This window comes from Pseudorasbora parva, chromosome 12, assembly GCF_024679245.1.
Source record: "Pseudorasbora parva isolate DD20220531a chromosome 12, ASM2467924v1, whole genome shotgun sequence".
In the NCBI taxonomy this organism is placed as follows: domain Eukaryota; kingdom Metazoa; phylum Chordata; class Actinopteri; order Cypriniformes; family Gobionidae; genus Pseudorasbora; species Pseudorasbora parva.
Genome location: NC_090183.1, coordinates 39060690 through 39349047, shown reverse-complemented (window position 1 = coordinate 39349047; position 288358 = coordinate 39060690). Strand labels below are relative to the sequence as shown.

Genomic DNA, 288358 nt, shown 5'->3' with positions numbered 1-288358 from the left:
AGAGCAGATGGCAGACTGTGGCAGCTGCTACCTGAGCTGGGTGAATAGCATATGCTGGTGGACGGAGTTTACAATTAAATTCACTTTAATGTTTTATTAGCATATCGAGATCAGATGGGTTGCACATTACGAGAAACTTTTTTAAAGAACACTAACAGCCAAATAAAAAAAAAGAAGCCTGCATGCGAAAATGACCAAGTTTTATATTGTTGTCATTTGCCCTGAGTTATGCTGTGCATTGTGGAGCTTTTTGAATGTTAAGGATTGAACATTTCAGTGAACTGGAAGTAAGCTATTCTGCGATTGAGACAGCCCTTAAAATGGCCGCCCCCCTTATCAGTGCCCTGACTACTGAACTAGGGAGAATAAGTACGTACTCGAGAGTATGTGATTTTGGATGCAACCAGAGAGAAGAGATCTACTGTAATGCTAAGTTCACACTGCCCGATTTTAGCCCCGATTTTGACTAGCCGACAGAGGGACTCGTCGATGATTCGCTGACGCCCGTGAGATATTTGGCATGCTAAATAGCTGGACCTGTCGGCGATAGACTGTAAAAAAATATGGACGTAGTGTCCGTGATGTCACTCCGACAAGCCATACAAAAAAATGGGCAAAGAGGTGGGACGTGGGCGGAGCTGAGGTGACACGATGACTAACAGACAGCCGATAAATGGCTATCCACCTGTCAATCAAAGTGGCCACGCCCTTAATTATGCAGAAATTTAAGACTTTATATTATGTAAACAAATGAATTATTAAAAAAAAAATCACCCCCTCACAGTTGTCATGATGGGTAAAATTAGCTGTATAGACCAAAATCACAATTTGTACCAGGCTGTAAATATGTTTTTTTTTTCTTTTCGTTTCCTGCTGTAAAGTTGGGCATTTTAACTCTTTCCCCACCAGTGTTTTTTAAAAAAAAAGTTGCCAGTCACCGCCAGGTTTTTTTGACCATTTTCAACAAAATTTAAGCCCATAGAATATTTAGTTTTATGAATATCTGAGCATATATCAAAATAAAGAGCTGGCCCTCTTCTTTTAAACAAACAAAAAATATTCTAGCTTCTTGCATTTCTTTTTTTATATAAGTTTCATAAAAAAGCAACATTTTGAAAAAAAAAGCTGAGAAAAACAGTTTTTGTGAAAGACTGAATCCAGATCAGATTCAGAGCGAGGATCAAACACAGACGGAGTAAATCGAGTCCATCAACACTCCTAATGCATACACAGTCCAGTAGCTCGTCCTGTGTCCACATTTCATTCAATAACATTAGGCAGTTTAGATTTATATGATGTTTAATGATGATGATCCCATTATTTTTCATATACATATGATTTCATACGATCGCTTATTTTACTGTCTTCCTCGCGTGTGTTTTGATCAGGAGATTCAGTACTCATTCAGAAGATGCGTAATAGGGCCCCCTAGCGTCTAAAAGTGAAAACACTGAAACCCAGAAAATTCCGTTTTTTTTGCTTTCTCACAAATAACGGAAAATGCAGAACAAAGACGAACCCCAGGGAGATAGCCGCTTGGTTCTGACAGAAAAATACATCGGCGATGACCTACAGCCAATGAGCGCGCAAGGTACAGGGCAGCGGGAGGTTCAGGGAGGAGTTATAGAGCAGTATATCAGTATTTTAGATATCTTAAGTGTCTCCCCAAACAATTCCTCCTCCATAATCTTTTTTCTTTTTCTCCATTTCAATGCAAATAAGCGCACATACAAACTTTCTGCAATTTATCATTTTTAATAACAATTCCAGTCTCGCGCGAGAACTCCGGCCTGACGCACGCGTGATCTCGCATTGTTTACTTGTCACATCTAAGGTGTTTGGTTGTGAAACGTAGTTTGCGCACCAGACAGAGTTGTTGATGGTTCTTCATTTCGTAAAGTCATGCAGTGTGAATCCTCCTGTCACCGATTCCATCGTGTTGTGTGAACACAGCAGTGGCTGAATGCTACCCCAGATTATCATGCAGTGTGAAAAAAAAGGGATCCGATGAGTCTAAAAATTGTGTAGTCTAAACTCGGCAGGTAGGGGATGATATTTTTATTAAAGATTATGAAGGCATGTGACGAATGTAGTTAAATTGCATTCACATTTAATGTCCTGTATGCTGATTTTACACAATATTGGACCAGCCCTTGCTGAAACAAAAAGATCAGAGATCAAAGATCAACCCAAGTATAGATGTGCATGCAACCATTTCTGTGTGGCTCTGAGATAGGTACATTGAATTGTCTTTATAGAGCAGCATGTCGCTGCTGGGTAATGGAGCGTGATGAGCACTTTGTGTCAAGCTCAGCTGTCCCAACAGATAAGACCCAAGCCACCACTAACAGTTGGTGTCATATTTCCACCTTAGCACTGCAACGGAAGTTCAAACTGCTCCACGGTACAGTATACAACTTATATCTTTCTCATAAACCCGCACATCTATTTTACAACTTGTCTGTTTAGCAGTTGTAGGTTGTCATTTCTAAAAGCTAAAAAAAGAATGCACCAAAAAAACGAATAAATAGACTAATCTTAATAATTAATTAATAAGTAATTTACTTAATGGTTAACTGAAATTTTCATTTTAGAATTATGCTTCTTTTTTCTTATTAAAAACTTAGGTTGCCATGACTTGATGCTATAATTGTAATAATTATTACTTATCGTTAATCAAGAAAAAAAGCTGCATGGAGAGACATGTTTCAAAATAATAAACTAAACAATACTCAGGTAAATCATCTGTTCTTTTTTCAGGATTATTTTCTTGATTTGAGAATACAGTGTGGGTCACTTTGTGTCAAAAAGACAAATAGCATGGATTGAATTTCAGCCACTCTGTGGAGTCAGAGTTATTTGGTGATCACAGATCTTTGTGGAAATTACATCTGCTCATACTCCGCCTGAGTGTGAAGGACTAGAGGGCTTCAGGATGCACAGAGAAATTTCCTGTTGAAGCTCAGAGGAAAGGACACATGATCAGATACCTTTGGAGCATGAACAGTAAGTGGACACACTGGAAGGTGACACTTCAGTTGATAAGAATATCCTGCCTGTCTTTGCATTCTTTCTATTTTGAAGTGTTTGTCTCTCTAACCGGGTGTTAAATGTTATTGGAAAGTTTACCCTCAAACAATGTCAGAAAGGCTTGAGCTGGCCTGAGAGAATCTCAAGATAGCATTTTGCTCATCACCGCAAGAAAGAACAGAATTATTATCATTGGTGTTATTATTATTATTAATTATTGTGCCAAGCAGGCCGAGCAGCAATTAGCGAAACGTACTGCTTGCACTTTATTATAGCGATTCATTAAATCTATTACACTCTTCTGCACATTGAGCCAAGTGGAAATTTCTTTAACCTCCATATGGTAGAGTTAATGAAACTCCCCATGACTGTTCTGTTTGTGTTGACACTGGGAACCTTTCTGCAAAACTACACAAAAGAAGACGCAAAAGGACGCATTGTTATGATAATCAAAGGAAATATAAAAGCTGTAAGAACAAGATAAAAACAATAAAACAATGGGCATTCATTTATTGGGGAGCAGTTTTCTTCCATTTCAGTGTAATTAATTACAAAGAACTTGAACCTATTAAAATAAGTTTTTCACTGTGCATTAAATAAAGTGAAAATCCAGCTACAGTATTTTAACTGGGAAGCTGCAGTCTAAGAAGAAATACAATCTATGTGTTTCTATATGTGTCTTGCATAAATCATCTAGAGACAAATAATGTGCCCCATATAAAACAGAATGCAAATGTTGAAAAATGTTGTGTTGTTTCATGGTTCTTTCTTCATATATTATTGTTCGTTAATGGATTCTGTAAGATTAATTTAAAGGAAAGGTAGAATAAAGATATGGTTTGGTTACAGGTTTAACAAGGATGTTCAAAGCCTCAGTGTGGTTACACCCAGGGTTTGAAGGTTTAATGTCTTGATTCAGTGACATAGGAAATGCTTTACTGGCAGAACATATGTAAAAGAGTCTTTACTGGATTTGAATTAAACCCCTGCGGTGGCCCAGCAGTGCACAACACAACGAAATTGAGCCACAAAACAACAAAATTAAGCTGCAATACAACAAAATCAAGCCATAACACAACGAAATTAAGCCACAACACAATGAAAAAGCCACAACACAATTAAATAAAGCAACAACACAATGAAATCAAGCCACAATACAACGAAATTAAGCCACAACACAGGGAAATCAAGCTAGCCTAGAAATCTAGACGCACCCTAGCGGCAGCAAATCTAATCTGCCGGGAGTGTCGTCTAACAACTCTCAATACAAAACGGCAAACTCTGGTCAGGCCAATCACATCGTGCATAGAGTCGGTGGGCGGGGCATAACATAATGATGGCCAAGTTACCCTTGCGTGCTACTAGTAAACACAGAAACTGGCAAACGACGGTCTTTCGAATCAGCTTTGACCGCGACTCTGGAAGACTTGGAGTTAAGCCTTTCTCTGAGAACAATTTATACATTTATTTATATAGTGTTCTGAGTTTTACCAACCATCGTGCAGACCAAAAATATTTAAGATATTTTGAAGAATGCCAGTAACGAAACAGTTTACTGGAGCCATTGACTTCCATAGTAGAAAAAAAAAAATACTATGAAAGTCAAAGGCTCCAGTTAACTGTTTGGTTACTGACATTCTTCAAAATATCTTCCCTTGTGTTCAGCTGAAGAAAGAAATTCATACAGGTTTGAAACAACTTGAGGGTGAGTAAAGGATGACAGAATTTTAATTTTAAAGTGAACTGTCCCTTTAAATCAGAAAATACAGAATAAGGACATTTACCAGGTTTGCTCTTTTATATTTTAAGATTTCACTTATAGCCAGAGCACAAATAAAAGCCTTCCGATCAAAATAATATACAATTACATTATGTGTTTTTTATATGACATTAAATGAACATTGCTTATGAGGTTCTGCATGTTCACTGAGTAACAATCATTCTTAACTTAATTTTATTTTGCCTGGGAGCAGATGAAAGGCAGCATACAAGGGCTGGATATAGAGTAAACTCTTTCTAATGATGATCGGTGACATAAATGCACAAAACCAACAAACCAAATAGAGCTGGGTGAGATATGTATTTTTGTACATTAAAAAGAGACATATTTATCTAGATATTTATAGAGCGTCCACTGAGGGAACAGTTTTTAATTGTTTCGATAAAATGTACAGTACAGATTTGTGAAAACTGACCTAACTTACCAAGGACTCTATGATATACGCGATGCAGAAAACACAACAAAATCAATCCAGTCATAAAAACTCTTCACGGCAACCCGTCAAAATAAAAGTTCGGTTAATCTTGAAGAAATCACGACAGAAATGTGTTACTGTTGTACAGTAGAATTTAGGTGGATTTCAATGTAATACTAACACTAACATTAATAATAATAATAATAATAATAATAATAATAATAATAATAATAATAATAATAAAAAATTATAATTCAAACCTTATTTTTAAAAGAATAATAAAAAATGTTTCTACCATGTTTAATTTTAACAGTGACGCTCTGTTATTCAACACTTTATTTAAAAAAACTGTTTATTTAATTTCAAATGATTATTGCCTTCATTAATATATATAAATTGTTATTTTTATGAATTCAATTAAATATACAGGCTTTTTTGATTATTAACATTTAATTAAACCATTAAAATTGAATCCAGACCCCTTAAAACAGAAAACAGATTTTTTTGGTTAAAAAAAATAATAATAATAAACAGGAATTTTAGAGGGGAAAACTTTTTTCAAAGGGCCCAACATTTTAATTTTTTTTTAAACTTTTTTAAAATTGTTGTTAAATTGTATAAGTTTCATGATTTCCATTAATTGGACATACTTTTTGATTACTTTTAATTAAATTGTTAAATTGTGTAAGTTTCATGATTTCCATTGATTGAACATACATGATTACTAAAATTTAAAATGGAATATTAAAAAAATAAAACATTAAAAAACAAATAAAAAAGATTTCATAAGGCCCTACTTACCAACTCTAAAGCTGACATTTTTTTGTCTGACCATGCAGTGACAGATGGGGTGAGTGTTTGAGTCTGAAAACAGTCATGATTGCAATTCAGACTAGATGGATTAGACCGTTAGTATTACGCTAAAAATGACCAAAGACTCTCAATATTTTTTCTATTTAAAACTAGACTCTTCTGTAGTTACATCATGAACTAAGACTAACGGAAAATGAAAAGTTGTGATTTTCTAGACCGATAGGAACTATACTCTCATTCCTGTGTAATAATCACAGAACTTTGCGGCCGTGGGTGATATTACGCAGTTCTTGAAAATGGGCTAACTTCCTTCAACATAACCAACGTGACAACCTGTTTGCACAGAGAGCTATGTATCTATGGAGACATTTGTTAGAGACGATTCAGTAGATATTTACTTTGGTGCAGATCCAAAACCATATCTATTTAATCTGGAATAACAGATACACTTAAGATGAGCTTTTGACAAGAAAATCTGGCTGAACAGACTGGGGCAGAAGGGAGGAGGAAAGCAGATTTGAACTGGTGAGTCAACGTTTTTTGCGCACAATTCACACCCAGCGATAATTCAAGAAAAAAAATGTCAGAATGCGCCACGTGCAGCATGGATTTGATCTTCTGACCTTTTGATTTTGATTAACGTAATATGTGAAATATGCTAAGACATTTGATGAACATTGTCACTCAGTTTATTTTAATCAAATTATACACTCACCAAAACTACTAACGTTATACTATATAAACCAAATTACAGAGCAAACCCTCATACTCAGCGATTGCATTTCACAGGTAAAGTTAGCTAAAGACATCAGCTGTGCTTTTTCAATCTGGTCGTTCAAGCTAACGAAAAATAATGGTATACTTACAGCCATGGGTGAGGATACACTTCACCCTGTCTGGCCATATCATACTGTGGTACAGGTAACACTATCCATTTTTCCAAATAGTCATCTGGTCCAAAATGCTTTGAGCAAACACACAGTTTCTTGATTGAATCCGGTGTTTTGATATCTATGTTCAGAGCAGCCAGCCATTGATTATTTTGTTCCTTGTATTTCATTGGTATTATGTGAAACATGATGGTAGAATACACCTTCGACTTACTATCACAGTCCTTTACAACGTACAAAACCATGGCTAAATGCACAGGTAAATCCACTGAACTCTGCCTCGTCTGCAACGACACAAACTTAGTGCCGGTTGCATTGGAAGTAACCTATCTGAGGACTACTTTCAGGCACTGTGTAATATCATTGCGCCGCTGCACCCATGGTAAGGTAGCTAAGTTCAGTGATTATTACGCAGGAATGAGAGTATAGTTCCTAGCCATATCAGTCTAGAAAATATAAACTTGTCATTTTCCGCTGGTCTTAGTACATGATTTAACTACAGACGAGTCAAGGTTTAAATAGGAAAAATATTAACACTCTTTGGTCATTTTTGATAGCAATGCTAATGGTCTAATCTGATTCAATGACGAATGCTAAGCTATGCTAAAAGTGCTACCACCAGACACAGAGATCGCTTGAATTCAAAAACAGTGAAACTCAACTGTTGAGTTTTCCTTTAACTTCACATCATCAGCAAATCATCATTTTAAAATTCTATATCATTGCCACACACTTTTTTTTTTTTTAAATGTGAGTTTGTCATTACCATTTATAAACTTACTGCAACCTCATATTCATAAGTACACACAGTGAAGTGGCAGACTGAAAAGAAGACAAATTCTCTTAAATGTAGGAAATAAATGTTTGATGGAAAAGTTCGACCAGCCGTCCCTAACGGAAGTGAGGCAAACTCAATTATTTCTCACCCAATTGACATTTCTGTCCAAGCTGTGCCTCAGAAAGTATGCACATCGTCCAAGCTAATAACAGTCCTTTCCATAACTGCAGTAGAAGCATTGAGCGCATTTGTCAGAAATGCGGCTGCTCATTGCACAGAGACAGGAAGGTGAAAAGTCTGGGTCTTAATTACAGGGCAATGGCATACCTCTACAGGGCAGAGTTGAGTGGATCAAGTTGGACTGAGTGGGAGAATGCCTGGAAGATTAGCCGTAGGCGACAAGGTCCTAGGAGAGAGAGAGAGAGAGAGAGAGAGAGAGAGAGAGAGAGAGAGAGAGAGAGAGAGAGAGAGAGAGAGAGAGAGAGAGAGAGAGAGAGAGAGAGAGAGAGAGAGAGAGAGAGAGAGAGAGAGAGAGAGCAGGGCTTCAGGGTGGAAGATAGGTGACTGGTGGAATGATGGGGGTTGTGTGTCAAACTCTCAAAGGAGATCCATGCTGATGATGCTGACATTGGCCTGTCTACCACTCAATGAGCCAACACCTGTCAAGAGACTGTAATCAGAGTCAGACAGACAGAACGAAAGAGAGACAGACTTGAGTTTTCAGTTATTGCTGAAAACAGCGAGAAGATTCACAGGATAGCGAGGCACAGACGGTGCCCACATGATATGGACAGTAACAGTTTTTGGCTGATGATGACAGTGTCCAAATCAATTTAATCTGACACATGACAGGTCTATACATGATTTAAAATACATTTAACTTTTTTTCCACAGTACAGCAGATAAGGACATGATATGATGAGGAAAAGTGAGTCATGAGAAAAGTCAAAAGAGCACTAATTGATTGACCACATATATATTGTAATGGTACTTGCTAAGGCAAGTATCGCCATTACTTTCACTTGTTAAAAGAAAAAATGTCATTATTAAACTCATCCTTATGACTTTAATTCAGTAGCTTTTTTAAAAAAAGTTTTATCTATGATGCAGGTTTAAAATGACAATGATGACAGATATTTAATATTTGTTTTAAATTCTTACTAATTTTTAAGATCTGACTTACATCGTCAGATTAAACGGTGAACGAGAGGAGGACACATAGGAACAAGAGTAACACTTTTGCATCATGGAAGAGATTTGTGGGCAGACAAACACTACTTACAATATTTTCATAAAATATAAAAAGCTGGTTTTAATTATTACTGGGCTCTTTCCAAACAGAAACATAGAACAACTACATAAAATAATGGAAAGAAGGGGGTTGTGGGATAATGAAAAAAACACAAAACACATTAGAGCACATGCACCACTAGCCAGGTCATGTATCTGGCCATAAACAGTATACTATTTCCATACATTTTTTTATGTACTTTATAAACACATATGCTTTAATACTCTGGTCTACTGAGAGTACCTCTTATATCCAAGAGGCTGAGTTAACTATTATTGGAGGTTCTACTGCTAAACTCACCTTTGACTGACTGGAGCCAGCAGTATTGAAAATTATGTTGATCATGAACATTTCTGCGCATCATCATCTTTAGCCACTGGCTCCAAACACTTCGGTGCTCTAACAAGTGCAACTGGGATCTTATCACTCTTCTTTTCAGGTATTATAAGGTCTCTTCACTACCAGTGTTAGATATCCTCCACACCACTGGTGAATTAGAAAAACCTACCAGTCCATACAACTTTTACACAACTTACATAATTTTAATTGTGATTTCATTAATTATATTTATGTTATGGTGTGGTGTATATCAAATATTCTTTATAATAGTGTTCGGGAGACAAACATTAGACTGCCAAAATAAACAATTGATGGTAAAATATCTTGGATTGCTTGTGTTGCTCACTTCAGTAGCAAAGTTATGCAAAAATTACAATACAAATATTCTAGACATTATACACTGATCAGGCATAACATACAATATTGTGTTGGTCCCCCTTTTGCTGCCAAAACAGCCCTGACCCGTCGAGGCATGGCAGGGCGCATTATCCTGCTGGAAGAGGTCACGGGGAATACAATTTCGAAATTTTGAAAGGGTTTACATGGTCTGCAACAATGCTTAGGTAGGTAGGACGTGTCAAAATAACATCCACAATGATGGCAGGACACAAGGTTTCCCAGCAGTACATTCCCCAAAGCATCACACTGCCTCTGCCGGCTTGCATTTTCCCCATAGTGCATTCTGGTGCCTGCCATGTGTTCCCCAAATAAGCGATGCACACGCAACCGGTCATCCACGTGATGTAAAAGAAAACGTGATTCAGACCAGGCTATCTTTTTTCATTAGTCTGTGGTCCAGTTCTGATGCTCACGTGCCCACTGTTTGTGCTTTCAACAGTGGACAGGGGTCAGCATGGGCACCCTGACTGATCTGCGGCTATTCAGCCCCATACACAACAAACTGCAATGCACTGTGTATTCTGACACCTTTCTATCAGAACCAGCATTAACTTCTTGAGCAGTCTAAGTCTACAGTAGCTTGTCTGTTTGATCGGAGAATACGGGCCAGCCTTTGCTCCCCACGTGCATCAATGAGCCTTGGTCGACCATGCCCCTCACCACTGTTCCTTCCTTGAAGCACTTTTGATAGATCCTGACCACTGCAGACCGGGAACACTCCACAAGAGCTGCAGTTTTGGAGATGCTCTGACCCAGTCGTCTAGCCATCACAATTTGGCTCTTGTCAAACTCGCTCAAATCCTTACACTTGCCCATTTTTCCTGCTTCTGACATATCAATTTTGAGTACAAAATGTTCACTTGCTGCCTAATATATACTACCCACTAACAGGTGCCATGATGAAGAGATAATCAGTGTTATTCACTTCACCTGTCATATGCCTGATCGGTAGGAATGAATTTGGTAAGTGTTTTGCAAAATTTATCCATCTTGAGCATCAATAATCAATCGTGGTATTTCTATCCAAAATGCAGTCTCTCAAAATGTTCCACCCTAATCACATTAAACCATACTAGCGTACTACCATGTGAACCAGAAAATTTTACTCATGTTTAGAAAGTGTTGTTAACACTCCTATAGCTCTTTCCCTTGAGACCACCACTGTTTTTCACTCATGAATCTAACATTATCATCATATTATCATGTACTATGTACGGTATGTACATTAAAATTCAATTTTACACTGTAAATAAGGTCTTGTGCTGTCTACTGAACCATGAGTATGCATTCGTGTACTTTACCTCTGCACTGAATTTCCTCTATGTAATCAATAAAGTACAGCAATACATCTTCCTGCCTATCTAGGTAAAGCACTTGGAAAGTGCTTAAGCAAGCAGGAACCAAGCTCAAAGATCACTTCATATGCAAAGTGTGAAACTGGCATATGGTACAACTATCACACTCAGCTTGTCTGACTCAGAAACAGTTATGTGATGCCTCACAAATTGCTTTCGGTGTCCCTTTTACCCTGAAATATCCGAATCACTCCATCTCTATTGCTGAGAGTTGGGTACAGCCACTCCGTTCCCCTTAGTAAAAGATAATGAGGACATTCAAATGCGACTTATCCTGTTATTATGGACACGAGTAAGCTATCTGCCTTCTCACCGTCTCTTAATCAGGTCTCACGGGAGAGTTTCTCGATTGTGTGAGCATTAGCACTCCACATTGACATTTAGCCGAGTTCAACTGTGTGAGAACTACACCAGTATTTTAAGATGTTCCCTCTTTTGCCCGAGCTTTTCTTGTGAACTCGCGGTCCTGGCCCTACCTCCTGGGAGGGTACTCAAGGCGTTCATGGAGTTCATTAAGTCTTTTGTCATCGGAAGAGCTGATGGGGGACATAATGTGTATTATTATCCACTTCTGTTGTTTTAAGTGGTTGGTGTCTGTCCTCTGTAGAAGAGGAGCTGATGTCTGAGTTATTGACAAAGCGACAACACAAAAGGAACCAGAGATACAGTTACCCTTTTATTGAAAGAGTATATGACCATGCTACAGTATCATGTCAATCATCTAAATTATCTAATGCCTGGAATTCAAGAATACATCCTTAAAATGCTCCCCCCATTCTTTTCCCATAAACCCGATTAGACACACCCAGGATTTAAAAAGTCCTGCAAAATGTGTAATATAAAAGAATCAATCTTTTTTTTTCTTTTTTTTTTTTTGCCTCCGGTGAGATATTTAAATGATTATTAAAAGGAAAATCTTAAGCTCATTAAGGCAACCTTTTTATTTTAATATTTACTTTTATATTTTAAAAAGTTATCTATTCCAAGGATAGCAAAGCTGCAATTCATAAATCAAATACTTCAATCATCACTCGTCAGTCACATGATCCTTCAAAATTCATTCTAATATATTGATTTGGTTCTCAAGAAACATTCTGGACCCATTTTATATTAGGTGGCCTTAACTATGTACTAACATTGTAATTAATCATTTGATACAATGCACTTATTGTGTACATACATGATTTTACATTGTACTTACATTTTTAAAAAATACCTGCATGTAATTACGTCTGTAATTCATTTCTGTTGTTACATTTGTAATTACACAGTTGGCACTTCCCTTACACCTAACCCTACCCTTAAACTGACCCACACCACCACACCTAACCCTAACCCTAACCCTAACCCCACCACCACACCTGTCCCTAACTCTACCCTTAACCTGACCCACACCACCACACCTTACCCTAACTCTACCCTTAAACTGACCCACACCACCACACCTGTCCCTAATTCTACCCTTAAACTGACCCACACCACCACACCTGTCCCTAACTCTACCCTTAAACTGACCAACACCACCACACCTGTCCCTAACCCTACCCTTAAACTGACCCACACCACCACACCTGTCCCTAACTCTACCCTTATACTGACCCACACCACCACACCTGACCCTAACCCTACCCTTAAACTGACCCACACCACCACACCTGACCCTAACCCTACCCTTAAACTGACCCACACCACCACACCTAACCCTAACCCTAACCCTAACCCTAACCCTAACCCTAACCCTAACCCTAACCCTAACCCTAACCCAACCTAACCCTAACCCTAACCCTAACCCTAACCCTAACCCTAACCCTAACCCTACCCTTAAACTGACCCACACCACCACACCTGTCCCTAACTCTACCCTTAAACTGACCCACACCACCACACCTGTCCCTAACTCTACCCTTAAACTGACCCACACCACCACACCTGTCCCTAATTCTACCCTTAAACTGACCCACACCACCACACCTGTCCCTAACTCTACCCTTAAACTGACCAACACCACCACACCTGTCCCTAATTCTACCCTTAAACTGACCCACACCACCACACCTGTCCCTAACTCTACCCTTAAACTGACCAACACCACCACACCTGTCCCTAACCCTACCCTTAAACTGACCCACACCACCACACCTGTCCCTAACTCTACCCTTATACTGACCCACACCACCACACCTGACCCTAACCCTACCCTTAAACTGACCCACACCACCACACCTGACCCTAACCCTACCCTTAAACTGACCCACACCACCACACCTGACCCTAACCCTACCCTTAAACTGACCCACACCACCACACCTGTCCCTAACCCTACCCTTAAACTGACCCACACCACCACACCTGTCCCTAACTCTACCCTTAAACTGACCAACACCACCACACCTTACCCTAACTCTACCCTTAAACTGACCCACACCACCACACTTGTCCCTAACTCTACCCTTAAACTGACCCACACCACCACACCTGTCCCTAACTCTACCCTTAAACTAACCCACACCACCACACCTGTCCCTAACTCTACCCTTAAACTGACCCACACCACCACACCTGTCCCTAACTCTACCCTTAAACTGACCCACACCACCACACCTGTCCCTAACCCTACCCTTAAACTGACCCACACCACCACACCTGTCCCTAACTCTACCCTTAAACTGACCCACACCACCACACCTGTCCCTAACTCTACCCTTAAACTGACCCACACCACCACACCTGTCCCTAACTCTACCCTTAAACTGACCCACACCACCACACCTGTCCCTAACTCTACCCTTAAACTAACCCACACCACCACACCTGTCCCTAACTCTACCCTTAAACTGACCAACACCACCACACCTGTCCCTAACTCTACCCTTAAACTGACCCACACCACCACACCTGTCCCTAACTCTACCCTTAAACTGACCCACACCACCACACCTGTCCCTAACTCTACCCTTAAACTGACCCACACAACCACACCTGTCCCTAACTCTACCCTTAAACTGACCCACACCACCCACACCTGTCCCTAACTCTACCCTTAAACTGACCCACCCCACCACACCTGTCCCTAACTCTACCCTTAAACTGACCCACACAACCACACCTGTCCCTAACTCTACCCTTAAACTGACCCACACCACCACACCTGTCCCTAACTCTACCCTTAAACTGACCCACACCACCACACCTGTCCCTAACTCTACTCTTAAACTGACCCATCCCACCACACCTGTCCCTAACCCAACCCTTAAACTGACCCACACCACCACACTCGCCCTAACTCTACCTGTATCCCACTTCAATATCAGCAAAAGTGTTTTGCAATACAATATGAACACAGTAAGTACTTTGTACTTTTTTTTTTTTTTTTTTTGATGTAAGTACATTGTACTTAAGGCCACCTAATATGAAGTGGGGCCAACATTCTTAATATAAGCAATGTTAAAAACAGTTATGCTGCCTATTTATTCTTGTCCCCCCAAGAATATTCTTGTTACAACTTTTGGAACAATTCTTTATTTACTGACACATTTGATCAATTTAATGCATCCTTGCTGAATAAAAGCATTCATTTAATTTTTAAAATTCTTACCGACCCTGAACAGTGCTGTATGTGATTATTTTTTAGAGTGATACAATGGTTAGAAATAATGAAAAAACAGCTAAATAATTCCATTGTTAGAAAAAAGATCATTTTAGGTACAAAACAACAAAAAATATGATTTCATAGCAAGTAAGAAATATTTATAGCCAGCAAATTTTCTCATTTCATCTGCCATTGGTAGGTGTAGTAAAAAGTTAATTTTGGACCCTGGACACACCTGCATATGTTCCCTTTTTCATAATTCTCCTACTGGGACAATTTGTCTTTTCCTTCCCATTTCTTCCACCTCCTCATGAACGCAATCTTAAGAAACTGACCCCGGGTCATTAATATGCAAAAGAAGCTCTGTTTCCCAACTGAGGACTTATTGGAGCGTGTCCCCATGTCTTTACGAGTACAATAATGTGTTGCCCATGACTCTGGAGTGTGTTATAATCAGCTGACACATGGGGAGGAGGAGTGTGGAGCGAGGTGGAATGAAGCAGGCCCCCTGGAGGGTGAGAGATGGAAGCAGTGCGCTCTTCAAGGATCCTAGCAAATCTTATAAAGGATTGGTGGCCTCTGGGGCTGAGGAAATGAAAGTTTGCTTCCTCTTTTAGAACAGGTGCTGTAACTTTTAGGCAGTGATAAGTTAAACATAGTCTGAAGGCTGGCCTAAAAAACACCACTCTTCCAGGAAACTGCAAACCTCAGATGGAGAAAAGATGACGTTCCAGGACTCTATGCAATGAATGTGGTAAGGCTGCAGCTGTTTTTGTTTGCATATTTCATATGGAATGCTTATCGGTCAGGTTTGTAGTCAGTCCTTATAGATAAAGTGCAGACACACATAAGATAGAATAGGATATACAATTCTAAATAATGTCATTGTCTTTAATATCATGTTAGGTCATGCAGTGGGGTTAAAAAAAGTTGATTTATACATTGATTTTTATTTTTTTAACATTATTGAACATTTCACATTAAATATTTCATTAGAAATTAATCATTTTGGTTCAATTTGACTGGAAGTTTGAAGAAGATCTGGCTACACTCTTTTAGAAGAAAAGGTTACAGCTTTAAAAGGTTCTATCAGGCGTTACGTATTCGGAACCCCTAAAAGGTTTTGTATAGAACCCTTTTTATGTTTCAATCCTTTAACCCATATGGAACCTTTTAGGGGTTCGTTCACTCATTATCATTTGTTTTGTCCTTCCCAGGATTAAATATTTCATATTACTGACAAACATTTCACTGCATTATTCAGTGTATTCAAATGCATTTATGAATGCATGTGAATGATCACAAAATTCAAGATATGGGGGTTATAAAATGTATATATTTATCTAATTTTATGTCGTTAATCAATATCACACGAAGAATGCAATTTCAGTTTTTCACCTCCAAAAATCAGCATTGTGATATTAAGTTACTACAACAGTTTAATAAACGATAATTTAATTAAAACTACAAAATGTTGCATAATAATGTAATATATAAATGAATAATAGCCGAAATAACCTTTGTGACAAAAGGGTTCTTTCTTGTCATTATAGAACCCTATTAGCATAAAAGGTTCATTGGATTTGAGTAAAGAACCCTATAGAACCCCAAGGAACCCTTTTTTTCTAATGGTGTACTATAGTGGATATGCTTATATTTGCATATAGGGTATTTAAATACATATCTAACATCTAACATGGTGATCCCATGCAACCATGAGAATTTAGAGGAAATTTACCTGTTTCAATCATAGATGTCGATAGAGAGCCCAGAATGTTTTTGTTTCCCTTAAAACCTGGAAATAAACAGAATCATCCTTTCCATCACCGGGCCAAATTGTTCTAAAAACGGTAACGTATGGTTCCAGTTGTATTTCCACTTAAGCTTGGATTAACACAGCACAATTACAAACAATTCTTGGTTAGTTCACTCCAAAATTAAATTGATGTCATTAATGATGTCACCCTAATGTCGTTCCAGACCCGTAAGACCTCCGTTCATCTTCAGAACACAATTTAAGATATTTTATATTTTAGTCCCAGAGCATATGCAGTCTATGCACACTATACTGTCCATGTCCAGAAAGGGAATAAAAACATCATCAAAGTAGTCCATATGTGACATCATTTAGTTAATTAGAATCTCTTGAAGCAGCGAAAATAAATACATTTTGGCCCAAAAATAACAAAAACTACGATTTTATTCAGTATCAGTCTTCTCTTCCGCGTTTGTTTTCAAACCTCAAATAAAGATTCAAACGGCCCTGAATCAATTAATTGATCAATGATTCGGATCGCCAATGTCGCGTGATTTCATCAGTTTGGATCACGTGTCAAACTGCCAAACTGCTGAAATCACGTGACATTGGCGATCCGAATCATTGATCGATTCACTGATTCAAACCCTTTAAGCAACGTTAACAGTTTGGCCCGATAGTGAAAAAGCGGCTAAGGCTTTTAGGATTTTTAAAGTTTAAACTGTTTTAAACATTCCTGACATAAAAGGATACAAAAATTGTTGTGTGTGCCATGTACTAAAACATTGCTCCGGTGAGGTTTTCAACTCAGGCACCTAGCAAGAAATCTTACAAAAAGCTCCACGTTGTTGCACTCACGGCCATCTGTTTGCCTATGGGCGTGCTGGTCTGAAAACGGTCTGTGTTCATGTGCATTTGTTAGCATGTTGCTATTTTGAGGCAAGTGAAAACGACTGTGCCATTGATCAACAAAAACCTGGTATTTTTGTTATTTAAAAGAGTGCGTTAGTAATATGTTCCTATAGGAGGTTGCACAAGCACGCACACTCTGTTGATTACACACACAGGGATGCGCAGCAGCAAACATTTTTAAATATCAATTAAAAAAATATAAAAAATAAAAGGATTCATCTCTGGAGAAATGTTCAGTCTTTCCACTCGCAAATTCCGCCATGTAAATAGCGAATCCGCCATGGTGCGAGCTGTCTGTTAAAGGGAATAGAAGATGAGGCTCTGATTGGTTTATTGCACATTACGCCCAAAGCACACTCATTACTCATTCAAAGGCTAGCTACAACCCTTTTGGACCATGCGCCTGACACGCTGACCGTTTTGTCTGATGTTAAACTAGCACTAGCCATGCACTTCAGACCAGGTTCTCAGATAGTTAAAACAGGGACCCTAGAAGCAAATCAAACTATAGGTATGCATATATATATATATATATATATTTTTTGTGAAGGAATTTGACTGCTTATAATGATAAGATTAGCTTTTAATTCCTTAGAATCCTTTTGTAATAGCAAAAGGCAAAAGCAAACCATACGGTCATATAATACTTCAAGGAGTTTTTGAGATATGAGCATTAGCAGTGGAAAAGGATTACTTCAAAGCACAAATCATTCAGAAAAAAAATCTGCAGAAGATGGAAATTAGAAAGTAAATACTTTTCACATGGTTGCTCTCATTAAAGCAATTCAGCAACCTTATTCAGTAAAGGGAATTAGCAGGCTTGTATTAGCTCTTTTACCCTTGCCCAAAGCAATATCTTGCTTATCTCAGTTGTCTAAACCTACATCGACACAGAGTTGTAAATGCTATTGCTAAATGCTAACAGTCACCTTTAAACCAACAGTGTAAAATTGCTTTCTGAAATGTGTGTGTTTGTGTGTGTGTGTGTGTGTGTGTGTGTATCTGGTCTCAGTTAGTCTTTAAAAGGAGTGAAGCTAGACTTTGATTGATGGCTTATCTCCATCGCCCTCCAGATGTCACAACAAAAACAGCCCAGTCCAGGGCTCAGGTTCAAAACAAAGATTCAATTCCTAATGTGCCCACATTTATCGCCTCCGTGAGGCAAGGCTATATCTCCCCAGAGTCATTTCGTAGATGTGTACCTGTCCGTTTGTGTGCGTGAAAGAGTGTGTACGTCAAAGGCAGCAGTAGTCTGTATCTTCTCGGTTGTGACTTCCTGGATAGATCATACCTGGATGGCAAATTCAATTCAGTTGTTGATCACTTGCTCCTCAGCACATTTCAGAAAAGAGTCAAAGGTTTGAGGTGGGAATCTGGTAAATATTGATCTTTTTTTTTGCTATATGCTCTCATATCGAACACATACTGAAGAGATTGAATTAGTTGGCCTTTTTTAAAGGATTCTGTCATCAATTACTCATCCTCATGTCGTTCTAAACCCATGAGACATTCGTTCATCTTCTGAACACAAATGAATATATTTTAAACGAAAATCATTTTTATTTTTATCCGAGTGATTTCTGTCCCTCCATTGAAAGTCTATTCAACCAAAATTCGGACGCTTCAGAACATTCATAAAGAGGTCATAAAATAAATCAAAATGAATCAAATGGTTCAATCTAAGTTTTCTGATGAGACATGATAGTTTTATATGATGAACAGATTTAATTTAGGCTTTTATTCATATATAAACAATGATCAGCGAACGTAAATCATAAAGCATTCAAAGTAGTAGGGGAAGGAAGTGATGTTTTACATATTTCAACAGATTTTCTGCATTATTATAAACTCAAAATCCCTATGCTTTGCATCGTTTATGGTTTCTCAAAACGATCAAACTGAGAAACCACAAGGAGCTTTTATCGTTTACGTAACTTTTATCGATTTTTAAAGGTGCCCTAGAATGAGTTAAAACAATATATTAAATTCTTCTCTGATATCTACATAGAGGGTATGTGACTTATTTAATGGCAAAAACTGTCCAGATACAGTTTTACAGGCCCATTTACAACCCTATAAATTGTCCCTAGGATGTAATGCTCTGTTTTTGCCTTATCTGGAAGAGTCATTAATATTAACGTTGAGCTCTGCTCTGATTGGCTTATTTCAGCAGCTCACAGCAGTTCAGTTGTTCAGCGAAGCTGCTCGTGAGTCCTGACAGAACACAGACCGACTGAATGACACTGCAAAAACAAACATCTCAAAAATATAAATATATATATTTTTACAAAATAAATAGCCATGTCAAATGACTATCGTTTTAACTTATATGGTGGAAAAGGTGATGCTTGCTAGAAGGATCGAGTGAAAGATCTGTAAGCAATGTATCTACAGTTGTATTTTTTAATACAAAATAATATTACCCTTTGTCATTAGACACACTATTTAATTTTGTATGGTACTTGGAGTTCCCTGTTGTTACTGTAAGCATCTTGCGTTATCTAAACAATGATGCCTCTCTAAGAAACGTTCAATTTAATCAGAAATTGTTTAAACAGTCAATAAATGGATAAATAACTTCTTACTGCTTGCAGGAATATTCCCCCTTTCTTCAGTTTAAGATGCTGAGCGAAGCTTGCTTAAAATGGGCCAAACAAACAAACGATTTTGAATTAAATTGTTGTGGTATCAGATTATAATAAACATCAACCATGACTTTTGACATTTTTTATCTGTGGGAAGGGTATGAAAAGTCCTCACATCTCCTGCACAGCCTGGAACATGACATTTTTGTCCATGAGAGCTGCCATTTTTGCCATCCTCGAGTATCTCTTGTTTATCTGTAGTCCCGATGATTCAGCTCTGTCAGTTCCGCCTGACAATGAACATGTTCGGAGAAATGCAAATGTTGGGGGCATACATATAATAATGATCCCAGCGATTGTGTCACATGTAGTGTTATGTTGAGAATCACTTATTTTTCCGTGGGGTTTTTCATGAAGGAGACTTACATAAGAGGAGGCAATGGTGTTTGAGACTCACAGTATGGGATGTCCATGTACTGAACTCTTATTATTTTACTATGGCAAGGTTAATTCAATTTTTCAGTCTAGGGCACCTTTAACTTGAACAGTATTTTGTGTCTGCTGATACTGAAATTAATACGGATACCTGCTTACCTCTTGTTTTGTTTATGACATGGTTAGATATTCACATTTTACATGGTATCGTTTTTCAGGGAAGATAAGCTATTTTATCCCATTGCATGATCATTTTTTCACGTGCTGCTGCTTCAGCCATCATATGATGAATGTCTAAATAAAAATGTGTTCAACAAGTTGAAAGAACTCGATCAATTTCTTTGTTGGGAAGGTGAAATCTAACTGAGATTTTTATTGTAAAAATTCACTTTCCCAAATGGCTACAGAAGATAATTACAGAGGATCATATTCAGCGGACAGACACCCTCACTGTACTTTATTTTGTTTTAAATTTATTTTGACAAATGACAACCAAAAACACATCTCTAGAAGCTTGTGGACAGTTTTGAAGTGGCTGCAGGCAAGTTATACTAATTCACAAGCTGAGTGATAGTCATACTTGCAAGTGCAGGGCCCTATTTTAATGATCTGAGCATATGGTCTGAAGTGCATGGAGCAGGTGCACTTAGGTGCACACATGTCCGAATCCACTTTTGCTAGTTTAAACGGGTGATGAATGGAGAAATCAACTTTCCCTTGAGCTTTTGATATATAAAAGGTCATGGTAATATAAGAATATCCTCTAAGTTTCAGAGCAGAAAACTTCCAAAGAAAAGCTTTCATAGACAACAGGCTCAGCAAACGGTCCTGTGCTTCATACTTACATCACTGCGTGACGAAACACGCCTCTACAGAAATCTAACCCAATAGACTCGCCCACCGACTCATGGAGCTGTTCGGTCGATTACAAGCCAGCAGCAATAACAATGTGGAAGAAGATAGCAAGCAAGATATTGTGGAAGAACACAGTCGCTGCATAAGCTTCCTTCGGATCATAATATTAGGAATGAGTTCCAGCTCACATGGGGAAGACATTCACTTCAGTTCACTGCGGAATCGTTAGTAAACAAATCTCCGGTCGATGCTGGATTTGGATCCGACAGGAATGGTGCAACACACATGTGAGTAAAACGTGTTTTTATATGTAATGGTATTGCATTGTTATAGATCGTTTTGCTTATGTGTAGGTGTCTAACAGAAGATACATTTAGCACGCTGGACTCCCCGGCTAAGGCTGATGAATCTCATTATATTTCGTTCTTGTTCTGCTATTCTCTCTCTCGAGTTGACATCTGAAGGACGGCGCGCACCGAATGTGTATGTGTGTGCGCATGGTTCGCGTTTATATCGTCCGATCTTGCGGGCTATGTAAAATGAAAATGATAGTCCAATCAATCGTGGGTCGATGAGAATTAAAACATTGTGTTTGTTTGATAAAGACGTTTACGAGCCCTGTGATCGAGAGAATCATTCTGGTTGCTGCTTCTCCCTCAATTTCCTCCTCCTGGTGAACTGATGAAAATCTTATCAAATCCTAGCCGTGGGCTTTTCCTTCCAAGTCTCCAGTGCCGCATGCCCATCAAAACCCAGCGTTTTGGAGAGAGCCTCAAAACCAGTGTATAAAATAGCCTATTACTATTATGATGTTTTTGAATGTAAAAACCACACAGACAAAACAGAATAAAACAAATAAAAATGCCAGTTCATTACACCTTTAACAGAAAAAAAATGGTCTGAGTGGTCCAAAAAGGTTGTACCAAGTCATTTAATGAGTCATGGGTGTGTTTTTGGCATAATGTACAATAAACCAATCAGAGTCTCATCTCCCATTCCCTTTAAAAGCCAGTTGCGCTTGCACCATGGCAGAATCACTATTTACATAGCAAAATGTGCAAGCGGAAAGATTTACTACTTTTCACTACTTCTCACCAAGCTGTTGAAACCAGCACACACATGGGCTAACAATTGAGTATAAGTGCATTTGCTATTTAAACAACGTGGCGTGGCGCTGGACGAAAAAAGGCACATTTTGAACTTTTGCAGTACAATCGACTTGGATGTTTAAGTTATTTCAACTTAAAATATGTTAAACTGACTTTAAAAAATGAGTTACATCTTGTATAACTAATAAAAACAAGTTTAACATTTCTTAACTCATTTTGATGAGTTAAAACAATGTAAAAACATATGCTGTCATAACTTATTGAACATATAATTTTTTACAGTGTGATAACTGTGTCGGTCTGAAACTAGCAAAAAATAAAAAAACCTGAGTAACGTCTGGCATCACATTGCGCCAGGTGTATGATAGGGCCCACAATTTTAATTATTATACCAAACAAAATACAAAACTTTTAAAAACACTTAGCAATGTGATTACTTTTTTCAGTGATAGGGTATAATCAGTGACATTATTACTAGATTTTACTAGATATCTGCCGACTTTTCCGTCGCCTCCTCAACCTGCTTCCTTAAGTATCTTTACACATATAAAAGGAACGATTACCCTTAAAAGGAAGAGTTCCTATGGCAATTTTCAAATTCAGCATGAATGTCCTACAATGGCAACATTTTTCACGATCACAAAAATATGAACAAAACATGGTGTGATGGTAGCTTCACATTCTCTATCTATATCTACTGCCTCATTGGTAGACTTTCAATTCAGTAGAAAATCGCTCCTCTTCATAACATCGATCAGGCGTAACATTATGAAGTGATGTGAATAACACTAATTATCTCTTCATCGTGACACCTATTAATGGGTGGGATATATTATGCAGCAAGTGAAAATTGTGTCCTCAAAGTTGATGTGTTAGAAGCAGGTGTAAGGATTTGAGTGAGTTTGACTAGGGCCAAATTGTGATGGCTAGACGTCTGGGTCAGAGGATCTCCAAAACTATAATTCTTGTGGGGTGTTCTCGGTCTGCAGTGGTCAGTATCTATCAAATGGAGCACTTTTGATAAAAAAAAAGGAAGGAGCAGGGGTGAACCCGGCGACAGGCTCATGGTTCATTGATGCATCCATGCATGTGGATGTTGCTTTGACATGTACCACCTACCTAAGCTCATTAAAGCATGTGGGGTGTGAAGGCTGACCTGTGTGGTCTGATCAAACAGATGAGCTACTGTAGCTCAAATTGCTCAATAAGTTAATGCTGGTTCTGATAAAAAGGTGTCAGAATACACAGTGCATTTCAGTTTGTTGTGTATGGGGCTGCATAGCTGCAGATCAGTCAGGGTGCCCATGATGACCCTTGTCCACCGCCAAAAGCATCAACAGTGCCACGTGAGCATCAGAACTGGAGCACGGAGCAATGGAAGAAGGTAGCCTGGTCTGATGAATCACATATTATTTGATATCATGTGGATGGCCGCGTGCTTGTGCGTGGCTTATTTGGGGAACACATGGCACCAGGATGCACTATGGGAAGAAGGCAAGCCGACGGTGGCAGTGTGATGCTTTGGGCGATGTTCTGCTGGGAAACATTGGTTTCTGCCATCCATGTGGATGTTACTTTGACACGTACCACTTACATAAGAATTGTTGCAGACTATGTACACACTTTCATAAAAAATTGCCTGGTGGCTGTGACCTCTTTCAGCTGGATAATACTTGGCCTCCAAATTCCCAAGATCTCGAACCAATTTAGCATCTGTGGGATGGGCTCAACAAACAAGTCTGATCCATTTACAAGACTCACAAGACTTAAAGGATCTGCTGCTAACATCTTGATGCTAGATACCACAGCACTTCTTCAGAGATGTGTTTTGGCAGCGGAAGGGGGACCGACACAATATTAAGTCATAATGTTATGCCTGATCGGTGTAAGTTGTGATTTTATGTTTATACTTTTCTAGCACAGTATAGACTTTACTCCATCTCGTACATTCTGCTTTTCACTTCCTGCTCTCCATCTAAATTTTGTGCAACGTCAAAATCACTTGTCTGCAAACAAGCTATACGTTTTATTCACTTACACTTTTGAGATTATGAAAGTCCCAGCCAGATTCATTCTCGAATGTCACGCCAGCAGTTTGAGGTTTGTTCTCGCGTGTCAAGCTGGTCCGGTTGATCTTTCATTTACTATATTTGAATGCTCTATGTATGTTCGCTGAACACTGTTTATATGTGAATAAAAGCCTGAATCTTTTCATCATATAAAGCGATCGTGACTCTTCAAAAGACTTGGATTAAACTGCTTTATGAACGTTTTGAAGCGTCAGAGTTCTGGGTGAATGGACTTTCAATGTAGGAACAAAGATCATTTTTACGCTGCTCATTTTCGTCAGGAGCACGCACCCTCTAAATAACCCACCTCCCTGACTTCAGCCATCCCTAAGTCTCCGTCTCTCTTTCTAGAGCTGATAAGCTTTAAACATTCCGGTCATGGTTGGGCAAGGTGCACACTGTCAGTTTTATTTATAAACCTGGCTGCCCCAGTCTTTCATACGGACAGCAGGCCGAGAGAAAGCAGGAGTGGCGGGCAGATACCATTCACCTCTGAAAGACACAACCAAACGCTCCGGCGACCATGCGACCCGTCTGATGTTAATGAGATGCCGTTAGCAGGGTGTTAAGAAAGCAAATACAATGAGGCTGAAAGGCTCGTTTGCACGCAGTGTGAACTGAATTCATGAGCCAGGTGCCACTAGCCCACCGGCTTTTCTATAAGAGCCTTCTCGTGGCAAAATATACTGAAGCTGTGAATGTTTGAAGGCACCTGAGGCAAAAAGTGGGAGCATTGTGACAGTGAGCTTTGATAGGCACAAGCCAAATGATGATTCTCTCGGCAGCTGGGGGCGTGCGAGTGAACCGAGAAAGCCGTCGCAAGACACCAGAGAACTCAAAGTATGTATTAGCGAGACATAATGGGGACAATGGCATGCTGCCACGTACTCCTTTAAGACTTATGTGGCCTAATCACCGCTGAGCGCGTGTTGATGTCACTCATTAGGCCGATATATTCATCTGACTGGACGTGCTGTGCGTTTCGCTCTGTAAATTGTGTCAACCTGCACTACGTGCCACCCGTTAATGTGAAAGAATAGGTGTTTCTCATTTAGTAATCGTTGTAGTGTTTGAATGCTAATGCTATTAGCTTTAATTAGGCCTCTTAATTTGCTAGAGGGTTATAACTCAGCCGGCAGGAACATGAATCATATGAATCAAATTTAGAAAGCATTGTTGCCTATAATATTATGCCACTGCAGCTGTTTGCAAAACAACAATTAAAATACAAATGCAAAGCATGGTTTATTGGATCAATCTCAAATGCAAAATGGCGATATATCTATACAGAACTAGGCTTTCTTACACTAGTTATGCTTGCCAACATTACAATTCAATATGACCTTATGAGTGTAATTTCCTCAAAAATACAACAAAAGAGTGCAACTCATTTGATTTTTTTTTTGCCATGTACAGAAAACAAACACACAAATTAGAATCAACGTAATACCCATAATTCTTTGCATATACAATATAACATACCACATACCAGCATATACAATATAGCATACACAATATAATATACCATAATTTGCATATATCATTCAATACAGGTTTTAAAGGTGCACTACGTCGTATTTTTGCAATAAAATATCCAAAACCACTAGGCCAGTGTTATATATTTTGTTCAGTTGAGTACTTACAATATCCCAAATGTTTCAAACTATTTGTAAATGGTGAGAAAATTGCTATTTTAACTAAGAACCGGGACGTTTCAGCAAAGCGTTTGAGCGAGTCGCCTGTCAAGCAAGTCGCCTGTCAATCGAGTCATATCGGCGTTACCCTCGATTTTATTCAGCAGAAACGCTTTTCTCTTAGCAGTGTGAACATGTCACAGCAGCGCCCTTTATTTAAGATACACACTTAAATGTATCTAATATAATAAACAGAGCTGCTTTACCTTATAATCATGACCGGAAAAAGCGGAAGTGCGGGCGCCGTGTGCTTGTGTAACAATCGCTCCAGCAGCCGTGCTCAGCTCCTCAACACCCGGTCCTGCTCTGCTTCATACTACAGTAATGTTAATAACCGCATCCATCAACATGATTTCTGCCCGAGTCCTATTTTCCACCGGCTGTGAGGTGAAGACCACATGTCCCAAGATACTGCGCTCACACTTGGCGTCATCAAACTACGCTTTTGTTTAGAATAGGCGCCCTCCAGTGGACGGAAAGTTGCATAGTGCACCTTTAATAAATAGCAAAGATGTCTGAAATCAGGATTGCCAAGTCAGTGGTTTTCTTTTTTGGCTACTTTTAAACTGTTAAAGATTTGACTAAAATGCTTCTATGTTGAAATATTTAATATTCTGTCAGTGATAAAACTGTGTTATAGATGTTAAGTTTTGCTAAGGAGGGCCACTGGTAGAGAGCCTTTGAACTGTGTTTCTGTATTTTAAGTAAAGTTTTGATATTGGGGATATGATCATTGGGCTCTTTTGGGCTATTTTTGATTGACCATTGAGCTATATTTGTTACACAGACCTGACAACCCTGTTTGAAATGTACATCTAACTAATTGAATTATTGACTAACAACCCCTTTAAATACAATACGTATTAGATTTTAAGCCCCCCTGCAGTCAAAATATTTTTTGCTTAACTCATCTTTACATCTTTAAAAGATTTTACTTGTGAAATAAATTCTTCATGCTTTAAACTAGCTTGAATGTAACAACCCTTGCTTCATGTAGTCTACACAGATCCATAATATGCAAATTAGCCCAACATCCACTCAATCAGCTCCGTGATCCACTCGGACTTTTCGACCCAACTTTACTGAAGTAAACACTGTGCAATGGTATATCTCTTTACAAAATCAGACACAAAATGGTATTAATATGATTAGACTTTTGCTTGATTACATTATCTAACAACTCATAATGTGTTGCTAATGTTACACAAACCACGTTCCCGTTCGCCAACTCAATCTGCCTTTTAAAAAGCAGCATCCTTGAAACACTTTGAACATCTTAGAACATCAGTGGACAAATATAGTTCATCAAAGCATCATAATATACATTATATACATAATTCACCCACTATGCTAAAACAGGATTTTTCATATTATCGCCTGGCTTCTCTTGAGACTCCCTTGCTTCAGTGTATGTTAATGATGTGTTAAAGCCCGCCCGCACGTTGACGTGGTTGGTTACAAGGTAGTTTGTGACGTCAGAATCAGTCAAATTTGAGACTGTCTTTGGTTCACTGGACTTTTAAGAAGAAAACACTCAGCAATTTGACTTATGATTTTGGTTTATCTGAAAGCATACAACATTTCGAATATTCCTATCTAATATGATTTATGACTTGCAGGGTTGGCAGAATAATAATTATACACTGTTTAATAATAGGCCAGAGGAGAACTGGCACCCCGACTGAGTCTGGTTTCTCCCCAGGTTTATTTTTCTCCATCATGCCCTGATGGAGTTTTGGTTCCTTGCCACTGTCGCCTTTGGCTTGGCTTACTCAGTTGGGGACACTAAAATTATGATCCAAGTTATTCAACTAAACATACAAATTAAATTGATTAATTAGGTCATATTTAATTATATAAACTATTCAAATCAAACTAGCCAAATCAGATTTTGTTGCAATATTTTCCTGTTTAACACTGTGAAGCTGCTTTGAAACAATCGTCATTGTAAAAGCGCTATATAAAAAAGTTGATTGATTGATTGATTGATTGATTGATTGATTAAAAACGTAATTTTCTCATGCACAGGGCGTTTTTTTAAAAGTAATATCACTTTAACAACATGCCAGTCAGGACCTTCTTTTCTGTGCCAATTCCAACACGATCTCATGGTAATGCATATCAATTGTACGAGTGTGAAATCTTATGGAATGGATATGGCAAAATGAGTTTTGACGTGCAAATGCTACGCAGTTTTTCGCGTGCATATGATAAGCATTTTATGGCGTGCATGTGACACGCTCTTGGGTAGGATCAGGGTGGTGGGGTGGGGGGGTTCGTACGTATAATACACCATAAAGTGCGTATCATATGCATGCGAAAAACCGCGTAACGTATGCACGCCAAAACTCATTTTGGCGTACACATTCCACGAGATTGCACACTCGTACTATTTATACACATTTTCGTGAGATCGGGCTCGCCAATTGTTATTCAAGGGGACTAATTATGGAATTACCTTTGTATCAATAAAACTGAATGAAACTTTATAAAACTGAACGAAACTTTTTCAGTCTCAAAAATATGCCATTACAAAAGAAGAAAAACACATTGAAAATGAAAAAAAAAAAAATGAACTCAGTCGCACAAATGTAACAGGATATTCAGTATGCTTCATTCTTTGTTAATGTTTTCGCAAAGCGTGGATTTTGAATGCATTGCCAAAGATTTTGCTTATGTTTCTTGGTTTTTCGTTTGCCGTTTTGACAAAAAACCTTGCGGTTTAACAGTGATCTACTCTGATTGGATAAAGAGCTTTTGATATGCGAATGGTACAAATCTTTGAAAACATTAACAAAGAATGACGCATACTAAATATCCTGTTACATTTATGCGACTGAGTTAATTTTTTTCATTTTCAATGTGTTTTTCTTCTTTTGTAATGGCATATTTTTGATAGTTTCTGAAAAAGTTTCATTCAGTTTTATTGAGACAAAGGGAATTCCATAACTAATTTTATCTTTTCACTTCACAATAAATGCTACAATTTTACTTTACAAATCTAAAAAAAAATCTCTCATTTACAAATAAGACTTTGATATTCAACCTAATGCAATATCATGGATGACTTTCCAGAGACACAAATCATATTACCCTGTCTCGCCCTACATTTGTTGTTTACTTGCCGCTGCTACAATGCTAAAGTATTGTCAGGACATTTCTAAGCAATTTCAAGGATGCTGCTGGACGAAAAAAACACTTGCAAAGCAGTCATATAGTTTTTTTTTAACATACCAACATAACTGTGTCCACTGCCATTTCTCTGCAAAGTGTTTGCCATGGGCATGTGAGAAGAGCTCTAAGGAGGCACAATCCACATATAGCACAGTTGAATCCAGCAATGCCGGTACGTCCTTGTCATGCGGCATCTGCCTTAGGCTAAATAGCCTGGCCGAGATAACCCATTTTTGACATTACTAGTCTTAGGCCTGTTCAAATCAATATCCTTGCGATGATGTAACACACATATTTATTGTAAATTTGGTAGGTGCTTGTTTGATAGGTCGACATTTTTTTAATCAGTTGAATATACAATCTCACGGCACCAAAGACGCTCAATGAATATTGAACTGGTGATTGAAACCGCATGGGATTAAAAAGTAAATAATGGAAGGCAGAATCATTTGCAGGAATCTCTGGCTGATTTGATTCATGTAATAAATCATTCTGTGAGCAACAAAGCAATGTATCTGTCAGTGGACATCAGTTCCACCGAATGAACACAGCTATATACAAGTATGTGGAAGAATGGCTGCTGTCAGTCACACACAAAACAACACAGACAAGCACGCTTGCTTATAACATACATGGTGTAAGGGACTACTGTATTCAAAATCTGTGAACCATAACTTTACAAGTAGTATAAACAACATACGCACTAGTTCTAATGTTTGGAAGGCATCTACATTTGTGTCTGAGCGTCAAGATGAAGGAGCCGTAAAAATTCGAGCCAGAGGAAAGCCTTCGAATTGCTTCTGTATTCAGGTTATCTCCATCTACTTGCTCCTGCAGATGGTTCCGACAAAATAAACAACAAAAAATGTCTACCCAGATAAGTTTCTGGCACCGCAAATCCAATTCTGGTTATTCTGATTTTCGCTCTGTTATTTGCCAGAGGGCCACAGATTGTATTTCCTTGAACAAAACAGCTATGACTTGGTTGGATATATTTGCTCAGTGATGCTTAAACAGCATTTACTGCCTCACCAGTCCACACGCCATCGTAGCCGGAGGGAAGATTGCTGCACTGAGAGCCATCTAAATGTAGCCTATCAAGTTAGCACTTGTTAAATTGGTGCCAACTATACATTATGAAGGGGGGTGAAGAAATCAAATAACTTTGTAATTCTGAGAGTCCCTGGATTTTGTTGTAACAAATACACTGAGGTGATGCAGAAAACAGCAGAAAACAGGCTAATTCCGTCGCCCAGCATTTACATAGGACGAGATGGAAATAATATTCATATGACATGACCTTGATTAAGCTGACAAGACACAAAATTTGGCTTTTTCATTTGTTTTTTTCTTAAGACTTCCATCCCGCAAAAATTCCCACTCCATTTGCAAAAATTAGGCGGATGCAAATTGCTTTATGTGGAACTGTATGAATGGTAATGCGGTTCTGAGTGGGTGCGATGAGAAAATGAACATGGAACCATTCAATCAAGTGACACATTTCAGTCAGAGCCATTTGTCAGTGTCACATTTCTTTATATTTGATCCACGAGGTAAGAGTGTTATGCAGAGATCATTTGTCTTCATCAAGTATGAGAGGTGACTTCGCTCTTCTGCCCACTGAGCTGTCAGTCTGCTAGTCCCTCTGACTCGAGAAGCCAGAAAACCAGTCAGTTTCACAGTGGATGTGCACTCTCCAGTTTATCTGTGTTGAAATGTATTATAACATGAATAATCGCAAATCACTAACTCTGAATATGACAAATGGAGTGCTGAATCATCTCCTAAAGTACTGTGTAAGTAGCCACAGTAAAAGTACTGTGGCTGCACCATTGTATAAAATGAACATACGGTATATTATTTAGCAAGGATGCAATAAACTGATCAAAAATTACAGTAAATACTTAATAAGTTAATGTCACAAAAGATTGAACAAAAATTACAGTAAATACTTAAGTTAATGTCACAAAAGATTGAAAAGAATGAACAAAGATTCCTAAAATATCACGGTTACTGAAAAAATAAAAATAAAAATACTGAACAGAGCACAACCATTTTCAACATCAGAAAATATTCCTAGGAAGAAATGTTTTTGGGTACCAGAATAAGAATGATTTCTGAAGGATCATGTGACATGAAGACTGGAGTAATGATGCTGAAATGCAGCTTTACCATCACATGAATAAATTAGATTATATTAAAACATAAAATCACAATATTATCATTTATATTTGATAAAACAATGCAGCCTTGTTGAGACTTAAAAAATGTTACATGTAAATGTTTTATGATACTTTTATTGTGTCTGGGGGTTCTTTTTTTAAAACAGTGGAAAAAAGTGAGAGACAAGATAAAAACTATGACTGGATAATTTGAGGATATACTATAAATGAGCAGTGAAAAACTCTTGTTTTCCTCTCAATAGGTATGAAAAACACATTTGGTCTCTGAAATGATAAGCTGGGAAATCACTATAACAATACACTCCCTACTATAAACATTTGACTGTCACACATCTCTCTTCTGTGCTAATGTATTAAAGCTGTTGACAAGTTGGCTGCAGAATGCTCTTACACACATCCCTGCCTTTGCCTCTGTATAAAGAGGATTTGAAGAGATGAATGTTTGCCGGAATTCAGGTTAGTCGGTTGGAAAATTTCAAATGGTGGTCATGGCTTCTTACTATGGCACTAATGCCAGACGTGTTAAGTGTTAGTCATGATTCAGCGCACAAAATAAGAGCCCTGGGCTTAGCGGTTTCACACACACAGACACACACGCACGCACACGTTTGTTTTTTGTGACATATATGGGGACATTCCATAGGCGTAATGGTTTTTATACTGTGCAAACCATATTTTATATCCCCTTACTCTGCCCCTACCCCTAAACCCATCACAGGAAACATTCTGCATTTTTACTTTCTCAAAAAACCCATCCTGTATGATTTATAAGCATTTTGAAAAGTGAGGACATGGCCAATGTCCTCATATTTCACCCTCTCCTTGTATTACCTATGTCATACCCATGTCATTATACACATTTGTGTCCTCATATGTCACAAAACATTTTGTCCACAAAGTTGATATGTTAGAAGCAGGAAAAATGGGCAAGCGTAAGAATTTAAGTTTGAAAAGAGCCAAATTGTGATGGCTAGATGACTGGGTCAGAGCATCTCCAAAACCGCAGCTCTTGTGGGGTGTTCCCGGTCTGCAGTGGTCAGGATCTATCAAAAGTGGTCCAAGGAAAGAACAGTGGTGACACCTGAATTGAAGGCTGGCCCGTGTGGTCCGGTCAAACAGACGAGCTATTCTAGCTCAAATTGCTCAAGAAGTTAATGCTGGTTCTGACAGAAACGTGTCAGAATATCAAGCACCACAGTTTGCATAGCCACAGACCAGTCAGAGTGCCCATGCTGACCCCTGTCCAATGCCAAAAGCACCAAAAGTGGCACATGAGCATCAGAACTGGACCACGGAGCAATGGAAGAAAGTGGCCTGGTCTGATGAATCACTTTTTTTACATTACGTAGATGACTGGGTCCATCAATAACCTGGGTAACACTTGGCCCCAGGTGGCTGTGGCCTCTTTCAGCAGGATAATGCGCCTGCCACAAATAAAAAATAGTTCAGGAATGGTTTGAGCAGCACAACAACGAGTTTGAGGTGTTGACTTGGCCTCCAAATTCCCCAGATCTCAATCCAATTGAGCATCTGTGGGATGTACTGAACAAACAAGTCTGATCCATGGAGTCCCCACCTCACAACTTACAGGACTTAACAGATCTGCTGCTAGCATCTTGGTGCCAGATACCAAGCACACCTTCAGGGGTCTAGTGTAGTCCATGCCTCATGGGTTAGGGCTGTTTTGGCAGCAAAAGGGAACCAACATAACATTAGGAAGGTTATCATAATGTTATTCTTCATTGGTGTATAAAGGATAGTGCACCCAGGCAATATTCATAATCAGCCGGATCTCACGAAAAATGCGTATAAATAGTACGAGTGTGCGATGGCGTGGAATGTATACGCCAAAACTCATTTTGGCATGCATATGATACGCTGTTTTTCGCGTGCATATGATACGGACTTTATGGCGTATTATACATACGAACCCACCACCCTAAACCTACCTTATGACATATGAGTGTGTCATATATACGCCATAAAGTATCAGTGTATCATATGCACGCCAAAATTAGTTTTGTCTAAAATTAGTTTAGTATACATTCCACGACATTGCACACTCGTACTATTTATACGCATTTATGTGTGATCGGGATGTCATAATAGATAGTATCAGTCATCATTATTCACTGAACCTTATGTCGTTCCAAACCTGTGGGACTTACTTTATTCTGTGGAACAAAGTAAATGAAGATATTTTGGAATTTTTGAGCTTGACAGCATTATTCTTCAAAATAAATAAATAAATAAATAAATAAATAAATAAATGTTTGCATCCAAAAGGCAAAAAAAAAAATAACTACATTAGGGTGAGTAAATGAAAATAGGTATTTCCATTAAAGGGAATATTCTATAATGGATAGCAATCAACACCACACTAGATTTATCACAGTCTTAAACCATCTTGAAAAGCCTACAGAGAATAACCAACACCCTGGGCACCCACTGGGACTGATTTACCATCTTTTAACAGAAATGTGGCTAATGTTGAGCTAGAATTAGCCTGAGTTGCTCACAGTCCACGGAGCTCATAATTAGAATTAGAGGAACTGAATTGTTTTTAATTTTTCGCTGGAGTTATGATTATGTTATGATCTGGCAAAGGTAACGAGACATACAACAGATTAAATCCTGCTCGTAGACGGTGGAGGTTGCGCTCTTTTCAGACACTGAGGAGAACAGTATTAATTGAGGTCAAAATGCCGGGCCTCACAGTCCATTTAACACAATTTCCCCAAGTAAGACCTGCCCTGAACTGGCCGCACACCCTCAGGAACTGGTGAAAAGCTGCTTGAAATGAGCCTGTCATGCCAGGCAGCTTACCCTGGGATGCAAGAGCAGGGAGATCGCTATATTGGATTAGTGGAGGGTTAGCACATGCTGCGTGTCTTCGGGTGAGTGTGTGCGCGCAAATTTGTGTGTGACGCTCCATGCCTGCTGGCAATAATAAAGACTAAATGCCACGTTACGAATGTGGTGTCATTAATCTTTAGGTGGGTTCCACCCAATCAATGTCTTTTTCTCACAGGAGCGAAGATTGATATTACGATTGTAGCCTTAACTCAGTAATCAGCGCGACTACACAACACGCCCCCTTGACATCACATCTTAGAAATAACAGATGCACTGACGGACATGTTGCATGGCACAATGGATGCTTGCTGTTCTTGCCACAGGCATAACAAAGGTATATTAATTCCTTTCCTTTCCTTTTTGTTCCCCTTTGTGTGTGTGTGTGTGTGTGTGTGTGTGTGTGTGTGTGTGTGTGTGTGTGTGTGTGTGTGCGATAACTTCTGCTTAAAAGTGCCCAGATTGCAGTTTGTCAACTTTTTGAAAGGTAATTTTATTGCAACGTGAGTAGAAAAGACAGTAAGCATGGGAGAAATAGCATTAATTTCCATCCTATTGTTTACCACAAGCAGACATTTATGCTAGTAATGCAGTTTTTCTTTAGACCCAGACTAGTGTACATCTGTAAAACCAAGACCAACAGGATATTCTTTCCCACTATGATATAATGAGGTTATACTATTTGTCTTCATAATGCTGTGAACTGTACTATTATGACTTATTTTTTTAGCCAACATTTCTCTAGCTTACAGATGGGTTATCCAGTGTTAAAGCAGTCAACCAAATAATTTAATATTTGTTAATCAAATATTCATTCACCGGTCATGATTTAAGGGATTATTTGACTGATATTAGAAATCATTCAATTTCATACAGGTAACAAAATCTAAAATTAAGTTATAAAGGGAAATTTTGCATAATTATTTTTTACTCAGACAAACTGGTGGCTAATTAATATCTCACTAATTCCTTTTCAGATGATCTGCTTACATCCCACTGAGCATGCATCAAAATATTTTCAATATTTAACAATTATATTTTAATTTTTTTTGTGTCTATAGTTAAAAAAACAACATTACCCATTTTAATTTTTTTTAAGTAGAAGTAAAAAAGCAAATTAAAAAGTACTAAAAACAATATATATATTTAAAAAAATAATTAAAAAATGACAAAAAAATGAATAAAATCACAAAAAAATGTAACAAACTCTTAAAAAATGAAAACAGGAAATATATAAAAACATACTTATAAAAATTATTATTAAAAACTACATTTTATAGTTCAATGATACTAAAAAAACACTACCCTTCATCATGAATTGATATGAAATTGGCACCCAATTTTCTCACAAGATCAGGTTTGAAACAGCCTAACAATTCATCATTAATATAAGCCTGAAGCGATCTCAAGTTTAAACATTTAAACAATCACTTAAACGTATGCTTTAGTTTTAAATATCCTAGATCAATGATTTGGAAAACTAGGCATATGCATGCAGCAAATTCTCTGAGTCAAAAAATGATCTGGCCATATTTTTGACAAATGATGAACTTTGAGACCAATAAGACAGCTCAGCATTATCACTCCATCCTTGTCCAGAGATCTGCCAAATTGAAACAGAAGGGCCCATAAGGGAGATGGCACTGTTCACTCATAATTTACTCTCATTCAATCATGTTGTTGGATAAATCTCCCAAGAGTCAGCCATTCTGACTGGTAGAGGGATGTAGACACGATAGAGGAAAAACTCAAAACTTTGTCAGATAATTCCTCTGAGATGTTGAGAGGCAAACCACTTTTGGGCCTAGTCATTTTTTTCAATTTAAGCAGAGGTGGTGATCAGAGGTGTACTAGGGGCCTATATCTGACATATGGCAGTCATTTTACATTATTGATATTAATGCAACAAATCAAATATTCTACAGTAAGCAACAGCAGCAGCTCCTGGCTGTACATTTAGTTAGTGTAGATTATTAGAGCTAATTTATGATAAACACTTTGTAAGCTACCTATTTGGTAACACTTGGTGCACTTATATGCATTAATTCATGCCTAACTAATGGTGAACTAACCCATTTATTAATGATTACTGCATCAGCAACTAATGAAGATTTTACATGTGTAAAAATATGTTTTAATGTATTAACTCCTTAATAACATATTATATTAACTAAATGATTAGTTGCTATAATGTATAAACTCCTTAATAACATATTAACTAATAATTTAGATTAATGTGTTAATTACCACCAGGGGTCAAAGCCATGCATTTCAACTTCCAATTGTCTTTTTTAATTAATCATTAGCTAATGATTTATAAAGGTATCATTATGTTATGACTTTACTTATTGGGGCACATGACTATTAACTAATTGATTAAGTAATATGTAATTGTGGTTATGTGTTTTGAATTAATTTTGAATTATAGTCATGTGCCCCAACAAGTAGTCATAACAGGGAGGAAAACAGTCATGTCTATTCTATAGAACGACTATCTTGAGCACTAAAGGATTTATACTTTATTTATACATTTCTGAATATACTATAGGAGGAAGAACACACATGCCAACTAGTTGCTGACCTGATGCAGACACAGCTGAAGCGGAATCGCCTTTGTCTAGAGCAAGGTTTACCTAAAGTAATGTGAAAACAGTTTGAAAGTGGCTCTCAATTAGAACGTGCTGCAGTTCCATTTTTCACCACCGATTTACATTGGAAAAATGTGGGGCGCTGTAGAGCTGCAGAGGTTAGTATGATGATACGTGCCTGTAGAATACATGCACTAAATTGAATCTATCCTGCCCACTTTATCGATTAAAATAGTTTAGAAAATCTGAAAAAATATTTCTTGCAGAATGCTGAACACATTTACAATGTATTATTAAATGAGTGTATATAGAGGTCTATGTTCGGATGGATATTTTGGTGGGGCTGTGCCTTTACAGTAGCCTGGAAATCTAGACGCACCCTAGCGGCAGCAAATCGAATCGGCCCGCGAGTGTCGACTAGCAACTCTCAATACCGTTCTGAGCTGTAAACGCCAAACTCTGGTCGGGCCAATCACATCGTGTATAGAGTCGGTGGGTGGGGCTTAACATAATGATGGCAGAGTTGCGCTTGCTGCTTCTAGTAAACACAGAAACTGGCGAACGGCGGTCTTTCGAATCAGCTTTGACCGCGACTCTGGAGAAAAGAGGAGCCATAGTTGGCAACCATATGCTAAAGTTAAGTTGCCATAAAAATGAAATCATCATGAAATCAAGTAATTTCTTAGTTTATACACAAAACAGGAAGTGGATAATTCTCATAATAATGTCTAACTACTCAGCCAAGCTTTTATCAGCGCCAGTGTCTCTACTGAAAGCTAGCGTCTGAAGGGGGGATGTCAGCCTCAGTATGAGGAGGCTGGTTCACGGTCTGCTGCCATTGATAAGCCTCCTGACTATTATTCATCTTCACCGAGCAATAAGGCAGCAATTAAGTCCTTTAATTTACAGCGCAAAGCAGCTTTGAGGACCCATACATCACCATGTTCCACTGCACGCAACACTTGTTTGCTTCAGCATCCATGATTGGTTGAATGATTCCGGACTGTACTGAAATAATAAAGGACGTGTATAGCATTTGATCTGGATGTTTCTTGGTATTATTGCATTAATTGTGATAAAGCTGAGCTTTTAGAGTTTAAGAGTTTCTAACAAGCTAGCGCTAACAACTGGAAGCTAATGAAGGAAGCCCATGCTCATAAATCTCAGCAGGGGATGTTCTACAACAGTGATCGCTTCAATGGGGTCAAGGCAAAAGTCAGAAACAAGACCAATATGATTCAATAGGCATTAGCGTGGCCCATTGCTTATGATAAAGTCTTAGGAAAATGCCATTTTACTTTATGCAGACATTTTCTTTATAAGACAGAAGTGAAGGCTACATGGCACATCAGCATGCAGGGTAGATTGGGGGGAAATATTCTTAAATTAGTTGATTATTTTCTAGTTGATATTAGAACAAAAAGTATATATAAAATATGCCTATATAAATAAAAATGCTCCATATATCCTGAACTGCCATGAGGCGTTTGCCTCCAATCTTCCCTCCAATTTGCATGCATTGTAAATCCAAATAATACAATTAAAACATTTTAAGAATACAGCTTTTAATTGGAACTCATAGAACATAATATTTTCTATAAAATTGTAAATAAAACAAAGTATTCTATCAATTCAAGGGGTTGGAAATTACCAATTTTGCAGGATCAGTGAGAGCAGACAGCAATAAATCCAGATGAACTGATTCATAACAAACATGAATGAGGCTTATATTCAGCATCCTAATTAAAATGAAACACACACAAATTTAATTTTCCTCACTAGCTAGGTATTATTTTGTAAACAATCATTTCCAGTCAAGAACCCGTTGTGCCATAGTTGTCACAATGATGACAAAGTGCATAAACCACGCTTCATTTCAACTAAATCATTCCACGTTATTGATGCTTAGTGCAATCAGTTCGTTCTCAATAGCGTTTGATTCCAACATAAGACGTGGATTTTGCTGAAGAGCTGGCAGCTGCATAGAGGAGATAGGGCTCAGACCTTTTCTGTTCTTGTTGCACAAACAGGATTACTTTAATCAAGTGTCGTAGCTAGAATATTTTACTATCTCAACCTCGTCACGTCTCTGGTTTTCCGCTGCGCCTTTCGAAATGTACAGATTAGGAGCCATTCTTACAACTTCTATACATTAATCTCCATAAAGAACCCATGCATGGGTATGAATACAGATACGTTAAGGGCTGGGATGTCAAAATGTATTATGGAGATAATTGGAGTACCTGAAAATGAAAATACTGAAACCTGAGTTATGCTTCTTTTCATGTTTAGGTGTGAGGTCTAACAAATATACCTACACCTACATATACAAATATTTGAATTGTATCATCTTGAAAAGATGCTTTGACATTCATCATAATTTCCCTCTTTTAAGTGTGTGAAAGGAAACTGAAAACAAACGTAAAAGCCTTGATCTGCTCTTTAAGCTTTGAATTTAATGAAACAAAACACATTTTATGCTATTATGCAATAAATACAATACATATTCTTTGCCCTACTAACAAATATGGCAATATACAATGCCAACACATGCACCGGCTGTTGTGAAATGCAGTAGGCTATAATCTGAAGTACACTAAGGTGCTTTATATAACTTTAATACTGTGTCTCTGTCAGTTCCCATCAGGGCTGACATGTCCCTCGTCATGCAATGCAAATCTTTAAATCCGCCTGATGCTTGATGAAAATTACCATTAACACTACATACTGCTTTTATTTTTTATTTTTTTGAAGCCATAAAATCAAAAGCCATGCTTTTTATGCAATATATGTTCACTGAACTAAAATATGTCAAGCTCCCCTTCTTTGGACATAATTGGTGGAATTTGAAACCCATCCCCTAAACCTACTAAGAATAAGCTCCACCTATTAGGCCAAAAGAGGTGGAGCTAGACAATATCATATTGCTAGATCAATATCAATCACCTATTACATCCAAAGAGGGGGAACTGGACATCATTTGGCTTTGCAGTGATCACCACTTGTCACACCAATATTGTCGCCCCTTAATTTGCATGTTTCCAATGGCGCTGACAGACTGTTCCGTATTAGCATATTATGCCCAGAGCGAGTTATATGTCTGCCTCTCTGCACTCGAGCAGCAGTAGCGACAACAATGTCTTGTAAGCAATGCAGGTGCATTGCCTGAACGAGGGACAATTCAAAGCAGGTTTTGCTAAAAAGTTAAAGGTCAAGGATAGATTTGTACCAGCTATTCGTGATCCAGTTTAGTCTACGGAGTGATACTGGTCATGGTTTTACAAATATAAAGTTGACCAGTTTATCAAGTACCCCCTGCAAAGGATGCTTCATCTTTTGTGTGATAAACAATAAACTTCATAAAAATCATCAGTAAAGTTTTGGACATCATTCAACAGGCTTGTACTAACAGTGGATGAAAGCAAGATAACTAAACGTATCTATACCAGCTTTAACTCCATTCAGCATATAATCTCTAGCTCTGAAGGTATTAGTTTCTGACTCTGGTTTCGAACTGAACACTTTTAGTTTCTGGGGGACGTTTAAGCTCAAATCAATGTGCAACACTTTGCAATTTCTCTTATTTGGTGGGTGTCCAAAATTTCAGTCCAATCAGCAGCAACGTGTATAAACCACGCTGTGTTAAAGAGAAAGATTTCACAATGGGTCAGCCGTTAACTTGCAGACGCTGCCGCAATTACTAATGCGCGCCAAAGCTGGCCCGATTCAATTATACATAATATATTGTACTATTGTATTGTGGAGTGACACTTTCATAAACTTTTCAATACTCATCTGATTATATAATGGTAAATATTACAATATCATAGCACAACAGTGATAAGCAATAATGATAAGCCTTATACTCACAATAAAAGTTATAATGACAAATAGATCATAACACAGTTTTGGAGGTAAGACAAGAATTATCCTTCAGCTGAAATCTTTGTCTTTTCATTATGAAATACGAGGCAAATTTGTAATCAAAATAATTAGGGAGCAGAGTTTAAAATCCCTTCACTCAATTGGGATGTTCTCTTTTATTTTGGATGGCAAGGGCAGTGACAACATTGAGCATATTTTACATGTATTTATATACCAATATCATTATCATCGTCTCCAAAAATTGCAAAGTTTTGTCAGGGCTGAACGTGGCCCTGATCTGTTCTGTTGTTGTTGTTGTTGTTGTTGTTGTGAGTTATTTAAGCCCCACCCCTCTTCTTTAAAGAACAGACAAGGAGCACCAGCTCATTTACATTTAAGGGGACATCTACAGAAACAATGTATTTTTGTCATCCCATGATATAAAACATGATATGTCGGGTATTTTGAGCTAAAACTTTACAAACACAATCTGGGGACATCAGAAACTTATTTTTACATCTTGTAAAAAGGGCCATAAAAGTTCCCCTTTAACTAAATATCCCCCTATGAAAAATTAAGACCTACAATTTAGGCAAGGACTTGATTAATCTGTTCAAGACACCCATGACGCACTAATATTGTTTCAAGGCAGCTTTACAGTGATAAACTGGAAAATAATGATTAAACAATTCAAACAGAATTCGATTTTGCTGTAAAGTATGTCAAGAAAGACAATAGTAAACAATAATTATTCAGATCGATTCGGTTCAGTGTGGTTCAATAACTCTGTGAAGTTCATCAACTATAGAATGAGCTCAGTTCATCTATAAATCAGTTGCGGCGATAACGGTGATGTCATCATCCACTTCAGTTGAGTTCTCAACCAATAGTGTCAGTGCAGTCAATTCAATAATATTGCAGAATATTAAGTGTCCCCAAATAAGCATGCCAATATGCGACAGTGGCAAGGAAACCCAAACTCCATATGTGAGAAGAAGAAAAGAAGAAGAAAGCCAAGCCTCCTCTCGCCATGAACAAACATGGTGTTGTTTAATTCCCGCCTGCAACTCGAGTCAGAATTGAGGATTGATGGGGATTGATATTATACATCATGCCATGGAGGGAGGAGGAAAGCTTTCCATAAAATAACCAAACATTTATTATGAATCAGACTGCATATGATAGAGAGGACAATATTTGAAAAAACGATTCGTTAGAATGAATCCGACTTCTACACAGCAAATTACTGAGGGATAAAAACCTGGTGTTGGGCATCTAGTGATAAAATCTGGTGTTAATTTACAAATATTATATGCTTTATCACTTGTTTAGTGTTAAAGCACAGTGTTTCCTTTGGGTGATAAAGCACAGTGTTTCCTTTGGGTGTTAACAATCAACATCTGCGCATGTGCAGAGCATTTTAAATTTCCCCCAGCTCATCCTTCGGTCTCTCCATCTTTATGGATTTCCCTGCACACACAACGGTTACAAGGACAAGGTATAGTATAGTATTATTATCTTATCAACTTGTGATTTATTAATGAGCTTGTATAATGAGTAGCCGATGTGGATGACTTAACTCTTAGCGTTTTTGTTTTGTTTTTTTACCTCAGTTTAAATTTAGCGCGCTTTTGATCCGCCATTCAGTTTAACATAACTGAATAACCCCCACTAACACACTAAATTCGTTAATGGATATGGAGATTGGAGATTTACGTAAGTGACTTAATTTCGTTGTATTAATTTTGTAATAATGTAGCAGCATTAACATTATGTGTCATTTTTTAACTCACTGGACTTGGATAGTTATTTCTTCTCATTTGGCATAACGTTAAGTATCTTTAGGGCTTCCAACCTTTATAAGACCGTTTATATCTTTCACCCCGTAACTACGAGTTAATTCTGGTGTTTTGAAATGTCATTCAAATGAGAAAGCAGACGTTAATCGAATGAATTAATTGCTCTTATTTTTTTTTTTCTTGTGTGACGCCGGGGCTCGATCCCTGGCCGAGCACCCACGGATAGCACGGTCCATCATTGTCAGCGCTGCGCGTACTGATCGGCCTGCAACATTTTGCGAGTGAAATGCTCTGTGTGTTCTAGCAATCTTCTCGTTGTACTTTGATAACATACGCCGACCATTCTGTACAGCGCTCCAAAATGTCGAAAACATCGTAGGACACGCTTTTCTTCATGAACTGCTTCAGTCATATAGAAACTCAAGATCAAGTACGAGTGTGCAATCTCGTGGAATGTATACGCCAAAACTCATTTTGGCGTGCATATGATACGCTGTTTTTTGCGTGCATATGATACGCAATTTATGGCGTATTATACATACGAACCCCCCACCCCACTACCCTAAACCTACCCAAGAGAGCGTGTCATATATACGCCATAAAGTGCGTATCATATGCACGCCGAAATGAGTTTTGGCGTATACATTCCACAACATTGCACACTCATACTATTTGACATTTTTCGTCTTATTTTGTATTAGTTGAGCAGACATGCATTAGTGCCCTTCCATGCGCGATTTTTTCTGTACAACTTAGTTCTAGCCTTTTCTAGTTGTAGTATTGTAAATCTGTAACAGTAGTGCTTATGTTTTGAATATAACATTTTCTTGCTATGTGTTGGTATAAAGATAACCTGAAGTAAAACACAAAGTGACCTGATTATTTTGAGTCTTTTAGTTTGCTTTCTGCTTTGGAGGATTTTTGTTTCATGGAATATTGTTTATTATTGCAGAAGGAAACCACTTAAGGCCACAATCTATGTATGCCCTTGGCATTATTACTCTACAAACCTAAACGATCCTGAAAGGAAGACAGGCTATGTAAGTATCTCTGCTTGTTGATTGAAGATGTTTGAAACTTTATATCTTAGATTTTTTTAATGTGTTTGTTTTAACCAAATGTGTCTCTTTAACAGGAACGATACTATGTGTTTGGATCATTTTGAGGACCGCTATCAACGCCAAGATCGTGGGATCGATGAATTGGGAAAGCAAGAACTGACAAAATGTAAAAATGCGTACATTGAATGCAATGTAAGTCTCTTTGGATAAAATCATCTGCCAAATGTAAATGTATTAATTTATAAAGGAATAGTATTTTTTATCAGAATGAATTACAAACCAGACAGTTTTTTAACATTAAGGTTGATTTAATATATACAATGTTGAATTTTTGTATTTTCAATTAAAACATTACTTGAGGAATGTTTCTTTGTTTAATCTTGTTTGAAACGCAGTAGAGATTTATCATGGTAAGATGTTATAGCATTGGAGTATAACAAGAAATTGTTTTATTCAATTGTATGTGTGACAACAATGGCTTTACTCTAGCGAATCCCGGCGAAAGCAAGAACTGACAAAAATGTTTTTTTTTTATTTATTAAAAATGGTATTGAATGCAGTGTAAGTCGCATTGGATAAAAGTGTCTGCCAAATACATAAATGTAATGGAATTGATATATTACAATTTCAATAAATATTCAAATAAATTTGTAGTCACTTGATTTTTTGGGGGGAAAAATAAAATAATATATATAAATTGTTTTAAATTTCATTCACAGTGCCATTTTAGTATTTAAGTATTTACATTAAATAAACATTAAATACACTGGGTGTGTGAGATTAATCACCATAAAGTGTTAAATGTACACTTATGAGTAATACATTTCTCAACACCTTGAGTGACTAAAAAGAAACACTAACACAGTGTTTGTATAACGAACACTTTCGTCAGTGTTGTTTTAACACTAGCAAAGACGGACCTGTATGTTCACCCGGAAAGTGATAATTTTAACACCCGTGGTGATAAATCTCCCAACATGTTTTTTGCTGTGTAGCCTAGAAATATAGATGCACCCTAGTGGCAGCAAATCTAATTTCCAGCGAGTGTCACGTAGCAGCTCTCTATAGACTTGTGAGCTAGAAAAACCAAACTCTGGTCAGGCCAATCACATCGTGTATAGAGTTGGTGGTCGGGCTTAACATAATGACGGCAGAGTTGCGGAGGTTCCGCCTGCTACTTGTAAACAAACAAGCTGGCGAACGGCGGTCTTTCGAATCGTCTTTGACCGCGACTCTGGAAGATTTTCTTTGAGAAAAGAACAAAGAACAGCAATTAAATTATTCTTAAGGGAAGATGTGTTCAGAGTTTTGCCGACCGGATACGGCAAAAGTTTAATCTATCAACTAGCTCTGCTTCATGTTACTCTTGTGGTTGTAGTGCTATCCAACTGCATGCAGAGGGAGTTTGAAAGACAACCGTTTATCCCGCTCCTCGGATTGAGCCCTGCCAATGGTGAGTTTCCAGACCAAACATCTTGATGTGGGTCTGGCTTGTCAGGCTATCTGTCTTCATGAATTTGAATTAATTAAATTACAACATATCTTTCTGTCTGAACGAACCAATTTACTGGAATAAGTCTAAACAAACCAATTCATATGAGAGATAAATGGCCATTTGGAAATGAAATGTTGACTGTCCAAAACCACATGAGAGAGATGGGAGCGTTTAGGAGGCATTTGTTAATTCTCTCAGCTCGCTCTGCAGTAAAACGGCTCGGGTTATGTATATAACCCTTGTTCCCTGAGAGGGAACGAGCACTGCGTCGAAACGCTTTGGGGATGCTCCCTAAGCATCAGCGAATCTGAAGCCTGAATAAACACTAGTCCAATCCGATTGGTCGTGCGTGATGACGTCATTGTGACGGCGTACCCGGAAGTATAAAAGGGGGGCCGGCGCATAATGGCGGCAGTTTTTTGCTCTGAAGCATGCGCTCCAGGCGTGCCGAGGTGTGGCGGTACGACGCAGTGCTCGTTCCCTCTCAGGGAACAAGGGTTATATACATAACCCGAGCCGTTCCCTTATCGAGGGAACTTCCCACTGCGTCGAAACGCTTTGGGGAACGAGTACCCACTAGGCCACACCGAGGGTAGCGCCTGTCCTAGTGTGAAGCCGGAGACCGGGCACAACTAGGGTTGGAGCACCCTCGCGCCAGGCGTCGCAGGGAGATCCAGGCTATAGAACCTGATAAAAGTGTGTGGAGTAGCCCACCCCGCCGCCTCGCAGATATCCTGCAAGGGGACCCCAGAAAGGAGGGCCACCGAAGAGGCCATGCCTCTGGTGGAATGTGCCCTCACGGCTACAGGTGAAGGCAAACTGCGCACCTGATAAGCCATGGTTATTGCCTGGACAATCCAGTTACTGATTGTCTGGGTAGACGCAGGCAACCCCTTCTTGGGTGAGCCAAAACACACCAACAATTGTTGAGATCTCCTCCACTGTGCGGACTTCGCCAGATACACCCTGAGTGCCCTGACCGGGCAGAGTAGGTGAAGTCTCCCCTCTTCCGCCGTCACGTGAGGCGGAGGATGAAATGCCTGCAGAACCAAAGACCTGACCACCCTGGATGGGACCTTAGGCACATAGCCCGGCCTAGGGTGTAAGATGGCCTTCACTCCACCCGGGGCAAACTCCAGGCAAGTCGGCGTTACTGCCAAGGCCTGGAGATCCCCCATTCTCCTTAGAGAGGAGATGGCGAGTAGAAAAGCCACCTTAAGGGTCAGATTTTTCGGTTCTGCTGACTCCAGTGGCTCGAAGGGGGCCTCAGCCAACCCCTCGAGAACCACTGCCAGGTCCCAGGTTGGAACTCTGGACTGAGCCACAGGCCTCATCCTCCGAGCCCCATGGAGGAACTGTACAACCAACTGGTGCCTACCCAGAGGCCCATCACCCAGAGGAGTGTGGAAAGCCGCAATGGCAGCCACGTACACCTTGAGTGTGGACGGGGTTAGGCCCGCAGAGAAGCGATCTTGGAGGAACTCCAGCACTGAAGCCACTGGGCAGTTAACTGGGTCCACCTCACGCCCCCTACACCAAGTGGAAAACACATTCCACTTGAGGCTGTACAGTCTCCTTGTGGACGGAGCCCTGGAACTGAGTAAGGTCTCTACCACGTCTGCCGACAGGCCAGCCTCTAGGTACCTGGCCCCCTCAGGGGCCATACCCAAAGGTTCCAAATCTCCGGCCGGGGGTGGAATATCGTCCCCGCCGCCTGAGACAGGAGATCCCTCCTCAGAGGAATCTGCCATGGATGACCTGCCAGCAGGGCTATGATATCTGAGAACCAAACTCGCGTCGGCCAACGGGGTGCTACCAGAAGTAGACTGACCCCCTGCCGACGGACCCTCTCCAGGACTCCCGGGAGCAGAGCAATCGGGGGAAATGCGTACAGACGCAGCCTCGGCCACGTCTGCACCAAGGCATCCAACCCCAACGGGGCTGGATGCGTGAGGGAGAACCACAGTGGACAGTGGGACGTCTCTCGAGATGCAAACAGATCCACTTCCACTGGGCCGAACCTCTCGCATATGGCCTCCACCACTTCGGGGTGGAGCCGCCACTCCCCGGGCCTCAGCCCCTGCCTCGACAGGATGTCTGCTCCCTGATTTTGAACCCCCGGGACATACATTGCCCTGATGGACAACAGTTTCCCCTGGGACCACAGGAGGATTAGATGCGCCAATCTGCACAGAGGGCGCGATCTTACCCCTCCCTGGCGATTGAGGTACGCTACGACAGCCGTATTGTCTGTCCGCACCAGGACATGTTGGCCGCGGAGGTCCGGGAGAAAAGCTCCTGAGAGCTTTGTAGACCGCCATCATCTCCAGGCAATTTATGTGCCAGGAGGAATGACGGCCCTCCCATGGGCCCCTCGCAAAGCGGCCGTCCATGACCGCGCCCCAACCAGTGAGGGAGGCGTCTGTTGAAACGGATTTCCGGCAACAGGACGCTCCCAACACTGGCCCCTGGGACAGAAACCAAGGTTTCTTCCATATGACTAGGGAACGAAGGCATCTGCGCGTTACCCTGATCATACGAAAAGGATTCCCTCTGGGGGAAAACCCCTTGGTTTTCAACCACCACTGGAGGGGTCTCATGTGTAGCAGGCCGAACGGTATCATGTTGGACGCTGCTGCCATGTGCCCCAGCACTCTCTGAAAGTGCTTCACAGTGGTGTGCTTAACAGTGAGGCCGAAGGGAAGAACCCGATATTGGTACGCCTCGCCCCCGAAAGCGAACCTCAGGCCTCCTGTGGGCAGGAAGGATGGAGATATGAAATATGCGTCTTTAGATACATCGTGACGAACCAGTCCTCGGACTGGATCTGACTCACGATGGGATAATGAGCATCTTGAACCTGAATCTCCTCAGAGAACGGTTCAAGTACCTCCGATTTAATAATAGACGCACCCTTCCATCCTCTTTGGGAACCATGAGGTAGCGACCGTAAAGCCGGACTCCCTGTCTGGCGGAGGGATACACAATATAGCCTCCTTTACCCTCAGGGAGCACACTTCCTGTTCCCTACCTGCCACTGGGCTGGGCCCACCACTATTCAGGCCACACCGATGAACCCCGGTGGTGGAACGCTGAACTGCAGTCTCTACCCTTTGCCCAAGGTACACAGGGCCCCAGCAGATATATTCGGGAGCATAACCATGCGCCGAGATATTCTACTAGGGGAACCAGCCTCTCAAGGCTGGTCTCTGGTACCCACCAAACCTCCTGCCCGACCCCCTGAAGCGGCCACCCGGCAGGGCTTAGTCGGGGAGGATTTTCGGTGTGCGAACACGTTCGCTGCCCAGCCGAGGTCTCCCTAGAGGCGGCTAGAGTAGCATGTGTTCGCAGGAAGTCAATGTGGCCCGAGCGTCATAGACGGCGGATCGCAGCATCGACTTCCAGAAAACTCCACAGAGGAGGCGACCTCGATCGCTCCTCTGGAGAGGGGGCTGGCCAGCAGGCCACTGGGCTGGGCACACCACTATCCAGGCCACACCGATGAACCCCGGTGGTGGAACACTGAACTGCAGTCTGCACCCTTTGCCCATGGTACACAGGGCCCAACAGATATATTCAGGAGCATAATGACTATGCGCTGATATATTCTACTAGGGGAACCAGCCTCTCAAGGCTGGTCTCTGGTACCCACCGAGCCTCCTGCCCGACCCCCTGAAGCGGCCACCCGGCAGGGCTTAGTCGGGGAGGATTTTCGGTGTGCGAACGCGTTTGCTGCCCAGCTGCAGTCTTTCTAGAGGCGGCTAGAGCAGCATGCGTTCGCTGGAAGCCAATGTGGCCCGAGCGTCGTAGACGGCGGATCGCAGCATCGACTTCCAGAAGACTCCACAGAGGAGGCGATCTCGAACGCTCCCCGGGAGCAACACAATTTGGATGATAGGCTGAAATACCTAACTCCTCAAAGTCAGATAAATCCCATTTAATTGCACAGAATTAAATGCCACCAAAAACACCCAAATAGTGAACACAACTGGGATGATAGGCTGATAATCTAACTACTCAAAGTTAGATAAATCCCATTTAATTCCTCAGAAATAAATGCCACCATAATCACCCATCACGTGAACATGCTGAATGATAGGCTGAATAGACATATCTAACTCCTCAAAGTCAGATAATGTTTAATTTAAATTCCTCAGAATTAAATGCAGCCCTAATCACCAGACCATACTGTTTAAATATGTATTCAACTACTCGTCATCTACACGCTGCCTCAGCAACGCGAGATTCGAATCGTTCCCAACATATTTGGCTTTCATCCCTCGATGAAAGCCACAGGCGCGAGGCTGAAACACTCGAAAACGCACGTTTCTGTACGCTACGAGACATTTCTCAACGACCACAGCCAGCACCCTCAGGGGCTGACTGCAAGCCTCGCTAAACAGTATCACATGTACACATATAGCGTGTGTTCACTTCTGTTGCAGACCCTTAATGCACGCGCTGCCTCGGCAACGCGAGATCGAGGCTGCATTAAAAGGTGGCGGGCTCTCGTTTGCTTCACTCCGTCGACGCTGAGCACATCTAATTCCTCGGAATCAGATCGCTCAAGCATCTGGTTCTCCCTCCCGGGGAAGAGCCGCATCGCGGGCTTCCGCACGGGAACGGAGAACACCGGGTTATCCGGTCTCATCGAACACGGCCAGCCGAGAGCGGAGCAGTCTGAGTGTCAGCAGCTCGCAGTGTTCACAGGCGGCTCCCTCGAGAGCCGCCCGAGCGTGCTGAACACCCAGACACTGCACACATAACAGGTGTGTATCCGATCCCGAGATGTAACGGGGACACGGATGCACACACTGCCTAAATGCACTCCTTCTCTCTTCCATACTTTTTAAATAAATCTTTCACACACACACTCGCAACTGGACAGACAACAGTAAATAGACAGACCAAACAGAGAGCGCTATGCTGAAGAGCAATAACTGCCGCCATTATGCGCCGGCCCCCCTTTTATACTTCCGGGTACGCCGTCACAATGACGTCATCACGCACGACCAATCGGATTGGACTAGTGTTTATTCAGGCTTCAGATTCGCTGATGCTTAGGGAGCATCCCCAAAGCGTTTCGACGCAGTGGGAAGTTCCCTCGATAAGGGAACATCATGCGAAATACAAGGACATTAAAACAGCATGGTCACATTGCAGCTGCTACTAACTGTTGGAAAAACCATTTACTATTATTTTCATGTTACTTCCCAGTGCTGACGCAGAGCTTTGTCTGATTCATGTATTTCTAAATGCCAATGTGATGGATCGCAGCCAATATTTAGACGGCAATTTAAAGTAAATCAATTATGTTATGGCAAAAATAAGCCAAAGGGAAATATAGCCCACTTCACATTTTATGTGGTAGTTACAAATATCGATAAAACACAGGGCAGTTCATTATGAAATACAAAAATATAGTATTCTTAAACCATGTCTTTCATTTTATATTATTTTACACATCTCTTTGAGGAGATTAATAATAAACAGGCTAGATTCTGAAGAAGACTTCTTTAAACTGAGCATTCCCATGGTCTGAAAATAAGAAAACACTTTACAGAAAACAACCTATCCACTCACATTTGGTGGGGTCTGTCATTCACAAGCAGAGAGAATGATGAACAGCAATGTGTGTTCATGTAAAGTCTGACCCGAAGATTGAATTCACAGTCTTTGGTTCAAATTGAGTTCATGGCTTCAGGTTCAGCTGAGGGTTGCGCTTACCTTAAAGAGCATTCATGGAGATGAAAGATACAAGAATATACTGAGAGCTACTCTTGGAATTAACTTTTAATCTTAAAAGGTCACCAATATTTTATGTAAATACATACATTTTTAATTAAATACACATTTATCCATGTCCCGTTCTAGGTACCTATAAGGGTGGGCTGGCAGATATCCTAGGTGGGCTTTTTTTGGTGGTAGTTTGTGTGTGTGTGTGTGTGTGTGTGTGTGTGTGTGTGTGTGTGTGTGTGTGTGTGTGTGTGTGTGTGTGTGTGTGTGTGTGTGTGTGTGTGTGTGTGTGTGTGGGTGGAAGGGGGAGGGGGGGTCCTCTAGGTACAGACAGACAGACAGACAGACAGACAGACAAATAGATAGATAGATAGATAGATAGATAGATAGATAGATAGATAGATAGATAGATAGATAGATAGATAGATAGATAGATAGATAGATAGATAGATGGAAGATATACAAGACCACTGATAATCTCCCTCGATCTGGGGCTCCACGCAATATCTCACTCCATGGGGTCAAAATGATCACAAAACGGTGAGCAAAAATCCCAGAACCACACAGGGTGAACCTAGTGAATGACCTGCAGAGAGCTGGGAACAAAGTAACAAAGACTGCTATCATCGATACACCGCCGCCAGGGACTCAAATCCTGCAGTGTCAGATGTTTCCCCGTGCTTTAGCCAGTACATGTCTGGGGTCATCTGAAGTTTGCTAGGGAGTATTTGGATGATCCAGAAGATGATTGGGAGAATGGCATATGGTCAGATGAAACCAAAATAGAACTTTTTGGTAAAAACTCAACTTGTCGTTTTTGGAGAAAAAAAGAATGTCGAGTTGCACCATACCTACTGTGAAGCCTGGGGGTGGAAACATCATGCTTTGTGGCTGTCTTTCCAGGAGCAAGACCAGGACCAGGACCAGGACCAGGACCAGGACCAGGACCAGGACCAGGACCAGGACCAGGACCAGGACCAGGACCAGGACGACTGATCCGAGTAAAGGAAAGAATGAATGGGGCCATGTATCATGAGATTTTAAGTAAAAACCTGGGACCATCAGCAAGAGCACTGAAGATGAAACGTGGCTGGGTCTTTCAGCATGACAATGATCCCAAACACACCGCCCACGCAACGAAGGAGTGGTAAGAAGCAGAACCTAACCCCATACAAAATCTGTGTTGCCCAGCGACAGCCCCAAAACATCATTGCTCTAGAGGAGATCTGCATGGAGGAATGGGTCAAACTACCAGCAACAGTGTGTAAAAACCTTGTGGCGACTTAAAAAAAAACATTTGACCTCTGTCATTGCCAATAAAGGGTATATAAGAAATTATTGAGATGAACTTTTGTTAGTGACCAAATACTTATTTTTCACCATAATTTTCAAATAAACTCTTTAAAAATCAGACAATGTGATTTTCTGTCTCTCATAGTTGAAGTGTACCTATGAAGAAAATGACAGGCCTCTCTCATCTTTTTAAGTGGGAGAACTTACACAATTGGTGGCTGACTAAATACTTTTTTACCCCACTGTATATATGCTAAAAATGCACTTTAGTATAAGAAATTCAGACATTTCTTCATGATTATATCATGCTATATGCAAAACTCTTTAGAAGTCACCCAGAATTAAGGTATGAGGAGAACAATTATAAAACAAGCAGACAGATTTCTTGACTAGATGAATAGTTTTTTTCAGATATGAATTTTTGCAAAATCACAAGAATGGTTAGGACAGTTTGAAAGTGCCAAATGGGAAGAGAGAGAGAGAGAGAGAGAGAGAGAGAGAGAGAGAGAGAGAGAGAGAGAGAGAGAGAGAGAGAGAGAGAGAGAGAGAGAGAGAGAGAGATAACCCTGTAGACTGCCAGTCATCTTCTCCAGGTCTTTGTGGGGAGAGGGGGCTCCCTGTCTTTTTAATTCTCTGCGAATCGTCTGTCCATCACCACACTTTATCCCTGCTTTAGAGCTTGGCTCTGACTCACGCACTGTCACTTTCCTGACAAACTACACCTATGCACAGAGAGACGTCATAAACTGTCAGGAAAAGAGGAAAAGAATCCACCCGACTCCTCTCAGGAGAAAGAGGAAACCCATAAAGATAAACTCCTTACACACTCACTTTATACCGCCACTGAATAATTCTTAAAAGGTTTATTATTATTTTTTATTTTTTATTTTATATATATATATATACAAATATTTTTATCTAATTCAAACTAAAATTGCATATTTATGAAAACCATAAACACTTTCATATTATATTGTCCCATTATTTTACAAGCAAGTTTGAGGAACTGAAATTACATGGCAAAATGAGTAGTAGCTAACACATTGGCTTTGAAGCTTTTTGTTATGTTTAACCTCATTTTAGTCTTTTAATAAACTCTGCACATTATTATGGATTAGGCTCTTGGCTGGAAGCTGCAGGTAGGCACTTCATGTAGAGGTTTTAATTTGACCTAAAATGAACCAAGACCATTTTCTAGGGCTTTGACAGCGCCCCACTTGGATTAGCCGCTTTAATTATCGCAAATGTCAAGCGGGGCTAAGAACCTGCTCACAACAGGCTAAAAACACCAAACAAAATGACTGAACCAGTGATACCTTTTTCTTAGGGTGAATATATTGCTGCACTGCACTGAATTCCCTGACAGGCTTACAATAACTGATGAAACAGCACCAGTTTGTCATAGTTCCCCCTGATGGCACATGATTTTAAATGCCCTTGTAAATACAGAATGAAAATAAATGTTCAAGAGAGCCTTAAAAAATGTGAAATATACAGTTTTACATACAGAACAAAAACAATGTGTATTGTGTTTTTAACATTTAGCATTGTTAGCATTAGTTAGTTCAACATAGCCTAACAATGAAAAACATTTTGATAGTATTTATTAATCTTAGTTAATGTCAACATTTATTAATTACAAATTCATTATATATTATTTAACCCCCCCCCCCCCCCAAAATAAAATAAAATAAAATAATCAAAGTTAAAAACTTTCATGGCCCTCAGAATATTTTATGATTATCTGAACTTACCTCAAATTATCTGAAGAAAATGAGAATAAAGTTGTAATATTACAAGAATAAAGTCGAAATTACGAGAATAAAGTTGTAGTGTCATGAGAATAAAGTTGTAGCAATAATAGAAATATCATATAGTCAAAAAGTCACAATCATAGTCATAACTTCAAAAACTATTGTGTGAATAAACTTATGTTCAGGCCGATGAAGACAGAAGAATCTCTCAAAATACTCTCCAGACAGGAAGACAGGTAGGGAAAACACCATAACGTAACGCGATTGGACAAGTACTGAGTGAGTGTGTGCACAGGGGGAAACTGGGGCATGTTCAAAGCTCAAAACGGTGCACAACGTTTCGATACGGTTTCCGGGTTGAACGAAAATTTTCCTGGAAAGGTGTTCAACGGGTTTGAGATACGTTTTCTCTTGTTTGGTGGGTGTCAAAAATGTCAGCCCAATCAGCAGCAACATCTATAAACCACGAATATATATATAATGCATATAACATGTCGTTCGTTGCACGACGATTTGAGCTTGAACGTGCCCCAGGATGAAGGTAATTACTAAAACACAGCTGAACTTAATCAACTCATGATCAAGGGCGGGAAAACAGAACAAAGGAACACATGATGCAATAGAATAACAAAACTAAAGGTCCACGATAATGAAACTAAACAGAACATGACTGTGACAATTGGGAGGTGGAAATAACAGTATTCATTTTGGTTTTCATGAGTATTTTTTTTCTTCTACAGTAAAAACAATTAAGGATTTCCCTTAAATCCTTGCTTGATAAATGCCATTTACATATAAATATTGAATAATTGCAATAACGAGTTCTCATGAGAAGTGTTTAGATGTTTAGATTTGGCATTGTTTCCAGTTACACCCTTAAAATTAAGACATCAGGAAGATCCAAAAATGGGTTTTTACAGTGCTGCTATCCCAACGAAATTCGACAATTAAGCTTTTTGATGATATTTCTGAATGGTTGGTTAGCGTAATGACATATTGATCTATCTTTGTATGTCATGGCAGGGTAATGTTAGCGTAGTGAGATACAAATTCTATGTGTTTACTGATGTATATGTTAGTTCATGGACAGATTGATGTTTCAGCTAATGCCAATAAAAACATTTTGTTTCAGTAAATGTTGGCTTGTCAGTGATGCTTAACGTTATCTATGCAGTGTAATAACTGTTAAAACACATTTTTTTTACAGTAACAGACACCGTTATAAACCAGCTACAAAAGTAAGCTTAGTGTGGTGTTACCATGTTAACTTTGTCACCAGCGTACACAGTTTGTAATAACACAATTCATTATAAACGTGGGATTATGAATTATATTGAGAACATCATACATAGAAAGCATGTCATAATGTAAGTTAACTTACCCTGTAAACTTTAGCCACGTTCATCGTGAAGCGTGCACGCGTTTCAAACTACACTCACTTCTTCTGGAGGTGCAGCAGGAACATGAAGAGCTGGTACTGATCTTTATTCAGGAGCAGCTTCTTAGTCAAACCTGCTTTATACTGACCCTCGGTTATAAAGCAGTCTGGTGAGAAATTATTCACAATTTGCGCAAACATAAAAGCATTGACGTTGATTGGGGGGAAATATTCCCTTCGAAAACAAAACTCAGCCACCACATCTTCAGCAGTTCGGATTTAGGAACATCAGAATGACTGCTGTGTTCATTATTAAACCCAACAACAGAACCCCGCAGTCGCTTAGACGCCATTCTGCTCCAGCGTATCAACAATGGCGGACTATGATGAAAGCTCGCTTAGTGCGGGTCTGAGGTGAAACACTGCTGTCAATCAACATGTCGTGTGAGGGGCGTCCGACCATTTGAACGGCTCGATTTGAGACGGGAAAACATATAATGAGGTTTAAATAAAACAACTGGATGGATTTTAATCTTTATAGGCTGTGTACAGGCACTGCCAACACACATTTCTGTACAAGCAGCTTGTAAAAGTGCATGTACATATATATGACCCCTTTAAAGAACCATTTTTTAAAACCATTTTATAGTATAAAGAACCTTTTTGCCTACAAATAACCTTTTGTGCAATGGAATGGTTCTTTGGATATTAAAGGTTCTTCATGGAACCATACACCGTGCCAAAGAATCATTTAAGAACCTTTATTTTTAAGAGTGTATACTATCAGACTTTGAGAGTTTCAAAACTGGTCCAAAACATATTTTACACTTCAGAGGATCTTACCGTTATACAGCTCATCTGAATATAGTGCAGAAAGTCTATGTTTGATCAGGTTTTGTGCGTCTGTACTTAATATTCACCATCATGTCAAAAGTAAGTCTCTCTGAGACATTTGCTTCTATTTAACTGACAGGTGAAGTAATGGCCCATCTTCCCTCTAACTTCTAATCCTGTTTACCCTTTTCATCGGATGCTGCTTTTCCACAGCTTGGAGTCTGGGGACAAGCTTTGTAAACACACAACCTTCTCTATTCACGCCAATTTACAGGCCTAGCAGCCCAAGGCTCTACTTTGCAGATTATAAATACTTTAACCTGGCTTTCCACACCTCTTGGTAATTTCGTCTGGTTTATCTTCTTCGGACCATATTTTCGAACCCTCCCCCTTAACGTGTGTCACTTTCGTGTGAATTTACATGCATAAACATCACGACTGCCTCGGCTCCATGAAACACAGAGAGCTCTTCTTGATTTGCTGCCATGTCATCACATTCTACTGGTGTGCAATTGTCAAATGAAATGATTAGTTTTGCATACCAAATAAGCTCGTGATCAGTTTGATTGAAGTGGTTGAACAAATGAAGTGATATACTAAGGCAAAGGGTAATAAAAAGGACAGTCTCTCCTTGGCATGCACGCGCGTCTTTAAACTGTGGCATGACATGTAAGTAATGCAGCAAATTAGCAAATCGCGGCAACCTCTTTTAGATCAGGTGTCACTTGCATCTGTGTATTTAATTGATAAGGCAGTGTGGGAAAGCCTCTGTGTGAATACATTACCGCAATTAGTGGGGTGATTGCTCTTACAAAGTATTGCAGGCACGCAGGTAACTTGATAAGTTGCAATTATGTTGCATTGATATTGAAGATGCAGTTGATATAAAAGAAAATAAAGCTAAATACATACACTGTAAACTTGAATAATTCAATTGAGTCATCATTTACTCACCCTGCTCATTTACAGAACAAAGTAATTTAACTACATGGTCTAACAAACATAACTTCTGACAAAAAAAGCACCATCAAAGTCAACATGAAATTAAAATCCCTATTAAAATAGGAAAATATCCCATATTAAAAGCCCCTAACTAAGGATAGTTCACCCAAAAATGAAATTTACTCCATATTTTACTAATTTACCTCAAGCAATCCTAGGTGTATATGACATTCTTCTTTCAGACAAACATTTGAGTTATATTAAAGCTACACAGTGATATTTCCCCCCATCTAGCGGTGTAAAGGTATATGACAATCCAGTGAATATTAGTTTCTGTTCCTCTCAATTCCTATTTCGTTTAAACTCCTATGGTGGGCAATTTAGTCCAAGATTAACATGGTTTTCAGTTCGACCTCGTCAATGAGTGCCAACGAGTGTTAAAATGCGAAAAGAGAAGCTTGAATTTATGAGCCATTGAGTGTTAAAACGCGAAAAGCGAAGCTTGAATTTATGAGCCATTGAGTGTTAAAAGGCGAAAAGCGAAGCTTGAATTTATGGGTATGTCCCTCTTTGTCTCCCTTACCCGTATGTATTTTCAATGGCATATTATAAACTTACGAGAATACTTTATTACTTGAAAGAAGTAAATATACATTAATGAGCACATCTTTTTTTTTTTGAAAGAACTGTGTTTTTTAAAGCTAAGAATAAACCAAAAAAGTTACACAGTGTAGTTTTAAATAATGTCCTGGCTAATCCAAGCTTTGAAATAGCAGGGTTTGTGTAAGAATTTTTTTTAACCCTTAAATGCATGACTGTTTCGCCAAACATTCTTACATATTCGGGTCATTAGTGACTCGGATCTATATTTAACATGGATAGACTCTTCCTGTCGTGATAATATATAAAACTCCTGATGTTAGAGTAACACTTACAGAAGAATAAAATAAAGCCTATTTCGTTACCTTTTGGAGCTTGGAAGGATTCAGTTTGAGCAGATGTTTAATACGATCATCATCTGTCCTCGTCAGAGTTCGTTTACCAGTATATTCAGCATCTGCCTCATATTTGCGATCTCGAGCATATTCTCCAAACTCTTTTTCAACGTCTTCAAAATCAATATTTTAATTACTGACAGCTTCTTGACCACATCCATCATCAAGAGACAGTGACACTAATATTCTATTGTGTTCAGTACTTGCTCTCTCCAGTAAATCACTAAACCATTTCAAGTTTTGCAGATTATAATTATTGTTTCTTTTTCTGTCAGAGGTAACTATGAGTGAAACATCACTTCATCATTGCGTATCAGACATTGCCACCTTGTGGAATAAAGGTGAATTGCGCCCTATTTCGTCATTATAGATTAATTTATCATTGTGCAACAAAAAAAATATACGTACAATCCTACACACCTCGGGTCGTTAGCGACCCTATACAGTTTTGACAAAAACTAGTGAAAAAACAGGCATTCAATTATAATTATATTATTTTTTTCTTGTTATATTGTTTAAAATGGATTAAATGAGGAATACTAAGAAGGTTGATGTCTAAATTTAAAAAAATAATGAGGTGCAGGGTAGTGAATGACGTCTCGGGTCGCTAACGACCTGAGGTATGCATTTAAGGGTTAAAGGTGTAATGAACTGGCCATTTGATTTTTTTTATACTGTTTACATTCAAAATCATCATAATGATAAGTAATAGGCTATTTTCTACCAGGTTGAGACTTGGAAGTAAACGCCCACGGCTAGGATTGGATAAGATTTGCATATTTAATGAGCTTCTGCTCCCCTGTAAATTCATGTGAGGGATTTTTTTTTGAAAGTGGCAACAGGAATGATTCTCTCACTGGGCTTGAAAACATCTTTATAAAACAAACAAAATTATTTATCTCTCATCACCCGCGAGTAATTGCAATATTATTTTTGTATTATTTGCCCCGCCCAATCGGTGGATAAAAGTAGGAACCGTACATTATCAAGTCAAAAGAGTGAACAACGCACATTAAGAAAGGAATGTTATTTCACTATTTAAGATTCTCCGGCCTGCCTATGGGATTACGTTTTGGTAGCCTGTCTGGAAAACACACAGCCTCAGGATGCAGGGCTTTGTGAGCCATGGCCCATGCATGTCTGAGTCTGATCCTGAATCGCAATGAACCAAGAAATAAAGGATTTTCCACCCTGTGACAACGTGCTAAGGTCTGTTCTGTTAGACACGAACACATAATCAATACAATCTGTAACAATGCAATACTGTTACTTATACAAAACATGTGTAAAACACTTACTCACATAAGTGTGTTTCACCATTCTTGTTGGATCCAACACACAGAAGGCACTGCATTGTGTTTTAATCTCAATATTTCTGCAAATCCAGTCTCGACCTGTGTTTTGCTTACAAATGATTCTGCGGTGAAATTAAGCAAACAAACGTGCCATGTCTTACGCACGTGAGATGGAACTTCATTAAAAATAAAGTTCAACCACTCATTACTAACATTAGAATCTGAAGGAAGCTTAACTATGTTCTTCCGCAACCAGGCACAGCGCAATATATTACTCTCTTCGGCACGTTTATTGCTCGGAAGCACAGTCCGTTTAACTCCACGAGTTGGCGGTTTGGGCTAGAGAAGCAGGTGTAAATATTTATCTGTTGAGGCAGCGTTTCTGCATTCTATGCCATTAATGGTCGACATATTCTGAGATTGAGCGTTTGCTGGGCCTGGTGTCAATTAAAGCTTTTCTTTGACTAACAAGGAAGTTTTCAGCTCTGAAACATACAGGATATTCTTATATCACAACAAAACCTTTATATATCAAAGGCTCAAGGGAAAGTTGATTTCTCAATTCATCACCCCTTTAAAACTTGATAACGTAAAATATCTAACTACTGGCAGACCGCCTTCCATATTCAACGTACATTTTTTTTAAAAACTGGCACGACTTATGACATAGGATGTAACGTAAACTATGATAGGCATATACCTCTAAGATTAATGCATAAGTCCTCAATTTAATTATCTTTTATAAAGTTCTGTTTCTGTCTCCCTGGTGAAGTTTGTTTTATGGTACTCACCTGCTTGTACTTGAAACCAGCTAAATAGGCCGCTAGGTCTCTCATACCCCTTCAATACTATGACCGTCTTCTCAACCTTTCCCTCCAACATGGCGAACTTCTAAACCATTCATTATCTTACCAGTTCCCCCCTGTGCCGCTGCACTACTAACAAGTGAACTATGACAGCCCTATTCTATCATTGAAATGATTAATTTGAATAGCCAAAGGTTTCCTCACAATTATTTCTCCATTTATATATCCAAGGGCCTTTATAAACCGCTACGGCTATCTATGAAAAATCTGGGCCACATTTTCTCCATTCATTTTTGCATAAGATCCATTACATCGCTGCAGGGTAGAATTTTTAATCTACCCCACTTCAATAAGCACATCTCTGCCTACCTTGAAAATATTGTCAAAAAGGAAGCTGGTTATTTATCAGAGCCAGTTTTGATAATAAGGGCCTGGTGAAATGTCTACAGTGGGGTCCAAATAAGGTCCAAAAAAGGAGTCCATATTAAAATTCTTGGCATGAAACAGAAGTATCAATGATATTTTCTTCCCTACTGTGACGTATATATCTTCTTGAACAAGAAAAAAATGGCTTGTGGCTTGATTTTGTCAATCCGGGTGTGATTGGTTGGAAGTGGTTTGCTATAGAGTGCCGAAGTTATGATGTCACGCTGTAGGCCAAAACGCAGAAGTGAGTTAGCCTTTTAGCACTTCCGGTTCCCTCGCTCTAAAGTCTATGGGTTTTTTGAATAGGTTTTTGCTAAATCGCCTGAAATAAGATCTGTGGTTAACACAGCCTCTAAATATTTTCACATTTTGTTCTATGACATAAAACACACTAGTTCTAACCTGTTAGTGATTTAAAAAAAAAAAATGTAGTATGCCTTAAAAACGGCGGTTGCTAACAAGTTGCTAAAAGGTACTACATCCTTTGGCCGGGACTTTAGACGTCATCGTGACAAACAGGAAATCTCACCAGCCCGTGTTTCATTCACTTTTGAATTCTGTAAGTAAATGTTTAATAATAAAATAAAATAAAAAAACTAGCCTGTGTTTCAGCCTCACGTTCTTAGAAGTTTACCTTTCAGTTAATATACATAAAGTTATATATTTAGTCCTTTCAAATAGTAGTGTTTCCATATATTGTTGTACACAGAAATCTGTGATATTAAGGTAACCGATTACCAGTTCTTCATTTCTGTGGAGAGACTGTAGTGTTTTGTTTTGTCCCGAGATGGAACCACAAGTCGTCGAATGAAAGCTGCGCTGTTCTACATGTCCAGATTTATAGTGGTTCTCTCCTCGATATATTCGTCTAAGGAAAATGACATACGACTGTAAATTGATATGGCTATAGCTTACGTTGTTAGTGCTTCTGAGGTGGTAAAACACTTTTTTTTCTGGCGAATTAGCAAATGGCAGGCAAACATACAATCAAACATAATACAGTAAAAGATAATCTTTAAAGTCTATTTGGGGCACAATGATCAGGCATAATAGCCTAATCTTAATCACAAAGAAAATAATATTAAGGTTTATATAAACTAACAAAATAATAAACGAATAAATAAAACATTAACAAACGAGAAAACAAATCTCAGAGAGGCACGCATAAACCCAATTAGTTTCTAACATTTTTGGAAAAAACGAGTGGGCAATATTTCTCATGAAAAAGTGGATAAGTGTTCATACACAGCGCAGATCATAATAAGCGACTGTGTTTTTTAAATAAAGTTTGAGGAAGCTTGATGATGACGTAGATCCGCGACTGTGCTGTAGTCCGTTTATAGCCTACCGTTAGCATTTTATATAAGACGGCTTTATTTAGGTTTCAAACGGTATACATTTTGGATTCACTTGTAAAGATTATCTTGATAGACAAAACGTGTAAGGGTCATAACTCTTTGTCGAACATGGATCTTATTTTTTGCAGTTGTCCAAAAGTCTATGGGGAAAATGCATTGGCTTTTGATCGAGGGAACCCATGCGCCGCTTACTTCGGGGTTGGCCTACAAAGTGGCGTCATGACTTAGGCACGCTATTGCTCTCAGATGTCGCTGCAAGGGAGGAGAGGTTATTTTGATAAAAAATAAAATAAAATAAAAATAGTAACACTTTATATGTATAGTGTAATAAATTGCACAACATTTGCAAACTATTAGTTTCTATGTAATTGATATATAAACTGACTATATACAAATAGTGAATTTTTCATTCATTGTTACTGTAATTAACAAATTATTATCATTTAATTAGCTCGTATAAAAATATGTAGATAATGTTTTGTTAACAACTTATTAGCAGTAAAAAGTTATCACTTTAGATTGAGTCATGGAGAATGAGAAAATGACATTAAGTAGGTGCTTTAAACCAACCAATCCTTTGTTAGACAACTGCATTCATATTCAGTGTAGCTTAAAATGTTTACAAATACATTAAACACACACACACGCACACGCACACACACACACACACACACACACACACACACACACACACACACACACACACACACACACACACACACACACACACGCACATGCACACGCACACGCACACGCACACGCACACACACACACACACACACAGGATTTGCATGTTTTATAGGGACTTTCCATAAAAATAATGAGTTTTATTTAAACCCCTAATACTTATTGATGTATTTTAACAACACAATCTTCAGTATTCATATGTACAGTAATTCATATTAACAACATTATTTGATTTATTTCTAAGTGGTTATGTTCAGCTTTGGGGATAGACTTAATGTATTTGTAAAAATGTAATTGAACTCTTAATAATAATGCAATTAATGTCGAATAATATTTGGTTTAAAGCACTTAATGTAATTTTCCCATTTTCCATCACCTAATCTAAAGTGATAACTATTTACAGTTAATACATTGTTAATAAAGCATTATATAAATAAACAACAATAATAAGTTAATTACAGTAACAATGAATGACAACTCACTTTTGTATATAGTCTATTAATATAGTTTATAAAATATTATTGGACCCACTTTAAATTAGGTGGCCTTAACTACTATGTACTAACATTTTATAAAATAATTTACTACAATGCACTTATTGTGTACATACTGATTTAACTTAACTTTAACTTACATTAAAAAAATGCATGTAATTATTAATGCAGATAATTAAACTATACCTATTATAAACTGTTACACAAAAATTATGGTGATGAACGGATGAATCATTTATAATATATACAGTAATATTCCATAAAAAAAAAAAAAAAACATTTGCCAGTAAACCTACTTCAAGTAAAACAAAGACATAATCCAAGTAGAAAGTAAAGAAATCATATATTTTCTTTATTTTTAGGGCAGCCTTTGTTCTGGGCAACAATGTGTCTGACTTATGGGTTTGAACTGCTATCAGATAAGGTAAAACTCCCTTCCAAAGTGAGAAAGGGTTTATTACAACCATTTTGTGAGATTACATAGACACATTGGCTTGGCAAAAGAAGTGATTAGGAAGCAGCCGTCCCATGTCTCGCTTCCATATGGGTCTTTACAGCTCCAGTGAAGCCATTAATTTAGGAGGATCAGTGTGAGAAATATCAGTACCCACCAAAATTTGGTCAGACTCACAGGCACTATTGAAGGGCACCAAATGACATGCGAGGAGGACTTCCAAAAGGCTCTGTGACTGCTTCCGTTTCAGCTGGACTAGTATTTACGGTTAAATCCCCTGGTAGCCCAACAAGTCAGAGCAGTTCTCGGGAGATTACATCCGTGTTCGCACACTTACCTGTCAGTGTTCCTGACAAGCTTATTCCTCTGAGCTCTTGGAATAAACTCCAACACCTTCACTGTGAAATCTACTTTAGGAAACTCCATTTCACACCTCAACTGTAGCGGTCTCATAACTTAATGTCAAATATCGCTAAATAACCACGTTGGATGCTGCTTATTGATTGAACATTTAAGTCGTTCCAAAACAGATAAAAACATCTGGCTGCTATTAGTTTTGTAAGGGGGTTGTGTCCAATCTCATGTATTGAGACTCTTGACCAAGGTTACATTATTTTGGCATCGTAAACAGCTACAATATCATATATTAGTATACATTAATTTGAATATCTGCAACTTAAAGGACAGTTTTTTATCATGATGCACAGATGTATAGAGATCCGAAGAACCACTTTAAAAAAGGTAAAACAAGGAAAAGTACAGAGCCCCTAAAAAGACATGGTGATGGAAAAAAAAGAGATGGGGAGGGGAAAAATATTTTTCCTTTTGAGTTATCTCGTAAAAGTTGTGGGTTCCCTGAGAAACTTTGTGTTCACTTGAAAATGTTTGGCTTTCCATTTGAGAAAATGTGTGTGCTAACACTTTAGTGTGGGGAAACACTGAAGTAACACTAATGTTTCCTCTGCTGTTAAAAACATTTTTTCCATCTTCGTAATATTGCACGTCTTCTTAATTCATGCATTAATCAATCACATCCCGTCTGGATTATTGCAATGCTCCTTTTCTTGGTCTTCCTAAAAAACTTATTGCAAGGTTACAGTATGTTCAAAACTCAGCAGCCAGCTTCACTGGTTACCTGTAGCATCACGTATTCACTTTACTTCAAGACATTACTTCTAACATTTATGGCATTAAATAGTCACTTCCATATCTGCCTGACTTAATCCACCACTACTCTCCTGCCTGGCCCCTCAGATCATCTGAGCTTGATCTTTTGTCCACTCCTTGTTTCCGGTTGTCCACTCTCGGTGGTAGGTCATTTAGTGTCAATACTCCTAAATTATGGAACTCACTTCCCCTACCATTACATAATATATCATCTCTATCATCTCAAGACTCAGCTAAAGACATATCTATTTAATTTGTATTTTGAATAATGTGGCTATATAAGACCTGTGCTTATATGTATATGGATGTGTAAATGTACCATCTAACACTATGTAAAGCGGCCTTAGAAAGGTAGCCTAGAAATCTAGACACACCCTAGCGGCAGCAAATCTAATCTGCCCGCAAGTGTCGTCTAGGAACTTTCAATACCCTTCTGAGCTGTATTCCCCTCACTCTGGACGGGCCAATCACATCGTGTATAGAGTCGGCGGGCGGGGCCATAATGACGACGGCCTAGTTGCGTTTGCGTGCTTCTAGTAAACACAGAAACTGGCGAACGGCGGTCTTTCGAATCAGCTTTGATCGCGACTCTGGAAGACTTGGAGTTAAGCTTTTCTCTGAGAAAAAAACAAAGAACGGCACTGAAGTCATTCTTAAAAAGGGAAGATGTGTTCGGAGTTTAGCCGACCGCATACGGTCAATGTTTAATCTATCAACAAGCTCTGTTTCACCTTCGTTGTTCTGGTTGGTGTAGCGCTATCCTATCACGTGCAGAGGGAGTTTGAAAGACAACCGTTTATCCCGCCCCTCGGACTGAGCCCTGTCTATGGTGAGTTTCCAGACCAAACATTTTGATGTGGGTCTGGCTTGTCAGGCTAATAGAAAGGTGGTATATATAAAAAACTTCTTCTTCTTCTAACTGTCATAGGCCAGTGAGAGATGTGTAACCTTACTCCCCTGATCTCATGGGGCACTCCAGTGACTGATGCTAGAGAGTGCTGTCTTTATCCTCCTTGAAAGAGCGTCTACTTCCCACGTAGGCGACCATGGTTTGTAGGTTTGGGTCAGTAGGACCATTAATATTTGGTGCCGTGACCCGTATGGCAGTGAGGTTAAGGGGATGAGCTGTGCGTGTAAACCTCACTCCGCTGATCACAAGATGCACTCTAGAGACTACAGACTTCAGCCTCCTCATTAGAGCGCCTGCTTGCCACACTGGAGACCACGGTGCCACGACCCGGGTGTGAGTAAGGTTTAGGGAGGTGAGTGTAAATGTGGTAGGCTAGTTAGAGCTGTGCATGTAAACCTCACTCTCCTCATCTCAAGAGGCAATCTAGAGACTGATGCTAGAGGCTGCGGTCTTTAAAGGGATGGTTCACCCAAAAAGGAAAATGTGATGTTTATCTTCTTACCTCCAGAGCATCTAAGATGTAGGTGTCTTTGTTTCTTCAGTAGAACACAAATGAAGATTTTGAACTTCAACCGTTGCAGTTTTCCAGTCATAATGGATGTAAATGGGCAAAATTTCTATGAGTAAAAAAAAACATGCTTAGACATCGTGCACACAAACCCTGCTGCTCATGATGATATTGATGTCTTAAGACACGAACCGATCGGTTTCCGAAGAGTATATTTGTTTTTTTAACTCATATCCAGACAAATCTCATCTGGTTTTCCAATCCGATATTACTTCCGTCTGGTAAGGTCAAACTGGCATATCGGCTGAATGAGGCATAAACATAATATATATTTATGATTCCGCCAGTCTGACCTTACCAGACGGAAGTAATAGTGGCGACAGCTGAGAAAACACGGACACTTAATCATCCAGTGAAGATGAGCTTTTCATTCTCTTTAAATCATGGCCAGTTCCGGACTTACTTTTGAATGTCCGTGGGGCAATTTGCGGAGCTCCTCCAGAGACAGTAATGTTAGCACCGCATCTGACGATACAAAGCACACACTTCAGGGAACCAATCGATCCGGAGAAGCTGTTTCCAGTTGAGTCACAATGTAAACATTTAAGTGCCAAAGATGGACTGATGGCAACACATTCACTTTCCATAGTCGCGGACACATGGTTTAGAAAAAAAAGATCAACACGTTTTAACTTAAAAGGTTATGTTATTGCTGTCTGTAGCACACAGTGGACAAACAGCTGCTGCTTTAACTAGAACTACAGCTGTTATCTCGTGAGAAATGTGATACCTGGCAAAGGTTATTGTTGATTGAATAGCTAGTGACATCAATCGGACATTGTGTCACCTTTGTTTCCTTGCATGTAATTGGTAAAAGCCATGTCTGTCGCCGCTAGAGTTAAAAAATAAAAATCTAAATGGGAAAAAAAAAATTCTCGTTTTTCCGCCGTACCACATTTGCGCTCGGTGTGGATGTACACATTACACAAACAAATAAAACTCTCGCGCGTCCAGTGTGAAAGGACCTTTAGCCTCATCATTAGAGCGCTCACTTCCCACACCGGAGACCACGGTTCGAATCCCGCTGGGAGTTGGTCAGGACCGGTAACATTTGGTGCCAGCTGACACTAGAGGCTGCGGTCCTTAGACTCCTTCCCTCCCTCGCGAAAATATTTACGTTTCCCTCAGAAACGTTGCATTCACGTTTGCAAAGAACTTAATAGGTTCTCGGTACAACAAAAACATTTTGCAAGCGAATGCACATTTTCTTTGGAAGATGCAAACATTTTCAGAGTGAACAAACATTTCTTGGGGAATGCAAAACGTTGGCGAGAGACACCAAAGCACTGACATATTTTCTATCCCATTTCATATATATATATATTTTTCATCAACATGTACCTCCTGAGAAAAGTTATCCGCTATCTGAGAATCTTCCAGATTTTTTTTCCGGATCATTCTCAAATAATACTGGAGAAAATGGTCAACAAGTTTTACACAAGCTACTAAAACTCATGTCAGTTTAAGTGCATTAAAGTTAAAGGGAGTGCATGAAGAAATTCATGTTATTTTTCACTTCGACATTTCATTCAAATTATTATGCTGATAAAATAATTTACACTGAAAAGAAAATTGAACTTAATTAGAAAAATTGCAAAATAGAAGCATTTTCACTAGTATGCTCAGACTTTTGGATCAACTGTATATTTTTCTGTAATTTAAATAACTGTCAGTAAGTACGGTCTCACCCAGCAGAGACTAATCTCAGTCTATTGGTAATTGCCAATCAGTATGCAAGGCTTTGAAGGAATCGTCTCTAGGCAACCATATAGATCAGCCAAGCTCTCTTCCATTCATCAAATTAGAATTAAATGTCTCCTCCCAAATCAGAAATGCTGTAGTACATGTTGGAGGCTTTTACTCATACAGTAGCTAAATCACATATTCGCTCGACATATATTTCAATATGAAATTTTATTTATTTTATCTCTCAGAGATTGTACAGGATTAATACAAAGGTATTAAATAGCTCAAAATGATTACACAACAGCAAAAGAACACCAGGCGAATATGGTACATTTATAAAATGCAAAATTTCAAAGTAAGGCAAAAATATGGAAACTTATCAGGTGATTTAAAGAGTAAAAATGATTAACACATAAAACAAGAAACACATATTTTAAAAGTATAGAATAAAAAAAGTCATAATAAATAATGGTTTTAAGTTTACATGATCATTACTAATATATATATATATTAAATTAAATAAAAACTATGGAGGATAAAACATTTCATTTAGACACAAATACTTAGAAAACTGCGGGAAAGAATATCTGGTTAAGCGAATTTCTGATGACACGCTTTGGTCTCATCTTCAAGAGTACTAACTCAGCAGATGTTTGAAAGAAAGACGATCAGAGGAACAAACATGATAAAGCATCTTGGTATCAGGAAGGAAACCTACTGTTTAACTGACTCCCACAGGAAAATGTAAATGACAGAAGACATCATAAGGAACAAGATATACGTCTCATTTCAAACCATCAAATGCTTGACTGTCAAAGTCATTTTCCAAAATAATAATTCAAAACTAACTAGCAGCAATAAATCGGAGTAATTATCCAGAAACTATGTATTAAACCAAAGTGTCGCTATTCATCAAAACAATATTTCTCAGGCTTATAAAACAACATAATACATTTCACCTATCTAAAGGCCTTTTTACATACACAGACACAGCGCCATTGACTTGACTGACGTGTGTAGGAGGAAAAACTGCATGGGTATAATTCATAATTCAAGGATTTCTCTGGGCGATCCAACATTCCAGGTCCCTACTGCATTACTTGACTTTATATTGTGCTCAATTTGAATCTCAGTTCTGAACACCTAAGCAAAATTAGTAGCTAAAAGAGAAAGCCTGCCTTTTTTGCATAAAATCTACATACAAAAGACAAATAGTTTGACAAAGAGGTACAAAAACCATCACAATATAAGGCAATGGAGCTGAGTCACCAAGTTTTATCTTCTTTAACAAAAAGGAAAATAAAATGCAACTATAACCAACCAAACATTTTTTTAAATATTTTCTTCCTTAGTATTTTTGTCTTGTTTTCAAGTACAACTAACTAAACATTCTTAAATCAAGGTACATTTACTTGAGAAGCAAAACGACTTTAAGTTTAAAAATATATATATATCTGCCAATGGGTTCAGAAAAATGACCTTAATTCTAAGGGAAGACAAGATTATTTTCCTGACCCCAAACAGATATTTGCTCTTATTTTAAGCATATTTTCTCATGAACATCTCAATTATTTTTGCTTCTCAAAGAAATGTATCTTGATTTAAGAATGTTAAGATGATATACTGGAACAGGACAAAAATACTTGGTAAGAAAATCCTTTTTGCAGTGTTTAAGCTGAAGCATGTCATTTATATTTTTCAAATTTTAAAATACTTTCTCCTATCTATGCAACAATTTTAAGCAACAGTTTTCGATTTATCTATACTCCAGCAAACCAGTCTTTTCTGCAGTTCCTCTTGGTGATGTTAGTGCCACGGAAATGACACACTTCAGCTTTAAATAAAGGCAAAGTTCTATGAAAACACCCACGACAACATTAGAAACACTAGTCCGTGAACATGGGCCATCTTGCTTGCGTCTGAACTGAAGTATCCCCTTGAGTTCAGGCCTGTGATGGGAGATGAACACAAAGACATCACAGACAGGATTATATGAAGTAGGCCACTACAAATGTCAAGCTATTGCCTGGTTAGCAGTTTAAATCTGTGTGTACGAGCTCAAAACTCAGCATGCACTATTCTTAATGAGCTCACATGAAGCCTTACTTGACATCTTTGGTATACGTATAGGGCTGCTGCTGCTGCCGTCTCCGCCGTCACTCAGGGCTTTGATCTGAACGAGCAGGTCCTCTTCTGACGGTAACTGAAGCTCCACGGACGTCCTGTTGGTCTCCACTACGCTGCTTCCTCTATGCCAGTTTTGACGATACACAACCTGCGTGGGAGAAAGTGGGTCAGTGAGATGCAACTAGTCTACACCTATTAGTAAAAAACACACACACACACACACACACACGAATGTCACAAAAACAAGGATATTTCATGCCGTACAGTGGCCACAAAGCATATTTGAACACTTAATCCACATACAAAAAAATGCTGCAATGTGAAAGTAACATTTATTATGAAAAAAAATAACATTTCACAAATAAAGGTCATGTTGGCAAACTTTATATATATATAATGTTTGTAATATAAATAAATCAAATTATAAAATGTTTACTTTTGGAATGCAATAAAATAGTGGCCAAAAGTGATGCCCAGCCTAGGAGAACTGACATCACCCTTTATTGAAATATTATTAAAACTTGTTAAAGATTTTGTAAGCTTATTGCATAGTTATGCTTGGAGTAAAGTATTTTACATGAGAATTTGTTTGGCCAGGCTGTCATATGAAGAAATTCTTAACACATGCTAAAACAAGAGAGAACCAACACAATATTAATAAGTGATTATGTTGTAGTGAATGTGTGCTTTTGTTTTTCAAGCTGTAGCTTGCCTTTTATTGCCAAATAATTCTTCCCTAGTTCATATTTAAAACATCGTCATTATTAATATAACATATTTGTATTGGGGTTTTTAAATTTCCCTTTAAAAAAAAGCAGAAAAGCGCATGAAAGTCTGTTATTAATATTTCCCACCATCTTCATGCAATCTCCAAAACCCAGGTAAAAGAGGGAATACAAATTAAAAAATCGTTATCAATTTCAAATTTCAAATTGATTTTCAGTGGGAGGATTATTAGTATGTTTTCTGGCATATCTCGCTGTGAAAAAAAATAGTTTTCAGAATCCATAAATCATTAAAATTTCTCTCTCTCTCTCTTTTTTTTAGATCGACAGTGCAAAACAAATAGCCACCAAACTGATATTCTTTCTTGCTCACACTGACTGCAGAAATTTATGATTATTGATTGCATTATTCTGCAGGTGCCTCGCAGCGGACGGTTAGGATTGCAAATGAATAGATTTTCTCCGTTATGAAAGAGTCTGGTGAGGAGTTGCTAAGCTCATAGCTCCAGATGGAGGATAGAATCAGAGCCGCCCAGCTGTTCGCCGACCCGACAAACCTCTACATTTCAGAGAGGCCGTCGTCAATTAGCTGACAGCACGCTGCAGCAAATTAATTTGCTCAAAAGAAATGAATCACATTGGACAATTTTTAATCCTCTTCGTATGAACCAGCGCTGCAGATGACTTGGGTTTTGAGCACAGCAGGAGATCGGAGCAGCTTGTTCTGAAATGTAAAAAAGCTTCAGATGTTTCTAAACTGTATCTATGACCTTGAGTGTGGCTGCGGAAGCGCTTTTTTGTTCAATGCAAAAGGAAAATGGAAACAAAGTTAGATTATACTAAAGGGGAAATCCAATCTAGACTAAAAAAATACCTTTACATCTAATGTCTAGCCAGATATCTGCTTTAATTTGTTCACTTTTACCATTTATAAGTTATATTTTTGCCAGGGTCTTGCAAAAAGCATGCATCTATTCCAGAACCTTTTGCTAGCAAAAAGGAGAGAGTGGCCTGGATCTTACTATAGGTCACTGCTTATGGAAATTTGATCTTTTTTGACCGATCCCACCCACAGTGTAAAATATATATTTAACAAATAAGTTACCAGGTTGACTTAAAATGTTTAGTTCATTGACATAAAAAATTTGGTTGGTACAATGAATATTTTTGAGAATCGAAAACCTTTATTCAAATATTATTAAAAGATTTTGTAAGCATATTGGGTAATTATGGGTTTTATTTGTGATGACGCAGTGCCATCACAAATTGTGCTATTTTCAAAATGTATACGATTTTTTAATGTGGTTCAGATACAATAATATTTAGAGTTTCTATTTCTTAAAGGGGGGGGGGGGCACTCAGTTTCAGTCAATCTCATGTCAGTCTTGAGTACCTATAGAGTAGTATTGCATCATTCATGTCTCCGAAATGTAGTTTTATTATATTTATAAAAGAAATATAGGCTGTAACGAGTCTTTCAGAAAAAAAAATACAAGCACCTGGAGGCGTATCGTGTGGGCGGAGCTAAAAAATGACGAGTGCGCACAAAGAGGTGACGTCCTCAAGCGTGGAGAAACCCTTGCTATCGATCAGATTCAGCTAGTACAGATATGATCCAGAATCAGATTCAGAGGCTGAAATAAATTGAACACGAGAAACAGCAACAGCAGGACGTCCGTCTCTGTGGTATGTACTGTATTTAGTGGCCTGTCAACATTTGTGTGTGTTTACTCGCAGTTTATGAGGACATGATTCGGTTTATTGTATGCGACTAAACCTTAGCAGTAGCAAGCAAAACGGTTTTGCACGACAGACTAGTGTAATGTTATACATAGAACAACAATGGAGTAACCGTTTGAATGACGCATTTGAATGACGAAGCACGCGATCGTGTCGTTTACTGATGTTTACTCACGCGACGACCCAACAGCACAGACATTTGAAGCAGTTTTACTCACCGGCTGCTTCCAAAGCAGGACTGAACCTTTATTGCTGGGACCGCTCCGTCAAAAACACACTTCTTTGGTATGATTTGGTAAAGTCCTGACAGCAGTGACCGTGGAGATCTACTTTGAGACGCGACTGAAGCGATGTTGTGACGCTTCCCGTCATTTCTGCGTTCAAATCGGTTCAAATGCAGCGCTGCCTTCCCGGAATGCTGTGCTGAAGCATTGAATTCGCTCGACGTCACCCATAGGAATAAAGTGGAGCGCGGCACGACAGACGTGTTGCACGGATGAGTGGATCTGCACCTGAGAGGAGTGTTTATGGGCGTGCATTTCCTCTCTCGCTCTAGTCACTCGCGCACCCTACTGGGAGAAGAGCCCGTACGGCCCATACAAGGACCTTCCGCTCTATCGACGTCAAGCCGACCCATACTCGAAAAAAACTCTCCGAAACTTGTGAGAAACCGGAAGGAGTATTTTTGACACAAAAATCCATCAAATGCCCAACATTAGTTTTTGAAACTTTGTCTATGTTTAGGATGGGAATCCAAGTCTTTAACAGTGTAAAAAGCTCAGTATGCATGAAACAGCATTTCACCCCCCCTTTAAAACAATTTCCTTCATTGTATCAACTAAACATTTTGATTTCAATGAACTCAAAATTTTAAGGCAACCAGGTTACTTAATTTTTTAAGTTAAACCAACAATATTTTTTTACAGTGCAAGATGACATTTCAACAGCTCAACAGCTTACACAAAGGTTGCATATTGTTAAGGATTCTTATGATATTTAATGGTATGCACGTATGTGAAACTGGAATTAAATACAATGCCGTGTAAAATGGTTTGCACTTCAAATAAGAAGTTCAAAGGAAGTTGCATGAGCATATCTGGAAAAGCTTCACTAGCACTTCAAAAATAAAAAAGTGAAATGAAAAAAACAGAGTATATAATGCAGCTTTCAAAGGTAATGTTCTTAGTCATTTATCTCCAAGTTGCTTTATGTGAACCACAAGCTTATGTGGTACACTGATACAGCATGTTTATCAGCAAAGAAACAGAAGAGCGAGAGCAAAAAAAAAAAAAAACCTCCCCAGATTACCTTGTAGCCAGTTACTTCTGATTCATTGTCCATCGCCTTCACATGTTCCCAGTTCAGAAAAACCTTTGAGTTTGTCAGGTTCCACTCAATGTTCCCTGGGGCTTGACTTGGAGCTGAAAGACATAAATCATATTCCGCTTTACTTCCAGCTCGTGTAATATGACTGAGCAACATCTCCTGATTTTATTTCGTCCTTTGCGATCTTTACAATCAGCATTGCACCAGCTGAGGTATCACAAAGTTAAGACTTGAGCTCAGTGGCGTGAACTCAATACAGCTTAGCTCTCGCTTTAAATTAGCTGGACTATAAATGGATTTTTTATGTTGCAGCAAAAAACTGCCATGTAACATTGTGCAGAATATTAAAATATAAATTTTGTGATCATTTATTGACACTTATGGCTTTCGAATCCTGTAACCGAATGTCTAAGCTGCTCTTTTCCATACACTGAAAGTGAATGAGCAGTATGGACTACATTTACTATGCTTTTATCTCTTTGAAACTTGACAGGACCTGGTCCCCATCCACCTTAATATTAAGACAACAAATCTGAGAAGTCATTCATTTTTTGTTCCACAGAGTAAAACAAGTCACATGAGTTTGGCACAATATGAGGGAGTAAATAATACTAGACATTTCTGTTTAATGTGAATTATCCCTTTAAGGCCAACATTTCTGCTCGAAACATCGTAATTGTAACACTAAAGAGAATAGGGCTTAACCTTGAGTCATGAGTAGAACACACATGAGTAGATCGAGTACATCAACACCCCAAATGCTTCACAGTCCTGTAGCTCATCCTGGGTCGACATTTCATCCAGTAACATTAGGCAGTTTTGATTTATATGACGTTTAATGTTAATGATCACATTATTTTGCATATGCATCTGCTTGCATACTATAGATTGTTTTACTGCGCCTTCCTCATATGGGTTTTGATCTGGAGATTAAGTACTTATTCAGTAGATGTGTAATAGCGCCCCCTAGCATCTAACAATGAATACACGGAAACCCGGAAAATTCCGCTTTTGCCCGGGATGTGTTTTCTCACAAATAACAGAAAATACATTTTTTGGCGGGGAAAGTGTTCATGTTGGTTGCTGAAAGTTTTTATCTTTAAACAATTGTCAAATATTAAATGTTTAGCCACTTGCATCTTACGATGTACTCTTTCACTGCTATAACTAAATAGCCTGTCACGCTGGAATTCATAGTTTTCAGTCATGTGACTGTTGCGGTGCCCTGGAGGGCAAAACAGCCATAGAACTGCAGTACAAGCCTGTCAATTAAAAAAAAAAAAAATATGGACAAGATGCAAGTTTTGGGCACTTGTGATCCATAAACAGCACCTGCTGCAGTATTGTAGTATTTTAATCACTAAAAACAGCGGGACGTTTTACAAGGCTTCACATAAACTTCATGTAAAAGGGTGTGTTGCACCAATAAGAATTACAATTAAGCAAATTTAACGCTAATCATTTAACGCTAATCAAAATTTGGTGATATGTTTTTTTTTTTTTTGAGTTGTGTTGCACCACTTAATTTTAAACACAGATATACTACCACACAGAAACAGTGATCGGGATGAACCGACTCCAGGCTAAATCATTCTTTCTAGTGCAACCCATCCTTAAAGTGCCTTAATGTACTATAACAGTGATATTAAAAGATTACGTTTAGTTTACACACTTTTGATGATACATTCTATATACAGGCAAGTAGATGAGGCAAGAATATGAACGCACTGTTTTTTTAATAATGGTTTTCGATGGGAAACCATAAATATGTATATTGCATTTATATTCTGTGTTCATTAGCTTTCATTAACAAATTTAACAATTTGGCCATTTCTAATTATTTGTGGGGAGTTGGTGATTGGCTGTCTGTTGCTAAGCATCTAGCTTTAAAAATTCTAACACTGCATTGTTTCACATTGTACGTTTGGCACTGCGTAAATGGCGTTAACCCTGCTTTTACACTTTTTTGAGAAAAGTTTACTTTACCTGGGTTTAAAAGCTGTTTAGAATGATGATAACCTGGAGTTAAGTGCTGTGTGAAAAGCCGTAAAGAGATATCGGATTTATCGTAAATACGTTTTCGAGGTAAAAAATTGCACATGAACGGCCTCTGATGTCGTGTTTACCACTGGGAAGTTCTGAAATAATTTTGATACCCAAGTTCCTGAGATGGGCGTGGCATAACCGTTAAAAAATGGCAGATGGGAGACGAATTTCTGCTGTGGCAGGTGTTTTTTTTTTTTTTTTCACAACAATTTAATTGTCTTGTCTTGTCTTTTAAGTAGTACATATTTACATAAATTAATAATCATTTGACGCATATTGTGTATTTTAAACACATCAAAAATCGCATCTAGTTGACCCTCATTCGAGAATAGTGAGCAAGCTGACTATCTAGTGTGGTAAAAGTAGCTCTACAATAGGATCATGTTTGGCTGAAAACTATTGCCCTTTTAGTCTTTAAGCAGCCTTTATTGCCTACATTATGCCTTTATTGTGAATGTGATTATAAACAATATGCTTTCGTTTTGTGCTGGACCGGGAAATGACTGAAAGGTTTTAGTTTTAAAATAACATTTTCCAAAGATGCACAAAAGTATGAACCTGGCGTCCTCCATTCTTTCTGACAACAAAGCACCTGAACACAACAAGCTCGTAATCACGACTTCTGAAGTGGGAAGTAGGAAACTTCCGATAGCACGTGAAGGCAGCATACTATATGTGACTTAGCAGAGTTCACATAGAATAATAAAGCAAATGACTAAAACATTTTTAAAAACTTTCCCTCCATGGTGTTGTAAAGTATTGCAATTTTCAATCTTCTGATGTGCCAGACTGCTTGAATGTCATTGTGGCCTTTTTCCCTTTATTTCCAAAATTGCTTAGGAGCGATTGTATAAATGTTGTGTTTGCCACTGCCTGGTCATGTGCCCACTCAAACAATTCAGAAAACATTTTTCAGTCAACTACTTTTCACAGTAATTGAGGGATTTAAACATAGTTTAACTCCAATAGAAAAATGAACCAGGATAAATCTGATCCCCCTTGAATTTCTTGGCTAGGACATTGTGCACCCTGCATTCATGCTTTAAAAAATTGAGGATAATAGCTATCGTAATTTCAAGCAATTTAACTAATGATACTCAGCCCACCGTGTCTACAATACATGCTATTATGATATGCTATACTCTATCATAACAGTGGTCCGCAGTATCACAGAATGTTTAGTCGGAGAATCTACCTTAAAAAAGGAAAAAGAACAATTGCCTATCTGCTCCAACACAAAGAAAGAGATCTGTCAAGCTCTTTATTTTAAAGCGGCCTTTAATTGCACACTCAGTCTATTAGCTGAAAATAGCTAAAAGTCTCCCTCCATAGTAATGTCATAGTTTATCTGATCAGTTTCTGGCTCAGTTAAACACGGTGTTTTGTTCTTGATTATTGGCATCAGATAATGAGCCTATTTAGCCACGGTAGTTTAACAGAGGCCACCTTAATCTCTCATAGTGTTGAAAACAGCCCACTAAGAGTTTAACAGGGTCGGATTATGATCCTGTCAGGCCTCTAATCTCACATCTTTGAAGTCCCACCCTACTCATTTAGTGGCAGACCTTTTAAGGCCCTGATAAAATGCAACTTTATTTCCAGGCTGAAGGTCCATTAGAAAGAAAGCATACAACAACTAACACAAAATGACATCTGATAAAATCATTTAAAAAGAGACAATTGTCCTAATACTTTCTCATAGGTGACTGCTATCACACCACACTTTGCCTAGGTTTTGACAACAGCATAATAATAGCATTCTAGGAATTATCCAGGCGACAAATAAATTAGGCATCAAACTTCTCATTAAAGCCATACATTTTTTTTACTCTTGACTTACAAAATAGAGCTTGCACTGCTCTCCCTTGTTTTTCCCCCCCGATATAATACTCATGCAATCATTGTAGTAAAACGGCAGTTTATATATGCTCACTTTTTAAACTTAACCCACAAGGGAGCAGTATAAAAAGAAGTACAGTATGCTCTAAAAAGGTTTATTTTAACGTAATCCGAACACATACAACTTACTCCAGGGTATCTGAGGTTTTACCAAGTCAAATTTAAGACTTTTTAAGACCTTTTTAAGACCATTATGAATTAAATTTAAGACCTATCGCGCAATAAAATAAAATAAAAAACATGCAAAGGAAATGCAGAATCACTAAATTACTTATTATACTTATATTATTTAATATATTTAAATTTAACAAAGTATTAGTAAACGTATTATTCATAGCTCAATCCCACCAGGATTAGCATATTATATATAGCCTATACACACACGCACACACACACGTTACATTTATTTTATTTTTTTGACAATTTTTTTTTTATCTATAACACAATAGTCACACATGGCAATAAAACAAACTAAATGCATGAATCTTGTTTGGTAGGACTATAAAAAAAAAAAAAAAAAAAAAAAAAAAAAGGCTGGTCCAGTGGTGTGCTATCTATTTTTAATAATATGATTGCTTGGGTTGGGAAATATGACCAACATCTTAAAAGTAAACGACAGCAATAAGCAATTGCTTAATATAAGTAAAAAGTGTTCAAGTACTTACGCAATCAAGTACACGGTCAGTAATAAAATATATACTTATAAACAAATGACAATAGGACAAATAAATACAACATAAAGATGCATATCTACAACCAGTGCTTTAAGTGTAAGTAAGTATAAGTGCTGTTTTCCCCGTTTGTGTTGTTCTTAAGCTATATTAGTTTGCTTTCACTTTGAGAACTCACTAATGCGCAGATCCAGTAGGCTACTTACTGACACGTCCCAAACTTTTTTACTCAAGTCAGGATATAGACATATGCATAATGTGTGTATTTGATTGTTTAAGAGTAGGCTAATGAGCCTAGAAATAACATTCAATACACTCGCGCGAGCGCTGACAGGCAGCAAACACACGCCGTCTGACATCGGAGTTCGGAGTTTTCATCACTGTTATTAACTCTTTTTAGTGCAGTCGGGTATATTATACTTTTATTTGGTCATTATGCAAGATGGTGAGAAAGATTTGCCTTCGCACTCACGATGGCAGAACTGGAGGAACCGTCAGCTAAAGAATAATATCTGTTTTATGGTCTGTGGGGTACAATCGGAAAGAGGCTCGTGCCAATAACACGAAAGCTGATTGGCTGCAATATAAAGATGCATACTGGTCTAATTTGTAGTTGTAATACAGCGAACAATAGTTGGACTAGCGAAAGAAAGAACTACAACATTCCAGAATAAACACACACGCGCGCGCGCTGAAGGGAGGTGGGAGTATTTCAATGGGTTAGCGTTACATGGACGTAGGGAAATGAAGACCTGTTTAACATTATTTAAGACCTAGAACGCAATGCTTCCGTGAATTTAAGACTTTTTAAGGCTTTTTAATTTTGAAATGTAAGACTTTTTAAGACTCCGCGGGCACCCTGTCACTCACCAACATATTAGCTTTGGCATATAACATTCAACATTGCCTATACTTATAGTCATCATTATTCATTTCATCTTTAATGATATGCCCCAAATATTTTATTTTAGTGCTTACAATTTAGTACTGGCCCAGACAGATAGAAATCTGGAGAAAAAAAAGGTCCTTCTCCCCTTTTGTTCTACATATCATGGCAACACTCTTCTTTGCATTATATTACATATGTGGTAAGGTGCCTGCCATTTACTTTATTTTGTCGGTCTCGGGCACCCATCCTGAAGCTTTGGAGGCCCCTTTAAGTCACCTCAGGGCACTGGACCCTCTGCTTCTGAAGACTACACCTGATACTTTTAATTATTATTGACCTTTTTGTTTTTTCATTTTAAATCCATGTACACATATTTCATTTAGTTTCTATTCTATACTATGTCAGAACAAATCCAGCATTCATGCCACACAACCACACAGAGCATTTTGTGTCAACTTCTCATATACCTTTTTTCAAGATTTCTTTTTTTCAGTAGAAATCAATCGTTTAAAACCGACATGACTTACGTGGCTTCTTGGTGGTGATGCTGATGGGGGTGCTGGAGGGCCCGGTGCCCGCACTGTTGTGTGCTCTGACTGACACCAGATAGATCGTGCTTCCCTTCAGACCTGTGATGTTGACTGAGCTTTCCGTGACCCTTACTCTCTCCGCATCGCTTTCTGGTGACCCATCCTCCAACCACTGCACCTGTAAAAGTGAAGGTTACATTTAAAGAGACAGTAAAGGCCGGTTCACACAGATCAGTGGAATGAAAAAAACACACAGTCTAAAGAGAAAAGTTAAACTTCTTTTAACCCAAGCACCATGTTTTTAGAATTCATTGTCATGGATGAGAAATTGCATAAGACGTGAGCGCAATGGTTAAAGATTTCATTCTATTGTGTTTACTTTGAAAAACCATGAAAAGTAGTGCATTCTTTGCATTCGGCCCTTTAATCATTTAACATTTTACCCCTCCGCCCCCCCGATTACCCCCCACCCAACACACACGCACGTTAGGTATTTGTGAATTGTGGGGACTTTCCATAGGTGTAATGTATTTTATACTGTACAAACTGTACATTCTATCCCCCTACACTGTCCCTGCCCATCACAGGAAACAATCTGCATTTTTACATTTTCAAAAAACATAATTTAGTATGTTTATAAATCCATTTACATTGTGGGGACCACTGGCTGTTCCCCACAATGTAGGTGATCTCAGGTTTATATTACAATGTGGGGACACACAATGTAATATAAACAAGTACACACACACACACACACACACACACACACACACACACACACACACACACACACACACACACACACACACACACACACACACACACACACACACACACACACACACACCTTTTACCTACAGTAACTGAGTAACTGCAACTGCAAAATTATGGCTTTGAATTGATTACATTCTCTATCCAGTCGTTGGTACTTGAAGTGCTCTGATGTTTAGGAAATTATGCTTATTCAATTCATGTGCAGGTCAGGGGCATGATTATTTAGGTAATTGTTTTCTTTAAAATGAAATCACACTAAATTACAGACAATCAAAATTACAAGAGAAAAAAAGACAGATAAGTCACATTGATGTAAAAGTCAGTGACGACAGTGAAGGACGAGAAGGACCAGTGTGTTACACATTCATTTTGTGTTCGTTTATTTGATTAAAATCCTTCAATGTTCGCTGATACCCGCCTCCTTCTTCCTATAACTACGAACTTTGTTACAGTCAGAAATACTGTAAAAAAAAAAAAAAACTAGTTAGAGTGTATTTTAGTTCACCTCAGTCCACAACAAAACCTTTACATTTTTCAAAATTCAGAACAGTCATAAAAAATAAGTATGAAAGTATGAAACAAACATAAATTATAGTGATATTCATTATAAACAACATTTAACATGAACAGCAACTCTAAACAAAATGTATTTTCTCAAAAATTGTACTCTCTCAATCGGTACAAATCCAAGTGCTACGCATGTTCTGCTTTATGTGAACTGTCTTATAAAAATAACAGCATGTTTCAGCTGATAAAAAACATGACTTATATTCAGAAAAATGCCCGCGATCTTTCTTGAAACCAATACGGAAGTAATGTAAACTGCAATTCCTCAACTGGCCACTAGGGACAGGCTCCAGAAGGGAGCAGAAACTCATTGAGCCCCATGTTAAAATTCCCAACTTTACAGCAGAAAAAAACATGTTTACAGCCTGGTACAAATTGTGGTTTTGGCCTATACGGCTAATTTCATGACAACTGTGCGGGGGTTCATCTTTTTATAACTCATTCGTTTGCGTTATACAAAGCCTTAAAGTTCTGCATAATTAAGGGCGTGGTTACTTTAAGTGACAGGTGGATAGCCATTTATCCGCCGTCTATAGTCATTGCGTCAGCTAAGCTCCGCCCGCATCCCGTCTCTTTGCCCATTTTTTGTTATCCGGGAGTGACGCACGATGACTCGCTCGCAAGAAGGCAACGACCAGCTCATTTCTACTTTATGTTTCAGAGCGGCTTATCGGAATCCGACGTCACGGACACTACGTCCATATTTTTTTATAGTGTATAATACACCCATTCTTTTTAATTAATTGAATGGCCATTATGTTTCTGCTTGAGCAAGTGTGCTTCCAACCTCACAGCTGAGAAATCGACTTGAGAAGAATGTCATTTCTGTTCCTGCATTAGGGTTCAATACACTAACTCTGTGACAAAGTCACTGTGACTCAGTTTCTTTTTTTACTTCGTTCAATAAACATCTGCACACTGCAGCAAGGGACTCTGGAAGTATTGGTGGATTTTCATGTGCTTTTTTTTACTACCCGAAGCTGTGAACGACTTTGTGGTTTCACCACGGAACAACCGCGTGACCTGGGATTTCTCGCGGAGGCTCGGTCGGGGTTGGAAGGAGAGAAATGGGCAGAATCCTGTGGGTTTCTCACGCGGTGAGAAACGACCTAGCAGCTGAAGTGTTTGCAGGAGGGGGAATTGATGTATGATGTCCACACATCTGAAAGGTGATTTATATAAGTGCCCAGAAAGCCTGGGTATTGGCGCTCCCCGGGAGACAGGACCAGCTGTGAGAAGACCTCTTCATTCTGCAGATGAGATTGTGAAAAATGTGGCCGGGGGAGCGCAGGCTCTTGTTGGGGAACAGGAAATTGCACACCCTGCCATCAGCACAGTGCATACATTACGGAATCTGATTGAGGTGATGCAGTCTAAGGTCAGAATCTCTTTTTTCCCTTCCTCCATTTATGGTGTTTACGTACCTCATAGCCTGTTATCCGTCCTTTGCTGCCACTTTGGTGGACATGTTCCCAGAATACCTCGATCTCAGACGCGGACAGAGTGCGGGCCCAGACTCTAGGAGGAGCTACGGAGGGTTCTGTACGTGATGTCAGCCATATTAAAGACAAGGGGAAAGGAATGGAAAAAACAAAAGCTAATGAGATCAGACAGTTTACAGGATTTTAGTGCTTAAACGCACCACCTGTTTGCTAGAACTGATTGCGCTGTTAGCACACTTGCGAATACAGAAATTACCATCAAAGTGCACTAACACAGCTGTAGAGGGAGTGTAATTAAAAATTGCAATACATCCATCAACTTTTGTCATTCTTAAATGATGTCCAATGATGTCCTTGCACAATTTGCATACAATCAGCACAGAATACAAGCATATTAACCTTCATCTGCTGAATATACAAGGACCACCGGGCTAAACGGTCCCTCTCCGATGTCGTTGTAGACGCCGACTTTTACTTCAAACCGTGTGAGGGGCGGAAAAGTATCATTTTTATAAACATATCGTGATGCGTCAGCCGAGGCCAGCACGCTCTGTTTCCATGTGGTTGTGCCAAGCGGACGGAATGCCACCACGTAACCAAACTTTTCTCCATTTTGTAGCTCCTCCGACACTGGCTGTGAGAAAAGAAGTTGAGAATCAAACACGATTCAATGACTCGCTCATATAGAAAGTCACTTGTTTTGTTGCTAAATCAATTAGTGTTTTATATCGATACACAACAGGTCATTCGTGTTCTTAAATCTGATTGGCCGAGAGTCAGCATGTCCGCTTGCAACAGTTCATTGCGAGATGTTTCATAGCGCCCCCTAGCATATAACAGAGAAAACACGAAAAGCAGTAAAATTCTGTCAAAAGAGTTAAGAGCTCTTTTAGAAGAGAATGTAGTTATTGAGACCTCGTGGTCATGCCAATATATAGCCACATTGCATGGCTACTCGTTTGATATAGCTCATATACTGTATAAATCATTATCAGTCTTTCATTGAATTAGGTGGGAGCTAAAGAGTTATTTTGATGCTTTTTGCTTGCTTTGATTCTCTGATTGAATCTCTGTCTTTTTTATTCCTCTGTTGAACACAATCATTTAAACAATAAGTTGAGATAATGTAGGCTTAAAAAAAGCATATACCTTCAATTAACAACCTTGTAGCTTACAGTAGGTTTTTCTTTAAATGTTTAAGTTATCATTCATAATTAGATTCTCCATGGAGAAAATGAATGGATTTTTTGAAGGAACACTTTTTGGAAATAGGCTCATTTTCCAACTACCCTAGAGTTAAACAGCTGAGTTTCACCGTTTTCGAATCCCTTCAGCCGATCTCTGCGTCTGGCGGTAGCACTTTTAGCATAGTTTAGACAGTTATCATCACGCTCAAAAATGACCAAAGAGTTTTTATATTTTTCCTATTTAAAACTTGACTCTTCTGTAGTTACATTGTGTACTAAGAAAATTAAAACTTTTTTAGGCCGATATGGCTGGGAACTATAATCTCATTTCTGCGTAATAATCACAGAACTTTGCCGATGTACAATGCACTGTAATTTTTTTTTTTTTTTTTTTTACAAAATAAGATATATTAAAGTTAATCAAACTTTGAAATAAATTGTTTTTGTTTACAATGAACATGTTTGAGAATTTACAACCTTTATTCAAATATTATTAAAAGATGTTGTAACCATATTGGGTAATTGTGTGTTTTATTTGTGATGACGCAGTGAAACATGCCAAATTGTGCTTTTTTCACGACTTATCAATTTTTTTTTGAAACTCAATATTTTGAGTTTCTATTTATTTAACCAATTTCCTTCATTCTATCAACTAAAATGTTTAATTTCAATAAACAACATTACATGCCTTGTAACCATGGAGACATTGGTGAGAAATGATTCTGGTATTTACTTTGGTGTAGATCCTGAACCGTATTTATTTGAACTGGAACTGAAGATTGGAAGATTGGAACATGATAAGCAAGAAAGTGTAGCTGAACAGACTAATCGCACAGGTAAATCACAACCTAATTTGCCAGCTGCAACTCTGCAACTACACAAACTTAGACTGAATCCGAAATAACCCGAATAATAATAATAATTTTATTCAATTTATATAGCGATTTTCAAGGCACTCAAAGCGCTTTACATGGAGGGAGGAAATTTCCTCAACAACCACCAATGTGCAGCATTCACCTGGATGCTGCGACGACAGCCATATTGTGCCAGAACGCTCACCACACACCGGTTGATTGGTGGAGAGGAGACTGAGTGATGAAGCAAGTCAGTATATGGGTGTGATTAGGAGGCCATGATGGACAGTGTCCAATGGGCAAATTTGGCCAGGATGCCAGGGTTACACCCCTACTCTTTTTCAGAAAGACATCCTGGGATTTTTTAATGACCAAAGAGACTCAGGACCTCGATTTAATGTCTCATCCGAAGGATGTTGCATGTTACAGTATAGTGTCCCCATCACTATCTGGGGCGTTTGGACCCACACAGACCGCAGGGTGAGTGCCCCCTGCTGGCCTCACTAATACGTCTTCCCCTAAACCCTAATTCACTATTCCCTATGTTAGTCCACTAATGCAGTTCACTTAAATGAAAACGAGAGAGTGGATTCAGACAGCAGCTGTGTGTACATAGGCTGTACACTCGTTATTGCAGTGTAATGTGGGATTGAATGAGTGCACTCAACGTCCACTATGGTTTCGGACACCACTACAAATGGTTGTCCCCTCAAATAATGCCCAATTTAAGGGTATAGTCGGCAATTTTGGATTCAGCCTTAGTGTCGTTGGAAGTTCCCTAGCTGGGAACTATTTGCAGGTGCTGCGTAATTTGATTGTGCCTGCTGAATCCATGGTACTGCAGCAAATTTACCTGATTACTACACAGGAATGAGTGTATAGTCCCTAGCCATATCGGTCTAGAAAATCACAACTTCTCATTTTCAGTCAGTCTTAGTACACAAACTATTTAAAATGAGCCTATTTTCAAAAAATGTGGATTGTTCCTTTAAGTCTGTTACCAGACAGTTTCATTCTATTAGCATCCTTGTAGCACCGCTGAACCACTCAAATTCTAATCTCAACGAGTAATTTGAGCATTATAAGCACAAAAAAATGAAAGTGTGCACTGTTCCCCTCAACAAGTCCCATGATTTTAGGTGTCTCTCATGCCTATAAAACAAACGGTGTGGGATGATTCACAAGGCAAAGTTTCATAGGATTAGGGGGTTGTTCAAAGTATGAGCAATAATGCATTAAAGCAAAATCATTCAGCAGACATGACGTTACATTACTGCAAGTTGACAAGCAATTTTCCGTGGTAGGTTTACATTGTTGCCTGCATAATCTGAAATCCATTGAATATAAGTAAATAAAGTTGACAGATGTAAGCACTGCTGTGTCAGTCAAGAAACCCCTGGACTTAGTGAAAAATATGGTGCATTTTGAATGTAATACTGTATTTAAACACGTCGCTGAATATCTGCCGTGACAGCCGGTGAGATTACAAGAAAGCCATTGATAAACATTGTCATTTCAGATTTACTGGTATGAAAGCTGTCTTATATCTGCATCTTCATTATGATTTACATACCAGAGGGAGCAATCCCACTGAGGCAAAGAGCAAAGACGACAGCGCAGCCTTTTAATTAAACCTTGTCTAATTTAAACCACGTCACCGTGGAGAATTCCCTCAGAATCCGATCCACGAGAGAAGGCTGATTTGAAAATGCTCCTGTCACAATAAAGACGCTGAGCTCACCTCCCAAACAATCACGAGTTCACCTCGGTTGCCTCCACCTCCGCTCACGTTAGCCGGGGCGACTTCAGGATCTACAAGCCAGAACAGAGAACAGACAACAGAACAGAAGAAACGGGTTTTATACCTGCGGGATTGGTGGAAAATCCAAACACTTCCTTTTCCTGAGCAGCGGCTTCTTTTCAAAATGTTTCAAAGAATCTGAATGAGGTAGAATATAACAACCTGTAGAATCTTTTGTTTTCTTGCTGAACAATGGTCTGGGAGGCCAGTTAGACCTGCTTAAACCAGATAAGACCCGTTCATGCTGGTTTAAAATGCTATTTAGGATATTAATTAATATCTGCTTCTGGTTTATTTTGATGTTTTTATGGCACTTTATGATACTTGTTTTGTAATGTTCAACATTTAATTACGTATGTTCATCGATCTTGGGTGACAAATGTTGATATCTGTTTTATTATATATATTGTTTTCTATAAATTATAATATAATTGTATTTAGTGCAGGGCAATCGACTTATCACAAAATAAAAGTTTGTGTTTACAAAATATATGTGTGTACTGTGTATAATTATTATGCAGGGCTCTACGCTAACTTTTTTCTTGAGGAGGACTTGTGCTCCTAATTAAAAAAATTTAGGAGCACATTCAAAAATTTAGGAGCACGTTCTAATCGATCAAACACATTCCAATTATAACTTTCCTATTACAGGACGATATTTGTCCTTTAATGTCCAGGGTCATTTTTACCATTTTAAGAGCAATGTTTTCTAATCTTATTAAATGTATGCATCATCTGTCAATTTCTTAAATTCAACATAATTCTGACATAATATTATCATTAACTTCTGAGAGTACAGCACAAATACACACACACACACACACACACACACACACACACACACAAAGCAGAACTGAACTTCATACAATCAAACACCTATGCATTTAATGCATGAGTTAATGTTGAATGAATGTTTTACATATACGTTTTTGAATTTAGAAATATGTATAAATTAAACTTTAAAAGTTTAATATTTTAAATAAAAAAGTCCATGCAAAGTATAAATATGAAAATAAAAACCGCCAGTAGGTGGCGGCAAGTCATTCAGTCAATAATTCAAAACACAAGATTCATTTGAATCGAATCGCTTGGAGATGCGAATCAGTTCTGGTGTGGCTTTGATTTTCACAAATAGGCAGTGACAGTGTTGTGGCTAAAACATTTGTTACTTAATATCAACTTGTCTATTAGATTTTTGTACGAGATCAGTATCACACATGCAATCATGCCAATACTCGGAGCTTTAGCAAGCTGTAACTTTTGGCGCTCTGGCGCTTCATAAACAGAACCGCATGCGCCTCGCGGGAGAACATTGCTACCGGATCTACTTCTCTCTGTTTGTGGTGAGTCACGCAGATATTGTGCTAATCCGCAGCGGGAATAATTTATTTTGTGTGTACAATGATTCAGAATGAGACAAAAACCCGGTTTGGAAAAAATCTTCATGATATACTCGCTCATTATATACATTGCATGAATCACAGCATGATTCACACATGCTGTTTAAAAAAAAATACTAATGTGATAAAGATTAACTCAAGGGCTTTTTAAATGTATTAATACATTATTGTTTGATGGCATTTATGCCCCAAGCATCCGCTAATTTCTGGGCTTCTTTATGATAATCCAAATGTGGTATCTCCTGTGGTAGTTAATTTTGAGTTGGCTGTAAATAAACAGCGCGAGGCGTCTGGTAAAGTGCGCATGGCTGCGTCACACACGTTTCACTTCAATCGTTGTAAACAATCGTTGTTCGAAGTGCTGCCTAGTCCGTCGCACACGTTTTTGCACTTCTTCTGCTGACTGAAGGCATGCAAAGCAGTTGATTGCAGTAGGAAACATAGCCTAACAGTTTCTCAGTTTTGTTGATTCACTCAGTGTTTTAGTTTTTATTCCGATTGTACACATCCATTCATGAGAATCGATCGGGTCACTCGCACCGGTGCGCCTAAATATTTTTTCACAGTCGCACGCAGTAATTTTTAGGCGTAAATGCGCCCAAAATGGGCGTTATGTAGAGCCCTGTTATGTGTATGTGCAGTACAGGCCAAACGTTTGGACACATTATTATTTGTAATGTTTTTGAAAGAAGCACCTTGCTCATCAAGCTTGCATTTATTTGATCAAAAATAAAGTTTTTTTTTTTTAATTTTGTGATATATTATTATAATTTAAAATAATTGGTTTTCAATTTATTATAATTTAAATTATCATTTATTTCTGTGATGCAAAGCTGATTATGATCCTTCAGAAATCATTCTAATATGATGATTCATTTTCAAAGTAGGGAAGAGTTCTGCTGCTTTATATTTTTTCATATCATGTGATCCTTTTTTATAGCCTAGAAATCTAGACGCACCCTAGCGGCAGCAAATCTAATCTGCCCGCGAGTCTAGCAACTCTCTAGCCTGGATGCCAGCCGAACTCAGCCCCGCCCACAACATTTTTAGGTCGGGCAGTTCGGTCTGGCCTTGCTCCATAGAGGAGTAATTATCTCCCAACAGAAACTGTTCGGACCAATGAAATCATCAGGGCGGGCTTTAGACGACGACGGACAGATGATCAACAGTAACGTAATCATCACGTCATCAAAGGGGCTTGGATTATATTTTTTTGAATCCTAAACGGAGAGCTTGTTTGTATATGTATTCACCTTCACAATTTCTCTCAGAAATGATGATCATGTTGGGTAAGTATTCTGTGTATCATTACTTTTTTTTTTTTTTTTTACAACACCGGCAAAGATCGTGTATTCCAGCCTGATTCCAGCGCGCGTGCAGACAGGGTTGCCAAGTTTTTACAACAAAACCCGCCAACTACTAGCCCTAAACAATAGCTTCTCGGGGGGTTCTCCGGGGGGAAAATGGTGTTTGGGGGGTAAAATGTGTGTTATTTTGGCAAGGTCGCCTGCTAAAATTCGTACTCATGGGTCTATATATCACATAGTCGCTTCAACCCGCGGACATAGAAAACAACGAGTGGGGAAAAAAACCCAGACTTGGCAACACCATGGGCAACACAGTGCAGTTGAACTATGTTGACATTTGACAATGCGTCGCTTCGTTGTTCTGATTGGTTGTAGGTCTATCCAATTGATGTCTTTCCTGGTTCGGTTAAAACACGACCCATAATCACAGCCCAATGGAGCAGTTTCAGACTCATATTCTGACTAGAATTGAGTATGACCACGTCAGGCTAGCAACTCTCAATACACTTCAGAGCTGTAAACGCCAAACTCTGTTTGGGCCAATCACATCGTGTATAGAGTTGTTGGGCGGGGCTTAACATAATGATGGCCGAGTTGCGCTTGCGTGCTTCTAGTACGCACAGAAGCTGGCGAACGGCGGTCTTTCGAATCAGCTTTGACCGTGACTCTAGAAGACTTGGAGTTAAGCTTTTCTCTGAGAAAAGAACAAAGAACGGCACTGAAGTCATTCTTAAAAAGGGAAGATGTGTTCAGAGTTTACCGATCGGATACGGCGAATGTTTAATCTATCAACGAGCTCTGTTTCACCTTCGTTGCTCTGGTTGGTGTAGCGCTATCCTATCGCGTACAGAGGGAGTTTGAAAGACAACCGTTTATCCCGCCCCTCGGATTGAGCTGTCAATGGTGAGTTTCCAGACCAAACATCTTGATGTGGGTCTGGCTTGTCAGGCTAACTTTTTTATAATACTTTGATGAAAAAAAGTAATAAAAAAAAAGTTAAACAAAAAAACAAAAACAAAAAAACAAACAAACATATGAGTCGATGAGTTGATGAGTCAACATAAATATACATATAAAAAGAAGCAAATGTTTTAAAAATAGAAATCATTTGTAACAACAATTTACACTACTGGTCAGTAATTTGGGGTCAGTCATTTTTTTCTTTCTTTTTTTGAATCAATTTTATTCAGCAAGGATGTGTTAAATTGATACAAATTGATAGTAAAGGAGATTTATATTATTTGAAAATATGTTTTTATTTTGAATAAATGCAGTTCTTTTGATCCTTTTATTAATCAAATATATTAGGCAGCAGAACTGTTTCCAACACATAATAAATCAGAATATTAGAATGATTTCTGAAGGATCATGATCACTGAAGACTGGAGTAACGAAGCACAGAAATAAGTGATAATTTAAAGTATAATAAATTAAAAACCAAATATTTTAAATTGTAATAATATAGCACAATATTTAAAAAAATTCTGTATTTTTGATCAAAATTAAGAGACAGTCACTAAATATTGCTTTTTCTCTCCCAATGTTTACACTGGCTGGGAGAAAATTAATTAAAAGTAAATAATGCCCAATTCCCCAGCCAAAGGGAAAACTAATAACTCCAATTATATCCATTAACACTACATAACTATTTACACTATTATCCCCACAATACAATGCAATATGGTAACTTTAATGACAGAAAATGACCCGTATTGTTGATTTTCACAGTACAATTTAACCGTATTTTAAAAGACATTGCTGTTAAATAAATAGTGTACAAATATAACTTTGTCCACCAAGTTTTATTTGCTGAATAGTTGGAATCTGAAGGAAACAGCTGTTTGCATGTCAGTGATAGAATCATGCAGTACCCGAGCTTAAAATAGAGCTTTTCAAGCGTTACTGCCTCATGTAGAATGCTGGAGAAGTCCACTCAATTTTTGTTGATGTCGACGTGAATTATTGATAGCTGCATTTCCTGACCACTGATGTCCAGTGTGTAGCAGGCTTGTGTTAAAGAATATAACTACGTGAGCTACATTTTATTCTGTCCTAAATTTCCATGCAACCACATTTTCATGGTTTCATACTAATTAACTAAAAACGGCAGCCCTTCTGCGATGCCAGTCTGATTTCTGCGTACCTAATTTGTCTCCTAATTATTTTGCAATTTGGATGTTCCCAGGAAAACCGGTGTGAATGCATGAGTGTTTATTTCTCATGCCTGAACTCTATTATGAGGAGTCACTCCCGGTGATTTAAACTAATTATAGAATTAAATTACATTTTCTCCTTCCTGATGTATTAGAGATGACAGATATGGAATCAGGAGGGATGGGCTCATACCTGCAGCTTTGGTGCGAACGGGCTTGGATGGCACACTGGGTTCTCCCACCCCCACGCCGTTGATAGCAACAACTCTAAATTCATAATCTACCCATGGATTTAGATTCACCGCCGTCGCTTGAATCATCTGTCCAGGCACAGAATCAGGAACTAGGATTAAAGAAAATTTGGAAAGGAAAAACACATCAATGCCCATCTGCACAAATGAGTAACCTAGCATAATTATTTTGGTCTATCTTGGCAATTGCCACAAATTCTTCTTTCTTTAGTGCATTTACACACACACACACACACACACACACACACACACACACACACACACACACACACACACACACACACACACACACACACACACACACACACACACACACACACACACACACACACACACACACACACACACACACACACACACACACACAAAACTTGCATGAATCACATTTACATGACTCACTCAAAACCAAGCATATGGACAGTTGTTTATATCCGATTATACACTGCCCAGCCAAAAAAAAAAAAAAGAAAGAAAGTTGCTGTTTGGATTTAAATGGGCAATGCTTAAGAGTCTATGACTGGATCATTATTGTAGTTATTATTATGTTTATAATAGTGCTGTCAATCAATTAAAAAACAACAACTAATTAATCTCACATTTTTTTCTGTAATTAATAGCAATTAAAACCATCTGAGTTTTTAATATTTTTATATTGTAATAATGTCACAGTTACTCTCCAAATTAATGCAGAAACAACTTGAAGACAGTATATTTTAAATATTTGTTGTAATGGCATCAGCCAGTCTCACTAACACGAAAACTGATACTGATGTCTCTATTTAAAACATTAATGAAAGATATTCAACATTACAGTATCATTGAAAGCTATCAATTTCAACATTTATTAGGCTTTTTTTAAAGTTAATTTAAAACAATCCTGACATATTTATTCAATATAGACAAATTGTATAAAGTTACCAAAGATTTTACAGTCTTAACTGCATCAATTATAAATTAATTATGAATATAGATGAATCATTATTAAAGCTACAACTTTCTCATTTACCCGTGTTCAATAATGACAGACATCACAGCAACTGTTTTATTAGGCTGCTGTCACTTTAAGACCTGGCGCTGCCGAACATGATGCGGATCATTTTCTCATAACTCTTTAAATTAATTTAAAACATTAGTTAACTAATTTAAGGCTGCTCTTTTAAGGATACTCGGCCAAACTGGCATTTTGGCATAATTCTGTGCGTTACTGTTTGTTAAAGAGCAAAAGAGAACTTGATACTGGCGTGCGTCTTTAACACAGGAAATTCACAGAAAGCTCATTTTCTTTTGTCTTGTTACACCTTAATGGTTAAAAAGCATTTGTATGAATGAAAGTGTGATCATATAATGTAAGGCTAGCCAGAGGATGACAGGAAAAACAGAGGCTGCATAAAACAAAAAAAAATTAATTGCATGCGTTAACACGCTAATTTTGACAGCACTAGTTTATAAATAAATTTGGAGATTTTATTTCCATCAAGAGGTGCATCAATATTAAGTCAAGATGTTGTATTGCCGATACAAGAGCCCAGCACTCTGTAAAGTCTCCTCCAGCAAACCCCAAATACCTTCAATTAATTTAAAGTGTTACTTCAGCGATTAGCATATGGCTTTGTATCAGTAGAAACCTTGAAGTATAATCAAATGATTGTGCTTTCCCCCCTTATATCCCCCTGAGACAAGAGATTAATGCATTTTATTTCTGGAAAAATTCCTCCTATGATGCAAATTGCCGATATTTGCATCATAGGAGGAATGTTTGGCCAAAGGCTAAAGACTACAGCCAGCAGAGGGAGCCATTTCCGCATGTTTTGAACCCACACATGGGGAATGGAGATTACACTCAGAACTCACTTCGCAGCTACAGGCACTCATTTAAACGGAGCGATGGTGAGCAATGTAAGTCTTTTAACTTCTCAAATTAATTTCTATGAAAGTTAAGCTTGCAAAGGCATGAACTGAAACGCGCCAGACTGAACTTGCGTAGTGAACATATGCCGTGAGTGTAGTCGCGATTACCTCAGCTCTCATCATGAGACCTCATCAGCTCATTTATCTCACTCCTGCAGTCAGTGTTCAGTGCTGTGATACTCGCGCGGTGACTCGCTCATTATATTGAACAGACACGTTCAGTTTTTAATTGTAGTGTCTTCTCCAACTCAGTCACAGTAATCTAGTGGGTGGCTTTGGGAATGGCCCCACAGGGCATTCTGGGAATTGTAGTCTTTCATCCCCAAGAGACAAATATACATTTTCTGTCTTTTCTCAGTCTAGAAGACTATAAAATAATTTCACATTTCTACTACATTGATGATCCAGTTTAAATACAGATTCATCTTCCCAGCGCTGAAGTAGTCCTTTAAGGTCTGGATTCAGTGGTGCCAATTCATGTGTGAAAATTATTCTTTATGCTCCCTCCCAACCATTCATTCACAATTTGAGCCTGATTAATCTTGATATTGTCATCCTGGAATATGGCCATGATGGGCCTTCCTGCATGGTTGTATAAGAGATTTAAGTGATCTACACACTCCATTAATTAGGGGTAGAACATGCCAGAAACATAACTCATAATTGACTCTTAAGCGTTTGCCTATTTAAATCCTAACAGTTACTTTTTTGCAGGGCAGTTTATAAACAGATTTGACAAGAAAGTATGCAGACTGCTATACCAGTTTTGACCGCCTGCCATCCGATTGAGAAAGGGGTCCTGGCTTGCACGATGTAGAGGGTAACGGGACTGTGGTTGTCGGGTCCGGGGCCCCATGAGAGCTGAGCGGTCCTGTCCGTGACGTCCCCCACCAACACACCCACCGGAGCACCAGGGGGCCCTGACAACACCGCCGCCAAAGAGACAAAAAGGACTCTAACTTGCTGTGTATCCTCATCAGAGAAGGGCACAGCAAGGTGACCAAGTACCTTGCAATGTGAGACAAGTCTGCCCACAAAAGCCGACATGTTTAATATTCAGAACCAGGGAGAGAGATCCTTCACTTGATGATGGAAATACAAAAGGTTCTAAAGAGCACGAAGCAGGGAATTAATGCATTGATTTCAGATACTCCTGTAGTCATTACTTCAAGAGCTGAATCACAGAATACAACAGAAATAGCGGGGCAAATTGTAAGGGCTTTTTAATTTATATTTGATAAATGCTCAGAAAAGTGTAGAATACTGAACAGCCTCCTTGTGGAAAGATGCACATACCTCTGATAATTAAGTCTGCCGCTGCAGACACACTGTCCACTGCTGTATGCACCATGCAGACGTACTTTCCAGAGTGCCTCAGCTGCACGTTTCTGATCATAAGATCTCCAGAAGATCCCTATAAAAAGAGAGTACCGTATAAAAGATTCCTATCTATCTATCTATCTGTCATCCATCCATCCATCCATCCATCCATCCATATATTCGTATATATACCATTTAAAACCATATGATAAGAAAATTGTGGTATATAAAAAGTATCAAAATACCATGGTAGTATCATCTGATAACTTTTTAAAATTGGCAATACTATGGTATGTTTTGATTACTATATTTGTGTATTATGGAATGTAAATGCTACACTGAGGTACTTCAAATTAACCATAGTATTAAAGTGCTTTTTAAAGTTGGGGTAAGTGTTATTTCAAAACGGACAAAGGCCGAGTCCAATAACAAACTCGTAGCCAATCAGCAGATAAGGGGCGTGTCTACTAATGATGGTGAGAAGAGAGCGCTCAGTGCATGTCATTATTCACAACACACATGACGAACATTAGCCTTGAAAATACTTGTGTGTCATGTTCGGTTGTTTTTTCATTTGCGATCGTATTGTGGCTCACTTCAGCGATGATAAAGACCCGTTCATTTCCACACCGTATGGAGCGTCTAAATCTCCTCACTGTCTGTTACAAGCATCAGCTTACAAAATGTGTCCGACAAGTAAGATACTACACTCCTAATATATGTTTGTTTCCTCTTTTCATGATCTATATAACCCTAATCCGGTCATAATTGTAATATGTCGTGGTTAGACTCGTGTACTATCGAGTTGTCATGAGAACGGTTTGTGTTTTTGTGATCAATATAACTCTAATCTGGTCATAATTATATTATGTTCATTAGTTAGACTGTCTTGCTTGTGTACTATCGAGTTTCTCATGAAAACAGTTTTTGTTTTTGTGATCGCTATAACTAATCTGGTCATAATTGTAATATGTTTTTAGTTGGACTCGTGCTTGTGTACTATTAAATTCTTCATGAGAACGGTTTATTTTGTGATCGTTATAACTCTCTAATCTTGTCATAATTGTAATATGTCGTCAGTTAGACTGTCGTGCTTGTGTACTATCGAGTTCTTCATGAGAACAGTTTGTGTTTTTGTGATGGAAAGGGTGACTTTTTCATTGAAAATTCGACCTGGATTAGTAACGCACAGATTCAGCAATAGTCGTTGCCTGGATTACGTATGAGCTATCAAAATAGGGCCGAGACCCTTTTTGGGGGTAGGGGCGTGCTTGTTTTGGTGATTTGAAATATCAACAACGGTTACCACAAAGCACTTACTCCACCTTTAAAATAATTAATCAAATTAAGGCAATGTAATGAGTAAATAACTGAACAGACAATTATAAAATGGTACATATATTGCTATATGTTACACTACCGTTCACAGGTTTGGTGATTTTTAAATGTTTTTAAAAGAAGCATCTTATGCTAAACAAGACTGCATGTACGATCTATATTCTATTTTAATATATTTTGAAATGTAATTTATTCTTTTGATGGCAATTTTATTAATCCAGTATTCAGTGGATTCAGGATCACACGATCCTTCAGAAATCTTTCTACAGTGTAAAAAAAAAATTCAGGTCTCCAAATGAAAATTTTCAATAGGGGTGTCCATGGTTAAGTGGCGTCAATGACGTGCCTTGAATTTAGTTGTAATATATGTTTGCACCCCTAGAGACCGCCAGAGCGCTCCCAGACATTTGTAATATCCACAAGAAGAAGTCATGACCAGCTTTCTAAGCGGGCAAAGAAAGCGTGGGAGCACTTTAAAAAGGAGAGTGACGGGGCAAAATGCAAGTATTGCAATGCAGTGCTTACCGCATTTTCAGGCTATAAATTGCTCCGGAGTATGAGTCGCATCAGTCAAAATATGCGTCATGAAGAGGAAAATAACATACGTCGCACTGGACTAAAAGTCGCATTAGGGCAGAAGCAGAGCGCGAGCCGCGCACGCTGTGCATAACGGAGCAGAAGAAAGAAAGTTTGAAGTGAGAAACTTGTGAATGACTAGAGAAAAGCAGACGTTACTTTAACTGTAATGAAGAAAACAAAAAAGCTAATCGCGGACTGAAAAGCAAGATGGCCAGAGCTGAAGGGACGAGTCCACAGATGCTTGAACTCTCTCAAGAGGAGAGGCTCCGCCGAGCGAGTCAAACGCTGTCTGTGTGAATCATTCTCGGCTGCATATTTTACTAACGTTACATGCTCTAATCGTGCAGGCGCCCTCGCGGCCACTCACATTGCTCGTGAACTGGAGCGCATCTCATCCTAATTTAACGAAACTCAGCGTACGCCTCGCAGACATGAAATAGATCTTAAGAAACTTGAAATGTCTTTTAACAATTTAAAACGAAAAGAAATAGGCTATTATGTAATCCATGATGTGCATTTCTCTATATAGGCGCGTTCACTACGGAGATGGCGGTCGTCAAATTAATAAACTAAAAATAACCCTGACGCACACTATGGTTAACCGAGTATTAACCGCTAAGGGTCTCGGTTAACGGTTAATGAAAAACTTGAAAACGTGTAGCCCTAATTTTCAAGTGACTGATCACATCAAAATCTTTCAGTTGGCAGAACCTAATTTCTGTTAATTAAATCTCAATTCGGCTAACTTTTTTACAGTGTAATATGCTGATTTTATGTGTTCAAAATACATATTTTGAACTCAGTTGTGCTACAAAATATTTTTGTGGAAACTGATTTTTTTTTAGGATTCATGAATAGTGTGTTCAAATAATCGGAATTTATTTGCAAATTATAGATGCATTTAGTGTCATTTTTGAACTATTTAAAGCATTCTTGCGGAATGAAGGTATTATTTTGTTCTTACTGACCCTAAACTTTAGAACGGTAGTTTTATGGTGATACTGTGGTACTTTTGTAAGGGAAACTTTAAAGTATTTAAAATATTTTAATCATGACACATTTGAACAACATCAGGGAACACATGGCAGTGAAGTAGCTAAGCTGATCTAACAGTTGATAGGCTCTTCGGTTCAGATAGTGTTCCTTTATCTCACTTAAACAAGCAATCCCACTGTTGTCAGTGAAAGCCGCCTTTTGTGCATTTGATCATTGGTCTCTCCAGGTTCTCAAAAGGAATACTTGACAACCTGAAAAGCTGGATGATCTACACAGTCAGAGAGTGGTTCCTGTGGATAGCTATTTGAGGTTCACTGTGTGTTAAACAGAGTGCGATGAAAATCCTGTAATCAGACAGATTTGTGTGTCTGTGTTGAGAGCAGCCAGGTACCCTTGTACTCAAGTTCCTTCCATTGCTAGCTGAGATACAAATAAGTCAAAACGGCAAAAAAATCTCAATCCTTCCTCACTCGCATTGCTCTACCCCTAGTTTGTTCAAACGGGAATCCAAGGCTACAGTAATTCAGAAATACGACATTTGTAGCTTTGAATTATAATGACTGACAGAAACGCACCCCTCCAATCATCCCGAGGTGGTCGTGTCTACTGAAATCAATGAGCTTCCCATTGAAGAACCACTTGAAGACGGGGTGTAGAGTGGAGTCTTTAGATACTTCACAAGGCAAGACGATGCTCTCCCCAACCGTGCCATCCATACTCAAAGGGGGGACTGTAATCTTGGTCGGTTCTATCCAAAAAAAAAAAAAAAAAAAACAGAGAAAAAGAGACAAAGGGACCATGAGAGGCTTTCACTTATGCATTACTTCAAATTTGTTGTAAAAATTGATGGGGATGGGTTTGGTCCCCCTCATATGACATTGTGTTCCGTTTAGATCGCATTCTGGCTTCTGTGCCATTGTCCTAGAGAGTGGAGCACTAGTCTTAGCCTAAGACATCATGCCCACAGACCGTTGGCTGCAACATGACATCATGACTTTGGTTAAACATACATGCTACTTTCTAAAGCCAAGTGGCGTGTTATCTGTACACATTTTGCTTGTGTCCACAAGGTAAATGGATTTATAAACATACTAAATTATGTTTTTTTGAAAATGTACAAATGCAGAATGTTTCTTGTGATGGTTAGGTTTAGGGGCAGGGGCAGTGCGTGTGTGTGTGTGTGTGTGTGTGTGTTTGTGTGTAATGGGTAGGTTTAGGGGCTGGGGCAGTGTGTGTGTGTGTGTGTGTGTGTGTGTGTGTGTGTGTGTGTGTGATGGGTAGGTTTAGGGGCATGGGCAGGGACGGTGTGTGTGTGTGTGCGTGTGTGTGTGTGTGTGTGTGTGTGTGTTTGTGTGACCTGGTAATCCCTACGTTATGGAGACAAAATGTCCCCACAAAGATGGCAATATCCGAAATCCTTGTCCTTGTGGGGACATTTTTAGGTCCCCATGAGGAAAACAGCTTATAAATCACACAGAAGGAGTTTTTTTGAGAAAGTAAAAATGCAGAATGTTTCCTGTGATGGGTAGGTTTAGGGGCAGGGGCAGTGTAAGGGGATAGGATGTACAGTTTGTACAGTATGAAATCCATTACGCCTATGGAAAGTCCCCATAAAACATGGAAACACGACATGTGCGTGTGCGTGTGCGTGTGCGTGTGTGTGTGTGTGTGTGATGGGTACACTGTCAGAAAAAAGGTAGAGTGCTGTCACTGGGGCGGTACCCTAAGGTACAAAACCGAAAAGGTACTACTATTTAAGGTACTAATTCACACTCTTAAAGTACTGATGTGTTCCTTTTAAGGTACTAATATGTGCCATTTAGGGGTGAGTAAGGTACAAAGATGTACCTTTTCACTTTTGTACCTTAGGGTACTGCCCCAGTGACAGCACTGTACCTTTTTTTTTTGAGAGTGCAGGTTTAGGATCGCATGAAAATCCTGTAATCAGAAAAGCAGGTTTAGGGGCTGGGGCAGTGTGTGTGTGTGCGTGTGTGTGAGGTTTAGGGTTAAGGGCAGTGTAGGGGGATAGAATGTAACGGTCGTTATCCGATTGGTTGAATTCTACAGGATGTCCGCGAGACGAGTGTTTTGCCATCTTTAATGGTCCGCCTAGAAACAAATGCTGTGAAGCCAAACTCCCTTGTGGAAGAAGAATGGCATCCTTTTTACATCTGTGAATATGAGCACGTACTAGGATCAACTAAATGCTGGATTTTCAAAAGTGTTTTGGTCCGCGGCTCCATTGTTGCAGTTAACTTGCACAACTTGCGTTTTTGAATGAATAATTTATATATGCACGCCGGTCTGTTTTTGGAGGGACAACAACTTTACATGTTCACGCCCCTTGATGTGGAACAAAACAAACTGTGATTGGTTGCGTTACATGTCAGTCAAACATCCACTCGGGTGGTCCTTGACCAATGAAAGCTGTGATAGAGTCTAGACCTTCTGTTGTCAGTTCGAAGGTCTGGCTACGTAAGTGTAAGCCCTTAAGTTACAACTTCAAACTATAACTCACAACTTTTTAGCATTCCAGGCAAAGTCACGCCTGCACTTTCATGGATAGAAGGTCAGAAAAACATGGGTTACGGGTTGTCTGGAATGTGGCATAAGCTCCATTCAGGTCCAAAACACTTGCCTGGAAGTTTGTAGAAATATTGAAGACCTAAATTAGCTGGTTCAGGTGTGTTTAATTAGGATTGGAGTTGAACTTTGACACCACTGCTGTTAAGAATGTAGAGAATTTTCTAAATTGACTAAACCTACATTGTTCTGGTTGGGAGAGCAGCTAGACCGGCATATATCACTTTAAACCTGCTAAAATAATAGGCTAAATTTTAAGTCAAGATCTATGTGTTGAGCTAATAACTGTAAGAGAGAATCTGCCTCATTTTAAAATTAATTTAACAAACAAAGTTATATATATATTGATATATTAGTGGTGGGCCGGTATCGGCGTTAACGTGAGATTCTTATTGGTGCCAAAAAGATTTACGGCGTTAATCTATTCTCAAATTTGGGTTGGGAGCTGGGTCTATACCAGCGTTTCCCAACCGGGGTGCCGCGGCACCGGACATGAGCAGTGTTGCCATGTAAAAGGTGCCGACACGCACTTGCACCGTGGTTCATCTCACATCTGATGACGCATCTTTAATATTGGTTGTAAGACATTGTCTCTATATGCCTTAAGTGAACTCTATACAGTCGAGAAAGACTCGGGCACATATCCCTGCATTAGGTCTTAAAGGGGCAGTAGCCTTTACCGTCTGTTTAATATCAAACAAAAGATAAGGACATCACTCACTGCTCTTGAGCTTTTGTGAGTTTAATAAGGATTAATCTTTATTACAATTTCTCTACCTAAAAACTAATGTTAGACCTACCCGAAAAGCATTGTTTATTTTAGTAGTATCTTTGCTCAATAGTATTTATTTGTGCTGCTGCTTGTATTTAAGTTACTTGTTCCTATTTCCTTTATTTTTATTTTATAACTTCTTACAAAATAAAAAGTTGCCCCTCAGAAAAATTAACTTTCCTGTCTTGTCAACTTTATAGCCTGGTGCGCGCTCTTCAGGAATGAAGGGACGTGATGTATATCACGGCACAGAAGTATGCACACTCAAAAGTAATCTGTTTAGGTCGTTTACATGGTGAATTGTTTCGTTTGATCAGTTTATGAAAAGGTTTATCCCACCCCTCTCAAACCGATTTCGGTTTGGGCATTTTTATTCTGATTGAGGTATTTATATGGTGCATTTTTATTCGTAATGGACTTTTAAACCGATTACAATGGTCCATGAAAACTATTATTTGGGTAGCACACACATTCTGAAAGCCTTCGGCAGAATTCAGATGAGCCATTTAAATCTAGATTAATCTAGATTAATTTTAAAATTAATCTAGGCCCACCTCTAATATATATAAAAGCAATTTTTTGTACTAAATTTGAATAACCCTACTTGAAGCCATGAAAGTGTCTGAAAACATGTATATGCCTTCAGTTATTAAAGGAGTAAATTGAAAAAAAAAAAAAAAAACGAAATAATTTTTTTTCTAAATTTGCAACAGCAGCATATTTTTAATTAAACATGCAGAAAGTGACTGGGGAGACAAGGAGAAAATCTGCTCCCGGTGCTGTGGACGGCTAAGGATTTTTTCACACCAACGGCAGGACCAATAACTCACACATGACAAAAGCTTGGATGAGTTATACCTCTGTCAAACCGGCAGGAACATAAAACAACTATATATTTCATTATCAATTTCATGCTTGGGTTGCTCACTGTTTTTCCACTGGTTTTCATCCGGTTTAAGGCGTCCGCTTAGAAGCAAGAGCAATGTGCTGTTTTTGAGATGTGAAAAGTGTTTTACCTTTGACCACTAAAGTCCCGGAACTGCTGGATGTACCAAAGGGGTTTCTGGCAATGCAAGTGTACCTCCCAGCGTCAGATTTGGTAACGTTGGCGATCTTGAGGGTGCCGTCCTCTAAAATGGTCCGCCTAAATAGTAAATAAAAATGTAATGAATGGAAGAACTAATGGAATCTTGTTATAACTTTGTTTTAATAATAAATACATTATCTGTACTCACAAACATTTGGCGTACTTGATTTTTAAAGAAATTGACAGTTTTATCCAGAAATGATACATTACATGGATCAAAAGGGAGTAAAAATGCATCCAAAATCTTCAACTTATAGAACCGTGTCAGATAGAGTAAAAATATTTGGGCGGAGAAATTGACAGTCTACTGGAATAGATCAAAGAATAAGCAAAGATGGTCTTTTACCCAACACATTCTCTGACACACAGTCTGCTCAGGTACTGGATCAGAGCTTTACTGTTCAAAGATATAGCAACCTTCTTTCCTTCCTTCTTGCCTCCCCAAAAGGAATTATTAAAGAGTCAGACTCCCAACTATACCAGACAGAAAAACAACCCCGTATTTGTCTCTGTATGCTTGCGTTTCTGTAGAAAATAATTTAGATTAAATAACCACATCCAGAATGTTCAACAGGATACAGTCAGTCAATGGGATTAAAGTTCCACATTCACAGGTGAATAGTGCTATATTAAGACCGAGAATAAAGAGAGAGGGAAGAGTATGTAAAGGAGAAGCTGATTCGTTCAGGGTTGAATTCTTACCTGGGGTCTTATCATTATCCAACATATGAAAGATGATATCGACACATTAAAAGGATTTTCCAAAAATGCCTGGATCATGTGAGGAGATGTTGATAGCATCTGACTGAGATTTGACTTCGCAAAAGAGCTGCAATAGCACAGCCAAAACTGATTCTCTCACTCTCTTTAAACAGGTTTTTATTAGTGGTGGTTGTTTAAACACAGGTTATGGATTTTCATAACCCCTAATCCTCGGTATTAAACACATATTTTGGCCTATATGAGTGACAGCTAAAATTATGTGTTTTGTGTAGGAGAGGTGTGTGAGATGATAAGCGCATTGTACATGATAATTTATGCATTGTAAAATGAAAAAAAGATTAATAAAAATACATCGCCAACAAACCATGCTAACAAAATCCCATAGACTTGCATTGAAGGAGGCACCAGATACATTAAATGCTTAGACTAGTCTTACAAGTAGTCAGCTTGTATTAGTATTTCCTTTAAGACAATTACATAAAAAACATAAATCGGTCTAAATTTGAATATGAAAAATTTGACTGATTGGGCCCTATTTGGGTGAATGATCTGTTGAAATGCGACGGCAGGCGTGATCACATCACGTCCAGCGGCACGTTTTAATTACAAATGCACTCGCACCCATTGTCTGAAAATGAGGTGTGTTAAGGCGCATTGCTGCTATTTCGAGGCAACCGACAACGACTGCACCATAGACACACAAAAACCTGGTCTAAAGTCAATAGGGCAGTACTGTTATTTAAAGGACACGTTAGTAATGTGCGCCTATAGGGACACAGGGATGTGCATCACCACACACACATCTTTAAATATTATAAATAAAAGGATTCCTCTCTGGAGAAGCGTTAGGTCTTTCAGCTTGCAAACTCCGCCATGGTGCGAGCGCAACTGGCTTTTAAAGGGAAAGGGAGATGAGACTCTGATTGGTTTGTTGCACGTTACGCCCTGACTCATTAAGAGACTGGGTACAGCCATTTTGGACAATGCGTATGGAGCGTCAACTGTTTTTTTTCCATTATTAAACTACCAAAAAGTGGATTCTGACACGCTCTTGCTCCTGCACCATGCCAAACACGGAATTTTCCGTTATTTGTGAGAAACTGCTTCCCTGCCAAAAACAGAATTTTCAGTGTTTCCACTGTTAGACGCTAGGTGGCGCTATTGCACATCTTCTGAATGAGTACTGAATCTCCTGATCAAAACACAGCAGACTATCGTATACATATATGTGATTGCATGTAAGCAAATGCATATGCAAAATAATAAAATAATTGCTTTTTTTTATTAAACTTACCCATATTCATGTGTTAATAAAAAAGGAATGCATGCAGCTAGAATAAAACATTTGAAATATATATATTTCATATTCATCAAACAAAATATTCTATGGACTATTCAATTTTTGTGAAAATGGCCAAAAACCCTAGCGGTGGCAGGCAACTTAAAAAAAAACAAAAAAAACACTGATGGGAAAAGAGTTAACCATAGTAAGGCTAAGTTTATGAAAATGGCCAGACTTGGTTCTTTTGATTAGGAACTGGATTTTACTACATAGCCAACACCAAAACCACCCTAGGAACATTAAAAAAATACTTAGAACACAGCAACTGACATCACCTTATCAACTGTGGACTTTTGAATCACTCAAATTTTTCTTCAGAAAATGTCAAAATTGAATTCTGATTCTGTGCATGACTAGAGGAAACAGTTCTCAGAAGTGCTTCATCTACCTTGATGTGCATCAAGCAATGCTGCTTTGTTTTTAATAACTAGGAATGGAATGAATGATAGATAAATAAATACAGCAATGCAAATATATAATGCTGAGATCCGCTGTGACCTTCTCCCAGAACAAATCAAACATGAGCACAGCAGACCTGCCAGCTCAGAAATCAAACAATTTCAGCCATGGCTTTTAAAAATAAATATGTATTTACTATGGCTCAGAGAACATGCTTTACGCTGAGAGCTTTCATCTGATTTATTGACAAAAATATCAAACGCTGAGCGATAGAAGCGCACCGACCAGACGACCCGTGAGCAATGAGCTGCGAAACCAATAGAGAGAAAAAAAAAGGCAAGAGCTATCTGCTTACGGGACGAAACTTCTGACCACACAGAGCCACATTTATATTTGCGTCAAGACATGATGGCTTTGTAATCAGTCTCTGATCCTTCCTCTCCTGACCGCCCAGTGGAATATGATGACTAATCGATGCTTCTCCTCACAAGTTGGGGCAGGTCCAGAGAAACACTACGGTGAGGCTGCAACACATTGACTTGAGACAAACTCAGGAGTGTGAGATCCAACATTAGATCGACATGTTCATGTTTGCACCCTTTTAAAATGAATCACAGGGTAATTGCTGTAAAAATATTTCAGAAAATCACACATATTTACCCACGGCATCAATCTGTTCCTTAACTCGTGACTAATTTATGTGTCAGTTTAAACGGGCACAATACCTACACTGCTGTTAAAATGATTGGGGTTGGTAAGATGTTTTAGAAATAAGTCTCTTCTGCTTACCAAGGCTGCATTTATTTGACAAGGGGCTCATTATTTTTTGCATTAAGTATGAATATATTAGTCTTTCTAGTGTGGACAACAATGTCAAAATTCAGTTAGAAGATATAAGAATTCAAAAATAAGTGTAAAAATACACTTCTGCTTATATGGATCAGTGATTTTAATGGCATCACTCTGCACTTCAGAATTTCCTCTTCAGCTCCTCATCAGATTTTCTGTCCAATCACATGCTCTCTAAAATCCGAAGCTTCCCGACCACTACACTATAAATAGTCATTGAAACTGCAGCTAAAATCAGTCACTTGTTCACATATTTCCTATTTTCTACATGGTGAAGGGCACACTGTGCACTATAAAGGGGATAAGGAACATGTTGGGGCGATTGGTAGTCTGGTTTAACATTAGTGTCACGCGCATTGCACACACAGTCTGATCCGGTCCAGGGACACCCTAACACAGAGTGGATCATATGCGTGAGTCGGCACAGACTACAAAACGGCACAGACCATTCTGCACAGAATGCTTTGTTTTAGAGTAATAGGAAATTAGGAGAAGAAAAGGTTAGACATTAGGAGGAAACTGCGGCTTAACCAAGCTCAACAGCTCTGGCCCAGCTGTGATATAAAATAAATGCTATTGGCTATTTTCAAAAAGGGGAGGGGCTGTTCGATTTGCCCTGCCCTGTCTTCCTGTTAAAGTGTAAATTACGTCAACACATTGAATAATGCTGCGCGTCTCAAGTCACTTCAGTGGGCCTTTAAAATGTAATTTATTCCTGCGAGGGTAAAGCTGAATTTTCAGCAGCCATTACTCCAGTTCTCAAGAAATCATTTTATCATTTATTCACTGTCACTGTTTGATCAATTTAACATGTCCTTGCTGAATAAAACGACCAATTTCTTTCCAAAATCTTACTATCTCCAAATATTTGAACTGGAGTATGCATAGTATACACATTTCCACTACGTATGGAATACTGCATTTGTCAAATTTGCATATACAGCAGAGCCACTGTGTGGAAACCCATATTCCCCCAATGCAATGTGGTCACCTTGAAAATAATTTTCCAAAGCAACAAATGTAATATCAGCCCCAATTTTAATCTCTTTATTGACTTATTATTTGATTGGATTGTCAAGAAGTGCAAAAAATTAATTTTATTAAAGAAATGTAATTAACTAGACACCAATTCCTGAATTAAATGTAATATACAATAATAATATTGTATATAACATGTTCAATACAAATTTGGCTTGAACAATAGGTTGAAACAGTTTGTCTGCATAATATTTTACATTTTTACATATATATATATATATATATATATATATATATATATATATATATATATATATATATATATATATATATATATATATATATATATATATATATATATATATATATATATATATATACATAAAATCTCTTATATATATATATATACAGTATGCAGAATACAGTATGTAATATGCAGTGCACTAGTATTCAATTCCAAACACGTCTAATAGCGTATCCCAAAATGCGTTCCACTTGACCTTCCATTTCCTTCCATTGTTTGAGTGAAGTGTCAAAATATTTGACTCAAAATTGGATTTCAAAAAAATAACTGAATGCCACTCGCTGATAAAAAACAGGGACTGCTTACTCAAATGATTGTTGCATATTGCATGCTATTTATATAGATTATTTCATATAGTACGCAGTGTGCACAATGTGCCATAGCGTATCCCACAATCCATTTAAGTGGATTGTCAAAAGTTAAGACATTAACAAAATAACAACCATAAAACATAACTACTTGCAAAAAGATAATTGGATGCCACTTCCTGAATTAAACATGTTTATTTGGGTGATTGTATAATTGCAGGTAAATTTGGTGTCCAAAGTAATTATTTTTTCTGTTTTTGCAAATGGTTATATTTTTGATTATTTTGATAATTTGTTTTCATGGATCACAAGATGAATCAGTCAGTGTATTTTTCTATCATGGATCGTGTAATAAAAAATATTTTATTTCACTTTTCTTTTGGTAATATTTAATTTATAAGCCCTAAATAGTAACACTACAATGTTAAATCGTTAAAAAAACATATTTTATCTTATAGAAATGAGTGTCCATCAATCTTGCGTCAGTTCTGAGTTATTTTGTAAAAAGAATGTATCTCCAATTATAGAATCACGTGTACATATTGCGTCATAAGCTACTATTTCCCAAACAATAGTATGTAGTATGCACAATGTTTAATAGTGTATCCCATAATGCAGTGCACTCAACAGTCCATTTGCTTCCTGACACATTTAAGTTGGACATTTCAACTCTAAAGCACGGCAAAATAACTATTCCCAAAATGATAACAGGATGATCCACTTTCTGAATTAAACATCAGCTCTTTGTGGAACTGTTTATTGTTACTGTATACGCTACAAAGCTTTAGTACATACTGTGCAGTATGCAGTAAGGAGTATGTTAGCACTCCATTTCAGACAGTCCGAGGCTTACCTTTACCCTCTGACAGACAGTATCTGATTCACAGTCTTGCACCTCGTCTCACTTCCTCAGTTCACTTTAACTTCCACTCGCTCTCTCCCTTTTCCATCACTCCCCCTCTCCCTCATCCAATAATCACATCGTTCCACAGAGACCCTGGGCAGCATCAGTGAGTCATGGCATGTGTGTTCTCTTTCAGGTCCAGATGGACCACAGTGCACAAAGTGAGCTCCCATTGGTTATAGCTCCATCCCCATCCATTACTGGAGATCATACATTCGTCCCTCCTGCCACCTGTTCTGACATGGCCATGCTAGAATGATTCTGTCCTGTTGAAACCCCACAGGAGAGAAGCAGAACCAGGGGTGTATTAATTAGTGTTCCACTAGGCACTCACTCTTGTATGAAAAGTGCCATCAGGAAGGCTGTTGTCGGTTTTGAATGTGCAACATCTGTGCCTCAGCAACGTGTGTTCAGTATGGACAACAAAAGGCAATTATGTTTGAATAAAAAAATATGGAAAAACATCACACAGTAATGGGCTGATGCTTTGCAAATAATGACTGCTGAAGGAGAAAAGGAAAGAAGCAGGAAGTTGAAAAATGTTTTCTCATTATAAAATGTAATAAAATGTTACATTGTTATTTTCATGGAAAGTAACATTAATTTTGCATCAACCCACCTCACCACCACATCAATAATGTGAGTTTTGTCCTTTGGGTCAATCATTTCTTTTTTAAATACTTAAAAAAAAAATCAAAAGTGACAGTTAAGTATGGAGGACCAAATATGCAGAAATAAAAAATAATAATGAATGAACAAAATAAATAAATATATAAATTAATAAATAGATAAATGTGATATCAGGAATATAAATAACAGAATAAACAACTTCATTTTTGTTCAAATTTAATTTTGTATTAATTATTAATTAAATAATATATAATAATGAATTGATGTTTTAAGTCCAAACTTTTAAACAGTAGTGTATATGCTAGTGCACAACTAAAAGACAACCAAAATAACCCTATTTCTGCCAAAATGAGAAGATTTAAACTGCATTTATCAGTAGATAAATTGCTTGTTAGAAAATATATTGTGTATTATCATGGTGTAAAATGTAACCATAATTTGAAAATGATTAAAATACTGTGCCGATGCATGCACGAAAGCACCCTGTGTGAGGTTTTCCCGCAACCCTGAACTGCTGTGGTGCAAACAAACCAAGACTCAGGGGACAACAGGAGTGCAAGTGGCTCATTTCGCAGCTTTCATTAGCGACCGGTCTGCTGACCCGTACCTCTTGCTGTCTTTCAGGAACTCAGTCCCTCTCCTCCAAGAGTACGAAGCTTTGGGGGATGCGTGCGGCCGGCATTCGATAATAGCTTCTCCGCCTCTCTGGATCAGTGTGGTCTTCTTTAGTGGGTTTTTCAAAAAGTCTGGAGGAGAGGCTGAAAGACATGTGGTATTTTAGGGTACATATTTCACTATTATAAATACTGAATAACAGGAATCTCACACATTTGACAAAATCATTTTCATGATTTTTCATTAGTGATGCAAATTTTCCTTTCAAACTCCTTTTCGATTTAGTCAAAAACCAAAGATGAAAATAAAGTTTACTTAGTAATCAATTCATTACATTTACTTAACAATCAACACTGAGTCATTTGTAAAAATATGTATCAACATAACTTCTGATGTTCATTCATGCTTTTTTCATGCTATAACTAGTAGTAAAGAGAAAGAGATGATTGACGCTCTGCCAAAACAACATTCATCGTTTACATGTTGTTATAAAAATAGACAGAACTTAAAAAGTAACAAAGCACAAAACTTATTGTTATAATTGGATGGTAGGCCCTCCAAAATGATCAAAAAACTAAAATTATTTGTCAGCTAAATATTTTTGTTTGCCGAAATTTCAGTGCATCACTACTTTTAATGTGATTTTAAAGGCACACTATGTAACTTTTTGCTCTCTAGCAGTTGAACAAAACTGTATGCATTGGGCGTAAGAAGATTGTTTTGTCTGTGCATGAACCTGGTGTGTCAGAATTAGGTTAACCTACTGCTTGTAAAAAAAGGCTTAAGAAGATATTACCAGTTTAGATGGAAAGGATCTTAAGCTGACTCTTCTCTGTTCGTTGTTTTTCTAATACAGGTGATTCCCAAGAGGTTCGAGACTCAGCGTGATCCATGTCAACCTTTCTCACTCGTTGACAGTCCCGGTATAGCTTATAATCCTGCCCCTCCGTGTATTCAAACGGATGTGAGACAAACTAAACAATCAAATTACACCACAAATAATTTTTCCCCAAAGATGGCTTCTATCATTTTAGGCAGTTTTTATCACAATGATTTAATTTCAAGTGTTTGTTTTTTAAATGAGTTTGATTTTAGTTATTTAATGCTATAAAAATAGGGTGTGTGACATCATGGTTGACAGCAGAGATTGACGGCTTCTCTGAGTGAAGTTGTCACCTAGCTTAAAGGGTTAGTTCACCCAAAAATGAAATTGATGTCATTAATGGCTCACCCTAATGTCGTTCCACACCCGTAAGACCTCCGTTCATCTTCGGAACACAAGATATTTTATATTTAGTCTGAGAGCGTATGCAAGTGTATGCACACTATACTGTCCATGTCCAGAAAGGGAATAAAAACATCATCAAAGTAGTCCTTATGTAACATCCGTTAGTTAATTAGAATCTACTACTACGACTTTATTCAGCATTGTCTTCTTTTCCGTTTTCAATCCTCAAATAAAGATTCAAACGGTTATGAATCAGCGTATTGATTCATGATTCGGATCACCACTGTCACGTGATTTCAGCAGTTTGACACGCAATCCGAATCATGAATCAATACACTGATTCATAATCGTTTGAATCTTTATTTGAGGTTTGAAAACAAACAGGGAAGAGAAGACCGATGCTGAATAAATTCGTAGTTTTTGTGATTTTTGGACCAAAATGTATTTTCGATGCTTTAAGAGATTCTAATTAACTAACTGATGTCACATATGGACTACTTTGATGATGTTTTTATTCCCTTTCTGGACATGGACAGTAAAGTGTGCATACACTTACATACGCTCTCGGACTATATATAAAATATCTTAAACTGTGTTCTGAAGATGAACGGAGGTCTTACGGGTGTGGAACGGCATTAGGGTGAGCCATTAATGACATCAATTTCATTTTTGGGTGAACTAACCCTTTAAGCTTTAATTTCTACATTTCCATAACTGTTTATTTCAAAGCAACATAATTAATTAGTCTGTATCTGCGGGCTTTTGGTATTGTGGCTCTACTTCCTGTTCTCTACTGCACAGATTCCGGTCAGATTCTGACTGTGCAAGATGTCAGCGCCATATTCGTACATTGGCGGCTTCACTTTTCTTCAGTGGTCGTCCATATTTTTTACGGTATAAATTAAATTAATCATTTGATACGATGCACTTGTTGTGTACATGTTTTTACGTTGTCCTTATATTAAAAAAAAAGTACTACATGTAATTACAATTATATTACACTGTAGGACCTTCAATATGCAATATGTAAAATTGCAATGTATTTTGCTATTTTTTACACTAGTTTTAACACAATTTAAGCACATTTTATGCATTACAGAATGTATTACATAAATTATTAGATATGGTAATAAAGAACACCTAATATAAAGTGGGACACAAAATGTATACCAAATTCCATTAAATTCTGAAAATCACAATTAAATTTGATAACATTGAAATGTTGTCTGGCTATCACCAGATTAAGCTCAATTTAAAATTGAACATTGGTCTGGGGAGTCTGCTCTGTATTTTCTACGGCACAAGAGGCGTGATAAACCAGCATTATTCAAATGACTCAGTACGCAATTGGATAGTCCTTCAACCAATCAGACCACAAGAGGCGTGATCAACAGGCAATGACCAATCGCTTCTCTATCCGTCATCGTGTTAAACCCGCCAAAGTGTGCCAGGTGGATAAGCCAGTCTGTGATTGGTTCCTGCAAAAGTGTAATAGCAGCAGTAGAAAATGAATGTACAGGTTTCCAGACTGAGCTGCAGGGCGAAATCAAATCGCCGGCAGATCAGGCTGGGTTTACTAAGTCTAATTGAAAGGTGCTTACCCACAACTTTAAGTTCAGAGCTAGCATATATGACTCCGTTATCATTCTCTGCCAAACACTGATACATCCCAGAATCCATCAGGTTTATGCTGGAGATGGTTAACCTTCCACCATCAACACGAATTCTGTCCTGAGCATAAACAAAACTGTCAGTACATATTGCGACCACAATTTAAAATATATACACATTTCAACATATACTCTTCAGCACACAACCTGCATATTTTAGCATTTCAAGGAAAAGGTAAAATGCTTTGAGGGATGCTAGTATTATCACCTGAGAGACCAAAGGCTGGCCATTCTTGAGCCATCTGTAAACAGGTTGAGGTTTTCCATTAGCCTTGCACTCCCAGTGAAGATCAGACTCAATGGCCATGTTTGCGTCATATAGAGTCTGCGACCACTGCAGGTGTTCCACATCTGCGTGAACAACAATGAAGTCAAATAAAACGAATGCAGAGGTCTGCATCCTGCCTTAACACAATGTTTGTCTCTCTGAACTTCCCCCCTTGCAATACATTGCAACAATGATGAAAGCATTGTGTTTAATAAACCATCCAAAAATGAGGTTACTCTGTGCAGATTCTATTGCAGTGCACATGGTGGGTAATTTGGGCAGACTAAACAACACTTACTATAGCCATTCTAATTATTCTTGCCTTGACAATTGACAATAAAATCTATTCTTTCATTATTTATTATTTACCACAGGTTGCCTTGTAATCCGTTATCTGACTCATTAAAAATTTAAATTTCTTTTATTGATTCTCCTGCGGAAAATCGTGATGGCAGACAAAATGCTGCATAAATAGGAGAGATAAAAAATAAAAATAAAAGTCTGTGAAAAATACTGTGCACACAATGCCTTGGACACATCTGTCTAAAAAAAATAAATCATTTTTATCATCCAGAAATAACTATCTGACCATTTAGTCAGTATTTGACCTTACTTTGAAAAACAAGACGTCCTTTTGCAATACTGCGCCCTTTGGAGTTTTCGGCCACACATTCATAAAGTCCAGAATCTTCTGGACGGAAATATGGGATCTCTAGGACACCATTTGAGTGATTTATCTTCATTTTCCCTGGGAAGGGGCTTCCATCCGCTCTCTTCCAGGAAATAGAAGGCACTGGACTGAGGACAGTCAAGAAAAGAGAGCATATTAACATCACATTGTGCAGAGATGATCAATGGAGGCTTTACATGATTCATCATAACAGAACATGTCACTAGTCAGTCCTCATCTTTAAATAACATGTGACTCAACATCCATTCCTGCACAATTAGAAAATGAATCATTCACAACGCATGACATATTCCCCAATCCCTTGCATGTTTGTTTGTTTATTTAAAAATTGGGTAAGTACATTTTCAGCCATCAATAAAATAGATGCTAAATACAGTACACAACTGTTCAAAGGTTTCTGGTCACTAAGATAAATATTTTTTTAAGAAAATACTTTTATTTAGCAAAGAAGCATTACATTGGTCAAAATTGACATTAAAGATTTATCATGTTAAAAAAAAAAATATATATATTTCAAATAAATGTTGCTTTGAACTTTCTATTCATCAAAAATTCCCGAAAAAATAAATAAAAATCATTATAGTTTCCATAAAAATATTCCACATTGATGGTAATAATACGTAAAAAAAATTAAAATATATCACACAATTCTGACTTTATATCTCACAATTCTGACTTTATATCACACAATTCTGACTTTATATCACACAATTCTGACTTTATATCTCACAATTCTGACTTTATATCTCACAATTCCGACTTTATATCTCACAATTCCGACTTTATATCACACAATTCCGACTTTATATCACACAATTCTGACTTTATATCACACAATTCTGACTTTATATCTCACAATTCTGACTTTATATCACACAATTCTGACTTTATATCACACAATTCTGACTTTATATCACACAATTCTGACTTTATATCTCACAATTCTGACTTTATATCCCACAATTCTGACTTTATATCACACAATTCTGACTTTATATCACACAATTCTGACTTTATATCACACAATTCTGACTTTATATCTCACAATTCTGACTTTATATCTATATTTGACGATTATTGTTTTTTAATCAAACAAATTCAGTCTTGGTGAGTTTCTTTCAACAACATAAAATTGGCCTTAAAAGCAACAAAAAATTGGCCTAGCAGCATATCTGTATTGTACTCGATCAACCTCTAGTATCCCAGCATCCCTTAACACATTACCTCTGGACAATCCAAAGCCAGAACTCTACCCCACCCCTGGATCACAGTCTGCAGCTGTTTTTAATATACCCCCCCCCCCCATCTGCTTCCTAGCACTTCACAAAGATTAAAGGATCCTGTACATTTCTGAGACATTTCTCTTAAATAAACTGCTAAGATGTACTATGTGCAAAGTGTGGCAATCCCCAGTTAAGCAAGGCAACCCTCTGGGGGCAAGGAGTCCATCTGTTAGTAAAGTAGAGACCTACTTTCCTAACGCGAAACACTCCAGTCGAACCGATGATCCTTTGGCAACATGGTGCATTTTTTCAAACTGGACCTCAATCTTTGGCTCATATTCACCCATCACAGCTGTAAAATATAAGCCAGCACAAGTCGTTTAGGGTGAAAGCAATGCACTTCAATTCAAATTAAACTATTTATAGTATATCACTTGATGTGCAAACAAGGCATATAAACAAGTTCACAACACATGCAGCATGCCAAGAAACCCTGCTGAAAACAGAATGGCTGGTCACCAGAATATGTAGTGTTCTAGATGCTGCGGTTCTCACTAAGCTTTTAACTAGGCTAACAACACTATTCACTTTACAAGTTGTTTTTATTTATTTAGTCATAGTTTTGTCTTTTGATGAAAATGTCATGAACACATGTCATGTCATGAACTAATGTCATATTCATTACAATAAGTCCATGACTCATGATTATACTTTTATACAATTTAAATAGACAATTTGGGGGTGTTCGGGGGGGATACACTGTCTGACCCATAGTCTTTAGTCTAGAGCTAGGGACAGCCAGCAAGATCTGTTTGGAGGATCTCAGATTCCTGCTGGAGTAATAAGGTTGCAATAACTCTTTAAAGGGTTAGTTCACCCAAAAATGAAAATTCTCTCATTAATTGCTTACCCTAATGTCGTTCGACACCCGTAAGAGCTTCGTTCATCTTCGTAACACAAATGAAGATATTTTAGTTGAAATCCAATGTCATTTCCTCACTCAAGAACCATAAAAGGCACTAAAGACGTCATTACAAGGCCCTTCTCAAAACAGTGATTCTACAATCATTTTATGAAGCGATGAGAATAGTTTTTGTTCGCAAAAAAAAAACCCTAAATAATGACTTATATAGTTATGGGCCGATTTCAAAACAAAGTTTTAAACGTTTATGAATCAGCGTATTGATTCATGATTTGGATCGCGTGTCAAACCGACAAACTCCTGAAATCACGTGACATTGGCGATCCGAATCCTGAATCGATACAACTACCTATTTCATGGTGAAACATTGAATTTTGCCAGGCTGCCACAGACATGCCCTTCAGTGAAAACTCAATATCTACACAATTTAATGTCGCAAATGGCTTTAGATTAGACTGTCAAAATATGATTATGATCGATTAAATCTCTAGGAGGAGTTGATTAAAGTACAACGTCTAGAAATGGCAAAAACTGCAAAAGTTTTGCCGAGAAAATTCAAAATATCTGACTTCCTGTAGGGTTTTCAGATTTGCTCCCAGAGAGCAACTTTTTTGTAGGTATTGGGATGTTACATGTTTCTACTGAATTTCATACTTTAATGTGAAACGTAGCAGGAGGGGCGCTTCATTTAAATTTTGTAGGTGGTGCTATCGAGCCATTTTGCCACGCCACGCCTTAATTCTGTAACCCATATCAGACAGTCATTTTCTCCAGTTCTGACACGTGTGCAAAGTTTTCGAGCATGTTAAGGTGATTCATTTCAGAGAAGAAGAATAATAGGCAGAGCAATTCCAATCGAGTCCTCACACTACCAGTGCTCGGGCCCTAACCAGACTTAAGATTATCCCGAAATTACCAAGGGTAGGTTTAACAGAGATTACACATTAACATTGCTTAGCCAACAAGCTTTAGTAAAAGTGTTTTCAACCAGCTTTAGCAAAAAAAAAAAATCACAACGGTGGACCAGCTGACTGACTAGCACCAACTAGAAAATTATGTAAATTTATGCTGCCCTAAAATGGTCTTTTTCAGCAGGGAATGTAGATCAAACACAAGGAAAAGTAAGAAATAAGAATTAGTAAAGTAGTAAGTGTGGTTTTGAGCCCAAAATATTCATAGATAAAAATATTCAATATTCACATTAATTCAAAATATTCAAAACTCTCTCCGCCCTACTTCATATACCTTGTCTGGGTGAATATTAAACAGACATTAATGACTGGTGATGTTGAGCCTTGCGGGGTGTGTGTGTGTGAGTTTCTTAATGCAAATCCCCCCCCCCCCCACCGCTCCACCACTCCACCGCCCCACCGTTCTCTCTCTCTCTCTCTCTCTCTCTCTCTCTCTCTCGCACACGCGCACACACACACGCGCACACACACACACACACACACACACACACACACACACACACACACACACACACACACACACACACACACACACACACACACACACATGGCTGAACATGGCTCAGAGACCATTAATACACAAATGCTATGTCTCTGAGTGGCAGCAAAGCAAACACTGTCACGCTCAAATCAACTGATTCATCACTGTTAGCAGTTCCTCCAGGCTACTCACCATCCCGCCGTAGCACCACTGGAGTAGGGGAACTGTAGACCGTTGTGTTGGTCATCACATTCCTCACCACACATGTGTAGTTGCCCACGTCTGACGTCTCTACTTTAGCGATATACAAGTTTCCAGTCCTCTGGGACACAAAGCGTCGGTTGTCCCCGACAGCGACGCTGGGGCGGCCATTAAATATCCAGGAATATCTGATTTCTGAGCAAAAAAAGGTCAGATGACATTACTAAATTCAAACTCATCATTCTTTTTAAGAAACACTTTAAATATATATGTATTTTATGTAGGTAAAAATTTCTTGACAGTGGATATCCTGCATGCCATACTAACTGTACAGCCTGGTGACTTATGAAATACAAAATCTGAAGGCCATTTAAAAACTATTAGTGGATGAAGCTTGTTAGAGCTCAGCTGTGGGGAAAGAGTTTGCATATAACAAGGTCACACAATTACAGTTTTCAAGACACTGCAAACTAATAATGTTCCATAAAAAAAGCACAAAGCTACCACAAAAAGTCAAAATGCTTTGGTTTGTGACAACTTTATAAAAATGTATATTTAAAAACGACATTAAATACATGTGAAGATCCTTTAACAATATATGATTATAAAGGCATTCTTAATTTACAAAAACCTACACTCTGAAAAATGCTGGGTCACATATGGACAAACCCAACTGTTTTAATTTTTTTTATTTTTTATTATTTAAATCCAATGGTTGGGTTTTTCCATATTGGAGCCAAACTGAAACAACCCATTTTTCATCTAAAATAACAAACAGAAGAAAATATGAAGTAAATACAGCAAAAATCTTAAGAAAATGTGTTTTATAATCCACACAAAGCAAATGAATGTTTCCAACGTAATCAGCTCACTCACTGATTTTGCTTTTAATGTGATGCAAGTTCCTTTTGTCTCAATGGCCTTTCATTTCTTTATCTATATTCATTCATGTCACCTCTCACTCTTTCTTAATGAGGCAGGAATACAGGAAGAGGGTGAAAAAAAGAATAAGAGCACTCAGCAAAGCCTGTGGTATGAAATAAAGTATGAAAGTATCAAATTAAGCAGCATTTATTAGAGGGCAGACAGGGGGTTAGAGTGGCTGAAATGTGGATTGATAAGGGCTATTTAAGGTTCAAACAGCATATCTAAAAGTCTACAGTACCAAGAAAAAGAACCATTTGGCTTCCAGACAGTAAAAGGTGAATTAAAACCATCAAATGGAGGAGTGAAAAGGTGGGCGACCTCTCGTCATTACTGGGCACTGTGCTTAAGGCTTTTGTTCTCTTAGCAACCAAATTTACAGCCATCACAACCAGAAATCATGTGACAGTGGACCAATGGACTTATCAGTAAAAAACAGTCGAAATTTTACTTATGGTAGTGAATTGAGTTACTGTACATTAATGTAGAGCAGCTGCTAAAATTCTCTCTAAAATAAACCTATTTGCATTAGATGCATTAAATGTATCAAGTGACAGTATAGACATTTATAATGTTGCAAAAGCTTTATATTTCAGATAAATGCTGTTCTTTTGAACTTTCTATTCATCAAAGAATCCTAAAATGTTTTTTACACAACTGTATCAACATTGATAATAATCATAAATGTTTCTTGAGCAATAAATCATTATATTAGAATAATTTCTGAAGGATCATGTGACACTGAACACTCTCAGAAAAAAAAGTGCTGTCACTGGGGCAGTACCCTAAGGTATAAAAGGGAAAAGGTACATCTTGTACTTATTCACCCCTATATGGTACATATTAGTACCTTAAAAGATAGATATCAGTACTTTAAGAATGTGAATGAGTACCTCAAAGGTACATATTAGCATATTAGTCGGTATTGTATATATACAGGTTCTTCTTAAAAAATTAGCCTATCATGAAAAGGTTCTCTAAACGAGCTATTAACCTAATCATCTGAATCAACTAATTAACTCTAAACACCTGCAAAAGATTCCTGAGGCTTTTAAAAACTCCCAGCCTGGTTCATTACTCAAAACCGCAATCATGGGTAAGACTGCCGACCCGACCCTGTCCAGAAGGCCATCATTGACACCCTCAAGCGAGAGGGTAAGACACAGAAAGAAATTTCTGAACGAATAGGCTGTTCCCAGAGTGCTGTATCAAGGCACCTCAGTGGGAAGTCTGTGGGAAGGAAAAAGTGTGGCGAAAAACGCTGCAAAACGAGAAGAGGTGACCGGACCCTGAGGAAGATTGTGGAGAAGGACCGATTCCAGACCTTGAGGGACCTGCGGAAGCAGTGGACTGAGTCTGGAGGAGAAACATCCAGAGCCACCGTGCACAGGCGTGTGCAGGAAATGGGCTACAGGTGCCGCATTCCCCAGGTCAAGCCACTTTTGGGCTACAGAGAAGCAGCACTGGACTGTTGCTCAGTGGTCCAAAATACTTTTGTCGGATGAAAGCAAATTTTGCATGTCATTCGGAAATCAAGGTGCCAGAGTCTGGAGGAAGACTGGGGAGAAGGAAATTCCTTCCAAAATGCCTGAAGTCCAGTGTCAAGTACCCACAGCCAGTGATGGTCTGGAGTGCCATGTCAGCTGCTGGTGTTGGTCCACTGTGTTTTATCAAGGGCAGGGTCAATGGAGCTAGCTATCAGGAGAGCAAGACCTGGCACCTGCACACAGTGCCAAAACCACTGGTAAATGGTTTACTGACCATGGTATTACTGTGCTCAATTGGCCTGCCAACTCTCTTGACCTGAACCCCATAGAGAATCTGTGGGATATTGTGAAGAGAAAGTTGAGAGACGCAAGACCCAACACTCTGGATGAGCTTAAGGCCACTATCGAAGCATCCTGGGCCTCCAGAACACCTCAGCAGAGCCACAGGCTGATCGCCTCCATGCCACGCTGGATTGAAGCTGTCATTTTTAAAAGGATTCCCGACCAAGTATTGAGTGCATAACTGAGCATAATTATTTGAAGGTTGACTTTTTTTGTATTAAAAACACTTTTTTCTTTTTCTTTTATTGGTCGGATGAAATATGCTAATTTTTTGAGATAGGAATTTTGGGTTTTCATTAGCTGTATGCCAAAATCATCAGTATTAAAACAATAAAAGACCTGAAATATTTCAGTTGTATATATATATGCACACACACACAGGTACGCCACACAGACACACATACATTATATAAATGTTAGATGCGATTAATTGATTTGACAGCACTACTTATATTATAAATGCTTCTTTGGAATGAAAATATCTCAAATTATTAACCAGCACAACTGTATTTTACATAATAATGAGCATATTTGTATGATTTCTAAAAGGTTTTTAGGACACTAGAGACTGGAGTAATGGCTGCTAAAAAGCCATCAGAGAAATAAATTATATTTTAAAATTTATCAGAATAGAAAACAGTTATTTTAAATTGTAATAATATTTCACAATATTACTGTGCTCACTGCATTTTGATCAAATAAATGCAGTCTTTGTGTGCATGAGATAATATTTTTGAGCACAAGAGAGTTTAGACTCCAAACTTTTGAATGGTAATATATACCAAAATATATGCCGAATTATTCATATATAAATGACATGCATATTTCTCATGCACCAGATTAAAATGATTCCCAAGAGCAAAAGTCAGATTTCAAATGGAGCACTGTCTGGGTCTTACTTCATGCCCAGCAACTGCCTCTGGGATGAATGGGAACGCTGGAAATCACTTCCAGGACTGAGCTGCAGTATCTAACATTGTATAAAGTCACATGAAGTATTATCCATACGACAGAGCCTCGGATTACAGAATGTGGCAAACAGTCAAGGGTGGTGTGGCGGGAGAACGGGGGAAGGGAAATAGAAGATGGAGGGTGGTGGCGGAGACTGGGGAAGGTATGGGGCACTTAAGGCCATTGATTCGACTGGAAATGTGGAATGACAGAACGCCGGTGCGGTGGTGTGAAATTGCACCTCTGGTGCACGCGTGCGTGAGGGGCTGCTAATCAGCTGTATACAGACACAGAAGAGGTCCACAGCTGGACGAGGGGATAAAGAGACATGTCGCTTTAAACCAGCCACCACATGCCTTTATTACCTTTCAACAGAAGGCCAAGGCTTAAGAAAATAACCTTTCCAAATGACCACAAGGGCACAAGTGCCATTAAGAAGAAGGAGGGAAAGCTAAATGCCACGAGGCTGGTGTATGAATGCAAGAACGGGAGCTCCAGAGTGAGCCATTGTGCCCCAGTCATTTGAAAGCTTGATTTGCTCTCAATATGAGATGATTAAGACACAGTCTGAACCAACATGCACCATACATAATAAGTGAGCAGAGCAGAATGAGTTTTTTTTTGACCTCACTAGCACTGAATTGCCACTGGCGGTGAATTCCTGACCTTGGATTTGCTTGGCATTATTCCACAGGCTAAACAGTGCCCGAACTGATAAAGAAACGCGTGCTGTGGAAAGAGGTCAACAGGTTTTGCACACAATTGTCACTCTCGCTTTGTACGAACATCCCAATTGGAAAGTGTAAAAGTAGTGATAAGTCCAAAGAATAGGGGCTTTGTGTATTTATATGCAAAGAAAACCTGATGGGCGTAAGAAAATAACATTCAAATTCAAACAGAATACAATACAATGTACCTCCAAAGTGGGGTGGCGGACCGCACAGGAGCACAACAGCCTGTCCTTCCCTCACTAATACCGGACTTCTGGCCTTGCTGCTGAAATTCTGCAGGTCTGCAAAAACAAAATAATGGGATCGCCATTACTTTTCATTAAAGGCAGTGTCATCGCTCTGACGTGCAACAGACGACTCACAGAGCAGGGACCTTTAGAAATGCCACTCTACAGCGCAGGAAGGGACAGACATCCCACACTGGGCTAAAGCTGTGGTGTTTAATCAAATATCACTTCTCCAGCAGCCTCATCAATGTACTGTACGCCTGTATGGAATGAGTTTTGTGTAACCGATAGACTGCATAAAGCAAGAAAAAAAGGTTGAATAGGGTAAGAATTTGCATGGGAGGTAAAAAATGTATAAATAAAATGTTTACATGCAGCTAGTATATGAAATGCAACTAACACGTTCTGATAAGGTGTATGTGTGGATTTCTGTAAATATGTCGTTGTCAGGGTAACTGTTAATTATGTATTGTCAGATTTATATTTCATGGATGAAACTAAAAGAAAATGTGCCCTTGAAGACTTAAATAAGTGATTGAAAGAAATGTATTAAATGTGTTTTATGCCAGTTGTTCTTGGAAGCTTAAACAGTAGAGATTGTAAGGGTTCTGAATCCCATACCTTTAATGAAATGTAAGTTGCTTTGGATAAAAGTGTTTGCCTAATGCATACACTGGAAAAAAGCATGATGAGAATTGCATAATGCAAAGCTTTTCCTCATAAGTCAAGACAAGAAAAAAAAAAAAAGATTCCTTCAGACTTCAGAATTGACAGCTAAGGTAAATCATTGGGGAAATGCTTTTTCCCGCTCTGTATGCCAATTTTGCCAGTGAAGCGCCACCAATTAGCCCTAGAACAATTTTCTGCATCACTCAAGCCCTGAAAAGGCACATCTACTTGAGAAATTTCAAATGAACAATGTGTTCACATGTACACACACAAAATGAACGAGGCAGACTCTCTGTGTTATGATATCTGTCGATTTAAGTCCTTTTTAAAATTTTGACAGGCTACATTTCAGTTAGTACCACTGGACATCGCCTGATGGAATCTTCCAGATAGGAAAATGTAGTTGTCAGTTTAAAAGCCTGCCACATCCAGGGAAGAAAGTATATCTTACCCACTAATGGACCAAATGACAACATGAAATATGAAAGATAACATAGCGGCCATTTTACCTATTACACATTTAAGCTTCCAAAGGATACATATACAGACAGCGTATAGTCAACGTTATAGTAATCAAGTGTGGGGAAGACTGTCAAAAGCTATTTTCAAAAAATCATATATACAAAACATACAGTTTAATTGGCACTTACAAGCAAACTCCACTTTAGCCTCTCGGCTCAGAATGGTTCCAAACGCATTAGTGGCGATACACTGGTAAACGCCGCCGTGGTTAGTTGCCTGAGGCTTACTGATTAAAAGGTTTCCCTCAACAAGACTGTAGTTAAAGTCCATGTCAATGTCAAGATCTTTCCCATTGAATTTCCACCTGAAAATGAAAACAGGTGAAGTTAGCACAGGATAATTATGATCAGAAGAAATGAAGGCATTAAATAAATATACAAACATAACAAAATTGTTTAAGTCCAGTTCCTTGTAAAAATCACAAAACTATTATATATATAAAAAAAAACATGTTATTTAATTAAAATAAAACTTAAAAATAAAAAAAAAATCCAGGCCCCAATTGAATTACATTTTTCAGTTGGCCAAACTGAATTTTTGTGAATTAAATTGCATCAAATGACAGAAATTCAGTTTGGCCAACTGAAAAATTTAGATGTGATCAGTCACTACACAGTAAAAAAAAATTGGTTGGTTTTTGTTGGTTTAGCTTAAAAAAAGTAAGTAACCTGGTTGCCTTAAAATTTTGAGTTTATTGAAACTAAAAATTTGAGTTGATACAATGAAGGACATTTGTTTACTAAATAGAAACTCAAAATATTATTGTATCTGAACCACATACATTTTTTTATAAATCATGAAAATAGCACTATTTGGCATGTTTCACTGCGTCATCAGAAATAAAACACACACAATTATCCAATATGCTTACAAAATCTTTTAAAAATATTTTAATAAAGGTTGTTGAATCTCAAAAAAATTTCATTGTATTAACTCAACATTTTAATTTCAATGAACTCAAAATTTTAAGGCAACCAGGTAACTTTTTTTTCGAAATAATTTTTTACAGTGTAGAACATTTTCAATTGGAGACATTATTTTATTTTTTACAGTGAAGTATTAGATAGATAATTTTCTAACTAATAAAAATGTATAAAATAAAAAAACTAAATGAAAATATATAAAAATGTCAAAACACAACAAAATTACTAAATCCTAAAATAAAATTTAAATTGAAAATTAAAACATTTAAAAAATATAAAATATGAATGAATGCTAGATTATAATAAAATATTACAATTAAAAAAGTCTGAAAACAAATGTTTCATTATAAATGTCATTTTTAATTGAATAGTATTTACAATTTTAGTCAAAAGCTGAAATAAAATAACAAAATCATAATTTCTTGTTAAAATGCGTCATTCAAAAATGATTTAATTATGTTCTAAAGAGCAACAGAATTTGGCTTTGGAAAGTCAGTGTCACAAATTATTTTGATTTAATATTTTTTCTTTGTTTTAATGTTTCAAAACCCTAAAACGTTATTTATTTCAGATATAAATGAAAAAAAAAAAAATCTATATGGTCTCAGACTTTTGGATTCCACTATATATTGAGAGGATATTGAGGAAAATGTTCATACTTGTAATGTGGCTCTGGGCTTCCCTTGGCTTTGCAGTTAATAAATATCTTGTTGTCCTCTGCAGTTAAAGGGAAAACACTGTCACTCGGCTCTTGTGTGAACACTGGGCCATGTCGAATAATTCTCTCTAGGAGAAAGAACAAGAAGAGTCACAAACAGCTCATAGTCCGCAATGTGAGGTGCGAACACAACAGGTCCACATTATCTGTAACGCGTGCTATTCATTTATTTTCAGCAACTTCCCACAACGAGCTCATTAGATCGGCAACATAAACACGTGCCAGAGGAACAGCTTTCATTTCCCCTCTTGTAGCAGGAACCGTATCAACATGACGTCCTCCTTTTGGCAGGCCCGTAACACGCATGGCAGTGTGGCTAGGTCTGTTGTTTCGGTTGACTGCTGCCAAGACACCAATCCACCTCTCTAATTACCCCATGTTGTTGTAATTACTCTAGTGAAATGTATCATTTCTTAAATGAATAAACAAGCTCTCAGAAACATGTCAGCCCCTTCACAGGGAAAGGAATTGTGCTTTCTATTGTACACATTCTCATTCAAACTTTCCCCATGAAACTCACCTGTACGGCGATTTTTCCCGTTGTCTTTGAGTGAATGAAATTCTTTTTTACAGGTCTCTAACCTTGACGAGGACAAAAAAGAATTACCCTCCCACATCATCAAGCTAATGGAAGTGTCCAGGCGTGTTTGCCTGGGGTGAGAGCCCTGCCTCCTCACGCTGGGGGAGATGCTACCTTTTTTCACTTTCTCTTTTGTGTGTCCTTTGAACGACGGGAATTAATGAAGCATTTAGATGGTGGAGTAGCACACTTACAGTATTCCACATTTAGGTGTCATTTGCGGTGAGGGCATGTCCCCATCACTTTCCGTCATGGACTATTTTTCCCCCACCCCTTTACGGAATAATTTACAAGGGGATAAATATAAAATAAAAGAAGCATCCACGGCAGGACTATTTATTCACAGGTAATTATGGTAGGAAATTAAATAAGAGGTGATCTTCTGCTGGAACGGGTTTATTTTATTTTATTTATTTTTTCAAATGTAAACATCAGAAATAAAGCAATGAATGTTCTCTAGCACAGGCTGTCAGACATGCACTCCACTTCTCTAAGGCTTTTCTACAGTGTACGATCACCAGACACAAACAAATGTGCTCCCACTCCGTGTTTAAAAGTTTGGGGTCAGCAATATTTTATATATATATTTTATATATATATATATTTTAAGGAATTAATAAAAAGCTTGTTTCCACCACAGAATAAAAAAAATAGAAGAGTAACTTTTTAACTCACAATTCTGACTTTTTTTTTTAGAAGACTTTATAACTTGCAATTGCAAGATAAAAAGTCAAAATTGTCATATACAATCTGAATTATGAGATATAAAGTCAGAATTGTGTGATATAAAGTCAGAACTGTGATATATAAAGTCAGAATTGTGTGATATAAAGTCAGAATTGTGAGATATAAAGTCAGAATTGTGATATAAAGTCAGAATTGTGTGATATAAAGTCAGAATTGTGAGATATAAAGTCAGAATTGTGTGATATAAAGTCAGAATTGTGTGATATAAAGTCAGAATTGTGTGATATAAAGTCAGAATTGTAAGATATAAAGTCAGAATTGTGTGATATAAAGTCAGAATTGTGTGATATAAAGTCAGAATTGTGTGATATAAAGTCAGAATTGTGAGATATAAAGTCAGAATTGTGTGACATAAAGTCAGAATTGTGTGATATAAAGTCAGAATTGTGTGATATAAAGTCAGAATTGTGTGATATAAAGTCAGAATTGTGTGATATAAAGTCAGAATTGTGTGATATAAAGTCAGAATTGTGAGATATAAAGTCAGAATTGTGTGATATAAAGTCAGAATTGTGTGATATAAAGTCATAACTGTGTGACAAAGTCAGAATTGTGAGATATAAAGTCAGAATTGTGTGATATAAAGTCAGAATTGTGTGATATAAAGTCAGAATTGTGTGATATAAAGTCAGAATTGTGAGATATAAAGTCAGAATTGTGTGATATAAAGTCAGAATTGTGTGATATAAAGTCAGAATTATGTGATATAAAGTCAGAATTGTGAGATATAAAGTCAGAATTGTGAGATATAAAGTCAGAATTGTGAGATATAAAGTCAGAATTGTGTGATATAAAGTCAGAATTGTGAGATATAAAGTCAGAATTATGTGATATAAAGTCAGAATTGTGAGATATAAAGTCAGAATTGTGAGATATAAAGTCAGAATTGTGAGATATAAAGTCAGAATTGTGTGATATAAAGTCAGAATTGTGAGATATAAAGTCAGAATTGTGATATAAAGTCAGAATTGTGTGATATAAAGTCTGAATTGTGAGATATAAAGTCAGAATTGTGTGATATAAAGTCAGAATTGTGAGATATAAAGTCAGAATTGTGAGATATAAAGTCAGAATTGTGTGATATAAAGTCAGAATTGTGTGATATAAAGTCAGAATTGTGTGATATAAAGTCAGAATTGTGTGATATAAAGTCAGAATTGTGAGATATAAAGTCAGAATTGTGAGATATAAAGTCAGAATTGTGAGATATAAAGTCAGAATTGTGAGATATAAAGTCAGAATTGTGTGATATAAAGTCAGAATTGTGTGATATAAAGTCAGAATTGTGAGATATAAAGTCAGAATTGTGAGATATAAAGCCAGAATTGTGAGATATAAAGTCAGAATTGTGAGATATAAAGTCAGAATTGTGAGATATAAAGTCAGAATTGTGTGATATAAAGTCAGAATTGTGTGATATAAAGTCAGAATTGTGAGATATAAAGTCAGAATTGTGAGATATAAAGTCAGAATTGTGAGATATAAAGTCAGAATTGTGTGATATAAAGTCAGAATTGTGAGATATAAAGTCAGAATTGTGAGATATAAAGTCAGAATTGTGAGATATAAAGTCAGAATTGTGTGATATAAAGTCAGAATTGTGTGATATAAAGTCAGAATTGTGTGATATAAAGTCAGAATTGTGTGATATAAAGTCAGAATTGTGTTATATAAAGTCAGAATTGTGAGATATAAAGTCAGAATTGTGTGATATAAAGTCAGAATTGTGTGATATAAAGTCAGAATTGCAAGATTTTTTTTATTGATTAAAAATGGAAATGCACATTCCATATTTGATTAATTTAAAAATTTTATGAAAAAAATAAATCAACCAAGTCATTATTCCACTTGAACATTTGAATTGTTTCGACAAGAATGACTGGTCCACTGTGTAATGAGACATGAGTTTTATATTGGAAAATAGTCTCAATATGCTATTGAAATTTTTGCCTAAATGATTTTGCACATTTTGAACATTCTAATCATAATGTTGTTAATAATTTACTTACACTTACAATGAATAAAGGGACATTCAACCTAGTTTAATAACTTCTTATGCTCATTATTATAACGGCATCCTTATAGATCCATTCACTGTTTAAATATTAACATTCATATTCAGTATCTGAATGTTAAATAAATACTTCCCTTTGCTAGATCACTATTATTCATTTTATTCACACATTATTCACTCAATATAACCTATTTCTTAAATAAATATAGAATGTGTAGGCTAGTGACTTTTGTTTATTTCATAAAGTTATTATCAATCATCAACAAGAGATCTCATCCACATTGACACCAACCTGAAATGTACTGCATATATCCACAGAGGTTGTCTGAACATAAAAATACATTAAATAAGTCTGCCTTTAAAGCTAAGATATGGCAGGCTGTTAGATACAGTATGTGTTTGGTCGGTCTCCTCCGTGGTGAATAGCTGCTGCCCTTCCATCTGAGGCTGTCTGGCCTCTGCACTTCCTTCTCTCCAGCTAAGCTTTCTGAATATCAAGCTGTGCAATCAAAAGAGCACCTGTGGCTTGAATGCAAATGCCCATTTGAGTTGGCATAGTTACTGTAGCACAACAACGGCAATAAATGGAGCACTGGCACCGAGTGGGGGACATTGGTCCTTTAAATAGGGCACCTGCCTCTTCAGACGGCCTCTTCTTTACAGCGGTGCATTTTGTGCTGCGAGTTGCACAAAACACAGGAGAAATAATAAGGACATTTTGTATGTTTTGGACATGGTGGCAAGACTGCGAACAGCTACAATTGTCTATAAGTAATGTCAATAACTCTGTCAATATTGTGTAAAACAGAATATTGTTGGGACGGAGCCCAGCAGGCAATAGCCATGATTTCACCGCCTGTGGTAACTATAGACCAGAGATGGTCTGGCTGCGACCCAATTTCTAGCCAAAATAACCTTGAATTTGGTAACATGACGTTTTTGTCAAAATAACTTGTGAGATGTATGATATTCCATCATGTAAGCAAAGTCAACAGTGATTACACTGTGTTTGGTTTCATTTCTTTGACATGTTCTTGTTCTAGATGACTAGTCTATTCTTGGGCTACAGTTAGACGTCTATTCAATTTTCACGGACAGCCCACATTTTGCCTTGTTTTAGCCTAGACGTCAGGGCTGTGTTTAGACGGCTATTATGTCTATTAAATGCAAGATAGTTTGCTGGGAGGTTTGTTCTGATCATGGTCAGCAGAGATAATTTAAATAATAAAATGCAATGAAGGAATAAATTTGTGCATAGATAAGTTTAGTATATTGTTTCACTTGTTTAAGTGCAGAAATATACAAATAAAAATACTCTAATTAAAGATGGACTCTCTGAAATAAAACCTTCATATTTTATGCATTGTTGCCTCTCAGGGAAATGTATCTAGCTTGTATGATTTTCATATATTTTATACATTAGACAAAAATACGTTTTTCCCCAATGTCATTTCTATCATGCATTGTTTTTGTTCAGCCGTTGAAATCTTGATTTAGAAATCCATGAAAGCAAGATACATTTATTTGAATGCCAACATTGCATAAAATATTAAGGGTCAGATTTACTAACAGCTTGCACCAGTGCAAACCATCTTTTGGTGTTAAAAAAACTACTGTCAGGATTTACTAAAGACATGCAGTAAAAAAAAGATTAGTGATGAAAAGCCATGGACAGGGTTGTTTTCACTGCTGAACTTATTGCATATGCATTTGTAGAAGTTTCCCTTTCAGATGCAAAATTTATGGGAGGAGAGTATTTCAATTATTCGTGCAAGGTGATTTACAAAGCTTTGCACTCGTCGATTTATTGATATTTGTGCCATTATTTACCTCCCCCAAAAAGCATGTCTTAAACCAGACGGTAAACCAGTCAGTAAATCTGGCCTTAAAGGTGTCCTAGAATTAAAAAAATAATTAAACTTGCCATAGTGAAATAACAAGAGTTCAGTACATGGACATCACATACAGTGAGTCTCAAACACCATTGCCTCCTCCTTCATACGTAAATCTTGTTTGTGAAAAACACCACAAAAAAAAACAAGCGATTCTCAACATAATGTCAACTGTGATGCAATCACTGGAATCATTAATATGTACATTTGCACATTTGCATATGTGAAAGTCAAATTTATTTCTACAGAGATGGCTGAGCCAGACAAAAGTGCTTCACAATAAAGTGCTAAGTGCAATAAGCAAAGGAAGGCAAAGAAAAAATAAATAAACAGATAAGTAGATTAAAATAAAATGAAAAGGGCAACAAGACAATAACTGCAGGAGTTAAAATAATGTAAAAGAACATTTGAATGGTAGCCAGGGGGCACTATGTACTGGCACTTAAAAAGGAGACACTAATCAAAGGCAAGAGAAAAGAGGTGAGTCTTCAAAAGAGACTTAACAATGTTTAGAGACTGGGCTGCACGGATGTGAAGTGGGAGGCAGATCCAGAGTCTGGGGGCTGCTACTGCAAACACTCGGCATATGTCAGCCAATGTTCATTGTCAGGCGGAACTGCGCAGTGCTCAGCCATCGGGAGTTGTGCAGGTAAACAAGCGTCACGTGAGGATAAAGAAAACGGCACATATGGAAATAAATGTTATGATCCAGGCTGTGCAGGGGATGTGAGAATGTCGACAGTCATGGTTGATGTTTATTTACAATTGGATACCGCAACAATTTAACTCGGGAGAGTTTGTTTGCTCGGCCCATTTCACTGCGGACAGTTTTTCTGACCTGGACAATATCAAACAGGATTCGGTCAGCGTCTGATACTGAAGAAAGAGACGATTCCAACCATATTCCTGCAAAGAGCAAGTAGTGATTTGATCCACTTCTTGACTGTCGAACCCATTTCTGATTAAATTGAAAGTTTCTTTGTAAGACAACATTAACGATAATATCCCGTGCTGTCTAGATCTAACACAACATGCTAAAGTAACGATTGGAAACTTCTAGTAGCTCACATAACAGTTTGTCAAATGACAAATGTTTATATTATTTCCTGCCAGTGTTGTCATAAAATACAACAGTATTCGTATGTGGTACATCCTTTTTGACAGATTGAAATCTAAATTAGTCTATATTTCATCATTAACACAAAACTAACTACGTTTACTACTGTTTAGTAGCTTACAGATCGCTCACTCGATCCTAGCTAACGTCACATTCTCCACCATTTAAGTTGAAACGATAGTCATTTTATTCAAGTCATTTCATTCAAGGCTTCTAGTCAATTTGTTAAATAAATATACAGTACATTTTTGAGAACTGAGGTATGACTATTTAGCAGCGGGTGAGTAGTAAACATGACACTGACTATTTTGATTGGCTTCTACATTGCTTTGTTTGGTAGATAAATAGATGTTTAAATCAATACTCTACTGTCAAACTGTAACAGATAATTAATGTACAAACAACAGATTTACGCGCTACCCAGTTCAGTTCGTGATTCAAAGTTAAGAAGCTATCACTGTAAAATCATTGCCATGACGGATGGTATAGATGTGTTAGCTGTCATTGAGCAGCAGTGCAGTGAAACAGCCAATCAGAGCAGAACTCTGCATTAATATTAATGACTTCCAACAACTATATTTTTACTAACAACTGTGTATAAATGCTTTTAACTCCTTACTTGGCAAAGATCATATACGGCCCCGCGTTTGATATTGTTTACATTGAACGCTTATTTACAATATCATATTGTCAAGTAATAAGGTCAGTCAGTGCATTTGAAAGATACGATACTGCAGATTCATCTCTGTATAAGCATTATACAATCGAGATAACTTTGCAACAGTTTTTTTCAAATGATACCTGATTTTAATATGGATAATAAGCATAAAAATACCAATATGTGAAATATCAATACATGAACTGAAAAAAAAGAAAATAACTCATTTTTAACTTGGCCAGTAATAGGTTGAGTCATTTCCACTAAGTTTAAATACTTTTTACTCCAACAATATAACACTGAACTAAACCACGCTTTAAAATGTATGCTTTACTTAGAAACATCTAAATTACACAATAAAAATTGTGAAGACACTAGGGGTGACCCCGACTCAGGATTTACACATTCGAATCAGAATTTTCAAATCTCTCTATGGTCGATCCGATATTCGAATCATCTATGTGTGTGTAAACCATAGACCGGAAAAAAAAAAAAACGGTATATAAAAAACGGGTTGGGAAGGGCAGGACACTAGTCAGCAGGAGGCTAAGACTATTTTTATTTTACTTTACATACAACACACAGCCACCACTTTTAATAAAGTGATCAAAACTAGGCTACACTACACTTTCGTAAATAAACCGTTCTTTCATAACATTTAAAAGCCGCGATCAAAACACAGAACATCACACAAATATATAAAATAACATTTGATAAATAAACCTAAAAAAACATCTGCCTAGAGAGGAAAAGAACACTTTAAGTGCGTTTACATGCACATTCTTAAGCCGATTGTGCCTAAAAGGGGTCGCACACCGGACTGAAGCTCAGCGCCGTGTCTCAGGTATCTCACACCAGGCAGACGTGAACATTATATACGCACGAGCTCAATTTTGAATCGACTTCTGACAGAAGAGCTGCACGATGAGTGTATCTTGTAGCACAGGGTGAAATCAGTATGTACATTCACGATTTGAGGGAAATATACATTTAATCGCCGCAGATAGGCGTCGAATGCCGCCGTCGGTGTATATGTGTTTGAATTTTAAAGGCGAGGCGCGTCCGGTGCGAAGCTCAGTGCCCTTTAAAGGGGCGATCAGTCAGCGCGTGACACGTCTTTATAAAACTAATATTGAGCACCCCCATATTGCCAAAATGGTATGATCCTCGTTTCATAACACCCGCAAAGATTCGACCATGAGATCAGTGATCGAATCCGGTCCTGAATATTGATGCATCGAATCTTTGACTATTAGGGGTCACCCCTAGAAGACACCATATCTACATAATAGTAGTAACACTGCAGCTGAACAGTAGAGACGGCACTATTTGGTACACAATACACAGTGATGGTAACGTGTCATTTTGAGTAGAAAATTAACTCCAAATGGCAAGTTGTCCTTGAATTTACACAATGGCAAGTTTTTTTTATGTAGTGTTTACTTCACCACATAACCATTTTCATGTCATCAGGGCTTTTTTATACCATTTTTGGATAGCTGGTCACTCACCACTCAATGTATAAAATCAAAACCAAACTGCTTCAGAACATTCTTCAAAGCTACATAGACATGAGTTAAATATTCTATGATAGTCTATTATGACCAATCAAAGCGCTCCTAAATGAGTTGGATGTAGTCCTTGCTGAAGAGAAAAATCAGAAACTGTGTCAAGACAAATGTCCTGGTGGGGCAACCACGAGACCTTGTTCCCAGCATGCATCTGTCTCTAGAGGAATGTGAAAATTATTAGACAGTGGCATGAAAAGCCACTCTCTGTGCTGAAGTGGGGACTATGCAGAACAGGTGAGCTATCAAACGCAACTCGGGGGATATCGTACCTGCTAGGCAGCTCTTGAGTGACAGCAGGATTAAGAGTTCCCATGGCAACAACATCTTCATCTTCCAAGGTCACAGAATCTCTTTTATTTCCATTCAACTGCAAGAGAAGCAAGCCGTGTCCTTCCTATGTAAAGTCAGCTTTGTTAGCTGCGGAATGAGAAAGGGACAGAGGGAGAGGGAGAGAAAGAGAGACAAAAAAAGATTAGAAAAACAAAACAACAAGCAAGAGGAGCTGTAACTTCAGATAAACCAGTGAAATATTAATAATTCATTCATCCAAATAAGGACAGACATGATTCAATGCCTATGGGGCTGCACACAGCTGATCAACTGCAGTGTGGATACAGAGAATACCCTCAATATATCTCCCAAGAAGTCGAGGGAATCGGAAGAGGGAGAGACAGATAGACAGACCTGGGGAGAGCGAGGGCCTAAGAGAGATATGAAAAAATCCTCAGTGGCTTACGGCAGCAAAACCTGAACACATATTCAGCTGCCAAAGGCAATGTTTGGATTGTGCTAAAAGTATTGGTTCTACACACTTACACTGGGGAAAAAAGCGTGTGATACATTTACAAACCTGCAAACATATTTCATTTTCAGCCCGCTGTATCTCAGAACAGGATTATGATTCGATAGGGGAGGTGATACACTTTGAAAGGGCAGTGAATATGATAGAGGAGTAAGCTACACGGCGTCAGCCCTCCCTCTTTTCGAGACGGCGGCGTGCAATTCATCCACCTCACAGGAATTCAATAGTCTTTAAAGCACATCAGAGTTGTCAAATACCCACTTTAATTCATGAGGGTCAACGCCACCACTTTGGCTTTTACAAATACGGGCCCTGGTGGGACGTGCGGTTTAAGTGTCAAACTGTAACAAATGAGCATAATGTTTTTGACATTTCTGAGTGCAGAGCAGCTCGTGGTTTATGAGCGATATAGGAACACTAGGGACATCACATTTCGAATAAGCCTTGAATGTCATCGTAATGCATAACATGTTTAACATTCAGATTTTTCTTCATTTTGAATGCAAAAGCAATCCTTGAAGGATCAATATGGTTTAGTCAGAACTGTTTGCAAATCACAAGAATTGCTTTGAAGCATTGACATTGTTTCAAGTATCAAATCTGTTTTGAAACATCAGTATTGTTTTGAATCATCAGGATTTGTTTTGGAAGAGTATGAAATGTTTTAATTAATGAGATTAGCTTTGAAGCATCAAATCTGTTCTGAAACATCAGTATTGTTTTGAATCATCAGTATTGTTTTGAATCATTAGGATTGTTTTGAAAGAGTATGGAATGTTTTTTTAATGAGATTTGCTTTGAATCATCAAATCTGTTTTGAATCATCAGTATTGTTTTGAATCATTAGGATTGTTTTGAAAGAGTATGAAATGTTTTAATTAATGAGATTAGCTTTGAAGCATCAAATCTGTTCTGAATCATCAGTATTGTTTTGAATCATCAGGATTGTTTTGAAAGAGTATGAAATGTTTTAATTAATGAGATTTGCTTTGAATCATCAAATCTGTTTTGAAACATCAGTTTTGTTTTGAATCCTCGGGATTGTTTTGAAAGAGTATGAAATGTTTTAATTGATGAGATTTGCTTTGAATCATCAAATCTGTTTTGAAACATCAGTATTGTTTTGAATCATCAGGATTGTTTTGAAAGAGTATGAAATGTTTTAATTAATGAGATTTGCTTTGAATCATCAAATCTGTTTTGAAACATCAGTATTGTTTTGAATCATCAGGATTGTTTTGAAAGAGTATGAAATGTTTTAATTAATGAGATTAGCTTTGAATCATGAAATCTGTTTTGAAACATCAGTTTTGTTTTGAATCATCAGGATTGTTTTGAAAGAGTATGAAATGTTTTAATTAATGAGATTTGCTTTGAATCATCAAATCTGTTTTGAAACATCAGTTTTGTTTTGAATCATCAGGATTGTTTTGAAAGAGTATGAAATGTTTTAATTAATGAGATTTGCTTTGAATCATCAAATCTGTTTTGAATCATCAGTATTGTTTTGAATCATTAGGATTGTTTTGAAAGAGTATGGAATGTTTTTTTAATGAGATTTGCTTTGAATCATCAAATCTCTTTTTAAATATCAGTTTTGTTTTGAATCATCAGGATTTGTTTTGGAAGAGTATGAAATGTTTTAATTAATGAGATTTGCTTTGAATCATCAAATCTGTTTTGAAACATCAGTATTGTTTTGAATCATCAGGATTGTTTTGGAAGAGTATGAAATGTTTTAATTAATAAGATTTACTTTGAATCATCAAATCTGTTGTGAAACATCAGTATTGTTTTGAATCATCTGGATTGTTTTGAAAGAGTATTACATGTTTTAATTAATGAGATTTGCTTTGAATCATCAAATCTGTTTTGAAACATCAGTATTGTTTTGAATCATTAGGATTGTTTTGAAAGAGTATGGAATGTTTTTTAATGTTATGAAAATGTTTGTTTTGAAAGAGTATAAATGTTTTAATTAATGAGATTTACTTTGAATCATCAAATCTCTTTTGAAATATCAGTTTTGTTTTGAATCATCAGGATTTGTTTTGGAAGAGTATGAAATGTTTTAATTAATGAGATTTGCTTTGAATCATCAAATCTGTTTTGAAACATCAGTATTGTTTTGAATCATCGGGATTGTTTTGAAAGAGTATGAAATGTTTTAATTAATGAGATTTGCTTTGAATCATCACATTTGTTGTGAAACATCAGTATTGTTTTGAATCATCAGGATTTGTTTTGAAAGAGTATGAAATGTTTTAATTAATGACATTTGCTTTGAATAATCCAATCTGTTTTGAATCATCAGTATTGTTTTGAATCATCTGGATTGTTTTGGAAGAGTATGCATTATTTTAATCAATGAGATTTGCTTTGAAGCATTAAATGTTTTGAAATAGCAGTATTTTGAAGCATTCTTTTTGAAACAATAATGATTTAAAGCAGCTAGTGTCAATATCATTTTGAAATTGTGAAGCATCAACGTTGTTTTGAAGTGCCATCATTGTTTGGAAGTATCCAATCTGTTTGAAACATCCATACTTTTTTGAAGCTTCAGATCAGTTTTGAATTACCACTCTAGTTTTGAGTCATTGTAATTGCTTTTAAGCAACAACATTGATTTGAAACAAACATTCCTTTAGAGCAACATTATTGCTTTAAAGCTTCAAATAAGTTTTGAATTATCACTTTTGTTCTAAAAAATGACTGAAATACGTGTTAATAGTGTTAATACTGAAGTATTACCTCTGTAGCATCAGCATTGCACTGAATATCGTTTCAAAGAATCAGTATCGTCTCAAATAATCAATATTATTATAAACAATTAACATGTAAAGTACCAGTAGACTTCGTGTATTGTTATTGTTCTTTAGCTCATCTAACTAACTTCTTCGACACAACAATATAATATCATGAGCAGTTCAGTTGTTGGGCAGAAAATGAGAAGATCTGACCATGGAAAGAAAAAAAAGAGTGCAGATCAGGTCTGAGATGGGGGAGAGATTAAATTAGACGAGATTGATTATGTTCCTGTATTATCTACTCTAAGGGACCACGAGCTCTGACCTTCAAGTCCTTCGTCATTTCAGTCATCTCTATCGATTTGGTTTCCATTTTTTTAACCTCCTGCCTCCTTTGTTTGTCATTCTGCTCCTGCAGCCTGCTATGAGTCTCAATCAAGTCTGGGAGGATAGGTCAATAGCCGGATATTTGTTTGATGTCTTTCCTTATGAGATGCATGAGGGTGATCTATAACCAGTGAGTATGCGAAATGAAGGATGAAACTATAGCGGCGCAATGGGGGAAGATCTTAATTTGACCTGCACATTTGATTCCCTGCATGCTACCTGTTTTTGTATATATTTATATCAATTCATTCAATCTTACTTCTCTGCACCACCATCCTTTGAGCTGCGTTTATATCCTCGATTTAGATAACTATGCTTTATCATAATTTTTAAAGAGGGTAATAGTTTACAAACAAATGACACCTATTTTAAGGCACTCGAAAAAAAGGTTGAAGATCCGCCAGCATTAATACACTTCCTTACGTTAAAAAAGTCCCTAGAGGAATGCAACATTAATGACTCTAAAAACGTTGTCCTTGAATGTACTGAGAACCATGTGCCATTTGTAAAACAATCGAGAGTTGCAGGACTTCTGGGACAGCTAGCAAGAACATTTTAATCTATTTCCACAAGATGTCTAACAAGCCCTGTAAGGCTCAAATCATTAATGTGGCATGTTGAGCAAAAATGATCAATGCTAATTTATGTTTCAGTCTCGTCAGCAGTCCCCGCTCACTTCAGAGAGAGGTCAGCTCGCTTTTTGTCATCCATCCAGGCTTCTTGTGCATTTCAAAGTCACAAAAAAGCTTCCTGCTTCTGTCTAAAGCATGACAATATGCATCAAACCAGACTGGGGCAACCGTGAGCGTTATCTCTGTGTCAAAAGGCACCCAGCGTTTTAATGATGCATGATGTCTCTGGCATCTTTGAGAAAGGAGGGAATTTCTTGGTCACTGTCCAACCGGATTCAGAGTAGTTCCTTACATGATTAATTTATAGAGCAGGGAAAAAATACAATGGCAATAATTCTTCTGCCCAGCGGATGACGGTCACAGGTGGTAGAAATATCAAGTGGGCTGAAGCCTGGTTAATGGTGCCTGCAAGGAAAAAGATCTGTCAGGGATAATCTCTTATAATACTCTGCCATAGATAATGTGCTTCCCCCCTTCCACTGGCGGCAGATGAAGAGATTGCATAGCAGACATTATGAAATGGGATGAGAATTATCATGACTATGCTGCCTGTGTCCAGAGCGATAAATGCAGAGCTAGTTTAAATCTTATTGAAAAAATGGAGAAATGGTGGGCGAGAGTGCGGAAAAAGATGGGACACCACAGTGTAATGTGATCTGGAAGGAATACTTCATGACTTTGTAGCTACATGTACAGCTGTACGAAAAAAAAGACTCCAAGAATACTTGACAATGAACACAGGTTTCTCGTTTTAAAGGCTGTAGTGGCCTTATGTATTATTATTAGTATTAGTAATAGTAAATAGGGGACAAAAGTTAAAATAACAGGAAGAGGTGTGTATATACACTCACCTAAAGGATTAAGAACACCATACTAATACTGTGTTTGACCCCCTTTTGCCTTCAGAACTGCCTTAATTCTACGTGGCATTGATTCAACAAGGTGCTGGAAGCATTCTTTAGAAATGTTGGCCCATATTGATAGGATAGCATCTTGCAGTTGATGGAGATTTGTGGGATGCACATCCAGGACACGAAGCTCCCGTTCCACCACATCCCAAAGATGCTCTATTGGGTTGAGATCTGGTGAATGTGGGGGCCATTTTACTACAGTGAACTCATTGTCATGTTCAAGAAACCAATTTGAAATGATTCAAGCTGTGTAAAATTATCCTGCTGGAAGTAGCCATCAGAGGATGAGTACATGGTGGTCATAAAGGACATGGACATGGTCAGAAACAATGCTCAGGTAGGCCGTGGCATTTAAACTATGCCCAATTGCCACTAAGGGGCCTAAAGTGTGCCAAGAAAACATCCCCCACACCATTACACCACCACCACCAGACTGCACAGTGGTAACAAGGCATGATGGATCCATGTTCTCATTCTGTTTACACCAAATTCTGACTCTACCATCTGAATGTCTCAACAAAAATTGAGACTCATCAGACCAGGAAACATTTTTCCAGTCTTCAACTGTCCAATTTTGGTGAGATTGTGCAAATTTTAGCCTCTTTTTCCTATTTTGAGTGGAGATGAGTGGTACCCTGTGGGGTCTTCTGCTGTTGTAGCCCATCCGCCTCAAGGTTGTGCGTGTTGTGGCTTCACAAATTCTTTGCTGCATACCTCAGTTGTAATGAGTGGATATTTTATGCAAGATTACTCTCCTATCAGCTTGAATCAGTCGGCCCATTCTTCTCTGACCTCTAGCATCAACAAGGTATTTTCGCCCGAAGGACTGGCGCATACTGGATGTTTTTCCCTTTTCACACCATTCTTTGTAAACCCTAGAAATGGTTGTGCATAAAAATGCCAGTAACTGAGCAGATTGTGAAATACTCAGACCGGCCCGTCTGGCACCAACAACCAACTCACTCACTCAAAATAGCTTAAATCTCCTTTCTTTCCCATTCTGACATTCAGTTTGGAGTTCAGGAGATTGTCTTGACCAGGACCACACCACTAAATGCATTGAAGCAATTGCCATGTGATTGGTTGATTAGATGAGTGTATATTTAAATATATATTTTGTGTCTCTTTCAACAGGTTACATACAGTAGTACATGACAAGTGTCTTGTTTTGAGAGTGAGTCGTTACATGGTGATTCATTCAATAAAAGAAACGAATACATTTCTTTATGATTGAGTCACTGAAACATTCACTCAAACAAAATCAATTTAATTCAGAAACTAAAACCAACACAGAAAAGCACACTGTTTGATGGGAGATCATATATTAGGGACCTGGTTCTTTGAATCACATTCAACTAATCTTAATTGAACTCATTTTGTTAATTTGAACAAAGTTAAATGAAAACATTACAATATGCATAACCCCAAAATAGTTGGATGCGGCAATATTGTGTATTTGAATGCAGTGTCTAATAATACTGTTCAATATTCTAACTTCTTGTTTGTTGAACTGTTGTATAAGAGCAATATCACACTCACAATCATACTGTTTTTCAGTGACGTAACTTTTTTTGTTTTTTCAATATCCAAGCATGAAAGCTATTCTCTCAAAAATACAAGCATGCACATAGATGTTGCTCACATATTACGGTAGTCTGGTTTATACTGAATACAGTCTAAGGATAATGCTTATAAGCAACAACAAAAAAAGAGGTCAAAGCATGTCAAATCTTCTCCAGGGCCCCCAAAACCCATTAGATCACAAAGGGTTAATATCTAAAAATAATTTAAGATTTTTTAATATAGAAAATGGAAAATGTTCAACAGACTGGTGGCAAGTAACATATTTGACAAACATTTCAATATCCTCATAAAAATACAAAGCCTATCCAAAGCATGCATCCAGACGTATCAAACGCTACCTAAACCCGGAGTGAAAGCACTCCTCAAGAAGCCATGACTTATAAGTATGCTTCCTAAACCCACACTGGCCGCAAAAAAATCCAGCATCCACCTTCATTTACAGCATTAGATAAATCACAGAGACTCTGACTGCAGATTGAGTCCTCAAAGAGTCTTTGTGAGCTTCACACCAGCCTGTAGAAGCCAGAGGCAGAAACACCGGCTGGGTTTAGCCGATGTGAACAGAATCTCAACATGGGCTTCAGTGAGACAGCTTCCATCAAACCAACCAACCAGCTATCAGCCTCGTCCATGCACAATCTGCCAGCTCATTGCCCCACAACCTGCTCGATTCTGTGTGCCATGCTAAATAATACAGTTTCGGATGCTTCAAAAATACACAAATTATACAAAAAGCATAAAAAGGGTTCGATGAAGTGTTTTTGCAAGTGCTTGAAGATACAGCAGCTCAATCAATGCACATTCACACTATTCTTTTCAAAAAGCGGTTATGGAGCGTTATTTTGGAAGTCACTGACATTGGTCAATAACAATGTAATAACAAGAATTATGCATCTCGTCAATGGAAAATGTGCACTTTCTGTTTTAAAATGTTATTGAGAAAATTTAAATGAAATATTATAGGGTGAATATAGGTAACGTGTGTGTGTATATACACACATGTATATAGGATATATACAACATAAATATATATACAATAGAAAGGAAAGTTATAATATAAATACACAAAACTGCAACCGTTATGCTGAAGCAAGCCAGGCTCTTGCTGTTAGGGCTATTATATGTATAAATTTTAAAGGTGCACTATGCAACTTTCCATCCACTGGAGGGCGCCTTTTCAAAACAAAGGCATAGTTTGATGACGCCAAGTGTAAGCAAAGTATCTTGGGACATGTGGTCTTCACCTCACAGCCGGTGGAAAATAGGACTCGGGCAGAAATCATGTTCATGTATGCGGTTATTAACGTAACTGTAGTGTGAAGCAGAGCAGGACCAAGTGTTCTGGAGCTGAGCATGGCCGGTGGAGCCATTGTTACACACACACGGCTCGCGAGCACCGGGACTTTTATTATGACGGGACGGGACACAGTCGCCGAGCGCCTGCAGTATTTCCGCATTTCCGGTCATGATTATAAGGTAAAGCAGCTCTGTTTATCATATTAGATACATTTAAGTGTGTTGAAAATTATGTTATGACGTTACTCTGTGCGTTCGCTCGGCGCTGCTGTGACTTGTTCAAACTGCTAAGAGAAAAGCTTTTCTGCAGAATAAAATCGAGGGTAGCCCAGATATGATGCGATTGACAGGCGACTCGCTCAAACGCTATGCTGACACGTCCCGGGTCATTGGTTAAAATAGCAATTTTCTCACAATTTACAAATAGTTGAAAACATTTGGGATATTGTAGGTACTCAACTGAACAAAATATATAACACTGGCCTAGTGGTTTTTGGATATTTTACTGCAAAAATACTAACGTAAAAATACTTTATTTAAAGCACCTTTAAATAAAATAAAATATAAATATTATAGGTGAAAAGCCTAAACTAAATGAAAATGAGAAACATTGTCTTGGCTACTAACTGAAAGAAGTTTGCAGCACACCTAAATAATAAAATTTAAAACAAATGATAAGAATGAAAACTAAATTTTATTTTAAATATTTATATAAAAATATAAAAAGATAATTCAAAATTTAAAATAACACTGGTTGTTGCACAACCACTAGGGCACAGTTCTGGCGGTAGATTACATGATAAAAATGGAGGGGTGGATTCACCGTTTACACATATAGACATGGCCTGGATTCCTGGGCTAACAGCAACAAGGCCATTTGCTTACAATAATTTGGTTTCCTTCTGCAGGCAGACTCCAGCAGGGCTATCAAAAAAAACAAAAAAAAACACGAATCAGCAGGTGGATAGAGAGAAGGCTGCAGTGGCCTAATAAAAAAGCACTCTGCATATACCTCCCACCCTTACCCTGCTATAATAGGGGCCTGCTGGCAAGCTTATAAGAAAACATGCAGTCTGCAGTTTCGCCAGCTTCTCAAAGAACACCCATTAAACAAGTAGTTGTTGACTTGTTTATGAATAATAAAACAAAAGCACCAACACTGTGGACGTTACGGGTGAGCGCTAACATAGAGACTGAGAAGTTGAGCTAGTTCTCATGGGGGGGGTGATGAAATAGCTTGTGGGGGGGAAAAAGCTCACATTTATCCTACATACTGGAAGTTCGTGACCTCAATTTTCAAATTCATGAAGGCAACACAGAAAAGTTAACTAGATTTATTGATTTAAAAAAAACAACAATTATTGATTTTAAAAGTGAAAAACATGTAATAGGGTTAGATACATGCCTACTCCATGTTAAAAAATAATTCCCATCAAGCGTGGTTGTTTGTTGACCTTATAAATTACCAAGCCTGAGTTTAGCATCTATAATATATCCAGCAAAACCAAAACAGAAGGTATAAGCATATACAGTATGTAACCCTTTAATGTATTTGTTTTTCAATTTTAAAATCAGTAATCGTTTTGTTTTTAATTCAATGCCTCCAGCTTTTTACATAAAACAAGAAATGATAACATGGATACGTTTTGAATGGACAAGTAATGTAAAAATAAATTAAATCAATAAAAGGCTAGGTATGCACATCAGTTGAACTTTAAATACAGTAAATTAAAGGTCCCATGGCATGGATTTTTTATTATTTTATAATGGGTCCTGAGGTGTACTTATATTATTAGAATGTTTTTTACAGCAAAAAGTGCCATAATTTAGAAATAAAATAATTTTTTTCTATACTAATATTAGCCCTCTGGCTTGAATGCTCTGTTTCAAGGGGTGTGTATGCTGTAAATTAAAATGGGACGTTTAACAATGTTGCTATACAGTCATAGCCTGGATGCCAGCTAGACTCAGCCCCACCCACAACATTTGAGGTCGGGAAATTCAGTCTGGACTTGATCCGCTGTGGAGTAACTATGCCTGAACAGGAACTGTTTGGACCAATCAAAATGTCAGGGCGGGCTTTAGACGATGATTGACAGATGATCAACAGTAACATAATCAGGCATGCCATCAAAGAGCGCTTGGGTTGAATTCATTCTAATCTTAAATATTTCTCAGAGAGCGATCTGATCATTTTGTGTTGACTAATTATGTGCTACATGCCATAAGTTCTGTGTATTCTGCATTCAGCCGATGGGGCTGTGAGTTGGTGAACGAATGACTCAAACCAGAAGATTTGAGAGGTGCTATCTATCTAATCAGTTCTGTGTCCGGGACTACATGCACTGCACATGGGGCTGTCACGGCCCGGATCAGACACTGAAAACGGAGCTAACGACTCAAACCCGAAGACTGGAGAGCTGTAACATTACTAATCTTTCCAGGAAACAGATGTGATTACGGTAAATGTGAAGTGACAAAAAAAATAAATAAAATGAGGCGAGGTTAACTAACAGACTGCATAGCCTGAAGACTCAGCTAAACAATATATAAATAATTTATTTCTTAAAGTTTGGCCTTGGCTGCATTAGCTTATCATTTATTTTTTATTCCAAATGTAATCAACGTTTCCATGAGTTCTAGATGTGTTGGGGAAATTAAAAGGGTTACTTCAGCGATTAGCATATGGCTTTGTATCAGTAGAAGCCCTGGAGTATATTCGAATGATTGTGCTTCCCCCCCCTCATATCCCCTGAGTCAAGAGAATTATGCATTTTATTTCTGGAAAAATTCCTCAGATAACGCAAATATTGTCAATTTGCGTCATCGGAGGAATTTTTGGCCAGAGGCTAAAGACTACAGCCAGCAGAGGGAGCTATTTCTGCATGTTTACAACTCGTGTGTGGGGGGTGGGATCTCACTCACAGCTCAGCTCGCAGCTTCAGCCTCAGGCATTCATGTAAACAGTGTGGCCGGTGGAGCAAGGTAAGTTTTTCAACTTCTCAAACTAATTCCTATGAAAGTTAAGCTTTCTAAGACATGAACTGAAAATGCACCAGACTGAACATGCGCTGTGAATCTATGCCATGGTCACGTTTACCTCAGCTCTCTTCACAAGCTCGTCCATGACTGTCAATGTAATCTGACTCTGCAGCGTTTGTGTTGTGACACTCCCTCAGCGGCTAAATCACATTATATTGAACAGACATGTTCAGTTTTTATTGTAGTGTCTGTTCTCTAACTGAACTGATTTTATGAAAATAGTGAAAAGTGGGAAAGTGGGAAAGTGAAACTGATTCAGTAATCTAGAAGTGGCCTCGTAGGGCAGCGAATCATTCAGGGAATTGTTGTCTTTCATCCCCATGAAACAAAAATACATTTTGTGAAAAATGTCTTTTCACAGTCTAGAAAGCACAAAATAAAATAAAAAAATATTTCACATTTCTACTACATTAATGACCCAGTTTAAATCTTCCCAGCGCTGAAGTACTCCTTTAACATGTGACATTTTAATTATATTCTGCTGAAATTAACGAAATGTCTGTAAAAAAGATTTGTTCACTTTGCTGACCAAGATTCAAAGATCCGACTCTGTAAAATGATCCGAACTTCCCACTACTATGCGTCACTCAACATACGCTGATGGATTGTAGGTCTATCCAACGCCCCAATAATCACAGCCCAATGGAGCGGTATCAGACTCTGTCCATCCATATACATATCTCAGCTGTGATCAGTTGTTGATGCTGCAACCCACTACTAATGCTAGTGGGCAGAAATTGCTCACCTTATGACCTCCAGCTATAAAATATAAAAATATTGTAAGTGCAAATGGGGCATTACAAGGATTTTACTACTGTTAATAGAGTTGCAAAGGGGTGTTACTCTTATCCACTGTAATTTCACTCTAACGCAAATCCTTGAGCAGCTTATTGCTAATTATCTAATTTTCCAGGAATAATAGTCTTAAATAGGTTTACAATGACACCAGGGACAAGGTGACAAAATGCTTTATTGACACGATTCGCACAAGCTGCAAATAGCTATCAAGTGCCTAATCCCATTTGTGATCGAAGGACACATGATCCTTTTTCAATCAATGCCCAATGTCTGTCGGTGACAGTGAATGGGTATTTCATAACACCCCCCACGGGATCTTATAAACACCATCAATAACATGTTACCACCCATATGTGTATCATTTTCACCCTCATATGTTGGAGTTTGATACTAATGGTTGTAATATTTTACAGCTTTTCTGACTGAAGGTCACCAGAAACGCCAGCGATTTCTTTCTTCCCTACAAGGTTAGGTGACGAGGAAACGGGATCATAGATTTACCGTATTGTGACAGCAGACGTATACACCCACACAACCGCACTTCAGTCTTGCTCTGCCAAATTTGTAGTAAAACAAATTAGTGGCTACGTGATATAAACCACCCTTTAACAAACTCAGGAGCCTTGGCTGTCCCTCTTCATCCTCGTGGTACCAGCACCATCTAAAACCCTGTCAGTTCGAGTCACCACCTCCTTTTTAACATGCATTAGAGGCAGCATTATCAGTGTCCGAGGTGTTATATTTGGAGCTGTAATCTGCGCGCACAAAGGAAAGGGCTCTATCTCTTCCTCTGCCCCCCGCGGCTCAAGTATCACCCAGCCCTTTAGAAACGCCACTAAGTGCCCAAGCCAGCCGCTCATATTTCCCCTTCCCTCCAGATTATGAATGATAGGGCAACTCTTTTTACATTCATTACACAAGCACGCATGCATAATTGATTTCGCTCAAATTATGGCACCCCAAAATATTCAACTGAGTTATGGCCAGCCCTGATTCTCCTGGCCTGATTCTCCTTGTATGAAATAAATCAACAACCCTCGCTGCAGACCATGTAAAACGGCTTTAAGGCAACAAGGTTTTGTGAATGTATCGTGTGTACAAGGGGAACGTTTATTTCACCTACATGAAAGATTTACAGTAATTGTTGAGATGAAAAATCATAATAATGATATAGATCAATGCGCAGGCTGCTATTCACGACGGACGGACGGACAGACGATAGATAGATATAGACAGACAGACAGACAGACAGACAGACAGACAGACAGACAGACAGACAGACAGACAGACAGACAGATAGATAGATAGATAGATAGATAGATAGATAGATAGATAGATAGATAGATAGATAGATAGATAGATAGATAGATAGATAGATAGATAGATAGATAGATAGATAGATAGATATAGACAGACAGACAGACAGACAGACAGACAGACAGACAGACAGACAGACAGACAGACAGATAGATAGATAGATAGATAGATAGATAGATAGATAGATAGATAGATAGATAGATAGATAGATATAGACACAGACAGACAGACAGACAGACAGATAGATAGATAGATAGATAGATAGATAGATAGATAGATAGATAGATAGATAGATAGATAGATAGATAGATAGATATAGACAGACAGACAGACAGACAGACAGACAGATAGATAGATAGATAGATAGATAGATAGATAGATAGATAGATAGATAGATAGATAGATAGATAGATAGATAGATAGATAGATAGATAGATAGATAGATAGATAGATATAGACACAGACAGACAGACAGACAGACAGACAGACAGATAGACAGATAGATAGATAGATAGATAGATAGATAGATAGATAGATAGATAGATAGATAGATAGATAGATAGATAGATAGATATAGACAGACAGACAGACAGACAGACAGACAGATAGATAGATAGATAGATAGATAGATAGATAGATAGATAGATAGATAGATAGATAGATAGATAGATAGATAGATAGATAGATAGATAGATAGATAGATAGATAGATATAGACAGACAGACAGACAGACAGACAGACAGACAGACAGACAGACAGATAGATAGATAGATAGATAGATAGATAGATAGATAGATAGATAGATAGATAGATAGATAGATATAGACAGACAGACAGATGACTGAATCCTGAACTGAGCTAGACGATGACATCACTGTTTTCTCCAGAGCAGCTGTACAGCCGAATCAAAAAAAAAAAAAAAAACTGTTATTTTCCTGTTAACACTGTGAGGCTGCTTTGTTTGTAACAATGCCGATTGTTTCAAAGCGCTATATAAATAAAGGGGACTTGACTTTTTGGATCTTCAGCCTGTTCCTGGTTCACCCAACCACTACACAATTAAAATCCAACAGGCATAGGTTTAGCTAAATGTGTAATTTTAAGTAGATAAAGGAAAAATCACATATCATCAAATTGCATATTTTCCCACTACTTTAAAAAGTAATTCAAGGTGAGAAGCTGACGCACAGCAAATAATGAATCGCCTCAGGTCAAATATCAAACCCTGTGAGGATTTGCGCAGATGAAGGGTTGTAAGGAGAACAGAAAAAACAACATCAAATCACAAAGTGCTGATGCTGTAACGGGCATCATCACATTGTGGAATATCATCAAAGTGGTGCCGAGTTCTGTCAACACAGCCCGGCTGCGGGTCCCTCAGGGGAATATGGGCTGTCATTCACCTGAATAATGCCACAGACACTGCTGCTATTTCAGAGAGCAGAGGAAGTCCATCATCCAGGATAGGTCACTCAGAGACTAATCTTGCTAAAGGTTAGATATGAACTGTGACCGGTCCCCACAACAGGATCCTTTGACAAAGTGCAGGCATATGGCAGAGGGAAAAAATGAGGGTCAGCGTATCCAATGATCTTCAGCTTCTCTAGATAGGAACTATACTGAGAGCGGGGAATATCACCTTTTCTACATTATTTCCAGGTTAAGAAACAGTCACATAAGTAGCAGGAATAGCATTATACCATGATGGAAATAGAAAAAGGATTAAACATATTACATTTAGCTAATATTAATAATCAATGTTTGAAATGCCACCTATAATTTCTGCTATACTATAAAACTATACTGTACAAATACTATATTTTTTATTTTTTTATTTATCTATCCCCCCCCCCCCCCCCCATGTTACGAGCTCCACAAACACGGCCTTTGGTCGTAACATACAGAGCGACACCTGGGACGTGTCGCCCGGAGTCCCGCCTCCTGCTCTTAAAGAAACACCATACAAGTAACAGGAATAATATGAAACCAGATGGAAACTGAAAAAAAGGGGCAGGGGCAGAATTTTAAAGGTTTACCGCCATTTCTCTGTGAGCACGTTCATTTGCTTTGATTTCTTCTTGTGAGGTTGCGTGAGTGTCAACAGTGTGTTGTTATCATCAGTTCATTATTACACTATTATCACTATCAATCACCATTTACACTAAATTAATGCAGAATCATTGTTGGATTTTGGTGATATCATTTTATTATTGCCATTGTAATCAGGCTCTTGCCTTTCGGGCAAATACAATTCTCTTTCACTTGTCCCTTCAAGAAATCCACTTGTCCCAGACAAGTTTTAATGTCGAGCCCTGATAGCATACATGGATATATGAATATTTACTTCTTTTTACACAAATTATATTATACAGGGGTCAGCATGGGCACCCTGAGTGGTCTTTGGCTATGCAACCCCATAAGCAACAAACTGTGATGCACTGTGTATTCTGACACATTTTTTTTTTCAGAACCAGCATTAACTTCTTGCTTTTAATCGGACCACACAGGACAGCCTTTGCTCCCAACGTGCATCAATGAGCCTTGGCCTCCCATGACCCCGTCGGCGGTTCACCACTGTTCCTTCCTTGGAGCACTTTTGATAGATACTGATCATTACAGACCGAGAACACCCCACACAAACTGTGGTTATAGAGATGCTCTGACCCAGTCATCTAGCTATCACAGTTTGGCCCTTGTCAAACTCGCTCAAAACCTCATGCTTTCCCATTTTTCCTGCTTCTAACACATCAACTTTGAGGACAAAATGTTCACTTGCTGCCTAATATATCCCACCCACTAACAGGTGCCGTGATGAAGAGATAATCAGTGTTATTCACTTCACCTGTCATAATGTTACGGTTATATATAGACAGAGAGAGGGTGAGAGAGAGAGAATAAGAGATAAAATTAATATTTTCTGTTTCCCAACCCTCCATGTTCCCATACAAATCCACCTGGCGAATCTATAGCTTGTGTATCAGTGCATCAAAAGGGCAACGTTAGAAGCACTCGATACTCAAGTCAAAAGGCTCTTGTTTCAACATGTCAAGGTCGAGTGTGGCATGATTAGATGTTAAAGGGTTTGTAGTAAAAAGCTCAACAATCAGATAGCTTTGAAGGTCGAGAGTAGAGACAAATTAAATATCCTCCCACATTGTTCTCATGCATAAATAGCTAGCTATGCAACTCATTTACCAGCTGCTGCTCGTGCAAATGGCTCGGCTAGTCTAAATCCCCGCGAGCGTGAGGGTGCTTTAAAACATTTAAGCGAATCCCACGACTGTGAATGCACACCGCACTGCGCGCATCCATATTTATCAGATGCATATGTAAAGGGTTGAACATGAAACCGAGCTTTACACAACTGAAGCACCTTCTATCTCAGAGGTCTCAATTAGAACCGGTTTGAGAACTCCTTGGTTCGCGAGAAGGAACACAGACCTTATAGGAATGCAGCCATTATCGTGCATTTCTCAACATTATTTTGTCTAACAGGAGGAATTGTTTGAATGTATCTCACTTTACTTGAGAAAATCAATGTTAACCAAATAATTCCCACTGAGCAACATTTAAAACAAGTGATTAAATGTCAAATCTGAGTGCTGTTTGATTGAATTTAAGGTAACATAATTAAATAGTGTATGGCTTGCGCGGAAGTAAATACAGATCACCTGTCGGTCTCAAACCACAGGAGTAGCAATGCTTTAAATCAAAGCACAGCAAGTGTTTAAGACTACTACAATTATCTCTCTTGATTCTGTATGCAACCACAGTATGACTGTGTGTCGAATATCACTATATAATGACAAGCGCCATTAATCACCAAAATAGCTTATGTTTCGTCTTAGTAAACATGAGTTTTTGTTTTTTTGGTCTGCTGAATGGATACATAGAGTCAAAATAAATGCAAAACTGACGTTTAGATGTCCCTGGTCTTTTTCTGCATGAGATTTCTCATTGTCTGCCATTGAAACAACTTTCATTTTCTGCTGATGTCCGCTAAGCCGCATGGGAGGGGAAAATAAATACGTTAACCAATAGTCAAAGAGCTATTTACAGAGTCAATGTCTTATTTAGAGATGATTTTATTCTGTCTAATCAGTAAAATCAAGTGGCATTCCACTTTTTTACGTATTGCATATACCATTCCACCCAGAAATGCATCACATTGCGGGAGTAAATATTGTTTTGCGAATCCTGTTTCATGTTGACTTTCACATTACACAGGATTATTATAATGCGGTATAACTATACAAACCGTAAAGCATTTCAGTTTTTCATATTATTTTATCAGGCAGGATATGAAAAATTCAAAATCTCTCAATGCAATCTCGGCTCTTGCTGTTATACTGATGTAAATGCAAAACCAGAACCGAAGGTAAACACCATTTTAAAAGACGTAAACATGTCCTCCAAAGAGCAAACATCATCCGAGTCTTTCCTAGAAAAAAGGGAGTGAAAGATCTTGTCGAATTTCATACAGCTAGATGGCCAGACGGCTTGAGCATGCAGATTATATGCATATGTCTGCGCTGTTCTCATATCGGTGAATGTTTGAATATCATGCGAGTCTCAGAGCAAAACTCTGCCATACAGAGTTACAACACATTTTTATGCTTTTTTCCATCTTCGCTGTCAGTTTAAGCTGTGTTATTTTTGATTTCAAAATCTAGTTTAATATGCCGACAACTTTAAAGTGCCCCTATTAATTATTACCTTTCATGTAGTGTCTAACATAACTTTGTTAATGTAAAAGGTCTGCAAAGTTTTACAAATCAAATTGCACAAGAAGTAAAGCTGTCTCTCAAAAAAGTTTTTCAGTAATTTCAGTCTTACTTCCAAAACTTACATATGCAACAATTTAACAAATTCGCATAATGCCCATCTGTGGTCTTCATTGGCTGCCCGTGAACAACGTCTCCTTAGACCCGCCCTCAAACACTATAGCTGGTTCGGGTTGTGTACGTGTTGCTATCCTCAAATCTCTGTGAGGTCTAAATAGGATTTATAAAATGCTTATTTATTCAAAAATAAAATACTTCAAAAATGTTATTTCATTTGGACCACCTTGCTCATCTATTCATACTAACAGGCTGTGATTTTATCATTGATGTACAGTATATATTTTCTAGCGATTGTTCAAAATACGTAGTTGTGTGTTATATATTGGCTAACTCGCTTTACTTCTGTCTTACTGCTAATCAGCTGTGGACCCACTACCTAAAATATATCAAAATCAAGTAAAAAATCATCAAAATATTAGTAAAAAACAACTTTGCCCTACTTTGGATGAGTCATTTTTTTTTTTTTTTTTTTTTTTTATGTGCTCATGTGCAACTTATTATAATGAGAAATTGTTTTTAATGAGAAAAATGTTTTTTGACCTTTGATGCATGTAAACCTGTTGTATGAGAGATACAAAACAAAAAATGGAATCTTCAAAAAAGCATAACAGGCACTTTAAAGGGTTAGTTGAAGTTCACCCAAAAATGAAAATTTCGACACCCGTCACACCTTTGTTCATTTTTGGAACACAAATTAAGATATTTTTGTTGAAATCTGATGGCTTTGAGAGAGGAAATAACATTGGTGTCAATGGAGGTCTTTCTGGGCCATCGGATTTCAACAAAAAATATTTTCATATTTCGAACCATTATGAATCAGTGTATCGATGAATTATTAGTCACGTGATTCCGGTTTGACACGCGATCCGAATCATGAATTGATGCACAGACTCAGTTTTGAAATCGGCCCATCACTACATGTCTTTTTTTTGTACACAAAAACTATTCTCGTCGCTTCATAAAATTATCGTAGAGCCACTGTAGTGAGATGGACTTTTAACAACATCTTTATTGTCTTTTATGGGTCTTGACAGAGGAAATGACATTGGTGTCAATGAAGGCCTGTCTGAGACATCGTATTTCAACAAATATATCTTCATTTGTGTTCTGAAGATGAACGGAGATGGGAGTAGATGGAACAGAGATGGGAGAACCCCATGTCATTCGGGTGTTGAATGACATGGGGGTAAGTAATTAATGACAATTTTTGGGTGAACTAACCCTTAACCCCTAACTCCAAATAGTTGCAGATTGTCCTGCCTCAGCACCACTAGTTGACTGGTATTCGCTCAACCAGTGGTGTTGAGGCAGGACAATCTGCAACTGTTTGTCTGACCAACGTAAAACATCATGAGTGTTTGAAATCAGAAATTCAGCTCTGAGACTGGTTTACTCCAGGTTTATACCGACTCCAAAGACCCTGGCCTTCAGGCTACAGCCAATACTGGGAGTTCTCAGTATCTAAAGCAGCATGTTGCACCCCTCGCTGTGATTCCTCAGTGAAAGACTCCCTTAATTGCAATGACACTATCGGTCACAAGTGGAGCTACTAGTTCAGTTTTAAGTCTCAAGCCTCATTTACACGTTGGCCCACACTGAGCATCACTCTTCGCCTTGAGGATCTTCACATGGTGATTTAATTGATTGCAGTTAGCCAGAGGTGATCATTAACCGAAACATGCTCTCCGATCACATGTCTAACTGTTTGGGAAAAAAATAACGGAAGAGAAAATCAAGTCTATTTATATGCCACACTTCACACAGATATTATAAGCTCATGGCAGATGAGCTTAGCTGAAAAGGAAAATATGTGAATTTTGTTGTTGTTTTTCTCAAATAAGTTTATGCAAACATATTTGTTCATTTATATATAATTTACAGACCCAAAGACGTGGATACATTTCAAAGGGTTAAGAAAGTAAAACGACCATGTAGAATGTTTGGCAGTTAGGTCCAATGAATGATAAATCAAAATGGAGCACTCTTAGGGCCAGATTTACTAAATTAGCATGAGGACGCAATTCCAAAATAGCACGGATGGGAGTGGAAAGTTCTGCACGTGATCTGCTAATGACACAAATGAAAGAACAAAGACACAACCAGATCATTTTAATAATGACCAACGCAATCTACCCAGAGCAATGCAAATTTGCGTCTGGTTTAAAGGGGTAATTCAACCCCAAAAAGAAAATGTGATGTTTATCTGCTTATACCGGGGCATCCAAGATGTAGGTGTGTTTGTTTCTTCAGTAGAACAAAAATTAAGATTTTTAACGCATGCCTTCATTTTATGCTTCTCAGGCGGAAGTAATGGCATTGGGAATACTGGATGAGATTTGTCTGATATGAGATAAAAAAAATAACAAATACTGTTGGGTTTCGCACAGAAACCAATTGTTTCATGTCTTAAGACATCAATGTATCGTCACGTGCCGCAGGATATGTATTCGTATGTCAATGTGTTTTTTACTCTCATAGTGAGAACGTTACATGTTACATACCCACATGAGAACGCAAAACTACGCTATGATTGGCTGCCTGATTTCCACATGGGTCCCATTCACGGCACCGATGCACTGGATACAGCGTTTGCGTGTGGACGAACAGCCAAACCGCGTAGAAAAAGCTGCGGTTTTGATAATACCCGGGTTCGTGTAGACAGGGCCTAAATTATGATGCAAATATAGTAAATCACCTTGCATGATTCATTTAAATACTCTCCTCCCATAACATTTCCCAAAAAGTCAAGTCAGGTTTATCAGGTCTTTATTAAATCCTAACAGTAGATTTTTAACACCAAAAGAGGGTTTGCGCTGATGCAAGCTGTTATCTTTTAATCTGACCCTTGATATCCACTAAGATTTGTTTTTCATTACCAAATATTATTTTAATGGCATGAACATATATGATACTTCTACTGGATTTTTCTGAGAAAATTCTAAAACCAGTGTTGAAATTAAGTTAAACTACTAAAAAATTTTGTTAATTGAAATAAAGCAAAAATTACATTCATATTTTTTGTCCAGTCTTTTGTTCCCATGGTTACTCTCATTAGTTCATTTGTCCCAGCGGTGTCTAGTTGATTATCTGTCTTCTGTTCACTACTTAAGTTTCACCCTCACCTTTAATCTTTGTCTAGTCACTGTTATGTTACAGTATGTTTTGCTGCCTTTCTGTTTGTTCCTGAGCATCGTTATTGTATTTTTTAGTTGTATTTAAATTCACCAATGTTCTTATTTAACCCTTAAAACTTTTGCATTATTACTAATCTCACTGATGTTCTCATTTGACCCTCAAACTTCTGAAGAAACTTGCAATTTGCTTTATATATTATTTATCTGCAAACTATTAAACCACTATAAGACTTGTTTGCTGCTCAATATGATGCACAAAGCATCTAAACCAACCTCTATAACAATGACAGAAATAAAGGGTTGGTTCAGTGACAAATGAAAGCGTTATCTAGCACAATGTCCAAACTGCTCTTATCCATACGCTGAATCACAATGGTGGCCATGATGGTCCCTGGTCCCCATTCACTATTAATGCAGTCATCATGTTCACAACTTGTGATAATTATTTAAATGAGCTAATTCTTTCTACCTGAAAATAATATATGATGTAACAGTGTGATTTATATATGCACATTTCTGAAATGAATTACTTGGACAAAGTCATCTCTGATAACAGATCACTCTAAATTGCAGCGTACAAACATGCATTTTCTATAAAGCTGTTATGAAACTATTGTGATAAGCTATACAAATACATGTGAATTGAATTGAATGGGGTGGGTATAACTTCAAAATTTCAAGATTTCAAAATAATGTCATACGGGATTGGAATGACAGTTCACAGAATTTTCAGGGTGAACTAACACTTCAGGGCACCCTGACTTATGTTTAGGTGGATATAGTCTCCTATATGGTAAGTCTCCTCAGCTATACAGTGTTAAATAAACTCACAGGGCTCTTTCTGTCTCAAAGTCGTCTCTGTTGCCTGGAGACCTGCATGGCCGGAGATTTGCATGCAAAGGATTAGAGTGTAGGATGGTGAACATGATGTCTGCTGCCTGTGACAAACTGTAATGAACCTCAGCGCCCCTTATCAACCCTGCACAAACCAGGAATGATCACACCAGAACATTACAAGGCAGCTAAATTGAACAGAGTGTGGAAAGAAGAAACGGCAGGCCAATAACAATGAGCCTGCAGCTTTTAATACATAAAAATAGGGTTCAATTACAACTATCTGACTCCTATAAATGAGGAACACTATTAGTTTCTTTCTTTCTTTCATTTTCTTTTTTTTTTCTCTGCCGTCCATTGTTAAAGGGATACTTCTCGGAAAAACGAAAATTGTCATCATCTGCTCATCCATATGTCATTCCAAATTCAAGATTTTCCTTTTACCATGGGACAAAAAGGATTTATTTAGATGAATGTCCAAGTCTTTTTTGTCCAGCAATGAAAAATGAATAGTAATATGCTCTGAAAAGGACAAAGTAGTACCATAAAGGAGTACATTATATTCCAAGTCTTCTAAATACATATGACAGTTTTGTATGGGAAACAGTCATCAGACTATACTGTAATTTTATTGCAATGATGGAGCTGAGTTACTTCTTTAAAAACGGACCACAAAATACACAGCTCAAGTTAATATGCATTCATTGTCTTGCAAATCATCAATGAATGTTTTAAATGACATGACTGTAAGGGGTGTTTTAGGTGAGCTAATTTAAAGGGTTAGTTCACCCAAAAATGAAATGTATGTAATTAATGACTCACCCTGTCGTTACACACCCATAAGACCTCCATTCATCTTCATAACACAGTTTAAGATATTTTATATTTAGTCAGAGAGTCAATGAAAGTGTATGCACACTATACTGTCCATGTCTAGAAAGGGAATAAAAACATCATCAAAGTAGTCCATATTTTGCATCAGTTGGTTAATTAGAATCTCTTGAAGCATCGAACATACATTTTGGTCCAAAAATAGCAAAATCAACGGCCATGAATCAGTGAATCGATCAATGATTCGTATCGCCAATGTCACGTGATTTCAGCAGTTTGGCAATTTGACACGTGATCCAAACTGCTGAAATCACGTGACCTTGGCGATTGGTTCTAATTGGAGAACTATTAGATTGAGATGTTTTGAGTAGTAACTCTTAAATAAGAGTATATCGTCTGGGTATACTCTCTATACATTACTGAGCAAACTATGGCTCTGTCTTTCAACAAAGAGTATATTAATACTGCATAAACCAGTTTGCCTAAACTGATCAAATATAGATTTGTTTTAATATCTTCTGCAGAACTGCTTTATAGATTTATTTAAAACTGCAGTAGGTAACTTTTGTAAAAAAAAAAAATGTTTTACATATTTGTTAAACCTGTCATTATGTCCTGACAGTAGAATATGAGACAGATAATCTGTGAAAAAAATCAAGCTCCTCTGGCTCCTCTAAGTGGTCCTATTGCCATTTGCAGAAATACACCGCTCCCGGTAAGAAACAACCAATCATATCCAGGAGGAGTGTCTTAGCAGTGTCAATCAAACCCGTGCCGCTGATCACACCCCTCTCGTGCACAATCAGGCGTTCAAATTCAAGATTGCTGGTGTGTCATGTGTCTAATGGCGGACAAACAATCCAAACCTGCTCATAAAATAAAGAAGGATAAATGGAAAGACAAATGACGATGATAAAAAAGACAAAAAGAAAGAATTAGATGGAGCCCGAAATAAAACGAGGGTAAATACCAGAGCGTTTTTTCCGAGGTGGAGGGTGCTAACGTTACGTGTCCTGAAAGGATTAAATACAGATGCAGAGTAAGCCATATTTCTGCTTGACAAGTAAGTATCCCTGCTTGATTTGTTTCATTCCTCGTCGCTGTGGGTGTGAATTCCTCGTCGGAGCCCATTGACTTAGTGTCAAAACTGTAGCTGCATAACATACAGATAAAATGTCACGCACTGTGCAAAGCAACTATTAAAATCTACTAATTCACTGGCTTGTCATGTTGCTGAAATAATTTACTAGCAAACCTTATTTAGCATTACATCTCGATACAATAATTACTGTAACACTAGTTACCGTTATATTATCTTACTAGCTATCTATTACTTATAGAAATAGTGCAACGTCATATAGTTATATTACACGTATTGCAAAATACGTAATGTTTTGAGGACTAAGTTTGTAGTTAAAGTATGGGCAGGCCATTGTCAATGTAAATCATATTGTTGATGTTTCGTCAGTACCAGTGAATGTGCCATTACTGTTTGCTTTACTAGCGTGTTCTCGGCCGGCTCTGTTGTGATGGAGGAGGAGCTGTGGAGGGAGGGCTGTAGCAGCAGAGAGAGAGGGGGAGTGACCTGTGAGTTCTGCTTGTTCAAATTTTCAGGCTATGTCAACGTTTTCTAAAAACTCAGGGCAGCTTTAACTAATTTAATAATTGATGATCTTTACAACGGAACTAAATCAACACTGAACTAACTTCAGCTGAACAATGACACAATTTACTTCTACAGCTGCTGTACAGCCCAAATTGACTCTGTTTGCATCATTGAATAATTTTCCTGTTATCACTGTAAAGCTGCTTTGAAACTATTTGTATTGTATAAAGTGCTATACAAATAAAGGTGACTTGACTGTACATTAAATCAAGATTAAAAATCCCCAAAACAAACAAAAACAACAAATCTCTTATTGCATTATTAATCCACTGAAAGAACAATGCTTGAATAACAAATGTCAATAGGGATAAAATGACAGGTACCCTGCTCGTATTGCTGGATTCTTCTGGTAATCTCTTGAATCCAATGGCAGGGTGTAAACACAGCAAACACCATGTAGGCCCTGTAAGCAAGCAAAGCTCTCCTATGATACAGCACCCTCAGAAAAAGATAATACATAGCAGAAAACGATTTCCCATGCTAATTCTAACAGAGCTGGGGAATGATACGGGTCTCTATAATGCATCAACATCGCTCTTGGTTCCATTATCTGACGCTGGGAAGCAGCGTTTCAATACGCCACTGAAATCCTTGGGATTAAACAGGAAGGAGAATCCATTTCTAATGATATACGAGCTAGAACCGTATAAGACGAGATCGTCTCTTTGGTTATACATCACAAGTGCAAAATATGTTTTTGTGAAACGGTTTAAATTTTCAATGCATAAAGGAAGAATATTGATCATTTCGGCTCATTGTGTTACAGTATTTTTACATTATCAATCATGTTGCATGCTAAACTTGAATTGCACAAACCCAAACAACCTTTTCCATTTCTAATAATGTCCTAAAAGCCTGTAAAGATTTTAAATAGGACAAAGAATACTGCTTTAATCCAATCTGAATATCTTGATGTTCTATTTTAATTGACCTGCAACAACCATATTTTTAAATAATTTCTGTATAATTGTGTTGATAATTATCAAAACACATGGGTCCTCTAGACTTACTTAAAATAAGAGCAATAGATTTTTTTTTTTTTTTTTTAGGATTCTTTGATGAATAAGTTCAAAACAACTGGATATATTTGAAATGTTTTGTATCAGTGCACTGTAAAGTTAGTTACATCAATTAATTTAGTTATGATGTTCGCATTTTTAAGTAAGAAGAACTTTCAAGTTTTCATGTTAATTGCTCCTAACCTGAAGTGAGTTTTGAAAGCAATTAACATTAAAGATTAAGTAAATTAACGTATTTTAATCTATTGAGTTCTTGCCAATCAAATTAGTTATTTACTTAACTTTAAACCATGATAAGTTGTCAGAATTTAAAGTTGAAGGAGATTTTTTTGAAGTTAAGAAATATTTTGCTAGCTATAACAAACAAATTCAGAAAATGGCATCTTGCTAACATGTTAACAATAGCATATAGCACTCACCGAATGAATACATCAACTTAAAACATGTAACTCAAGCCCGGGATATACACTGCATGATTTCTGCAATCCTACAAGTTCATTACAAATCATGCGACATGGATCTATTAAACTTGGTACGATATGTACGTAGACTGCACGATGATGATAGCTATTGACTCGTAGGCTAAGATGCAAGTTTTTCTTGAAGAATAAAACGTCATCAGCATGGTAATCAAAGACCGCGATGAATCACACTGTGGCAGTTTTATGTGTGGTGAAAAAAGGGCGTGGTGAAAGAGGAACGGGAGAGCTTGAGGTTAGCATTTTTACGTTTTTGCGCCATGTCACATAGACTTCATGTCGCAGCTGACGTATAAGCTGTAGCAGCAAACACACTGTGCAGTGATCATGCTGAATTCCTGACAGTCAGAAAATGATCGTAGGCTATCTTTGGTCTCAAGATCATCTTTGAACCCCTCTCATTGTATGACATAGGACCACCGATTAGCAGCCACAATCCCAGAAATCGCTACGACTTTTTAACTATAGCAATCAATCACTATGCGCCACTTGTGACCATGATAGTAACTCTCCAAAAACCACATTACCATAAACTATTCTAAATAAGCATAACAAAACGTCAATCACTACTAAATCTCCCTTACCATTAATCTTGCACAAAAAACCCAGCCCAGTTTCAGTTTACTTGAAATGTGTCAGTGCTGGGAACTTAAAAAGAAAAATAAAGTTCTAAATATTCACAACAGTTAATTTAACTAAACTAATTTGTATTTAAGTTGAATTTAAGTTTGTGCTACTCAAACCAAATAAGTATTTTGAGCATTGGGGTTTACAGTGAGAGTGTTTATTTTTTGATTAATTTAATGCACCCTTACTAAATAAACGCATTAAAAACTACACTGATTACAACATTTGACTGATAGTCAAACTATTTTAATTATTAAAATATAAACCAAAGTGCATTATTAACCGCACTGCATGAGAAGCTTCCCTCTTATTGTGCACTAAAGGAAGAATGTGAAATGAAATTAAAATATTGACGCACTGCCCTGAATCATATTTTATTCATTACAAGAGTACACTGAAAGCACCGTCTGGACAAAGAAATGCAACTGTAACAATTACCATAACTTTCGTTGGCCTGCCAGATTTGCCAGCCCAATCCTGGCTCTCACGCAAAGGCCAATTAGCTTTCAGACAGAGATCGTTGGGACGGAACGCGGGAAGCTGAACACGCTAAAACGCTTCTGGTAAAAGGGATGCCAATCATGTGCATACAGCGCTCTGCCTGAAGCACGCTGAACAACAGCCACCCATGCAGCTAATGCCGAACGCATGCTTTCTTATAGTTGCTGCTTGGTAATCCTCCGTGTGCTTCTGCAAAATGACAATTAGAGTGAAAGATTTTGCATTGTGGATCTAGGGTGGGGAATGTGTAATATAAGCAAGCAAGAAATTAGCTGTTGAAGTTGTGGCGATCTTGTCATGGCTTAGGACTATCTATCTATCTATCTATCTATCTATCTATCTATCTATCTATCTATCTATCTATCTATCTATCTATCTATCTATCTATCTATCTATCTATCTATCTATCTATCTATCTATCTATCTATCTATCTATCCATCCATCCATCCATCCATCCATCCATCCATCCATCCATCCATCCATCCATCCATCCATCCATCCACCCACCCACCCACCCCACCCACCCACCCATCCATCCATCCAAAAAAAAAAATGTTATTAAAAAAGTTACCTGGTTACCTTAAAATGATTTTTTTTTTTGTTGAGTTAATGCAATGCAGGAAATTGGTTTAATAAATAGAAACTCAAAATATTATTGTATCTGAACCACATAAAAATATGATAAATCATGAAAATAGCACAATTTGGCACATTTCCCTGCGTCATCACAAATAAAACACACACAATTACCCAATATGCTTACAAAATCTTTTAATAATATTTGAATAAAGGTTGTCAATTCTCAAAAATGTTCATTGTACTAACTCACATTTTTAATTTCAATGAAATCAAAATTAAGGCAACCAGGTAACTTATTTTTTTAAATATTTATTTACAGTGTATCTATCCGTCCGTCTGTCTGTCTATTAATTCAAAGATATTTTATTATACAAAAAAAGAAGAAGCTCCAGACAACCTGAGCTTTAAACAGCTTTTTACAGCGGATGTAGTTGAAAACACAGGTAAGTTTATCCCAACAGCCTCGATTTCATACCTGTAATTGTGCTGCTCTGAAAAAAGGTACCTAGAAATACTTCTAAAAGTTTCCATAAGGCTTCAGAAGACTTGGAATATAGCACCTACGTCATATAAATCAGTTTTATGATACGTTTTATGGTGCTTTTGCGTCTTTTTGAACATTTGACAGCACCATTACTCATTCACTTTCATTATTTTGAAACAAACTGGCAGGATTCACCTAAAAAATTCACCTTATTGTGATTTCACAGAAGAAGAAAAAGCAATGCAGGTGTGGAACAACGTGAGGGTGAGTATACAGTTGGAATACTAACATGTTTTGGAGGTAGTTAATGTGCATGGCTAACATTGGACAAGTAGTAGTTAAAAATATATATTTTATATATATATATATATATATATATATATATATATATATATATATATATATATATATATATATATATATATATATATATATATATATATATATATATATATATATATATATATATAAATATATTAATTTATTTTTTTACTGACTATTGAAATCAACCTCTGCCAAGTCTCTATCATCACCATTCATTTTTAAGATCACTGGTTTATAATTTTATTTGAAGTGCTTGCTTATTTCAACTATGCACTGACAGATATAAATAAACTGCGAAATTGCAAAAGACACAGGGTCTGCATGACTGAAAGAAGGCAAGAAAGAAAGACAGCGAGATAAACAGCTTTGCACCGAGATCAGGATTTCAATGGCCATTAAACCTCCGCCTGGCTTTAAATCACAGATATCTTTGCCTGGCTCCTCTAAGTACTCACTCATTTCAAAGCTTTAGAAGTCCACATTGTGAAGATGTTATAATTGCTTTATATTCAGAAGTCTGCTACAAATGTGTGAACATGAAATATATCAAGCTGGATGTTTAATGTTGTGCATTTTATTTATATTTCTGGAAAAAATAATATAAAATTAGATTTAACCACTAGACAGGCAGCAAGAAACCACCCAAAAGACTGTAAAATAAAGGCAAAAAAAAAGTATACAAACTATTTATATTCAAAAAAAATACATAAATCTCTTCTTTTAATACAGCGTTTTAAAATATATTAGACTTTAGTTGGATTGAAGTGTGAGTAATACTTGGTAACATTAGCTACTTAATTCTCTTTTTTGAAGTGGTCAGTATTTTGTTTGACATTACTAGCACTGAGCAATTCCGACTGCATGAGCTCTTCCTCTGAGGAATCAGAAACTGCCTCTGTGAGTAAGAGATAGAGGGACATCAAATGTACATAAAGGACTAAAAGAGATGCTTCATTCAATCAGTGGTTTGTTAGGACGCTAAACCAATTTTGAATTCTGAAAGAAGAATGTCATCTTCATTCATTCTTAAGATCAAGGATACATCTTTTGATCTTATGCATATTCTTGCATAATCTTTACCAGCAAATATTTATAAGATACTGTGACATTTTAGAAAATGTGGAAAGAAATACCCCAAACAACAATATGCAAAATATAATTTTAAAGGTGCACTGTAACCATGGGAAAGCTTGCAATAAACACTTTTTTATGATTTTTTAGCATTTAAACAAAGAAATATTATGATGAAAAATGAACAAGATGCAGAAGATGACGTCTTCTGACGTCATCAAGATGAGTTATAAAAGATGACTCCTAAATAAATAAGCTTTACATTGATGTATGGCTTGTTAGGATAGGTCAAGATACAACTATTGCTGAGATAGAATTATTAAAAAATATGGAATCAAGCGTAAAAAATTCAATAAAATATAAAAATCACCTTTAAAGTTGTGAAATGAAGTCCTTAGCAATACATATTACAACTATAATACATATTTATATATATTTACGGTAGGAAATGTACTAAATATCTTAATGGAACATGATCTTTACCTACTATTCTAATGATTTTTGCCATTAAAGAAAAATCAATAATGTATTGTTGGCTATTTCCACAAATATACCTGTGTGACTTATGACTTATTTGGTGCTCAAGAAACTTTCTTCTCATAAACCAGTTATGCTGCTATTTTTTGTTGTTGTTGTGAAAACCACGGTCCTTTGTTTGTGATTCTTTAATGCATAGAAAGAAATTAATTTGAAATATAAATCTTTTGTTGTTATAAAAGATTATACACGTCTACACTGTCCATTTGATTAATTTAATGCATCCTTGCTGAATAAAAGTATTAATTTCTTTAAAAACTAATTTGAATGATAGTGTATTTTTCAGCTTCAAAAACCAAAACCAAATCTTGACCCAAGTAACTACGTTCACCAAAACCGACGATAAATCCAACTCATCTTCATCATATTATAAAACCCTGAGGGAAGGAAGGAGCCCCATGCTATTGACTGTTTTAAGAGACAAAAACCCTTCCCCACCCATGAGAGTAACCTGACCTCATTCTTTGGTTCAGTACATGCACTCTGCTCTTGTTTATGTGCTTGGCATCTAGGAGAGCTTTATTATTTACAGCCTCAGTATATTCAATCATCCTGCAGCACAGCTACAAATACTATAAATATCAAGAGCCTGGATCAGGAGAAGTCTGAGCTCTCAGCCCAGACGAGCAATCACATCTATTCATCCGGAGATACAGGGCAACCTGAGAGCGGAGAGAAAGGCTGTCTGTGGACCGGCTGAGATCACAGTGTCCTCGCTGCAATCAAAGTATGCTGATTTGCCTTTACTTATTTAGTTTGCTTTATAAGCACAGATTCAGTTCTTGTTATTCTCTTGATGTCTCTCTCACACAGGAAACAAACGGCAAGCAAGGGCACTAGATATCAAAGCTTTGTGATTGCCCATCAAAGACATTGTGAATTAAAGGAACGTTTCCACCTCCACCTGCATCTCCATGCAACTCTTTTCTATACGACAGCCTACAAACGTCTCAGGTTACGTATGTAACCCTAGTTCCCTGAGGGAACGAGACGCTGCGTCGAAACGCTGTGAGAACGCCTCTGCGTTAATGCGTCGTGAAGCGCCTGTAGAACCATTCCATCGGAAAAAAGATCGATCGTCGGCGTGATGACGTCATCGACCGGAAGCTATAAAACGTCCGTGAAAACAAACAGGAACTAACTTCTGATAAAGCCTGAAGTAAGTGATCACGGACACGCCGGGAGTATGGCAGAGCGACGCAGCGTCTCGTTCCCTCAGGGAACTAGGGTTACATACGTAACCTGAGACGTTCCCTTTCGGGGAACTCGAGCTGCGTCGAAACGCTGTGAGAACGCTTATACCCACATCGCCATAGGACCAAGTGTCTCGTATGTGTGAAACCGAAGCGCACACGGTTACGAGAGAACCTGTGCCCCTACTGTAGATGCCAGGTCTAGCTCGTAGAACCTGACGAAGGTAGAAGGAGACGACCATCCGGCCGCGTTACATATATCATGGAGGGAAGCCCCCGACAAAAGTGCTTTAGAAGCAGCCATACCCCTGGTAGAATGTGCCCGGACAGCCAAAGGAGATGGCTGCCCGGTAGCTTCATAAGCAAGTGAAATGGCCTCGGCCACCCACTTGCTCATCCTCTGCTTGGATACAGGAGCCCCCTTCTTAGGGGGTCCGAAGCAAACAAACAATTGTTCAGTTTTTCTCCACAGGGCAGCTCTGTGGACATAAGTATCCAGTGCCCTCACCGGACACAGCAGATTTAATCTTTCCTGGTCTGACGTCAAGAATGGAGGAGGACAGAAGGCTTGTAGAGTGATGGGGCCCCGTGGGCTCGTAGGAACCTTGGGGACATAACCCGGCCTGGGATGCAGAAATGCTTTCACCATCCCAGGCGCGAACTCTAGACATGAGGGCCCTACTGACAGGGACTGAATATCTCCTATCCTTTTAAGAGATGAAATGGCCAAAAGCAAGATAGTTTTCAGGGTGAGGAACTTATCCGAAACCTCCTCCAGAGGTTCGAACGGAGGTCCGGACAAGCCCCTCAAAACAATGGCCAAGTCCCATGCCGGGACCCTCGAGTGCATAACTGGCCTCAACCTTAATGTGCCACGAAGGAAGCGTGTAATTAGAGGGTGTCTTCCCAAAGACACTCCACTGCAAGGGACGTGGACAGCACCCAAGGCCGCCACGTACACCTTAAGTGTGGAGGGGGTCAACCCTGCAGAGAACCTTTCCTGCAGGAACTCCAGCACTGTACCAACCGGGCAGTTAACTGGATCCCACTGGCGTTCTCTGCACCAAGCTGAGAAAAGTCTCCATTTCAAAGCGTACAGCTTCCTCGTGGACGGAGCTCTGGAGTGAAGGATGGTCTCTACGACCTCGGCCGAGAGACCCTCCTCTATGAGCCTAGCCCCCTCAGAGGCCAGGCCCACAGTTTCCACATCTCCGGGCGTGGGTGCAGGAATCTCCCGCCCGCCTGAGAGAGTAGATCCCTCCTGGTCGGAATCTCCATCGGAGAGCCTTCCAGGAGAGATATCAGGTCCGAAAACCATACTCGGGTCGGCCAGTTCGGGGCCACTAGGAGTACCTGGGCCCCGTCCCGGCGTACCCTCTCCAGAACTCCTGGAAGCAGAACAATCGGGGGGAAGGCGTACAGAGGCAGCCTCGGCCACTCCTGTACCATGGCATCCAGCCCCAGCGGGGCCGGATGGGTCAGAGAAAACCACCGCGGGCAGTGAGAGTTCTCCGCCGAAGCGAACAGGTCTATCTCTGCTTTCCCATAAACCTTCCATAGGAGCTCCACCACCTCTGGGTGGAGTCTCCATTCCCCGGGCCTCGGCCCCTGTCTCGACAGGTTGTCTGCTTCCTGGTTTAGGGCCCCCGGGATATATACTGCCTTGATTGACAGCAATTTCCCTTGGGCCCACAGGAGGATCCGATGTGCCAATTTGTCCAACGGACGAGACCTCAGACCCCCCTGGTGATTTATATAGGCCACCACGGACGTGTTGTCTGTTCTGACTAGTACGTGGTGGCCCCTGAGGTCGGGCAGGAACTGTTTCAATGCAAGAAACACTGCGAGCATCTCTAGCCGATTTATGTGCCAGTGCCGCTGATGTTCCTGCCATAGACCCTGGGATGAGCGACCACTCATGGTCGCCCCCCAGCCCGTGAGGGAGGCGTCTGTCGTTAGCGTTACGCGACGAACATGAGCCCCCAACACGGGACCCTGAGATAAAAACCCCGGGTTTTTCCACATGACCAGAGCACGTAGGCATCGCCGCGTGACTTTGATCGTGCGGAGCGGATTTCCCCTCGGGGAGAACCCTTGTGTTTTGAGCCACCACTGCAGTGGCCTCATGTACAGTAGGCCAAGAGGTATCACGTTGGACGCTGCTGCCATGAGACCTAACAGTTTCTGGAACTGTTTCACAGTGACGGCTCGGCCTAGCTTCTGTTCTTTGGCGGCTGCCAGGATCGACGCTATGCGTGTTGGCGATAATTGCGCCCGCATAATTATCGAGTCCCAGTTCACACCTAGAAAAGTGGTTCTCTGAGCCGGAGAAAGCACACTCTTCTTGGCGTTCAGCCTCAACCCCAGCTTCGACATATGGGCGAGAACAGCATCTCGATGCTGAACCGCCATCTGCTCTGTATTCGCTAGAATCAGCCAGTCGTCGATGTAGTTCAGTATGCGGATGCCCTGAAGACGCAGCGGCGCCAGAGCTGCATCCACACACTTGGTGAACGTGCGGGGTGACAGTGCTAGACCGAAGGGAAGTACACGATATTGGTATGCCTCTCCCCCAAAGGCAAACCTCAGGAACTTCCTGTGATGTGGAAGGATGGAGACATGAAAATACGCATCTTTGAGGTCTATGGTGACAAACCAATCCTCCGATCTGACCTGCGCTACAATCTGTCTGAGTGTAAGCATCTTGAATTTGAGCTTGGCCACCGAGCGATTCAATAGCCGCAGATCTAATATCGGGCGTAAGCCCCCATCCTTCTTCGGCACGATGAAGTAACGGCTGTAAAAGCCAGACTCCCTGCTGGGAGGGGAAACCCTCTCTATAGCCCCTTTTTGCAGGAGTGTCTCTACTTCCTGTGCCATTACCAGAGCCTGCTCCGGGCCCACCTCTGTAGGTAGGACACCGCAGAAAGGAGGTGGCCGACTTCTGAATTGAATGGCATACCCCTTTTCTACTATCTGCAGGACCCAATGAGATATATTTGATAGACGTTTCCATTCGTCTAGAAAATCTACTAAGGGAACCAGCCTCTCGAGGCTGGCCTCTGGTGTTCTTCGAGCAACAAATGCAGTGCCCTGAAGCGGCGGACCGGCAGGGAACGACTGACTTGACTGCTCGGGGACCCCCCGAAGGGGGTGCGGACCACCCTCGGGTGGCCCGCGGAGACCGACTGCGCCCCGGCATTGCGGCGGGGTTGGCAGCGCGGCCCCCCGAGGGTGCCGCAGGGAAACGGGTACCGTAGGCAGGGGTAGACACCGTTTCCCTACGGGGGGAACCACCCTCAGCGTCCTGACGCTTCTGGCGTCAGGAACGCTTCGACGAGGCCTTCTTGGCGATCAGGACTGTCCGCAGATCAGCCCTGCCCCTCGAAGGCCTCGTCTGAGAGCGCCGCCCCTCGTCCCCGCGCTGAGGGGGAGCCCGAGCGGCGACGCTCTGCTTTTGTTGTGCCCTGTGAGCTGAGCTCGTACTCGGCTTGGGCTGCCTGATGTCAGCGGCAGCCCCAGGGACCTGGACTCGGAGAGGGAGAAACTGCTTTAGCGCCGCAGCTTGTTTCTTTGACTCCTGGAACCTCTCGGTGACAGTGTGTACTGCGTCACCGAAGAGGCCACCAGGAGACAGCGGCGCGTCGAGCAGAAAGCTCTTCTCCCTCTCTTTGATTTCGGTGGGGTTGAGCCATAAATGTCTCTCCGTAGCCACCAATGCTGCCATCGAGCGGCCAACACATCTGGCCGTCTCTTTGGTGGCCCGGAGAGTTAGATCGGCTGCTGTTCTAAGCTCATTTATGACGTCACCCCCCACTTCATCGCGTCCATCTAGATCCCTGAGCAGGTCAGCCTGATAAGCCTGCATAATTGCCATGGTGTGAAGGCATGCAGCAGCCTGACCTGCCGCCGAGTACGCTTTGCCCACCAGTGCCGACGTTGTTTTCAATGGTCTGGTGGGCAAAGTCGGGGCCTTTAGGGACGATGCCGAGGAAGGCGAGAGATGGCTCGCAAGCGTCTCTTCTACCTTTGGCATCGCCCCATAACCGTAGTGCTTCAGCCCCATGATGTTGCTATAGACCGTAGTCTGAGGGCTGAACACACGGTATGATGCCGGTCTCCTCCATGATGTTGCCACCTCGGTGTGCAAATCATGGAAGAATGGCAGGCCCCGCCGCTGAGGTTCTGAAGCGCGAGCGGGCAGGAATCTTTCATCTAATTTACTAGATCGTCTCTTTCCTGCCTCAGATCTCTCTACGGGCCAGTCAATATTTAATCTGGCCACGGCTCGCGTTAGAACCTCAACGAGCTCATCACTCGCAGGGGACTGAAGTGGCGAATCTTCAGTCGCGATGCTCTCAACGTCCACCTCCTCGGAGCTGGATAGTTGGAGCACCGGCGGCTCTCTCGGGGGGGAAGAAACCGCAATGCGTGCTTCCAAGCCCCGAGAAGAACCGCTGGATGGAGCGGGTGAGGGCAGAGATAAGGCAGCGCCCGTCTCAAACCCCTCCGCAACATCCAATTGTGAACCCCACGACTGCAGCCTCCGCTCTGCCTCGGCAGCAGCGGGACCAGAGCCGCGGGGAACACGAGCCGAGGCACCCTCCTCGAAGAGTGCTCGGCGGGAGCGCAGCGTTCTCAGTGGCATACGCTCACAGTGCTCGCAAGCAGCCCCCTCGAGGGCTGCCTGGGCATGCTGCGCTCCCAAGCAGGCAACACAAAGAGAGTGTGTATCCCCACTCGTGATGTAGCGTGGGCAGGGATGAACACACCTCTTAAAGTTACTGCTTTCGCTCGCCATTTCTCTATCTATTTTATTTTCTCTTTTTTGTAAAATATATGGAATATTTAACAAAGGGTGGAAAAACTCTTTCAATAGACAGACAAAAACACCAAATAGACAGACAGGTTCACACAGATCGCTTACTGAAGGCACAGAAGCTAGTTCCTGTTTGTTTTCACGGACGTTTTATAGCTTCCGGTCGATGACGTCATCACGCCGACGATCGATCTTTTTTCCGATGGAATGGTTCTACAGGCGCTTCACGACGCATTAACGCAGAGGCGTTCTCACAGCGTTTCGACGCAGCTCGAGTTCCCCGAAAGGGAACCATAGTTAGGTTAGAGACCATATTGAATTTAACACGGATGAAAACTGAGATGACCTGTGAGGGATAGACTTTAGTCTTTAGAAGCCAGTGGTATGCAGAGCCTTCACGAGGGCTGTGCCAAGTGTGTGACCGCAGCGGGCCTCGTGCCTCCCCAGGGCCTCACACCAAAGTAAAGTGACAGCTGAATAGATGGTTTAAAGCTGATAGTTGAAGTTCATGTTTTTGTCCTTCGAAATACTAAAAGACATAGCTTAAAGTGAGACTATGTGTATCGTGATGCTGAACACTGTGCATTTACTGAATGAGAAGTGTGCCACTGTATGTCCGACTGATTGCACCTTATCTCATCTGTTTATTCTTTTTAGAATCGTTTTAGTTTAACTTTGTTCTTATCTTTGGTTATTGTTATTTCATGTTCATTTGAGTTAAATATGATGACTGAAAACTGGATTAGATGTAAATAGCAAGTTTGATAAAAAGGTTTGACTATGTTGAAATCTGTGGAAAGGTATGATGAGTGAAAATGGGTTTAACAAGAAGGTTATGTAAAAATCAGAAACAGGGATTGAAATGGATGCTATGAACGGGTTTGAGAAAAAAAAATGAAGAAGAGATGTTCTAATTAAGATGGTACATTAGCCTGGATGTCAGCCCACAACATTTGAGCTCAGGCAGTTCGGTCTGGACTCAATCCATAGAGGAGTGATTATGACGGAACAGAAACTGTTCGGACCAGTGAAATCCTCAGGGCGGGCTTTAGATGACGATGGACAGATGATAAACAGTAACATAATCATCCACGGAGTGCTAAACGTAGAGCTTGTTTGTATATGCATTCACCTTTAGAATTTCTCTCAGAAATGATGATCATGTCGGCAAGTAACTGTGTATCCTTAAATTCTTTTTTTTTTTTTTTTACAACACCGGCAAAGATTGTTTATTCCAGCGCACGCGCAGACAAGGTTGCCAAGTTTTTCCTGTAGCTCAACTAGTAGAGCATCGCGCTAGCACCGCCAAGGTCATGGGTTCGATTCCCAGGGAAAGCAAGAACTGACAATAATGTAAAATGTGTACCTTGAATGCAATGTAAGTCGCTTTGGATAAAAGCGTCTGCCAAATGCATAAATGTAAATGTAAATGTAAATGTTTTACAACAAAACCTGCCAAATACTAGCCCAAAACAAGCCCAATAGCTCTTGGGGGGTTCTCCAGAAAAAAATGGCTTTTGGGGGGCAAAATGTGTGTTGTTTTGGCAAGGTTGCCTGCTAAAATTTACATTCCTGGGTCTATATATCACATAATTGAGGTTGCTTCAACCCGCAGACATGGAAAACAACCCGCGAAAAAAAGCAGACTTGGCAACACAGTGCAGAAGAGTTCTGTTGGCATTTGACAATTACGTTATGCGTTGCTTTGTTGCTCTGATTGGTTGTTGGTCTATCCAATTGAGGTCTTTCCTGGTTGGGTTGAAACACGCCCCATAATCACAGCCCAATGGAGCAGTATCAGACTCATTCTGACTAGGAATGAGTATGACCACGTCAGGCTAATGGTACATGTATGTAGACTCTAAACTAAAGAATGTTTTAGTATTTTTTTCAGACCACTATTGTGCAACTGTCCATTTTATTTAATGCTTTAATTATCTTTACAACTGTTTTAATTATCCTTGTTCATACACATGGTATTCTTTTTTTCTCATGCATGTTACCACTATTTTAATTTTTTAATTAATATGTAACACACTTTGAATTGCCAATGGGTATGAAATGTGCTATACAAATAAACTTGCCTTGCCTTGCCAAAAATGTATTGAAAAACATCGCTGGTTGTTCTCTCGATACTATAGCAACAGTAGACCCTCCGGGAGCCTCGCACATCAAGTTCACACAGGGCCTTAGACCCCCTTTGCGACGGGCCTGGTGGCACACACCTTACATTGGGGGTAAAATTCTGGCGGTGGCTGCAACCCTTAAAAAAACAAATACTAGCAGGGAAAGAGTTAAAAGTGCACGTGACTCATCCGCTCTGCACTGTATGAAAAATACCTGTGTGAAGATTCTTTAAAAATCATTTTTCATGTTTCACAGGAATCAAAACAATAGCATATGGGATTGGAACAAAATATGGGTGAGAAAATTAAAATGTCTTTCTTCTTTTCATTTCTGGATAAATGCACCGACACGTTCTGCAAGGATAAATCCCTGGGGTATCCCACCATTTGTCATTAAGACTGAAATCCACAGAAACCAAAGTATGTTTCGCTATAATTTAAATGCCTCAATTGTGAGCGTAAATATTAATATTTAATTGGAAGAATCCAGATACAAGCATAAATAATGTTCTTCTTTAACCTGAATATATGAACCTTTGTTTGAACTTCAGGAATTTCAAGAACACGAAAAACCATGTTGTGACCTTAGTGCATCTGAACGCCGCAGTAAGATATGTCTAAAACTACAACCATAAAAGAAGAGTTTAGTAAAAAACTAATAATAATTCCGTGACTAAAGAAAACAATTTGCAGAATGATGTTCAGTTGATGGGCGCAAAGAAACACATTGGGGTCCAAAGCTGTTTTGACAAAACAAAAAAACAAAAAATGATGAGAGAATTTTCATTTTATGGTAAAGTATCTCCTTTAGATCTATAAAGGATGCTGCTAAGAGCTGCTCAGTACACAGTAAGTATCAAACAAAGCTAGTTACATAACCCAATCCTGGAAGTCAATCAGAGATGCCGAAAGCTTCATTATACTGACATCATTTAGAAATTCTTCTGACAAGTCTGGTATGCCTGGCCAAGTCAAAGAAAAGGGATCCAACATTCTTCCAACGCAGCATGAGCAGACATGAATATTAAAGACTCGCCTCCTATCCAACCACATACAGATTTCTATAACAGTCATTATCATGCAAAGAGATGAGACGGTGCTAGAGGGTGACATAAGTACAGACACAAAATAATAGTGCTGGCATATTGTCAAATGAATGCATTTATTACCACTGTAAGCCAGCCAAAATGTGTTTACGGCCCTCGTTTGATATGTTCTTTTTTAAAGAAAAGTCTCTTATTGCGGTGATATTTTCCCGACGCGTTATTTCATAATGACTTCTGAAAGATGCTTTTGGCCATCTCATGACACTCATCTTTAATATTGCTTTCACTTGTAGCTTTCTCCTTATTCGATGAAATGAAACACACCAATTTCTTGCCGCTGAAAGCATCCAAATATCATCAAGGATAATTAAGTTCAAAGGAATAATAACAACTTTGTCTCAGTTTGAGGCGAGTTGCGTAACCACGTCCGGACTGAAATAACATGAATGCCGAAGCAGAATGACTGACCCATTTCACCTTGCTTTTACATCCACCTTTGATGTCCTGAGTGCTCGGCTCTTCAACGGCCAGCATGGGTGTTAGCAAAAGAATCGCAGTGCGGAATATATTTAAGAGAACATGCTGAGAATGTCTTTTATATGTATGCCTCCAATTCAGCCAACCTAATGAAAGCAATTCGGTATGATTAGTCAAAGTTATCCCCCTTAATAGGGAGGACTTATCACCTTGACGGTGCACACAAGACACAGAGGCAATAGTAATCTAACCAACCTCACTGGCATAAAGAACAACCAGTGAACCTTTGATATTTGGGTCTTTCGTTTTACTCAAACCCCATCTAAGAAATAAATATACAGCATGGTACATGGTATAACATTTTGATGTTAAAATTATAGATATAGTTTTAGTTATTTTTTATTTAAGTGCAAAAGTGGTGGGTGACAGCTCAATTCATACTTGTTTTTTTGTTTTCCTGCGGGAAAAACAAACAAAAACAAAACAAAGAATCTCCATGCAGCTCTTTTCCATTCGACAACCAATTTAAAGCATGTCTGGCAACCTCCAAAAAGGATCTTAACCAAAAATGTATGGACCTATTGGTATTTGTTAGCCTAATAAGCCAGACCCACATCAAGATGTTTGGTCTGGAAACTCACCATTGACAGGGCTCAATCCAATGGGGCGACATAAACGGCTGTCTTTCAAACTCCCTCTGCACGGCGTGCACACAATTGGATAGCGCTACAACCAACCGTGAACCAGAGCTAGTTAAAAGATTAAACTTTCTCCATATCCGGTTGTTAAAACTCTGAACACATCTTCCTTTCTTAAGAATGACTTCAGTGCCGTTCTTTGTTCTTTTCTCAGAGAAAAGCTTAACTCCAAGGGCCCTATCTTGCACCCAGGGCAATTGACTTTGTACACCGACGCATGTGTCATTCCTATTTTGCACCCGCGCAAAGTGCGCTTTTCCCTCCACAGAAGCACACCGCTTAACTAGTGAATGAACTTGCGCTCCCTGGGCGGTTCAGCGCAAAAAAAGGAGGCGTGTTCCGGCGCAAACAATCCCTGGTGCTATTTTGCTGTTCCATTAAACAATTGCGCCACTGACCAGAAAAAACCTAGTCTAAAGTCAGTGGCGCGTTGCGCGTTGTTCATTATGCTATTTTAAGGGCGCATGATGTGAAAAAAAGATGTGAAAAATTAGGCATAAATCTAGCTTACAAATTATTCAGGCTAATTGTAGAAATTAAGTATCAGACCTGTTTGCCCAATAGTGGCAAGACATATATGTATATAAGGACATCTGACAAAATTGGTTTGTCCGTGAAGAACCAGGAAAAAAAAAATCGACTGAAAAATTAAAAAAACTGTTTAACCAACGCCTGTTTAACCGACGCTATTTTGGGTGGGTTTCTCCCATCCCCATACAACACAACTTCTCTGTCTTTCACTGCTCTTACAAGAACATCAGTCTCATTGGCTGTGAACCGCTCCTGGTGTGCGCCTTGTAACCACACCTATGAATAATGAAGCCAAACCACACCTATGAATAATGAAGTTACTTCAGACCAACCCATTTTAGATTTGCGCCGGGCGCAAGAGCCATTTATCCCGCCGGGAAAATAGCAATAGCGCCGAGACCCGCCCACAAAGTTACTTGCACTTCGCGCTTTGACACTTGCGTTTCAGATCGTTAAAATAGGGCCCAAAGTCTTCCAGTCGCGGTCAAAGCTGATTCGAAAGACCGCCGCCGTTCCCCAGCTTCTGTGTTTACTAGAAGAGAAACACGCAAGTGCAACTCTGCCGTCACTATGTTAAGCCCCGCCCACCGACTCTATACACAATGTGATTGGCCCGACCAGAGTTTGGCGTTTACAGCTCAGAAGAGTATTGAGAGTTGCTAGATGACACTCACGGGCAGATTAGATTTGCTGTCGCTAGGGTGCGTCTAGATTTCTAGGCTAGGTATTTGTATAATTCACTCTAAAAAATGCTTGGTTAAAAATAACCCAAGTTGGCTTGAAAATGGACAAACCCAGAAATTGGGTTGTTTGAACCCAGTAAATAGGACCCATTAAAACAACCCAATTTCTGGGTTTGTCCATTATCAACCCAACTTGGGTTGTTTTTAACCCAGCAATTTTAAGAGTGTAAGTATTATTTCTTATTACTGGTAATTGTAACCTATTGTAAATTAAGTATTGTGATTATTGTGTTATTTCCATCAAGAGGTGTGTACATTGTTGATCAAGATGTTGTATTGACAACGCAAGAGTCCAGCACTCTGTCAAGTCTCCTCAAGCACATCCCAAAGACTTTCAATGAAAGGTCTGGACTTCATGCTCCCTCCCAACCATTCTTTCACAATTTGAGCCTGATGAATCTTGACATTGTCGTCCTGGAATATGGTCGTGATGGGTCTTCCTACATGGTTGTTTGAGAAATTAAAAGCTATACACTCCAATTAGGGTTAGAAGAACTGTTGCCAAACATATAACATCCTAGAAACATAATACAGTTTCAGTTATTTTCATTAGCATAATTCTTTGATCCGTGATATTTCATTTCTGATATCAACATTCTTGCTTCATTACTTTTGGAGTGCGGCCACTTGCACTACACCGCTGTCTATCCTGACGCATTTGTAAAAAAACAGGAAAAAAAAAAACACAACTTGCTCATACAAGGAGAGAGAACTTTGCCAATATGAGATCCTCCATATTAATGGGGTTTCAAAACTTTTAATGCATAAAAAGTAGTCTCAAATGTGGTTTCATCTGCCTATAGGAAGATAAGCCTGAATGAGGATAGCAGAGGTTTAGCTGGTCTGGGGATGTCATGCTCATTTAAATATATCAAATGTAAAGCCAGGTCTTATAATATATTCCAGAACACACAGCAAGACTGGGCGAGATAAAGGCTGAAGGACAGTTGCTTCTGCCATGGCTGAAGGTTTTATGAAAACAGGCTTCTGGCTCCTGTTAAGGCTACTGTCACTCAAATCTTATCTCTAGGTGAATGAGACACTGTCCTTACGGGGACCCGCTAAGACCTGTCCAACAGAAGATGGTGATTATTTGAGAAGATGCCAGTTCTAGATCTATGCTCTGTCAACTCTAGTTTGAAGAGCGTGGTATCCATCTACTCAAGGTCATGTCAGTGGGAGAACCAGCCCGACATCTCTGTTATGGCACTGAGAGCACAGAAGGATCCCTGGAGAAAGCTGTAGCAAATGGCAAACATGTGACAAAAGCCATAGCAAGAAAAAGATGCAAAATAACAATGTCAATTCTAGACTTGATAGCGAAGCTAACTAAGCAGGTCTATTATTACCAGCTTTTTTATTATTATATTGAATGCATACGCAATGCATAATAAATGTAATAGGCATACAGTATTTTTATTTTTGTCATCCAGTTTTACACACTACTTTTCTACTCTGTATGTACACCCCATTTAGACTCAACCACAATAATGAGTCTCTACAAAACAATAAATTCAATCTGGTATTCCAGCACAACATGCACTCAAACTACCTCTGGAAATCGGATTACCGTTGTGTCGTGGAGAGCATTTCCATTTGGTTTTCTCATGTTTGGATAGCCAGCAGCTCAGTAAAAATCACATCAAGTGATTACATTTGCCTAAATACTACCCTGATTCTTTTATTTTTTTAAAACAACAACAAATAATTGTAAGTAAAGAAAATTATAATAATTAAATGTAACAAAGTTAACCTCAAATAAAACAGTATTGGAAAGATTATGCCATTTTCAAACATTTTAGAGCTTTGACACAACAGGCAAATGCTCACAATAATAAAATCTAATAAAAGCTGGTCTGTGACATGTCTAATTACCTAAACTCATCATGATTAAAACAAAACAAAAAAAAACATGAACTAACACCCTATGGGGTATGGGTGACATCAACCAAAATGGTAAGTAAATTCAGAGGCAGATCAAGTTATAATGAAAGACAAACATATCTCTTTGCAAAGATATTTTGCACTGGTGAATTGTGTATAACGACCAGTGTCCTCATTCTTAAAGCTTTTAAGAATCTTCTCAGAAAGCTCCTAATTTACTTTCAAAACTTATATGCAGGAGTCTTAGCTTAAGAGTGATTCAGGATTAGCCTGTGGTCATACTCAATTCTAGTCAGAATATGAGTCTGAAACTGCTCCATTGGGCTATGATTATGGGGCGTGTTTCAACCCAACCAGGAAAGACCTCAATTGGATAGAGCTACAACCAATCAGAGCAATGGAGTGACGCATAACGTTAGTTGTCAAATGTCAACAAATCTCTACTGCACAGTGTTGCCAACTCTGCGGTTTTCTCGCGGGTTGAAGCGACCTTAATTATGTTATATATAGACCCAGGAATGTGAATTTTAGCAGGAAACCTTGCCAAAATAACACACATTTTACCCCCCAAACGCCATTTTTTTTTCCCCGGAGAAAAATGAAATTTTACCTGTTTTACTGTACTATCTCTCACTCTCTCACTCCCACACACACACACACACACATACACACGTTTGTTTGTGTGACATATGGGGCCTCTCCATAGGCGTAATGGTTTTTATACTGTACAAACCGTATTTTCTATCCCCTTACACTGCCCCTAAACCTACCCATCACAGGAAACATTCAGCATTTTTACTTTCTAAAAAAAAAACTCATCCTGTATGATTTATAAGGATTTTGAAAAGTCGGGACATGGCCAGTGTCCTCATATTTCACCCTCTCCTTGTAATACATATGTCATACCCATGTCATTATACACATTTGTGTCCTCATATGTCACAAACACACACACACACACACACACACACACACACGTCGAGGCATGGACTCCACTAGACCCCTGAAGGTGTGCAGTGGTTACTGGCATCAAGCAGCAGTTCTTTTAAGTCCTGTAACTTGTGAGGTTTGGCCACCATGGATTGGACTTGTTTGTTCAGCACATCCCACAGATGCTCGATTGGATTGAGATCTGAGGAATTTGGAGGCCAAGTCAACACCTCAAACTTGTTGTTGTGCTGCTCAAACCATTCCTGAACCAGTTTTGCTTTGTAGCAGGGCGCATTATCCTGCTGAAAGAGGCCACAGCCAGCAGGGAATACCATTTCCATGAAAGGGTGTACATGGTCTGCAACAATGCTTAGGTAGGTGGTACGTGTCAAAGTAACATCCACATGAATGGCAGGACACAAGGTTTCCCAGCAGAACATTGCCCAAAGCATCACTCTGCCTCTGCCTCTCTGCAGGCTTGCCTTCTTCTCATAGTGCATCCTGGTGCCATGTGTTCCCTAGGTAAGCAACGCACACACACACAAGCACCTGGCCGTCCACATGATGTAAAAGAAAACATGATTCATCAGACCACCCTCTTCCATTGCTCCGTGGTCCGGTTCTGATGGGCACATGCCCGCTGTTGGCGCTTTCGGTGATACACTGTGTATTCTGACACATTTCTATCAGAACCAGCATTAACTTCTTGAGTAATTTGAGCTACAGTAGCTTGTCTGTTTGATCGGACCATGCGGACCAGCCTTCGCTCCCCACATGCATCAATGAGCCTTAGCTGTCCATGTTTTCTTTTTTTTGGGACCACTTTTGATAGATACTGACCCCTGCAGAATGGGAACACCCCACAAGAACTGCAGTTTTAGAGATACTCTGACCCAGTCGTCTAGCCATCACAATTTGGCTCTTGTCAAACTCGCTCAAATCCTTACACTTGCCCATGTTTCCTGCTTCTACACATCAACGTTGAGGACAAAATGTTCACTTGCTGCCTAATATATCCCACCAACAGGTGCCGTAATTTAGAGATAATCAGTGTTTTTCCCTTCACCTGTCATAATGTTATGCCTGAGCGGTATATATATATGTATATGTATTCTTTACTTTTTATTTACGATGCTGTTAATGTTGTACTTAATGTATTTGATAGGAAATAAACAGAGACACAATAAGGTTCTGAAATGACTGTAATTGAGTGATCACTTTGCTTATAGAAGTTTGTGAAAGACCCAAATCATCACTGCTGAATAGTTGTAGTTTTCCATTTGCCAAACATGGTAATGTACAGATTACTTCCATTTCTGGCGCTATGGCATTTCTGTCTGAGATATGTTAGCGTGTCTCTAATAAGATCTGTCACAAACATGATCCCGTCATGATCTAACATGTAGTGTCTTATTAACTCACTCATGCATTGTGTGCAACACTTTTCTTCTCCCTCCTTGCGTTTCATACATTTTATCCGCTGCTAAAAGTCCTCATCCGTACTCCTATCAATTTTGGACCTTAAGACCTATTTTAAGGGTTCAGATGCTTTCTGAATTACTTTCTTCTTTACTAAGATTTATTTTATTTCATTTAAAAGGAAACAGCCACCTTTCTAAGAATCGTCTTAGAATTTTGTAACTAAGAGCTATTCTTTGCATTAAGATTCTTCATGAATAAATGCCCAGGAACATGTACTGCAAGTTAATTTAATGTCAACATTAGGAGAATCACCACATCAACCAGATTAACACCTACAGGCATATTCAAATGTAAAAAGAGATCAAAAACACTGCAAAACATTCTTCCCACAACAGGTCCAAAACAGGCCCAAAACAATTTTTACTTCTTGATGTGTGACATTGTGGGACCTTGGGATGAGCTGTGCTTCATAGTTTTTTGATTAATGACAAATGACAAAAAACTGCTTTTTGTCAGATGGTTTGACAATCCCATGCGCCGCCACTGAAGTATATTTAAATCAGACTGTGGAATAGTTCAGTTGTCACGGTAGTACTGAAACTAGTCATGAAAATAAAGGTCATGAAACTCTAAACACTTCCTGCTAATTTAAATAGCATTTAAGCAGGTGTACACAAAACGATAAAGGTTTGCAGAAAGGAGTTTGCATCTAGTGTCTTTTCTTTAAACACACTTCAAAAGACTCTATAATAAACTCTGGTGCCATTCCTCACGTAAAAGACCTTTTAAAAATAAAACATGGCCAATGTCAGCAGTGTATTAATGTTAGTTATATTGTTTCTTCTCATATTGACTTGTTTAGGTGTGTTTTATGCTGCCATAAATGGGACTAGCCTGATTAATGTGTGTGTGTGTGTGTTGATCAGACTAGTCCCTTTTACCTACATGGAAACACAGCTATATATATTATATTATCTCCCTCCACCTCCTCCAGATTCACCTGTTTAGATCTGCTATGGGGATTTATGTATATGTATATCTACATCAGCAGCAGCATATTTTATGTGTATCTAATGGCAATAGCAAGTCCATACAGACTTACTCCGCCAAGACCAAATACATTAACACAGCCATATTCATTAACATGCCAAAACTGAGAGTTGTCATGATTGAAATTAACTTATTTTGAATTGCACTTAATTTAAAAAATATGATGACTTGTGTACTTACATTATCCCAAATGTTTCCAAGAATGTTTACATCCAGAGAAATAAGCCTTTTTTTTTTTTACCAAGATACGAACCATGTCCATGTGTCACCTATCAATGACATCATACCCACATTACCTTCTATTTCCGTTTATATTTTGTAGAAACCATGGAAACACCAGAGACACTTTAATAGGCCGGTGAGCAACTGTTTGGATACAGTTACAGACAAAAAAAGCTGAATCATAGCTCAACACATTTAATATTATTGTTTGATTCTCATTTTCTTGATTTACCGCACACACCATGCTTTACCATGACTAATATCGATCTAGCTTACAGCAGTGTGCAGCAAGTGTGATATAGTAGCCGGTGAGTAAACGCACTGAGTAATGATAGTACATTATTTTTAAAGGTGTCATGAACTGGCTTTTAAAAAAAATGTATACTGTTGTCTGAGGTCAACTAATGATGTTTGTGTGGTTTTTACATTCAAAAGCATCATAACTAATAAGTAATAGGCTATTTTCTACACTGGTTTTGAGGCTCTCTCCTGAACGCTGGGCTTTGATGGGCGTGACGCACTGGAGACTTGAAAGTAAACGCCCACAGCTAGGATTGGATAAGATTTGCATATTTAATGAGCTTCAGCTCCCCTGTCAGTTCACATGAGGGAGGGATTGTTTTGAAAGCAGCAACCGGAATGATTCTCTCGATCACAGGGCTCATAAACATCTTTATAAAACAGACACAATGATTTATTTCTCATTGACCAGTGATTGATAGGAATATATATATATATTTTTTTTTTTACATGGCCTGCCCAATCGGTGGATATAAGCATGAACCGCGCGCATGCACGTGTCTGGTCATGATCTTCAAATGTCAAGTCAAGAGAGAGTGAACAGTGCAGATCAAGAAAGGAACATTATTTCACTATTCGAGATTCACTGGCCTGCCGATAGGCTTACGTTTTGGTAGCCCGTCTGAAAAACACAGCCCTGGGACGCTGGGCTTTACGAGCCCTGGCCCATACATGTCTGAGTCCGGCGTGTTCAAGGTATGTTTTGTTAGACACGTACACGAATCAAAACGATCTATAACAATGTGATACTATCACATATAAAAAGACGTTTTACTCACATAAGTGTGTTGCACCATTCCTGTCGGATCCAATATAAAAGGCAAAGCGTTGTGTTTTAGGGTGCGTTCACACCTCTAGTTCGTTAATTTGATTCGTTTGGTCCGGACCAAAAAACAAAAACAAAACAAATGTTTTAACAAATTTGTTAAAAATGCCCGCTTAGCGTTCACACGGGCATTTTTAACAGCAAACCTAAAGTTACCGAACCAAAGGCACAGGGAGACGGTCACAACCTGATTGGTCGGCTTATATGACGTAGGAGCTCGTTTACCGAACATTCAAAACAATGCTGTGTGCGGATTACACGCGCGGGCATTTTATGCGTGTAACACATATGGCATTATTTTTTACCAGAGAACTCATGAAGAGCTCATGAAATGCGCAAAACATTCAAAACAACGCTGTGTGCTGGATTAAACGCGATCATTTTATGCGTGTACATGTGGCATTATTTTTACCCGCTGAGAACTCATGAAGAGCTCATGAAATCTTCAAAACATTCAAAACAGCAGCAGGATTTCCTCCGTTGTGCAGAAAAGAGACGGGTGACTCTTATGCAAAAGAGACGGCCGTTCTGTCGTCTGTGCCTGCTAATAATGGGCAACACAGGAACTTTGATGACAAGAGCCAGGTATGCTTTTTGTGTGTTTTTTCTAGCATTTTCGAAACATGCTCGTCTGACCAAATATTGATTAGGCACTTCCTCGTTGCTCCACGTTTGCCCTGTAACGTTAAAGTTACTCATTTTGGATACACCGATCTTTCCGCGTCGTCAAATCAGCATTATGCGTCGCATCTTGTGACATTATACGTCCGGTTTTTGGTCCGTTTACATGTCTTTGGTCCGTGTTGCGTTCATATATCAATCGAACCACACCAGAGTTCGTTTGGAAGCGGACCGAGACCCATCTTTTAAGCGGTCTCGGTCCGCTTGTTTGGTGCGCACCAGGGTTCGGATGGCAGCGTTCACATATGTTCAAAATAATGAACCGCACTAAACGAGCAATCGCACCAGGGTTTGTTTTAATCGAACCAAACATGACAAGTGTGAACGCACCCTTAATCTCAATATGTCTGCAAATCCAGCATTATTATTATTATTATTATAATAATCTTTTGACTCTTATTAGCAATTGGTCCAGCGGCCTTGCTCAGCTCCCAAAGCACTCGTTCCTCCTTTGCTTCATACTAAAGTAACGTTAATAATCTCATCCATGAGCATGATTTCTGCCCCAGTCCCATCCTGATTATTTTCCACCGGCTGTGAGGTGAAGATGACATCTCCCATGAATCCACGCTCAATCTAAGCATCATCAAGCTACGTCTATGTTTTTAAAGGTGACCTCTAGCGACAAAAAACCCCTAAATATTATGCCTTTAATTCTTCAAATACAATTTCAAAATATTATTCTGCATCTTGTTTGCTGCCTCGATTCAAATTCATTAATTGGCATTCTCAATTCCTGCTCAATTCAGCTTTGATTGGTGCACAACCCTAATGTTTGAAAATCTTCACCACCTGTCAAAGTCAGGCAGATCCGGCAATGTTTAACTTCAACTCTGATGTGGATTTCCACAGGAATTACCATCTGCATTAGAGCCCTGCGCGTGCCTTGATCCGTGCAGTCCCGCTGTGTTGACTGCACCATGTGGCAGAGGTCTCAGTGTGCTCTGACCCTCTCTGTGTTTACTGCACTTAACCATCTGGCTGCATCTGAGCAGCAAGGTCAGCTCTTAGACTCATTCAGACTTACATTCCTCCTGCAACTTCACTGTGTGGAAAAAAATTATAATCCACACAAGTTTGCACAAGAATTACATGGTGAAAACAGAGAAATTGCTTCTGACACTATTATTTTTTGTAACAATGTACTTTCACTGTTCATCAATTTAATACATCATTGCTACAACAACAACAAAACTTTCAAACAGTAGTGTTTATAGCATACACAAGTGGTACATCCCCGATGTCTCTGGACACACGGCGGGACTTTGTTGTTGCAAATTCTCAATCAACCACAACAAACCAATGGACTCACATAACCATCAGAACGCAGAGCGAAAACCGCACACACTTCACTTCCAAAGGTTTAAAATTAGTCCTTGAAATCAACTGGTTCTGGACAATAATAAACCGAAATCTAATCAACCCTGCTATTCTCAAACAACGAGATCGAGTTTCCACCATCGGATTTTTTGCGCCGCTAGCTGGAGGGAGCTCAGGTAACCCTCCTCATTACATTAACAGACACAACCAGTCTGCCCTGTAACTTATACATTATGCAAAGTGACAAGCATATTTGTTTGGGGCACATGGGATTGATATGTGTGTAGACGAAATTGCACTCGCTCAAGCCGAGACGGTATTTATAATTCATATCCTCTTGCTGTTTTACACCAACAAAAGCTGAATGAGATTTTAGTGCTTAGAATTAGATGAGGTCTAAAATCAACATTACATGAGACTCTCTCCACTCTAGCAGAGAGGAGGGATTATTGGTGGAAGACAATTATATAATTGAAACAGCGTTTTTGTTTCTGCTCCATTAATAGCGGTGGGGTTTAGTCCATGCTAAAAACCTCAATTATCTTGTTGTCAGTAACAGCCCACAAGGAAGTAATACAGGCTTTATAGATGAAGGGTCGATGTAAGCTCTTAAGCATTTTAGGCACATTGTGAATCACATTATGCATATTTAAGCATCCAAAATGTGCAGACACGAGGTGCAAAATATACATTCATACTAATAAATCCAAGTAACTGCTCTTATAAAAGCAGCAGGGTATGTATTACTATTGAATCCAGAGCAGGCTAAGCCCAGAACTAAAGTCCCTCAAGCTATCATTAGCTTTTCATTGTTACAATAAAACTGGTAAAAAAGTATGAAATGGTGAAAATGAAGAATACATGATTCTTAAATATTGTAATATTTAATCTAACAGTAACTAACAGTCCTGCATTGATTCACTCAAAGCTTGGTTTTCAAGCTGAGAACATAATCCTAAAAAAGCAAAAGTGCAGTAATGTGCAGAAGCTTCCAGCAGCTTTGGACTGTTTGTACACCCAAAGACTTTTCTTTCCTATATTGACATATTTCCTATTGAAACAGGAATTTGGATCTGGACATATTGATTTGACCTTTTACCTATGTATACTTTAGTTTAAGTCATAGCTATACAAAACAATGGCTCATTTAGCCATTTGGGAGCATTTTTCTCCCTTGATAATCACTCATTTCAGTGTATTGTGACAAAATATTTAATATTTTATAATATTATATAATAATAAAGGTTTAACCAGTTTACCTCTTAAAAGCATTAAAATGTACTTTTTCTTACAAACCCCTGCCACATTTTTTTTAATTAAGCATGAGGATTTGGAATATTTAAAGCTTGAGGATTTAAGTGAGACATTTAAGACATGAATAGAATTAGTGAGAAATAAAATTGGTATTATAATATAAGACTCTTCCCCACCACTGACAGCATTTTTTTGTCTTTCCATGTTTTCAATTTTATATTGTCACAGGGTGTTTTGGTTTTGTTTCATGTTTTTAGGTTTTTATGTTCACTGTCATGTTGTCATGCACTTCCTGGTTTTGTCATGTGTTCCCTGGTCATGTGACTATACCCTCATGTGTTCCTGCCTCATGTTCCTGTGTCATGTTGTCATTGGTCGTTTCTCAATACCAAGTATGCAAACTTGTGACTTGTGTCCTTGGTACTTCAAACTTGCCAAATTCAACTCGCAAGAACGAACTCTAGAGGAAGGGAGGAATCGTCATTAATCTCTATTGTGAATCGTCATCAGTCGCTGGTCAAGTACTGTTCCAATTCAAAGTTCACATCTAGCCAAGTACAGTTATAATCGCCGGATGCGTCCTTGATCCTCCCCTTTTATCAAGGATGCATCGAGAGGTGACTTGTGGACTTCAGACAGACCGGTATCCTAGAATGCATCTCAGACCGAACAGCAAGGGCAACAGCGGACGAAAAAACCCGCACAATGAAAAAATACTACATTTAATTTGTCACAAAATGTAGTTTTAAGACTTTTTCAGGCAAGAATGCAGTTGTTTAAAGCTCAAATGGTTTATTTATAAAGAGAGCGCCTATTTGGCAATTTGATCTAGCGTTTTCGGAGTTGTGAGATCCAGTCGCTCCAGCGGGTGATCAGCACTCGTTAACCCGCTGAGAGCAGCCTTTTCTCGGCTAGACCTTCTGACGTTTGCCGCTGGCTCTGATGTCTTTGGTGGTTAAACATGAAATATAATTTGTCTTGTTTAGATCTAACGAGCGATCTTTGGTCTCATTAATCTATAATTTATTCCCTGACAGACCGTTTTGGCTGATGGCAGAGTGTTTTTTATTTTATTTTAGGCTATTAACATAACCGTTGTAGATATCACTGACTGGACTGTTCACTTATTTCTTCTATAGCTTCTTATACCATATACCTTTTATTTATACTCTTATATCATTGATCACACATAAACTGACATTTGACAAAAAGAGACTGTTTTATGTCATATTTCATTTTATTAGAGTGAAAATCATATGCACACTTGTCTGAACCACATATTATTATTATTATTATTATTATTATTATTTAATGTAAACGATAAGAGGCAGGGTTTGTTTTATTTCGTTTTGTTAGATACATGCAGTGAAGATAATGCATTACCTGCACTACATTTGTGTGGCTATAATATCATATTTTTTTATAGTGAAAAAAAATGAAAAGAGGCAGAGTGGTGTTTTATCATATATTTCGTTTTATTGTAGCCTAAAGTATACATATAGCATATAGGCCTACACTTTCAGTGACACTATGAAGAACGCTGCTGTTATCAGATCAGCCTGACTTGACTTGTGTCCTGCCGTCCTCGGGAGTTTGTTCTCCAGTCAAACTTGACAAGCCTGAATTACACAGACGCAATCCGTTCGCGTACTTGGTATTGAGAAACGTATATTCTATGCTACAATAAAACAAAATATGTCATAAAACACAAGCTGTGTTTTTTTTCTTTTTTTCTTAAAAAAAAAAAATTCATAAAAAAAAAAAAAAAAAAACGTAATCATTTTAGGCTACAATAAAACATGTCATAAACCACCACTTTCTTCATATCTCCGAAAGAATTGCATCCTTCATATCTCCGAAAAGTCTTTAGTTTTATTATATTTATAAAAGAAATATAGGCTTTACCGATTCTTTCCGGAAAAAAAACGAGCGGCTGGAGGCGTATCGTGTGGGCGGAGCTAAAGAATGACGAGCACGCACAAAGCGGTGACGTCCTCAAGCGTGGAGAAGAAAACGCTACCCTAAATAAACCATGGCTATCAATCAGATTAAACTAATACATATGTGATCCAGAATCAAATCCGGAGGCTGAAATAAATTGAACAGGAGAAGCAACAACATGGATGTCCGTCTCTGTGGTATGTACTGTATTTAGTGGCCTGCCAACATTTGTGTGTGTTTACTCGCAGTTTATGAGGACATGACTCGGTTTATGGACTATTGTATGCGACTAAACCTTAGCAGTAGCAAGCAAAACGGTTTTGCGCGTCAGGCTAGTGTAACGTTATACATAGAACAACAATCGAGTAACCGCGCATTTGAATGACGAAGCATGCTTTGTGAGAACAAAATAAACAAACTGACACCTATGGTTTTACAATAAACAAACTGACACCTATATTGGTCAGCTAAACAAATGTATTTTAAACACACACCATAGATCGCATGCTCCATTGATAAATTAACTAACGTTATACACGATCGTGTTGTTTACTGATGTTTACTAACGCGACGATAGCCAACAACATAGACATTTGAAGCAGTTTTACTCACTGCCTGTCTCCAAAGCAGGACCGAACCTTTATCGCTGGGACCGCCGCGTCAAAAACACACTTCTTTGGTATGATTTGGTGAAGTCCTGTGACAGCAGTGACCGCGGAGATCCAATTTTGCGACACGACTGAAGCGATGTTGTGAAGCTTCCCGTCATTTCTGCATTCAAATCGGTTCAAATGCAGCGCTGCCTTCCCGGAATGCTGTGCTGAAGCGTTGAAGTCGCTTGATGTCACCCATAGGAATAAAGTGGAGCGCGGCGCGACAGAAGTGTTGCACGGATGAGTGGATCTGCACCTTGAGAGCAGTGTTTATGGGCGTGCATTTGCTCTCTCGCTTTAGTCACGCGCGCGCACCCTTCCGGGAGAAGAGCCCGTACGGCCCATACAAGGACCTTCAGCTCTGTCGACGTCAAGCTGAGCCATACTCAAAAAAAACTCTCCAAAACTTGTGAGAAACCGGAAGGAGTATTTTTAACACAGAAATACTCCATCAAACGTCCAACATTAGTTTGGGGCGGATCAAGGACACATACAGGAATTTTAACCGTAGCCTGCTTGGCTAGATGTGAACTTTGAATTGGAACAGTACTTGGGCAGCGACTGATGACGTTTCACATGTCCATGAGAACACAAGTACAGACAAGTACACATATTGAGAAACGGCCATTGGTTTATGGGCTGATCCTCGTTCACAGGTGTTCCTTGTCTTGTCATTAGCCCATTCGTGTATTTAAGCCCTCATGTTGCCATAGTCTTTGTCTGATATTAATTGTTGTAACCCGCTAGTTGGTGAGTCCATGTCTTTATGTCAGGTCAAGTTATGTTTTAGTAAAGTCTTTAGTTTATTTTTACCAAGCCAAGTTTGTTTTATGTGTTGGATTTAAGTTGTACAAATAAAAACTGCACTTGGGTTCTCAACCTCGCCTCTCCAGTGGACTAACGTTACATATATGACAGGGGGCACTATGACATCTGAAAGAGTAATCACCTGATTAAAACACATGCGAAGAAGAAGCAGAAATGAGCGATATCATATCAATATGTAAAATACAGCGATCATTAACATTAAACAGCATATAAATCCAAACTACCTAATGTTACTGAATGAAATGTCGACCCAGGACAAGCTATGGGACTGTGCTAACATTAGGGGTGTTGATGGACTTGTTCTTGTTCTGAATAAGATCCAGATGTAGTATTTGACAAAAACATGATTGTATCAGCTTTTTGCTCAACATGTTGTTTATTTAAAGAAACTTACCCACATTCAAGTGTTGATTAAAAATAGGATGCATGCTAGAGTAAAATATTTTGTAATAACATTTTTTTTTATTTGTTTGTTTCTTTATTTAAATGCAGAGTGTCTGTTATGCATTTTGACATATTGCATGTTTAAATATTCATACAACAAAATTGTCTTCTCTTCCGGTTTGGTTTTCAATTCTCAAATAAAGATTCAAACGGTTGTGAATCATCGTATAGATGAATGAATCAGATGCTGAATAAAGTCGTTATTTTTGTGATGTTTGGACCAAAATGTATTTTCGATGCTTCAAAATGTCTGATGTCCCTTTCTGGACATGGACAGTATAGTGTGCATACACTTCCATATGCTCTCGGACTAAATATCTTAAACTGTGTTCCGAAGATGAACAGAGGTCTTAAGGGTGTGGAACGACATTAGGGTCATTAATGACAGCAATTTCATTTTTGGGTGAAAAAACCCTTTAAGCAAATTCTTAAAGATGTTTAGATAATTTAACAACAACAACAACAACAAAATATTAAGAAAATAAATATTTACTGTGTTCATATTTCATAGAAGTGCTAAACAGTAGAAATGCACAATATTATCAGCACCATATCAATTATCGTTAATATTATTTCTTTTTTATGTAATCAGAATGTCAATTTATAATTTTTTGGCTGTTTTAGGATTTAGACCAAACCTTAACCCTTAACCCTAAACCTTAAAGAGTGATAATGACAAATGTCTTCATCACCATTTAAATATCAAATCCAAAAGCAGCCATACCACTTGACTAAAGTGGCCAGTTAAACATATTCAAGTGACACTCTGCCAGATAAACAATTTACCACAGTGACTGATTCAAGCCTGTCGAGTAATTGTATGTCTGCAAATGGAAATGTGATGAGTAGAAATTAGGACGCTGACATTGACTACGTTTCTGCTATGGCTGAAATTATGGTTCTTTCAAATTTGCCAACACCATTTTAAGTCCTAATAACCTGTTTATGGCCATCTGAGAACTGGCATGATTGCACGGCAATCTGAAATGTAGCATAGAATAAACATAACGGCAGAGTGGTAAAAGTAAGTGGCTCATCAGTGAAGAGAATCTCACTTTCAACTTTCATTATTATTAGAGATATATTCAATCAAGCTATCAGTGCACTAGTGGCTCAGCCCTCAGTTTCTACACTGGCTTTTTGCCACTTTAATGTCTCCTTTAATAATTTTCTCACCCTCACGCAGGTAGATTATGGTCTAATTGGCGCAAATTGGGAAGCATTCCATATAATAGTAGATTGTAGCTTGCTCTCAAAAACTCCCACTCACCCATGAAAATTGTCCCATAGGAATCTCATACGAGACTCCTCCTTTAGTACATCTACATTAAACCTGAGAACAAGTCTCCATCTGTGAGATTCTTTCAAGCCCAAGTAAGCTTCTACTCTGTGAAGCCATGCTGAAAATGAGCCATCATCTCTACACCCCAGTTGAACACGAGCTCCTATTGTCTCCAAGACCTTGTGCTCACAGACAATCCATTCTGGATCCAGCAGCTTGGATACCAGATTTTATCATTGGAGTAGATCGTGGACCTCACCAGGGATCTAGAAGGTCTCAACCCAGAAGCAAGTTATTAAGTTTCTTGACAGCCAAATCTAATTGAGCTCCAGAGGTTTGACGGACGTAACTGTTGTTGTTTTATCCGGCATTACAATGTAAAGTTACAAGCCATTAAGTGCAATGCTAAGACGAATAGCACATGAATTTTAATACAGTCGAACCTTTTCAGGCAATGCCACAAGCAGTTGCAACTTCTCTCAGGGACAATACCAATGACAAAGTTGGTGCACAATAACCAATGTGTCCAATAAAGGGAGGAGGCACTTCCAACTAGGCGCTCCAAATGATTTATGGACTGCAATCGTAGGTCCATGTTGGGAAATCAGGATTCCCTAGCCAAGAACATTGTGTTCTGGTTCAATACCAGCTGGGGACTGCATTACGGCCGCTATCTCTTAAGCAAAAAAAGATCAGATTGTGATTTATATACGTGAAGGTGCAGATGGCAGGACGGTAGATCCTCAGAATTACTCGTGTTTACAGGACGCTTTCTACTAACCCAAAGCATTGCTTAGATATGCCTGTTCCTGTCGGAGAACAATTTTAGCGAGCTTTCAAAGCCTTTGTGTTGATCCTTTTTTCATTACACCTCAATGAAACCACAATGCATAAATCAGAGCAATGAAGGCTACTACAAAGGTCTTGAACCAGAAGTGCTGGCAGCAACAGAAAGAGAAAGAAAAGCCTTTTCTTTTCGTAAAGCTAAGACTGTCATGCTTTTGGGCCACATTATGAATCCATTCCAGCGCAGAGAAAGAGAAAAAGGCTTTCCCAAACCGCTATAAACATAAACAAGCGACTGTGGAGAAAACGAAGCCACGTTGTGGCCCTGAAGATAAAGTTAAATCAATCACGCCAATGAAAGAGTAATAGAAAAAGACAGTTTAAAGGTTTGGAATAATCACAGATGTCATGAGTTATTTTGCACTTCAGTAGAACATTGTGTTGCCTTGGAAAATAAAGAGTGGCTACGATTTGACGACAGAACAAGAGGTTGCTGATGAATGGAGCACAGACTACAGCTGGAGATAGGCCTGAAAAAAATGTCAAAGACCATATGGAATACGAGATGTAGCCTTACTTCAATAGAAAGTTGCGTTCGAAAGTTGCTTGTGTTCAGAATGTACCAGTCTAACCAGGAGATTATGCAGTGACTATTTAAAGGTGCAATAGGTGATTCTCTATAGAAACATTGTTTCTTATGCTAGTTGAAAGTCTTCTCATATCTCGATAGCAATCCCTATGTCAAGCGGTCTAAATGTCTGTGGAAGGCATAGGACATAAAATGTTTGGTCCGAATGAAATTATATCGTGTTCCCTGTCATTCAACGCGTGTTTGTATACCACTATGTTCACGCAGACATCATACGTCAGCAGTGTGTTCACAGAGAGAGAATGGCAGGCAAACAGTCGTTTACTTTTGCCATTGTAGTACTGTTACTCACTGTACTAAATGTTTTCTCACCGGTGAATGACACATAAACGATGTCTCTGGTCGTTTATCTTCTTCTAGTCTTTGCACGTTCATGCGTTTCGGAGGAGGCGTGGCTTTGGCCAGCGATTTGCAGGGAGGGTGGGATTGTATGCTTTCAGTGCTAGCAGGCTAAAGTTAGCATTTCCTATCACCTATTTCACCTTTAAAGGGATAGTTCACCCCCCAAATTAATATCATGTTATCATTTACACAGCGTCGTGTCATTCCAAAATAACCTGTATGACTCCTTTCTTCTAAGGAACACATATTAAGATTTTTTCAAATAATGTTTTTAGGCATATAATAAATTCAAAATGGGTCCCAAAACAAAGCCTCAATGCTCCGATGGCTTCATTGTATGGAGAAGGGGAAACAAATCAGACAATTTTTGTGTTCCACAGAGGAAAGTCATACAGGTTGAGTAAACAATGACCGAATTTCCATTTTCAGTTGAACTATCCTTTTAAATTGTATAACTTTTATCATGTATCTTATGTTATTAAAGCCTTATTCTCACACATCAGAGCTATTTGCTTAGTTTAATTAGCCTTGCACAATTTAGTGATTGTGGCAGAACATTTATCAAAATCATGACTGTCACTTGTCTTTTGAGATGGTTCTCTGTAATACTTGATTCTGACTGGTCAGTCGTGGCATACAGTGATCAAATATTTCTGAAAAATATTTAATTGGTGCATAGCCATGTAAAAAGAGTGATCATGTACAGTCAGTCAGTCAATATCGCAATACGTCCCCCTTCAAAACCGTTTGCCAAATCTCAGCATAAACAAATTGGAATTCAGCATTACATTTTTTAAGTGTTTGCGACATGGTTTGCACAGTTCTTTTAGCTGGAGCTAAGACAACACAGATATCATGTGCAAATAACACCTTTGAGCAATTCACTAGTGAATTTGTCCTCTGTTTCTTTTCAGCTGTCAAGTTAAAATAGCACCATAAGACCATTGCTGTGACACTAATAGTCATGGATAATCAACAATCCTCATTACACAAACACACACACACGCACACACACCACCATCCTCTCTTACTGCGTTTCAGTGTGCAGATTCTGATTGAATGATTAGCATTAAGAGGGACAGGCATCCGTTTATTGCAGATGTAAGCAGTCCATCAGAGAAACAGCTCATTAGAAATCTATTTAGTGTGTGCAGCTTTAATCATGATAGTGACTTTTTAAATATCTCTCTAACATGTGTATTAGGGCTATTTCCTAAGCTATTGATTGAGCTGTCGTATGCTAATCAAATTTGAGATGATCAGATCATCTAATATTTTTTTCACTACTAAACAGGCAGGGCTGATCAGATTTTTGCATCAAAATCTACATGATGTAATATATCATGCAAAAGTCATTTTGATAGCTTCCTGTTTATATCTCATCATCAGATGCCACAAGCAAAATTCTGATTTAAGTACACAGGGATGCGTGCAGTTCCTTTCTTGTGGGCTCTTTAATGGCTGTGGATATTGATCTATGAGCGTGGTCCATCGCTATAAGTGCTAATTTGCATCGTCTTTCAAAAAGCGCACAACAGAAGATGGATTCAAATTCACCAATTCACTTAATAAATTAACCAATTCCGGTGTATTTTCTCTGTTTGTCATATGGTAACTGTAGATTGTTAACCACTAAGGGATTTGTGACATGATTTATTGTAAGCCCTGATTAGCCGGCTAAATAAAAAAGATAAGTAGAAGACAGAACGATTCATTCAATTATCTGTGGCCAGCAGGGGGCCCTCAAACGTCTGGTGTCCCAAGCTTTTGAGTGGTTTGCGTGGTTGCAAAAAAAAAATAAAATAAAAAAAAACCTTTTTGCAAACCATGTAAATGGAAATTCTGACCTCCACATATTAACTAGTAGATATTAATATTATAACCTTAACTATTTCTTATTTATTGTACATTTTTTATTCATTGTACATACACGTAATAGACATAAAATATTTAAGACCACATTACTCTATTATTAGCTTATGATGTGCATCTTACAAAAGCAACAAAGCTAACTATATGTGGATTCCAAAAAAATCTGAAACACAATATGATTTAAAAAGATTAAATATACAAGGGAAACAAAAAAGATGTCAATTTAGTCACTTTAGATCCTTGGGTCCAATTCTCAACATTAACTATTTATTATTAACTATGACTTTTACCTCAATAAACCTCTAAAGAATTACTGCTTCTCAAGTTAGTCAGATGGGGTAGGATTAAGGGACGTAGAATAAGGTCATGCAGAATAAGGGATTAATATGCGTTTTGTACTAATGAACAGCCAATATCTTAGTAAGCAACTAGTTAATCGTGAGAACAGGGCCCTAAATTAAAGTGTTAGAGGCAATTGTTAGCACTACTCCAATCTTTCAGATTCACATTTTAGAAAATGCTTAGCCTACTTTACGGGTCTCTCTAATGCATTCTGTTTGTTCGAGCCCAGTGTGCTATGTTTCATTCATTTGCAACTTGGGATTTAAGGGGGAGAAAAAGCATTGTCACAGTCATATAATTAGAATGAATACACTCACTGTTGAGCATCATCAGATGGAGTCTATACCATTCCATCCAATCAAATTATTTATACCTAACCTAAATGACTCAAGTATCAATGCACATTTATTGGGTTTGCAGATGCATTTTGCTGAACGCAGTAACTGTAATAAGCTAAACAAAGTTAAGCTTATTCAAAGGTGATGGAATAAAATGTTTTTTTTTTCTTCATTGCAACTACAATACCATGTGTATGTGTGATTGCAGTGATTATGTTTCTAACATGATTATATATTTGGCAACAGTTCTTCTAACCCCAAGTGATGGAGTGTGTAGCTCTTCATTTCATTTCTCAGATTATGAATGAATGGTTGGGAGGTAGCATGGACAATCATTTTCACACATGAACTGGCACCTCTGAGCCCAGACCTTAAATTCATTGAAAGTCTTTGGAATGTGCTGGAGGAGACTTGACAGAGTGCTGGACTCTTGCATCATCTTGACCAAAAATGTATGCACCTCTTGATGAAAATAACATCATAACAATTATTTATGAGATTATTCATGCTCCCTCCCAACCATTCTTTCACAATTTAAATCTGAAGAATATGGACATTGTCGTCCTGGAATATGGCCATGACGTGTCTTCCTAAATGATTGTTTAAGAAATGAAAAGCTACACACTCCATCAATTAGGGTTAGAAGAACTGTTGCCCATCCTAGAAACATACAAATTATTGCAATAATGATCCAATCATAGGCACTTAAGCATTTGCCTATTTAAATCCAAAAAGCAATTTTTTTGTTTGGCCAGGTAGTGTGTATATATCAAGTTATTGATAATTACATTAAGATGGTATTTAAAACATTAAAAAACTCTTTTTGAGAATTTTATATTAACAACCCCCAATAAGCACATATGGCCAGCATCAATTTATCCCCAAACCAGCAAAATTTACCCTCACGCTATGTCTACATTAATCCAAATACAGTTGAAACTATTTTTTTCGTTTTAAATGCTCTCCATCCACATTAGTGTTGTTAAGCATTTAAAAAAAAGTTCCACATCCACACTGAAACGTCAGAAAACGCTAAATTCACCTTACTATACTGCGCATGCATAAAACCTCATAAAAGCTTGCTGTGATGATGACAGACTGAATAGAAATCCCACTCTATACTTCTGGCAGGATCATTTTATTTAGAAAAATGTCTCACATTCACTGATCTGCCAGGTCGCACTCAATCACCATTATCACCTATATGTGGTCTAAAACGCCCGCAGGACCGCAATTGCAAGTAAATATTTGATATGAAGAGTTTACAAATAGCAGAGTGTATGTGACTGTATCAAATTTTCATATTGCGATGAATTGCTGAGTTGAATTGCTGTATTATCACGATATTGAAATAAGTTGCAAAAAAGTATTGTCATACTATACCAGGTTTAATAACATTTTCTTATGGCAAAAAAACAAACAAAAACCGAACAGTTAAATACAATAAAGCAATAGGCCTACACTACAATGTATAACGTAAACAAATGTTTAAAACCGATTAAAGTGCAAAAGAATTAAGAGCAATAGGTCTAACTAGTAGTTAATGTTAGATAATACATTAACTAACATTAACAATGAGCAAATAGCTACATTTGTTACAAAGTTATTATTCTTTGAAAATGTCAACTGTTAAAAATACAACTTTTAATGTTATCTCAGGTCCATCTATTAATACAGTAATATCTTACTAATACAGTAATATGATTTTAATAATGTTGAAATGTAACTCAGATTAATAAATGCTTTAGAAGCATTTTTCATTGTCATCTTCAACACACTTAAATCAACACACTTATCTAATATGATGAACAGAGCTGCCTTACCTCATTCTCATGACCAGAAAAGCGGAAATGACGCCGGCGACTGTGTCCCTTCATAATTAAAGTCCCGCTGCTCGGGAGCCGTGTGTTTGCGTAACAATCGCTTCAGCGGCCTTGCTCAGCTCATCAACACTCAGTCCTGCTCTGCTTCATACTATAGTAATGTTAATAATCTCATATATGAACATGATTTCTGCCCGAGTCCTATCCCTATTTTCCACCGGCTGTAAGGTGAAAACCACATGTCCCAAGATTCTGTGCTCAAACTTGCCGTCATCACCGTACCACATACAAAAAACTGAATGGCTGTTTGAAACATTTAAATGCTGTTTAGTAGCGCGAGTCTGCTTTGTTTACGAGGTTTACGGTGAAACGGTTGCATTTCTGCTGTAGCACACAGCGGTGTTGTTCATTTTAAACAGTAGATGGGTAAAGTATTCAAGAAACTTATCTTTAACAATAGTGTGAAAATTAAAAGCATATAACAGTATACAATACCGGGATAAATATAGATTTATATGCATGACATGACAACTTGTCATCATTTTCAAATACCTGTTTTCACAATCCACTCTACAATGCAAAAACTGCATTTTCAAATTTACCACTTGGGAGAGCATTTACAAAAAAGTCAACAGGTCAAAACACTGTCTTAGAGTGTTCAGCAGTTTAATACTAAGATATTTTTTGTTTTTACACAACAATGTATTAGTGTGGACAAGGCCTCGGGTCAACCAGTCGTACAATCAACCCACTGCCTAATCGATTTTAAAAACATGTAGGTTTACTCATCCCTTATGGCTACTTCATCAATAAAGAAAATAAAAAGTAGCAGTAAAGCAAATCATGACCTAACTATCATCAGTCTACTTTGCAGAATGGATTCTGTAATTCAGCCCATGATGCTGGAATTCACCTCCACGGATATGGATTCTATCTCGATAAAATATGTCAAATATGGGCTCAATGTCTTCATCACACACCATACTGATTGATATGGACATTTGGAGCGAGTAGTAACATTGGGAATCTCTGCAATGAATGAAGCCTCCCTTTTGCAAAGGTACATTAAGCTATTTGCGGCAAGAGATGAAAAAAGTTAATACGAGACTAGCAGTTTTCCAGCCGTTTCCTCTGGGATTTTTCTCAATTACATCCCTGTAGCTCCGCAGTGGAGTGAAGCTCAGAAATTTCATTCGGAGTTAATGTGATGTTAATACTTGTGCTGAAGATGACTGCATTACAAAAAGGTTGGGCGAATTAACCTACACATAAAAATAGCACGCAGGTCTACACAGATCCATTCCGATCCCCCGAAACGTGGCTGAGCTCGATGAGTCCTTTTGACTGACACATACTTGGTTTTGTACATTGGAGTGGGACATGGGGATTGTGCTTTGTGAATGCTTTAGATAAAACTTGTCAGAACTCTTAACACAAACAGAACAATACAAATCATAAAGTGTCGTGCAGTTTGTGATAAGCACACTGATAGGACTGCATTGTGAATGGCCATTGTTTGTTATACATCTAAAACATGCATACAGTTTAAAAAGGGTCAGACACCCTCTGAGAAACCCAAGCCACAAAGGACATTTCAGTAACAGTTTTCATGTTCCAGTAACTTCAAATGGTGGACTGAAATATTTATGAGTCTATGTTGTTGAACTTGCATGCTTAATAAAGATGCAGAATGATTCATACTTCTGTTACACAAATAAATCATGGATGGGAGTGAACAGTTATTTCCCACAAAAACAAAATACTATTGTATCAGCCTCCGGAAGGAACATTTCAGATTTACTGCTAACAAAAAGCCCATTAAAAGCAATAAAACAAATGCAGCATATTCATTTCTTATTTAAAGTATATTTGTATGCAGCATGACTTATTTCCATTTGCCAAGTTTAATAACAAAAAGAAACTTTTTACATTTGCAACTTTGTTTCTACTCATAATGCACCGATAATGCAATGTAAATTAAACAGGAAACTTTATAATCCTCTTAACATACATTATTTGCACCACAAATAATTAAAAAAGTCTTTCTTAAAAGATTCCAAAGGCACACTTCTGGCTGTCACTGCTGGCTACGCATCCTAAAGATGAGCCGGTAAACTCTTTAAAGGTTGAAATGAGCCTCACAAGCCTCTGAATTGTTGTTAGAGCGAAATCATTAGGCCAGAGGGAGAAATTTGCATGCAAATCTTAGAAGCACTCGATGGGTATATCCTTCAGCTTGAACTTTACTCATGGACCCCTGAAGCAAAAGAGGCCATTGTGTGTGAGGAGTTACAAGTTTTCCCGACTTTAATGGCCATACAAACCGAAATTATGGCGAATATGGTTATAAATTAAAAAAACAAATCTGTTGCAAGACCTCAAAAGCATTTTTAAACAGTAAATCCACTCAAGCCCCGCAGCTGTGAACTTGATTATGGTGCCACGGTTCGTTCCCCATACTTCACTGGTGTCATGCTATAGTTTACTACACCCTTTCTATGCACAATAATTCCAATTAAATTTTCTTCTTCTGCATTACACTCCTGGATATCCGGGAAGATTTTGCAGCCATTTAAAGGAGTACTTCAGCACTGGAAAGATGAATCTGTATTTAAACTGGGTCATTATTCTAGTATAAATGTGAAATTATTTTTTTATTTGGTGCTTTCTAGACTGAGAAAAGACAGAAAATGTATCTTTGTCTCATGGGGATGAAAGACAACAATTCCCAGAATGCTTCGCTGCCCTACGAGGCCACTCCCAAAGCCACCGCTACTAGATTACAGAATCACTTTCCCCCCACGTTCATTTTCATAAAATCAGTCAGTTAGAAAACAGACACTACAATTAAAAACTGAACATGTCTGTTTAATATAATGTGATTCAGCCGCTGAGGGAGTGTCACAGCCATGGGCGTCGGAACCATTGTGTGTGGGTGGGACAAGACCCACCCACTTTTTAAGACCAATGATATTGGACCCACTCACTTTTATCGTCTCTAATTCAGCACATTTCTGCTTACATTGACTACCCCTTAACCGAGAAACTTATTAAGAAACACGGTAAACGCTTTATTTCCCCTTTTCTAATATTTTCTTTTTTTTTTTTTTGAAAATAAATACCTTTCCGATCTGATATGTGATGGGGAAAGGGAGTAGAGCGAGTGTGGCAAAAGGCAGATTCAAACCTATGCTCGCGATATGCGTCCAAACTTAGTGCCATGCGTCTTACCCCTACTCTATAGCCCCGGTAAATAATTTAGTGATTTCTGTAGTTTTGTCTGGCCCAATCAATCGTTTAGTAAACGGCACTTTTTCTGTCTGTACACGGAGCATTAAAAACATGCAACTTGTTCATTATCATTATCTGTGAAACTGTTGATTTCTATGGCAGTTAAATGAATATAGCCTTTTTATTACACGGCTCTGTGAAATACTTGATTCTGATTGGTCAATCGCGCATTCCAGCGGTACGTTATTTCCAGATAACACCCGCTCATACGGGTACTACGAGTTACTTGACCGGTACTACTTCTATGCTTAACGCTGGCGTCATCTTGTGGCTTAAACAGCCGTGGGTTACAATGGAAGACTTCAAGGCAGGTTTCCTATATAATGTTTTCAGCTGCATTTTTATGGACTTCAAACACAACTACAACTAGGCTACTGCTTGGATTAACGTTAGCCTGGACTTTTTAAATATAACTCCGATTGTATTTGTTTGAAAGAAGAATGTCATATACACCTATGATAACTTGAGGGTGAGTAAATCATTGGCTTGGTTTCATTTTTGGGTGAACTAACCCTTTCAGCATTCATTTTCAACATTTAGCAAGGGCAAATGGCAAATCTTCAGCAATAGATAAAGGCTTAAAGCAGGTTGGAACTGTTTTTCTTCGCGGAAGCTTTGCGTAAGAACTAATAAAATATTTAATCTCAAGACAATATTTTGTGTCTAATAATTATTTATTTGAGAATAGTAGCCATGTAATAAGCGGGACAATGTGCCTCCGCTTCGCGTCGGGGTCCTGATCACTCTGTCGGGGTTTATTCTGCGATAACAACCGGCTGGGTGTACATTATTCCTTACTTATTAGACTATTGGTATTGACTGGTTTGAGGTCATTTTTGGTTTGAGATTTTGGTTTCTGGTTTGAGATCATTTTTTTTCTGGGGGACAACCCCCAGACCGCCCGCAAAACAATTTCCCCACCTATCATATTTTGCCTTATCCGCTACTGACCCACCCACTTTTTATTTGCTTCCGACGCCCATGATCACAGCACAAACGCTGCAGAGTCAGATTACATTGACAGTCATGGACGAGCTCGTGATGAGAGCTGAGGTAAACGTGACCACAACATAGATTCACAGCGCATGTTCAGTCTTGCGCATTTTCAGTTCATGCCTATGGAAGCTTAACTTTCATAGTAATTAGTTTGAGAAGTTGAAACATTCACTTTGCTCCGCCGGCTGCACCGTTTCCATGAATGCCTGCAGCTGCGAGCTGAGCTGTGAGTGTGATCCCACCCCCCATGTGCGGTTTGAAAACATGCAGAAATGCACCCTCTGCTGGCTGTAGTCTTTAGCCTCTGGCCAAAAATTCCTCCGATGACGCAAACTTCGTTAAAATTTGCGTCATTGGAGGAATTTTTCCAGAAATAAAATGCATAAATCTCTTGTCTCAGGGGGATATGAGAGGAGGGAGCACGATCATTCGAATATACTCCAGGGTTTCTACTGATACAAAGCCATATGCTAATCACTGAAGTAACCCTTTAAAAATACAATGTAAAACATGTCCTATTGTGGTACTATTGTCTAGGAAGAACAATGGCAAGCCTTTCCCCAGTTCCTTTTCTTCCTCAAGACCATAAATCAAACCTTCCTTTTCAGAAAGGATGATACCACAGTAATCTCAAAGGATGTACAGTTGAAAATAGACCACTGGCAGAGGACAATTCCAAAGCCTTCTCAGAGGGAAGAAATCAAGTGACATCTCAAAAAGTTGCTGTTCGCTTCACCGTAAGGCCTGGATTATTAATGGGTAACGAATACTATTATTTGGATGAAAAATAATATGACTCGGGTTAATATTTATAAAGCTGCCAATAAGCTATGTTTCTCTAACGTACTGTGGCATTAACCGCTCGCAATATTTTTAGCACGGGGAAGAGGAGAATGATGAAAGCACTTTTCGGATGAAAACTGTACGGAACATGATAATTCCATTCCCTCTTGCTCTGAGCATTGACAGTGAGGGCTTTGATTTATTCATGAACCTTGCGCATACTGCCAAGGAGCATTAAATCGGAGCAAGTGACTGAAAGGGTGGGATGGGGTGGGGTGGCAAAAAAAAAAAGTTGCTGAGAAAAGCAAATTACAAGTTCAGAACAAATCAAACCAAGGTGTGGACACCGCATGTCTGGCACCCTCTCCATAACTCGACTGGAAAAACTATTTGTCTCAACATGAACCAATTAAAGCATCTCCCTCTTCAAAACCCACCTTGGGAAACACTTTGGAGAGTGCCAATCTTTGCTCCAGCAGAAATAGAAACACCTTTCTTTGAAGAGAGTGCTTCTTATTAAGGTCTTTCATCATCTTGTTGAACTTGTTCAACAAGCAGTAATAAATTTCTGTGTTTTCGGAGGTGAATATTTCGGCTTTTTGTGGCACCAGAAGCACATCCCCTGAAAACTAGCCAAATGCCCCCTCAACTACCTTCAAACGTCCTCTTTAAGCATATCATATCAGCGCCCATGGGAAATGCTTGCTAAATGTCACATAACATGCATATCTGGGTCCACATCTACACAAATGCTGGATCCCATACATAATTTGCTATCTTAAAGGGATAGTTCACCCAAAAATGATACCATCATTTACTCATCCTCAACAATCCTAGGTGTATACGAGTTTCTTCTTTCAGACATATACAGTTGGAGTTATATAAAAAAAATATCCTGGCTAATCCAAGCTTTATAATGGCAGTAAATGGCAGCCCAAAATGGAGGGTTAAATGTGCACTATGTAGTATTTTTGCTGTAAAATATCCAAAAAACACAAGGCCAGTGTTATATATTTTGTTCAGGTGAGGTCTTACAATATCCTAAATGTTTCCAACTATTTGTAAATTGTGAGAAAATTGCTATTTTAACCAAGGACCCGGGACGTCTGAGGGAGTCGCCTGTCAATTGGGTCATATCTACGTTACCCTCGGTTAATGATTATAGATTTTGTTGGTATGATTATAGTCTGATAAATAATCACGATTTCACGATTTTCATGATTATTATGCATTAATTAATTTCACAACAATGTATAAGATCACATGAACACTCTTCAGATTTTAGCGTTATATTTTTGCTACCTTTTGAACTAGAAATAACACAATAACCAAATAATACAGCACAAAATAATAATAGCGACAAAAGTCCATTTCTACCTTTGGAATTCTGAAAGGATTTAAAGAAAGGCGGCCTCTGCTCTGTGAACATCCATAGCAGTGTGAGGGGAATAAACTGAACTGTTACGGTCACTAACTTTCATCCATACATATTCATTTTAATCATAATTTTTTTAATAATTCGTCTAAATTTACATGTGGCCTGAAAAAAAGTCATGTCTCTTATTTGGGTTTGTTTCCGTCACTGATAAATTCAAACGTGCTTCCTGCGATTTGGCTGGTACTGAGCTAGAGACGTCGTGCTCACTGCTTTTCATATATCACTATTCATACGTCACTATTCCACCACATAATGTTTATTTGAAGTTTCAGAGATCGAAATAGACATTTAAATTAATTACTAGCCAATATAAAAAAGACTTGTAATTATATTCCATACACTGGAAGCTGCAAAAATAATGCTTTCAATTATAATTTAAATACATATTTTACTCACACATCAGATACAGAAACTGATGAATTTACGTTTTTAAGCACGGTTAATCGAAAAATCGCTGCATCCCTACCTTCGGTTTACGGTTTTATTTGGCAGAAACGCTTTACTCTCACTGCAGTGTGCAACAAATGTCACAGCAGACGCCAAACGAACGCACAGAGTAACGTCATAACATAATTTTAAACACACTTAAATGTATCTAATATGATAAACAGAGCTACGTTACCTCATTCTCATGACCGGAATAGCGGAAATGACGCCGGCGACTGTGTCCCTTCATAATTAAAGTCCCGCTGCTCGGGAGCCGTGTGTTTGCGTAACAATCGCTTCAGCGGCCTTGCTCAGCTCATCAACACTCAGTCCTGCTCTGCTTCATACTACAGTTACGTTAATAATCTCATATATGAACAAGATTTCTGCCCGAGTCCTATCCCTATTTTCCACCGGCTGTGAGGTGAAAACCACATTCCAAGATTCTGTGCTAAAGGCTAATAAAGGCTTTAGACAAAATTTTAAATAAATAAAAATAAGGCAAGTAGATATTTATTTATTTTTGAGTATCATATTTGATGGCCATAATATGACGAGAATATGGAGCTCTTACTCCAGGAGGAAAAAAATGCCTCAAATTTATTCAGAGTACAAAAGCGAGTAAAAATGCAATTTGGTGCAATTGCTGATATTTATATGGCCAAAAAGTAACGTGAAATTCTTAAAGCTTGACATATGAATCAACGAGATTCAGAATATAAGACAGAATAGTATAGCATCAGTATAGCAGATTACTTATATAGCCAATTTCCTATACATTGCAATTGTCACTGTACCTCTTCCAACAATGTCTTTCATTTAAACAAAAAACAAAAAAACAATCATCTTTTCAAGGTTATTCAAGATCAAGAATTCAAATATCATCTAAGTTCTGTAGTTTTTATCGTGAGGGGCAAAATATATTGCAATGCAATGATTGAGGGATGAACAAATAAACATTCCTCAAAAGCCTGATGTTTCATATTTAATACATTTTAACATTACTTTATTAAAAAAAATATGCATGCATAATCAAATAAAACCTAAGTTGCTTAAGGTGTTGAAATATTCATCTTGAAATAAAAAAAAAATTATTCTTATGCATACTTTATAAAAATCATTGAAGATTTTACAGCAAAAAGTATGTACCACAAAATGAAGGGGGACATTTTTAGAATTCCAAAAGTATAAACTATCAACCGGATGACAGAAAGCATGTACTGTAGTAGATTTTGTATAACAAGTTTTTGATCATATTTTGATCATGCTAATAATTTAGAAGCCTTAAAAATGTGTAAATCAAATACAGTACAGTAGGCTTTACTGGGTTAATATATTCAAGACATCTGCTACATCTGGCTGATTGTAAACTGTGTATATTAAACGCAATCACTGACTCCTTTATTTTAACATTTAAAGATCCTACATAACATTTTATGAACTAAGTATCTATTGTTTTTAAAGAGAATAGTGGTCTATACAAAGATCCAGTTGCTTATTATATGTGACAGTGGTTTGTTGAAGGTGCTCAACCACAACGAGGCCAACTATCACTAAGGTCACGTTTACACCGCAGGTCTTTATGACCAATTCAGATTTGTTGACTATATCAATTTTTTTGACAACAAGCTTACATCTTTTAAAAGTGACCTATGTCTGATATCTGCATTTAGACTATAGAGCTTATGTAGCTCTGCCTCTTTTCAGAACACTGTGCTCGTTGTGTTCTGTCTTCTGGTTTGTATTTCCACAGCATGAAGGTAAGATCTTACGGATTTATGAATTAACTGCTCGTTTTAAAATCTTTCCGGTCTACTGACATATGTTATGACATCCGCTTCAAACATTGCAATGCTTATGATAACTTTCGTTAACTCTACAATAAGTAAATCCAGCTAAATACTCTTCAACAGCGATGCCGCTGAAATATACAGAGCTACGGCAAAAACAGAAGTTCACAGACATAATCTAAAGATGGCTTTGCGCTTGTTTATCTAGCTCATAAGGTCTATACACTTAGTGAAACAACCCAATAACTGACACGGATAAGCTTAGGTCAAAAAAAGTGAAATTGGCGCAATTTGCAATGGATGCAGACAAAATGATAATACAAGGTTGTGCTTTCCGCAACACCTTCAACAGGTCAGTAAAAAGTTGGGTTGAGCCTTTGTTCTCTATTGCGCCATTGAAAAGTCATGTGATCCTGGTCCACGGGTTGACGTAATTCGCCACCATCGCTTTTTCAATGAATCCGATTCATATCATACTTATTTCCACATATGAATGAGGACTGAATACGATCTGAGAATATTAGAATCCATGTGCTGTTTTCCTGCTTATGTAACAACTAGTAGTCCCTGTGCAAGTAAACCTCACTCCTCTCTCCTCAAGAGATGCTCTAGTGACTGACACTAGAGGTTCCGGCCTTTAGCCTCCCTGTTAGAGCATCCGACTCTCTTTCGGCGGACCCGGGTTCAAGTCTCACTTGGAGCAAAATTGGCATCCACACCAATGGACGATGTTATTTAAGAGCCACTTTAAAAGCTTTAGCTCTTTAATGTTAGGTGATGCTGATTGACTGTTTTTGTATCCTTCATCCGCTGTGGAAAAAAAGAGATTCCAAAGATATTGTTCTTCTGTGTTGTTTGTGTTAGTTGTGTTATGGGCTTTGCTATTCCCATAGAATTAGGAAGATTATTAAAACTATTATTAGTCATCCTTGTCCTTGGTGTGAACAGGCCTTCAGGACTCTTAAATTCAATGTCCTTGTTTTCTTATTAAATAAGCATATTTTTGTTTTCTGTAAAACAACTTTCCTTTTCCACTCGCGTCACTTAGGCTGAACAGGCTATTGTGCAAAAATAACCAATAGTCAAAAAGACACTCAAGCAATTCCTAATAAAATATTTTACAGCTAATCATAACTAGAAAAAAATGAGGTGACACTATTTTACAGTGTTCTTGTTACGTTTTACTCAGTAGTTAAGAATATAATTACATTGTAACAATGACAGCTTTAAGTATAACCAATATATATTCACCACAGAAATCTCTGTGAATCAACATTTTTTTAAATTCTCGTATTGTTTTCCGTGCCATAACCTACAACCTCGATATAGGGGTTACATGTTCAGTGCATCATGATTTCACTGTACAATGTTTTCAAGCATGTCTTCTGCATAGAATCATGTTGGCATTAGGGATGAGTTCAGTAATAATATATCAGTAATAATGGCCAACAGAAGGAAGCATGCCCAGTTCAAAATTATAGCACTGGAAAGTGTGAGTTGGCAGGGGGAGGCTGATACGTTAAGAGTTATCTCTCTGGAAAGTTGCTTTATTAGCAGATGTTACCAGAAGGTTATACATTCAACGCCATCTGGAGAAATGACAAGGGAAGCTGCTGTACTTCAATAATCAACCATACAGAATGACATCAGACAGAGAAAAAGCAAGTGCGCACACTCCCCTGTCCTATTCATTATTTATTCAGCTTCTGGTATTTATACTCCTGGGAATCTCAAGCATTCTCCCAAAAGCATGCAGAGGTTTTTTTAGGGAGACTGGGAGTAAGTTTTATAAGCATATCATCTGGCTTAATTTATGTTTTGATCACGTTAATAAGTAATACAACTATTAGCAGCAGGTTCTCTTATTTAATTTGATACAAAACATACAGACAAGCATTTAACTAAACATGTAATGGCTGACATGACATCTACCTATAAAGGCTACAACAAAGCTACAGATGTGTTGCTCCGACTTTCAATAAGTAATCATACAATAGGTGTAACAACCCACCCGACCTCAAAGCAGAAAAAAAAGAACTTTGTGTTCAAACAGGATGCATTCCTTCTGCTCTACCTTTTAATCATGTAATGTTAGCACATGCGTCAGACAGGCTCTTGCAGGTGCGTCGCTTCTTTTTCTTCAAGAGAATAGTTCACCATTCTTTTCCCCATGACAATGAAAGTAGAATGAGTATGATCATATTGGTTTGAAAAGACGTGATATTGAAGAAACGATAATATAAATTTAATTAGCTGTGGGCTGTCCCTTTAAGAGGGCAGAACTGTTAAACAGTTCAACTTTTAAAACGCGTCGTGAGAACGTTGGGATAATTATTGCTGCAAATAACGTGTGCGTTTGGCGCATCCCCGAATACACGCACGCAAAAGCACTGTCACGTTATTTTAGAATGCCACATCGACATCTAACCAGATACGAGTTCAAACTTATGAAAAACTCGGCAATGGCTAATTCATAAGATCCTTAAAACGAACGATATTTAATACTATAGACTAACGTGAGAAACACGCGTCCTTCAGGTAAGTGATTCGCAGGAGAACTCTAAAAGACGCTTGGTGTGCTTTGGCGCGTCCTCGTATTCCCGCACCATACAACATAACCAATCAGTAAGACGCTTTTTCAAATATTTAGATGTACTAATCATATCATTAATCTGTGGATAAACACGATGCACAGACGAAAGCGGGTCGTCTTACCTTTAAATCAAGCTCGGTTCCAGTAAACGCAGTGAACGGAGACAGTGGGGAGAGATGTGGTCTGCTGGAGACACAGTGAGGTCTGCTGTCCGAACTGTTGCCTGTCTCTTCTCAAAGCGCATGTAGGCTATTCTTAACTGAACGAAACCCCTCCCCTGCTTCACACATTGTATTTTCAGCCACATTGCAATCGGAAAGCGATTCATTTGTCCAAATTCATTAAATGGAAACCTGTGCAGTGCTGTTGGGGATGTTTTGGCCACTCGTTATAATGTTCCATAATATGATTTTTTTTAAAGTTACAACTGCCAGGGATGCGTTGTCAAAATATAGCACGAGGTCATTGTTTTGCGCGAATTTTCTGTCAGAAAGGATTTTTAATCCAGTCATATCCATGGCAGGTCAAACTGAACTCTATGGAAATAATCTGTGTACACCAGTGGCTCCATGGCACACTTTGACCAAGTAGGCTAGCCTAATAAAAAAAGAAAGACTCTCTTATTTAGCACACGCCACCGACATTATTTTACTGGTGCTTAAGGTCTGATTATTCCTTAGACGAGTGAACATTTTATTAGACATGTTACAAGTTAAAATGTATCTTGTGATTGATCAGATTACTACCGTTCAAACTTTTGGGGTCAGTAAGAATTATATATTTAAAAAAACACCAAGAAGGATTACATTTGTAAAGTGACAGTACATATATTTACAATGTTATAATACAATTACTTGGTATTACTCTTTTTACAGTATTTTTGATCAGAAAAAATGCAGCATTAAAAAACATCTTTTAAAATCATTTAAAGAAATATAACCAACTCCAAACTTTTGAATGTATAAAAATTTAGATTATAATTATTAGTATAACTCATGTACAAATATTAATGGGTGACATGTATCATGTCAAACCATATGACAATTATTTTAAAGAAATGCAGCACAAACACACACTCAAGTATATCATTGAAATGACTTTATACATCCACTAAATGACCTTAGCACCGTTGGTTTAAAGTAATGGCAAAAGTTAGTTAAGTGAAAAAGTTTATCTCCAGCACCAATGACATTCAGACATTCTGACTTAAGTATCCAGTACTGTCCAAAATACATTTGTGGGTTACTGTATATTCATTTTTTTTTTTCCCCAAATGTAATTTATAATTTAATTTAAATGTATTTACACTGGTCTGTTCATCATTTACATACGAGTCATTTTCGTGTATGCTGTAAATATACTGCTGTAATATTTGAAAGAAATCTTTTAACTTTGTTGCTCACATCCCACAAGGCCAACTTCTGAAGCTAACTTTCCATGGCTTATTCCTTGAAAAGGGTTGACTAGGCTGTCTGGTTTCATCATTAGCTACAAACTCTAACAGTCAGAGACAGATTTCTCTTTAGCACTTTTCCATCCTTACAGAAAGAAAAGACCTGGCATGAGGGAATTTGTCTCTTTGTACTTTCTTCCACCATAATTGTGACCTTTTCTGATGGGTTCTGTACCCTTTCCTGCAGACAGATGAGGACCCTTGCAATCTCCCAAACGTGCGGAAGCAAGCAGATGGCTGGCTTATCCCTTTTTTGTGTGTGTTTGCGACAAAGGCACACAAGGTATAAAAGCACATTAAAGTAATATTAACATAACAGATTATAACCTGAAGGGACATGTATGCAAAGTCCTGTCCTCCGGAGGGTATCACTTGAGCCATGACTGCTCGCATATCAATACTCCAAGTTCCCCAGCGAAAAACCACTAACGGAAATAGAAAGGATATGGCAAGGATACCGCAAAGCTCGATTTCATTATCTACAGGGAAATACGGAGAGAAAGAGAGAGAGTGTCAAGGGTTCCAGGAATATAAACTACACCCAGGACAAATATACAGCTATCAGACACGTTCATACAATTAAGATATTCGTTTCATGTAATTACCGCAAATTCCGGTGGGACACTGAGCGTTACACAATGAACTTCCTGATACTGCTGATGAATGACTGGCTCAGGAGTGTTATATGATTCTGAAGGTTGAGGGTGAAAGTGACTTTTACACAGACTAAGATGGCAGGGTGTTGATTTGGCACATTTTCACTTTCCGACTGTGTTTATGGCCTATTGGCCTATTTAGCCTTTAGAAATGACTCTTAATGCAGCTTGGCGGTGTGGGGAGATGAACAGACTTTGGTTATGGGACGCTTTTGTAGCGCTTTTTATCGAAGTTTTACATTTTAATAAGCAACCGGGACTCATTTTACTGTTCGCCACTGGGTTTACAGAGATGTACAAAGTGCTTTATGGGAGGCAATGGATGCCTTTTATTTTGAATGGTCAACTCATAAATGTCTAAATAGTGCCAGATTTATCAACAAGATAAAGAGAAACAAATTAATTAATCCTTTTATTTAGCAAGGATGGATTAAATTGATCAAATGTGACAGTAAGGACATTTATAATCTTGCCAAAGATGTTTTTTGTCTTCATCCAGAAAAAAGTGACACTGTTTCCACAAGAAATATTAACTGTACTAATAATACATTTATTTATTGTTATTTCTAAAGCATTTTTAAGGATCATGAAATATACAACAAGATTAACGTGTATCACTCAAATTTTTTTTTCAATGAATAGTAAAATTCCATCAGATTGAATTGAATGTTCCTTACCTATTATGAATTAAGTAGATAAGTTAAAAAAAGTAAAATAAAAAATAAAAACAAAAATGTATATAAATCTTAAACTAAAACATATATTCAGTTTTTTTATTTCAAGTATATTTTCAGGTCCATTCCCTTGTTCCATTACAATTTATCCCTTAATGTTTTATTAAGCTCTAGATTTTTTGTTAACTCATTTAAAATTTGTATTTTTTTTATTTTACTATTAATTGAAATGTGTAAATCTTGAAAAGGGCTAAAAAAACTGTTACTTTAACTTGTAATAATATTTCACAGTAGTTTTTATTCTGTAAAAAAAAAAAAAAAAAAAAAAAAAAAAAAAAAAGAGCATAAGAGACTTCTGAAGCCATACGTTTTGTTTTACAAACAGTACAGTGGATTGATGAAAAAGTAGTTATTCACTGACAGTTGCTGCTGCCAGATCGGTTCAGTTTCGTGAATGAATCATTCAGACTGCATCAATTCATTCGGCGAAAAGAACTGACTCAACAACAAAAACAAGAATCTTTCATGAACATCACTATACTTCTCTCATGAATACACCAATTAAATTCTAAGCCAAAAAATAAAATAGACCTAGACCCTAGACTAAAATAGACCCTATTTTTTCAAAAAAAAAATAGACCTAGATTCTGGCCTGTATATCTACACAGAGCAATTGTATGTCTTCTGAAGATTTGGCAGTCACTAATGTAAATGCATGTGCACATTGAAAATCACCCATATTTTTTTCATCCACTGGCCCAGTGTAATCCAGGTAGGTTATTTTAAGCCTTAAAACGATCATTAGTGCATTGTCCCTCCATACTCCAATTAGAGCATTCACTTTTTGAAAGTGTCACATAATGTTCTCCTGTAGCTCATTTACACTCAGCACAGCACATGCACATATAGAGTCATGTGTCCTGTCATCAAACTCCCCAACGTATCGCTTGGCAAACATACTCTGACACACCTCTCTACTGAGAACAAGGGACTCTGATTTTTTTTTTTTTTAAAAGACTGACCTTTTCTTTGCCTAATGTGACAAGAAACATCCTTGTATAAATGTCACAGTAAATCATCCACCTCCAGATATGACTTTGAATCAACTTTATACCGATGCATATACTTTTAAAGCAAGCAATGGCTTAAAATAGTGTTTCTCAAACTTTCCGATCACTGATGACAGCACCTATTCAAAATAAGGTTCCCACTATTTTTGTTCAGCACTGTTCAACCAAACATCGAAAGCATGCTTAAGGACTGTAGGGACATAATGCTATATTCTGAATAAAAAACAATATTCCTGTTCTTATAATTAATGTGTAAGACACTCAACCATCCTTTGTGTCGGCAAATAGAAAGGACGGCAATATCTGCCTTTATGTTAATATGCCATTTTGGCAGAATTTCATTCCAAGCCATAATCACTCCAGATATTTTGGAATTTGAGGCCATGTTGTCCATTAAAATTCTCCCTTCTGGAGGCAATTTCCAAGCTGGGTAATTTAGGCTCAAAGCTTAATTCAATTTTTGAGTCAATAAGTCCACTATAAAAACTAAAAAATAAATTGAGCATATAGAGACTTATTTTGGGAGTAAGTGGAATATTGTCTTAACTTTTTTCTTGATCACATCACATTTTTGCTGGTTTTATAGGCATGCGGAACGGTAAGAAAACAACACTAATATTGTGATATTACATTTTAAAAGAACGGTTTTCTATTTGAATTTACACTATATTTCCAAAAGTATTGGGACACCCCTCCGAATAATTGACTTCAGGTGTTCCAATCACTTTCATGGCCACAGATGTATAAAATCAAGCACTTAGGCCTGACCCTTCTACAAACATTGAAAGAATGGGTCGCTCTCAGGAGCTCAGTGAATTCAAGCGTGGTACCGTGATAGGTTTCTACCTCTGTAATAAGTCCATTTGTCCAAATTTCCTCACTTAATATTCTACGGTCAACTGTTATGCTGGCTTCACACCGCACGTGCATTCAAGCAGTGCGTATGAAGAGCAGGAGACGCACCTGGCCATTTTGGACATTCACACGGGCAGCGTTTGTCTAGCACAGCTGCCCCGCGGCTCTTCCATTGCAAAAACAGGCGAATATTGTCCTTTCTGTCACATTTTTCAGTGTTCTCCTCCGATACTGTCATTATTGTGCTTTAATTTATGATGGGCAGCATATATCTGCTGCAAATATGGTGTTCCCCTCTGTCCCAAACGCACATGCATATAACATGCTGTATATAGGTAGTTTACATGATAAAAGCATCATTAAAGGTAAGATATGCCTCTAGTTTTAAACAGCTGTGAAGTTTGGGCAAAACTTTTGGCAGCGTTTTTTTCATGTTTTTATTTTATTCACAGCACTGGATGTCATGTGGTGATAGTGAAACACACGGGACACTTCACCAAATGATTTTATGTGAAATTTGTTGTTTTCATGTTAATCAGGTCTTTCACTGCTGCTTCTGCTCTGCTCCTGCGATGCGCTACCGCGCCACCTCTGCGTGTGGTGTGAATGCTCTAAACTGTTAACATGGGTGCCGAAAAAAATATGCACTGCTTACGCATATTATATATATATATATATATATATATATATATATATATATATATATATATATATATATATATATATATATATATATATATATATATATATATATATATATATATATATATATATGCTGACCTTAGTGGTATTGCAACAAAGTGGAAGCAATTTGGAAAAACAGCAACTCAGCCACGAAGTAGTAGGCCACATAAAATCATAGAGTGGGGTCAGCGCATGCTCAGAAGTCACCAACTTTCTGCAGAGTCAATAGCTACAGCCTTGCAAACTTTGTGTGTTCTTCAGATTAGCTCAAGAACAGTGCCTAGAGATTCTTTATGGAATGGGTTCCCATGGCCAAGCAGTTGCATCCAAGCCTTACATCAACAAATGCAATGCAAAGCTTTAGATGCAGTGGTGTAAAGCATGCCACCACTGAACCCTAGAACAGTGGAGCCGTGTTCTCTGGAGTGATGAATTATACCCTTCTGTCTGGCAATCTGATGGACAAGTCTGGGTTTGACAGTTGGGAGGAGCACGGTACTTGCCTGACTGCATTGTGCCAAGTGTAAAGTTTGGTGGAGGGAAGATTATGGTGTGTTTTTTTTTCTTTTTCTTGGTTGGGCTTGGCCCTTAGTTCCAGTGAAAGGAACTCTTAATGTTTCAGCATACCAATAAATTTGGGGAAATTTCATGCTCCCAACATTGTGGGAACAGTTTGGGTATGGTCCCTTCCCGTTTCAACATCACAAATGGGCTTATAGAAGAATGGTAAAAAAATTCCCATAAATACACTGCTAAACCTTGTGGAAATCCATCCAATAAGAGCTGTTATAGCTGCAAATGGTAGGTCAACTCCATATTAAATAATTGCTATCTAGTCTAACCATTAAAATCTAATACACATTCTATAACTATATATATATCTCAAATTGTATATTGATCAGAAATTTGAAATAAAACATATGTACTTTAAATATGTATTGTATATGTACATACATACAGTATTTGTAAATTGTATTATATATGTGTCATGTCCAGTTTGAGAATTGCTGCGTTTAGTCTCCTGCCATCACATATAAAGTCTGATCATGGTTGAGATTTATTGCTAGAGACACTGCTTTCATCTTACCTGCTGCCAGGGAGATATTGTAGGAGATGCACTGGACTGTGTGGATACCACACAGCAATTCACAATCTGAGTTCCTGTCTGTCTTTGTGTTTGAGTGCATGAGAATGAGTATGTGTCTTCCCAGATAAAAAAGCCCAAAAGCTTACTGTCTCTGGCCATTTCTTTTATGTTATTGAAGAAGGGGATGCATAGTAAAAAAGGAAGCTTCACTTGTCCTAGTCAAAAGTAAACTGAACAGGTTACAGTGACAGCAGTACAATAGCCATTTAGGTGACCATTTATGTGGTCAAATTTTGCACTGTGGAAGTAAGCTTTTCTCTGTGAATGTACAAGTCTTCCAATTCATTAGCCACTGTAGGACATTACTGAGAAGAAGAGCAATAGCTATGTTTCCTTCCAAAGTTAACTTGTGCGCAAAATTGGAATAAAGCATAAAACATTTGCAAAAGAAGCATCAAGAAATCGTTTGGTCATGGGAAATTGGTGCAAGATATCTTTAATAAAAAAGTAAAGTTGCTGCAATCGGAGAAGCCACTTTTGGCTACATCATAAATGGTTTATACCTCAGACTTTTCAGACGAAATGGAACGCAATAATTTAAGACAGCTCTGGGAGGTAATTAAACCCAACTATTTTGATGATAGACTTTGGTTCGGGCATTTCAGAATGACCAAGCTCACATTTGAGATGCTGTGCAATGAAATGGGTCCACTGGTTAGTCCAGTGATCAATTCACATCTTTTGTTGAGAAAAAGTTTAGTGTTGTTGTGGTGCATTAAGGGATTTAGCAGGTAAACCATGTTTCCATAGTTTATGCATGTCTTCTTATCAAATATTTATTTATTTTGTGTTAAATTTTATGATTTTTTTTTTACATTTACACAATATTGGCAAAAGTATTGGGACACCCCTCCAAATCATTGAAATCAGTTGTTCCAATCACTTTCATGGCCACAGGTGTATAAAATAGACACGCAGGCTGCTTTTACAAACATTTGGGAATGGGTCACTCATGAGCTCAGTGAATTCAAGCGTGGTATCATAATAGGTTTCCACCTGTGCAATAAGTCTATTTGTAAAATGTACTCACTACTAAATATTCTATGACGAATCATGTTTTCGATTCTGGTGTGGGGTTGTTTTTCAGGGGTTGGGCTCGGCCCCTTAGTTCTAAAATTAACACAATGATTCAGCATACCAAGACATTTTGGACAATTGGGAAAAGTTTGGGGATGGCCCCTTCCTGTTCCAATTTGCTCTGTGCACTTGAGCACAAAGCAAATGTCCATAAAGACATAGATAAATGAGTTAGGTGTGGAGGAACTTGACTGGCCTGCACAGGGTCCTGACCTCAACCTATAGAACACCTTTGGGATGAATTAGAACAGAGACTGCGAGCCAGGTCTTCTCGTCCAACATCAGTGCCTGACCTCACAAATGTGCTTCAAGAAGAATGGTCAACAATCCCTATAAACACACTCCTAAACATTGGGGAAAAGCTTCCCAGAAGAGTTGAAGCTGTTATAGCTGCAAAGGGTAGGCCACCTCCATATTAAACCCTATGGATTAAGAATGGGATGTCATCAAAGTTCATGTGCATGTAAAGGCAGGTGTACCAAAACCTTTGGCAATAAGTATGTGCCTCTTTGTTTCCATCCAACATTTTGTGATAACCAAAAATTCACATACAAATATGGTAGGTGGATGTACAGTAGGTAAATGAAAACATATGTGCAGTAAAGTAAAACTATTAAAGCTACAGACCAGTGTGCTTATAATTACGGAAATACATTAAAATAATATAGTAAGAAATACCAGAGTGCAATATCAAGCAGAAAGATGTTTTGTACAGTTAAAAATAAAAAATAATAAACTGGAAGTGTATGACCCCGGAAGCCACAGATATTTAGTTTACAAAAGTCTGTGCCCGCCATGTTAAAAAAAGGAGAATATTGTTATACTGCAGTAACATGCTATAAGGATGCAGCATTCAATTGAATTTAAAACATTTTTTTGACTAAAGCAACCTGTTAGGAACAACTTTAAATATTCACTTGAAAAAGTAAAACAGAAAAGGCTTTAAAAGTCCAAGGTTTAAAGGTCTGAGAATTTAGAATTTAAAATTCTAATTCACAGTCTTTTCATGATACTTTACAGAAAGATAGATACTGTCAGTGAATGTTTTTACATTAGGACAATACAGAGTAATTGCACAGTGAAGGAGTGAATACCATCTGAATAGCACAGTTAGACATGCTGAAAAAAGACAGATGGGAATCTTTGCATTCAGAGTGGTGTCTCTGAATGGTTAAAAAACAAGACAAACCAACCTTTAGCGTTTCACATCTGGATTTTTCAATCAGACACTGACCCGTCGCTAATAAGTGACATCCCTGGCACGCTCTGTAATTTATGAGCTACCACTGCAAATTGCTTCACAGGGGAACGCAGCAGTGTCGTTTGGAGAAAGTAAATGCCTTTGAGACGGACCCCTGACATGTCAAACCAGCTCTATATATTCCACCTCACACAAGAGAGAAAGAAAGCTCCTTTTCTTCTCTTAAGGAGCTTAAGAAAGCTCTATTTTACCAATAATTTCCGAAAAGGCCTTTTAAAGTTATATGGCATAAGGGCACATTTTTTATGGTTATTTGGGCTTTGTGGATGTCTGTTTTTTCTTCTTCCACAAATAGCCTACTTTGTCTATCCTCATTCTCCATAATCTCAAAAGTATATTATAATAACATGCTAGATTGAAAATATACACTGAAAAAAAAGGTGTGTTGGATTTACATGATTTAATCATGTACATCAGTTCCACGTGATTTAATTAAGTTAAACAAACATAATTTGTTCACATAACTTCAACATCATGGAATGAAATAATTTTTAAGTAACCCAATTGAGAAGTCTCAAAATGATTTTAATATGGCTTCTTGAGACCTTGCCTCTTTAATCAATTCACAAACTTATTTAGCTTTTTGTATATTGTTATGGTCACTTGACTGATTTATAAGACTGTACTAACTAGCTTTTATTCTGTTAGTGAGCAATAGCACATATATAATGAACATGTCAAGTTCTATGAAATGCTCTTTAATGACATGTGCTGTCTCAGTCCACAACCTAAGCAATCGCTCCGCTCTTCTCCACTATGGTAACCCAGTATAATTTAAATGGTTTGAATTATTCTAACATAATTAAACATTAAACACTATTAAACAGTATAAAGTCTAGCCCTTATCTAATTTTGCCTAAAAAACACATCAAATAACACTTAAGTTCATAAATTTTTCGTCAAGTCCCATGCAAAGCATGCTGGGAACTACAGTTTTAGCAAAAATCATGTTCGAGTACTTGATTGGTTCACATTCACCCCAAATAATGTAATCTAGTAGATTTCACATTTAAGAGAATTACATTAATCGAAAGCAAAGAAATCACGTTTAGAAGAGAAACACAATTTTGTTGCGTAGATCGCAAATAATACGATTAAGTAAACTGGACAATGTGTGTTTTCTTTTTTTTTTTCAGTGTATAAAGCAGATAGGTTCCAACCACATGCATTGCTTTATTTCATGCTTAACTGCGATAAAATGTTGTAATAGCTGTATATAATGGCCAAAGGGCAGGGTGCAGAAACTTCTACTGAAGTAGCAGTTCAGTCTTTCTACACTGCTTTTCTCCTAATTGCATCTTCTGGGAGAAGATTCTCAAGTGAGAGGAAATAAACCATGACCCAGTTTTAGACCTGACCAAGAGAGAACCTTCTGTGACCTGGCCTAACCTTTTTAGCCATAATTCCCAGCCTTGGGAAAAACTAGCTGTCTGCAATCCGGCCAGTTCATCACTGTGATTTGTAGGCCCAATTGCAATGGTTTCCTAACAACTGTATATCAGACAGAGATCTGGGATTTCTATAGTCCTTCACAGGTCACCTGTTTTATAGGGGAGGAAAAAATTGATACAGAAAAATATCGGGATATTTTGCGTGGGGATATTGATCAATATATGGACAATATAAGGATAAGTCTCTCTGAATCTCTCTCTCTCTCTCTCTCTCTCTCTCTCTCTCTCTCTCTCTCTCTCTCTCTCTCTCTCTCTCTCTCTCTCTCTCTCTCTCTCTCTTCACCCTCATGTCATTCCAAACCTGTAAGACTTTTGTTTATCTTCGGAAAACACAAATGAAGATCTTTTTGATTAAATCAGAGAGCGCTTTCGGTTCCTCCATTGACAGCTATGCATTAAACATTGACGCTTCATAAAGAAACTGTCAAATAAATCCATATGAGTCAGGCGTTTTAGTATTGAATGAACAGACTGAAATCAGGCTTTTATTCACATTTCAACATTGATCAGCTAACATAAACGGAGGCTCAACTGAAACGTGAACTCAACTGTACGCCAAACGTACTGCGAAACACGAGAAGGGAACTCATTGTTTCTTGAGGAAGCTCAAATTCGCTACCTAACACGAGAATGATCCTCATTGGTTCTTGAGGAAGCTCAAATTTGCTACGTAACACGAGAATGATCCTCATTGGTTCTTGAGGAAGCTCAAATTTGCTACGTAACACAGGAATGAACCGCATTGGTTTTCGCACATCAAGCGAATATGCTTGAGCTTTATATAAGGATTATTGATTAATAAAAGCCTAAATTTCATATAAAATACATCATATAAAGAGATGACTTCAGAAAACTAAGGACTAAACCGTTCAGTTCATGTGGAGTTTTGAAAGCATCAAAGTGTAGCTGTCAACGGAGGGACAGAAAGCTCTCAGATTTTTTTCCAAAGATGAACGGAAATCTTATAGGTTTGAAACTACATGAGGGTGAGTAATCAAATAATTTTTTGCTGATCTATCACTTTTTTGACACACAAATGCCGTCCGACTGCATCTGCATTACAATACAACTGCGTGCTCTGATGAAACAAAACTTTCGCTTGCAGTTAGAATTAAAGAAGCCGTTTGCATAATGCCATTTCTATTAGAAGAGCTAATGGCATGTGACTAAACATGACCTTCTATACTGAGCTCTGACAAGGCAGCAAATGAAACGGTCATGTTCACAGAGAAGGAAAAACAGACCGTGTCAAAACATCTAAAATACCATTAAATAATTGCAGTGTACGTACTGTTTGCAATGTTTGGAAAATCAAATAAAGAATGCATAAATATAATGGCTTTCTTCAGCAATTAATGGTTATGGCACATACCAGCAGGTAAATCACAAAACGAAACATTATATTAGATATACGTATCAATAATATATATAAAATAACAATTAATATATAAAATATATTATATATATTATATTTTATATATTATACTATAAAAAAATAAAAATAAACTTATTTAAATTAATTTTGATTCTATACATACGTTTTAGTTCAATATGAATAGCAAATTTGTCTCTCAAACTTGAGTGACAGCGTAAATTGATATTTTTCTCGATGTTGCTCTGTGTCTGTTCAGTCAAATTAATTTGAGAGAGGTGAGAATTCTTCTGGTTTACTCAGGAGCGAGAACATCAAGGTGTAAATCTTCTCCTACAACAATGTGTCGTCCCCCCCTCCAGATACAACAGCAGTCAGCACTGATAATAGCAATGCAAAAATAACATTTAATTAACGTTACAAAAATACACATGGTTTTGATCCATCATGATATAGAGCTTTGCAATTTTCTTATGTTCTTATCCATTAGTTTAGTTGATGCAAGTTTGTTAACAAACAAACCTAAATCAATAATTTCAAGGTGCACTAGTTTCACACGCATGGTTCACCACAAGAATATAACATTAGCATTCCCATATATCACAATAGCAGTTGAACATATCTTTTTTCCAAACAGATATAGACTGTACCTGTAAAAGGTAAGGATCAGTGCCTTTAAAAAGAATAATATATGTGGAAAAGTGACAGAAAATACATCAAAGAGATTTGAAGTCAAAGAGCATGCAGAGATTCCTCCTAACAACAACAACAACAAAAAAAAGCATGAGACTGAAGAGGCTAGTGGCAGCTCAAATGAGTCTCATTATGTTCGTTCCAGTCTGCATACATGAAATAGAAAGAAATTGCCCTGAGTGTCAGAGGGACAACCACAGGATCTCTCCTAATGTAGAGAACATGTCAAGGTTGCCCTACATTCTTAAAAGCGAATGAATGATGCGCCACATTCTTGCAAAAACTTTTGTTTGCTTACGCAATTCGCTTGTGCAACCAACGCTAGCAAAGATGGATGTGTGTGTGCGCTGTGGAGGTTTTGCCCTATGAGTGTCAAATCTATCTGTGCATCTCACTTACTCAAGGTTGCAGAGAGATGATAAACTCTACTTCCAGGCCCATTATGATTTTCATTCCCCTGCTGGTAATGGGGCTTGAAAAGAGAATCTGGCTGTAAGTAATTAAGAGGGCTGTGCAGTGCCCCTAATCTGAATATGAAAAGAATGTTCGTGAATTTCAAACATGAACATGATTTGCTCCACTTTCGTTCATCGTTTAATGATTTTATAAGCCGTTTTGTGCTTTGCGGTTGTTTCTTTGTCACTCGGGGCTGAATTAAATGTTATTAAGCGTACCTTCTGTTTTTATTGACATGCACCGTCAGCAATTACAACTCTCTGAACTAGGGGTGCTTTTTCAGAGGAGTGAGAAGACTCAGAAAATTGTATGAGATAAATGGTGGTAAATAAATGAAGCACAGCACATGTTACAAAATATGACATAAGATGTGTGTTTCCACTATCATTATGGAAAGCGAGTAAACTGGGCCACTCAGCACCCCGGGAACACCCCACTCTTCATCCGACTACCCACTGCGCAAAACATCTTCCAAAATATCACATCTTTTTCTCAAGAGAAAATACTATTCATCATATATGTCCATTTAGGTTAAAACGGGATTTTTAATGCGAAGGACCTCCAAATATAACAATCCTCTTGCGACAAATCCCTTTCTTTCATGGTAGGTGATGTGTTCCAGAAACATTTTTTGTTATGCTGGTTGAAAGACTCTTCACATCCTGATAGCAATCATTGATCTACATGTATTTATATGTACTAGGGACATCAATTTACACAAATTTCCACGATTGATCGCTGTTTCAATGAATACAGCTATACGTTTTCTCGGATCTGTGGTTTGAGGAGCACAAAAACTTGGCCTCCAAATTCCCCAGATCTCTCAATCTAAGCATCTATGGGATGTGCTGAACAAACAAGTCTGATCCATGGAGACCCCACCTCACAACTTAAAGGATCTTCTGCTAACATCTTGGTGCCAGATGCCACGTACAGCACACCTTCAGCGGTCTAGTGGAGTCCATGCCCCGACAAATCAGGGCTTTTGGCAGCAAAAGCATGACCATCACAATATTAGAATTATGCCTGATCCGTGTATGACATCGATATAAGTGATCATCCGGGTTTAGACCCTATATTAAATTTATATAGAGCTTCACAGGCAAATTTGCTTTATGTATTTCCCCAGCGTTGAAATCAGGCTCATATAAATGTCAGGAAACATGGTTCCTGGCTGCATGTCAATATCCATGAATCACTGGATATTGGGTAAGTTGTAAGGAAGGCTTATCGTTTTCACAGTTTTCCCTAATAAATCCATTCACGCAGCAGCTCTTTTGCCACTCAGAGGGGTTGTGTTCTGGTGGGAAAGTGGCGTCAACGCATACCCTCTATATTTTTTTTATTAGAAATGAAGCAGACTTATAAATAGAGATATGTTATATAAGTATATAAGTAAAGATACATCAGAAATCTCTAAACTAACGGTACATTTACACAAAAACAGAAAAGCAATGGAAAAGCAATATTTGCATACAGACGACAACACTTGTAAAACATTCGGATCCCTGAAAACTACAAAAAAACAACAACACTGTATTATGCATGCCAGGCCAGTAGTTGGCGAGGTCATAATAATAATTGGTTGCTGATGTTAGAATCTCTGCTCTAGTAGTGGTGCAGTAAATAAACACTTTGCTGGAGAAGCATTAATAAACTGATTTAAGCATTAATATTCTGAGCAGCACAAACAGTCCTGTAGTTTTTTAGTTTACACAGAAATCATAATGGTATTGATTTAAAAAACGTACACATTGGAGTCGTTTTTAAAAATTTACCTTTTCATTTTCGCAAAACCCCGCTGTTGTGTAAATGAATTGCCAAAACCAAAAAAAGTTTGGGTAACACTTTATTTTAGTGTCCTTGTTACATATGTTACATGTAGTTAGTACAGTAATAATTATAAACTGCGCATAATTACATGCAACTGAGCTTATCCACATCCTAATCCTAACCCTAAAGTAAGTACATGTAATTAATTGTTATTACTGTACTTAAATTCATAATTACACAATACGGACACATTAAAATAAAATGTAACCAATGTTTTCCGGTTTTAGTTCAAAAATAGCCCCAACAGTAAAGCTCTGCTAGATATCTTGTCTACACTTTATATTGTTATAAGTTACCATTAACATTGATAAGTACACCTTAAGTACTATTATATACCTTAAGTATATAAAAAAAATAAGTATAATGTACTTACTGTGTTTAAATTGTATTGCAAAGCACTTTTGCTGATATTGAGGTGGGGTACGGGTAGAGTTAGGGACAGGTGTGGTGGTGTGGGTCAGTTTAAGGGTAGAGTTAGGGACAGGTGTGGTGGGATGGGTCAGTTTAAGGGTAGAGTTAGGGACAGGTGTGGTGGTGTGGGTCAGTTTAAGGGTAGAGTTAGGGACAGGTGTGGTGGTGTGGGTCAGTTTAAGGGTAGAGTTAGGGACAGGTGTGGTGGGATGGGTCAGTTTAAGGGTAGAGTTAGGGACAGGTGTGGTGGTGTGGGTCAGTTTAAGGGTAGAGTTAGGGACAGGTGTGGTGGGATGGGTCAGTTTAAGGGTAGAGTTAGGGACAGGTGTGGTGGTGTGGGTCAGTTTAAGGGTAGAGTTAGGGACAGGTGTGGTGGTGTGGGTCAGTTTAAGGGTAGAGTTAGGGACAGGTGTGGTGGGATGGGTCAGTTTAAGGGTAGAGTTAGGGACAGGTGTGGTGGTGTGGGTCAGTTTAAGGGTAGAGTTAGGGACAGGTGTGGTGGGATGGGTCAGTTTAAGGGTAGAGTTAGGGACAGGTGTGGTGGTGTGGGTCAGTTTAAGGGTAAAGTTAGGGACAGGTGTGGTGGGATGGGTCAGTTTAAGGGTAGAGTTAGGGACAGGTGTGGTGGGATGGGTCAGTTTAAGGGTAGAGTTAGGGACAGGTGTGGTGGTGTTGGTCAGTTTAAGGGTAGAGTTAGGGACAGGTGTGGTGGTGTGGGTCAGTTTAAGGGTAGAGTTAGGGACAGGTGTGGTGGTGTGGGTCAGTTTAAGGGTAGGGTTAGGGACAGGTGTGGTGGTGTGGGTCAGTTTAAGGGTAGAGTTAGGGTCAGGTGTGGTGGTGTGGGTCAGTTTAAGGGTAGAGTTAGGGACAAGTGTGGGTCAGTTTAAGGGTAGAGTTAGGGTCAGGTGTGGTGGTGTGGGTCAGTTTAAGGGTAGGGTTAGGGACAGGTGTGGTGGGGTGGGTCAGTTTAAGGGTAGGGTTAGGGACAGGTGTGGTGGTGTGGGTCGGTTTAAGGGTAGAGTTAGGGACAGGTGTGATGGGGTGGGTCAGTTTAAGGGTAGAGTTAGGGACAGGTGTGGTGGTGTGGGTCAGTTTAAGGGTAGAGTTAGGGACAGGTGTGGTGGTGTGGGTCGGTTTAAGGGTAGAGTTAGGGACAGGTGTGGTGGGGTGGGTCAGTTTAAGGGTAGAGTTAGGGACAGGTGTGGTGGTGTGGGTCAGTTTAAAGGTAGGGTTAGGGACAGGTGTGGGTCAGTTTAAGGGTAAAGTTAGGGACAGGTGTGGTGGGATGGGTCAGTTTAAGGGTAGAGTTAGGGACAGGTGTGGTGCGATGGGTCAGTTTTAGAGTTAGGTACAGGTGTGGTGGGATGGGTCAGTTTAAGGGTAGAGTAAGGGACAGGTGTGGTGTTGTGGGTCAGTTTAAGGGTAGAGTTAGGGACAGGTGTGGTGGTGTGGGTCAGTTTAAGGGTAGAGTTAGGGACAGGTGTGGTGGTGTGGGTCAGTTTAAGGGTAGGGTTAGGGACAGGTGTGGTGGTGTGGGTCAGTTTAAGGGTAGAGTTAGGGACAGGTGTGATGGGGTGGGTCAGTTTAAGGGTAGAGTTAGGGACAGGTGTGGTGGTGTGGGTCAGTTTAAGGGTAGAGTTAGGGACAGGTGTGGTGGTGTGGGTCGGTTTAAGGGTAGAGTTAGGGACAGGTGTGGTGGGGTGGGTCAGTTTAAGGGTAGAGTTAGGGACAGGTGTGGTGGTGTGGGTCAGTTTAAGGGTAAAGTTAGGGACAGGTGTGGTGGTGTGGGTCAGTTTAAAGGTAGGGTTAGGGACAGGTGTGGGTCAGTTTAAGGGTAAAGTTAGGGACAGGTGTGGTGGGATGGGTCAGTTTAAGGGTAGAGTTAGGGACAGGTGTGGTGCGATGGGTCAGTTTTAGAGTTAGGGACAGGTGTGGTGGGATGGGTCAGTTTAAGGGTAGAGTAAGGGACAGGTGTGGTGTTGTGGGTCAGTTTAAGGGTAGAGTTAGGGACAGGTGTGGTGGTGTGGGTCAGTTTAAGGGTAGGGTTAGGGACAGGTGTGCTGGTGTGGGTCAGTTTAAGGGTAGGGTTAGGGACAGGTGTGGTGGGGTGGGTCAGTTTAAGGTTAGGGTTAGGTGTAAGGGAAGTGCCAACTGTGTAATTACAAATGTAACTAGAGAAATTAATTACTGACGTAATTACTTGCTGGTATTTTTTAAATGTAAGTACAATGCAAACATGTATGTACACAATAAGTGCATTGTATCAAATTATTAATTAAAATGTTAGTACATAGAAGTTAAGGCCACCTAATATAAAGTGGGTCCAATATCTTTTTACATCATCCTTTGTCCTTGTCAGATGTTTCAAGTGATTTGACAAGAGTGATAACTTGATAATGGAAGTTGAAAGTGGTTCTAGCACAATCAGGGAAATCTTCATTCTATTAGTAATGTGGCATTATATTCCTGAGGTGAGAATCATACATTATCCTGTCAGAGAAGCTGAAATATTTGACTCAAATGTTTGTACTCTGTCTTACAGGTTTGATCTGACTTGCAACACTGCTGAGGGAATCAAAAGAACAGAGATCCACACATTTAATGAGTCATGCCAAATACACTGAGACATACAGGTGCTGCTAAACCAAAATATTATGAAATTGAAAGGTGGTTGTACAATCTTTTCTTCACCTTCATATAAAATGCAAGTCTCAGTCTGGTGTGGTTCAAAATTACTTGTTGCAGCCATGTGGCAACTGCAAGTTCAAAGTAATTATCTCCAAGCCCGTTTTCCATTCTTTACTGCCTTTTATTTCTTTTTAAAAGTACAGACCTCGCTCAAAGCATTTCACTATGTTATGGCACGGTCCAATATGGCAGTCGCCGTGATGATGGGGCCCATCGACCTGAAAGAAATTGCTCTGGGTAACAGGCATGTCAGGTGGCCATATAATCAATCTTTCAACACCATGGGCAGCGGTGATGTGTAAAAAATTTAGCGGCGACATTGTGGAAAACCATTGACTACGTGCTGCCAGGAACAAGCTGCTCACAGATGAATGGTTGAACATGCAGCGAAACACACCTGAAGATCTCACATGCGACCAATAGATACAAAAGAGACCCTTCCCCAATCCCCGCGGCAAGTCAGCGGGCGAGTTTCCACAGTGTTTGATCTTCTTATCGGCAAAATACAAGCACTTCAGGTTCATTCAGGCTGCCAGAATTTGGACCTGTCAGAGAAAAGCTTCAGCCAAGATTCTTCAACATCACATGCACAAGACTTCCACCCTCATGTGAACCACTTTCCAAGCATGCCAAAAGGTTGTTGCCTTTATCGCCATGTCGCTAAATGCAGTTAAGGAACCCTTTTTTTAATTAAAGTTGCTAATCAAAATAACTTTCACTTCTAAGTTTTGAACAATTGCTTATATTAGCCACAGACTAAAAAAGGATCTGTCACACGTCTGCACTTCGAAATGCCATTGCTAAATCTAGCCGTGTTTATAACTAATTATCAAGCATGTCATCAGAGACAAGTAGACAGATGGTGATACATCAAGCAAAGTTGACGGAACACTGCTGATCATTGTCATGTAGGTGTTGAAACAGAAATAGGACGTCAATGCCTTATGTTCATCTGAAAGCATAACGTGAACTGAACTGAAATGAACTGAACTGTGTACGTTTATATTCCCATGGTATTGAAATATTAGTTTGGGGTAACCATAACTAGCATAATTTGATAGTTGTTAATACTTTCATAATTAATTAAATTGATTAAAGACATTATATTGTTATATAAGATTTAGATTTTAAATGAATGCAGTTCTTTTTAACTTTCTATTTATCAAAGAATCCTAAAAAATTTTTTATCATGATTCCAACTAAATTAATCTATCTGCACAACTGTTTTAAAATTAATAATTTCAAAAATATATTAAATAGGAAATTATTATTGTGCACCAAATCAGCATTTTGGAATGATTTCTGATGGATCATTAAGTAGTGATGCTGAAAATTCAGCTTTGCCACCACAGGAGTAAATAAAATGAATTATAATGGAAAACAGTTAACATTAACAGTTAATCTTACATTTTAAAAATATTTGACAAGGGCCAAATTGTGTTGGCTAGATGACTGGTTCAGAGCATCTCCAAAACTGCAGGTCTGCAGTGCTCAGTATCTATCAAAAGGGGTCAAAGGAATAAACATTGGTGAACCATGTACACCCTTTCATGGTAACGGTGGCTGTGGCCTCTTTCAGCAGGATAATGCGCCCTGCCACAAAGCAAAAATCATTCAGGAAGGGTTTGAGGAGCACAACAACAAGTTTGAGGTGTTGACTTGGCCTCCAAATTCCCCAGATCTCAATCTAATCGAGAATCCGTGGGATGTACTGAACAAACAAACCCAATCCATGGAGTGGATTCCCACCTCAGAAGTTACAGGACTTAAATGATCTGCTGCTAACATCATGGTGCCAGATACCACTGCACACCCTTAGGGGTCTAGTGGAGTCCATGCATCGACAGGTCAGAGCTGCTTTGGCAGCAAAACGGGGACCAACACAATTTAAGGAAGGTGGACAAAATGTTATTCCGGATCGGTGTATAGCAATATAGCTATTTTGAACCTTATTGCATAAGGTTTTATGTCATCAAAATTTTTGATACCATTGAAATTTCATTATTCTTGTCACCAATAAAATTTTTTAAATAAAAAATAAAAATCACACTAATACTAGCCTACTTTAAACAAAAAAACTCAAGCTTACTAAAGACAAATAAACAGTATGTTATAAAAGAATAAAAAATAAACTAATTGCAAGAAAAACTTCAAGAAATAAGAAATACTAGCAGTACATAAATTGTATGAAGTATAAATTGTATAAAAGTAATTAAGTCAAGAGCATTGAGAGATTTTCTCTTTATTTTTTGTTTGATTAACATTAAAGGGGGGGGGGGGGTGAAATGCTGTTTCATGCATACTGAGCTTTTTACACTGTTAAAGACTTGGATTCCCATCCTAAACATAGACAAAGTTTCAAAAACTAATGTTGGACGTTTGATGGAGTATTTCTGTGTTAAACATACTCCTTCCAGTTTCTCACAAGTTTCGGAGAGTTTTTTTCGAGTATGGGTCTGCTTGACGTCGATAGAGCGGAAGGTCCTTGTATGGGCCGTATGGGCTCTTCTCCCGGTAGGGTGCACGCGTGACTAGAGCGAGAGAGGAAATGCACGCCGTAAACACTCTCTCAGCTGCAGATCCAGTCGTCCGTGAACACTAATGTTGGTTATAGTCCGCGCCGCGCTCCACTTCATTCCTCCACTTTGACATTAAGCGACTTCAACCCTTCAGCACAGCATTCCGGGAAGGCAGCGCTGCATTTGAACCGATTTGAAGGCAGAAATGCTTCAGTCGCATCGCAAAGTGGATCTCCACACTCCAAGAAGTGTGTTTTTGACAGAGCCGTTCCAGCGATAAAGGTTCGGTCCTGCTTTGGAAGCAGCCGGTGAGTAAAACTCCTTCAAATGTCTGTGCTGTTGCTTATCGTCACGTATGTAAACATCAGTAAACGACACGATCGCGTGCTTCGTCATTCAAATGCGCTAACGGACTCCATTGTTGTTCTATGTATAACGTTACACTAGTCTGACGTGCAAAACCGTTTTGCTTGCTACTTCTAAGGTCTAGTCTCATTCAATAGTCCATAAACCGAATCATGTCCTCATAAACTGAGAGTAAAGACAAATGTTGACAGTACATATCACAGAGACGGACGTCCTGCTGTTGCTGTTTCTATTTCAGCCTCCGAATGATTCTGGATCATATCTATTAGCTGAGATCGATAGCAAGGGTTTCTCCACGCTTGAGGACATCACCGCTTTGCGCATTCGTCATTCTTTAGCTCCGCCCACACGATACGCCTCCAGGGGCTCGGTTCTTTCCGGAAAGACTCGGTACAGCCCATATTTCTTTTATAAATATAATAAAACTAAAGACATTTCGGAGATATGAAGGATGCAATAATACACTATAGGTACTCAAGATTGACATGAGATTGACTGAAACTGAGTGTTTCCCCTTTAAAAGGGTTAATTCACCCAAAAAGGAAAACTCTGCCATTAATGACTTACCTTCATGCCGTTCGACACCCGTAAGTCCTGAAGATATTGGTGTTGAAATCCGATGGCTCAGACAGGCCTTCATTGACACCAATGTCATTTCCTCTCTCAAGACCCATAAAAGACACTAAAGACGTCGTTACAAAGCCCATCTCATTACAGTGGTTATAAAATAATTTTATGAAGTGACAAGAATAGTTTTTTGTGTGCAAAAAAAAACCTAAATAACAACTTAAAGTGCTGGGTCGATTTCAAAACAAAGATTCAGATCGCGTCTTTGTTTTGAACTGCCAAACTACTGCTACTCGACTTTGGCGATCCGAACCGCTGATTCAATAAACTGATTCATAACGATTCAAAGCTTTTTTTTTAAATCGGCCCATCAATGTACAAGTTATTTCGGGGTTTTCTTGTTAGTTTTTTCGCACAAAAACTAATCTCGCCGCTTCATAAAATGATTGTAGAACCACTAAAGTGAAATGGACTTTTAACGACGTCTTTAGTGCCTTTTATTGGTTTTGAGAGAGGAAATGACATTGAGTGTCAATGAAGGCCTGTCTGAGACATCGGATTTCAACAAAAATATCTTCATTTGTGTTCTGAAGATGAACTGAGATCTTACGGGTGGCGAACGACATGAGGGTATGTAATAAATGACAATTTTGGGGTGAACTAACCCTTTAATGACAGATGACAGCAGGTATATTACCTGCTGAAAGGTAAAACCGAATGCATAAATCCAATATACATGCGTTTTCCCCCCTTTCAACGTTTTTTGTTCACTTAATATGTAATTGATTGTGTTTAAAAGGATACTTGCAAAGACAGGCATTTTCACACATAAGTATGTGTATTTCACAGTTAAAGCCCAATTAGGCAGCAAAAGAAGTCAGTTCAGCGGCTTGACGTGTGCTTCTCTTAGACAGCGCTCAGAAACCATCTCTCAGACAGTGCCCACATATAGAGAAATGAGTTCTCTTTCATTGCTTATAATGTTTCAATGGTTTATAATCACTTGTTTTTACACCAGATTCTTTAAAAACAAGCAAACATACATATGTATATCACCCACCCCTAAATTGACTAGTTTGTTAGCAAGTTCTTTGAACATAACTTATTTTAATCCAACTGACTTTGGCAAATGTCGCATTGTTCTTAGTTCTTCCTAAAAAGTGCACATTGCATCAACCCAGTAACTTTTTAAAGTTGTTTCTATAGGCAAACTGATGAGGAAAAACCCTGTGGATGCTGTGTGAAGCCATCCAATGAGATTGGAACTGGCAATTTCAGTCAGAGCATGCCTATTTTTTAGAACGGTATGCATCAGACGGTCATTGGAATATTGACTTTAGTTATTATTAAAAAAAGTACCTTTAAATGAGGGCTAACTATTTGCATTGCTGCCAGTGTCTGACTGCCTCGTTTGATTCTGTATCCTGGAGGCACAATTGGGTTAGCGTGTCAATTGCACAGCGAAAATGTATCCGAGAGACTGAGGCTGTTCACTTCAGGGGCCTCGACTCCTACTTTCTCTCTGTGATCCTGTGATGAAACATGGAGAGACACACATATTGCGCACACACGCTGCCAGCAATCTCAGTGTGAGCGCAGGGGGAAGACGTGAGCTCATTAGGAGTGTTATCCTGGAATGAGCTCAGCAGTGAGGCATGGGATTATTGCAGCTAGCTCTGCTACCCCAAGCTCAATTCTACATAATGAGGTATCCTCAGTAGGCCACCAGCGGTTGTGCTGTCTCATATCTGAACCTTGTGAGCAGGCAACGTGTGAGTGTATCTGATTATCAGGTTGCATATGCAAGATTGCTGATTTAACCTATTGAAATAAAGATGATGCATGTAAATAGTACAGAGCCAATTCAGAATTACAGTATCACATGAGTTTGGGCTCATATGCTGCACTGCTTCACACATCCCAATGAATAACAGCTCTCCTTTTTCTGAGGATGCAAGCTTGACTCTCTGTAGCTTTCTGACCCAGAGATATCACATGTGCACTCTCTGCCATACCAGGTACTTCATATTGTAAAATGCTTGAATTTCTTAATAACAACATTAGCAAATATTATTGCATTGTGCTAAACTAATGTTGGCCTAGTTTCTCATTGACTGTACTGTCTTTGTTCATGTTCTGATTACATCCACTTGCAATTAACAAGAGCAATGGGTAACACTTTACAATACGGGTGCACTAATATGCTAGCCTTGAAATCTAGACGCACCCTAGCGGCAGCAAATTTAATCTGCCCGCAAGTGTCGTCTAGCAACTCTCAATACCCTTCTGAGCTGTATTCCCCTAACTCTTACCGGGCCAATCACATCGTGTATAGAGTCGGTGGGCGGGGCCATAATGACGACAGCTGAGTTGCGTTTGCGTGCTTCTAGTAAACACAGAAACTGGTGAACGGCGGCGGTCTTTCGAATCAGCTCTGACCGCGACTCTGGAAGAATTGGAGTTAAGCTTTTCTCTGAGAAAAGAACAAAGAACGGTACTGAAGTCATTCTTAAAAAGGGAAGATGTGTTCTGAGTTTTGCCGACCGGATACGGTGAATGTTTAATCTATTAACGAGCTCCGTTTCACCTTCGTTGCTCTGGTTGGTGTAGCGCTATCCTATCGCGTGCAGAGGGAGTTTGAAAGACAACCGTTTATCCCGCCCCTCGGATTGAGCCCTGTCTATGGTGAGTTTCCAGACCGAACATCTTGATGTGGGTCTGGCTTGTCAGGCTACTAATATGCATTAACTCATGCTTAACTAATGCACAGATAATCATGAGTTAATGTATTACTAATGGTGAACTAACCCATTTATTAATGATTACTGCATCAGCAATTAATGAAGATTCTACATGATTAATAGATTAAGTAATCATTAAATTGTTATTAGTTAAATATGTCATTATGTATTAATTCCTTAATAACATATTATATTAACTAATATGTAAATGAATGTGTTAGTTAATCGTTAGTTAAATGCATGGCTTTGACCCCTTGTGGTAATTAACACATTAATTTACATTATTAGTTAATATAATATTTTATTAAGGAATTATACATTATGACACATTTAGTTAGTTCACCATTAACACATTAACTCATGATTATCTGTGCATTAATTAAGCATGAATTAATGCATATTACTGCATCCATATTGTACACTTTTACCGAGCAATGCGTTAATAGCTGATTTGAGCTATATATAAGCATTATATAATATATTAATATACACACATATTGAATGTTGAATATACTTTAAAATGTATTATAAAATATTTTAAAATAAATAATAATGAAACATATGTAAATTAGAATAACTGACATGTAAATTAGAATAACTGACATATGTAAAGGAATTGCAAAGAAAAATATATATAAAACAAAAAAAATGTTTTTGTAGCATGTACATAAAATACATAAAAATATATATAATACACACACAACACATATGCAGCGAAAAAGTTATATCATATTTAAAAATGTCACATTTTCTACAACTATACAGTATTTATTATCATAAAAATGCTCAGCTGTTGTCTTTAGAAAATTTCAACTTGTAATGCCTCTACTTGTGCCGTTTGATTAAAAAAACATCTAGGAAATATTTCCCACTTCTTTATCTTCACTGAGTAACAGGTGGAAAAAAATAACAATCACAAAAAAGGTTCAACCCTTTCCTGAGATGACAATCCTCTCATAGATAAAACGGGCAGGAATGAAATATTGATGCACTGCAGAAAATAGACCATGTAGGCCACGGAGAGAGAAGTGGAACTGACTGAGACAAGTACGAACACAAGTTAGGCCAACCTAATATACCCCAATCAATTACTTCCATGCTATCAGCGCTGGGCCATGCAATTAAGTAGACGAGACGCTGTGCTTGTTTAGGGATATATCCGTCGTAAAACTATGCTGGAGTGACACTGTGATTGATGGCCCAGGTTTTTCGCTCTCTGTTTAATCCTCCCAGTCCCAAAAGAGATTGCTCTATGCCAGCATGGTCTCAGATTGGGGGGAAATGAAGCAGAGAACATTGATTACAGATCAGTGGACGAGAATGCTTGTCTTCTGAGATTACCTGGCAGGATAAACCCAACCAATTCTGTGGCAACTGTACATGAGATAAACAGAAACAGTCAAACATGGGATCACGTGATCCGCTTTAATGTGAGGATTGAGATGACGAAGCTGAATGTATTCAGCGAGTCTACAAACTAGATGCAAAAAACACGATCTGAGAATGTCCCCGTCTGATTTGTGATCATCACTGAGTAACACAACAATCTTCCAGACAATACTAAATAAGATGACACCAACGCAGCCTAGCATGGCATAGGCTAATGGTGCAGATGATCTGATTGCTAGAATGAGTGAAAGAGTTATCAACAATATAACGTCTTCCCTGGACCAGAGAGTAGATACAATTGATATGCCTGTCAACGCTATATGCAAAAAGATCTCCTCAGCCGAGAAAAAGCTTGATGAAACCGGGAAACTTATCTTGGATAACGTTAACTTCCCAACTGGGGGACAGATTTGTCTGAACACCAAACAGCCTGAAGTGATATTCAGTAAATGATGGAGACTGAGCACCAAAGTTTCTAGATACAAATTTTTCATGAAGTTTATCCATTCTTACAACACAAGAGTTTCTCTTTAACTTTGGGAACTTTTGTCCCAGGGTTTCTTTTTTTACCAGAACTGACATACACTATATTGCCAAAAGTATTCGGACATCCCTCCAAATCATTGAATTCATCACTTCAATGGCCACAGACGTATAAAATCAAGCACCTAGCCATGCCGACACTTCTACAAACATTTCTGAGAGAATGGGTCGCTCTTATAGGAGCTCAGTGAATTCAAGCATAGCACCGTGATAGGTTGCCACCTGTGCAATAAGTCCATTCATGAAATTTCCTCATTACTAAATATTCTACAGCTGATAGTGGCAAAGTGGAAGCAATTGGGAACAACAGCAACTCACCCATGAAGTGGTAGGCCACGTAAAATCACAGAGCGGGGTCAGCACATGCTGAGGCGCACAAAGCGGAAGTCTGCAGCTTTCTGCAGAGTCAATAGCTATAACGTCATATAGCCTATAACACACTCTCAAATGTTTATTTTCTAATATTTTTGTAGGAGTAAAATGTACATATGTGGTTTCAACAACCAGATGCATTTTCAACTGGAATGTGTCTCAAACTACCTCATGAAGTGTTTTGAGTGATCAGATTGAAATCTATCTCGAAAGACTCATTTACACCTGCTCTTTTCAAAATCAGCTTAATTCCTCGCCCTCAAGTCATTCCAAAACTGTAACACATTAATTCATCTTCGGAACACAAATAAAGATATTTTTATGGAAATCTGAGAGCTTTCGGTCCCTCTATGCAACTGACACTTTAAAACTTAAAAAAGTTCATAAATAGACTGTAAAGCTAATCCATATGAATAGAGCGGTTTAGTCCACAATTTCTGAAGAGATTTGATCACTTTATATGATGAATAGATTTAATTTAGGCTTTTATTTAAAAATCCCAACTTTTTGATTTGTTTTACTTACTCTAGAAAGTTGACATTTATTTATATTTTATACATTGGTCAACTCAATTAGATTAATTTTAGTTTAAATAAAATAAAATAAAATAAAATAATTTACTGGTTTCTAACAGATAATTATTATAGGAATAGTTCAGCCAAAATTTTCCTGACCCTTAAGTTGTTCCAAACCAGTATGGATTTCTTTGTTCTGCTGAACACAGAACATATTTTGAAGAATTTTGGTAACCAAACATAGCCTGACAAGCCCGTCCCACATCAAGATGCTGGGTTTGGAAACTCACCATTGACAGGGCTCAATCTGAGGGGCTAAATTAGGGGGAAATTAAACGCGATATGTGGTGACGTCACAATCGTGTTGCATTGTGGTATATGAAGCTGCCTGAAGTGTACATATGAAGTAGACTCGCTCACTCTGTCAAAATTGAGGGAGCAAGGGTCTGTCCATATAAACTTCCCTTGTTCACTTCATGAAGTGGAACGCACTTCAAAATGGCGGCAGGGATTCCCCCAAGGGGAAGTGCTTAGGGAAGTTTGCAAGTGCGTGTCTTAAAGTGGAGTGGAATGCAGCACAGGTCTTCCAGAGTTGCGGCCAAAGACGACTCGAAAGACCACAGTTCGCCAGCTTCTTTGTTTACAAGTAGCACGTGGAACCTCCGCAACTCTGCCGTCATTATATTAAGCACCGTCGGTCTCTATATACAATGTGATTGGCCTGACCAGAGTTTGGTTTTTACAGCTCAAAAGTGTACTGATAGTTGCTAGACTACACTCGTGGCAGATTAGATTTGCTGCTGCTAGGCTGCATCTAGATTTCTAGGCTAAACCAAACATGGACCCATTGACTTCGATAGTATTGTTTTCCCTGCTACAGAAGTCAATGGAGTCAGTCAAATGTTTAGTTCCCCATATTCTTCAAAATATCTTCTTTTACTTCTTTTATGTTCAGCAGAAGAAAAATATCTTAAGTTTGGAACAAAGGGTGAGAAAAGGAAGACAGAATTTAAAAAAAACATTTTTTTTGGTGAACTATCCCTTTAACCTTCTTGGAGGCACAGAGAATCCAAAATTTTTGATACCTAATCGCCCAGAATGTGAGAGTGAAGAAATAAATAATATTAAAAATTATATATATATATATATATATATATATATATATATATATATATATATATATATATATATATATATATATATATATATATATATATATATATATATATGATACAGTGAAATTCTTATAGATTAATTATACTGGATAATGCAACTGCTGTACTTAGGCATATGAAACAGACTATATACATATATGTAGTCTGTTTCATATGCCTAAATAAGTACAGCAGTTGCATTATCCAGCATCATGTAAAGCACAAAACCAATGCTATAAACTTGAGGAACAAGCTTGTATGCGAATATTGTATTTGATAAGCGGGCACCCTGCCCAGCTCGGTGATCGGAAGCAATCCACCGTACAGATACAACCAATCAAAGCAGTAACAGCAGGTGTTTGCATTCTAAACATCCTCCGGTGTCGTCCCACTGCTTATTTACACTGTAAGCACAGCTCATTCATTTTTGAACACACCCTACAGGTCTGGGTGACAGACACAGCTGACACATATAGCGGAAGAAAGCACAGCTGTTATTTCTCCCCACCTTTGCAATATCAAACGGGATAATGGCTCGCGGTGAAGTGCAGCATGATAAATAATTGACAAGACGGATAGTAACACATATAATGGAACATTCAAAGGTCAGCACACATTGTCTTGCCTGATGCTGTCCACAGTTCAGGAATTAAAGAACATTCGAAAGGGTAATTTATACAATGGAAGAAGACAAACTTTTTTTGTCTCGATAAACCTTCCCTTTCTAGCTAAAGAAGCTACACCTATTGCATCACACCAGTACTGCACCTTTTCAGTTAAATTCTGAATGGCACACAACCCGGGTTTTAACAATATCAGTTTAATTAATTGATTAAATAATTTTCTATTTTAACAAAATCAGCTGCATTTCCTCTGATGAAAAGTGATCAATATTAGGTGCTGCTTCTCTTAGAACTGAAACAGAAAAACGGGACATTTACTTCAAGACACAAAGAATGCAAAAATATTCATCTGCAAACAATTATTACAAGTATAATAATTACAATCTTTTTTACATGACAATTGAGCTGACAGATTCTCATTCACCTTTTAATTAACAGTATGAAACCGTAACTGACATGAATGATCCGATCTCCTTTTGTAAGTCGTCATGCATATGAAACAAAATACAGGCAAGTGATAAGACTATATACCTATAATATACAATAAGGACTCCTAAGCTCGATCAAGCTTTATTCTATAAGTCACATTACTGTAATTATTATTTATACATTAATCATTATTATGAATATTATAAACATATTATTAGTAGCATTGCCTTTTCTAATAAAGAGATTTTTCTGCTAATTAACGTTAGTTATCTTCAGCTGGAGAACTCTCCTCTCACCGGCTCCTCTTGTGCCCCAACATGCACGTCGTTCGCCCGTTAAAAGCAAGTTGCCCCTTGCGTGTATTGCACAGAACAACATTCTTGGTTCGAAGTTTTGTGAAACTTCCAAGGGGGTAATCTAGCACTCGGAAAGCGTTCCACCCACAGGGGCGGCCATTGCTAACCAAGCCATCACCTGCTGTTAGCATCCCATTGACTCCCATTCATTTTTGCGTCACTTTCACAGTGAATAACTTTACATCTGAGGGGTTTAAAGACTCCATTTGTCCATTGTTTTTTTCTAAAGAAACACGACAATGCATAAAAGGCTCCATTACCTTGTATCTTATGCTGCGTTCACACGGCACGCGAATGACGCAAATAAATCGCGCTATTCGCGCGAAGTTGGACGCGTGAACATTTTGAATCCATTCGCTTCATTCGCGCGTCAAATTCGCTTCAATCGCGTGTGACATTCCCTACACAACAGACACGAGTTCGCGTCATGGGAGGGGTTTCTGCTAGTCATTTTGACTGGGTCACTTGACTTCTTTTCTGTAAAAAATACTACTGTTAATGTGTGACAAAACGTAGTTTGAAGACTTTTTCAGGCGATAATTTTGTTGTTTAATGCTCAAATCTGTGTTTTTTTATATACAAAAAGGGCTCATTTGCGTGTGACATTCACTACACAACAGACGCGAATTCGCGTCATGGGAGGGGGTTCTGCCAGGCAGCGGCAGTCGGCAGAAAGACCATCCGAGTTAAGGCTGCTCTCACTGGGGTTGATGAGCGCTGAGCTCCGGTGATCACCTGGGTCTCACACCTCCGAAAACACCAGATCAAATTTTCAAATAGGAGCTCTTTTAATAAATAAACCACATATTTGAGCTTTAAACAACTACATTCTCGCCTGAAAAACTATTAAAAGTACATTTTGTGAAACAATACAGTAGTATTTTTAAATTACTCTGGCCTCGGGGTTCCCCTATGGGCTTCCCATCCGTCACTTCACCACGTGACAGCAGTAAGCAGGCTCCTCATTGGTTAACGCGGTGCGAATATCCGCCAAAATTCAGATTTTTCAATTTGAGCGATTCAAAACGCTCAATTCGCGTGATCCTTGCCGCCTCATTCGCGTGAATCGCGCTATTCGCGCCGCAGAATGCCTATTCGCGTCTCTGCATTGACTTAACATGTAAATCACTCACGCAAATCGCGTCATTCGCGTGCGGTGTGAACGCAGCATTACACTATCGCCCCGCAGAAGCTGTTTTTGTAAAAATAGGCTAACGATTGCGTCATAACCAACGAGACTCTGTCGCACAGTTGAGAAATTACCATATAGACAGGAGGAGACGCTCAGAAACAATCTTTTACTGTCTATGAGGCAGTCGGGGTACGTGGAAACAAAGTCCGATAAAGTCAAGGGAGAAGAATGGGGAGAAAATATTTAAACAACGTGATTCAGATTTCACTTTCCTCAACTACTAGAAGACCTACAACTGTCAGACAGGTTGCTTACGTCAAATCTACATCGTCAAGCTCAGTCTGAGCCTGCTCAGTTCGCTCAGCCATCAGGAAGTGAGTGCCTCTGATTGGCCTAATTTTTCTGCCGTTGAAGTCAATGGGATAGCTCTGTCCATTTATTTTACTGTCTATGGAAACTTCCCACACTTTGCTAGATCGGATTTGTTTGCAGACTTTGCACTCTGTCATAATCTGCGCGGTTTTCTTCTACCACAATAACATTTGTAAGGGCTGCATTACACTCTAGCGCTACAGCGCCGTAGTGTCAAATCGCTATATTGCAGGCCCTTATATTAGGTCACGTGAGATCAAACGACTACTCAACAACAAAGATATTTGACCACAATTTTTTACTCTACTTATTCGAAGAAAATTTTTTGAATTTTTTTGTGACTAATCGTTTCAGCCCTAATATATATATATATATGTGTGTGTGTGTGTGTGTGTGTGTGTGTGTGTGTGTGTGTGTGTGTGTGTGTGTGTGTGTGTGTGTGTATAATATATATAAAGGTCTAATGTTGTTTTGAAAAGACTGACACAGAAGATAAAAGTCATTCAGGTTTGGCCTGGGTAAATGATGACAGAATTTTCTGTTTTTCAGTGACATATCTCTTGGGTTTATGGAGTTATGTATGCTGCATTAAACATTCTTTTTATTCTCAAACAGGTTTTGTGCCATATCCAAGTCAATTTACAACTAATTTGATCTTTCTGCAGTTCTTCCTGGGGAAACAAGCCACACGGCAGGCTGTGCTAGATATTAACCGCTAGAATGGATGCAGAATATGGTCAGAATGATCCTACAGGACTCCAGGCCACTCTAGTTCTCATGCTGACCGTATGGCACGGGCCCTCAGAGAACCCCAGACAGCTGCGACCAATAGTCTGCCCTGTCACGGTCCCAACATACTGCCAGCAGAGAGAGAGAAAGCGAGTCTAGCAGATCATCAACAGAGCACAGACACCCGCTGCGAACATACCTCTATGGACTCGTGCATGTGTGCATGGCCTGCTTTGTTTCTATCTCTGGTTTAAAGCTGCACAAGCTTGTCTAAACCGGCGTACCTGGTAATCGTGCTCTCCGGCTACCGAGTTACAGCTCTGTAATCTCATTACCCATGCATGTCTCATTAATTTTCTTTCATGGTCAGGCAAGTCGTCACTTCTGCTGTGGTTTTCTGGTTCCAGCATCCCCCTTTTTTTGACTTTCACTGAGCAGATGAAGAGAAGCTAATGATAGCCCATTAAAAGACTGATCTCTCTGCAGAATCCTCAATGAGGCCTGACTGTGGGGGAGAGCAGAAGAGGACGGCACTCCAAGCGCAAGTCACCGGAAGTGATTGATTTCACTGATTACCTCATCTGGTCAATATCTGCTCAGCAGTAGCACAATAATTAACCTCTTGATATTGTGATTTTGCACATTTTAAACTGTATTATTTTGGGCTGGGTATTTCACAATTTTATTCAATTTCGATTCACGAGCTTGCAATATCATTAAATTCTGATCTGCTTTATGTGGATAAATCTACACCCTTACAAATTATGCCCTACAATGAAACAGGCAATTAGCAACTCACGCTAGAATCTCAGAAGTCGTCACTATTCTTTTAGGTTCGGTGTTAAAACGCCTATCTGAACGCTTAGCGGACCTGGGGGTATTCCATAAAGCAGGTTATTTGACATAACCGGGCATGTTTAAGAGGAAGTAAGCGGGTTACCTCAACTTTCAGTTCCAAAAACAGAGGTAACTTTCAGGGTATGTAAGTAGCAAAAGCAACTCACTCTCTGAACTCAACATGCTCAACCCTATTGAGAATGCCTTGTGTGTTAACCAAGAACTTACTCTGAGTTTTCTCAACTTACTCTGGGATTCATTTTTGGAACCAGCTTACCTTAAGTAACCAAGGTTTGGGTTAATCAACCAGGAGTTAGGTATATGTGACGGTAAGTTAACATTTATTTCTGGAATACCCACAGGGAATTAAAGGAACTGTATGCATGAAATGTATTTCAATTAATCATAAAATGACCCTGATATAGACATTAAGAAATCATGTTAATTTCAAATACTTATATCACTGACAACAGTGGGTCCGGCCAGGATATTGTCATTTAAAAGTTGTTGTTGCAGCCCATGTTGTGTTTTGGCCTGAAGCTCCGTCCTCCCCCTATCTACCAATCACGAATCTGTAGTGTTCGGCTACTTTTTACTTAATTTGAACAGTCCAGTGGAGTCAGGAGGGAGCAATCAAACTCTGGTTCAGACCAGACAATCAAATCAAGTGTAAAAGCACCCTTAAAAGCAGGATCGATTAAGATTGGCTGTCAATGTTTTTATCATTAATCAGCTAGAGAAAACATCATGAAAGTTATTCCAACAATATTGCTTTGCTGGGTCTTTATAGTCATAGTTGTGGACTCAGATATTCTTTTAAATTTAGAACAATATCTTTATCGTTATAGTTAATGTCCTTGGAGTGAGCAGTCCTTTAAAAGATAAACTCTTGGAATTTTATAAGCAATATTAGTTCCTAAAAATGAGAATCAATTAAAATCAAGAAATCTATTTCCTAGTATCATTGTGATGTAATTGGGAAGAGAAACTTTCACTCTCCACAACTGGTTTAATAAGAACCACTCTATTCTTCCTGCATCAGGTCTCTTTTAACATTGTTCTTTTTGGGTCTTGCATCATCAATGAGGAGAGGAAAAGATGCCAGTTTTACTGTGTTATTGAAGTATTTGTCCCTCTGGATTTAGCGCCAAAACTTTAAACAAACTTTTGTTTGATGGGTACACTGCAAGAGATGCAATGAATTTGAGCTTCTCTCCGAGGACATTTGATTCAGGGACAACCAGTGAGAAACGCATTACACTAATGTATAATAATTGCAACTGCAAAGAACCAAGGATGGATTGCTTTCTTTATAATCAGTGGTTCCCAGACCTAGATTTTCAAGAAGACAGGTATATCAAGCATAAAAATATGCTCATGCAATTTTAAAAATGGTTGCACTACTTAATATTTTGTTGCAAACCATGATTTTTTGATGAATATAAAGTTAGAAAGTGTTTTGTAATGCCATATGAAGACAATAAGTAACTTATACTTATTTTTTGATATTAGTAATGTATATAGTAGTCTAATTTAGACTAACAATTATATCATTTACTTGGTCCTCATATAGGCACTAGAGTGAATTATAGCCTTGCATATACAAGTTTCTCTTTATTTCCACCAGCACAAGGTGTTGATAAGTTCCTTGATGGCTTTTGCTGTGTGGAATATAAAAGCTGCCCTTGCCTTATAGGCTTTCGCATAAAAACTGCATACTTTGTACTTTATTGTTTGGATGTGTTTTTTTTTTTAAACACTTAATGACTTAAAAATAAATACTGGTTTGTCATATATAGTAATAACTTGGCAATTTTGTTATGCAATGCATATACATGTAAGCTTGTCTATACCACATCAATGATCTTTAAAATCTAATTCTGCAATCTCAGGATGTCCCTGTTAAATAAACTTTTGTAGGACAACACTTATTCCACATCTGTACATTATCAGAAAATGATTTGCTTTAAATTACAATTTAAACCTAATCCACCATCTTCCATGAGATAAGTAAAAGTGAAGAGATGTCAAGGTAAATCCCTAACAATTCTCACTCCCAACTCCAACTTGTCAAATATTGACGCTTGGTTAGGACCCCTCGGCATCAATTTTTAATGCACATTGGGTACCCTGTGATGTGTGTGGCACATCAGATCAGACACATTTGATTATTTGCACTTGTAAAAGTAGACATGATTTTATGAATATGTGTAGGCTACTTTTGTATTTTGGAGCAACTAACCCCACTCCTACCCTAAACCCACTTCTAAAACTTTATCTGCAACTATAATAAAACACTCAAATAACACTGTGTGCAAACTTCACATTAGGCAGTGTTCACATTAACTTCTAAATCTAATTATAAAATTATGTTTTTACTCCAATTAGTTGTTGAAATATAATCATTTATATACAGTAGGCGTCATTTTCATGACATATTCATTTAAACATACATTATATAATCAAGATATCACAAACAGGTTAAGTAGATTATAATGATTATAATACGCTGATCTGTAGTCTGTCACGTCAAATTAAAGAGCAAAAAAAATGCATTTATTGTTTGAATTTCGTGATAAAATGAACAGAATACTTAATATGTTTTTGTGGGAACTCGGATTGAAGTATATGTTCTGTGTTTTAGACAAGCCAACTGTTAACTGTTAAACACACGTGCACCATACCGGAAGTCCTACTGAAATTGTTTGGTATTTTATATATGTACCGTTACACCCCTATACTTTCTATAACCCAAGTACAGTCCCTGACAAAAGTCTTGTCGCTTATCTATTTTCTAGAAATACCTGATATTAACCTGACTTTTAATTAATTAATTGGTGTTAGAAATAGCTCATATGAAAAGCTAAAACCCTCCCAAATGATGTTTAATGCACTGAAATAAATAATTTTCACAGAAAAAATATTTATCATTTAATCAAGACAGAAAGGTCAAATTTTGGCAAGACAAAAGTTTCTTCGCATATACAGAAATTGAACAAATTTACTGCAAATACAAAAATATGTCAGCTTGTGTCAAGTTGTGGTGCTGTGAGATCCAAATTTAATATCTTGTATGACTTCCATGAGCTTGAAGGACTGCATCCATGCGGTTTGGCAAGGATTCATACAATTTTTTGATGAAGTCATCAGGAATAGCTAAGAAAGCAGTCTTGCATGCCTCCCAGTTCATCAATATTCTCTGGTTTCGTCTTCCCTGTGTCCTCTTTCATCCTACCCCACATATGCTCAATGATGTTCATGTCTGGTGACTGGGCTGGCCAATCCTGGAGCATCTTGATCTTCTTCGCCTTGAGGAACTTTGATGTGGAGATGGAAGTATGCGATGGAGCACCGTCCTGCTGCAGAATTTGGCCTCTTTTATGGTTGGGAATATAAGAGGTAGCTAAGATTTCTTGGTATTTTAGACTATTGATGTTGCCTTCCACCCTGCAGATCTCTCGCACACCCCCATACTGGATGTAACCCCAGACCATGATTTTTCCGCCACCAAACTTCACTGTTTTCTGGGTGAATCTCGGATCCATTCGGGCACCAGTAGGTCTCCTGCAATATTTACGGCGACTCTGGTGTAATTCAACAGAAGATTCATCTGAAAAATCCACCTTCTGCCACTTTTCCTGCGTCCATCCTTTTAGCAGGCTGTGGGCCTTGGCAAATGCCACACGGTTTTTCAATTGTCTTTTGTTTAGTGCTGGCTTCTGGGCACTGATTCGACCATGGAGGCCATTTCGAGACAGAATCCGACAAACTGTTCTGGTTAACACAGGGACTTCAGGTGACCAGGTCTCGTGGGACTCTGCTGCAGTGGAAAATGGGCTGGCCTTGGATTTTTGAGCCAACAAACGGTCCTCTCGAGCAGTTGTCTTGCGGGGTCTGCCTGACCTGGACTTGTCAAAAACGTCTCCAGTCTCTTCAAAACTTTTTTTTATCCTCTGTACTTGACGCTGAGACACATTGAAGGTGTCTGCCACATCAGCAGTGGATCTGGTCTTCAGCCTCTTGATAATCAAAACTTTAGTCTCAAGGTGAATCTTAGGCATGTTTGCAGAGGTCTAGTTGCAGTTGATGTGAAGGCCTAGCGTACTGGGGTTCTTTTTATACACACTTGAGACCTAATTGATCCATTATTAGTCACAGGTGAAGCTCATATGACAAGGTGACAACACTTATGTCTTTGCACAAATTGACTCAATGGGCTTTACCAAGCTGTGAATATTAGAATACTTTTTGAAAGTTTAGTTTTTCACTGAAACATTATCACAAAAGCTGGTGGGATTAAAATGAGCCATTTCTTGTAAAAAAATCTTGATTAGAAATATATTTCAGCGGCACTTAAGGTCAATTTGTACACAAGCGACAAGACTTTTGTCAGGGACTGTATGCCCAACACGTCCGTGTGTGACAGCAAATAATTCTTATTGAAAACAACTGCACATGGAAAAATCATTGACCTCTACAGGTTAAAGGGGTAACATGCTGAAGGGTCCTGACCAAGTGTCAATATGTGATAGTGCTGTGAGAGCGAGTTGTAAGTACTAGCTGAAACGAACAAAGCAAAAATTATTTGACCTGTTGTTCAGCTTTTCTAATCTGAGGAAGTAATACAATCATATCCTTATACATCATTGCCTTTTTAAGGTTGTATTTGAGTCAAATCAGAGGTTTGAGTCAAATCAGTGGTTGTCAAATGCAGATCACAAGTCCTCAAGGGACACTAAAACCTTCCATGTTGTTTCTGACCTCAAACTTAACCTGAAAAAAAAAAAAAACGTCCACAGTTGACCTCCATAACTCCAATGTGAGCTTAGAGATCAAAAGTATGGTAAGTTCAACACAAGCTACGTTCAAATCATACAGCAATACACCACGAAAAAAGCGAATAATCCACCATACCAAAATGTAAATTTAAAACCATACATCGCATCAAGCAAATACAAATGTAGATGCCAGACCTTCGGTCAATCTGACACGGATATCAGATTTTAGCTACATTATTGAAACTAAAATAATAAATGGATTTAGTATTTAGCTGCAAATGTATTTATATGCAAAGCTCTTTTATTACCATTTATATTTTTACCTTCATAACTTTATGCATCGTTTCTAGCTGATGGTTAATCAATATGATTGTTAACGGTCCTTAATTATCAGAAACTCAAGGGTATGTTACTAAGAAAAATGCTTTTGTTTATTTTGTCCCTTATTTTGTACACTTAAAAAGCAATTCAGTTAATTTCTCGCCTGAGTGATTGATGATTAAGCGGTGCAACTGACATCTGAGTACTCAAGCACAGAAGTTTTTAGTATTATAAGATGAGTAAATGGTATAATTTCGGGACGGATGCCTCAGAAGCTCTCATGCTGCCCGGGGACACATACAAATGTCCTTTTATGAATGAGAGCTCTCACATTATGAAATATATTAAAATGAAATAACCTGGTTGGTGTCAGATGTCATTCACTTGGCAGATGCGCCATCAAGAAGTTAATAAATCTAAATACACACCATCATTAAGTAGGTTTTCTGTATGCTTTTTCATGTTTACCATATGAATTGTATTTTTGTGAAATATTACTACTGTTTAAAATCTATTTTAAATATCTTTTATTTAAAATTCAGCATCATTACTCCATTCTTCAGCAATTCATTTATATTTTTTTATATAGCGCTTTTCTGGGTACTTAAATCGCTTTACATATCGAAGGGAGGAATCTCCTCAACCACCATACGCAGCATCCACCTGGATGATGTGACGGCAGCCATATTGCGTCAGAATTGGTGGAGAGGAGCCTGAATGATGAAGCCAATCAGTATATGGTGATGATTAGGAGGCCATGATGGACAGAAGTCAATGAGGAAATTTGGCCACGTGCTGGGGTTACACCCCTACTCTTTTTCCGAAGGATTTTTTATGACCACAGAGAGGCAGGACCTCGATTTAACGTCTAATATGAAGGACGGTGCTCTTTGGCAGTATTGTGTCCCTGTGTTCACAATCTGGGGCGTTAGAACCCACACAGACCACAGGGTGAGCCTCACTAACACCTCTTATAGCATGCTACCTGGTTTTCCCAGGTCTCCCATCCAGATACTAGTCTCAGCCCTGTTTAGCTTCAGTGGGAAACCATTCTTGGCTTACAGGGTGATTTGACTGCTGTCACCTGCTGTTCAAATGTCACATGATTCTTCAGAAATCATTCTAATATGATGATTTGCTGCTCAAGAAACTAAAATTATTATTATCAAAATTGTTGTTTTATTTGTTTTGTTTTTGACATTAGAGTCATTAGAGAGGGGGTTTTGGAGATATATTTTTATCACAGGTAATACTGTCAACTACTCTCAACAGCCAGAAAAAAAAGAAAAGAAAATTCACAATTTTTGTGCTGAATAAAATAATGTATACAATCAGGAAAATTATTATTTTAAACATATCTGTTAAAACGTTCAGAATATATAGGAATGAAACTTTCAATGAATAGATTAAATAGATGTACAGTATTTGTAATCTACAGATGCAAATAGATAAAGTGCTATAAAAGATACGCTTAAAAGTGTTTTCTTTCTAGTCTGTAAAAACACTATACAAAGCACACAAAAACAAACAACAACAACAACAAAAACGGACAGATTCATGAAAAAAAGGTTATATAAATGAATGTAACACATAAACACACACATACATATTGAATATATTTTGTTATATTCTGTTACATAAATGTTTATGCCTGTAGTATCTCACCTTAATATTTTTGTGCAAACGGTGACACATTTTATCAGGATTCTTTTATAAAAAGTTCAAATGAACAGCATTTATTTGAAATATTTATATGTTGTATTATAACCGAGTTAACTACATTTGATCAAATCATTTTGCTGAATAAAATTTATTTTTATGAATAAAATGATTTCCTTAAAAAAAAAAAAAAAAAAAAAAAAACTAGCAAACGGTATACTACCTAAATATAATAATAATAATAATAAAAATAATAATAATAATATATTTTATTTGTAAAGCCCTTTTCATAGTTAAAAACAATCCCAAAGTGCTAAATATGTAGATATAGATCCTGTATGTATATTGAACCAATACAATTTTTGCATATGATAAGTTCAACAGTGTTACAAATATCTTCATTATGAGCAAGGTGGTTTAAGCTGATCACATTCTAGTTTGTCTATTTATAGACAAAGACAGTTAAAACAGTAGTTTGCTGCACATGGCCAGAGTATGTAACTCTATTTTCTACAAATATTTATCTCGGACAACTCTCTCTAAAGCCCTGACAATCTCTGATAAATATTTCAGATGTGGTTATTCCTAGAACAATACAGAATATTTGATGAGCTTCTGGTTTAAAGGCTTAATTTGCATTATAATATTTAATTCATTCCCTGATGCGCGTGGGATCATTTGTGTGCGTATGTAATAAAGGATCTCTCTACATACTTCTTCAGTCACTCACCATGCATTGCCTTAAACCACAAATGAACTCCAAGTGAACTTTAAAATGCCATTTGAAAGACTTGTTGATAAATTCAAAACTCATTTCAAAGCTTGCTTCCTTTCAACTAGAAACCGTCTGCTTAAAATGTCTGTTTACAGTTTCTAATATAATCCTCATATTTTGATAGTCAATTCATGCAAGACACTGGCTCTGTTCGAAATGGACAATTGGTGTACTGCTCATGGTTCACTCCACCACAGTACAGCAAAGTAATAGTGTAAAAGTTTTTCTAGTGTAGTAATAGTAAAAGTATGTGTGTGTGTGTGTGTGTGTGTGTGTGTGTGTGTGTGTGTGTGTGTGTGTGTGTGTGTGTGGATATGAATTAATTAATAAATGAATGAATAAATGAATGAGGCATTTATAGCGCTTTCATATGTACTACTGTACACCCAAAGCGCTTTACACTCATGACAGGGGTCTCTCCTCAACCACCAGTGTGCAGTATCCATTTGGATGGTGCGATGGCAGCCACAGTACAACGGCGTCACAGCGATAAGTGGAGAGGAGAGAGGGTGATAGAGCCACAAATATATATATATATATATATATATATATATATATATATATATATATATATATATATATATATATATATATATATATATATATATATATATATATATATATATATATATATATATATATATATATATATATATATATATATATATATATATATGTGATAGTACGACATTCCAAACATAGCCCATGCTTATGATGGTACTTCCTCTGTAGACTCATGTCGTCTTTAATTTATCATATTTTGTAGGTTTAGATGAAAAAGTTTTTTTTGTTTGTTTTTGCCATCAAAGTTAGAAAGATAGAGAAAGAAGAGGGGGAAATGATAATCATGTAAGAAGAGCATAATTAAAAGGCAATTATAAACAACAAACAAGCTAACATAATAACTATGGTGGCTGTCACAGATTTGATTGGAAGACAATGTTCTCAGTAATGAAACACTACAAATGTAAGCAATTATGTTTACAACAATTAAGGTGCAGAAGAGTATATGTATCAATAAGAAATTATGGGCCATAATTTTCTTCAAAAGAGAAAGAAAAATATGTCTTGCTGTAATGAAACAATATGTGGATCATATGTTTTTTTGTAAAATTATACACTTAAATATGTCTGAATTTTAAATATGTATGAGTATATATTAATTATATATTATATTATATTATATTATATTATATTATATTATATTATATTATATTATATTATATATAAAAGGGTGTAAATGGTCTGCAACAATGCTATGTGGTAAGTGTCAAAGTAACACGGATGGATGGCAGGACACAAGCTTTCCCAGTAGAACACTGGCCAAAGCATCACAGCTTGCCTTCTTCCCATAGTGCATCCTGGTGCCATGTGTTCCCCAGATAAGCGACACACACGCACCTGGCCATCCAGATGATGTAAAAAAAAAATTCAGATTCATCAGACCAGGCCATCTTCTTCCATTGCTTCGTGGTCTAGTTCTGCTGCTCATATGCCAGCTGTTTGTACTTTCAGAGGTGGACAGGGGTCATCATGGGTCCCCTGACTGATCTGCGGCTATGAAGCCCCATACACAACAAACTGCAATGCACTGTGTATTCTGACACCTTTCTATCAGAACCAGCATTAACTTCTTGAGCAATTTGAGCTACAGTAGCTCATCTGTTTGATCGGACCATGTGGACCAGCCTTCGCTCCCCACGTGCATCATTGAGCCATGGCCGCCCATGACCCTGTCACCAGTTCACCACTGTTCCTTCCTTGGACCACTTTTGATAAATACTAACCACTTTGAAACAGGAACACCCCACAAGTTGTCTAGCCATCACAATTTGGCCCTTGTCAAACGCATTCAAATCCATACGCTTGCCCATTTTTCCTGCTTCTAACACATCAAGGACAAAAAAGCTTGCTGCCTAATATATCCTATAGCTACCTCACGACATATTTTATGAGGTGGCTAATTCTTACGAATTTGTACAACCTCACTCGTCATTTGGTCAAAACCCCAGTGACAGGTGTGTTTAGGAGCGGCGTTATGGTGAGGTAATTTGTATGAATTCATACGAATTTGGCAACTCGTCACATACATAAGATTCAGCAAAAATCATTCAAATTCGTATGAGTGAGGTCACACATAAAATATATACCAACTGCGATGAGATCGTTTTGAATATGTACTGCCTTTTCAACAGTTGCCAAATCCAATCATTTTCCTATGGAATTGGGCTAATTTTAAGTTGTTGCTGTGGGAAATTGTTTTTCTGAGGATTGATTTCGGTGCTCTAACACAGTGGAGAATTCAGCCACCCGATGGAGAAAACCGCAATGGGCTACTTTTGTTGCACAGATCTGGCAACCCTGCCTTCCAGCGCACTCAGTGTCCGAATTTGAACACTTATACTTATCCACCTCTTCAAGTGGACTATACTAGTGAAGTAATGTAGGAATAGTAAATGAGGCCATGCATAAGGGGTGGTTTCCAACACAGCTAATCATTTTGTTTAAATTAAAGATGTTTTATAGATCAAAATCGATGTATTGCTCATGAGGAATTCTCTTTCCCATGCAATGCATGTTCTATAACAAGATAAATGGGATCTCTCAGTGAGCTCGAATAAGAGAGGAAATGCCTGTTAAAGTCGACCTAAAGTGCAGCAATTTTCTACCCTCTTGACATCCCCTAGGAAAGCAATTCACAGACATCACAGAGGACACTTAACGTCACAATGCACCGATATTCAGCAAGAGTTTGGGAGAGTGTTACTCTTCCTACCTGAAACCCCTCTCTCAAACGAGTCTGATAGGAAAGACCTAGCTGTAGACGAAATTCAAAAGTGGTGTGACTCAATACCAGCTCCAAGGCTCTCACCTCAGGAGACTTCTCCGATCCATGGCGAACAACAGAGGCACACCGCTCACCGCTGTGACAGCCTTCAAGGTGTACAGATAAGAAAAATGAGAAATGCCACCTCTGGGAACAAGGCCGCTATTGTTCTGAAAATGAAGTTGCAGAGTGGCTTTTTCAAATGCATTGTTTGCTCCGTTTGCCCAATTTAAAAACCTGCAAAGGATCCTTTCACATAGCCTTTGACGAGCTGCCAAGTGTAACTTTGTGCCCTAACAAACACTTTTCTTCTTCAAGTGATGAACGGAATTCATAATTAATGTTCTAGAGTGCAAGGTTAATAGCTTATTCTCAGAAGAACAAAGCAGTATTTTAATTTTGCCACTTGGCAGTTGTTTATCTCTTTTCTCCTGAAATGTACTGAAGAAGAAGAAGAAGAGTGCTACAACCCTGGACTCAGAAAAGACAGTCTAAAGGCTATTTTGGCTGCTGTTCTTTAGCATAGCAATTAGCACGCTATATTAACAAGACAGATTCTGCTAAATGGGAAAGGCCTTGGAGATCCTCTTGTAAGTTTTTTTGAAGTTTTTTCTGTGTATACACAATCTCAACAGGTGGGCTGGTCTGGTTGCAGCTTACTGCATATGTATGATCTGAACGAACTACAGGATGCATACTTAAAACTAGCATCAAAAGAACATCACCTGTGGCCAGGGTTTATGGCTCTTCAATAATAGATTAAGAGCTGAGATCGTTTTAGGCATCTAAGGCATCCCATGTAAATTATGAATTTAATGTGTGTCTAATCCTGTTAAACTAACCCACGATAGACTAGTATATTTTTACAAAGGTGTAGGCAAATTCATAAACCTTTTGATCTCAGATTACTCTCTTTTAGATACAAACCCAAATAAAATCAACTCTGTGTTGCTAACACTTTGACAATATAATACAACACAGGCCTTCATATTACCTATATTGATATTAACAACAACAACAACAAAGTTGATGTTCATAAATACAAGAAAATGTATGGAATATTTTACACTGCCAATGCATGATAAAGTGCCATTGTAATCACACTATAACTCTTCAAGGGTTCTTCTGCAAATTTCACATAACTGTGTGAAAAAGTTTTGGATTCCCACAAATGTGCCTGGTCTTACCAGACACTCGTACATTCAATTTGTACAGAGTTGATAAGCGTTAACTTCCTTCAGACGGGTACTCTGTTGAAGTCTGGTTATCTATCTAACTCTCCATAGACGTAATGGTTTTTATACCGTATAAACTGTACATTCTACCCCCCTACACTGCCCCTGCCCCTGCCCCTAAACCTACCCATCACAGGAAACATTCTGCATTTTTACATTTTCAAAAAAACATAATTTAGTATGTTTATTAAACCATTTACTTGGGGACCGTATCTCAGGTTTTACTATCCTTATGGGGACATTTGGTCCCCACAATGTAATTTAAAATGGACACAATTTAAAAGGACAGAGACACACATTTTTAGAATAACAAAACTATATACATTTGGCTATACCCCGTTAAGCTTATAATCAAACCCCAATATGGAAGTATTTGAAGGATTTGTATCCATGAATCCATATTTTTGTAGGAGTGCATGTGTCCCCTAACAGGCTTGAAAAAAGGAGTAGAGTGTGAGATAATTGACTGAAATAACCATAATGCAAACATTTGCTCAAATAATTATGGCTTAAACTGTTTAAATGGCAGGGACACAGTCGGCCTGGTTGCCTCTCCTTGATAACTCTATGAATTCAAGATTCTCAGAGAATTCAGGGTTTTTGCAGGTTGTATGAAGGTAAATGTAAGATGATCTTTTTAAGAAAATTGAAGGAATAAATCAGAGGGAACACAAAACGTCAATATATTCTCTAAATGTAAATGTCTAGGCATAAACACATTTTGTTGTATTAGCAACACTTCAGAGTTTGAAAATACAACTTCCAACAGAATCCCAAGAATATATATTTAATTAAAGAGTTAGTTTTACTCATTAAGCTGTTAGATTTACTATAACCCTTTACAGCAGCACTAGGTAACTTTTCAACCTTCATAATATATTTTCAAGACTCTTGTGATGATACATCGACTTACAATAGGCTGAATGACACGTCTGCTATAGCTTGATGGGGTCTGTATCGTTTTTAATCGTACTTTTAAACTTCGGGTTTCGGGCAGTAACACGAGAACAAAAAGAACCACAAAATTCGACTGCTTTACGGCATATACGTCACTTCCACCAACACCCACACTTCCTTACATTCGGACGTGCGATTCCAACTTTGTTCGTCGGATAATATAGTCATGTCCGAAGCAGCACAGACAAATAAGAAAGAAAAGGTTTTGTTGGAGGAAAGCAATAAGAGGAAACGAAAAAGGAATGGGATTAAAGGCAGGGCGAGGATCAACATTGGACCAGCGTTTGCTCGTTGGCGTGCCCGACCGATGCCGTCCTGCTTGTTATGGTGATTACCTACCACTAAAACATTGAATTGAAGTATCATATAGATTCTGTAATACGGTAACCATTTTTTCCCAACTGTAGGGGGACCCCGAGAGCAAAAGTTGCCAAGTGCTGCTTTAAAACAAGAAACAGTGAAACACATGAGGTAAGTTAGGTAAGTTTATTAATATATAAATGTTACTTTTTAAACTTCCCCAAACACTGTTTAAAAGCAGAGTAAGGACATGTTCTTTCACCAAGATGAACTAAAAGGTCTCAAAGTTCTGAATTTCACTTGAAAGCAGCTCATTATGGTAGTTTATAGTGGACTGTAAGGGGCTACACAAGGTCTCAGGAAAAAAAGGGGGTGCTTCATAAATCTTCAGTAAGAGATGTGATGAATGCTTAGAAAGCTGTGATTGCAGCAGTGCTGATAAGTGGCATGAGGCAAATCAGCTGTGAACAGCATGAGGGTGATAACTCTCTGCCAGATCCAAGATGGCTCCCACGCTAATGCGGAAAGAACGGCCAAATCTAAGATGGGCTCCCTGGGAACTGCATGTTCACACTCAAGTGTGGATCCTTTTTGGCAACAAGCACACATGGTTTCATTTTGCTTTTGTTTTGGAGATAAACAGCTTGAGTCTTTCAATTAAAAAAGTACATTAATACTTTATATTAATACTTAATACTAGACATGTGTTAATGCAGTAGGGAATACAGTGTATTTGTAATTTTTTTTTTTTTTTTTTTTTTTTGCTGTATTAATTACTATAGGCTACACAACAGTTCAAATATTTGAAGCCTATACTATTTTTTAATGTTCTTTTTTAAAGTATCTTATTCTCACAATAATATAACAGTCTTATAATTATCCTTGGTTATTGTTATTTTATGTTGATTTGAGTTAAATATGATGAGTGAAAACTTTTGATGGAAAGTTTGACAAAAAGGTAAAAATTCTCTTCACAACTGTTTTAACTATCCTTGCTTTTAATTTGTAACTCGTACACATGGTATTCTTATTTCTCATGCATGTTATCACTGTTTTAATTAATTTGTAAAGCACTTTGAATTGCCATTGGGTATGAAATGTGCTATACAAATAGACTTGCCTTGCCTCATTTTTTTTATTTATTTTTTTATGTAATTTATTCATGTGATGACAAACTATTTTCAGCATGATCCTTCAAAACTAATTTTAATATGATGATTTATTGCTAAAGAAACATTTGTTCTTATTATCAGTGCTTTTTTGTACATTATAACTGCATTTATTGTTACGTATTGTCATTGTGTGATTGGGTTGTAGGCGGATATAGGGGTAGGTTCAGGGTTAGTACCTAAATATTACCCATATGCTGCCATGTACATTTGAGTTTCCCACTAAAGTTATGCACAAAATCTTAAATCTAACATTAGTACAAAACTATTGTGTATGGGTAAAAAAAAATGGTATGGTTCTCACACTGTACACACACACACACACACGCACACGCACACGCACACACACACACACACACACACACACACACACACACACACACACACAAGTTTAATTTGTATCATTACATTATGGAAAATAATTAACTTTATCACAATATGCTAATTTTTTGAGAAGGACCTGTGTATATTATATATGTTTTTGGGATTTTAAATTAAAAGAAATTTGGCTAGTTATTATTTTAGACTACTCTCCTTCAGTTGTCTTACAGCGCTCGTTAATGTCAAAATGATCGAGATGGCAAATCAACTCAAAAAAGGCGGGTCTTACTGTACTGTCACTGTCACACACTCAACAAGAGTCTGTTGAAAGATGTGTAGATGCAAGTCTTACTTAGACAACTGTTTTATGATTAAAATGTTCAGCTACTGACAGTAAGACTTTCTAGTGATCCAAACTACTCAACTATTTATGACATTTCACAATTATGAATTATGTAATTTGTTGACGTTGAGGCAAAAAACATTTGCATTTTTTTTTACATATTAGACACACAAGTATTAAAGTATTGAGCATTAAATTTGTACACTTTTTTAAATAAAATATTATTTGCAAATGGTTTCAAATGATTACTTCATTAGCCTAAACCTAGAACTTTTTCAATCGTATTTATTCCATTAAATTACTTTTAATCCTTTAATTATTCATTTACTTTCTTCTTCTTCTTCTTCTTCTTCTTCTTCTTCTTCTTCTTCTTCTTCTTCTTCTTCTTCTTCTTCTTCTTCTTCTTCTTCTTATTATTATTATTATTATTATTAATAATAATAATAATAACAAAAGTGAAACTTTGCCTTTGAGTATGACAAGTCCCCATGAACCTCTGTGCATTTAGGTTGAAGTCCCCCCTAGCCTATCAGGATAGAAAAACATGTACACACACACACACGTGCGTGCGTGTGCGCGCACACAATTACAGATGTTGAAACACAATGTGTTACAACACTTCCTGGTCTCCCTAGCCACTGACGGCAAAATATCAATTTAGGCATCTGTGTTTTTCGACAGCTCTACATGGTTTTCACACCACAGCGCAAAAACATGGCGCTTGAGCAGTTAGAGCCCTTTCTGCTGCCGTTGTGCCCTAGAGCAAAACACTTCTGCTCCTGGTGCGCAATAAAATGGCTTACCCGTTGCTCGATCTCCTTCCCTAATCTTTGTATCAGACAAGAGCATGGCATCAGAGAAAAAAAGAAAAGACTTCTATAGTCCATCTGTGTAAACTAAGAGTCCAAAAATATCTATCAAACCTCAGTAAATTTGAGCTACAGCTCTTCTATCCATGCTCAACGTCTCTGCTCCATTTCCTTACCAGCTAGAGCACACATCAAACATTGCATGACAAGCTTACAGCATACACTTCTCGGCCAGGTGGAAAATGTAGCTTTTCCCCATCTTTTCAAAGGAGAAAAGTGACAAGACAAGCTTGTTTCAATATCAACAACTCTCAAAGAGAAGTGAGATATATTAACATCACCGTTGACAGCTCATAGGAAACGTAGATATCTGCTGGAGAATAGTTTTTCAAAATCTTTCTTTCAAATTAAGCCATTCATACCACATTTTTTTTTTTTTTTGAAGAAACCTTAAATGATTTTTCTCAACTGACCATATTCTGTATATCTAATTACTACAAATACAATAACAGTGAATCTGTTTCAGTGGAATGAACATAATATGGAAATGTTCAGTGTGTTCCATGCTATTCAGAACTGACTTTGAACTGAGGTTAACTGAGGTTAAATTTAAATTTATTATTAAAAACAAAAACAAAATCAGTTTTGGATGAATGATTCAAATACTTCACTTTTTTCATTACTGGATGAATCAGCATTTTTGAACAAACCTTTTGAATGAATGATTCAATGACAAATACATTTTTTAACAGTCACATGTCACCACCTACTGGTGTAACAATGTCATTTATACAGTATTTTTTACAAGTAGCCTATCTTTCAAAAGGTGATTTACTCATAAATATCAGTGTTTATATCCAAACTAGAATTGTTTACCCCTAGTACTGTGATCATTTGAATTATTGTAACACCTAAATAAGGATACTGTAAAGTTGAAATGACTGTTTGTGAAGCTTTTTCAAAATGTTAGCGCTACAGGACAACTAATCCCACATCATTTTACTGATGACCGGTTCTCAAATCTCAACACTGGATTCGTAAAACGCTTGCTCTTGAAAGATTATCCAGTAGCCAGTTTATTTGGACAAACTTGCTTCTCAGAATCACAACCTCTAAGAATGAATAATAATTGATGTATATCTCTTCTACTGGGTGTTCAAAGTAAGTAGTTTTGTGCTTTAAATGAGCTTGGTTTAGCCCACTGTTCATTTTCTAAGAACATGTAATACAAGGTTTCACACAAACATAAGGCACAATATTATCGCTGTATCAAGGGAGATGCCAGATGGGATTAATGTATAGGTTGATAGATAATTGTCGCTAATATGTTTTGTGTGCTTTTATAAATCAGGTGTTGATAGAAAAAACACCTTTATTGCGAGACTGAATGTGGCGCATCACTATGAGCAACATATAGTGAAGAATGCATCGTCTGGGCCTTGATTTCTGAATACAGCAGTCTAGCTACTCAAAGGCCACCATAAAAAGACTACTTCTTCACAAGAGGTAACTAAGGAAACTCAAACTACCTGCTAGAGAGCACAATGGTCTTTAATGAACAGAATATAATGAGCATCTCTCAGGAAGAAAATGTCTGTATATTTCATAAGAGTCATAATACGGAGGCAAGAATATTAAACTTTGAAAACAGCTCACTGTAACCTTGTGCTTTGTCACTGATAAAAGAAAAATCATCATGACTCAATTTACAATCGTTGCATCCTCTCATGGAGCGAAAATGGTGATTTACTCTGAATTTAAACCACAGTCCTGTCTGTGCTTACGCCTCGGAGGGAAACCGAGGAATATGTTTAGATTTTCTGATGGTTTAATTAGGAGAATAAAGATGCCTTTAGGGGGAATATGAAGTCAATGTATCCCAATCACTTCACTTGTTCAAAGTATGGGAGCAACACCAATTATTAAAAATAACTAAAATGCGCAGAGTAAAAATAATTCCTAATTAGTCTTGTACTTATCTCTAGGCAACTATGCCATTGTCTGATAATTGTGTAACATGCAAGGGATACAGCAAGCAGCTCATTATCTGCTTCATTTTGCAGTAATGAGTGGCTGAATGTACATTATCCTGATTATTACTGTATATTGTATCTACTAAATAAATAAACATATGGAAGTTAATTATTGTCTTGTAATTATTATATTTTAAACAGTCCAGAAAAATGTACACAGCTATTGGCCTACTTGTTTTAATAGAGGGCTAAACTTCTAATTAATAATTCATTTAATTATCTCTGGGCAATATGGCAAAAATATGATCAGTATTTACCTGTATAACAATAATGCTGCCGGCTGGAAGAGTATCCTCCTGACAATAACTTAAGATTGGAAAAAACTAATAGACTTGAAATTAAATAATTAATGTATTAGAGAAATAAAACATTCAACCTCCTGAAACGGAGTCCCAGATAGCAATTGAAATCGTTGTGTATGGCATTAATTACTCTTACTCACCCTCATGTTGTTCCAAATAGACTTTCATTCATCATCGGAGTTCATGCAAAAACATGCGTCAACACAACATACACGTGTCGCGGTGCTTTCATCATTGCACGTTGGAGATTATGTGCCCTATTTTAACAATCTGAGCGCATGGTCTGAAGTGCATGGCATGGCGCAGGAGCACTTAGGTTAGCCTACATAGACTGAGTAAACCCAGCCTGATCTACCGGCGATTTGATTTCGCCATGCAAATCAGTCTGGAAACCTGTACATTCATTTCTACTGCTTCTGTTACACTTTTGCGGGAACCAATCACATACTGGCGCTATTTGCGTTTAAAGGTGTCATGAACTGGCTTTTATATATATATATATATATACTGTTGTCTGAGGTCAACTAATGACATTTGTTTGGTTTTTACATTCAAAAACATCATAACTAATAAGTAATAGTCTATTCTCTACACTGGTTTTGAGGCTCTCTCCAAAACGCTGGGTTTTGATGGGCGTGACGCACTGAAGACTTGAAGGTAAACACCCACAGCTAGGATTGGACAAGATTTGCATATTTAATGAGCTTCAGCTCCCATGTCAGTTCAGTTCACATGAGGGAGGGGTTGTTTTGAAAAGCGGCAATAACCGGAATAAACATCTTTATCAAAAAAACACAACGATTTATTTCTCATTTACCCGCAATTGATTGGACTATTATTTTTGTATTACATGGCCCGCATGGTCGATATGAGCGTGAACCGCGCGCACACACATACATGTGCGCAAGCGTGCCCTTCAAATGTCACGTCAAGAGAGAACAGCAAAACAAAAGGAATATTACGAGATATATCAGCCTGCCGACGAGCTTCCATTTTGGAAAAAACGCGCCCATACATGTCAGAATCTAGCGTGCTAAAGGTAACGTATGCTCTGTTAGACATAAGCAAAACGATCTATAACAATGCAATACTATTACATTTTTTTTTAAAACACGTTTTACTCACATAAGTGTGTTGCAACATTCCTCCTGTCGGATTCAATATAGAAGAATAGCATTGTGATTGTGAGATTTGTTTACAAAAGTTCCTGTGGTGAAATAAGTGAACACTGTCATCCCACGTGAGCTGGAACTTCATTAAAAATAAAGTTCAACCACTCATTCCTAATATTAGGATCCGAAGGAAGCTCATGCAGCGACAGGTCTTCCATAACCAGGAATAGCGCAGTATCTTGCTATAATCTTCAGCTTGTTGTTTATTGCTGCTTGCGTGATGAGTCGGTGGGCGGGGCTACTGAACTTCATGCGCTTATTATTCAGTAGAGGCGGTGTTTCTACGCACTGACGTCAGTAGAAGCAAACACTCGTTTTCTGAGCCTTGTGTCTATAAAAGCTTTTCTTTGACTAACAAGGACGGTGATAGCCAGATGACCACTTAGAGCGTGTCTGAATCCACTTATGCTAGTTTAATTAAAAAAAAGAAAAAAAAGGGCGTATTGTCCAAAAGGGTTATATTTGGTCTCTTAAAGGAGTAGACGACTCGCTCAAACGCTATGCTGACACATCCCGGTCCTTGGTTAAAATAGCAATTTTCTCACAATTTACAAATAGTTGGAAACATTTGGGATATTGTAAGTACTCAACTGAACAAAATATATAACACTGGCCTAGTGGTTTTGGATATTTTACTGCAAAAATACTACATAGTGCACCTTTAAGAACTTAAGAAAAAAGCAACACCTGAGACCAATTTCAGAACCGATCCTATTGATCCATTTATGAGCTGCTACCTCTCTAATCTGATTTTATACAGCCTAATGAGCCTGAAAATGACAAAAAAGGTCATATTTCAATTTTATTGATTTGTCTGTGAAGTTTGGTTATTCCCAAGCCTTTACAAGAAATTGCAGCTCTATCAAAGGTGACGAGCCAATAGCATGTATTTTCTAACTGTGAAATAACAGTAAATTTCCACTTATCAGTTCTCATTGCTTTAGTTTCACAAGAAAATGGCTTTTTGTTTTCCATTTCAGGTTTAGAGGCTTGAATGTTGATTGTGGTCCTCTGCTAGAAGACAGTTAGAGAACAAATAGGCTGTCCATCTGGCAGCCTCTGCCTATATGAGCTACACCACAATATATCCTTTATTTTTTATAACAGTTTCATCATTGCATGAATAAGATGAATGGGCGTTGACCGAGGGATGGGCCATCTGGATAAAGCTATGGCAGCAGTAGCACTATCGACTTTGCTTTCCAATCACCAGCCTGAGGCTCATTCGTCACAGTTTCTGATGTGGCGACGAGCAGAACCCGGGCGACTGTATCATACATCATAACACTAAGCTTGTTTTTCAGAACTGGTCTAGTAAATGGGAACATTGAGTTGTCTAAGAAGTTCCTTCAGTTATTGAAATTCTGTATTTAAAGAAACATATTCCACATCTTATAATGCAGGCAGGTAACATTTGCGTTTAAAGCTATTCACACTGCAATTGTGCATATAGCTCTGCATTTTCCTAACACAACAAACATGGCACACAAATAAAAATCAAATACACGACTAGACACTAAATCCAAGACAGGTAAGATTACGTACAGTTTGGACATAATCAATAAAATAGAATGTAAATGTATTGCCAATCTCTATCATTACACACCTAGTGTGTTGGAAATTGTTTTAGAAGTTGGCTGAATTTTTTTAAAGGAAGGCAATAAATACACTATATTGGCAAAAGTTTTGGGACACCTGCCTTTACATGCACATAAACTTTAAAGACTGCCCAATTCTTAATCTGTAGGGTTTAATATGGAGTTGGCCTACCCTATAACAGCTTCAACTCTTCTGAGAAGGCTTTCCAGAAGGTTTAGGAGTGTGTTTATTGGAATTGTTGACCATTCTTCAAGAAGCACATTTGTGAGGTCAGGCACTGATATTGGAGGAGAAGGCCTGGGTCACAGTCTCCGCTCTAATTCATCCCAAAGGTGTTCTATCGGGTTGAGGTCAGGACTAAAATGTAATTATAGTTGTTTACAATGAGTATCACAGATTAAATGATACAGTTCTTTGGCATAGATAGGCCCCATCTAAAGTCCAAATCCGGAGGGTAGCAGATGGTTGCAGTTCCTGCCTGAAGATCAAGGCAGGAGCGGATGTCTTGCTATGCTAACGCATTAAGGCCCTGTCCACACAAAGCCAGCGCTTTCCCAATCCTATCTTTTTTTTTCCTCGTTTCAAGAAATATCTGCGTCCACAACAGATTACAAAACGGACTAAAAACGATGTAGTTTGCATGCCGGGCCAGTGTGTGGCACTGTAATTCTGCCACAGAAATACACTAAAAACGGAGAAGAAGAGTTGTGGCTAGGCAGGGGTATAGCAGTGGTCGGAGGTGAGGCAAAATCTCACAATAAAATAACAATAAATACATTTCCTACTTAACAGATGTGTTTTATTAATGCCTACACCTACCCCAACCCAAAACATACCCTTACAGGTATGAAGATATGTTAATTAAATGACGCGATATTGATGTGCGCATGCCCAGTGCCTGTAGTTGTATCCCTTACCTCTTTCACCGTGCTGGACGTAGTGTGATGACATCACCGTTTCAGAAAATATATGGATTCGCTGTCCACACGAAAACGGAAGATGATCGTTTTCAGATTTATCCGCTTTGGGACCCGGTTTCGAAAAATATCGGATACATGCTTCTAAAACGTCAGATCCGTGTGGACGAAACGGTACAAAATTTATACGTATACAGCTAAACGCGTCTCCGTGTGGACGGGGCCTAAGAGTTCCTTTCACTGGAACTAAGGGGTTCCATGCCCAACCACTGACAAATAACTCCACACCAGAATCCCCCCTCTACCGAACTTTACACTTGGTGCAATGCAGCCAGGCAAGTAACGTGCTCCTGGCAACTGCCAAACCCAGACTCGTCCATCGGTTTCCCAGACAGAGAAGTGTGATTCGTCACTCCAGAGAACACGTCTCCACTGCTCTTGAGTGCAGTGGTGGCGTGCTTTACACCACTGTATCTGACATTTTGCATTGCACTTGGTGATGTAAGGCTTGGATCCAACTACTCGGCCATGGAAACCCATTCCATGAAGTCATGTGATATGCACTTGGAAGACAAAAGTTAGTGTATATTCAGTAAATAATATTACTATGATAATATTTAATAAAAATACAGCTGTTATTAGTTGTTAAAAGTGTACTAATTAGTATTTAATCCAATGTCAAGGAAGAAAATTGTGAGTGTGTGTGTGTGTGTGTGTGTGTGTGTGTGTGTGTGTGTGTGTGTGTGTGTGTGTGTGTGTGTGTGTGTGCGTGTGTGTCATAAGTGTTTGGTTTGAATATCGTAACATCACCCCTGTTTAGTAGTGACAAATCTTCACAAATATACTTTTTGCAAAAGTGGCAACCTATTACGCTACCATGCTTGAATTCCATGCTTGAGCTCCTGAGAGTGACCCATTCCACACAAATGTTTGTAAAAAGCAGTTGATTTCATACAACGGAAGTGATTTGAACAATTAAAATCATTGTTTTGTAGGGGTGTCCCAATACTTCTGGCAATATAGTGTATGTATGGGTCTTTAGGGATGCACACTACGGTAAAGGGGGTTGTAAAGGGGAATTTTTTTTCACTGCGTTGAAAGTTTTTACTGCAATGGCGCATTTAAGTGACTATCATGAAACCTGCAAGTTATAATATGATGTTTACATTGTAAATATAACTGATTAATGACATAAAGATGCATTTGGGTGAAAAAAAGTCAATCTCAGAAAATTAATAAAGCAGCGAATTCAAAAGGTCCAAAGATCAACATCATAAACTGTTACTGTTATGATATTCATCCCATCCCTGGAGTGAGCCTATAGCAATAAAAGAACAAACATTTCTCTGTTTGAACTTTTATAGCTGTTTTTTTTTTTTTTTTTTTTTTTGTATTTTTTTAGGTTGGACTTTTTCAGCTGTTGGAGCAGCTTGAAGTTTTTTATGACAAATACTGCCATTTAGGTTACATGGCACATTTGTAAAACCAAAGTATACACCGTGGATTGACAGCCATCTGCTGTTTGTTTCTTTTTATCGTTATTTTCTCAGCGATTTTCAATGTTTCTCACTTTTTTCCCCAAGGTCAACGACATGCTCAGATGCAGTTAACATTGCACTATTCGCTTATTCTTTGCTTATACCCAAAACGTCCCATGTCACTGCTGGGTTGTAAAACAAATTAAATCCCTGTTCACACTTCTAATTTGCTTATCGCCGTAGCAAGAGGCCAATATGGAATTCTTCATACAAGTTATGTCTCCACAAATTTGACATTTGACACAGCTGGTGATTCAATAGGCTTTACACCAGAGAGCAGACCGAAAGATGTAGATGCAGAAGAAAGTCAAGACTAATGGCTAGTGAAATCTATGAACACTATATATATTAACAAGTTATGGCAAGCTATATTTGTTTCTTAAATAACTTGCTATTTAGAAGAAGAAAAAATCGCAGAAATATGTAATAGATCTTAACTTTTGGGGTTTACAGTGTGGACAAATTATAACAATAAAAAAGACCACATCATTGAAATAGTTATTAATATAATTAATGCAGTAGAACATCTATACCAAAACAACATTTAATGAAAAACAGAGTTTTTACCTACTACATGAAATATAAAGAAGGTCAAAGAAATTCCTCTGCAGTGGAGTCTGTTTTCTAAGATTATTGTAATGCATGAAAAAAATAAACATTCCCATCATCCATCATAACTGGCCATAACGCTAATTATCTCTAAGGTGTGCTTTAGTTGATGAGTGATCAAGAATGTTTTCATCCAAGGAATTACTATTGTTCCCTTAAATGATGGTGTCATTTATCATGGCTTTCACATCCAATCATTCATCCTGGAGCCATTTATATATTTTCATTCATTTCATTATTGTCCCAGGACTAGAAAAAAATCATTCACACACAAACTCACACACAACTCCTGCACAAACATTTGTGGAAAGGATTGCATCAGAAAAGAGGCAGTGGGATGTTCTTGACGACAATCAGCTCAGTAAATTATTTTCTGAAGAGATTCCTTCGGGTTTATTATCTCCGATATGTATGCGGAATCACACAGTGTATGAAAACTGACAGCACTGAAGAGAAAAAAAAGAGATCTTGTTCACTCTCTAAATGTTTGCATCAGCGGGTAAATGCCTGTAGGCCAAAGTCTGTGACAGGTATTAGTATAAGAAAGGTGACCTATATAATGCAGATTCATTAAAGCAATAGCTCCTGCAGAAATGACAATTCTGTCATTATTCACTCACCCTCATGACGCTCTTAACATGTATGAATTTTGTTCTTTTGAACTTTTGAAGACTATCCTGCACACTCTTTCAATATAAATGAAAATGAATGAGAGTGGCTGGCAACTACGAAATGACAAAAGAAGTAGCAAACAAGTAGTATAAAAGTTGCTCACATTATTTTATTTTTTGAGAAACAGACTGAAATGTAGGGCATTATTAATGATTGTTTATCTCACAATGTTTTAATTTTTAGAGTAGGTCTAACTATTCCTTTGATGATTTGATCTATCTGCAGTTTTAATTTTTTTTTGAAATGCTCCTCTATGACTTCTATGATCTTTTAACTAGCCAGATTAAAGTCAAGGCCAAACTTGTAAAGCTCAAGGGCTAGCTCTCTTGTCAGGATCCGGTGAGCTCCTCTTTACCACAGAGAAAGCAATTTTACACAGGATAAAGAGCTAATCCCAGACAATGCAAGGATTAGTGCAGCAAATGACCTTTATCTCGCCATGGAGCAATGAAAGGCCAGCAAAGAAATGGTTTAGGTCTTGATCTGAAACCTACCACCTAAACTTATCTTTGAATTGGGATGTATCGTGCTGTTTAACTTAAATCAATTTAAAAGAATACTTCACCTATTGTCAGGAAGGAAACAATGTCCCAAACTCTGCACCCTTCAATCCTCAAAAAAGGCCCATTCTCAAATAGTTGAATCATGTAGAGACTTTCTTTTCCACCATGGTCTCAAGGAGTCTCAAGCATAAAAAAATAAATGAAAAATAAAAAAGTTTAAAAAAACCTCGCAATTATTGCTAAATAGGTGTAAAGAGAATCTAAAGAGAACTCACCTGTTGCTATCTTTCAACTTCTTTATTAATAATTGTGCAATTGAAACACTATTTGAAACGCTAAACTTTCCCATGCCTTTTATTCCACAAGGCCCTTAAAAAAAGGGAAAAAAAAGAGAGGGAGAGAGCCAGGTAAACAGGACAGGATGAATCTGTGACATTTCAGAGATGTTTGAAAAGTTTCTGAGCACAAGCTTTGAAGGACTACCGGTCTCTAGGGATTCCTTAATGAATGCCTTTTGATGCCACAACTGTCCTCAAAAGAAATTGACTATCCTTGAGTTAAGGAAAACTAATATCAACTGTATAGCCAGGTATTTTCAACCTTATTAAGATGTACTTGTTTTGGGAAAAAAAATAATTCTGTGCAATTTCAGAAATTACAATTTTTTCCTGAGACCTTGCAGAAATACTGTCACACAGGCATGAGTTATAAATGACCTTACGATAGCAGATGTACTCATGCCAGAAATATGTTTTATGTTTGCTTCATATTCATAACTTCCACATCATACTCTGAATGATTAAATAATGTCTTTAAAGTGAAAAGGGAAATAAAATGGTTCCTATTTACTTTGATAATACACGGATTAAATGCTATACTCGACTGTCCTGGAACCTTTTCATGAAAATGCACTGAACAATGTTGACCAATAGCCAAACAGCTACTCCACAATTCTGGATAAATTGAGAATCACGAATCAGACTTCATTTGTTTCATCACTGGATGACTCAGCTGCTTGAGACCCTACCTACATTAATCCACTAGAATAGTCCACTTGGACCACCAGTTTGTGCTTGCTGTTTAATTCATAATTATTTGAAACGTAGCAAACTGGCAGAGTAATGAAAATATTTATCTTGAACTCTGCCATGGAAACTAGCATGTATAAACCATAATTAAAGAATTTACTAATCAACTAAATAATGAATTTATACCTGTATGATATTACACTGGACCAGCACGGTTTTTTAAAAAGGATGGATGATTGATTCAGCTGCAGATGCCATCTCCTGGCAAGACTCAGAGTGCATTATGGGTATTCTCTAACCGTTAAGCGTACATCAGTTGTACACTTGTACTGTGGTGCACTGTGGGATTGAATGAGTGCACTCAATAATATTCACTATGGTTTCGGACACCACAACAAATGGCTGTCCCCTCATATAGTTTTCAGACACATCCAGCTTTTTTGTAAGAATCTCTTGAATGAATGATTCAATGACAAGTACAAATTACATTTTACAAATGATTTGATACAAATAACTGATAAAATCATTATTTGAAACTCAGGTTACTTTCAAAATGTGATTTACAATCAACTATTTCAATCATTTGAACTGTAAACTTTTATCCAACTACTTCTGTGATCATTGGAATTATTGTAACACATAAATAATGATAGCCTACTATATGGTTGAAAAGGTCAGTTGTGAAGCTGTATTAAACATTTACATGACAACTGCTCTCTCTGCCTCAGCGGAAGCACAAATTCAGATTTAAATGTTCTGCTGTGACGCGTACTTCCAGGTTTAATGGTTTTAAAATGTTTCATAGACACAGTGAATCGTTGTCAATTAGGCATGGATCATGTGGCTATTTGAAAGATCTTTTATCGAACGATCGTGCAGCTCTACTATTTAGGCATTATTTTGACATACTTGCATTTATGTCTAGCATCATTCTGGTAATGCCCCATGTAATGCCCCATTTTCCAATGTAATTAATTCACATATAATAATATTATGTCCTGGTCTACATCTAATATATTTTTCTTTTTTTTTTCTTTTTCAGGGAAATAGATGGCTTGAACTGTAAACAAAATTGATGTTGACTCTAAGACGAATTTAGCTGTGCACCCTCCCATCCGGGTCACGGCACCAATGTAGCCCCTCCTGTTCGAACCGGCCGCTACAAGCGGGCCTCAAACCCGGGTCCATGAGATTCGGACACTAAAGGCCTCAACCTCTAGCGTTAGCCACTAGAATGCGAGGTCAGAGGAGTAAGGTTTACTTGCACAGTGACTACAAGCTGGCCTTTGTTAGTTCACCCAAAAATGAAAATTCTGTCGTTAATTACTTACCCTAATATCGTTTGACACCTGTAAAACGTTCATCTTCGGAACACAAATGAAGATATTTTTGTTGAAATCCGATGGCTCAGACAGGCCTTCATTGACACCAATGTCATTTCCTCTCTCAAGACCCATAAAAGACACTAAAGACGTCGTTACAAAGCCCATCTCACTACAGTGACTCTACAATCATTTTATGAAGTCTTTAGTGCCTTTTATGGATCTTAAGAGAGGAAATGACATTGGTGTCAATAAAGGCCTGCCTGAGCTATCGTCGAACAATATTAGGTTAAGTAATTAATGACATAATTTTCATTTTTGGGTGAACTAACCCTTTAAACCTCACTCCAATCCGGGTCACGGCACCAATGTAACCCCTCCTGTTCGAACCACCCACTCTGCTGGCATAAGAGTCGGACACTCTAACAAGGAGGTTAAAGGCCGCAACCTCTAGCGTCAGCCGCTAGAACATCTCTTGAGGTCAGAGGACTGAGGTTTAGCACAGTGACTACTAGCTGTTACAGATGTACATTTTGTTTCATATCTGAATTTCATCCAGATGGATATGGCATTTTGGGAGCCTGAAAATGCTTTGTGAAATCTGAAAACTACACTGTTGTGTCTTCATATGTATGCATATGACTCATTTTGACTGCATGCGCATGCTCTGGCGTTGTGTAGATGGGACCCGCGACCCAATCCCAAATCTCATATATTTTACGAGGTGGCTAATTTGTATGAATTTGTACAACCTCATTCATATAAATTTGTATTTTCTGCTATTACAGAAATGTTGGTTGCATAATGTTGTACACTGAGATAAAATATCACAGATGTATTGTGAAAAGTTCAACTTTATTGGAAGCTTCAACCTTGATCTTTTCACTCTCAGCTTGTGAAGGCAAAGGCAGGATCCAATTTTTGTACAGAATGTCATATTTCAGTCGTGGAGCTGCTGAGCAGGCCCTATCTATACATTCCTTTATTCTCTGTCATTCCCAAAGAAAAAGACAGTTACTGTCTGTACCAATTAGGGCTATCTGGGCAAGGCCATCTCATCTTTGAGATGCAAATATGAAAAGAATACCAGAGAGAAGTGATGTCTGTTGCCGCAGCTCTTTCAGAAGTATAATTAGGGTGAGCATAGGTCTCACTTCTAACAGAAAAAAAAGAAAAAAGAAAAATGCTATTTAATTTTCAGCCCAGACCCAGTTATAAAAAATGACTGAGCTTCCTTTTACACAGTGTCTGTTCCAACCCCCCCCACCCCCCCCCCCCATCCCCCCCCATCCCCATGTGGCCATGCATTTAATAGTTTGCTGCATTGGAATCGATAACCAAGTCATAGTTGTTGTAGTGAATCACTAATGTTGAACGTTGAACAGTGTACATTCAAATAATTTTAAAGGTGTCAGGAACTGGCTTTTTTGTTTTTTTTAGATGAGGATAAATGACATCTGTGTGTTTTTTACATTCAGAAACATCATAACTAACAAGTAATAGGCTATTTTCTACACTGTTTATGAGGCTCTCTCCAAAACGCTGGGCTTTGATGGGCGTGCCGCACTGGAGACTTGAAAGTAAACACCCATGGCTAGGATTGGATAAGATTTGCATATTTAATGAGCTTCAGCTCCCCTGTCAGTTCACGTGAGGGAGGGATTGATTTGAAAGCAGCAACCGGAATGATTCTCTCGATCACAGGGCTCGTAAACGTCTTTATCAAACAAACACAATGATTTATTTCTCATCCACCTGTGATTGATTGGAATATTATTTTTTTATTACTTGGCCCACCCGATCGGTGGATATAAGCATGAACCGTGCATGCATGCACGCACGCACGCACGCACGCACGCACGCACGCACGCACGCACGCACGCACGCACGCACGCACGCACGCACACACACACACACACACACACACGTGTGCACGCCCTTCAAATATCAAATCAAGAGAGTGAAAACGTAGCTCAAGAAAGGAATATTATTTCCCTATTTAAGATTCACCAGCCTGCAGACGGGCTTACGTTTTGGTAGCCCATCTGAAAAGCACATAGCCCTGGGACGTTGGGCTTTGCGAGTCCTGGCCATGTCCGAGTCAAATCCCAAATCGCAATGAACCAAAAAATAAAGTATTCTCCAGCCTGTGACAGCATGCTAAGGTCGGTTCTGTTAGACACAGTCTGTAACAATGCAATACTATCACATATAAACACGTTTTACTCGCATAAGTGTGTTGCACCATTCATGTCGGATCCAATATAGAAGGCACAGTATTGTGTTTTAATCTCAATATGTCAGAGACTAGTTTATAAACGATTCCGCACGTCTTCCCAATTCTTCACCCCTTTAACTTCAGTTTGTAAAAAAGTTTTAAAGTTGTCATCTTGGAACATCCATATTTTTTACATTAATAATTTATAATATCAAATTACATTCAAACATGCATTAAGTGTTTATAACTGTTTTATTCAGTGTGCAGTTATAGTCGGTATAGTTGTAAAATACATATATACATACAGTATATGCTGCAATAATGTTATATTTCATAAGCACACCTAACTGCTTCTGCTGATACACCTTAAACATCAAACTAGTGATTTATTTTCTTACATGACACACTGCTGTCTACAGATCTTTACTTGAAGTTTTTTAAACAGAACAGAAAAATCCTTTAAAAAAAGCAACCGCTAAATCCAGCGTAAACATGTTGGTTCCAATGCAGCTGGGAAAACGGATGGCAAAACAAACAAGCAAAACCATTTCCATTAAAACCAATGTCAATATGCTAAAGTTACTCACTCTCCATTTACTACTTGATCTGTGCTTTCTATGCAGACGTTTGCGACCTGTAATCTTAATCAGAAGTCAAGCCATTTACCCGGTAAACAGGTGTGAGAGGTAGAAATGTGGCGGGGTGCCATGGAGTCACATCTCGCGCAATCAAATCTCATTAGAGACGTGTATGGAATCCCACTGAGAGTCATGCAAATAAGGATGATTAATATTTAGCTCTTTGTTGAGGAAATAATAAGGATGGTAAACACAATCATTCTAGAGTCAAGCATCAAACCACACACAAAATGAGCTTTGGCTGAGTGTCTTATGTGCGTAGAGAGCACGCTTGTGATTGAAATCAGGATCTGTCTGGCATGGTTTTCATCAGCTTGTGTATGGAAGACTTAGATTTAAAGGCTTTAATGGTTGAATTTTAAGACAACATAATTACTGACTTCATGCAATATAGCGATTCTATGAATTAAATAATAATTTATGTAATTTCTCTGTTTATATGGTAACAGCTAAGCTCATCTCCCTATTAGCAGTTTAGACAATGATGACTGATTTTTCTGCCTTGCAAGGCTCACACTGTACAGTCTTTGATTCTGAATAATTTGGGGAGAACAAAGGGGAAAAAACACAGATCGCCTAAAGCATTAATTTACTATAATCAAAGTCCCTTTCAATGAAAGTCTGTTCACTCGGCGGCCATATTTGCAAAGCCTCGGGCAGCTATCTCGGGCATCCAAATCCAAGGGCAAGATTGCACCAGTGCAAGCCCTCTTTTGATGTTAAAAAACTACAGTCAGGTTTAAAAAAAAAAAAAAAAGATGCAATGAAAAGGCATGGACACAATACATTTTGCAGCTGACTATGCATTGATAGCAGTTTCCCTTTCAAATGCAAAATTTATGGGAGAAGATTTTTTAAAGTTTCGGAAGTTTGGTCTGGACTTGATCCGTTGTGGAGCAACTATGCTTGAAATCAAACTGTCAGGGAGGGCTTTATACGGTGATGGAGAGATAACATAACGTAATTATCCATGTTGCCAAAGAGCGCTTGGGCTGAATTCATTCTAATCCAAAATGGAGAACTTGTTCGTATGCATTCATCTTTACAATTTCTCACAAAAATGAGGAGCGTGTTGGTAAGTACTTGTTGTATCCTGAAATTCTTTTTACAACACCGGCAAAGATCGTTTACATTCATACACTGCAAAAAATTCGCTGTAAATTTACAATAAATAATTGGATACACTTTGAATGAATTTCATAGTAAGGATTACAGTAATATACTGTGAAATATACTCACAGCAATTTACTGTAACTTTATATCTGTGATATTACAATTTGCATTGTTGTAAAAGCACAACTGTATACTGTAACTTCACAGCTTCAATGACAAAGCAATACTGTAATATTACAGTACATTACTGGGGAATTACAATCTTTTGCTGTGCATCATTACAACATGGCCCTGTACTTTTACAGTGTGTACTGTGAAAGTAATATACAAGTGGACAATCATTTACTGTGAATGTATACTGTGTAAGTCATGATAAAATTATCCAATAACATAAAAGTAATGGAGATGAAGCTTCCATTTACTGTGAATTTACATAAATATATATTTATAGATACGACTAGTAAATCATTAATGAGTTAGACCTTTATTAAATAGCCAACATATTCTACTCATGTTTTTTTTCTTCAGCATTGCTTGCTATAAAAAATGTATTGTAAGCACACCATTACAGCAGAGAGAGAAAAAACAATGTTATTGTGTCAAGGTTCAAGAGCCCAACTAAAGCAAACACTGATCACCATAATGGTAACGTCAGAAGAAACAATAAAACATCATATAGGATATCCGCTGGAAAAAAATGTTTCATGGACCGTTTAAATCACTAAGTTATTAAAGTTAAACAGCTAACGGTTAGCCCTGCTAATCTAACCTTGACTAATTACAGAAATGTGCACGCATAAATAGTAATGTTTGTCCCATCTTTTGTTTTATAAACTTTACAAACATCAAATTTGTCTAATCGGTGATAGTGACATGAAAAATTAGAAAGTTAGCGAAACTCTCGTTATTTCTAACATTACTATTAGCAGATGCTGTGAGATAACTTTCATCAATTCTGGGCACTTGCTAACAAAATGTGAACTGTGTCATGTGATAAACGTTTATTTGAAAGTAAATATTATAATTATATTATAATAACATGGGTGTAAGTGCTACAAACATGCATGCTGCTCACCTTCTCCATTCAGCCTGGAATAGAAGAGGGATACGACGACAGCGCCTTCAGTTCAAAACTGGTCGGTTATGTCATGTGACTTCCCAGGGCATATTTCAATACAATATTTCACTGTAATAATACTGTTTATTGCTGTGAAATCCTTATTTTTTTTCACTGTGTTGCTGTGATATTACAACAGCAGGTTTTAGATTACAATATTTTACTGTAAAATAAGAGTTAAATGCCATATAATCCAAGGATACTGTAGTTTTTACAGGTATTCATTGGGATATTACAAGGAAACTTAATTACAACTAGTTATTGTAAAATAATACTGTTAATTATTGTGAAATGCTGGTAATTTTTAACTTCTACTTCTATATAGATGAAATTATAAAGTTATTTGGCATAGGCCCCATCTATAGTCCAAATCCAGAGGGTGGCGGATGCTTGCAGTTCCTGCCTGAAGAAACCGACCTGGTGGCGGTGGGGAAGATGGGGCTCAACGCCGGCTTTAGTATCTGTGAACGTAGTAATGGCTGGGAACTGAACTTATATACTACAGATGACGAATAAGGATTGGCTAGATAGATCATTAATGAATAACATAGCATTTGAGTCTTCCAGAAAGAACTACACTAGAGCTCCCATTTCTGTTGACAACAATGTGTCAAGTCAACATACGTCACTCTTGCTCTGATTGGTTGTAGGTGTAACCAATTGAGTGCAGAGGCATTTTCTTTCCTGGTTCGGTTGAAACGCCCTATAATCACAGCCCAATGGAGCATCAGACTCATATTCTGACTAGAATCGGAGTATGACAAAGTCAGGCTAGAAAAACTCCATGAAAACCTAAAAATAAAAAAATTGGAAAATATGTTCTAATATACAGAGCAGTTCAAGAGTATAGAAATCAACATTTCTGAGAACTTGGGACGTTTGCAAACTTAATTTAAAACTTTTGCTTGACATCCTTTTTTTTGTCATTCATTGGTCCTAAAATACTTATTTCTTCGGCACTGCAAAGAAGGGGAAACTATTAAAATGAAGAATCAGATCAAAGTCATCCATAATCCACTGGCTGTAATAATAACAATAATAATGATAATAAAAAATAATACATGAAATCAATAAGAAAGGCAATGCCGCTAGAATTTATCATTCAACTCTGCATTGGGCTTCTCAGACCCTGGATTAGATCCATCATTGCAAATATAAACAAATTCAATACTCCATCAGCTGTTACTCTGTTTAGGGTCACAATTCATCACTGCTCTTGACGTTATTGCCGAGCCTCCCAGCCATATCTATCTGCTGCCTATCCTCTGCATTGTCCCTTACGGAGCATCTCTGCAATGGCAATTAAATCCGTCTTGCTGCTGTGGCAGAATCTGCGTTCGAGCAACGACGCCTGATGTACATTTGATAGTGAAGGCTCAGCAGTAAAGAGAGGATAAAGGGACTCCAGATCAAGCGTAAAATTACAGATGGTGGCCCTGAATACTTCAAGAGATGGTAAATGACTGTCTTTCTGCTCTCGACCTGCGTCATACTTCATTACCTTATCAATGAAATGTGCCTCAAACATTGAAAGAAGACTATACTTCTCATTTGATCCTCACAACAAGCAAGCGTGTTCATTATTTTGCTGGACGATTTCTTTAAGCTTTCTGCTTACAAATTGACTTGAATCTTGATCAGGTCTATAGTGGAATTCAAATGCACAAATGCTACACACTAAAATGTTTCTATGAAAAACATTTGGCAGTAATGATACATTTCCATTTACATCTTTGTGGAGAATATATATATATAGGTTAAAAACACACACAGTTTTTTCCAAGTTTCATGTTGAGTAGTTGATAAAACAGCCGAGCTCATGCAGGTGTGCAGTGGGTGGAGCTAAAGGAACACACACTCACACGTTTCTTTTTGTGAAATGTGGGGATTTTTTTTAATTTTTATTATTGAAATGTGGGGGACGTGATGGTTTTTATACTGTACAAACCGTATTTTCTACACTGCCCCTAAACCTACCCATCACAGGAAACATTCTGCATTTTTACTTTCTAAAAAAAATCTCATCCTATATGATTTATAAGCATTTTGAAAAGTGGGGACATGGCCAATGTCCTCATATTTCACCCTCTCCTTGTAATACCTGTGTCATACCCATGTCATTATACACATTTGAGCCCTCATATTTCACAAAAACATGCACACACAGACACAGACACACACATGTGAGTAGCATCACTGAGAAACGTCCTGCTCAAGTTTGGGTTTCCTCCATTGTTTCATCATCATTATGTCAAATTAATGTCATCATTACTGTCTTTACAGTATACTATCCTTGAGCTTTTGGAACGGGAGGCCTCTGGAGTTCAGTTTTGGTAGGAATTTCTGAAATACATGCTGTATGCAGTAGAGTAAGGCCCTGTCCACACGGAGACGCGTTTAGCTGTATACATATAAATTTTGTACCGTATCAGCATTTCGTCCACATGGATCCGGCGTTTTAGAAGCATGGGTCCCTGGTCCCAAAGCGGATAAATCTGAAAACGATCATCTTCCGTTTTCGTGTGTACAGCGAATCCATATATTTTCTGAAACGGTGATGTCATCACACCAGTGTTGCCACAGTTACTTTGAAAAAGTAATCTGATTACTGATTACTCCTTTAAAAAGTAACTTAGTTACTCTACAGATTACTTGATTTTAAAAGTAACTAAGTTAGATTACAAGTTACTTTATTAGTTACATTCAGCAGTTGCCGACAACACCCCTGCCGCCTCAAAATAGAAATGACAACCGTTTTTGGCACCACACTTTATGCGTTTATGCCTGAGCCTGACAGCCCCGACTTTTTTACGCCCCCTTTTTTAGGCTTCTCCTTCGTTTTATATTTATTTTAAATTAAAATGAACAATTAGATGTGCTGGTGGAAACAACATGAGACCATGATAGCTTGCACCACTGTCAAGATATGGCTCGCGCAGGGTACAAGAGTCCGTTTCTTCAGTGCAGCTGCTATGGCCTTTTTACAACTGGTTCCTTCATTCATTTTCTCTGACCAGGTATCTATCTGATTGCCAAATGACCAGGAGTAGGCCTAAATGCCTTCCGAGAGTCTTTCGAGACGTATTTAATTCCGATCACTCAAACAAACCAATTCAGAAGGTGCATGAAAGCATTTCAAACTAAACCGGACAAATGTAAATATATCTGGTTGTTTAAACCACATGTGTAAATTTTACTCCTGGCAAATAATTAAAAAATAAATGTGTGAGAGCGTGTTATGTTGTAGTCAGATAGATATTTTTGATGGTGCAACTGCAACACCGCTTCAAATGAGTAAAGTAAGCCAACTGGCCGTAAATGAAACTTTAAAATAAGTCACACAAAACACAATCATCTTCAATATAAATTAATGAGACTAAATTACCTTACCAGTGCTTAGGTCGCTCTCTCTCATATTGCGATCTTTGAATTTGAAATGAACTGCTGAATAAAACGCTAGAATCTTTTGCTTTGATGTGAACTCCGTTAAATGAGCATATACTGCGGGAATTGAAGATCGGATTTATATTAATTTTGCTGAAGTGTAAGGTAGGCTATAAGAAAACCTGCATGTACTTTTTTTCTTATTTAGATTGTGTAGCCTGTTTTGTTTTTTGAGCGCCGTTGCGAGCAGTAGGCTAATCTATCAGCCTGCCTCAGCTCGTGAAAAATGCCTTTGTGGTGGTATAATAACTAGCCTACTTTGTTTTTAATGTCAAAGTAGTAATATTTCGTTTCGTTTCTTTATTAAGTTCATTTAGAAAAATGTTTAGAGCAATTTTTTGTTTGTTAAATTAAAGTTTTAATTTTTTTATGTGACGACCCAGTGAGTTAACCGCATGTTGAATAGCCTAGTCTCTCAAACCAACTTTTGAATTGTCTTGCCTATATAAACTTTAATTTAACAAACAAAAAATTGCTCTGAACATTTTTCTAAATTAGGTTAATTAAGAAACGAAACAAAAAATAACTACTTTGACATTAAATACAAAACTGAACTATTTTAATGGCTGCAACAATGTAAAAAAATAAAATAAATAAATAAAAAACAGGGGCTCCAGCCGGACTCGGGCTGAGAATTTTGATAAGCTGTCGGTATTTACTAAGGAAAATGACTAAAATAGTAACTCACAGTGACTTGGGCTGCATTTCCCTATAACGTTGTCTCTTAGAGCGCTACGAAGACTCTAAAGGTTTAACTTAACTGAAGGTATACCATTTCTAGGTGTGTTCCCCGAACTATACCTTAGGAGGTCGCTTAAGGTATACCTTCTTAAGTGCGACGTTAGCGGGTGCTGTCCTTGGCGGCGGTGCTGAATTGGCTTATATCGATGGCTCAATAATCGATTATTTACTCTATTCAGGGGCTGTTTCACTGCGTTATGCGAAAAAATTATGTTCTTTATAAAATAAGCACTTCAGAAATAGTTGAACTTTCATTTATCATAAAAAATTGCACCTAAATTTTACATAATTCTGAAATGAGTGCACGAACAAGCAATCTCATGCTCAACCCCATCATGAGCATTACGCGTCATTTAAATTATTACAATATATTTTCCACAGTGTCTTGATTTACTCCACAGCCAGGGATGATTGCCCATGTAGCAGCTGCATCACATTATTGTGTAAATAACTAAATTATATTATTAGATGGCCTAGTCAATAAAAACGCAACACGCAAAACATATAATCAGCTGATATGGCGGAGAAAAAAGAAAGAAAGAGAAGAGCCGCCAGCAGCTGATTTTATGGCTGAGGGAGTAGCTGTCCCTCAGCCCTAAAATCCAACAACAAGTAGCTCCAACAAGATCTACAAGCTGCTGAATTTGCTTTCGTGGTAGGTGAAATTTCTTTTAATAGCAGCTTCTGACATGGTAGCCAGGGGACAAAAGTTTTCATGTATGAAATAGTGCACATACACTAAATGGCTCCGCGGACGGCGCCGTTTTTGATTTAGCACAATTCTATTCGCTGCCTCCCTGCCAAAGTTTGACTAAACCCTCTTCCACAATCATTCCCTTTAAATAGGCTCCTAAGCCTTTCCTGTCTAATGGTTAGCCAGGTGATGTACCTTTGGATAATAATATCATTAAAAAGCTAACAACCATCAGTGTTTGTAATGACATTTTTTATTACAATTTTAATCCTTGCATAAAAAAAACAACAACAATTCAATTAGCCTTATTGAACACTGGGTGTATATTGCAACTTCGGAATTATATTCGTATAGACTGACATATAAAGCAGTCTATGCACAGTGGTGGCCACTAGTGGAATGAACTGTTAATAGTGATAAGGTATAGCTAAGAGTGGTCCAGACCAACCTTACGAAAGTATGACTTAAAGAAGGTATTCTTAACTAAGTTCGTTTCGGGAAACACATATTAACGTTAAGGGATACCTTAAGGTATAACTTAAGAATGACGTAGAGTTAAGAACGTTTCGGGAAATGCAGCCTTGGATAAGTAACTTTAATCTGATTACTGGTTTGGAAATAGTAACACGTTAGATTACTCGTTACTGGAAAAAAGTAGTCAGATTAGAGTAACGCGTTACTATGTAACGCGTTACTGGCATCACTGCATCACACTACGTCCAGCACGGTGAAAGACGTAAGGGATACAACTACAGGCACTGGGCATGCGCACATCAATATCGCGTCATTTAATTAACGTATCTGCATACCTGTAAGGGTATGTTTTGGGTTGGGGTAGGTGTAGGCATTAATAAAACACATCTGTTAAGTAGCAAATGTATTTATTGTTATTTTATTGTGAGATTTTGCCTCACCTCCGACCACTGCTATACCCCTTCTAGCCACAACTCTTCTTCTCCGTTTTTAGTGTATTTCTGTGGCAGAATCACAGCGCCACACACTGGCCTGGCATGCAAACTACATCGTTTTTAGTCCGTTTTTGGATGCAGATATTTAATCTTGTGTGGATGCAGATATTTCTTTAAACGAGAAAAAAAAAAAGATCGGATTGGGAAAGCGCTGGCTTCGTGTGGACAGGGCCTAACAGGGACCAATCACAACAGACTGGGCCATCTGGCCAATCAGAGCAGAGTAGGCTCGCGGAAAGGGGAGATTTAGAGAGACTTTCATTCATCGAGTTTGAGAATCATTGAACATTGTGGTGATGTGCAATGTATATTATTAGAAAATTATTATGAGGTTTTTTTTTTTTACCTTTGATGTAAACCTGTTGTTGGAGACCTCCAAAACAAAATTAGCAAACTTTAAAATAGAATAATAAGGGCAATTTAACGCTGGTAAATTTGAGAAGCATGTTCTCTTTCACTCAAAACCAGAAACACATCTTTAGTGACATTGTTGAGTTTGTGGTCTCTAAACAAAATGACAGCACTGTCGACTTCTCCCGTAACCCGAGCCAAGCTTGGTGATGTGTCCGCTCTCACTCTGGTTGATGTGCACACGTCATACTCAATTTTTTTTCTCCTTATTCTAATCCTGAAGGAGTGTATTTGGCACAGAAATACTCTGTGTTTTTGTTGTTGTTGAAATGTTGGCAGTGTAAATAACAGTGTAAATAAGTCAGAATGCATGAGATAGCATTATACCCCCCCTTTAAAGTGTTAGTTCATCCAAAAATGAAAATTCTCTCATTAATTGCTTACCCTAATGTCGTTCGACACCCGTAAGACCTTCGGTCATCTTCGGAACACAAATGAAGATATTTTTGTTGAAATCCGATGGCTCAGAAAGGCCTTCATTGACACTCAATGTCATTTCCTCTCTCAAGAACCATAAAAGACACTAAAGACGTCATTACAAAGCCCATCTCACTACAGTGACTCTACAATATAAATTAATACACTGATTCATAACGTTCAAAATTTTGTTTTGAAATCGACCCATCTCTATACAAGTCATTATTTAGTTTTTTTGGGCACAAAAAAAGAATTCTTCTTGCTTCATAAAATTATCGTAGAGCCACTGTAGTGGGATGGGCTTTTTTTTTTTTTTTTTGGTTGTTTTTGGTTGAACTACCCTTAAAGAATATAGTGCACTGAAAGGTAGTTTTTGGGAACCCATAATAGTTCTTCTATGGCATTGCTGTGAAAATCCCATTTTGGAACCTTTATATAAGTTCTATAGATCTCACCAGAGAAACAAGCATACAGCCGTCTTTAGAATTTTGTGTTTGAACTTCCATTTTTGCGGCATCTCTGTATATTTAATGGCATCACTTCACAGTTGAAGAGTAATTAGGTGGTAAAGTGAATTAACTTATTGTAGAGTTAAAAAAAAGTTATCATGAGCATTATAATATCTAAGCAGACGTCAAATGTCAGTCGACTGGGTTCTTGTTGTTTTATTCATAAACGTAAGATCTTACCTTTGTAAGGTCCATCCGTTAGCCCAAGGACGGACTCTAACGGCCTGGTCAAAGGACATCTGCTTGTAAGACTTTTCAGCATTTCTGTTAAAAGCACTTAATATATTCTTATCTATTTTTAAATCTGATTCCAAAAAATTGGTGCTATTTGGCACTAAAAGTGGTTCTTGGCTTGTAATCATAGGGAAACCAGTTTTGGTGCCAAATAGCACCATATTTTTAAAGGTGCTCTATAGCCCCTTTGTCAAATGGTGCTATGTAGAACCCATAAGAGGTGCCATATCACATTTTATTTCTTCCTCAATAATGGTGCTAAACAGCACCAAAAGTAGTTCTTTGGTGTGTAAAGGGGCTTGAAAGGTTCTTTGTACGGCACTGGTGCTATATAGCACCTTTATCACCCCAAAAAACCACTGAAGAACTGCTAAAGGAACCACTGAAGAACTGCTGAAGAACCATACAGGGGCTTAACAGGTTCTGTATATGGTAACGGTGCTATAGCACTGCAGTCATCCCAAAGAACTGGTGAAGAACCACTGAAGAACCGCTGAAGAACCACTGAATCACCAAGATTTGGTGCTATACAGCACTTAAAGTGGTTCCCCTATGATTACAAGCCAAAGAACCACTTTTAGTACTATATGGCAGCATTTTTTTTAGAGTGTACATTTGTAACTTAACGATCATAATACTTGTAATTTAATTTAGATCGCTGATTTCTCTTAGTAACTCTTATCTTCAAAATTCGTTCCTCCATGGGACCAGGAATCGCTGAGAGGATAATGCTCGCAAAATTAATAATTAATTACATTACCTCACAGACACAAATTAGCCAGTTCTGTTTCAATAGAGGATTGCAGAGTGAAGTATTTTACCTTTAAGTGAGTCGCACATGCTTACTCATAACAAAAAGTGTAATTGGAAAAATAATCGCGGTAACTGCAACGTATTAATAACAGTGACAGTCAGAAATCAGATTGCCCCTCATGCTTAGCGCTAGGCTCCAGTTCATTTGCCACATTGCCTTTAGGTCTTTAGACTATAATGTGCTCAAGCGGTGTATGAAAAATGAAAGAATGTCACAAAGCTAATGCACCCGGACATGAAGTTAAAGCCAAGCCTGTTAACTTTTACACCTTGCCTTTCAAATCTGTTGGTGGGGGAATAGCAGCTTACAAGATCTGCCCATCATAAAGAGGGATCAAAGAGAGCCCAAATGTGGTACACGGTAAAGGAATGTCGATAACTCTTGTGCTGAGAATCCTGGGAGAATAGAACGGGTGGATCAGCAGTGCAGTTTGTAAGTGTACGATGGTTATGCAGTGTTTTCTTCTCAGACAGGTAATACTTTTGTCATTGTCATTTTGACATTGACAGTCTTGCCTCAAGCTGACAGCTGACGTGGTGTTTTTTTTTCCTTTTTTTTTTTTTTGCCAGTGATTGTCCCATGATAACTTTTTGGCTAATGCGGCAATGCAGAGCTATATAAACATGCTTTGGGCTTCGTCAGGATCTTGACAGCAGTATAGTGCTATAGTGACATTACCCTCAGGAATCCCCCAGGAGTTTGGTATGTGGAAGTACACAGACTATTTGTTTGTACTTCGTTTTAATAACTTACACAAAAGTTGTTCACGGTTACTTCTTTTGAATAATAATTTATGTAAGAATGAAATATAAAGAATAACCACAGGCTACTTTTAAATATTAACAAATAAAGTTTAATAAACAACAACAAAAAATGTAATATACTTCTAGTTTCAAAGATCTTTCAAAGAGCTATTGACCATGCAAAGCTCACGTGAACAATAATACACATACACTTTCAATCGCCGTCAAAGGAGAAACATGCCAAAGCTAACTAGTGGAACCTTTTCCCCCTGTCCCCTGATGCTCACAGCACATTCTTAAATGTTCCTTGTCAGAGAGGTGCCGTGGGTAGACGGTTAGGTAATCTGAGGTGATTACATTCCATTTTCCCAGCAATTTTCTCTCTGATGGCTTTGTTGCACCTAATAGTATAATTTCACCATGAAGGTCAGATGCGGGATTTCTAACCTGTGAAACATTGTGCCAGGCATAATGAAGCTGACATGTAGGTTTGAGTGTCACTGCCTTCATGTAGTAAATATTATATAGCAAATATAATTTCAGGGCTTCAGATGTCCTTATTTATGTAGTGACATACTTAGACAGTAACCTAAACAAAGTTGCATGTAACGCCATATAAAACACAACAAAAATGGTATTTCTTAATACATCGATTTAACATTCTGGTGATGACAGCAGACGGTGGCACATTGTAATGCATGTTACACGCACGACTTCAAGGTGCTGTATGCCATTTTTTTTACTCTACCTAAGCATTGAAATACCATAATTAGTTTGCAGCTTTTTAGAAAACAAGTTCACATACTTGTTTCTCTGAAAAACATGCTGCAGTATGTCCATGTCTGTTTTTGTTTTGTTCCGGCTGCCAATTTAACCAATATTATTCTGTTACCCCAGTTTGCCATTTGCCGTAAAACAGTGTATTGCCGCTGTGGAAGCCAGCACACAAACTGGGTCAGAGATTGCAGATTCTAAAAAGCCTCACATCCAACCGAGAGCATATTAATGCAGATAAACCAACTTACCAAATTACAGTGTGTAAGTCTCCTTGGTTTTCATTGGACTATATTTGGTTACTTTTCACACCATACTGATTGCTTTGGTACAAACCAGTTGAAACGAACCAAAACACAGGCTCGTGACAACATCCACATCACTCATTGGCCATGGCGTATTTCCTAAACTGCTTTTCGATTGGTCAGAATTTACATGTGGTGAAATTCCAACAGAAGAGGAAAAGCCAGCAAACTATAACACTATGGAGAGACGACTGCGTGGGCTGGTTTTGTCCCTGGCCATAATCTACTACATTGTGTGTATTTGCCACAGTATGCAAACAATACATTTCTATAATGAAGTGCGGATGCGACTTGAAAACAATGTTCTAATGCACTGCAAACGGTGAGCCACATCACTCGTCACTTCATGCGGAGGCGTACATTAATTATTCTTAACTCTGACATGCTCATCTTCCCGAAAATATTGCCAAAGATCTATCAGGTAATAATATCATGCACACAATTTCAGCACAGCTAACTACGGCATTTGTTAAAATCCAAAAATGATCATTACTTTTGCAACTGGTTCTGTTCTGTTAGATCACGTTCTCACCACAAACGAACCGCTCCAGAGTTCTTTTGAAAGCCTCTTCATGGAGGTCTCGGTATGCTTATTTGGTCCGCTTTTGGTGCGTTTAGTGCGATTGCTTCTTTCAGACCTGACCAAACGAACCGCACCAAAGAGGGAAAGGAACTCTAGTACGATTCAACCGAACTAAATGAGGCAGGTGTGAATTAAAGCACCCTAAATTTGCCTTAATATCCAGATGCAACGTTGACAGGAAAGTTTGTTAAATGCAGAAAGCTTATACACACACACACACACACACACACACACACACACACACACACACACACACACACACACACACACACACACACACACACACACACACACAAATGTCCATATAAGTGTAAATGTTTGCAACTCACCTGGGAAGACAGGACATTGCTGTAGGGTCAACATGCACATATTCATGCTTTTCAAAATATCGAAAATCATTGGTATCTTAAAAAACAAGTATTGGACTGATCTATTTACAGTTGCTAAAAATAAAAATACATTAAATTATGTATTTGTAAAACTAACTACACATAATGCTCACTCACTACTGTATTTATACAGATAAGATTAGTTTGCATTTTCGTTCAATTTCTAGAAAATGATATTCCAGCAGTTAATGGCCTCTGGTCACCATGAAATCAACATTGACAATGCCTTTTTTTATGGAATATTCCAGTGTATTACAACTCAGGTTGCGCAGGAAGGAAACAGGGAAGTGGGCTTCAAATAAAGATGTTTTTTTAATAAACTTAGGAACACTACAGCAAGAAACAAGAACGGACAGTGCTGGCCAGTGAGAACAATATAAAGGGTGTCCTGACGAGGGCCAGGCGTAGGGAATCCAGGCAGAGCGGGAAAGCTGACGAGCAGGTGTGAGGCAGGGAGGATTCTGGGGAATGGAGTCCGGATTAGGCGTGACATGTAACATAGTGTTTATTATATAAATGAATCTGTGCACATCCCTTGTAATCAATTATATTATTAGAAAACTGTTCTCTGATGATGACGTTCATGTTTATTGTCCTTTAGGCCGGGACAACCTGTCAATCACACAAGACTAACACAACCATCCAAACAAAATCAAATCCTGCTCTAATTTTTTTCTTGTTCGAGAAGCCTTTTCATGTGGATATACGTCACAGAAAACAGAAAAACAAAAGTCACAACTTCCGTTTCATGCCGACTTTATGCTATTCTGAACAAGCAGGTCCTGGAGAGAGCATTTTAGCTGTTTGGATCAATGGCAGTCCTTGAAGCAAGTGACCTGATATCTTTGCTGCTCAATTCTGGAGACAATTTGTCTAGAGCAAATCACCTGAGCTGTTAATTCCATGTGACTGATTACTCTATATAACAACTGCTTGCAGCAGACAGGGGGAAACACAAGTCTATTTCACGCTGTAAGAGCCCCCCAAAAACTGCCTGCATGGTGAAACATCTTCTGTAATATAATTATTTCATTATTTATATGATTCCTCCAAATATATATATATATATTTGTAAGAAGCATATAAACACTTCTTGTAAACAGAAACACTGCCAGAAGCTAGTGTCTGGTTATACATCTCGTTTGAAGCAGGTCATAACAGCAAAAGGATGTTCACTGAGTACTAAAGATGCTTGCCATGAAAGGGTTGAATAATTTTGAGACTGCAGAAGTAATTAAAAGTTGCATTTTCAGTTGAATTTGGGTTACATGAATTAATTTAGATCAGAGCTTGTAGCCAGTGGAGTTTAGACCAGAGTATACCCTGTGAGCTATCCCAGTGCAGTGCGTGGGAGCATTTTACTCCATCGATGTGTTCTTAGCAACGGGGGTGTCCCGGGGCTCGAGAATCGTAGGAGGGGGTAGTGGCGCTGGATTGTCCGGTGAGGTCCAGTTGTGGAGTTACGGACAGCTCAGCTCAGCTGCGATCTCATGTGTCTTATTAACTGCTTATCTCCTGAAATTGCATTTTCTTTAACACGCTATAGCTGGCTAATCCCGTCCTGAAGTCAATTGAACTGGTTAATGTGAGGGTGTAGGGTAGGGTAAGGTAGGTTAAAGCTTGGGTTAGCATTTGTTGTAGCATAGCATTGTGTAGAAAATCAGCAGTGGGATCGACATAACCAATGAAATCTTTAGAATCTGCAGTGGTGTGGATTTTTCACGGAACTGGTTAGAAAGATTTGTTCCATGTAAATTATGTTTTTTCAATAACTAAGTAAAAGTATGGTATTTGGAGTAAAAGGCGCCCCTGCTGTTGGGGATAACGCACAATAATTACCCTGATAATAAACAGCTGGCTGACTTCTCCATTTGACATGGTTAGATTTGAATATCAAATTGGGAGTCCATCTTAGAGATAATCACCATATTTATAATGAAACCATCATATTTAAAAATATAATATTAATCATATAAAACAATATCATACCAAGTAAAATAGTTATTGACACAATAGACCCTAACAAATTGTTAAATATGTCATTGTGGTTATGGGTTTTGAATTAATTTTGAATTAGTTAATAGTCATGTATTGAATTAAATGAAAATAACATGTCTTTGATCACAATATTTCACTGCGTTCTAGGACTATTTTCTCCCTTCTCTGAATGGCATATGTGATGCTGCTTTAGAATCAGCATATTAAGTATTAATAAGTATTAAAAACAGCATACGTTTTTGATGCCCTAAAATGTTGCTTCCATAAGCAGCTCAATAAGTTTTGGAGCAGAGAAATTGAACTGCTGGTGTTGAGGACTTCATAACGTACTTGAAAAGTCTCTTTGAAATTTTGATAGCTTGTTTCTTCAAAGCACAACAATACATTACAAAACCCAGTTAAAAATAGCACTTTGCATTGAAAATACACTCACTCGGGTGTTTCTCTTCATGGCTATGACTCATATTCTGGTTGTCTCAGCATAGCACATTCATAAGCCCCTAATACTTTGACTGGGCACACACATTAATTGCAGGAATAAAGTAGTCTTGTCTTGTCGCAGGCAGTAGTGGTCTCTGAATTCCTCGTTCGCTTCCTGGAGGAGGAGGGGAGGGGGGGTGCATCTGATTTATTGTTCAATAAAGCCAAGACCCGTTTTGCTCAATTAGCTCTATTTATCTGAGTAATGGTATTTTACTGGGCTTGCCCTTCTCCCTCCGTCGAGGCAGGGAGGTATGCATATGGCATCAGAGATTTCATTCAGTTTCCCTTGAGAATCAACGAAGAGAAATATTCTAAAGATGTGTGGATATATAAAGCGATATTATTTTTGAGGGCAATGTAATGAAATAATTTGCTAGTCTTGTTGTCAAGTCATTTGTCAAATAAACGGGGGTGTTTATTTGCATGCCATGCACCATAGCAGAAACAGGTTCATCATTATGAGATATAGGCGCTGGTCGGATTAATGAAAGCATTCATACACAACCAAAATGAGAGCACTACTACACTCCATTCTTCTTCCATAATCTGAGGACTTTTTAATCAGCTGTCTATCATCATTTTAATTATTAATAAGCATATTCAGGTAGCATGGTTACATTGTGCTGTCTGTAATTTGTATGTCTAAACAATCACAGTAATCATAATCACACTAATTGGCCTTATAAGCGACTGTAATGAGTCGGCTTATAAAGAAAGGAGGAAGAACATCAGGTGTCCTAGTGCAAATAAACGCTATGAAGACAATAGAGATGATCATAGACTTCAGAAGGTCTCCAGAGCCTCACACTCTGATGTCACGTGATTTCAGCAGTTTGGCAGTTTGACATGCGATCCGAATCATGAATCATTAGCTGATTCGTAACGTGTTTTGAAATCGGCCCATCACTATATAAGTCGTTCTTTTTTTGCGCACAAAAACTATTCTCTTCTAGTCGCTTCATAAAATTGTTGTAGAACCACTGTACTGAGATGGGCTTTGTAACGCAACCTGGTCTCACAGAATTCCGTGAAATTAACACGGACCCTTAACACACGGATTCCCAACACACATTTAAGTTTTTGCATTTGTAAAAGCAGACATGATCTTATGAATATTTATAGCCTACTTTTATATTTCGGAGCAACTAATTCCACTCCTACCCACTCAACAATATAAAACACATAACAGGCAAATAAATGTACAGTCACAGTTATTTATTGCAAAAACGGAGCAGAAACAGTATAGACGTATTAACTGTTGCATTCCAAGTCTTCTGAAGTCATACGATATCTTCATGTAGTTGATCTTAATGTTTTAATCGTTGAAATGATGATCGCGCTCCACACACGCACTCGTTCATATTTCTCATGATTCAAATGATACAAACGTCAGCATGACGCGATCGGTCACGAGACACACCAGAGCTAATAGCATTTTACAATCAAAGCTGACGTAATGACGCAATTGGTCACGAGACATACAACAGCCAATGCTGTCATACCTGACCTGACGTTTCTTCCGACGGCAATATTTGACATTTATTAATATTCGCCGGATGGACTTGATGTTACTGATCGTTTTTGGGGATTTTCTTCACACAAATCAATCGGAACTCGGAACACTTGGAATATTTGTATTTTCTGAATAAATTGTGCCTGCAGTATCTGTGTGTCTGCCTGTTATATCCTGTTTTTTATAATACACAAATGGGTAGGTTTAGGGAAGGGGTTGAGCTACGTGTTCTAAACGTTCAAAACGTGTTTCGTTGTTTGAATAAAATGAAAATAAATAAAAAAATAAAGAAATGATGCTGACTGAATCAAACTGACGAATATAAGGTGTTGGAACAGGGAATCCGTGTGTGGACCACGGATGCTGACTGTCATTGACTTACATAGGCATCACTTCCGCGAACCCATCACGGAATTTCGGCGATTCCGTGGAACTACCACGGATTTTTGAGTTAAGTGTTCATTTCACGGAAATCTCTCACGTGAGATCAGGTTGTTGTAACGACGTCTTTAGTGTCTTTTATGGGTCTTGAGAGAGGAAATTACATTGGTGTCAATGAAGGCCTTTCTGCGCCATCAGATTTCTACAAAAATATCTTCATTTGTGTTCTGAAGATGAACGGAGGTCTTGCGTGTGTCGAACAACATTAGGGTAAGGAATTAATGAAAGAATTTCATTCTTGGGTGAACTAACCCTTTAAGAGCACAGAAAGAATAAAGACATATAGTTACCTTTTTGCCCATTATTCTCTGAGTTTTCAGTCTACATCATTGTCTTCTGTGTATCAGAAAAATCCATTGTGTCATTGTGTTCATATTGTCACAAATATAGAGAGATTGCATCAACCCAATTAAAAGTTTCACAAGGTGTGTATGACATAATTGTTCATTAAAGTTTAAAGGATCATTAGTTAATGATTAAAGGCAACCTATTCTATTATTTCCCTTCATTTGAAACCAAATAACTTTGATATCTTGTTGCATCGCTGCATCAATAGGAAAATAATTACAATAATATAAATTAAGTCCCAAGAGCCCAACCAAACACAACACAGATCACGATAATGGTGAGTACATTTTAGGAACATTTTAGGAAAATCAACATCA

General features: G+C 38.2%; 1 protein-coding gene across 2 annotated transcripts; it reads right to left on the bottom strand.

Annotated features, from left to right (window-relative positions):
• Window positions 1-68103: 68103 nt before the first annotated feature.
• Window positions 68104-207762, bottom strand: LOC137094505 (contactin-4). 2 transcript variants are annotated; one of them, XM_067460240.1, is made up of 23 exons: window positions 207655-207762; window positions 133216-133363; window positions 124309-124435; window positions 122855-123030; window positions 121494-121589; window positions 116865-117068; window positions 114548-114650; window positions 112998-113182; window positions 112325-112467; window positions 112048-112177; window positions 109211-109361; window positions 102096-102223; window positions 98300-98472; window positions 94788-94905; window positions 94253-94411; window positions 91526-91675; window positions 86413-86483; window positions 83030-83264; window positions 82613-82728; window positions 79845-80025; window positions 73795-73907; window positions 70001-70169; window positions 68104-69843 (listed from the first exon to the last, which is right to left on the bottom strand). In XM_067460240.1, the coding sequence occupies exons 2-23, from the start codon at window positions 133274-133276 to the stop codon at window positions 69749-69751; spliced, it is 3084 nt and encodes a 1027-aa protein (XP_067316341.1). In that variant the 5' UTR covers window positions 133277-133363; window positions 207655-207762; the 3' UTR covers window positions 68104-69748. The 2 variants fall into 2 exon arrangements, with proteins under 2 accessions (XP_067316341.1, XP_067316342.1); XM_067460241.1 differs by lacking the exons at window positions 116865-117068; window positions 121494-121589; window positions 122855-123030; ... (1 more) ...; window positions 133216-133363; window positions 207655-207762 and having other exon boundaries at window positions 112048-112172.
• Window positions 207763-288358: the final 80596 nt, after the last annotated feature.

What these genes read in the sequence shown, in the direction of transcription:
- LOC137094505 (XM_067460240.1), bottom strand. Translation starts at nt 133,276, where the DNA reads ATGAAGATGTTGTTGCCATGGGAACTCTTAATCCTGCTGTCACTCAAG. An exon ending in ACTCAAGAGCTGCCTAGCAG is followed by an intron (nt 124,436 to 133,215) that starts GTACGATATCCC and finishes TCTTTCTCCTAG; the next exon opens with AGAGAATTATTCGACATGGC. An exon ending in ATGGCAGGCGGTCAAAACTG is followed by an intron (nt 91,676 to 94,252) that starts GTATAGCAGTCT and finishes CTTTAATCCTAG; the next exon opens with TTCCTGATTCTGTGCCTGGA.